Genomic DNA, 288,358 nt, shown 5'->3' with positions numbered 1-288,358 from the left:
TTTGTCATCTTTCAATTTCATTGAATGTCCCTTTTTGTTCTTCTATTATAAGATAGGGAGACAGAAGCTCCTGATCTCCTTTCTCTAGTCCAGTCATTAATTCTATATACTTTTATCGTGTCCCTTCTTATTCATTTGCTTTTGAAGGTAAACAACCCCAATCTTTCTTCATGGGAGTTTTTTATTGCCCTTGATTATACTCTTCATCCTTCTCTGAATCCCCTCTAATTCTGCAATGTCCTTTTTAAGATGGGGTGACCAGTATTGTACACAGTAATCTCGTGAAGCCACACCATTGATTTTATTTTCTGTATTCTCTATCCCATTTCTAGTGCATCTTAACATCTTATTTGCTCTTTTCACTGCAGCTGCACACTTTGTCAAGGCCCATAATGAAGCCCTGGACCCTTTCTTGAGTTGATAGGGTTAATTTAGAACCCTGCAAGGTAGATAATGAATAACTTAATTTTTTCCCCTCCAATGTGCATTATTTTGCATTTTATCAACAATTAACTTCATTTGCCATCATGTTGCCAAGTCACCTAGCTTGTTTTGGGACCTAACCAGTTGCAAAGGGCAACTGAGCACAACAGAAATTATTGAAGAAGATTCAGCTTTCTATTTTCTTATGTGTATTAATGAGTGTAAATGCTCTGCATGTATATTAGAGTAGTGCCTTTCATCTGAGGTGCTCAAATAACTTTACAAATTATTTTACTGAGTAAATTGACAGATACAAATTAAGTGACTTGGCTAAGGCCCAGTGGAATCAATGGTAGAGTCAAGAATTGAACTTGGCTTTATGAAAAAGCCTGTAGAATTTTATAGTTATATCATCTTCTCTACGAGATTTTTAAACCATCCAATAAAGTTTCATAGACACCTTATAGAATTCCCCTCCTTCCCCCCCCCCCCATTTCAGACTCTCATCTCTAGGACCAGTATCTAGTACACAAAGTGATGGAATGTCTATCTGTGCCTTGACCTCTTTCCATCTCTAAAAAGTCATAATAAGCACCTGTGAATAAAACTGCACATAAAAGTTGTTTGAGATCTCTCATCATAGTTAATTATTTCCAACTCATCATTAGTCATTTGTACTGTAGAAAAAGGCAAATGTCTCTGATGCAGTTCAAATGCATAACTACAACACTTGGGGTGCTTTGTATATTTAGGATTAATAAATAGTGATTACTGTATACAATGGTGTGGGAAACATTCACTGAACATTTGGAAACTGAGGGCCTAATCCTCAGCTGGAGCATTTTGATTGACATCACATCAATTGGCTACTTCAACTCCTTATACATGTCCAGTCACCTCATACTACTGAGTCATTACAATCAATAGAATCATTGCATTCAAATTAGCTGTAAAGGAAGAGTGGTGATAAATGGAGCTATTGTGACTTCAGAAGTAACTAAAATTAAGAGTTACCTGAGCCTGTCAATAGCCTATATAGTCATATCAATGAGTTACAATAGTTAATAGCTTTGCTTAACTATAACATGATTTCTTCACATGTGGCCGATGCACAAGACTTCAATTTTTAATTATATGGAAATTTTGAAGTGATTGCATTATTCTGTTAAAATAATTTCAGACAAAGAAAAGACTGACAGATGCTAAACTTCTTAAAGGATCCAGGTTTTTAATTAATTTAAACTAATTTGATTTACTTGTAAATTCTCAGAGAATTAATTTCGTTCTTGAAGAGCTTTAAGTTGAGGGAAGATTTGTTCTATATTTTTATACATAACAGAGGTTGAATCCCTGCTTTAAGTGCAAAATGGAACTCATGTTTATTTATGGAATTGCAACCACAGCCTCCATGATATGAAATCAAAAAGTATACACAAAGCATACAAGTGACTGAAACTATAACTCACATTGACCAGAAAGCTGGTTTTGCTGAGATTCATGTGGAAAGGGAGTTTCAATGCAAAAAGCTTCCTACTTTTTATCATGATCTACATCACTGGTTCTCAGACTAGGGCTGCCGCTTGTTCAGGGAAAGCCCCTGGCGGGCCGGGCCGGTTTGTTTACCTGCCGCATCCACAGGTTTGGCCGATCGCAGCTCCCACTGGCCGCAGTTCGCCGCTCCAGGCCAATGGGGGGCTGCAGGAAGTGGCAGCCAGCACATCCCTTGGCCCATGCCACTTCCTGCAGCCCCCATTGGCCTGGAGCGGCGAACTGCGGCCAGTGGGAGCTGCGATCGGCCAAACCTGTGGATGCGGCAGGTAAACAAACCGGCCCAGCCCGCCAGGGGCTTTCCCTGAACAAGCAGCAGCCCTAGTTTGAGAACCACTGATCTACATAACTTATGTAGAACTGCAAGATAATAGGATATAGCATTTACAGTCTAATATCTATCCAAAATGCATATATGGAATGTAGTGGAATATATAATTTAAAAAATATGGAATACACTTTTTAAAAAAGCCACTCTGATGAGCTATGTACACTTACTAACAAATTGTGTTGACGCTAAAAGCACCAGAGGCCACACATCAGATTAGTTTAGGAAGCTGGATTCCAAATTGCAAAACCTTCTGAAAAAGAGACATTGAACTTGTTTAACCAGAACGGCACAAATGTATGAAAAAGAATAACTTTGCTGTGAATAGGGTTGCCAGTTTTGGTTGGACATGTTCCTGGAGGCTTCATCACATGCAGTAATCTTTAATTAAAGATTATTCTTTCATTCCTGGAGACTCCAGGACAATCCTGGAGGGTTGGCAAAACTAGCTGTGAAACCAGCACCAAGGAATTTCTGAAATGACTTGCATGGGAAATGCATCAGGAATAACTGTCCAAAGGATCCAGTTGTCTTACTGTTTTGAGATCTCTGGATGAAAACCTCTGTATCAGTGCAAAGAATTATTACTGGGTAAATGGATGAGGGAGCTATGAAAGATAACCTGGATCAGATGTGCAAAGTTGCCCCAACCTAGCCTCTAAATCTGCATGGCCAAAAATGCACATCCAAGTTTTTGCATGCAGGGAGGAGAAATTTGGATTTGGGGGGTACAAGCCAAATATTTTGTGTCTGCATAACTGAGATTTAGAGTGGGCAAAAATTGGTCACCCAAACTAGTGCATCCACAAACATTGAGAGTGAAATTCTGAGCATTCAAACTGACAGGTCATTTTCAAAGTTTGTCTCAGTATATTTAGGAATCCACCAAGTTTCCTTCCCAATTCCAGATAGCATAAAAAGAGAAATAAATGAGGGGCATTGCTAAGTTTGAGACTGTTACTGGAGTGAAAAGGCGAGTAGAAACCATCTACAGCTCAAGTCACTTAAATTCAGTTGGGAAAAGCACAATGGGGAACAATCCTGACCGAGGGAATATGTTGTATAATAAGATGAGTGGGACTGGAGAAAAAGGGTCAGATTTCATGCGTGACGGAGATAGGTATGACACAAGGCACAATGGAATGCAACCAGAGGCCAAACTGCCATCTCTGCCATGCCACTCAGCATATTTAATAACCACTGCTAATACCAGGCTGTTGTATCTCACTTTTCATCATCCGATCTCATTGTTTCACAAAGGAGGTCAGTATCATTATTCCCATTTTACAGATAGCTGATTAATAATTAAGTATATAGTAAAAAATAATTTCCCTACAACTCTGCCTGCTTGTTACTTTACTTATTACTAATGAAACAAGTTAGATGACACATCTCTAATGTCTCTGATTCTATATTTCACTCCACCTGCACCTCCCCCATAATCTTATTCTAATCCATCTAACTGCAATATCCATCTCATTCTTGTGGGGTTTTTTAAATCTGATCATTTTGCTCTCCCAGTTCGCATTTTACATTAGCCGTGTCAGATTTGCTACTGTGTAAACTCTGGCTTGACAAAGACACAATTTAAAAAACAAACAAGCATTGCCTTCTTGCTTATCTCCTCTTGAGTGCTTGATAGTAAACGGAAAAGAATGGATGCCTGAACAAATTGCATCCAGGAAGTTACTATTCAACCTCCCTGCAAAATAAATAAAAAAATAAAATAAATAATGTTCCATAGTCCTGCTGGATCACATGACCAATATCTGCAGGCCAGATGAGAGCTACTTACAGGGCCCAGCTGGAAAGCTATCTGAGAAAAATTTGTGACTTTTCCCCCCCCTCCCATTCCCTCTCAGTTGTGCTTATTTTAAGATTCTGGCAACTAATGCCTGAATCTACTGCCAGACTGTGCATATGTGCCCTGCTACTTGACTCTTTTCCCAGAGCAAGCAACCCTTTTGTCAATCCTATCTGGTTATATTTTTATCAGGCAAGTGCCTGTCTAAGTGGTAGGACTCTCTCTCTTGTAAGTGCTGGAAAAGAGAGAATTATGTGCCTATATGACTAGAAATGGCCATGTGCAAAAGTGATGTTTACGCCCTGTTTATTTTACTAAATGCAACATTTCCTTAGATACTCAGTGAAATGTAAAAAAGTCAGGTAAGTCACAGACAAGTATGTGCGTGTTACACTCTGATCTGCCAATCAGTGTATCTTCTCCCTTCAGGCAGGTACACGCAGTAACTCATAACCCACAAATACAGTCACATATCCTAAATCTACCCTTTGCCTCCCAGTTCAGTAAGCATAGAGGAAGTCAGTAATAAATGAGGTGAAGACTCAGAAACTTGTGCCTACATCCACACAGGTATCTAGGCTCCTAACTGTGATGGGTTGGATCACAGGAACCCCCTTGGGACTGCCAACTGATGTGCCGAGACTACCTCTAAGCCTGTTTTCTCTGGCATCTTGGGACTTCAGAACCCTGCCTGGTTGTGCCAGACATGCTAGCCTGCTACAAACACAGACCCAGGTCTGAACTACGTCCCCGACAAACTGCAGGCTTAACTGAAAACAGCTTAAGAAGTGTTCCTGTCTCCAACACTCGGGTACCCAGCTCCCAATGGGGTCCAAACTCCACATAAATCCATTTTATCCTGTATAAAGCTTATACAGGGTAAAATCATAAATTGTTCACCCTCTACAACACTGACAGAGAGATATGCACAGCTGTTTGCCCTCTCAGGTATTAATACATACTCTGGATTAATTAATAAGAAAAAAGTGTTTTTATTAAATACAAAAAGTAGGATTTAAGTGGTCCCAAGTAATAACAGACAGAACAAAGTGAATTACCAAGCAAAATAAAACAAAACACGCAAGTCTAAGCCTAATACAGTAAGAAAACTGAATACAGATAAGAACAGGAGTACTTGTGGCACCATAGAGACTAACAAATTTATTTGAGCATAAGCTTAGTCTCTAAGGTTCCACAAGTATTCCTGTTCTTTTTGTGGATACACACTAACACGGCTGCTACTCTGAAACCTGAATACAGATAAAATCTCACCCTCAGATGTTTCAATAAACTGCTATCACAGACTGGCCGCCTTCCTAGTCTGGGCACTGTCCTTTCCCCTGGTCCAGTCTTTGTTCCAGCTGAGGTGGTAGCTAGGGGATTTCTCATGACTGCCACCCCTTTTGTTCTGTTCCATCCCCTTATACATCTTTTGCACAAGGTGGGAATCTTTTGTCCCTCTCTGGGTTCCCACCCTTCTTTCTAAATGGAAAAGCACCAGGTTAAAGATGGATTCCAGTTCAGCTGACATGATCACATATCACCGTAAGACTTCATTACTCACTTGTCAGCACACAGGTATACAGGAAGACTTACAAGTAAACAGAGCCATCTACAGTCAATTGTTCTGGTTAATGGGAGCCATCAAAGTTCCAAACTACCATTAATGGCCCACACTTTGCATAATTACAATAGGCCCTCAGAGTAATATTTCATGTTTCTAGTTTCAGATACAAGAGTGATACATTTATACAGATAGAATGACCACACTCAGTAGATTATAAGCTTTGTAATGATACCTTACAAGAGAACTTTTGCATGAAGCATATTCCAGTTACATTATATTCACACTCATTACCATATTTTCATAAAATCATATAGAGTGCAACATCACACTAACTTCCATTGAAATCCATGGAAATACCCCTGGGCCTTAATGACTAAGATGAAAACTTTTAGTTTGAGGTTTGACCTGTGGCCACAAAGCAACAGCTGATGACATTTAATTTTTTTCATGTCCACAAACTTTGGCAAACTTGGATATAAACTTTTAGCACATACAGGCTATGAACACATCAGGGCTGTGGCTCACTGCTGCTTACTGAGTCTGAACCATGTTTGCTGGAAAAGATCTATGAACTACTTAGCACACTTTGGGGCATTTAAAAATACCATATTTTAAACTACAGGGGAAAACTCAAATTGTATCTACCAATCTGACCATTAACCTCTGAACCAGGCCAGTGGGTTAACAATTAAATTCAACCATGAGAAATCTAGGGTCCTTTTGAACTAACACCATTTCTGACATTAAATAAATTAGATGTGAAGCCATTTTGAACTGAGATTGGAAGGAGTTGTATAACTCTACTGGGAGCTGTTTTTAGAACTGAGGCCTGGACTACATTTAAAATGTAGGTTGACCTAGTTACACCACTCAGGAATGTGAAAAAATTCACAACCTGAGCACTGTAGTTAAGCTGACCTAAAACTTGGTGTAGACACAGCTAGGTCAAAAGAAGAATTCTTCTGTTACTTTAGCTACTACCACTCAGGGAGGTGGATTACCTACATCAATGGAAAAACCTCCATTGTGTAGTGTAGCCGTAGCCTGTCTCAAGGTTTAAATTCACGCCCTTGTTCATTCTGTCCTGATGAATGCATAATTGTTAGAAGTAGATTTTTGTCATCCAATACTGATCATTTGAGTCTTCACTGTAAATCCTGGCTTGACAGTCTTGATCACTGGCAATCTCTTATTAATCCCTCTGCAAAGACATCTAGCATTCTAGCTTCCCAACTCTGCCCTACCACTACGCCTCATGCAATTTCCTTTAGGTTCAAGATGGTAATTTAGCCTTGGTCATAACATACTAAGCCCTTGGCTGCCCTCTGATCAGACTGTCACCAAGGGTGCTTGCTAGCTATGGTTATGACTTGAGCCCTGCAAATCTGTGAATATCCGCGGACCATGTTTGCAGGTAGCAGATTGGATGTGGATACAAATTTTGTATCTGTGCCGGGCTCTACTTATGACTTGTTCTGTGGAGATTGGTGATCTTGGTGCAAATTCCAAACTTTTTCACACTGGTCAATGAACTGCCATCACATTGTGACAGTTTTGATTCACTACTCGTGTAGATCGAGAGTTGGACAAGTGACCTAAAAGCTTTTGTATCTTATCCTGTATCCCCAGAGCCACCCTTCACCTGCTGTTTTTGTCTAGGTAGCTGCTTACACTTCTAATGGTGTTTAATGGTGTCTATACTTGGCAGAGCTGAGAAGTTTCTCTCATATATGCTAATGAAGAAGGACTACTCATTACCTTTTTGTCGTCATGTAATTTAATGGAAGAGGAAGGACTAGATTTCAAGGGAATGATCCTGTATCTCATAGATGAACAGTTTTCCTCTAAGCTATTAAACAGTATCATAGCCATACAGGGAACAAAATTGCTCGTTTGTTTTAATACCCAAGGATTTTGTGAAGATTAAAGAATTAATATTTGTGAAGCAACTTGAGATCCTTGGATGGAAGGTGCTACAGAAACACAAAGCATTAATTATCATTAGTGCAAGTATTGAATGAATTCGCTAGAAGGAAAGAAATCTGACAATATAGCCTTCTTTTTTTTTAAAAAAAGCAAGAATTATATTTGATTTTTTTGGTTATAATTTTATTGATCTTGTTTTCCACTCATTGATGCAGTACTTAATGGTGCACTCATAAAATGTCTTAGAATTAACAAACTGTATATTCCCATTTTGTAGTTCTCTTTCAACATTTGATTTAATTGTATTTTTGTAATTAAAAAAAATAATAACCTAGACGAGAAAACAATTTTAAAACTGTCCATAGAGATAAAGCCCAGGCAAGTCAAAATTTAACAAACACTAATAGGAGAAACCATATTTTCACCACCTAAAACCAACTGTGACTACCTCATTTCCTGTTCAGCAGCTCTTTTCCAGGTGAAACTGTTCTGACGGGCAGGCTGTATATCTGATTCAGATATCCCACCATGCTCCATATGCTTAAAAGCATAGTAATAACTTCTCATTTTGAGCACTTGGAAGAAGTGTTCATATAATCATGTCACTCTCTGTGATGGTAACAAAAAATTTTATTTATCCACTTTTCAGGAAAGAAAATAGGGGGGGAAATGACAAATAAGTAGTGAGAGGAATCTGGAGAAAGATTTTACTCATACAAGGTAAATGGTTTGATATTAAATGTTACCAAACAGAGTTAAAACAAGTATGTCCCATGGTTTTTTGGTGTCATGGTCTATAACATTATGTTAACCACTTTTCAAAGACTATCAGAAATTTTATACAAAGTATGCCTTGTGAGATATCATTTGAAAGCGCATAATCTGCCGAACATTATTGTCTTGGTAAAGTCAAGTGGGCTATCTCTTACTTAAGCAGCTATTCTCCAGCAAAGGGAAGGTGTGAATGAGACATTTACATTTCATCACAGGGATGGTACAATCCTCATGTCCGCAAGAGACTATTTGCGCATATACCCCAGCTGGGGGTAATCTCAAAGAATGGAGAGTGGTATAAGAATGAGAGACAGTTTCTGATCATGACATCAATGAAACCTGAAGGACACTGAACAAAGGGGGAAGGGTCACAGGCTGAAAGGAGACCCAGCCTGTGAAATTTACTGCAATGTGTGCTAAGACAAAACTTTTTGCTGTTAAGTTCACTTAACTTGTTAAGTTAGGTATTAGCTTGTATTTTACCCTTTTATTTTCTTTTGTAACCAATCCTGACTTTTATGCATCATCAATTGTAATCACTTAAGTTTATTAACCACAGAAAGATAGATTTTTATCTTTCTTATCCAGTGTGTTTGAATTGGAGGGCATGTGGAAACTCCATTTGGGATAACAAGGCTGGTGCATTATCATTTTCCTTTGATGAAATGATGGACTTTCTATGTGCTTGTAGTGTTCAGAAGGGTACTGAGCAGTACCAACTGTGAGGGGGCTCCTGCCCCACATTGGGCTCTAAGGGGTTAATAGAGCCCTAGGGATGCTGTGCAGGAGGCAGCCAATCAGAGAAGGGCTGAAGGGAGCAGCCAATCAGGGCCAAGCAGGCCCATATGTAAAAGGAGCTGCAGGCCAGAGGAGGGCAGTTCTCTGCTGGGATTCCAGGGAGGAAGGATTGTGTCTCTGGAGGGCTGAGAGAACTGCCAGCACCCTGGAGAGGGCATTGCTGCCATCAGGGACCGGGGGAGCAAGAGACAGCTCCTGGCTGCCTGCTGGGGTTTTCAGGCTGAGGCAATGGTAAAGAGGATGCTGGGACCATGAGGAAGTGGCCAGCCAATTCACTGCAGTTGCCACTAAGGGAAATGTCTGTGAACAGCGGACTGCAAGTCCCCTGGAAGGGAGGAGCATGGCATGGACGGAGGGCTGTGTTGCTGAAGAGGATGCCATGGTCCTTGGAGAGACATGGGTTCTAGAGCAGGAGTGATGGTGGTCAGACACCACCTGAAGAGGGCGCTGAGCTAATTCCCAAGACAGCCAACAGGAGGCACCACAGTAATGAGTGAACCCTGTTACACAGATGCACATTTTTAGGGGAAGAAAGCTGAGACTAAGAATTTGCAGATGTCGGCCTGTATGTAATTTATGAGTGAGTGGTCAGAGTGCTCATGTCTTTAGCTGGGAATGAATTTGCATGCTAAAGGCTGTGTGAACAGGAAAGGAGTCGATGTTCTGACAACAAAGCAGTGTAAAAGGCACCCCAGGCTACAAAATTAAGGGGACACAGCTGTTCAGTGGTCCAGACTGTACCCTGGGTAATGTCACATAGGGGTTCTTAGAGAACCCCTTCCCCAAGGAGGAAAAAGAGCTAGAGCCTATTCCAGGAACTTCACTTGTACAGATTAAAAAAAAAACAAATGATGTCATAAATTTGTGAGTGCTTGAGCCACAGCTTAATGGGCCTATAAGTTAGCTCTCACCTTTATTTTCTCCGACAAAATTAAGGAAAGGGAGTGTACCTGGTTTCTCCAGCTTCTGCTCTCAGAATGCTCTGTACGGATCTTTCAGCCCAGAAGACTATTCATTTCTACCAAAGTCATCCTTTTATTTCTGTTTTCCTTCAGTGCCCTATCTTCTTTCCTGGGCTCTGTGGCTTTCTTCCTGAAGATTTAATGGCAGCCACAAGCATCTCCCTTAACAATGGACCAGCCCTGATTTGCTTTTTTAACCAGCTGCGTTCAATATTAATGTTGCATGACCTCCTAAGATTTATACTTCATTCATTTAGCAATCGGAAGAGTCACTCTGTTTGCTTTGTGCCTTGTAGCTGCAGACTACTTTACTTTTCCAGTGCTTGGGAAATATTCTTCCACTAATTCTTGGATCTCTTCTGTGGTCAGCTTGCTTTGGAGCCTTCCCATTTGGCACATTCATCATACTTCTTTTACTCTGCTACTCTGTGAACTACAACCCATTGCCTGTTCCCTATGGGCTTTTCTCCTGACTGTTTTGAGGCGGGATTGTTGTACAACTAATGATCATGAACCAAAAGAAGGTGGGTTTTTAGCCATAAAAAAATCCAAAATATGAGATTTCATACCTGACTACAGCACAAGCTCCAGCTGCATCCAACATGACAAACCTGAAAAAGTAAAATCTGAGACAAATCCTAGAATGGAGCATCGCTTTCCTCTGAACACTGAATCACCTTCCCTGACTTTCCAGCATTTGAATGACCGATGTGGGTGGAAAGGAGAAATGATGCAAGGTCAGTTCTAGTCTTTCTCCCAGTGGGAGGAGATCTATTGCAGGGACTCTGCTTCCAGAAGCAGGGCTAAAAAGGGCAGTGAGAGCTCATCAGTTCTAGTACTGTTGTCCCAGTAAAATGTGCATAATCTGTCCTCCTAATATAGTTTGGAGCTGAGGGTTATCAGGGGGCAATATCGGAAATTAAAGGAACACATTCAACGTGAAATCTAGTTAGTTTTAGAAACCAAAAGTGGTTCCAAGTTCCCCATCTGCTCTTGAGTCTTGTTGCCAAAGACATTTACAATCACATTTTTATCTCTAGATCTCTCTTTTTTTTTTTAATGCTTGTGTCTGTCTCCTGTTACTGTACAATAAATTTACAAAAGCAGGGGAAACTGACTTACAAGAAAAACAATGAAATTAACTATTGCAAAATGCTGTCAAATTCATGAGTTAAACAAGCTGTAGGAAATAAAAAAACATTTCCCCCTCTAATCACTCAATATGCTCTTCCAGCTTGACTGAATCACTGATAACTACTCTCTGGGAACAGTTTTCCAACCAGTTATGCACCCACCTTATAGTAGCTCCATCTAGGTTGTATTTCCCTAGTTTGTTTATGAGAAGGTCATGCAAGAAGGTATCAAAAGTCTTACTAAACTCAAGATACACCACATCTATCACTTCCCCCTATCCACAAGACTTGTTAGCCTGTCAAAGAAAGCTATTAGGTTAGTATGACACAACTTGTTCTTGACAAATCCATGCTGACTGTACTTATCACCTCATTATCTTCTAAGTGTCTGCAAATTGATTGCTTAATTATTTGCTCATTATCTTTCCTTTAAGCTGCCGTTAAGCTGATGGGTTGTAACTGTTTCCTCCTCTCCCTCACCCCCTTCTCCCAAGCTGTTTTAGGGCTAGATATCTAAACTCTCAACCCTCTGTTGCTGCGAATCCTGCCAACATAGTAGCATGTATATTGAAAACACCACCAATCCTACCAAAACACTGCACTCCACACACAGTTCTCCACATGCAGATGAGAGGAAATCAACCCCACACGACAGATGTTAGTCATGTCACTTAATGCAGTACTGAGAGAGACTCATACTACAGTAACAAGGTGGTGTCTTGTACTGAACAGAACTGTACTGCTGCCCTCAGTCAGGATACTGTCAAACTCAAAGCCCTAGAGAAGCCAGAGGTGACCAGATGTCTACTAGTGTTGTGAAATGAAAGATGTGACTTGAGTAGTCTTTGTAGTTTCATATGGCTGAGGTTTTTCAACATCAGGACTGTGTTTGTTAAAATGCATAACATTCACCTGAGCAGGTGCCTCTTCCAACCTGTTCTCAAATGCTGTCCACCCTGTAGTGTCTAAAGGCATACTTTACCTGGGGTTTGGCTCTATTAACAATAAAATAACAAAATGCATCTCAAACCTTCTCCTCAGGCTTGGCTGCTCAGAGGGTGTGAGCAGCCCTAAGGGAGGAACCCTATACCTTCTCCAGAAAGCTACTCCCACTTCCCTTTTAATTGGGTGCGGAATTATTAATTATTGTGAATCATGACAGGTATAAGGTGAGTGGGAAGTCATGGCTGCACAGCCCAAGAAACATGGGAAAAGCAGTTACAGAAGGCTCCTGAAAATGCTGCCAACAATATTGAAAGCCTACATGGATGCCTTATGTACCAAAACAAAACCCCATACTCTGCAATATTTATTACCTTTTTAGATATATTAAAAAGCAAGCCTTGCCTTTAGTTCTAGCTGACCAGTTCCTGACTGGCAAGCTAATTGCAGCAACCAGTACATGCATAGAAATATTTTTGGTGAAGTGAGCGGCTTTCTCTATAGTGAGAGCAAAGCAGGACTTCTTAGAAGAACATGGAAGTCTGGGAAGAATATTGGGCCAGATGCTCAGCTGATGTGAATGGATGCATTGACTTCATCAAAGCTCTCTCATTTACACTAGTTGAAGACCTGACCCATTGTGCTTATGTTCTATGGCTTTCTTCCCTTTGGAGAGAAAAATATTAAATTAAAAATCATCTTTGGAGGCAAGGCTGGGGAAGGGTTTGAATTACTAATAGATCAATAAGGGAAGTTTTCAGGGCCTCAGACTTTGCTGAGTTTGACTGTCTCTAGTGAGTGAAATTCATTTCACCCACACAAGGAACAGTCAGACTCAATGCAGCTAATAGGTATACCCACAGCCAAGACCCAAGACTGCATTTACCCTCTTTCTGAGCCACTACATCAGCCTTCGTGTATGGCCATAGCCCTCCGCATCACTTGAGGATCCCATAGACCAGGGGTGGGCAAACATTTTGGCCTGAGGGCCATATTGGGTTTCTGAAATTGTAGGGAGGGCTGGTTAGGGGAGGCTGTTTCTCCCTAAACAGTCAGTCGTGGCCCGGCCCCTGCATCCTAGCCGACCCCCCCCGCTTCTCGCCCCCTGACAGCCCCCCCCAACCTCCCCAGGACTCCTGCCCCGTCCAACCCTCCCTGTCCCCTGACAGCCCCCGGAACCTCCACCCCTGACTGCCCCCTGCCACCCCATCCAACCCCCCTCCTTCCTGACTGCCCCCCCCGGACCCCGTCCCATCCGACCGCCCCCGGAACCCCTGCCCCTGACTGCCCCCCGCCGTCCCATCCCACCCCCCGCCCTCTCCTTCCTGACTGCCCCCCTGCTCCCATTCAACCTGCCTGTTCCCTGCCCTCTGACCGCCCCAACCCCTATCCACATCCCCGCCCCCTGACCACCACCCCAAACTCCCCTGCCCTCTCTCCAACGCCCCCTGCTCCCTGCCCTCTTACTGCGCTGCGTGGAGCACCGGTGGCTGGGGGCGCTACAGCTGCCCCGCCCAGAGCACCAGGACAGGCAGCTGCGGCTCTGCAGCCCCGCCGCCCAGAGCATTGCCGCGGCCGTGCAGTGAGCTGAGGCTGCGGGGGAGGGGCTGGGGGCGAGCCTCCCAGGCCAGGAGCTCGGGAGCCAGGAGCCGGATGTGGCTCACGGGCCGTAGCTTGCCCACCTCTGCCATAGACCTTCCCTACATCATTTCCTAGTGCTGCCCTTCCCACCGAGCTTTGCAGGGCCAGCTCAGAGGCTGCAGGCGGCACCCTGTGTGGCAATTCTGTGGGTTCCTCACACCACTCCAGCCTACAACACAAGGCTTACGTTATGGGGAGGGCCTTGCACCTCTGGGTGAAATTCACCTGTACAGAGCACGTGATGCTGTGGTATAAAGCTTTTAGCAGTGTGAGGTTTGGGACGCTCGCATTACATTCCAAGGGTGAAACCACAGGTGAGACATGATGCAGGCAGAGTGCCACCAGTAAATCTTATGGAAGGCACCACACCACGCCACCTGTTTCTGTTCCATTTGATATGAAAATTATTTCAGAAAGGATCGAGACTATTTTCACAAAGATTCCTTGGTACTATTTTTCATATCCCTCCCCCCATAATGCAAAGATATTTTTTTTAATGCCAAGTGTTTAACTATAAAGGCTTTGGCGAGAGAGGAAAATTATAATGAGGTCTGTGCTTGGGTGGCTAGCCTGAGCCACCACAAAGTCCACATTTCTGTTTTTAGAGCTCAAGCTCCAGCAGAGCTAATGCACATCTGTCTACCTGGCTGAGAGGCCTGCTCCCAGCTGCAGTGGCGACGTATCGGGTGAGTGTTCACTTGCGCTTGGGGGAGCGTGGCCACTGTCCCTCCTCTTCAGAGGCTGCAGCATGTACTGTCCTTTGCAAATGACTAGTCACCCTGCTCAGTTAGATGGATATAGCGGGCAACCGCTCACTCAGAGGCCGGGTGGAGTCTAGCCCAATATTTCTGTGGTCTGCAAACACTTTGGGATGAAAGATAACCAAGCATGAGTTATTTCACTATTGTAGACCTGTCTCTGGCAGGCCTGTCAGGGAACGCATTCTTTGCTCTGGGTGCCAAACTAAATACAGAGTTTAAATGGCTAGTTTTTCCTAGCAGCCAGGTGTCACAGCCATTTCCTCTTCATTTGAAGTTGTAAAATCTTGTCGTTTTAAAATAAAAATAAAGAGAAGGTGCTGGCTGTTGCTTGGATACCTTGTCAAACCCTCAGCTGCAGCATTTGCAAAGGTGGGATATAAATTGTCCCATACTGCCAGGATTCCTTCCCCACTCTGAACTCTAGGGTACAGAGTGGGGACCCGCATGAAAGACCCCCTAAGCTTATTCTTACCAGCTTAGGTTAAAAACTTCCCCAAGGTACAAACTTTGCCTTGTCCTTGAACAGTATTCTGCCTCCACCAAGCGTTTTAAACAAAGAACAGGAAAGAGACCACTTGGAGACGTCTTCCCCCCCAAAATATCCCCCCCAAGCCACACACCCCCTTTCCTGGGGAGGCTTGAGAATAGTATCCTAACCAATTGGTTACAAAATTATCGAAGACCTAAACCCCTGGATCTTGGAACAATAGAAAAATCAGTCAGGTTCTTAAAAGAAGGATTTTATTAAAAAAAAAAAGAGAGGTAAAAATCATCTCTGTAAAATCAGGATGGAAAATACTTTACAGTGTATTTAGATTCAAAACACAGAGGATCCCCCTCTGGGCAAAACCTTAAAGTTGGAGAAAACAGGAATAAACCTCCCTCTTAACACAGGGAAAATTCACATAAAACAAAAGGTTTCAGAGTAACAGCCGTGTTAGTCTGTATTCGCAAAAAGAAAAGGAGTACTTGTGGCACCTTAGAGACTAACCAATTTATTTGAGCATGAGCTTTCGTGAGCTACAGCTCACTTCATCGGATGCATACCGTGGAAACTGCAGCAGACTTTATATACACACAGAGAATATGAAACAATACCTCCTCCCACCCCACTGTCCTGCTGGTAATAGCTTATCTAAAGTGATCATCAGGTGGGCCAATTCCAGCACAAATCCAGGTTTTCTCACCCTCCACCCCCCCACACAAATTCACTCTCCTGCTGGTGATAGCCCATCCAAAGTGACAACTCTCTACACAATAAGAAAAGGAGTACTTGTGGCACCTTAGAGACTAACCAATTTATTTGACACAATGTGCATGATAATCAAGTTGGGCCATTTCCTGCACAAATCCAGGTTCTCTCACCCCCTCACCCCCCTCCCAAAAACCACACACACAAACTCACTATCCTGCTGGTAATAGCTCATCCAAAGTGACCACTCTCCCTACAATGTGCATGATAATCAAGGTGGGCCATTTCCAGCACAAATCCAGGTTTTCTCACCCCCCCCCCCATACACACACAAACTCACTTTCCTGCTGGTAATAGCTCATCCAAACTGACCACTCTCCAAGTTTAAATCCAAGTTAAACCAGAACATCTGGGGGGGGGGGAGTAGGAAAAAACAAGGAGAAATAGGCTACCTTGCATAATGACTTAGCCACTCCCAGTCTCTATTTAAGCCTAAATTAATAGTATCCAATTTGCAAATGAATTCCAATTCAGCAGTTTCTCGCTGGAGTCTGGATTTGAAGTTTTTTTGTTTTAAGATAGCGACCTTCATGTCTGTGATTGCGTGACCAGAGAGATTGAAGTGTTCTCCGACTGGTTTATGAATGTTATAATTCTTGACATCTGATTTGTGTCCATTTATTCTTTTACGTAGAGACTGTCCAGTTTGACCAATGTAAATGGCAGAGGGGCATTGCTGGCACATGATGTGCTGGAAATGGCCCACCTTGATTGCTCACGAAAGCTCATGCTCAAATAAATTGGTTAGTCTCTAAGGTGCCACAAGTACTCCTTTTCTTTTTATAAAACAAAAGATAAACTAATCCGCCTTGCCTGGTTTACCTATACTGGTTGCAATATTGGAGACTTGGATTAGGATGGGTTGGAGAAGATGGATTTCTGTCTGGCCTCTCTCAGTCCCAATAGAGAAAAACACCTAAAAAAAGAGCACAACAAAAAAACCTTCCCCCCCTGCAAGATTTGAAAGTATCTTGTCCCCTTATTGGTCCTTTGGGTCAGGTGCCAGCCAGGTTAGCTGAGCTGCTTAACCCTTTACAGGTAACGGGATGTTGCCTCTGGCCGGGGGGGATTTTATAGCACTGTATACAGAAAGGTGGTTACCCTTCCCTTTATATTTATGACACATACCATATGATATTGTGAGCAAATGGCAATGTAATGTAACGATCTCAGCCTTTTTAACTTCCTTGGAAGCTCAGAGTGTAATGTGTAAAACGTGTTTATATTACTGGACGTTTTGCCTAAGCACACACTACAGAGGGCCCTAGTATTCGGTGCACAGTTCAGTACGATCTATCCTGGGGTTTTCTGTAGAGACTAAGCCAATGTCTATGCTACAGTGACACAGCACAAAATTTTTCACACCTCTGAGCAAGTAGCTAGGTCAGGGGTCTCAATCACGTGGCCCGCTGAGTTATTTCCTGCACCCTGCCATAGCTCCCTTCACCCCCACCTTCGCCCCCATCTCACCCCCCCGAGCGTGCCACGTCCCTGCTCCTCTGCCTACCTCCCAGCGCTTCTCACTGCCAAACAGCTGTTTGGTGGCACTTAGCACTTTCCAGGAGGGAAAGGGGAGGAGCGGGGAAGTGGCACACTCAAGGGAGGAGGCGGAGAAGAGGCAGGGCCAGCGTGGGGATTTGGGGAAGGGGTTGGAATAGGGGCAGGAAAGGGGCAGAGTTGGGGCGGGGACTTTGGGGAAGGGGTTGGAATGGGGGCAGGGCCTCATGGAGGGGATGGAGTGCGGGCGGGGCCGGGGGCAGAGGCGGGGGCTTTTGTATCTTTGTATGAAAAGGTGTCAGTGATGCGGCCCTCGGGCCAATGTACTAGCCCTCATGTGTCCCTCATGGTGGTATGAGTTTGAGATCCCTGAGCTAGGCTGATCTAATTTTTAAGTATAGACCAGGCCTGAAGCCTGAATCATCTCTCACTAATAATGATTGCACATTGCTGCAACTTGCATGACTTCAGTGGAGCTATGTCTAAATAGAGAAATCCACCAACATTGGTCAAAATCAAAATGCTTCATTCGATCTGAACTGAAATCTTTCTCGAATCACCGACAATTTTTGTTTTCAGTTCAATCCAAAACTTACTTTTTTTTTTAGTTTTTAGTTTTTAAAATTGCTAATGAATCACACGGTCTGTTATCTACACAGCTCTACTCTCAGTCTGTATACAGAAAATGCACTGGTTTTAACTAAATGAGTTCCTACGTCGAGCTAGTTAAATCTGTGCAACCCTTGTGTGTGAGCACTGGGTTTAAGACTGCCTTATATTGATTTAGCTTAATTCTGTAACAAACTGATATTCACCTCCAAGCCAATTTAAGCGACTCAGGGTGGCATGTGACTCTGGACTGGGAATCTGAAGTTCTGGGTTCTATTCCTGATTCTGCTACTGATCTGCTGTATGACCTCAAGCAAGTCACTTCACTTCCGTGGGCTTCTGTATCCACTTCCATTTTCTGTCTGTCTGGCCTGCTTTGTTTGTCATTTCTTCCTGACAGGGACTGTCTCTCACTGTGTGTTGGTAGAGTGTGTATCACAAGGGGGCCCGGATCTCAGTTGGTGCTGCTAGGAACTATCCTCATAATAATAATTAATAAGGCACATCAGGAAAGCAGCCTGTGGAAGTTTGCACTGCTGCTGCCTATGCTGGTCTTGCTCAGTAGACCAAGGACATCAGCCTCCAAGGCTGTCAGTTCACCGTTTTCCTGTGTGCGCATTGTCATGCAACCCTCACAAAATGTCACCTTCTCAACCCAGTGGCATTGGACCTGATTCCTTGTTGTCCTACAGCTTGTGTTGCCATTTACATGAGTGCAAAGTGGGCGTAGAAATGCTGCCATTATCACTGGATAGCATTTTACACCCTCTTTATCCTAGTGTGAGCAACTTCACAAGTGACAAGGCAATGAGAATTGGGCCCACTGTTTTCAGGCACACCTTGGGCCAGATCCTCAGCTGGCGTCAATTAGTATAGCTACAGTCAAAGAAGCTAATTGACACCCATTGAGGATCTGGCTCTTTGTCTTAAAAGCCAATGTTTTGTGATGACTGCCCGATTTAACGAATGCTAGTCGCTTGGGCTATATCTTCACCGATAAAAACGTGAGGGTATTATAATACTCTGATAGCTAATTCGAGTTAGCAATCTCGCTGTGAAATCCTAATGAAGACAAGGCACAGGTGGTTTTTTATTTTTATGTAGTCAAAGGTCAAGGTCAACACTCCCCCCCTCCCCCCCGCCACCTGGGGTTTATTGTTATGAGTTTGTAGTGGGGCAGTCACCCTGCTCCGGTGTGGAATGGGTAAAAAACAGCCCTGGGAAAGGGCTGCCCCGGGGCAGCCAATCAGGAGTGGGCTGGGAGTATAAGAAGGCCTAAGGGAGGAGCTGGCATAGAGTCTCTCTCCAGCTGCCTGGGAGAAAAGGATACCTGAAGCGGAGCAGGGCTGGGGAAAGGCAAGAGGAGCTGGGGAGCTCCAACCTGGCAACTCCCCAGGCTGCAGGCCTTGTTAAAGGCCCAAGGCAGGTACTTGGGCTAAAGAGGTGCAGCCCGGGGATAGGCAGAGGCAGCTGGTCCAACCCCCTTGCCGATGATGAATAGCCATTACAGACTGCAGTTTGCCCCAGTGAGGGGGGCTAGATGACAACTGCCAGTAGCCACTGAGGCAAGGTGGGTATAGGGGGAGGGGGTTCCCCTGGGAGGGGACACCCAGAGTAAGGGGTACTGCGATGGGCAGAACCCCAGGGTAAGGGGCACTGGGGTCTGGGAGGGACACAGGGGCCTGAGGCAGGCGAGACATGGGCTAGCAGAGGGCGCTCCGAGGCTGGAAAAGTGCTAATTCCCAGACGACCAGCAGGAGGCACTGGGCCAGTGAGTCTCACGTTGCTACAGAGCTATATTGAGGTTAAAAAACGCTTGTTTCCACTCAGATTTAACAGCAAGAACGCCAGTTAACTGTCCATCTCAATGTAAAAACACTCCCAATTTTTTTGCAATGAAGACGTAGCCTTGATTTCAAATAGAGAAGTCTACATTTTGGAAACTCTAAGTAAACTGAGACTTTTTTTCCCTGTTAGAAGCATTGGAAACGCTTCTGTGCCTTGGGAACGCACCGTCTGTTGTGTTTTATGTAGTGAGTTATTTTTAAATTCCAGGGATTTTTATACTTTTTTTTTTTTTGTCTAGGGGAAAAAAGTAGCGTCACTTTTATGAAGGAATTTTCAGAAACGTTCAATTCCTTTCTCACTGCTCCCACTGGAGTCACTGACTTCAATGGGAGCAGACTTAGCGTAACACTGAGCTTTTGAAAATACCATTTGGAACTCAAAGGTGATGATGACTCTTTGACAAAGAGTCAGTGGCAAAGCTGGGATGAGAATTCCAGAATTTCTGATCCCAGTCCCATGCTCAGATCATGGGTGGTATTGGTCAGCTGACTGTGATGTCTCATTTGTCTATATAGCAGCTTTATGTGGATTGTAAACTCCTTAGAGGTCAGGGATCTGGCTGGTGTACATTTGTTAAGCACTCATTTAGTGCTACAGAAATAATTAATAATCAAGTTTGAAATCCCCATGCTCCTGGATCCAGATGTTCGAATCCCAGCAGGCCTGACTTGGCCTTTCATTCTTCCAAGGTCGATAAACCGAATACCATGCAGTTTACTTTGTGAGCTTGACCATTCATCTTAGGCCTTCAAAACCAGGATCCTGTCTCTCTTCCATGGACACTAAAGGTGCGTGGCCCTTTTTGTAGGAGCAGGGTTTTGCCCTAATGTTGTTTGCCCAAACGTGCCTTCCCGCTGCTGTGTGCTGTGAAACATCTTTTGTCTTCCTCCCCAGAGGTAACTGTTGTGACATTCTATACCTTGGGGGAGCGTAGTGTAACCCCCATATTCCTCAGTTTCATATAATCATGATTTCACATATAAAGCGTGCCTTGTAAGGTATCAGGGGAAAGGTTATGATCTGCTGAAAGTCATTTCTCTATCTGTATATGTATATCATTAATGAATATGAAGTTATGAGAATTGTGTTGTATGGTGGTCACTAAAACATGCTGTAAATTAAAGTGGGGAATCAGCCAGATATTAGCTCCCCAGAGGCAACAGCAAGGAAAATAACTAATGCCCGGGCGGGGTGTCAAATAGCCCATCAACAGCCATTGTCCAGCAAGGGAGCTACAATGCAATGACTCACTTGCATGAGGCCACACCATGGGAATTGCTCAACCTTGCTGGGTGACTAGCAATGCCCCCCAGACATGCCTGGACTTGTGCTCTCCAAGCACCTGGACTGAGGGTATAAAACAGACAGAGTGGACACATGCTGGGCCCTTCTCCTCCCCCCTCCTATACTGCAAGCAACCAAGACACCGAGAAGAAGACAAGACTCCAACAGAGGAGATTGGCCAAGGTTTAAGGAACAAACCTGTATATTAAGGACTGCAATATCCAGTGGGGTGAGAAAAACTGCTTAATCTAGATATTGCCCAGTCTAATAGGGTTGAGAGTTTAGACTGCGTGTTTTATTTTTATTTTTATTTTTGGTAACTACTCTGACTTTTTGCCTATCACTTAATATCACTTAAAATCTATTTTGGTAGTTAATAAATTTGTTTGTTCTACCTGAAGCAGTGGGTTTGGTTTGAAACGTGTCAGAGACTCCCCTTGGGATAATTTCTTCGTTAAATTGACGAACTCATATAAGCTTGCAGTGTCCAGCGGGCACAACTGGACACTGCAAGACAGAGGTTCCTAGGGTTGTGTCTGGGACTGGAGATATTGGCTAGTGTCATTCAGTTGCACAATCGAAGGAGCAGCTTACGTGCCAGAGGATGTGCGTGAACAGCCCAGGAGTGGGGATTCTCACAGCAGAGCAGGGTAAGGCTGACTCCCAGATTCAAGAATTGGAGTGATCTTGCAGATCACTGGTCCAGATAACACCAGGGGAATATCACAACTGTATCTATAAAAATTTAAGTGATTTCAGTGGAGAGGCCCTAAATAAGTGTGAAAATATTAAAGCACATACTGCTATCAACATTCCTTTCTGTACCAAGCCCAAGTGGGAAAAGGCTACTTGATCCTGAATGCCACAATGCTGGCATGCTAGAAATGCCCAGGCAGATTCCAGTGCTAACCAAAACTAGGGCAGCTCTTTTTTTTAAAATCTCTAGCTAGATCGTTACCAAGCAGTTACAGTCACACCTTCAACACACTAGAGCACATTCTTAGCTGGTGTAAATCGATGTAGTTCTACTGAAAATGTTGATTGACATCATCTAAGGATCTGGCATACTCTATGTAAATGAAGCGAGAGTGCATTTCTAGCTGTTTAGAAAAAATATATAATGCATTTCAGACGACTGTTGGAACAGATCTTCAGGGACATAAATAATAGCGCTGATTCTCAGCCCCACTTACATTTGACGGAGTTGCAAAAGCAGCACAGTCAGTTGACACATGGCAAATATTAAAAAAAAAAAAAAAGAGAGAGAGAGAAAAAGAAAAGATGCCATGGGTCTAGGGTGTAACTGAGCAACAGAAGTGTTGCTATTTTTGATGGAAATCTTTGAGCCTTTCTGATACGAATCCCACACAGTTGCATGTCTTGAGTAAACACAATGTTCCTTCTTTGCACAATTGAGATCTACTACTAAAAGGAACTGATTTGAAATAATATTGTTGGCAGTGCTACTGGTAAAAGGCCCTGCCTCCCTGTGAGTCTCAACGTTGTGAAAAGCTTCCTTAGTTTATAGATAAAATACCTTGTACATGACACTGTGTCTTTAATCTGGAGTTCTGCTAGCCGCTGGTAAGCATGTCACTCACATCGCAGCAAAAATCTTCCTTTAGCGGGGTTGGAACAAAAGCCTAACATAGTGTTCAAAAAAGTGTGGGGTGGGGGAGAAGGGAGACAATGATGACAATTAAATTGGATTTGCTGTGTGTACAAATTCTCAAACCAGAAGTGGGCTGTTGCTGGGAATAATGGGAGCAAATAGGATTTTTAAAAAGAGCACAACTTTCCTTTTTCATTTCTTCTGGACTGCCTCAAAGTCATCTTTGCATCACTGGTGTTCACAGCCATATCACCACTGTCATATGTCTCAACACTTGCTGTATAGCAGAGGTTGACTTACACGCTCCATTTGAAGAGGGAAATTAGCTTTCTTAGAGGAATTGTATCTGCCAGGACTACTGAAAATCTCTGCTTAATTTTTGTATAATAGATCAGTCCACAGCATTTGTCATGTGCTAATACAACAGAGTCACAGCAGTGGTGTTTTGTAGCATATATTGCAATGTATCACTAGAGAGGGATGTCAAATGTGTACCTGCCATAGGTTAATTTTGGAGTTGGGTGGGAGCTTGCTTTTTCCAGCTGTGCCCAACACCTGTGGGCTTGAGGGAGCATGTTAGGCCTTGATGAAAATTTTCCCAGTGCACGCTGAGGCTGGTTCAGAGCTGATTGAAATCTGCAAGAAGATCCATAGAATTCATTGGGTTTTCCATCCAACCCCTAAAGCTGGCCTAAAAAAGAGGTTGAACTTGTCATTGTAAGACTCCACTGCTACTATCACTGAAAGAACGTTATGCTACACGGTTTGGTGTTGCCTGGTTGTTGTGATTCTGGATTCTCCTTGGCCTTTTACTATGTTCCTTCTCACAATTGCCCCTATATATTTTTTCCAATCCACTTTTGCAGATGCTGACCCAGAATGAGGAAGGGTGTGGATAGGAAACAGGCAGACATTCCCAAAGCTGACACAGATTCTGCTTTATAGATCAATTCTTCATCAACCACTGTCATTGCCATCCAGAACCAGTGGAAAAGCATGAAGGAAACATGGTCACACCCAAGGATCGGTTATTATTTGAAGGACATAAGTCCACACTGTATAGAGGTCAAGCACAGGAGTTTATTACGTACAGCGTTGACGGAGTGTCACCTCGCTTATTAGGCTCAGAGACGCTGTCAATCAATTGATTTACAATGGAATATATGGATCTTCCATGGGCGGGGGAAAGTGACGGGGTAGGCAGTCCCACACCCCCGGATAGGTTTAGCTGCAAGACATGATAGCACAGTAGCCAATGGTTACATAATGTTTCCGCCCATGGTCTCAAGTTGACAAATTAACATTTAAGTAGTACTTTAATAAATGTATTAGTATAAAATATATATATTGAATTCTGATTTGGGGTCCATAGGAATGAAGTAGCTCCTTTGATTGTTCAACAGATACGTATCTAGGGGTAAAAGCAAAGAAACAGTGAAAGTACATGGCAATAAAGATTGTCTTTCAAGTTGTTCATCTGTGTTTTAAGGCAGGCATTGGTCCCTGGGAAAGGGAGGTGGGAGGAGTCCATATCTTATACTGACATGCTTGAACCTTTCATAAACTCAAGGTTGGATGTGGGAAGAACATCTCCCTACAGAAGAAACTGACACAACAGAAACAGGGCTTCTTTGTTCTATTTGCAACTTTTGAATAAGACACAATTATTGCCCCCAACATCTGGTGTTTGCTCACCAGGCATATCTTAGCAAAAGCAAGGTTATCTTTGGTTATTCTGCTTGCTCTTAGCTATTGCTAGGCCTCTGACCTCTTGACCAAACTCTGGACTTTGGGCCTGTACACAAATCCATATACCAGGTTATTACATCAGCAATGAATTTTAACCCTTCAGTCCCTCCTCTTGACCCTAGAGTTACCTAACCCGCCAGGTCAAATATACCAATTTAAATGTACCCAATTTATTTCAGAGTCGCCGGTAAAGCACCAATACTATTAGGAATGTTAGACTAGACACTCCCCACATAACTTGACAAAATAGCACCCAGATCCATCCCCAGGGGACCTTATCACCTGAGATGGCATTGCCCATGATCATCGCTTTAACCTCCACTGCCTGGTTCCGCGCCTTTGAGTACTTCACATTGTCCTGGTCCACAGTTTCCCCTATCAGGGTGTACAGCCTTCCCCAATACGCCTCTGGGCCTCGGTCACCAACTCCTCGATCTTTGCCTGCAGGGCCTGTAGACCTTCCTCTAGATACTTACTGCCGTAGTGCCATTCCGGATCCCATGTTAGGTTACCCGTCATTGGCGGAGTACGGTGGAGCCTCGTCCCGTCAACAGTCAGGGTCGCCCTTCGAGGAACTGTCATGCATGCGGATGGATGCCTTGAGGGGCAGGGCTTTCCATTTAGCTCAATGGAGTGGTTCTGGGCAGTCACACACCAGTAAGTACCGTTCATCTGGACCAGCTCCATGTGCGCCAGTTTCTCAGTGATGGCCACTTCGAACCTAGACAGATTCATTAGAATATTATATGGGCGTGTACTCAGAATTTCCTTATCAGAGTGGGTGCAGCATTCACTAGGATACAATGCTCTCTCAGTGACTCGGAGTATGCAACGCCTTCTATCTTAATAACATGACCCCTCCTCCATACTGGCAGGGAGGTCACCACCCTGGCTCGCTGTAAATGAGGGATGCCCAGAGGTACCAAAAGGTTAAAGAGTATACTGTGACCTGTCCAAAGTGGTCTTTGGACTCTCATTGATTCTCTGTTTCCCCATGCGCACGGATGGGTACTAGGGAGATAGGGTCCCACCACTTCCATAAGGGCTGCGTGGATCCAGCCATCATTATTAAATGTATCACTTGAGCAGTTTCTGTCTATAATCTGCCTGCATTTTGTTTTTGGAAGCAGCTGCCTTATTCAGTCAAAAGAACAGCTTTAATTCCATATAGTTATAAGGAGAACCTGCGGATAGACAATGTTAAGGGTCTAGGTCTATTGAGGGTCTCTCTGTCCTGTACTTGCCATGTTGTGCCAGAGTAGGTGTGATACTTTAGTCGTAGCTAGATTTGCTTGTTTGGGTGAAGGCTGTATATAAATGTAAAAGTAACACTATTATTTATTATTATGGACTAAGGGTGTAGTTAGTGAATTTGAAGTTTTGCATAAAAATCTTTGCCTTTAAGCTTAGGACAATTTCCCACCTCCTCTAAATTCTGCAAAATTTGACAGACTGCTTATTTTTGCCTCGAAAACATTCGCAACTCCATATTTATAAGCAAGATTTTTTGATGCCTTTTTCTCAAAATGGGTCTGGCTTTCTCCAAAAAGGGCCCATTTCCAAGTAGAAAAATTTGTAAAATATGGTAGATTGGACTCATTTGAGAATTAATAGTCAAATGCAAAACCAACAGCCTGGTATACACCTATGTTACTCCAATTTCATACTGGTGTAACCCCACTAAGGCCAACAGTCACTCCAGTTGTACACTGGTGTAACACGGGTGGGTACCAGGCCCTGTATTAGTTGAGTTTTGCATTTCACTACAAACTTCCATATGGATGGTCAATCAGACCTGCGCTGGTTGGCTGTTTGCTCCAGCCCTTTTCCCCCCCTTTACCTCGCAGTCTCTTAATCCCGGCCTCACTCCACACCTGCCCCTCCTACCCTCTTCTCCCAGCCCTGTTCCCCTCTCCACTCTTCCCTTCAAAATTTCCTTTCCCTTCACTTATCTTTCCATTTAGCTGATCCCCCTCCCAACTAATTCCATCTCTATAATCATGGAACTAACATGACATTTTTTGCTGCCATCACATTGTTCACTCCACTTGTGTGTTCTGCCCGTTCCCCTACCTTGTGTCTGTCTTGTCTGTTTACATGTAAGTTCTTTGGGGCAGGCACTGACTGCTACGCTGTGTCTGTACTGTTCCTAGCACGGTGGGGCCGCAGTCTTGGCTGGCCCTTAGGCACTGCCATAATAAACATGATTAATAAGAATTTAAAGTATTTTAATCTTTCACTGCTACTTTTCTGCTCACCCCTATTTGTAAAAATATACATGACACCGTCTAGTTTGTCCAGAGGGCCAGCTTTTCCATACTTGCCAATGGTCTAAGCCCTTGTGGTAGTGAATATTTTGGATAACAAAACATTTAACAATTGTTTTTTTTGCAACACAGGGCCTTTGGGATCAAGACACTTCCTAGTTTGCCTATGTAACAAACCTCTTCTGTGAGCCCTAAATGGACAGTATATTCTCCTTTTTAGACTGGTCCTACAGTAACACAAGCTGGAATTGTGTGGGATAATCACTACTTCACATTCAACTGAGCTAGTGAAGAAACTAATGCCTGGAAAATTAAACAGTGAGGCAATAATGCTGGGGTGCAGCTGAAAACTGGCAGTGTTGCAATTTTATTATTATGGAAATCTAATCACATGTAATCCACAGTATGAAACATTAATGAATAACTCAGCAATTTCAAGCCTTTCCTTAGTCCTCAAAAGCTTATTCCTCCAGGTAGGCTACCTACTGTGCTGGTCAAATTTCATGTGCTATAATCAACAACAGTGCTTAGATTTGTAGCAGTAGAAACATGTGGGTCAGATTCTCTGTTTCCCTGTACCTTGTTTAGTCATTTCCATCAGTGCAAAGTGAGTGTCAAATGCTACTCTCCTTATCTGGTAGTGTTTTACATCCACTTTGCTCATTGATGTCAATGACTATGTAAAATGCAGAGCCATGGATAATCAGGCCCTTTGTGTGCAAAACACTCACGCAGTTGTTGACCTGATATGAAACCAGTTTTGATTATTTAGGTTGAGCCGTTTTATAAGCTATACTCGTGTGTGCTACAATTTCCTGCTATACATATGGCCAATACCCCTCCGTCTACCCCATCCAGTTTGCCAAATTCTTTTGGATACCTTCAAACCTAGTAGTGTTTGCCATGATCAAATGCAATGTGTGACAGATGGCTGAAATGTGGAACACCTTTGTTCAGTTGTGTCTCATTCAGCAATTGACAGATTATATGACTAGTCATGATAAAACCTCTTGTTAAGGATGGTTCTTCTCACTGTTTGAACTAAATATACGATTTAAACCCCTCCCTACTCTCCCGGAAAAACAAATTTGATCAAGGGCCATCAAAAAGAACCCTCACATGGATCAACAGGAGGGTTTAAACTATGCACCTTCATATCAACAAAAGAAACCTGTAGAGTTAAAGGAGTAACTATTATGATCTATGTGGACCAGCCGCTAGGGGGGGGATGTGGCACACTCTTTGCTAGTGGACTTCCCAACTGTTTGGTAGGCAGAAGCAAAATGTTGGGGACTGGGACTCCGGGGAACAGAGAGAATAACTCCTTCACCTAGATCTGGCATCTTTGTTCTGAAGGGCAGTGTGGCTGGGTCTTGAATCTTACTTATCAGGTTGGACCCAGGGTCTCCCAGAAGTCACCTTGTGCGGCCTCTCAGTTATCTTATTTGTAATGGGAACAGGAAAATAGTTGCCTGCCTCTTAGGATAATTAACGTTAATGGATTTTAGCCCACAAACTCTGCACTGCTGTAAAAATCTCCATTCTACTTTCCAGGAGAGCTTTGACGGTGCTTGGTCACTGCTGCCTGGGAGACTGTTCAGAGACAAAAGAAAGTGGAGAGACAAAGGAGCGGTCTGGAATGAAGTTTGGGTGGAGCACAGGGAGAGGGCGTAGGAAGAAGTGAGGCCATAGGTGTTATTTATACGTACCTGTATAATTTTAGTGATGTGAGTGCAATTGTGCTTATCCCACTTCCTCGAGGGGCTGCAGGGTGGGGGAGTGGGGAGGGGGGACACTGAAATGTCTGGCAGGCTCCTTTGATCCCATTTTTCCCGTTCACTAGATCCTAGTTTAACCTAGTCACTCTGTCCCATCACCCTCCAACCCCAGTGTCACAAATTTGCTGCTATGAGCAGTGCACAGAACTGTGAGGAGAACAGAGTCTCTTTTACTTTAACAGAGGCAAAATGTAACAAGAACAAAGGAGGGAAAAAAACCCTAAGTGACCAGCCACTCCAAAGAGCAGTGAACATCTGCCCCTGCCTGTTGTAGGAACTCTGAAGGGTAAGGGGTGTGTGTGTGAAAGGGAGGGAGGGCTTCCAAGACAGACCTATTTCACCGGGGGGAGAGAGAAAAGTTTCCACTTTGTGTTTCAGGAAATGACATTGTCGTGCTGGAATTTACAATTAAGTTGTGAATGTGGCTGAAGCCTCTAGATTTTGCCATGAGAAGGCCCCTTTCACTGGCTTCATTTGGCTCTAATGAGCGAACTAAATTCTCATTGAAAAGCGTGTCTTCCATTCGGCCCCCTTTTCTTCTTCAGCTGCTGTCACTCCAAAGAAGACCCCCGCGTGTAGCTTCCCTTCAGTTTGTGTGCGTCTCTTTGGCAGAACTGAGCAAAGGGTACACTGTGGCCTACTAAAAGGAATCGCTGAACCCCTGGAACAATAGAGCTTTGTGCGTTTAAAAACAGTGAAGTCACAGTTTCCCAGGCTTTCTTTTTTTGTACTTTCCTCTCCCTCGCCTGGAGATGCCTAGCAATGAGGGGAGCAGGGGGGTGGGTTGCAAGGACTTACTGGTAGACAAAAGGGACAGAGGCCTTCCAAGGGATTCAGAGGCCATCCTGAGGTCTGCAGCCAGATTGCACTACGTTCCCCGCCCCCAACAGCTGGGTTTGGTTGCAGGTGCTTGAAAGTCATCAGGCTGAAATGTACCAGAAAGGATAATTTCACCAAGAGATGAAAACCAGGGTGAAAGCAGGTTTCATCTGACAACTTGGAAAGCTTTCTAGGAACATGTGGCTTTTATAAAAGCAGGAAAGATTACTAGAATGCACACAATTGATTCTGGGCCATTGCAAGGACTAGTGATGCAGTGCATTTTGGGTCTCTTCTGTTGAGAGGTTCAATGCTTCCCGCAGCATGCGGTGCACTCCCTAATTTCCACGGGAGTCAATGGGGCCCCAAGGACCCCTGGCACTTTGCCAAAATCAGACCCAGTTTCTAAGTTTTATCAACGCTTTTTCTATAGCTATTATTTGGCATTTAATGTTTGGGGTGGTTCAAGGGGCTTAGAACTAGGAGTACTGGGGCAAAATGAAGGGAAGGAAAATGTAAATTGGATCCAAGAAAACTTCCTGCTGGTGAAGATCTGTTCAATTGTAAAACAGTCTCACAAGTAAAGGAGTGGAAGCCCCATCACTTGAGATATTTAGAAGCGAGGAGAGACAGAACTGGAGAACAGACTGTTGAAAAGAACCCTGCACTTGCCAAGAATGGAATAGATGTAGTAGGTCTTTATCATCTCTAATTTCTATGCAATGTAACCAAATGAGAAAAAGTGCAATGGTGAAAATGTGTGAATAAGGTAACAAATCTGTGGCTACTGAGTAGCTCATTATTGTTTCTTTGCTGCAAGCCACGGCAGTTTTGGAGTTTTGTGGTGGCAATAGGCCTGCTTCCAAAGCCCTGGCCCCTGCCACTTGAGTGTAAGGAGAATTGCAAGAGTGTAATGTCAGAGAAGCATTTGAGTAGTTTTGATTCTCTCCCGTGGAAGAGGCCAGTAGCACACATTACACACTTGCCAGCTCACTACAGTAATAATAATAGGATACATCCTTAAGTTCTTACCCTGTGCTTATGCAGACCAAGCTCCCATTGAAATTGATGGGAGTTTAGCCTGCGTAAAGACCAGAATATGACCCAGTCATACTTGCCACTTGTGGATCTCAAAGCACTTAAATATGGTTAGTACCATTATCCCCATTTTCCCATCAGGGAAACTGAGACAGGATGGTTAAGTGACTTGCCCGCACGTGTGCTGCAAAGCACTGGGTTGGGACCCGATTCAGGAAAGCACTGTAAGTCCTCCTGATGTTTTTAAGACTTTCTCTGACTTCAGTGGGACTTAAGCACATGCTTCAAAGTTAAGCACATGCTGTCCTGAATAGGGATGCTTTCCTAAATTAGGGCCAGAATCCTCAGGCTTCCATTCCCATGCTGTCTCCTCTGGCCCATCCTGCTGCATCTTCATTGCTGGTAAAGAAAGCTGGAGGAGAATGTGCCTTTATTTATAGGATGTTCAGTGCAAAACAATCATAATTTGCATATGCAGATAAGTCCCTGACTCTGCAAGGTGGAGAGTGCCTGGGGATGTAAATAGGAATCAAGGGACAGGAGCACCTGGCAGGATCAGGCTCACTATCTACATATACAAAACAAAATTGCTTATCCATATCTGATAGATAATGGAACATCCTCCTAGACGCAGTGGGAGTTGAGGGTGCTTAGCAGCTTGCAGAAATAGGTCACTCCTTACATCAGATTATTTAGTTCTGTAATATATAGTCCACAGATGATCGAATATTCTCCTATACAAAGGGGGAATTAAGGGTATTTAGTTCTTTTCATGATTTGCTTCCTCCTTTGCAGGATTGGGCTCAACATCTGCAGTCAATGATATTGCCACATCTGATCAATTGCCCATAAATAGTCATTCAGAAATGATTAAAGTGGCCTGGTTAAAGGAACAGTGAGCTCCTCCTACTCTAGTGCAAGTTGTTTGTTTGTTTGTTTGTTTTGGTCTGTTGCTACAGCAACTATGTACTAAGAACAAAGATGACAGCAAGATACTAATTTTTGCAGCAATTCAATTTTCTACTGATTTCTTTGTCTTCAGTAACTGAACCCTACTCCACTAATTGTGTTAGATTTCAGACAGAACTATGTGGCGTGAGCTCTGTGTTGCTTTCTCCTCCTCCCTTTAGAAACCAGTTACATGAAATTGCCTTCTTCAATGTCTATAATTGCCCATTGGATCTAACTATCTTGGATGGCTTTTATCGGGATATCACATATTTTTAACCCAAACTGATATTATGTGCTAGAAACCAATTTCCTTTAGTATTCTTTAAATAGAAACAAACGCTTTCTGCACATTTCCGTTTGTGCCAATAGTACAGAAGCAAAATCATTGTAATGGAAGATCCCATTTGATTATGAAGCAGTAAACATATTTTGTAAAGGAATACTGGTTTGGGGTGCCACTGTTATCTTTCTGCTCTGTTGGATTTTATAGGCCATGTCATCAGAGGGCTAACTCATGTCTGCCAGACTTGCAGGTTCATCTGTTTTGCACATGCAAATGTAACAAACTGTGGTTGCACACAGCATGTCAGTGCAGTACTTGACAGGGACTCACCAAACCTGGAAGGGTCACAGTGAATACCACAGGCCCCTACTACTTGAGCTAAAGGAGAACTCCTGTGTGTAGGAGACTGTAAAAGTTCAGCCACTAGAGGGAGACATGTTCACACCTTAACCATGAGTATTGCATGAACACCATATATCTGTGTGCCTCTACGGTCATTGCACATTCAGCGGCTGAGCTGTTCATGTCATTTGCACTAATTATGGATCACTTTCTACTGACTTTGATAGGAGTAGGATTAGCTGCTTTGCCACTCTTGCACGTGCAAAATGGATGTGCCCATACATTTTGGGGTGGCAGAGGCCCGTTGAGAAAATGGCCTCTTAGTGATGAGGGGGAAGCTACCTTGGCAGGATGAGGCATACAGTACTTAAATTTCTGGGACTCCACTTCTCAGTGTATGCTTACAATCTTCTCCACCTGCTCGTTTCATATGACTGCCCCCTCCTACACACATATACACCTATGTCTTGGAAGATGAATCCTGCTTGCTTGGTGACAAATACTGTGATCTAATTCCTTACTCCCCCTGGCTGATAAAATCCGCTCTGCTCCCCCACATACCAGTGACCAAGCATCTCAATTCATACTTCCCATTGGGTGAGCAGAGTTATTATATATCATGCTGCAATAGGGGCATCGACCAATGCAAATAGCAGTGGTATTTCTCATAAAGCTTAAGGCACAACTATTTTTGCTTTTCTGTTTCCTTTGTTTAAGTCTCTCAAGGTGTTTGGAGTGTGCAAGAAATCTGACCATGTGGCATGGTTCTGCCACAAGACAGCCTTCTCAGGTCAAATTTACAATGGCTACTGACAGCAAAAGGCATGCCAACTGCTCTCTTAAATTATAAAGCCCTCACAGAATTGTCACAGCAGCTACTGAAAAGGAGGCGATGTCCACAGGAAAACAAGAGCAAATGAGAAATAAGTACTCAACCTGTAAGCCTTCAGATGGGTTGAAATTATTAAGGTAAATAATACCAGAAGAGTCACTATATCTCTCTCCAGCTCCAAGGTTGGATAAAGAAACCCAGCCAAGCCAAACAAATGCATGCCTAGACCCTGAAGGAAGCACTCAGTTGGGGCACTTTTTGAACAGATCGTCTTTTCTGGTGAGATTTTCCCTACAATAAAGCCACAAGAAAAATCAGTGAAGAAACACAATTCAGTGGGCTCAGAGGCAAGTTATGGAGAGATTGGATGGTAGACTGTATAAGCTGGATGGGACTAAATAATGAAATTATGTATTTAATGTATAAATGTACTCATCTTTGTGTCTTGTGGGTGTACTGAATATAAAAAAAGGCCTTGATGTGTAAACATAGAAGGGAAGATGAGAGCAGATTTGCCTTAGATGCACCCTTCTTGGGAAGGTAACAAACTTGTGCTTTAATGGACCCTCAGGAGTGGGTCCCGTTGCTGTGGACCTTCCACTAACACACCCTTCCTTGAGTCCTCAAGAGCAAACAGATAGGGACCACCAGTAAAAGTATCTAAGCCTTTGTAAAAGTGAAAAGAGGAGAGAGGCAGGCTTCTGAGGTAGTCAGGTCCAAACCCCTTACGTCTTTATAGGTTCAAACCCACACCTTGAATCGAATGGGAAGGCAGAACAGTATGTGGAGCACAGGTATCATACTCATATCAGGCATCCCCTCTAAGCAGGTGGACCACTGCATTCTGGATTAGCTGCATCTTCAGAGAGTCTTTCCAGAGCAGCCTCAGACAGAACTCATTGCTAAAGTCCATTTATGAGGTGACAAAGGAATGGATGGCTGGAGACATCCAAGATCAGCCAGGACAGGCCGCCACCTCCTAGCTAACAGGAGACACCACTGAAGTATGGAGATGCAAGGATCCAAAAGCATTCTCAGACTGCTCACCTCTTTCGCGACAGCTGCGCCCTCTGCAGTGGCTGGTGGGGTCAGATTCATAACTTCAACCTAATGGGAGTTAAGAGACATTGTTTGAATGTTTATTTATGTACTTAAAGTTACCTGACAGGATGATAAAGACAATATGTGGGCTCTAAGGAGCTATTGTTTCTAAATGCAGTTGAAATGAAGACTATCAATTTGGACTGCTCAAAATCCTTATGATCTGCAAATAGTCCATCCATGGCTTACAATTTTAATGTGAGATTGATGAAAGTAAAGGACTGACTGCAGGGCCAGAAGCAGAGATAGGCTGGCAGGTGTTGTGTAGTCTTCCCCAATACTGCTAACATGCTCCTCGCTGTCCTGATTTTAGATAAGTAGTGTAAGTCTATGGTGACACGCCTGGGGATACTACAGTTATCAGCTAAACCACAAACACACAGCACAGAGAAAACAACTTGAGGCATTTGTGTTGAAAACATGGATTTTTAATCAGCTGAGCTGAAAGACTATCTGCATTGTCTAGGTTCCACTGGTGCCTAGATACCATAATAATGGGTGCATTATAAAGGCCTAAAATAGATTAGCTGTCACTGGGAGTGGGCTTGTAGCCTTTTTATAGGCTGTTAGCCGCTAGAGAGAGACAATTACAAACACTTGAGCAGATCTGATGTGCTACCAAAGAGAGTGCAGTGATGTATACACATGTGAAAGCCAGTATATCATCCTTTTCTCATTAATTCAGTGCTGGCCTCCATAGAACAGAGGCTGCCAATTGTACTAGTAAACCGTATGGTGTTTTTTTCTGGAATCCTCCCCATTTGGATCAAACTTATCAAAGTCTTTTGACTTGTGACCTAAGCAAGCTTTGAACTATGTTGTTCAGCAAGCCTAATGCACAACCACTACCTCCTGGCCTTGAGTATAACCATCTTGAGGAAAAGAGAGTGATAGCAAACATTCCTGCTCTGAAGGCAAAATGCAGTGTTTTCAAGGTGGATATAGAAATAAGTTTTTTCTGTGGGGGATGTTATAAGGCCAAGGAGATAAAAACCCCAGCTTGGGGCAGACAGTAAACTCATCCCCCGGCCGAGAAAACAGCTATAGTTAACTGAAATCTCCTTGCCACAGCAAGGAAAAATACTGAGGAGGAGACCTTAGATGCTGATGGCCTGTGTTCTACCCAGGATCTGATAGCTGGGAAATGAACAGATATGACATGCCTGCAGACCTAATAAACAGCACCTTTGCAACCTCAGTGCAAGACAAGCAGCAGCTTGTTTTGCTTTGTGATGCTCCCTCTGGCCCGTGTTGGAGTGAGGTTCAGGGCCTCCAGAGTTAATCCTAACCAGTCTCAGACTGGATCTAAGTTGGCCATGATGGGAAGAATAGAGGCTAAGGGTGACATCCCAGAGGTCTTTCTCTCAACCCACTTCATAGAACAGGGGTGGGCAAACTTTTTGGCCCGAGGGCCACATCTGGGAATAGAAATTGTATGATGGGCCATGAATGCTTACAAAATTGGGGTTGGGGTGCAGAAGGGGGTAAGGGCTCCGGCTGGGGATGTGGGCTCTGGGGTGGGGCTGGGGATGAGGGGTTTGGGGTGCAGGAGAGTGCTCTGGGCTGGGATTGAGGGGTTTGGAGGGTGGGAGGGCGATCAGGGCTGGGGCAGGGGGTTGGAGCATGGGGAGAGGCTCAAGGGTGCAGGCTCAAAGCAGCGCATACCTCAAGTGGCTCCCGGAGGCAGTGGCATATCCCTTCTCCAGCTCCTACGCGGAGGCGCAGCCAGGCAGCTCTGCACACTGCCCCATCCACAGGCACCGCCCTTGGAGCTCCCATTGGAGTGCGTAGGAGCTGAAGCAGGACTATGCCGTGGCTTCCGGTCTATAGTTTGCCCACCCCTGTCACAGAAGGCAAAAAACTCTACTATTCTATCCAGGAAATGAAAAGGTAGATTCCTCCAACCAGTGCACTTCCAACTGGCTGAGCTGAGAGTTGGGAATATTTTAAAATCTGTGTTTGCATCTTCACTGGAAATATGAGCTGTGGCCCCCCACCCATTCTGGGTGAAGTACTCAAGGTGAGATCCTAGTTTGGAATGTAAAAAAGAGACCTTGCTGTTTGGATCAAGATGGGTCACTGCATGGTAGGAGCTGTAGTCTCCACAAGCTGCACCTTCCTCTTAAAGATGAGCCTTGAAATCTGCTTCATTGTATGATGTGTATCCCTTGGGCTCCTTTCAAACTGCAAATCCAGCCCATGAACGGGCAAAGTTTGAGTGTTTGGAAATCAGCCTAGAAATGAGTAAAACTGAAGGGGAACAAAGGCCTGAATGGATCTGCTGGGAAAGGGTAAAGGTCCCCTGTCAAGACACACAACTGTGTAAGACATTGGGCCGAATTCTGCCCTCACCTTGGTGTGACTCCACTGAAATCAGTGACGTTGCACTAGTATAACTGAGAGCAGAATCCGGTGCATTGCCTGGGGCAGAGCTGTCTGTCCCAGGAATGCTAAAATATTCCATCCCCTGGCAAGCAAGAGAGCCAGAAAGAGACAGACAACAAGAGAGAACGGGCCAAGGGAGAGAGAAGAGAGAGTGACCATCTGGGTGGCTAATTATTTTCAGGGCAAGGATGGGGAATTAGGGAACTAGCTCTCTTTTTTACGGTATGCTCCTTCAGCGCTGTGATGCAGAAATGCTGGCTCTGGGGGTTCAGCAGTGCAGTGGGGGATCACTCCAACCTCTTTGTGGATGGGTCTTGAGTAGCTACTTGGATTTCCAGGGCAAACCTTGGATATTAATATGCAGATGGTGGATGCACAGGATATATACTTTCCAAAGAGCCTGGAAAAGCAGCTTTCCTCTCTACCTTGCTTAAGAGCAGCTGTAGATATTCCATTCTGCTTGTTTACCTTGAGAGCAGAGATAGGAATTGGTCTGGGGTGTTTCCTTGCTAAAGAACTATACTTTTAATCACCTTTTTGTTATTTACTTGGTTTCTCCAGCCTCCGTGCAATTAGAATTTGGATCCATTTCCTTGGAGAATAAGCTATAGGTACAAACAGTAATTTTAAACATAAGGTTGTATCCGAGTAATGAGAGCCTGAGTTTGACAGCATGGTCTTTGTAACCTCCCCAGGAAAATAAAAGGGAAACAATAAACATGAGACAATAAACATAATCTTTAACAGGAAACAATAAACATGAGATTTCTCAGAAGCACTTAAGCAGCATGTACAATATCAACAGTCATTTTGACCTGCAAACCTAACCTTGGTTTTGCATATAATTATACCAAACTCAATAGACAGTGACCCTTAACAGGCTGTAATGAAGTGTGTGTGGGTACCTCTGTCAACTACTGGAAGGAACTGTTCAACTGTGTGTCATACACACTGTACTGCTAACGCCAAGTGAAAAATCACCTGTAGATTCTCCTTTGGTGGTAGAGACTTGTATTACTGGACCAGGTGAGGCTGCTCTATCCCTGCTGTTACTGTAATGTTCTGAGAGGCTATAGTGATAACCGTGAGAGATCAGGCTGGTGAAACCCTCCCAGTTTTTTCTGGTATAGTTTTTTTTTTTTAATATTAAAGGAAATATCTTGGGAACCTTCATGCTTTTAAAAGACACTGACATTGCTCTGCTTGTGGGTATCCTGCTAGAAAGCACAAGGGAATATATAATTCAGGAGACTTCAACTGAGGTGTGAACACAGTCCAAATCACCTCCAGCCAAACAGTTTGCCTAGGAGGCAAAAAGGCCCTCTTTGTAAAGAGTTTGCAGTAGGATTATGTCCAGCTGGGCATCAGTGGGAAGATAAAAACGCAGGACTACACAGTGGAACATGCTTACAGAGAACTTGGCCACTGTCAAATTGCTTTTAATCATGGCTACGTTGGAGAATTGTGTCAAACTATCCCCAGTGTTGCTAACCCATTGATTCTGCTCCAGTGGCATTGGGAGCCCTCGTGCAGATGGATTTCTGACTCCTTTTCAGCAGTGTGCTAGTTAAACCTTCTCTGAGCAGTGTTAATTGACACGGAGCTGAAACTGGCTACGAAAGCCAGAGCGTGGTCTGTTCTGAAGCTGCCAAAGTTGCTAACACTGGTGATGCTGAGTTGAGGTTCTCCAAGGTAGGAGTATTTTGAAAAGCTCCTTAATGTAGAGAAGGCTTTAGAGTGAAGTGGAGTCAATATCCCAGATTGTTTCAGGGGAGTGCAGCTTCACGCTGCTTATGAGGAAAGTCCCCCTCTTCGGTCTACCAATATTGCTTTCTCCCATGCTTATGGATAGCATGGTCTAGTGTCCAATTCTTATAATGCAGCAATTATTGCCTCCCAAATAAGTAGTAAGTGCTGCACTCAAAGGAGCATGTCACCTCCCCCTCCTCTAGTGTTCTGGCTGGCTGGAGAAGGACTGGGAAGTTTCCACTCTTTCACTAGGAGAAGGGTAGAAGGAATCCTAAGGTCTTGTCTACTCTGGGATTTTAGCCACTGGTGCAAATTCCTAGTTTAGACATGCTTTTCACTGGGTGAGTTTACCTTGAGTTAGGTCTTGTTGTAGCGGCTATCAGGAGAGGAGAGAAGAAAAATTAGTCTGTTTTCTCTGTATTGGCTCTTGACTCCATTCCCCCAGCTTCCAATGTCTCTAGAAACGGCAGGGGGGTAAGGAGAGAGCTGACAACCACAGCACTTTGCAGTTATATAGAACTTTTCATCTGAACATCTCAAATAGTTTAAGAAACCTTAAGTAAGCCTCTCAACATGTCTGTGAGGCAGGCAAATATTATCATCTGCATTTTGCAGATAAGGAACCTAAAGCACAGAGAGATTTAGAGCTTGTCTGTGCTTTGGGGTGTGTTTTTTGTTTTGTTTTGCACAAGTGTAGCTACACTGACATAGCTGCACAAGTGCAAACCCTTGTAAATTTACTGCACCAGAATAAAAAAGGCATGGAGATATAGCTGTGTCTGTATAGATCGTTAAAAGTGTGCCATCTACTAGCACAAAAGAATATGTAACGTTCATAAATGTGTAGAACCAATAAAGTTGCTGTTGTGCACTGCAACTGGCTTCTGTATTACACATCTTGTACCAGCATACTTTCTACCCTGGTGCAGTGTGTCTAAAGGAGGGGATTTCACCAGTATAAATACATTGGTGTAGTGCAAAAATCCCCAATGTAGACAAGCCCTTTCGGCTAGATTCTGATTCCCTTACTGACCCTGAGCAGCACTTTTCATATGACCCTACTGAAGTCAAGTGCTATTCTGCATGTGTAAAGGAATCAGAATCTGGCTTTTAGTGATTTACCTCTGGTCACACAACAAGTCCGTGGCAGAACCCAGATCTCCTGACTCCCAGTCCAGGGCTGGACTAGAACACTGTCATGCAGTGGGTAAAGGTAACTTCAAGATGGATGGCAAAGGTTGGAAAGCACATCAAAAATAGAGATTAAAAAAATGAAGCCAGCACAAGACTAGAACCGGGAAGTTCCTAGCTTGTGAGACTACTAGAAGAGAGAGAGAGAGCAAGGAAGATTAGGGTGACCTAGCGTGAACTGTCATATTCTGAGACTGAGAGTGATAACCAGCAGCAATGCTGCTAGCTGTTAATATTTGCATAAAGATGTGAAGAGATTTCACAAATAGTTGAATGTCTGTGTCAGTTGAGGCTTGACATGACCATCAAGCATGCCTTTGGGCCTGCTCTACCAACCCAGTCAGTGCAGGAGTTGGCATGACTGGAGGGTTGACCTGATGTGCGTCTGTATGCATGCAAACAGCATCTGCATGCTATTCTGAGGCAATAGCATGTATGTTAAGCAAATCATGAAATACTTACAGTCTGAAGTCATAAACAAAGTGTGCAAGACAGCTACTGCCTAAGGAATTTTCCTTAATTTAGGAATTGCTTTGAGCAAACATTATCTCTGCTTCCTGAACACAAGCAAGGCTACTGCCCTGGAAGTAATCTGTATTAGCCTTACTGGAGTGACCACGTTGCCATAGTTACTGTTGGTTTCTGTATACCTAAAGCTTTAAATATTTATTATAATTAAATGTTTTCTTCCCACCACACCCCTCATTTAAAAATTCTCTGTGAGATGTGACATGAATTGTAATCCTCTTTCCCACCCCCTTTTTTATTGTTTTGTTTTGTGGAATCTCTACCTATCTTAGATTCTGAAATATTTAGCCAAGATCACTGATTCACGCAGAGATTTGTTCTTCGGATGTTGCTGCTTCTTTTTTTTTTAGTGACGTCTGAATAACAGCCAGTCTTGACCATATTATATAACCCTAACTTCACTTTGTTTTTATTTTGTTCTGTTTTATTCTGAGTGTAATCACATATACGATGGAAGATGCTGACTATTCTCAGATATTTAACTTTGCACAGAGAGAGGATCTTACCTGTTTGAACTAATCTGTCAAAGCAATCAAAATCTGGGCGGTGACACAGCTTGTTATCTGGGGAATTTGACACTCATTCTCACAACCTTGATGAATGTTGAAATGAAAAGCAGCTGCCTTTAGAACTTGTATTTTTCAATTTGGTCATATTCTGGAAATGTAACAAATGCCATTGGGATGAATCTGTTTAAAAATGGCTTTTGCTGCTTTTTTATTTCAGTTGGAGTAAAATGAGTTAATCTATTTGTAAGTTTGTTCTGGACTTTCTAAAAACTTCCAAAGTCATCTGGTTGGATTTTTATTTATTTATTAGGGTATGTCTACACTTACATTTTATAGCGCTCTAACTTGCTTCACCCCCCTGAGTGCAGCAAGTCAGAGCGCTTTAAAGCGCTAGTGTAAATAGGCTCCAAGCGCTGGGAGCTAATCCCCTCCTGGAGGTGGATTACCAGGAGCACTGGGAAAGGTCTCTCCCAGGGCTGGCGCGCGACCACACTCGCACTTCAAAGAGCTGCCATGGGAGCGTTCCCTCGACAGCGCTTTGAAGTTTCCAGTGTAGCCATGTCCTCAAGGCTGTCAACTGCACTTAATTCACATGATTAACCCCAAAAAATTAATTGTGATAAACAAATTAATCGCTATTAATCACACTTATAACAATAGAATACCAATTGAAATTTATTAAATATTTTTGGATGTTTTTCTACATTTTCAATATTGATTTCAATTACAACACAGAATACAAAGTTCACCGTGCTCGCTTTATATTATTATTTTTGATTACAAATATATGCACTGTAAAAATGATAAACAAAAGAAATAGAATTTTTCAATTCACCTCATACAAGTACTGAAGTGCAATCTCTTTATCATGAAAGTGTAACTTACAAATGCAGAATTTTTTTGGTTACATAACTGCACTCAAAAAAAAACCAGTGGAAAACTTTAGAGCCTACAAGTCCACTCAGTCCTACTTCTTATTCTGCCAATCGCTAAGACAAACAAGTTTGTTTACATTGATGGGAGATACTGCTGCCTGCTTTTTATTTATAATGTCATCTGAAAGTGAGAACAGGCATTTGCATATCACTTCTGTAGCTGCTATTGCAAGGTATTTACATGCCAGATATGCTAAACATTCGTTTGCCCCTTCATGCTTCGGCCACCATTCCAGAGGACATGCTTCCATACTGATGATGCTCATTTAAAAAAAAAAACGCATCAATTAAATTTGTGACTGTACTTCTTGGGGGGAGAATTGTATGTCTCCTGCTCTGTTTTACCCACATTCTGCCATATATTTCATGTTATAGCAGTCTTGGATGATGACCAGCATACGTTCATTTTCAGAGCACTTTCACAGCAGATATGACAGAATGCAAAGAAGGTACCGATGTGAGATTTCTAAAAATAGCTACAGCACTCAACCCAAAGTTTAAGAATCTGAAGTACCATCCAAAATCTGAGAGGGACGAGGTGTGAAACATGCTTTTTAGAAGTCTTAAAAGAGCAACACTCTGATGCAGAAACTACAGAACCCAAACCACCAGAAAAGAAAATCAACCTTCTGCTGGTGGCATCTGACTCAGATAATGAAAATGAAAATGTGTCAGTCCGCCCTGCTTTGGATCATTATCAAGCAGAACCCATCATCAGCATGGAAGCATGTCCTCTGGAATGGTGGTTGAAGCATTAAGGGACATATGAATCTTTAGTGCATCTGGCACGTAAATATCTTGCAGAGCCAGCTACAACAGTGCCATGCAAATGCATGGTGACATTGTAAACAAGAAGCAGGCAGCATTATCTCCTGAAAATTGTAACCAACCTTGTTTGTCTGAGTGATTGGCTGACCAAGAAGTAGGACTGAGTGGACTTGTAGGCTCTAAAGTTTTACATTGTTTTATTTTTGAATGCAGTTTTTTTGTACATAATTCTACATTTGTAAGTTCAACTTTCATGATAAAGAGATTGCATTACAGTACTTGTATGAGGTGAATTGAAAAATACAATTTTTTGTTTTTTGCAGTGCAAATATTTGCAATCAAAAATAAATATAAAGTGTGCACTTTATAATAAATGGTATTCTATTGTTTAACAGCGTGATTAATCATGCAATTAAGTTTTTTAATCACTTGACAGACCTACTATTCATTCATACATATTCATACATTCATGCCAGTTCCTTTCGTCTCCATATGTCCAACCACTTATGGCATCTTGACTGATGTCTCAAAGTAGTAGCACAATGTAGTTACATATTTTAAAATGGTTATATGTACAGAATGCGTAAGGACACAGTGGGATTTAAAGATTTCATCAGCCTGACTTGGATGATCATGTTGCTGACTCATGCCAAAACCATGGATGAATTAAGCATGTCATCCCACATGAGTGCCAAAAAGCTGTATCACATCACACCATTATGTATTTGATCTGTGGCACATATATTACAGAAAAACTATGTTACATGTTTCAAAGAGTTCCTAATTTATTTTTACTAGAACTATTTTTTGTATCCCTCCACCTTGTGCTCCAAGCTCCATTAGTACCATGAGATCAGCCATACAGGACTTTGTTGGAGAGAGAAATTATAATTACTACTTTTTAGAAACCTTTAATTATTATTTAAATTAGCTTTCTTTGCCTTGAGAAAGTATATATCAGCATCTGTTTCATTTGTCTGAGCTGCTATGCAGACTGTCAGAAAAATCTCCACCATTGTGTAGGGACTTACCAAGGAGAGGCAGTGTGGTCTAGTTGACAGAACACAGGCCTGGGATCTAGGAAGTCTTTGGTTCTATTCCTAGCTTTGCTACAGGCCTGCTAGCTGACCTTGTGCAAGTCACTGCTCTGTGCCTCAGTTTCCCCTTTTTACAAACAGGGATACTGATATTGCTCTCCTTTGTAAAGTACTATCAGATCTACTGATTAAAAGAGAAAAGTATTATTATATGTATTGCAGTAGAATCTAGAGGGCTGAGCTGAGCGAGGGACTCTGCTCTGCTAAGCATTGTACATACACACAGCGAAAGTCCTTGTGATGAAGAGCTTACAATCTAAATTGACAAGCCAGACAATGTCTGGGAGAAAGGAAGTATTACTTGTCCAGAAGGGGAATTGGGGCACAAAGAGATTCTGGCTCCATTGAAGTCAATGGGAGTTCCACCATTGACTTAACTGGGCGAGGGTTTTACCCAGAGAGTCTGACTTTCACAAAGCATCACAGGAAGCCTATAAAGCAAGGAATTGAACCCAGCTTTCCTGGGTGTCTGTCCAGTGCCTTAATGACAGGTCCTTCCTTCCTCTCAAGCCCTGAGCTATGGATACTTTTCTTCTCCTTGCAGTGTGGTCTCATTGGTTTATTTGCGTGGTTCAGTGGGTTGGTGAGCAGTAACTTTCTTGAGTTGCTAATATTCTTGAATTCAGCTTTTTGTTCTGATGCTGGAGAGGGAGCCTCTCTGTGCCATCACTTTCCACTCTATGCACTTCCTCTACAAACAAAAAATGTGATCCGGACCAGACAAGAATTCACAGGCAGAGTCACTGGCAGATTCCACAATGTCCAAGCTATAAGAAACAGCTGCAAGGTTGGTTGGATGAGTTGCTAAGTGCTCAGTATTAGCTCTGCTTTGTCACTGGAGTAATTCTGCCAGACATTAAATTTTTATATAGAGCAGAATTTACTCTACCCCCTTGTTGCTCCTGATGCTGCAACTAAATGCCTGGACTAAATGGCACAAACAAGCAACAGATTAACCAACAGAGCAGGGTCTGCAGAGATTTTTAAGAACGGACTGGTATTTTTCTGAGCTAAGGGGGTTGAGGTAATATCTTTTATTGGACCAATTTCTGTTGGTGAGAGAGACAAGCTGGCAAGCTTACACAGAGCTCTTCTTCAGGTGACCTGAAGAAGAGCTGAGGAAGAGCTCTGTGTAAGCTTGAAAGCTTCTCTCTCTTGCCAACAGAAGTTGGTTCAATAAAAGATATTTCTTCACCTACCTTGTCTCTCTAATATCCTGGGAGCAACACAGCTATAACAAGACTGCATACTGTAATGGAAGATAATGTATTTCTCTGAACATTTTGTTTTGTTGGCAGCAGACACAGATAACCCCTATGTATTGCTTTGTGTGTTCCTTACCTCCGCAATTGCATGGTCCAGCCAGGGGGTTTCAGCAACTAAGCAACTACTCCGGTTGGAAATGGGAAGACAATTTCATGTCCAGCTAGTTCCCTGTGTGCTTTCTCCCAGATGGTCTCTATCTACCAGTGACAAGGCTGGGCTGATTTCTGTTGCTTCTGTCTGTGCTGCAAGCTCCTTCAAGGAGTCTTTTGGAATAGTAATTCCCTTGTCTTGCGTCAGTGAAAGGCTCAGGCATTCAACTTTCCTGTTAACCTTTAGGCAGAGCTGAGATGTAAAACAAGCAGTCTGGTAACTGCTTAGCAAAAGTTTAAAGCATGATCTACCTGCAGGTTTTTAAAAGGTATGTAAGCACTGAGCAGTGGGATGCAGAAAGCTCAAATTAGCTCCTCCCCATGAGCACTGAATGTTTGCCCACTCCTATCCCCTCTCCTACACATCCTGGACATCTGTTCCAAGGGTTAGGCTGACCAAGACATGGGCCCTCCCAGCTATCAGTCCCTCATTATGAAACAGGTGGAAAGCTCATGAGAAGTTTGTAAATTCCCATGCTCAGTTGGAACGTGGGGGCCTTACAATACTCTGTGTAGAACGCCAGGCTTGCGATGATGCCAGAATACCAGGTTAGTCCTGGTCGCTTACATGTTAACTGATGATTTATTATGACCAGCACAATGCTCAAGACAGCCCTGTTTTCTCATTTCTTTAACTACAGTGTCTTGCTACTCTTTTTTACTCCACAATTGCATCTGTCCACAGTATAATCAATTCTACCTTTCCATCTTCTATCTTTCCCCCAGTTCTTTGCCTATCTGCAGCATACCACCACATTTGAACTTACTGATGGAGTCCAGTCTACAAACCCCCCCATCTCTTTCCGTGTCCCCATGCTATGCTATCTCATTTAACCATCGCTCTCCACTCTAGCTCCATTTACCATAATGAGCCATCATCTGGCTCCTTAATTATTGGCATCATCCCCCATTTCCGCCCCCTCCCTACAGTTGTCACATTACTCATCAAAAAGTCCTCTTTGATGTAAGCACCCTCAGCAGCTACTGCCCCATATTCAGCTTGCAATTTCTAAGCAAATTGCTGGAGACAGAATAATCTCTCCAACTGTCTCCATTTCCACAGTATTCTTGACTCATTCTTAGCTGCTTTGTGCATCGCTGTGAGACTTACTAAATGATGTGAGCTGAGTGATAGTTGATTTATTGAAAGAAGTCAGTTGCCTTTTCCAGTTTGCTGAAGGCCTTGGAGTTGCTCAGGCCAAGGTAAATTTTGTGTTGAAGTATCTTTAGCAAATGATAATGCAAATCATGAAAAACAGAGAGAAGCAAGAACAACATGCTTCCTGCCTGGAATGTCATAGAATATTTACAGTCAGCAACAGACGGTTTAGAGTAGGCACATTCTTTTGTCTCCCCCATCCAAATATATGGCTAGTAGTTCACAGGGTATCCTCATTGGTCTCAGTTCTGTGCATGACACTACTTTTATCTTCTGTCACCTTGAACACTTTGTTGGTGTCTCTGGATCCCTTCTTCTCTGATTTGCCTATAACCTGTTAACTGTTCTTTCTGTGTCTCTGGTGCCTGTTGCACCTGGGCCTCTCAATCGCTCCTCTCTGGAGAGACCTAGAGCTATTCTCAGACCCTTTCCTTCTACATCTACCTCCTCCCAACTGAATGCATCACTTCACAGCACCCAGCTCTCTCCTTAAAATCCTCCCCATCCCAGACTCTGGCCTACCAGCTCTCTCTGTGCATAAGTGCCTGTCTCCATCTGAACTGGCATGTCACAAGTACTTTTTTTGTTTCCCCTCAGGTATGTCTAGCTGTCCTATAACACTTCTCATCTCAGACCTCCCTTTCACCTCTCCGGTCTGTAATGATGGAGGCCTCTCAACCCTATGCTCTCCTTTGCACCTTGGTGTGCTACACTCTGCAACTCTGCCTGCTGTCACTGTCACAACATGGCTTCCTTTGAGTTAGCTCTACTGAATCACTCATTCACGCAGCTGTCACTTGGCTCCTTGATTGCTGCCATTCCCTGCTTGGTGACCTCTCAAAGCCACCTGTCTCGCCAAACTCCTGACTGCTCAGGACAGCAGCACAGCTTCACCATCACGGCACCTCCATTCTCAGAGACCACAGCTGGCTCTCTATCCACTCCTGTATCTGCCACAAAAGTGCTCTCATCATCCTCAAGGCCATTCATATGGACACCCTCTTCTATCTCATGATCACTTCACCCTCTACCAACTTGACTTTATCTTCTGACTTCTCTGTTCCCTCATTCCCTTTTCTTCGTTGGCCACAGTTCCCTAGCTGCTGCTGTACCAGCTATCTGAAATTATTCACTGCCTTCCCTCTGCCTTGCAAACGACCCAATCTTGCAAGGCTGAAGTCAGAGGGAGTTGTGGGTGCTTAACCTCTTACAGTCTGAGGCCCTAATTCCCTACTCTCCATAAAAAATCACCTCCACCCAAGGCCCCGTCTCATTTCACCATCAGTCTCCACTCTGGCTCCTCTTACAACTGCTCAAAACTCACCTCTCCAATGTTGTCCACTAGGGCTGGGTGAGTAACATGCAATGAGTAACTTACTCAGTGTTTAGCCTCTTTTTCTGCTTGCAGAATATCTGTGAGTAGATTACAATCTCCTTCAATGTATTCTACAGAGAATCTAATGAAGGGATCAACTGTGAAGAGTCAAAATTTGAGTTCAGTTGGGATTGGGCATATAAACCATCTCTTCCCAAACCCCCATGCTGTGCTATCTCATTTCATCAGACCTCTCCACGGGAGCTCTGTTTGTCGCAGCCATCACAAACAGTTCCTCCAGCACAAATACTTGCACATATGACTTTAAAAATGTGGAGTTAGTGAATGTGTTTTTTTTGTTTGTTTGTTTTCTGCAACCCAGGGATGCTAATTGTCAATATTATTTGACTCAAAAACGGGAGAAAAAAGCCTGAAAAGGAACTGTTCACTCCAATATAAAATAGCATTTTTACACAAGTCTATTTATTGTGTATATTAAATATGAATTAAATATTTTAAAGTATAGTATGTATTCAGAATCATCTTCCACTGGAATCAGTGGAAAAATAAACAATAGAAGGAGGACCAGTCCTTTAGCATGCCAACACCGTTTCTCTCCTGTGTATTTCCTTACCAGTCACCTGTCGAGTTAATACCCTGATCCTGTAATGAACTCCATGTAATGGACCCTTGAACCCATACAGTGCCCAGCTGATTGATTAGCCAATCAGGAGCAGGGCTCTGCCTATGCAGAGCTCATTATGGGATTGGAGCCTAAATTTGTAAAATGGTTTTGCTTATTTCTGGATTTTATTTGCTTTGGATGATAGGCTAGTGAATTCTACTTTGGTTTATAGTGAGTTTCACTTACCGGACATAACTCAGCACAAGGTCTGAGTTGCAAACACTGCAGGGGAATGTTTAATGCCAAACAAACAACTATTTTCATTGGTATGTTTTTAGAAAAGCACGGAAATGGTTTATTGACATTTAGGTTTTGTAAAACCCTACATTTAGGGTCAGTCTTGACCAGAGTATATCCTCTTACATCACACATTTACCAAACTTTATTTTCCCAAATTACACTTATTGCATGAAATGATACGAATCAATATGGCAAAGGACAATTATTATTGATGAATTAACAGAAATTGTGACAATGCATTGTAAAGGGACATATCTGTAATTTAGATTAGTGATGCTATGTCATGATTTTCAATGTAAAGAGGGAAGGTAAGGTCTAGGCAAGGCAGTGAGCTTTGGGACAGAGCTGAACTGAAACTCAGGAACTCCTGACTTCTAATTACAGTGCTGCAAAATGTAGGGTATAATTTTTTCAGAGCTGTGTTTCTGTGCCTGTAAGACCTGGAACATTCGGGATGTGCGGTTCAGAAGAGATTGCTGGGTGGAAGTTGTTGGAGCTAGAGCCAAATGGTGTGTGAACATGAGTGAGCTGGTGCTGGATGTTGCCTGTACATTTTTTTTTTTTATTCTACTAACTTGATTCATTTTTATTGTTGTGTCCCAAGGAATACATTGGGCCTGATTCTGGTCACTTTAGATAAGCTACTACCAGCAGGAGAGTGAGTTTGTGTGTGCGTGGGGGTGGTGGTGGTGAGAAAACCTGGATTTGTGCTGGAAATGGCCCAACTTGATTATCATACACATTGTAAGGAGAGTGATCACTTTAGATAAGCTATTACCAGCAGGAGAGTGGGGTGGGAGGAGGTATTTTTTCATGCTTTGTGTGTATATAATAAGATCTTCTAAACTTTCCACAGTATGCATCCGATGAAGTGAGCTGTAGCTCACGAAAGCTTATGCTCAAATAAATTGGTTAGTCTCTAAGGTGCCACTCCTTCTCCTTGCACAACTGTAACTTGATAAAGGTAAATGGAATTACACTGGTGTAAGGGGAAGGTGAATCAGGTCCATTGTAGTTTATTTAAGGCATGAGTGGGATTTTGGGTTCTGGAGAGACAATGCCAAGGAACACTTCTGTGGCCTTGAGCATGTAACACTGATGCTTCTGTTCCTGTGTTGCATAATTTCATGATTTGATCACCAGTCTCACAATATTTATAAAGTTTTTCATAAAGTGCCAACTGCTGGAGTCATGTGATCATATGAAAACCTCAGCTTTTTTTGCTCTGCATGGTGGTGGAGAAAGGCTTGAAAATATGATTACCAAACAGTTTAAAACCCCAAAGATACACAAACAGACTGTGATGCTGTATGGAATATGGGAGACACTTTATGATATTGTTGATACCAATATTACAAAATTGCAAGGAATCTTACCAGATATGCTATGTAAGGTATCTTTGACAATGTTATGCTTTGCCAAGTATGATGATCTTGTTTATGTGTCTGTATCACCTTTATATTGTGAGTTATAGATATGTATGGTATTTCTGTATTTCCAAACTTGTGCTGTGTTTCTGGGTGACACCCCCAGACTGCCTAGCCTTTTCGATGGCCCATCAAGGGTCATCAGCTGTAAAATGAAACCATTGAAAGGAGCTAGGGGATACACCTGCTGAGTCAGCAAGACATGTAGGGACATGCCAATGAACAGAACTCTAAGGCCCTGTCTACACTGGCAGGTTTCTGCGCAGTAAAGCAGCTTTCTGTGCTGTAACTCCCGAGGTGGACACGCTGCCAAGCCACTTAATGCGCAGAAACTGCACAGTTACAGCACTTTAAAATAACCACCCCAAGGAGAGGTGTACATCTTTCTGCGCTGGGGCTACAGTGCTGCGGTGCCAGTGGAGACACCCTGGGCGATTACAGCGCACCGATTGGCCTCCGGGAGGTGTCCCACAATGCCTGTTCTCGCCTCTCAGGTCATCGGTTTGAACTCTATTGCCCTGCCCTCAGGTGACCAACTGTCACCCCCGCCCCGTAAATTACTTTGGAATTTCGAAAGTTCCCTTCCTGTTTGCTCGGTGATGCGAGCAGTGGTCTCAGTGCATCTTTCCAGGTGGCCAGGCCGGCTCCACGCACCAGGCGATCCCCTGCTTGGAGCGATGCTGAGCTGCTGGACCTCATCAGCATTTGGGGAGAGGAGGCTGTCCAGTCCCAGCTGCGCTCCAGCTGTAGGATTATGATACCTATGGACAGATTTCACGGTGCATGACAGAAAGGGGCCATGACCAGGACACACTGCAGTGCAGGGTCAAAGGGAAGGAGCTGTGGAACGCGCACCACAAGGGATGGGAGGCAAACCGCTGCTCTGGTGCTGCGCCCACGAAGAGCTGGACATGATACTCGGCGGCGACCCCACCTCCGCTGTGGATACTTTGGTGCCTCGCATGCCACTCAAGAGTGGACCGAGCCAGGAGGAGGAAATCTTGGATGAGGATATGGAGGGGGAGGGGGACCCAAGGGCAGAGGATGACTTGGAGGTCAGAGATGCAGGCAGCCAGGAGCTCTTTCCTACCCTGGAGGAGCCTAGCCAGTCACAGTAGTCAGAGCTTGGCGAAGCGCAAACAGGAGAGGAAGCCCCTGGTAAGTGGATTTGATTTTGGGAATCGCTGAAGTGAGTTGTTGGGGGCAGGAGGGTTGCAGAAAGCAGGCTTGTCTGCCATCTCATGCCTAGTCTGAGCAGTGGAACAGGCTGTTGTTTGATTCCCTCACTTCATGGGAATCTCCCTCTGAGATCTCCAGGAAACTCTCATGGCAATACTGGACAATCTGCTCCCACAAGTTCCTTGGCAGAGCTGCTTTGTTTCTTGCCCCATTAAGGGTAACTTTCCTGACCCACTGTGCCGTCACGGCAGGGGACACCATTGCTGCACACAGGTGAGCCACATAGGGGCCAGGGCGGAAGCTGCAGTCTTGGAGAAGACCCTCCCTTGATTCCCTGCTCACCCTCAGCGGTGAGATATCTTCCATACTGATCACATCCGGTGGAAAATGTGGAGACAGGAATGATTATCAGCCCCCACCCTCCAGTGCTGGCTCTCCCCAAGAGCCACGTGCCCAGTGTACAGCAGGGTCTGGGAAGAGTGATTTACCCTGCTGCTGTGGCTACTCACCATTTTGGGGGTCTTGTGGCTCATGTGTGCTTGCCTGGGGTCAGCGAAGTTAGTGACAAGTGTATGAGTACTGGCTGTGTTTTAAATCACGGAATCAGTGTTCTGTGTGTTGCGAACAATACTGCCTCTGTAAAATGTTGCATTTAAACTTTACAGAGATGACCTTGGGAGCCCAGCCTCCCTCTTTGTTATCGGCAGCTAAATGGCTGTACAGAATTAGAAAGCGGCCAAGAAGAACTAAGAGGACTTTCTGCGTGATGTTATGATGCACTCTGCCACTGAGAAACAGGAATTGAAAGAGTGGTGGGACAATGAGAAGAGGGACCAAAAGGAGAACGCGGTATGCCAGAATGAAGCTATGGAGTGGCTCTTAACAGTTATGGAGCGCCAAGCAGACATGCTCCAGGTGATACTAGCTCTGCAAACTGAGCAGCTCTGTGCCTGCCCTCCCCTGCAGCCGCTGTCACAAAACTCTTTCCTATCCACACCCTCCACACCACCAACACACTCTTATCAACCTCCTGGCTCCAGCCTATACCCGCGGCATTCCACTCCTCCCCCATCATAGTGCAGCACTACAGACTTCCAGTACCCACTGCACTCAACACCCGTCCCTTTGCAGTTTGGCCCTGCTGAAGTACAGTACCCGCTGCATTGTATTCCAAAGGAGAAGGTTGGATATGATCCTTGGACATACACAAATCTTTAGCCATCTTGGGACCCCACCTCCTCCTGGGACCTTCCCTTCCCCCATCCCCTGCACTGCTGATGGGTTTTTTTGTTTGACTCTCTCCTCCGGTTGTTGTTTTTTAATAAAAGAATTGTGTTGGTTTGAAAGCAATCTTTATTCTATTAACTGAAAGCAAAAAGAGCCCTGTAAAGCAGACTAGCCTGTGTTAATGTCTGTGAAATGCCCACAGTGATCCACAAGCGCCCGGAGAACCATTGAGAAATGAACCCTTGCAATTAACGTATTCGGTGGCTAGGTTATTTGGTGCCAGAATTGGAATATGCGTGCCATCTATCACCCCTTCGCAGTTAGGGAAGCCCATTTGTGCAAAGCCATCTACAATGTCATGCACATTGCCCAGAGTCATGGTCTTTTGGAGCAGGATGCGATTAATGGCCCTGCAGACTTCCGTCAACGTGAGTCCAACAGTAGACTTTCCCACACCGAACTGGTTAGCTACCTATCGGTAGCAGTCTGGAGTAGCCAGCTTCCATAGTGCAGTCACCATGTGCTTTTCCAACGGCAGGGCAGCTCTCATTCTCATGTACTTGCACCGTAGGACTGGGGCGAGCTCATCACATAGTCCCATGAATGGTTTCAGAGTATGGTTTCATGAATGTGGCTTTCCTCATCTGAAAGTTCTGTAGCCACTGCTCATCATCCCAGACATGCATCACAATGTGATCCCACCATTCAGTGCTTGTTTCTCGAGCCCAAAAGCAGTGTTCCACTCTGGTCAGCACCTCTGTGAATGCCACAAGGAATCTCATGTTGTAACTAGTACGCGTGGTGAGATCAATGTTGTACACCTCTTGCCTTTGTAGTTTAAGGAATAACTCCACTGTCACTCATGATGTGTTGGTCCGAGCGAGCAGCATACTGGTCAACAGTTCGGGATCCATTCCTGCAGCCCGAAGAGGCAAGGTGCGCAGTACACAAACCTTTGAAAGATGGTGCCAAATGCGGACCGAAGCACAGGGATTTCTGGGATGCGAAGTAATCCATCACAGGGCATTGGGACAGGATCCAGAATGCCCCATGACCCCCCTCCATCTTCCCATAACTCTTAGCAGCAGAAGAGGAAGAGATGCTCTGTGGGATATCTGCCCAGAGTGCACCGCTCCGAATATCGCTGCAAGTGCCACAAGGGTGAACACGCTATTGCGCAGGCAGCCGACAGTGTGAACACACAACAGCGGTTTCCCTTCTGCGCGTTCTGAGCGGCGCTGTAACTCCACCAGTGTAGACATACCCTAAGGCTTTTCCATTCCATGTGCTGTGCAGCTTGAGTTTGGGACAAAGGAAGTACAAGCTCCATGTCAAAAGAATATAAAAGGCAGCAGCGTCATCTCCATTTTGTCTTCATTCCTGCTTCTTACCTCTGGAGTAACTTTTCTACAAACGAAGCTCGGAACAAAGGAAAGAATGACCCATCCAAGCTGTGGATGTGTTCCAGAGGGACTTCCAAGCCAGCAAACTCTCCAATACTGTTAAGAACCTGATATATGGGCTTTGAAGTCTCTGTATGTATCTCAATGCTTTATCATTTAACAACTCTCTTCTTGTTCTTTCTTTTTCCTTATAATAAACCTTTAGTTTTAGACACTATAGCATTGGCTGGCAGTGTGGTATTTTGGGTAAGATCCAAACTAATATTGACCTGGTAATGTAGCTGACCTTTTGGGGTCAGGAGAACATTTTGTATATGTGAGCAGAGTTTTTAAATAACTTCTCACTGTACTGGACCTAGGTGCTGATTGGGAGTCAGAGAACTGGAACGCAAGAAAGGGAACTGTGTGATTTCTTTTTTCAGCTTCTCTATAACCAGTGTGGGGGATCAGAAGCACAATTTGTAACTGGTTGGTGAGTTTAACTTCAGTGTTAACTACTAGTTTTGGGAGTATCTGCTCTCCCTTTTGCAGCCTGTCCTGACCGTGGCATTTTCATTGAGGGCTGCCCCAGGAACCCCACATCAAACAGACCCAAAGCTTATTATTTTAAAAACTATTGAATTTAATATTTAAAGATATTGAAGCCAGTCTAAAAATTTTGAATGCTTGGGATTGGCAATGCTGAAGTTTTTCATTTGTAATATGGGGACAGTAATGCTCACCAATGTCATAGGGTATTGTAAGCATTAATTAATTAATATTTGCAAAGTACTTTGAGTAGGCAAAATGCTTGGTAAGAGCCAATTATTAAGTTATCAAACACCACATTAAAATTAGGAATGTAAAATGTTAACCAGTTAAGCGGTAAGCAGTAGTCTTACCAGTTAACCAGCTGTAACTGTTCACCTCGGGTTGGCTGGCCCCAGTGGCCCCACGCCACCCGGCCGGAGCGGGTCCAGCTGCGCCGCCTGGCTGGAGCAGGCCCAGCCCCAGTCCCAGCTGAGCCGGCTGGATGGGCCCTAGCTGCCTAATCAGTTAACCATTTAAACAAAATATTTTTAATAGTTTAAACAGTTAACTTTTAAAACGGTATTTACATCCCTAATTCAAATGTTCCATGTATCAGAGAAGCCCATTAGGGGAAGAGCAATCAACAGAATTATTAGGAACAAGACAATGCCATTTACCATTGTTTTTGTAGAGCTCTTTAAGCCTTTGATGTTGGGCTCTTTTACATCTAGCAGTGAATTTCCTTGCTTGGATGGGCTTTTATGAGGCAGTGTTATTTTCTTGCTCTCTTTGGTTTTAAACATTTAATATAATATCTGTGTGCACAAGACAGGGGGTGGGGTGATGGAATTATAAATATGACTATTTGTGTATATAAACAGATCCTATAGGGAGGGACACATTAGAAATGCATGGAGTGATATTGTATAGATCAGTAATGTTGCCATCTGTGTTCTATATAGGCTATGACAGTATATACTCTACCTGCTTGTTAGGAGGTTGCTATTTTCGCATTTGGGGTTGGGAGGGAAATGTGTAGGAGGACTGAAGTGTTCCTTTTGGTTAGTCATAAGAGTGAGCTAGGACTCCTATGTCTTAGTCTTAAGTCCGCCACTTGCTCACTGTTTGACCTTTAGCTAATTACTGTGGCCCTGATCCTGCAGTCTTCTCAGTCTAGGCAAACTCTTGCACCCCCTTGAAGCCATAGGTCTTGTTTGGGGGGTATGCAGGGTGTTGCTGCAGGCAGGCATGAAATTTGGTCCCCATCTGTAGCCCCGTTGGCTTGGATGGAGATGCCCCAACAGAAGTCAAACTACACCGACGCTGGAAGCCCTATTGATTTCGAGGATGTAAGGTTCTGCCTGTGCATAGGGGCATTATCGGGGTTTTTTATACCTCACTTTACCCAGCTCTAAAAGGGGTACCCTAGTCCTCACTCCCAGAGGATGGAATGAAGTTTTAACAAATGGCTGCACACGCAAAGCCCCTCTTCATCAGTGGATCTCAAGGCACTGCAATTGATTTTTGCGACAACAAAATCCTTTTTCGAGGCTAATATGGAGATAAAAATACTGGCGTCAATACTACAGTCAAGGCAAACAAAAATCTCTGTGTTATCTGTCCGATCTTTTCTGCTCAGCCCTTCAATTCTCTTTACCAATAGCATTTAATTAAACGAGCAGAGGAGACTTTTCCCAGCGCTGTTGTCCAAGGCAAATGCGTGCCTCTCCCGCTGCAGAGTGGCTCCATTCAACAGAGCGAAGTTCTGCTTTACACCTTTTTTGCAGAGCTCATCGCCGCCTCTTGCAGTGAGTTATGCGCTCCTGTAGGCTACAATGTGTCAGTTGTTATAAAAGCTGGGGGGAGGAGCCAGCCTGCGTGACGTGTGGAGAGCTCAATTCAAGCCTGCAGTAAAAAGCAGGGCTGTGCACAAGCTCCAGGGGAGTGAGCAAATGCATTTCCCGCGGGCAAACTTCTATCTCTGGGTTTTAATCCTCTCGGCTCGTCAGACGTGCTGAGGGGTGGGGGTATGAGGAAGCGAAATGAGAGCCCCTTTTGCAACCTGACCTTCTTGGATTAAAGCCAGGGCTTTCCTTGCTTGCTTTGGGTTTGACTACATGCTGCGAAGGAGGAGTCCTTGCGTGTGTGTGTTGTTGTGCTAGGCTGCTGCTAAACTGTGATTAATATATATATTTTTAAATCGCTCTGAAGATTTGGGTGCAGCTCAGATTCCCCCACCCCCACTCCCACCTTTTAGTATTGTTTCCACAAGGGCAAGCTCCCAAGGTTCCTTTCTGGTGCTGCAGCCCCTGGGTTGTTGCAAATGAAGGGAATTCTTTTTGCAAAGGGAGAGAAGGAGGGATTTTTATCTTTGCAGCAAAGTGAAGCACACACGCTTGAAAAGCTGCGAAACTGACTCTCTGTGATCAAATTGAGCGGAGCAGACGGGGGGACTTAAAAAAAAAAAAGAGAGAGAGAAAGGATCCTGGGATCTTTTAGATCTTTCAAAAGATGTCATCTCAAACTAAGTTCAAGAAAGACAAAGAGATCATAGCAGAATATGAAACTCAAGTAAAAGGTTAGTGAACGCTTTACCTTTTTGACTCCCTCCCCGCCCTTCCCTCCTGTTTCTCATTGTCAAATCTTCTTATGCATCAATAATCTTATTGTGAAAATCCTGGATAAGCAGCCCAAGCCCGGATTGTTTTATTTTCTGCTTTTGGCCATACAGAGAGAACGAGTGGTTTGGAGTGTGGATTATCCGATGGATGGGTAGTAAAAGCTGCATTGCAGTTGTAGGAAAGCTATATGGCTGGCTTTAGGAGTGTCAGTTTTAGTAAGATCCATACTTCCTCTTCTTGATGGTGATAAATCATTCTAAAGCCATTTTGATAAATTTCACCTGCCTCAGATAAAGTAAAGTCCTTTTCTAGGTGGCTATGAATATGTTTTCTAGGTGGCTATGAATATGTATGCATCAATCTGTTATATACATAAAGTAGTTGACATTTAGTATGTATTCTGTAGGCAAAGATGTATACCTCCCACATACAGCATTTTCACAGATATTCAGCATATTCATATTAACAAATATTGAGGTATAAGAATACTATCTATTCCATGCAGTAATATTTAGGATATATCTTAATGCTGCTAAAACCAAGGATGTTTAAATGTAGGACTAGCACTCCATCCTTAGCTCCCAGGTCACACAATATTATGCCTAGGCATCGTGGTAGAACATATGTTGCACACACCCTCTGCTGTGAAACCTCTGCAATAATAGGGTGGGTTCTGCGTGGAATTTCTGGCATCAATGTATGTATTTATTCCTGATTCAGTAGCTCTGCGTTAATGTAATGTTGTTTGTGTCCTTCCTCCCTTCTTTTAAACAAATATTTAAAAAAATAATAATTCTCATTGAGAAATTAAGGCCCAGTGCCTGGGTGACCTTTTAATCTGCAGATTATTGACACGATACATTGTGCTGTCTGGTGTGGAACCAATATCAATGTCTACTTATGGCTTTCTTTAATCTGTGGATTATTGACAGGATAATCCAAAGATCTGTTACGGTCTGTTGTGTTTGCATGCTCTCACCATCTGCTGATAGGCACCAATTCTGTGGACTGTTGACAGAAATAAAATCACTGGGAAATTTTGGATGCGAAGTCGATAGTGAGCAAGTGCTATGCATTAAAACGGAATGGTCACCTTCATTGTTTTTTTTTAAAGTGATAACTTTCCCATGAAATTAACAGTTGAGACCCAGATCCTGCAAACACTTAATTCATGTTCTTAAGTTTATGGGCATGAGTATTCCTTTTGAGTTCAAGGGGGCTACTTGCACGCATAGGGTTAAACACAAGTGCAAGTGTTTTGCAGGATCAGGATCTTAAAGGGTAAATGAGATTATTGATGTATTTTTGGAAGTAAATAAATAAAGTGTACCTTATTTTTTTACATTCTGGTAATGTAGGCCCTGATCCTGCAAATACTTTTGCAAGTGACTTTATGCCTATGTGTAATTCCATTTAATTCAGTGGACTACTTGTGGACATAACAATTGTGAGTAAGTGTTTTGCAGGATTGGGTCCTTTAAGGCAGACTGCTCTATTTCTAAATTTTACAGATAAAATGCAATAAAAAATTCCTGAGTTGAGACTACTGAATGCCAAATTTCAGACACTGAGCTTATTTTTATTACAGCTGGATTTATAATGGAAAAGTTGGCATCTTCTAGTCTAATGAGAGTACAAATGGCTCTGGTGTAGTGAAAGGAGGGGTGGATGGCTGTGTGTGTTTATAATTGCACATGAATAATGTGTGTTTTGTGTATGGTTTTATTCTGATTGTTAAAAATGTGATTTCTAATACTGGGCCTCATAATTGCTCTATTAATTGTTCTTGGATATTCTGGAATTCTGTCAGAGAACTCCTTAATTTTGTTCATAGTACCATCATTATAATAATCTGTAACTTGGATTATTTTTGTTGATGGCAAAAAATTCTTGCGCTTGTAATTTTAAACTATTCATTGTTAATGTGTTTCCATTTAAAGAAAATCCAGATTATATAGGTGGAAGATTATATGGAACAGCTCCCATGACCCTATAATAATTTTTTGTTATATAGAAATTCCATATTTCGCTGTTTCTAAATCTCTGGTTAAAGGAGAAGCCTTGTGTAGACCCTTTATATTAGCAGAGTTAAAAAATGTAAAACTGTGTGAAATGCCTCAATGAGGGAAGACTTGTGAACACTTAAAGTTAAAACTTTATTTATTTTATTCTCACTAAGGGTCAATTAGCTTGTGTCAGTTTCTTCCTGAATTCAGCCATATCTCCCTCCCCAGATACATCATTTAAATTGAACTGCTGCTTGGATGGCTCAAACCAGTGCCAGATGGGAAGGATTTTGAGGAGGGGGTTGTCAGTTGATTTTGTGCCATTGTTTACTCTCTTTTGCATTTCAGCCTTTTGTAGCCAGTTTTGAAGAATGATAGAACAGTCACAACATATACTGCTCGGTGCCAATTACCTTTCTCCTCATGTATAATTTGGGCAAAGTGATGTTATTGCACCCTGCAGTTAAGCAGATGAAATACTCTCTTAGCCTACGAAATCTCTCTGCTTTAAAAGGGAGAGAAGGGTTTGCTTTTATTCCTAAAGACTGACCCATGCTTATACAGTATTTTTTTTTTTTAAAGATGGATTGGGCCAAATGTGGCCCGTGCTTCTACCCCTCCACCGCTGACATCACTAGGGCTGTGGGAGGATTAACTGAAGATGGGGTAATGGGTTACTCTTTCCAACAAGTTTTTCCATGAATATCTCCATACCCTTTTGTGGTGTCTGATTAGGTTCAAAATATTAATTTGCCATGATTGTTCATTGTCTGACTTCAACAAAATGGAAATGTTGAAGCTGTAGGATCACTGGCACTGGGGCGGTACTCATGGAATGTATTCACCTTTGATGCCCTGTTTCATCAGAGCAATTGGGACTTGGGCCAGGCCACTTTTCTGGGTGGCAGCAACAAAGAACGGAGGCTCATTTTACCCATTGAGTTGGGATAATTTTCTTAAGGTTATTCCATTCTTATGGTGCCTTTTGTAGTAACAGAAAAGTCTGTTTTCTGTTACAACCACCTGATCTATCCTTTAATCTGACTGTATGTTAATTTATGCGTTGCTGAAGATTGCAAACAGTGAGGAGAGAGGATTTGTTTAGGACGATGCCAAAGCATATGACTAGGACTAACAAGATGAAATTAAGAAAAGGGGAATGTGCACAGTGGGTCTGGTTCTGGTTCACCGCTGCCCCACTGCAGGTTTATGCTGGCATGATTCCTGTGAAATCAGTGGAGTTACCTCTGTATAAAACTGGGGCTAGGATGACCAAATCAGGGCCAGAATTTTGTATCAGCAGAAACTTCCTAGTAGATGCATTTTGGCTGGTGAGTCGTCTCCACAGGTAGTGGTGGGAGCTCCCCTGGTTGAGACATTTAAAGAAAAAAAAATCTCATAGATTGGGCAAAACACTAGAAAGTGTACTGTAGGGAATAATTGTGCACTGATGGCTTTCCCCACTCTGGCAGGATGGATGTTCTCAACTTTGGGGGTCACGACCTCCTCTCCTTCCTCTCTTCCCCAGTCTCAGGTGGTTGGGGTCACTCTGCCCTTCACATGTTGCTCAGTGGTCAAACTAGGCGTACAATCCTGGCTTTATTGAAATCCGTGGCAGAACTCCTGCCAAATGCATTGTGGCAAGGACTTCTCCTATAGAATCAGAGCGGTCCCTTCTGGCCTCTAAAATCTGTGAAATGTATGGGTCCAGTACGGAAAAGTCTGGGAACTCCTGGAATAGATAAACCAGTCCGTCTTTCTCTTAGCCGCTGTGGTTCCATGAACAGAATGGCTACTTGCATTGAATGGCAGTGCTCGCAAGGCTTAGCTTTAAAACGAAGCCAACCTTTAAGAGGGAAAAATTATGCTTGCGCAGGAAAGTTTATTTAATTGTCTTTGATCATGTTTCATAACTGTGCACCCAAATGGTGATGTAGTTTAGAGCTCCAGATGTTGAGCACCACTGTGCAGAATACAGGAAGGCCTGTATAGGGAAGCCTGAGTTCGTCCTTCAAGGGAGGGCATGTTCTGTGAAAATCATGCACCTCCTACGTGAACAGAACGGAGTGAGGTGCTTTGGATTCCAGCAAATGGTGCTCTAATGTGCAGGATTTATCAGTGTACATTTATGGTGCAAACAAGTTCCTTCACTAAAGCCATGATGGCAGCCTTCCAACATCTGTTTTCTCTGTCTCTTTCTCCTTCCCCTTTGTGACGATCAGGTCTGTAACCAAACTTCCCCCATGTCTTAGTGTATTTAGATCCATGTATTTGGTTCAGGCCTATCTATATCTGACATATAATCTTTGCAGTTATTAATCCAATTTGGCTCTCCTCCAAACCTGCACTACCCTTTTGAAGGCAATGGGTTGCATGGATGTAAGCTTGAGGAGAACTGGCCTTCTGTTTTTCCTTCCAGCTAGCCTAGGTCTTGTCTACAAAATCTCCAACGAATGACTAAAATGGAGAAAACTAGTAAGAGAAAGAGACTAATGGAAACAAAATTCTGGCATTGGAACAGCTGGCACATGACTATAACAGGAGAAAATTGAAGAAGCATGTCTTATTATGGAGAAGAGGCTGAATTCTGAACACAGGGCTACAAAGTGTTCCAAAAGGCTAGATGAAAAAAGTGGGGGAGAGCAGAAAAAATTCACACATTTATTTCCACCTGGGGAGAGAGAAAAGGAGTTTGCTGTAGTGGTATGTTAAAATTCCACCTCCCAAGAAAAGACCCATGATCCATTCAGGGACGGTGATTACTGGCACGTACAACATCAGTTTATTATAGAGGAAGTTTCTGAGACTTGTAATACAATGGTGACCAAAATTATGGCTATATTAACTGGTAGTTTTCTCATCCAATGTGTCAGAGGCCAGAATGGAGAGAATCTAATTCCCACCTCTTTAACCCATTAACAAGATGGGGATAACTAGGCTAGAAACAGCAACCCCTCTTGGAGAAGAGACCACCATGTGATTATATATGGTATCTCAAAAATCAGAACGGTTTACTTCCAAAAACAAAACCCATGATTCCAGACAGGTCATTGCATGTTGCATGCATGTTAATGTGCGTGGATGTTGCTGCTAACAGCAGTCATTTTAGTAGTCTAGATGCATATCATGGAAGCTGCCTTTAGCGGAGATGAGAGAAAGGGACGAATATTAAAACACTAAAATTGACTTGGTGGGGAAAATATGTGATCTAAACATCGCAACACAATACATCAGGGAAAAGCTAGGTGCAATAAAGAAAAACAAAAATGCTTACCAGAAAAAAAAATCACCGGCATACTGAAAGAGATAGAGGTTGGAGAAACACAATGAATTTTAACAGTAACCCTAGCTAGCAATAGTAGAAACAATGTAGATGAAAGCCAAACTGTACTTCCAGTGAGGTTACTAGGGAATTTTGCCTTTGATTTCAATGAGAGTGGGTTCAAATCCAAAGCTTTCTAAGGTGTGCAGTTAGTTGAAGAGGAACTGAAAGAATAAAAGATCGGAATAGGTGTGGAAGTGACGCAAGATGTAAACAAACTGGAAAGAGCTCAGAGAAGAGGGACAAATGGTTAGTGTGCTGGCTGGTTTGATTTGAGGAAAGATTAAAAGAGCTGAATGCCAACTAAAGGGAGTATGGGGGGGATGTGATCATATTTCTAACTAGAAGGTAATAAAGCTCTGAAATAAGCTCCCCCCCATTTCCCTCTACCCCCACAGGGGTTGTGGAATCCCTCATCACCAGAGGTTTTTAACAACAGGTTGGATATCAAGGATGGTCTAGGTTTACTTGGTCCTTTCTCAGTCTGCGGCCTGCACTTGATGACTTGTCCAGGTCCCTTCCGCCCTTCATTTCTGTGATTTCGGTCTACAAATACCTGACGGGTAATAAACACAGAGGATGGAGAGGAATTATTTAATGGAGTTTGAGATGGTTGGACTATGGATAATGGGAGGAAACAAAGGAAAAAGAGCATTTAGGCTGAATATCAGGAACCTTTTCCTGACTGTGAGATTTCAGTTGTCCAAAGCCCCACTACTGTGCCATTTCAAAAATAGACTGGACAGAACACTAGATAATATACTGAACTGTGTGTGCGGTCTGACGAACTGAGCTCTGCCTCGATTTTGGTCTTGAGCAATTTGCTTGCAGTGACAATCAGCTCTGCCCAGTCTCCAAATAAGGAATATGCATCACTTATGTCCCATTTGAGGCTGAAATGGGATTAAAGTGATATGTAGTCCTTGGATGCAGGGTGATTTTTCACCCCTAATGTCTGTGTGTGGCTGGCTGTCTCTCTCTGGAGAATGAGGATAGTTATATTTACTTACCTCATGGTGGAAAGGGGGTGGTTGTGAAGATTAGTCAATACTTGTTCCACACTGTTGAAGGTATAAGGTAGTTATATGCATATACAGATTATTATTAGTGGGGGTGATGCAGGGGGTTAGGACTAGGTGACCTAAAAGCTCTTTTCCATTAGTAATGTCTATGCAGTTGGATAAAATGGACATACTGGATGATGATATATGGCTTGTATTTCTATGATGCCCATAGCTGAAGGGTCCCAGTCTGTTGGGGAAATTGCTCGTAGATCCTTAGGGCTCTCTTGTTTTCTGTGCAAGAAGAGGCATAATCTGTAGTGCTTTCAGTATGCTGATGAAACTCAGCTTTGTCCATATCTTGACTGGTTCAGGAGAAGCAGTGGGGTCCTTTACCTAGTGTCATCTGAAGACTGGAGCATGGCTGAGAGTGAGCTGTCAGTAGCTCGATCCAGATAAAATGGATGTGATGCTGTTAGGCTGGGAGAATACAAAGATACAGCAGAGATTACATTGACCCCCCATGACTGATGGTGTGTGCCTGCTGGGTATTGCCAAGGTTCATAATTTGTGTGTCTAGTTAGACAGACAGCTGCTGCTGAACAATAAAGTAGCAGTTGTGGCCAGGGTGGCGCACTTCCATCTGCACTTGGCTGGAAAGCTTTGGGCTCTTCCCTTCAGATTCAGATCTCACTACCCTTGTCCATACTTTTTGTCATTTCACGATTAGACACTGCAATGACGTTGCATCTTAAATCTCCTTGGCACATCTGGATGAGGGGAATGTCTTAGCAAGAGCATGACACAGCACTCACTGATCTGCACTGCTTTGCCATTTGACTTCTGGCTAGGACTTAAGATGTTGGTTTTGATCTGAAAAGCCTAAATGGCCTGGAACTCTCCCTACCTGAATGACCACCTCTCTCCATGTGCCACAGTGCCCCAGCTATAATCCACAGAGACATTCAAGCTAGAACTCCCTCCATATACAAGAGAGCGGTCTGCATGTTCTCCATGAGGTGCTCTCACGGGGGCCACTTGACTATGGAATTTACTCCCAGCTGGTTCAAAATAAGCAGACTTTGTTGAGCTCTTGGAGAGGAAGGGAGGGTAGAGAAAATAGGAGAGGGTGTGTGGCTGAATGGGGTATTGGTTAGTTTGTGATTGCTTGGTTCCCACTGGGTATCATTAAGGAGGGGGTGAGGCTGATTTGGAGGCTCTGTTATGATGTGTATATGATCATCAGTGATGGCAGGGCACGTAGAGCTATGGATAGGTGCCCTTTTATTTTAGAAATAAATAAATAAATTCTGTTTGTCTGCCTTTTGTCAGACCTTGCTGTCCATAATGGTCTGTATCTGCTTTCAGGACCTTTCTTTCTCACCTCTCTGGAACGCTCATCACTACTGTCAGGCCATTTTCTCTCTTTGTGTCCTCTGCTGTCAGTTAATGGGTCTGAGGCCCTTACTTTTTACATTCTGCTGCTGCCCTACATCCCTTTTCAGTTGCCAGAATATGAGAGATGGGCCTAGAAATAGCGCCAGGAAGCTTCTGCTGGTATTCTTCAGACTTGTTTTCTGGATACACATTTCAGGATGCAAGCTTTCTTCTTTGCATTTCCCAGATTTTTCAGAGGCAAGAATGGATGCATTAAAAATAAATGCTAATCCAGCTATAGGCGCATATTTATTACATTCCTGTTAAAGCTGCTTGTACAATACAGGAGATCCTCCGATGCACAGTTTAAAATGAGCATTTTCAGACATAAAATTTTAATTGGTCTGTCTGGCCAGAAAGATAAATAAATGTCTCTTCAGCCTCATTACTGTCAAATGAATGATTTGTTGTTTTAAATGTGGCAAAACTAACTACTTTTAATTATATAAATGCAAACGTGGATGATTCAGTGTTATAAATCTTGCAGGGAATTAGGCATCCTGGTGATAGCACTGTTTAATTTGAAACTGCTTGCTGGGGCTTCTGCTAACCCTGGCAAAATACAGGTCAGCAATACCCTGTTGGTCACTGTTGAAGCTGAGACCCCACAATGCTCTTTCATCTCCTTGTTCTGCTGTCTGTCTGGAAGCTGAAGAGCATCCTCCTTGACCCATGGCTATGGGAGATCTCCTTTCACTGGTGGCTTTGGCTCCATTGTGGAAGAATTGCTTGGGGCTCATCTCTTGTACATTGAGGGCTCTTAACAATTACTATATGAATTGGGGGTAAAACCAGCATTTTAGTGGCATTAGCACATGAAAGTGATTTCTGCGTGAAGAGGGCCTGCAGAATCCAGGGCCGCCAAGAACCAAAGCATCCTCTTAATTTTCACTGGAGAACTGCACTTAAATTTTACATTGTAGCAGCTAATCCCTTCCCATTGGTCCCACTTTGCTCAGGAAATGTAGAGTATTTCGATATGAAAAGATTCTCATTGTCAGCAGCCATAGTTGAGAAATGGCACGTTGCCCTAAACCCAGCACCTGCTCAGAAGGCCAGGCCTAAATTCATCCTGCCAAACTCTGGCATGTTAATGTGTATGGATACCACCATCCTATTGCCAAACCTGACTTTGGGTGTTGTAGATACTCCGGCTGCAATTTGTACTGATTTGTAAACTAAAGTGAAATGGGAAGGGGCCAACAATTGTCTGCCTGGATGGAACCAAGAGATCTCACATGGTGAGCTTCTCTGATGTGACTGAATGAAAGTTTGCTCCCTCATATAGGCTGGTGGGAACTATTTTATTTATGGGGCCAAATTCTGCTTTTGGATACACATATGCAATTCCCATTGATTTAACTGCCTTATGTTACCAATTTTGCTGTAAAATCTAAGGGCCACAGCCCCCATTGGCCTGGGACAGCGAACCGCGACCAGTGGGAGCTGTGATTGGCCGAACCTGTGGACGTGGCAGGTAAACAAACCAGCCCAGCTCACCGGGGGGCTTACCCTGGTGGATAGCAGGCCAAAGGTTGCCGATCCCCGGTATATAGGATCCTTTGACTTCAAGAGAGCTTTGCTGATGTGTACCAGCTGAGACCCAGGCCCTGAGTCTGGTGTGAGAGCAGACTTTGTGAATCCGATCCAGGTTGTGAGGCCTGGCATTCAGACATCAAAATGGACAAACAGTGTCTCCTTTTCAGTTAATACTTTTTCTTGTGGGGTGTGGATTATTATTTTTTTTTAATCTAGGTCTGATGACTTGGTCCAGGCACATGGGTTTTGCATGAGAGAAAAATCTACCGACTGAGAAGGCTGTGTGTGCAGAGCAAAGCACTGCTCAGAGACTGAAAGAGAGTGGTGCACTTCTGTGATTATAATAAAGATTAATTGATGCTCTCTAATGGAAACAAATTGAATCTATTATAGATGCTTCCTGTTAAACTAACATCTAGAACACTTGTGCATGAAGGCCAGGATAGTTCAACTAAATCAGCAAGTTCTTGGAAACAATTGACCATCAGAAGCCATTTATGTTTATCTTCAGGATAGAGGCTAAATGGACACCCAGTGAAATACCCTTGGAGCGGGCTTCTTTCATTTAGCCACTGGGAGGAGTTGGACAGGGCAGCTGGCATCCTACAGGAAACGACGGGAAGAGTAGTGCGTGTGCGCATGCGGGAGAATTTGTGGGAGAGTGGGCTTTGGGAACAAAATTGTGCATGTTTCATCTTGTTGCCAACGGGGTGCTGTTTGCACAGGGGCATGGAGTGTTTGTCTCAGAACCACGTTATTCAGTTGTCTTGTAGACCAGTGGTTTTCCACCTGTGGTCCACAGACCCCCTGGGGGTCCGCACAGTCTGTCAGATTTCCAAAGGGGTCTGCACCTCCACTCAAAATATTTTAGTGGTCTGCAAATGGCAAAAAGGTTGAAAACCACGGTGGTAGGCTAACCTGAGGCATAGTCTAAGGCTCCCCTGCACAGCAACTCTTATTTGGCCAGGACACCCTGGGTTATAGGCAAGATCATGTCCTCACCATGGTTCAGTTTGCCTGCGTGTGATGGGATCAAGCCCCGATTCAGCCATGACTGTAATACAGTTATAAAAGTTTGGCCCAATGAGCACAGGGAAGACCCAAAAAGTATTATAACACGGCCCAGTCACTACCATGTTATACACGGTGACCAGTAAATTTTGCTAAGCCATCATGGCTCAGACTTCAAAAAATGGGAGCCTAAAGTTAATCTCCTTAAGGCCATATTTAGGCTTTTGGCTAAGAGGCCTGATTTTCAAGAGGGCAAAGCACTCCACTGGGAGCTGCTGGGTGCCAGGATGCCTGTCTGTACCTGATTTCCAAAAGGTTGCGATTTAATTTATTTGTGGAAAAAAAATGGCTGTTTTTTAAAATACCTCCTGCCTATCATATGTATTTCTTTAGTTCTTTCCATTCCAGGATCGTCAGACACTTCACAAACGATAGTGAATGAAGCCTCCCATATTGCTGTAAGGTTGGGAAGTGTTACCTTCATTTTCACAGATGAAGAAACCGAGGCACAGAAATAGGTTAAGTGACTCGCCTGGGGGCACACGAGTCTGCTATGGAGCTGAGACAGAACTCGGCTCTCCTGACTCCCAGTCCTGTGCTTCAGCCTTTGCTGCTTCTCCCTGTGACATGCAGTGCATTTGTGCTGGTTGGCTCTGGGTGCCATATTTGAGGTCGTGATGCTCTTCAGCCCGTGATGAAGGAGAAAGAAACCAAAGCCACACAGAGGTTTAAAATGGAATGCCACCAAATTCAAAGCCCGTTAGTATAACCTTACCGGCCAGAGTAATGGCAGAGGCAGCATTTGAACAGAACTGTACTTTAATCCCTTGGGTGCATATGGAAGCATTTTGTTAAGACCAAAGCAGCTACTTCTCCAGCTGATGACCCTGAGGGAGTGCCTGCTGACGGATGCTGACTCAGTGGTCTTTCCTTCTCAACCCTTCCTTCCCCATTGAGCTGTTAAAGCAATGAAAGGTTCCTATTTTCATATTCCTCAGCCCCTGCTGCATAGCTGTGAGGTAGAAGATTCCCCCCCCCCCCCCCGGCCCAAGACTCAAAAAAGGCCAGGATTTTGTTTTCCCCTTAGGTAAAAATCCAAGTGCTCCTATTTACTACAATATGCAGTTTAAATCACCACAAGCATTTCTTTCTCTAGCTTGCCTTTAAACTTGGACTTGAAGGTTTTGCTTTGCTCTAGGTTGAGAAGCTTTTTGTCCCTGAGCTGAGGGACTGTAGTTAGGAGTGGTACACCACAAATATATAACCAGTGTAATCTGTGTATAGACATGCATTGATCCCTGTGGGGCTCTGAGCTGGCCTTAAACCCAGCAGGTCCAATTCTCCCCATGTTGATTTCAGTGGGAGTTTCTTGGACCCTGGCCCAAGAAATGCAGGTTACTGCTTGTGATACCAGGGAAACCAACCCGATTTCCCTCTCTGATGCTTGGGCAGGAGAGAGAAGCTACTGTGTTCTAGGTTCTGTTTCCTACCCTCTGCAGTACTGGGATCCTGATCTGACCTTTTCTCCCACCCCTGCTCCCCTTCCCAGAGCTTGCGGCGGGGCATGTCATAAGACCAGTCCTAACGAGATTTGATCTGCCTGAAAACAGATTCTGTTTACAAAGTCCTGGTTTTCCAGATCTGGGAGGGTTTCACTGGCTTGCTAGTTGTTCTAAACCTGCCTACCCTTTGTGTCTATGCTGTGAGGTGGCTGAAGCTGAAGTGTCTGGGGCAATCTGTTCCCCTTGAGGCACTGCAGGGATAAACCCTTGATTACAAGGGTAGTAACTCTCATTTTGCAGTTGTGTATTTTCTGCTGGGAAGGTTGGAAAAAGAAGGGCAAATACCCGGGCTTAATTTTTTTTTTTCTTTTTCAAAATCCCGTTCTGTTTATGCTCTGGGCTTTGCCCTAGTATTCTTGCAGCCTGCCTTTGCTTGGTTCACTTGTGGTGGCGAATAGAAGGATGGGGTGGGTGAGCTGAGGCAGGGATGTGTAGTGCATATGAGTTTGGATGTTGGTTGGATCATTCTCTTAAGCTGATTATTAGCCTTGTGACTGGTTCTACTCAACTGGCGTCCGCAGTAATGGGAAAAGCGGGAACAGCCCACTTCAGGGCAAGGGCATGTGAGAGACATGTAAGTCTGAGAGAGGGTGTGGCTTTCAGGGTGTAGGATCAGATCTTCCCGCCCATTGGTCTGAGTCACGATTTTTTTCTCACCAGGATGAATTTCCATCTTATCTGCTAAATTAACAAATATAAAATACTGAATCCAGTCTGAACTGATCTGAACAGCATTGTGGCTGTGGGGCTGGGGGAGGAGGTGTTTCTCTGGCTGGGTTTTGCTCCAGTTTGCTAAGGGATGTTGGGTGTGTAATATTTAATTTGATTTATAATAAAAATTCCAAGATCCCTATGCCTCCTATGCCCTATTCACTTGGATGGAAATGAGGGAGGTGGGGGGGGGGGGGCGCGGATTTGTTTCATCACCTGTGAGCTGGGCCCTTGCTGCAGGTAGCTGGAGAAGACCAGCCAGGAGGATTTGGGCCATTATTCATGAGGTTTGTTAACTCTGTCACGTGGGGAGCTGCCCTCATGGGAGGGGTGGTAAAGCCCTTCCCAAAATACCATAATTTAATGCTGACAGCTTCTCTGTCTGTTACGGGTCTATTCAGTCTCTGGTGCCTTGTTCTCTCCCAGCCCGGTTTCAGACACGTCTGTGGTATTGTTTCCCTTCACCTATCCACTAGAGGTAAGTGTCCACGGTAACTTTTTATTGGACTGGTACCAGTGACTGACTGTGGTGCTCTGTTGACTCACCTGTGGAGCCTTGTAGGAACGAATGGAGAAGGCCTTCACCGGGTGTATTTCTTCCTCTCTGACAGGTTCTAGTCTCCCTATGACTTCTTGCAGAAGATGGGGGAGACAGGAGCACTTTAGCATGCAGTATCCTCATGAGTATATGGCTAAGCCACTGATCCACAGCTTCTTTTCTCTTAAACCCATATGTTATAGTCCCATTTGGTTTCCTGGCCTCAGGCAGAGGTACTGTATGGATCAGGATGACAGTGGCGTAGGTTCAGTCTGGGTAAGACAGAAGTGTTGCTGATAAGCAGGAGAAAGCCCCTAGAGAAAACCAGCTCAGGCTCTGACACACCAGCAATTAAAGGTGCAATGTCCAGATTTTGCTGGTGCAGTTGAATGGTTGAGTGTCTCGCTCACTTTGGCACCATCAATGCTCCTGGGTTCTCTGGCGGAGCCCCTAGCTAATGCTGCCATTTCTACATTAGGCTCCAAAGAGACTGCAACGGTTTGTTTTTTACTCTGATTTGAACCCTCACTACACTGACCAACACCTTGTGTATGTTCTTGGCTAGTTTCAGAGTAACAGCCGTGTTAGTCTGTATTCGCAAAAAGAAAAGGAGTACTTGTGGTACCTTAGAGACTAACCAATTTATTTGAGCATAAGCTTTCGTGAGCTACAGCTCACTTCATCGGATGCATCGGATGAAGTGAGCTGTAGCTCACGAAAGCTTATGCTCAAATAAATTGGTTAGTCTCTAAGGTGCCACAAGTACTCCTCATTCTTTTTGTTCTTGGCTAGATAACTGTAGTGTGCTCTGCTTGGGGCTATTCTTAGAAAAAAGCTGAAGCTTCATAGAGCGTGGAATGGAGCAGCTTCTCCCTTGAGTCAATCCAATTGTTATGAATGGATCCCACTAGCGCCCATTGCTCCTGCGCTTCCTTCTTGTTTAGTCGGAGCACAGGTCACTATGATCTATCCAGCCAAAATAGCCTAAGCCCCAGCTGTCTACTCCCTGTATGTGCCCTCTTGCTGCAGCTACGGTCAGCTAGGTGGCTTTTGCAGCAAGTTCCTGGCTCTGCAGCACTGGTAGCAGGTGGTCCTCAGCAGAAGCCCCATCATGGTGCTGGGAACTGCTCACACTGGTGGTCTTCAGGAGCTGGGGTTTGGCAGCCTCAGGAAGCAGCACCTTGACCAGACCTTTCATAGTCCTGGAACTCAGTGCTCCAGCAGGCTGCTATTTTAATGTTGGTAAATCTAGTTTTCTTTCTGCCTCTTTCTTCTGCCTGGTGCCTGGGTGCTGAGGCAATGGGCACCATTCATCAATCTTTTTAAATAAATTCCTCTTGTAACATTTATCCAAGGGCTGTCGCTAGTCCTGATTCCAGGTGAAGAATTTTTAGGGCCTGTAAGAGTCCAACACCAAATACTCTTACTGTGTTGAACTGATATTGATAGGCTCCTGCAAGGGATAATATTTTAAGTGCTCTGTGCATGGTTTCAGCATTTGTCAAGAGCAGAAGTTACTCTCCTGTTCCCTTGGCCTGTTGAAGGGGAAAAGGGGGAAAAAAAACCTTGAGCTGTTAATTCCCCCCCCCCCCCGCCCGAATTTGGCTTTGTCTCAGTAGCTGTTTGTTAAACTACCACCCACAGCAGCACAGCAATCGCCTCCTGAAATGCATTTACCAAGCTTTTAAGAGGCATTTGTGCTCCTGACATGTGGCCAGTGACTGAGCAGTTCAAATAAGTAACACATGGCTTCAGTTCAGAGCTGAAGAAAGAAGTTGTTACATGTTGGATTCATGTTGCAAACTGCCAGGCTCTAGTAAATATGGCACACAGTAATTTCCCCTTTCTTACAGCCTGGCTGACTGTTTTAATCCTGAATTCTGATTTAATTCTGCCGTGCTTTTGTTTAGCCACCAGCAAAATCATCCTGTTTGAAGAAGAGTATTCCTTACTAAGCATTATTGTGCTGTCTCCCTCCCACCGCCATTGCACCCCATGTATTATGTTATTGGCATGTATCATACCAGCTAACAAGGTAGGAAATGGAAATGAGTAAACCGTGGTAATTTAAGGAGCATTAGTAGTAGCAATATCTCATATTTATTACTTCTTTAAGGATTCCAAAGTGCTTTGCAAACTATGGGTCTCATTAGCAGCCCAGACTTAACTGGGACTCCCTTTTTTGCACTTGCTGCATTGCAGGTGAAATTTTGCGCCTACAGTTATTTATGGGTGCAGTTTAAGACGTTCAGATATGCCTTAGGTATGTGCTGGTATCTCTCCAACCCAGAGGCAGCTGCATTTCAGAGGCGAGGGCAGAGAGTAGTAGCTGCTTAACAGCACCTTCCAACACTACACAGTAGTCTAGACAGGAAGTGAAGAAGAATATTGTAGTTAAATAAAAGGACAGGAGTAATTAACATAGTTAAAATGTAATCCCCCAGATTGGACTTTGTCCAATACAATGAGGCTAACTGTGACACTGCACCCTGTATTCTTCATAGTGATATTATTATGATATAATTATAGCATAATTATAATGTATTTTATGCAAGACTGGTCGTGTAAGGTGTCATTGGAAAAGTTATGATTTGCTGAATGTGATTATTCTATTTGTATGCATGTATCATTTTTATATCGGAAGTCATAAATACTGTGTAACCATACTTCAAAAGTAGTTACACCTGGGTAACGCCCACTAGTCAAGATGCTTTCAGTCTAGATAGCTGGTTGGGAAGGGCCTATTCAGGGCAATGAACCATTAGGGAAAACAGTGGGCCTCAGGAGAAGCTTATCTCCCACCTGGTGAGCCTTCCTGAGAACATTTCAGACAGGCTGTCAGTAATGGCTGCTATGAGTCTACAAGGATTTGTGACCAGACCACATGATTCTGGACACCATCTTGAAATGTCAGTATTTTTCCTCAAAACCGGCCTGGGAACCAAGTTTTGAAACAAAGTATTCCTGCCATATGCTAAAGCTATATCAGCCAGGGAGTGACATCATTGGTTGTTCTTCACTCCCTCAGATGTTTCCTGGAGTCTTCTTGTGTGGGAACAAAGACTGTGCTGGACCCAGGCTAAAGGAATTTCTAGCCTGTGTATGAAGACCTGAGAAACCCAAGCTGTAAAACTAATGCAGCTTGTGCCTTTAAGAATCTACAGGTCTGCCTGTATCATCAGTTTGGATATGAATTAGCAGATTCTCACCATATCTATCTAGTATGTTAAGCTTAGTTTGTGTTTTTGTTTATTTGCTAGATAATCTGCTTTGATCTGTTTGCTATCCCTTATCACTTATTAACTACAAAAGATAGATTTTTAAATTTGTTTTATGTTTTAATCTAAACCAGTGAGTTTGGAATGAAGTGTGTGGGAATCTTAGCTCAGAGGGGGTATTGCATATTCCTCTCTACGATTGGGGTGTGTGTGAACTCTGAGCGTACGCTGTACAGTTCCCTGTGCAGCGCAAGGAGGTATAATTTTGGGTTTATGCTCCAGAGGGGGTGTGTGCCTGAGGAGCTGAGAGTTACCTTGGCTTTAGCCTTGCTACTGCACGAACCAACAGCATGGTGTGAGAGAGAGCCCAGGTTGGTGGGTCAGAGGGCTCAGTGGTACCCCAGTTGCAGGTGGCTCCCCAAGGGGAACCCATCATACCTACCCATGTGAAAGTGTTATGGATCTTTAATTACCAGAAGCAGTCAGGACCTTGGCTTTACAGTTCATCTTAAACATGGTATCTCCAGCAATTCAGCAGCTCTCGAACACCATGATGGGGAATATCTGGCCTTTGATTTTATATATATGGCAGTCACTATATGATCCAAGTATTTATCAGGATTCATCAACAAGAGAAAGGGATGGCAAGAACACCTACAAATAATTCTAACAGATACATTGCATGATGGGGAGAAAGCCTGACTTGAATAATTCCTCTCCTTTGAGAATTAAAGGGATGGAAGGATCTGTAATGTGAGAATTCCATTGCAGTAATAGTGTGTTAATACAGGTTTCAGAGTAACAGCCGTGTTAGTCTGTATTCGCAAAAAGAAAAGGAGGACTTGTGGCACCTTAGAGACTAACCAATTTATTAGAGCATAAGCTTTCGTGAGCTACAGCTCACTTCTTCAGATGCATATCGTGCAGTTTCCACGATATGCATCTGAAGAAGTGAGCTGTAGCTCACGAAAGCTTATGCTCTAATAAATTGGTTAGTCTCTAAGGTGCCACAAGTCCTCCTTTTCTTTTTGTGTTAATACAGTGGCTCTCAACCTTTCCAGACTACTGTACCTCTTTCAGTGGCCTGTTTTTGTCTTGCATACCCCCCAAGTTATATATCACTTAAATTACTTGCTTACAAAATCAAATATAAAAATTCAGAAATATCACCGCACACTATTACTGAAAAAATTGCTGACTTTCTCATTTTTACCATATAATTATGAAATAAATCAATTGGAATATAAATATTGTACTTACTGACAGAGCAGTGTAAACAAGTCATTGTATGAAATTTTAGTTTGTACTGACTTCGTTAGTGCTTTTTACGTAGCCTGTTGTAAAACTAGGCAACTATCGAGATAAGTTGATGTACCCCCTGGAATACACCCCCCGGATTGAGAACCACTGTGTTAATGTATCAGAAGTGAATATAAGAAAATGAGATCAAGGAATCAGGAGAAAGAAACAGCAGGAGAGACTGGCTTTGAAAACTCTTTGCTTGTTGTATTTAAATAAAAGGCTGTTGTAGAACTATTTTAATGTGCCCTGCCTCCTTGCATTACAGCGGTTAATAGCTGTTTGCAGTGTTGCTGTAGCTGTGTTCATCCCAGGATATGAGAGAGACAAGGTGGGTGAGGTAATATCTTCTATTGGATCAACTTCTGTTGGTGAGAGAGACAAGCTTTCGAGCTTACACAGAGCTCTTCTTCATGCCATTAGCTGTATTAAAGCATTCCCTCCCACAGCTAGGGAGTCCAAGCCAGAATTTAGGCAAAATCCTATGTGAAAATATTAAGTAGCACAGACTGCTCTAGCCTGGGAGCTATGAGAGAACTGTAGGGTTTATCTGTGTCCGGCAGCCTCAGTAAAGAATCTTTTTTTATAGTCACCATCCCTACAATATCCAGGAAGGAGGAGTTTGCTCTCCCTCCCTGGTTTCACCTTTTTTGGGGGGGCGGGGGAGCTGTCATGCATGTGGTGAGGATTTTCAGTCACAAATGGCAACCTTCTCCACAAAGCAGCTCTGCGTGGGTTTGCTCTGCACTGCAGTATGAAAGCTGTACAAGTTTGGCAGACCTACCTAGCTTGAAAGGTGCAGTGTACCTATGGGAGCTGCACTTCGGAAGAAAAAATATTCCTCCATAAAACCATTATTAAGCTCTATCAGAATACCGAAGTATTAGAATCGCTACTTTGAGTGAGCTTTGATTTTAAAATAGTGGTTTGATCGCATGGTGCTTTCAGTGACTCCCCACCGCCGTTCCTCCTTTTGGAATCCAGGAAAGAATAATGCAGATTATTTAAACCCCAGTTTCAGGCTATAACTGATAGTGTATGAAACTGTTAAAGTTGATACATGGTCACATTAATATTGAAGGCAGGCAACGTGGGCCAGTGGCTAGGGCATTAGCCCTGGAGTCTTGACAGAATTACTTTGCTGCCCTGTGCCTCTCTTTCCCCCTCTGTATTATCTATCTCCAGGCATGAATAGTATGATATAAAGACCAAAGATTGCCTTGTAGCTATGTCTGGGGACTGGACTCAGGCAATCTGAGCTCAGTTCCTGATTCTGTCATAGACACTCTGCTTGGGCACATCCTGCATCTCTCTGCCTCAGTTCTCTGTGTGCAAAATAGAGAGAATACTTTTTGTCCTGTCTATTTGGATTGTAAGCACTTTGGGGCAGGGATTGTTTTAGGATGTCTGCTTCTGACCTTATGGGCTACTGAGTGTGTTGGGGTCTCTAGGCACTACCATACTACCACTGCAGTAAGGTAGGCATTATTAGATATGTATCCAGCTCATACATTTTAAGATGTTATTTTGGTTACTACTCTACACAGCAAAGTAAAACTGAGATAGGTAGGATATCCTAATGTCATTTTGGCAATAACTTGCCAGGATAATTCTTAAATGTACATATTTTTTAAAAAAATCTTGTTAACTACTGGAATAAGAGCTACTAGCAGACCAGCATTCGGAAGAAAGAGATGGAGTTCCCTCCTTTGCCTCCCCCAGAGTAGTAATGTTCACCACCTCTTGGGTCTAATATAAACTAATCAGCACAGTCTTATTCAACAGACGTTCAGGGTTGATTGAGCAGGGACACTAAACTGCTTTGTCCACTTCTCTCCTGTAGAAAGGTGGGCTGCACGAGTCTGGCTAGGGGTGAATTCCATGAAGGAGCAGAGTATGAACAGCAGTTAGGAGAGACTCTGGCGAAAAAGTGGCCTTCCTTTTCCCAGTGTCATCTATAAGAATCCTGAAGAATATTTTTAATTGATTCGTGTTTGTTTCAATAACCAGCCAGATGCTTGGGGCTGTAATGCAGTTTCTTGGCTAAAGCCTAGAATGCCTTTCTAGCATTGTTGTGTAGGCATGCTGGTGTGTTGTAGAGATGGTCTTTGGTCCTGGACTGTGACTGCTTTGTTGTTACAGGGTTGCTTGTGATTTCTAGGTTTCTGGCATTATTATTATTATTTTATTTACTTAGGGGGAAAAAGACCACTGTGCTTCTATCAAATGCATTGCTTAATCAAGGATGACTCTGTATAGCAATAGGAATGGATTTTTACTTTTCAGAGACGGCCACTGTTGTGGTCTCATTTGAAATTGATGGGAATATTGTCTTTTGTCTGCAATGGGAACAGGATTTAGCCCTTGCTGTATGAGAACTGGCATATCTAGTGATACAAAATGCATGCATTGATACAGACAAACAGAAAATGTCTCAAAGTTCTATAGATAAATAAAGCTAAAATCTGCCACATCTCAGGTTTCTTTGGCTTGACAAGGTTGAATAAGTGATCTATGATTTGTATTGTGGTAGAGCTGAGAGGCCACGGTCGTAGATTGGGGCTCATTATGCTAAAGGCTGTACCAACATAACAAGAAGACAGTCCCTGTTTCAAAGTACTTACAGTACAGTACTAATGATTTTATGGATTAACTGACCTAACCCTGGGAAGAAGAATGTATTCAAATGACCATTTGTCACTCTATGAAAATTTAACTCAGGTCTGACGCCATAATTTAATCAGACATTGAGATTATAGAAGACTCTACTATAAAGTGTTAAGGACTCATGAACACACTCTTGTCCAAATAGTTTAAAGCTTTTATGTTTGTAAAAGCTCCAGAGAGAGTTTAAGATTTGCTGTCATAAAGAGAAGAACCTAATGAGGTCTCACTCAAGGTAAGACTACCTAATTTTGAAACTTTAAAAATACAGATCTGATCTGGAAACAAAAACTACCTTCATCCTGCAGAATTGCCAGTATAGGATTGATTAGAAAATGGTGATGAGAGAGAGATTTTATACAGGAGAGAACTGTTTGGGTGTGTGGGCTGTAGTGTGTCATGAGAAGCATCACTGCTTCATGGATAGAGTGCTGGACAGGGACTCAAGACACTTGGGTTCTGTTTCTGGTTCCACCACTGGGTGAGCCTGGGCAAATCACTTTACTGCTCTGTGCCTCAGTTTCCCCATCTGTAAAATGGATATAATGATACTGACTTCTTTTGTAAAGAGCTTTGAGGTCCACTAATGAAAAGTGTTATACAAGCACTAGGTGGAATTATTATTGCTATAATGAGAGGCTACGTTTACTCAGTCAGTTACAAACTGAGGAAGTACACCCCACCAAAAACAGAGAACGGATTTCACTCCATTTGTTAAGCCACTTTGGGCCATATTCTACTCTCAGTTTCACTAGAAATCAGTTATTCCAGTTTTATGCTGTTACAACAGAGGGCAGAATTTGGCCCATTACCATTGTGGGGTTGTCTTTAAGCACATTGCAAGTAAAATGAGGAAGAAGTTCTGTTGTACAATTGTGAACAATTTGTCTCTGATCGCCTTGTATGATATTGACCTCCGTTGGAAGGAGAGAGCCTGTTTAATCAAGAAAGACCAGTTAAGTATTCTAGGAGAAGGATGCTTTGGGCAGTCAGGAAGTTGGAACCTCTGTGGCTCTTCATGAGGGTGTGTTGAATCTTCCTGAGTCACAGAGCATTGTAAGGCAGGGAACTCTCACCCTGGCCAAAAGATTTGAGAGTTTTGTTCAAGAGTTTGAGTCAAATGATGACTAATGCAACAAATTCTTTAAAGGCTTAATCCAGCTAATTGAAGTCAGTGGTATATCTCCCATTGATTTCAGTGAATGATGGGTCACGCCCAAATGAACACATGCCAGGATCTCTGTAGTGCATGTAATAGGAAGGGCATAATATTCAATGCAAAGACCTAGAAGATGGCAGCATTGAGAACTCCATGTTTGTTTTGTGTTGTGTTTTGTTTCCATATTGCAGGGACTGAAATAGCACTGCCCAAGATGACCTGAGACAAGTGTCTCTGGGGCAGGCAATCCATGGAATGCAGGAAAAGTCTTTTAGGAAGCCTGACTGGTAGCTCCTTCTCTAATATAAACAATACTACAGTCTGCTGGAGGTAATGGACCAAAATGCTGCTGTAATGGTATTGTGTGCAATAGTGAGATGGATTATTACTGCAGAACATTATTCTACTTTGCTTTTTAATAAGGGTTCATCTCTACACCATATTGGTTTGACTATCTTGAGTTTTTAGTTGTAATTATGCCATGGTGAAATGTCATGCTTCAGGGCATGAGGTGATTTTTCATAGACGTCAGGAAGGAATTTTCGAATCCTTTTCCCTTCCCCCAGGTACAGCATTGCAAATTTGGCTAGGCGCGTTATTTTTCTCTTCTGTCTAAACCATCACATCTCAGCTGCAGAGAGAACACTAGATTAAATAACGCTTCACACTTCTATAAAGCTTCCTTCTAAAGATCTTCAAACTGTTTTTAAAATACTAATGAATTAAGCTTGACAGCTCCCCTCAGAGACCGTATTATTACCCCAATTCCATTGTTGGGGAAACTGTGTGGCCCAGAGAGGTGAAATGACTTAGGGCAGGTCTACACTAGAAATTTGCACTGGTGCTGCTGTAATGTGTCCGAAGACACTCTAAACCGATGCGGGAGAGCTCTCCGGTCATCTTAATAACTCTACCTCCGCAGTAGGCGGTAGCTCTGTTGGCGGCAGAAAGTCTCCCGTTGACATAGCACTGTCTACACCGGCGCTTGTGGCGGAATAACTGTGTTGCTCAGCGGTATGGATTATTCATACTCCTGAGGGACGACAAAAGTACCCTTCCTCCCTGTGCACCAGTGGTTTGGTTTGCTAATCTTGTATACTGTATTAGCCATAGAAATTGGGTGTTGCATCCACTGCGTTATCCTCCTTTGGATTTTCTCCTTAAAATCCACTCTTGCCAGGAGGCCTGCAAAGCCCTCTCCACAGTTAAGCAGCAATCACTACGGCACAGTCTTCTGTTACACCGTTCCTAACATTTCCACCCCGTCTTGTGCTCCCCCTGCCTGTTTGTCCCAAACAACTGTGGGCTCCAGTGCTCAATTTAGATTGCAAGATTGTTTTGGGCAGGGCCCCAATGTTCTCGGTTTGTACGGCCTGCAGCGCAAGGGGACTCTGATCACCACAGTGTAAATAATAAATAGTTTTTCACTCTAGAGCTTTCCTATGGCTCCAGGATGGAGAGGCAGGAAACAGAGGTTATGTTGTGTTGGAACCAGAATGACTGGGAAAGTCTAGGGGTTACTTAACATTACCCTACAGAAGTATGATGCAGGGCTGAAGAAGAGCTCTGCATAAGCTTAAAAACAGAAGTTGGACCAGTAAAAGATATTACCTCAACTGCCTTGTCTGTCTCCGGAACTACTGAGTTTAGCACAGCGAGCAGTGTTTGAATGGGGCCGAGTTGCCATGGACACCAGATCACTTCACACCTATGGGGAACAGAGCTGCCTGTCATAGCTTGGGCTGTGTTTATTTCCACCAGATATTGGTTGGTGAAAAGAAGAATTTAGTTGATAAGACTGTAAATTAGAAATAAAAGCATGAGAGAGAGAGAGAGAGAGAGCGAGCAGTGGGGAGGATGGGCTCACTTCTTGGTTGTAAATACAATATAAGTGACCTGGAATGTACATGCAAAGATACATATACATTCAGATTACAGTGCCTCAGCATGCAGTTCTTAAAATATTAAGGGCCTGATCTCACAAGCCCTGCATGCGAGGAACCCTGGTTGGAATGGCTGAAAGTTGTGCATATGGAGGGTTTGCATAGTGGGGCCTTAACTTCTTTTACCAGTCACTCTTTAATTTGCCTTTCACTCTATTCAGTGGATGTTCTGTACGGGCACACAGAAAAATGGGGATAATTCCATGTCCTAGGCAGAACTAATTAACACATGTAAAGAACTCTGAGGTCCTTGGTTGAAAAGTAGCTACTTTACTGGGGCAAGAACAGGCGGATATAAAGTGGATGGGATTTTTTCATTGAATTGAATGGATGCAAGATCAGGCACTCTACATGCACAGGATCATGATTATTATAATTATATTTTTCTACTGCTTCAGAGTCAGAGTTAAAAATCCCTGACAAATGGCTTCCATGAGTAATTTCAAAAACTGAAAACAAAACAGCAATGAAGGAAACCACAAGAATGAGTTTGACCAAATCATGTATTGAGTGAAATGAAAAACATGCTCTCAGTTGGAAGGTTCTCAAAAGCACTTTTTGTTTCTTTCAAGCCTCCCTGTCTGGGAGTATTTGGAGTGATTCACGTTTTTTTTAAAAGGCATTTTCCAGAGCAGTGAACCTATGTTCTTGACCTACTCCTTGCTAAAATCCCTAAAGAAACAGTAAGCAAACATAATGTAAATGAAAAATGTCACATTATAAACTCCTGAAAGTGAAACCATATTAAAAGGAGTACTTATGTAGTCGTCGCTTTTGTCCAATGGTAGGTTTAGTTGCTCAGTTGGAGAAAGAATAGTCTTTCATGTAAGAGGTAAATTCCAAATTGAGAGTGACAAGGGAGCAGAGGAGAAAACGGACACGTTGTGTGCATTTCCTTCTGATCATCTTACTCATTCTTGTACATTTTGTTGATGCAGCTTTTTAGGAAGCAGAATTGCCTTGGAAAAAGCAGCATATTCAGTTACTATCCAAAACCAACAACAACAGAAATACATTCAGATAATGTTGTAGCATGATGATATCTTTGTCAGCTGTGAGAGAAATGTGTAACAGATGGTTTATCTCTTTCCCAGGACATGGAAGAAAAGGGGATAATTTTGCAGGTCACAAAGCCAGAAAATAACTTCTTTAGGATTTTAAAAATATTTCTTAAAAGTTAAAATATTCATGAACCTTTCTTGGAGACTACTTAGCACAAATATGGAGATAAAAACATTGATGTGCAGCTTTTCATTTCCAGACCTAAGCATGCTCACAGTCCTCTCTGAAGATATAATCCAGACATTCTGACAGACTTGTGGAAAACATCCTCTTCTGTTACTTTGGAACGGAGATAATTATGTCCAAATAGCTATGAATCTTACTGCTTCGGATCTATTGTGTGCTGCTTTTTCAACCACATCACCCCTCCTTCTATTCTGTCTAGTGCTGGCATAGAAAGCAGTAGTGGGCTGCCTGATGGCATGGGAGAACTTGATGTCAGGTGTTGTGGACCAGAGAGACTGAGTCAGAACTCTGTTCCCATCTTGACTGCTGACTTGTGTTGTGCTTTGGGCGAGTCAATTCATCTTTCTGTGTTCATAGTTTTTTCCACTTGATGTTTCTCACTGAAATTCTGGAAGTGCTTGGGGAGCTTCTAGATAACTTTAGATCCCTATCCTTCTTGGCTGGTAGAATCAGTTGTGGCAGATGTTGGTTTTCTTACTGGAGAAAATCAACTTTGCCCACAGGGAAGGGGAAGAGATAGCAGCATCATAGTCTGAAATTTTATGAAACCAATAGACAGTATATGCTGTACTGTGATTTTAATGCTGTGTCTACACTTAAAATGCTGGGTTCCTGTAACGCTTCAGTGTGGACACTCACTAAAGCGACACGGCTGCAGTTAAGCCTCCTCCCCACGAGGTGGTGGCTAAGTCGACAGAAGAATCCTTCCGTTGACATAGTGCTGTCTGCAGAGGGGGTTACATTGGCTTACATTGGATTTTTCACACCCCTGAGAGATGTAGCTATGCGGATGTAAGCTTTCAGGGTAGACCAGCTGTTAGTGTGTCTAATGTGAATGCAGAATAATGTTGTCTGACTTTATTTTTGGAATGTCTGTGGTAAAACCACGAATGAGCGGGTAGTAAGAAAAAGAGAACTCCCAGCCAGATACACAGGGAGTAAATGAGTAGTATGTTATCACTGTGCTGGGCTATTTTTTCTGAGTGCTAGAGACAGATGAACAATATGTAACTTACAGAAAAGAAACCAGAAAGGCATATGTGCAAATTGGATGGCTGATGAGAAGCAATTGATCATGGGATGTAGAACTGTTCAGTCATGGGGGGGCCTCCTTAGGTCCATGTGAGAATACATGATAGTCCTCTGATTGCGTATCCTTGGTAACACTCCTCCATAGTTGACAACATTATAAAACCCAGTCAGAGTTGCACATTGTGGAGACCCTGTTAGCCTTTTAATTGTTGTTTGTTATCTTGAAGGCTTGTTCTAAAACCAATTAGAACCTGACAAAACTGATCCGTCTTATTAGTAAATATACCCATATGGTTGTGGACTCCCTGGCAATGCCAGAATAATATTGGATGAACATCCGTAACGACTAATGAGTTATTCAGGAGTTACCAGCTGGCAACATCTCCCCTTTCATAGCTGTTTGCTACCTGCTGTGTGTTGGGGGCAGAGGGAATCCAGGCTTTCAGTAATTAACTCTGTAAAAGTAGCAGAGAGGTAACCAACATACTTAGAATTTTGACTCTTATCTCAGCCAGTGAAGTGTCTCTGCAGTATGGTCAGAAGGATGCTGTATGATAAAATTGATTAATCCATCTTCTAAAGAGTCATTCCACTTGATGTTAATACCTGACACTTCAGAAATCCTCATTAGAGACAAAGCTACCCAGTCTGTTTTAAGGCTTGAGATGGGTTGCTGAAATGTATTTGTAGTTGGCTTAAAAAGGAGCGTGTGAGAGAGCATAACACAGAATTTTTGGGGAGGGATTGGATTTAGAAATCATTGTGCCACTTCTTTAATTGGTTTCCGCTTCCCTTTTTCTTTTGGCTTTGGACACACAAATGCTAAACATCTTTCGGTTTTCAATTGTTTCAATAGCTCCTTTAACTCAGGTTGCAGGTTTTGAAGGGACGTTTTAATTCCTGGTTTTCAAGTGGAGTTTCAGATAATTGAGGTAGTGCTGTACTTTTACCTTGAAGTCACAATCCCCTGGTAGAAATATTATATGAGGAATAGGCAAGAGGAGCAGATGAACTTCTGGAATAAAGCTCATGTTTGCCTGAGAGTGTCCTTGGTAGTCAATATGAAGGATGAAAAACGCCCACCCAAAAATGGATCAGTGTCACTGTTACAGGATGTTACAGCTCCAAGTCCATCACAATCTGTGCGCAAAATTATCTCAAACTAAAACTGTTTCCAACGTTTTCCATGAGTATTCAGCTGTTCTTTGAAAAAGGCCACAAAAATTATGAATTGGTACTAATTTCACCCCTCAGGCAGCAATTCAAAGCTGAATATGGTAGACTAATAGAAGCATTACACTAAAAACATCTATTCTTTGTCTTCTGTGTTTATTATCCACAAAGATTTGAAAATCCAAGTTCATACAAATAGATGCGTTATGACAGAACTCAGGAGGATTGGGGCCTAAATGCACTAATTTTCAATAAGTATGGATGGATTTTGGTATACAACTGAAGGTGGTTGAGTGAATCACTGTGAATAATTTATATGACAAGTTTGGCCCGAGTTTCTGCTTGAGGTTTATCTAGGAAGAAGCTTTGTTTTGCTTTTCTTTTCTTTTTTTCTTACTTTTTGTTTTTGTTTTTTATTATATAAATTTATAAATTATCATTCAAACAGTTGATGCCAAAATATTTGCTGTAACCTGTACACTTGACTATTATTTACTCAGGATATGCGAGTGGTCACCTAAGTCACATGATCCTGTTTTTGCCTCCTGATCAAATGAATGAAAATTTATAAACCAGGAGAACAAATAGCGAATACTGCTGTTTGCATATGAACGTCAGTATCTATCTAGGCTTATATATTTTCCCATCACCGTAGTAACTGAACACCTCCGATACAGTGATAAATTTATCCTTGCAACACCCTTGTGGGGTAGGGAAATGTTATCTTTATGTACAGGGAATCAAGACCCTGAGATTAAGGGCCTGAGCACCTGCAATTCTCATTGACCTCAGTCAGAGCCGTCCCTTGGGTAGGACAAATTGGGGTGACTGCTCTGGGCCCCACGCTTTGGGGGGGCCCTGCGGGCCGGTGTGGTTGGTCCCAGAAGAGACTAATCCATTCCTTCTGCCCTGGATCACAGACCTCCCTAGGGACAGCCCTGACCTCAGTCATAGCTATTCAGAGCTTGTGAAAATTGGGTGAGGAGTTCTGATGGCTTCCTTTTGAGTTCACCTGGAATTGTCTGCAAATAAGGCCTTAAATGACTTAGCCACATAGGAAATAAGTGACAGTGCCAGGAACTGAACCCAAATCTTCAGTCCCCTCTTCGTCTCTTCAGAGTCAGTCTCTCATCCAGAGAATAGGAAAAAAAGCTATTCCTCAGATATTTAGGTAAACAAAAATCTGTTTGACTAAAAGCTCTCAAAAAAGAATCCAGACAAGGTTGCCCTTAACAGTTGTTCAGAACTTGTATGTCTGTGAATGCTGTTTTGCTGTAAGAATAGCAGTGAATTTCCTGGTTTCTTGTAGTTTAGATCAGACTCTTAGTATCATGTTAACTTGAATCAACTTGGTTACAAATACTTTTTGTGTTTGTTTGTTACAAATATATTAAAAGTAAGTTTTCCTCCCCTCCCCAATTGTTCTTTCTAACCTAGCAGTATTTTTATTGCTGAGAAATGCAAAGATTTGGAGCTGTCTAAAAAATGCATTTTAAGCAAGTGACAGCATATTATTATTTTATAGTAATACAGAATGAAAATATACATAGCTTGCAATTTAACAAAAATTGGCAGCTTGATCTGAAATTGTTAACAGCAAGAAAGACAGGTGTGACGGATGCTAACAAACCCATCTAGCTATTTATAACTGCAAAATAACAGTACAGAAAGAGATCTTGTCTTGTCTTTAATTCATAGATTATAAAGTCAGAAGGGACCACTGTGATAATCTAGTCTGACCTCCTGTATAACACAGGCCATAGAATTTCCCCAAAATAGTTCCTAATCTTGATTTTAAAATGGTCCATGATGGAGAATCATGACCCATAGTAAATTGTTCCAGTGGTTAACTCCTATTTTTTTTTTTTTTTTAAACAATAAGCCTTATTTCCAGTCTGAATTTAACTAGCTTCAACTTTCAGCCTTTGGAAGATGTTATACCTGTCTCTTCTAGATTGAAGAGCCCATTAGTACCTACTTGTACCCCAGGTAGGTACTTATAGACTGTAATAATTTTAGCCCTTAACCTTCCCTTTGTTAAGCTATTTAGGTTAAGCTCTTGGAGTCTGCCAATATAAAGTGTTTTTAATTCCTTTAATCATTCTTGTGGCTCTTCTCTGAACCATCTTCAGTTTATCAGCATCCTGCTTGAATTGTGAGCACCAGAACTGAACACAGTATTCCAGCAGTAGTCACACTAGTGCCAAATACAGAGATAAAATTATCCCTCTACTCCTACTGGAGATTCCTGTGTTTATGCATCCAAGGATCGCATTAGCCCTTTCGGTCACTGCATTACACTCGAGGCTCCCGTTCATCTGATTATACACCACTACTCCCAAATATTTTTCAGAGTCACTGCTTCCCAGGATAAAGTCTCCCCTTGTATGTATGGTCTACATTCTTTGTCCCTAAATGCATACATTTACACTTAGCAATATTAAAATGCATATTGTTTGCTTGTGCCCAGTTTACCAAGCAATCCAGATTGCTCTCTGCCAGTCACCTGTCTTCTTCATTATTTACCACTCCTCCAATTTTTGTATAATTTCTAAATTTTATCAGTGATGATTTTGTTTTCTTCTAGGTTATTGATAAAAATTGTAGGGTCAAAAACTGATCCCTGAGGGACTCCACTAGAAATACACCTACTTGATGATGATTCTCTGTTTACAAAAAGAAAAGGAGTACTTGTGGCACCTTAGAGACTAACCAATTTATTTGAGCATGAGCTTTCGTGAGCTACAGCTCACTTCATCAGATGTTTACCGTGGAAACTGCAGCAGACTTTATATACACACAGAAATCATGAAACAATACCTCCTCCCACCCCACTGTCCTGCTGGTAATAGCTTATCTAAAGTGATCAACAGGTGGGCCATTTCCAGCACAAATCCAGGTTTTCTCACCCTCCACCCCCCCCACAAATTCACTCTCCTGCTGGTGCTAGCCCATCCAAAGTGACAACTCTTTACATAATCAAGTCGGGCTATTTCCTGCATAGATCAAGGTTTTCTCACATCCCCCCCACCCCCATACACACACAAACTCACTCTCCTGCTGGTAATAGCTCATCTAAACTGACCATTCTCCAGGTTTAAATCCAAGTTAAACCAGAACATCTGGGGGGGGGGGTAGGAAAAAGCAAGAGGAAACAGGCTACCTTGCATAATGACTTAGCCACTCCCAGTCTCTATTTAAGCCTAAATTAATAGTATCCAATTTGCAAATGAATTCCAATTCAGCAGTTTCTCGCTGGAGTCTGGATTTGAAGTTTTTTTGTTTTAAGATAGCGACCTTCATGTCTGTGATTGCGTGACCAGAGAGATTGAAGTGTTCTCCGACTGGTTTATGAATGTTATAATTCTTGACATCTGATTTGTGTCCATTTATTCTTTTACGTAGAGACTGTCCAGTTTGACCAATGTACATGGCAGAGGGGCATTGCTGGCACATGATGGCATAGATCACATTGGTGGATGTGCAGGTGAACGAGCCTCTGATAGTGTGGCTGATGTTATTAGGCCCTGTGATGGTGTCCCCTGAATAGATATGTGGGCACAATTGGCAACGGGCTTTGTTGCAAGGATAAGTTCTTGGGTTAGTGGTTCTGTTGTGTGGTATGTGGTTGTTGGTGAGTATTTGCTTCAGGTTGCGGGGCTGTCTGTAGGCAAGGACTGGCCTGTCTCCCAAGACTTGTGAGAGTGTTGGGTCATCCTTTAGGATAGGTTGTAGATCCTTAATAATGCGTTGGAGGGGTTTTAGTTGGGGGCTGAAGGTGACGGCTAGTGGCGTTCTGTTATTTTCTTTGTTAGGCCTGTCCTGTAGTAGGTAACTTCTGGGAACTCTTCTGGCTCTATCAATCTGTTTCTTTACTTCTGCAGGTGGGTATTGTAGTTGTAAGAAAGCTTGACAGAGATCTTGTAGGTGTTTGTCTCTGTCTGAGGGGTTGGAGCAAATGCGGTTGTATCGCAGAGCTTGGCTGTAGACGATGGATCGTGTGGTGTGGTCAGGGTGAAAGCTGGAGGCATGCAGGTAGGAATAGCGGTCAGTAGGTTTACGGTATAGGGTGGTGTTTATGTGGCCATTGTTTATTAGCACTGTAGTGTCCAGGAAGTGGATCTCTTGTGTGGACTGGACCAGGCTGAGGTTGGTGGTGGGATGGAAATTGTTGAAATCATGGTGGAATTCCTCAAGGGCTTCTTTTCCATGGGTCCAGATGATGAAGATGTCATCAATATAGCGCAAGTAGAGTAGGGGCTTTAGGGGACGAGAGCTGAGGAAGCATTGTTCTAAATCAGCCATAAAAATGTTGGCATACTGTGGGGCCATGCGGGTACCCATAGCAGTGCCGCTGATCTGAAGGTATACATTGTCCCCAAATGTGAAATAGTTATGGGTAAGGACAAAGTCACAAAGTTCAGCCACCAGGTTAGCCGTGACATTATCGGGGATAGTGTTCTTGACGGCTTGTAGTCCATCTTTGTGTGGAATGTTGGTGTAGAGGGCTTCTACATCCATAGTAGCCAGGATGGTGTTATCAGGAAGATCACCGATGGATTGAAGTTTCCTCAGGAAGTCAGTGGTGTCTCGAAGGTAGCTGGGAGTGCTGGTAGCGTAGGGCCTGAGGAGGGAGTCTACATAGCCAGACAATCCTGCTGTCAGGGTGCCAATGCCTGAGATGATGGGGCGCCCAGGATTTCCAGGTTTATGGATCTTGGGTAGTAGATAGAATATCCCAGGTCGGGGTTCCAGGGGTGTGTCTGTGCGGATTTGATCTTGTGCTTTTTCAGGAAGTTTCTTGAGCAAATGCTGTAGTTGCTTTTGGTAACTCTCAGTGGGATCATAGGGTAATGGCTTGTAGAAACTCGTGTTGGAGAGCTGCCGAGCAGTTTAGATGAGCTATTACCAGCAGGAGAGTGAGTTTGTGTGTGTATGGGGGTGGGGGGGATGTGAGAAAACCTTGATCTATGCAGGAAATAGCCCGACTTGATTATGTAAAGAGTTGTCACTTTGGATGGGCTAGCACCAGCAGGAGAGTGAATTTGTGGGGGGGGGTGGAGGGTGAGAAAACCTGGATTTGTGCTGGAAATGGCCCACCTGTTGATCACTTTAGATAAGCTATTACCAGCAGGACAGTGGGGTGGGAGGAGGTATTGTTTCATGATTTCTGTGTGTATATAAAGTCTGCTGCAGTTTCCACGGTAAACATCTGATGAAGTGAGCTGTAGCTCACGAAAGCTCATGCTCAAATAAATTGGTTAGTCTCTAAGGTGCCACAAGTACTCCTTTTCTTTTTGCGAATACAGACTAACACGGCTGTTCCTCTGAAAACTGATCTCTGTTTACAGTTACACTTTGAGACTTACAAATTGGCCAGGTTTTAATCCATTTAGTAACTCGGGCTTGCAGTATCCCTCTGATGTAAACTATCCTGAGCATTACCAGCTGTAAAATAATGACTTATTTTGCATTTCTCCTCCATTACAAAGTAACAATGAGTCTAAAGGGGATATTTATCATTGGGGGCTAATTAAGATTAAGGAAAACCCATCAAAAGCCATGAAATCTGGGCTTCCATCCTTTTCCCAATGACTGATTACCTTGCTTTGATTCAATTCACCACACTTTTGGAAATTAGCATTTTTGTTGGTGTTTGACGTTAATTTTAAACTAGGAGAAAAATGCACTGCGTTGAGCTACTAGAAATAAGATTAAAGTCCTATATTTTAGAGTTTGGGAGTTATTTCTGTTTTTAAGTTCTGACCAGAGAATCATACATCCATGGCTGTTTTTCCTTTTTAAAAGAATAATTAAAACAATAAATATTATTCACACAAGGGTGTTGTATAATGAAGCTACATAACTGGGCATAATTTGTGTGGGAGAGGATTCAGTTTCATTGACTGTTTTTCATATTAAAAAAATCTTTCAATACTTAAGTAAGACAGTCAAGGTAAAACTGATGTATTAAAATTGTTCTTTTACCTGTAACTAGTAATAACAGCTTTTGATTATGTGTACTTGTCTCATTCTTTGGCAATTTCATTCCCGTTTAGAGAGACTGGACAATTTCTATTTTGTTTTTTAGTCAGTTGCACTTCCAGTTGAAATGCAGTAGAGGCCTGGTACTCTAATTTCAGTAGGCATTGGGAGTCTTTCCATTGACTTCAGAGGCTTTGAATCAGGCCTTATAATGAGACAGTGTTGTGTTTAGATTTCCATCACTTCATTGTTATTTTTATTAGCTTTTATTATTTGTATTATTGTAACACTTAGGAGCCCCAGTTATGGACCACAACCCCATTGTGCTCGGCTCTGTACAAACAGAACAAAAAGACAGTCCCTGCCCCAAAGAGCAGTAAGTGTAAGACGAGAGATAGCAGAAGGACCGAGACAGATGGGATAATGCAAGGAAACAATGAGACAACTTCAGGGAAATGTTTACATCTAATCCTGTCCCCTTTTAACAGAAATAAAATAAAATAAAAATTATGACTCTTTTCAAAACTAGGCTTTGTTGGAAAAAATCTTTAAAAAAAAAAAAAATGTTTTGCCCTAAAACTACTTCACAGTGTTCCTTTAAAAATAAGATATTTTTTTTTTTAAAAAGGTTTCCAATATTTTCTTTCATGCATTTTGTCTCCCTTGGTTTATCTGTCCTTAGCCTGCTGCTTTCCACTGCTTCAGAATGTTACTTAATTAGTTCCCTAAAGGCCACGAAATGTGATTTACCCAAAAAGGGAATGAGCACAAGGCCATCAAAATGAATGCAGAGAAAAACCCTGAGTGGTATTTTTTGGTGTTGTATTAATATATGAATAAGGGTTTTTTACCTACACTTTTTCTAAAATGCAAAATATGACTCTGGAGATGTTTTGTTTTTTATTTCACTAAAATTATCCAGAGACGTAGCTTATTTGCAAATATCTATTTTACTTGCAGCTTTCTAAGGAGCCCATTTGCTGGTGTAATCATGTAGACTAGCAGAGGAATACAGACTTTTTAGCCATGAAGGTGCAGAATTTGTAGTTGCACGGCACTCGGGGCTAGTCTACTCTGGCAACGCTGAATGTGCCTTGTGTGGTCGTGGCGCGGTGCTGGGAGAGAGCTCTCCCAGCACTCTTAAAAAACCACCTCACGGAGGGGCGCAGCTCCCAGCACTGGGAGCACTGTTTACACTGGCGCTTTACAGTGCTGCAACTTGCTGTGCTCAGGGAGGTGTTTTTTCACACCCCTGAGCGCGGAAGGGGTAGTGCTGTTAATTGCCAGTGTAGACAAGCCCTCGGATAGCATGGTGAATATGGAAACAGACTCCATATAGAACAGAATGTATCTTATTGCCAAAACGGAGTGGCCCTTGGATTATTGGCTCTTTGTTTTATGCTTCCTTGCATCCCCCCCAATACAGTTTGTGTTTTTGGTGTCCCATTTTGTTTCACTGGAAGATTCACAGTAAAACTGTTACCACTAGTTCAGTGCAGTTGGTGCAAACAAAACAGACAAGGACAGTATTGTGTTGGGTTGATAGTTTGGCTATCTGACAAGGTAAATGCTCAGGTTGGCTCCAGTGAGATGGAACCCTGCCAGGCCTAGATGAGTGGGTATCTCTTTTATTTCAAAACTGCTCATCCATTCTTTATTCCTCTGCCCATTACCTCATATATTTCGAAACACTGGCAAACTAACCACTTTCCCTTCAGTGGGCCCATTTATCATATGAATTATTATAATAAGAAGTCACGCGGGCACCAAAGACTAAAGAACTGAAATTTCTGCGGGCATACAGTTAGGCTTTGTCTACAGTGGCAGCTGACAACTTTTCTCATTCAGAGGTGTTAACTTTTGTTTTTCGGGGTGTGTGGTTTTTTTTCCCCAATGAAAAGCTCCGAAGAGCTCTCTCCCGCCGACAGACAGGGGTATGCTGCGCCCCTTTTCGTGGCACGGCTGTAGCGACATGGCCGTGCCGCTAAAAGCTGCGTAGTGTAGACAAAGCCTTAGACTTACGCCAGTGAGGGACAGGGCTGATACCAGCCCAACCCTATTGTTCTTTCTCTGCAAGCCACACTGGTGTCAGTATTTGCATGTGTTAATGGGCAGAGTAGCCATCCTTTGCAACACTGTTGTTACTTAGATTAAAACACTATTAAATTGTTTAAAAAAAATAAAAATCCTGTAGGATGCCCTAAATCTCCCATCACACTCATTATTGCCTGTTGAATGAAGAAGGGAAGTTCAAGTTCTTATTCTGTGCATGATGAGTAGGTTTCATTGTGATGGATGGCGGGTGATATATCCAGAATGCATCATTCATCGTGGCACACAAATGGGAAAAATAGGAATGCCTTGGCTCATCAGTCTGTGCATTTATCATATTATTTACAGCAGTGGCAATTAATTACACTGGCTGTTTTGCTTTATGTGCTGTGGATGGAATATTGTATGACGTCCGCAACTAGAAATTGCATAATAAACAGAAACTAGTGGCTCTAAGGATAGGCCGGGGCCTAAGGGAAAGTGCAGAATGGGGAAGCAGCTAGACACTAAAGTGAAAATCTGCTACAGAAAACACATTCATTTTTCTAGAGTCCAGTTATGTCCAAAGATGATTTACTGTAGAAGTTCCATTTCATTTGGGATTTCTCCCTCTAAATAGCTAAAGTGTTGGACAATGGACCAAAGCTGGCTCTAATGTGCACTGGTGTAGGCTCTGAAGGTGCATGAGGTACTCCAGACAGAGAGAGATAAGAATTTGACCTCCTGGGCTTAGTCAAGGGGACTAGGGCTATCTAATGCCTGCTACTGACTACAGGAAAACCACGCCATTGCGTGCATTAGCTTGAATCCTGTTCTAGTTCCTGTAATGTCTGTATTCTGCTCTGCTCCTAAACAGGTATGCTGGCTTGCATGTGGGTGGGAGAAAAAGCTCCCTACATTCTTTCCTGTTCCTTGCCCCTCCCCCCCCCCAAATGCACCCATTTGAGACAAGCCAAAATTACACCATGTAGATTTGATCCAGTGCTTAGTGAAGTTAATGGAAAGACTCCCATTGACTTCAGTGGCTGTTGGCTCATACCCTATGTTGGTGTTCAGGCATTCCTATTACAAGAAGAATGCAGGAATCTCTGTCACAAGTCATCTATGTGAGTGCTCTAATATCCTTGTTGTCTCTTGAGAGAGAGCATGTTTTATAGACCGTTACAAAGTAATCCCTCTAGTCCAGAAGACATTGGGGTAAACTTATTTTTACTAGTTATCAAATAAAATGTGTAAATGAATATCGGGGCTACTTTGTGGCTGATCCAGACTGACTCAGACCTTATCCTGAGCCAAATATACATTGACAAAAGCAGTTCTGCAGCCCAAGTATTCTGTTTTCAGGGGCTGCAACTGAGATTGAAGCCCCAATAATGGATGAGTGTGACGTTACATCCCATATTCTTCATGGAAATATGCCTATGATATGGATATGGCATAACTGAGATACCTTACAAGACCCATCTTGCATAAAATATATCATCGGAAAGGTTATAATTTACTGAATGTGATTATCCAATTTATATACATGTATCATTTCTGTATCTAAAGTTTGGAATGTAGACTATGTATCAATTACAACTGTGTGTGTGTTTGGGAGGCACCCACCAGACAACAGGTCATCAGCCTTGATGGACCATTAGGAAGAAACAATAAGATTTTGGAGATACTAATCTCTCTCCTTCCTGAGAGGGGTCCTGGGAGGTAGCTGTGAGATTAATACCAGGTGACAGTACCACCTGACCTAGTAAACACCGTTCCACTAAAAAGAGGGGGAGGTCAAGACTGGGAAACAAAAGATTCCCACCTTATGTAAATCTTATTTAAGGCTGGGGAGTAAGGCAAACAGGACTCTTCTCCATTGCCTTCTTGCCCAAGAAGAAAGACTACTGAAAGTACCTGAAGAGACAAAGGAACTGAGTGGTGGGAAAGGCAAGGGCTGAGTCCAGACTAAGACAGGAGTCTAATCTGTAAAGAGAAATAGATGGAATTCTAAGCTACATAAACTCTGCAACTTTTCTAAAACAACATATAGAGTGAGAAATTTCTTTAAATCAGTCTTAAGTTTGGTATGCATGTTTTGTTTTATTTGCTTAGTAATTTGCCTTGTTCTGTTTGCTATCCCTTCCAATCGCTTAAAATTTGCCCTTTATAGTTAATAAACTTGTTTTTGTTTATTATTAAGCCCAATTTGTGCAATTTCTAACAGGGGGGAAAGAAGTTGTGCATATCTTCCTCCACATTGAGGGAGGGGGAGAATTTATGAGCTTACATTGTATCAATTTCTCTACAGCGCAGGACAATATTATTTTGCATGTACTTTCCAGATGGGAGCTGCACGTGAGTGCTGTGGGATTTCCTAGCTGTCTTCTCATAGAGAGCTGTTTTCAGACTGTGTGTGATTCTACCGCTGGTGTGTGTGTGTGTGTGTGCTGCCAGAGGCCGGAGAGCCTAATTCACCAAAACAGGGAGAGGGAGCCCAGGCTAGTGGAGCAGGCAGGCTCACTGAAATCCCAGTACATCAGGTGGCATCCCAGAAAGGGGGTCCAACCTGTCACAGAGAGTTTGTCATCTTCTTACAGGAGGCTCTATTAGGTCGGTACGGAAGCATGAGGGTTCCAGAAGTAAGGGAAGACCTGGGCCTTGCTTAATTTCTTGTCATTTGGAGGAGGAGGATTGTGTGAGTGTGAGAAACTAAGCTCAAGGAGCATTTCAGCTATGAACAAACTAATTCACATTTGATTAAAAATTTGGAATCAAACTTGAATTGGACTATCATCAAAAATGCATTTTCCTCCTAAATCCATTACATGCTAAACATGTAAAAGAGCATTAATAAAATAATAATGTGCTGGACTAAAATATACTTCACATAATGCACTAATGTCTTCTCTGTTATGATGCCAGGATGTCTAACATGGTCCTGAAGAGGTAGCAAATGCAATTCTAGTAGGGTTATAATTTTTTTTCCAAAGAGGTATCTCCAGATTTGTGGTTTGAATGAGTATCTTATTACTTGCTGAGCTTCCCTCTATTGCTAAGAAGGCACTTAAATGTTTTTTTATCGTGTTCCATTTAATCTGATTAATGTACTGCAAGTCCCTCTCAACAGTGTTGTGTGATGTTATTCAGCTTAATAAAACTTAATGGAAATTATAATGCAAATGCTTACTTACGGCCAAATGCTCTGCTTGATCCGCAATGTAATCCAACCGATAATTGGAGTGGTGTGTGTGTGTGTGTGTGTGTGTGTGTGTGTTCAGTGTTTAGCTGAAGAGTGTTGCATATTTGGGGCTATACTGTCTCTTGGGGTACACATCCATGCAGGGGAGTAAGAACCTGTCTTTCACCACTTAGTGAGCTACCTGGATCTTGGTCACTGGTGCATAAGAGTAAGGGTGTGGTGTCCCAGTGTGTCCCTCCCAGAGGTGCATTTTACATACCACCCCTTGTATGCTGTTTTGCTGTAGCCATGTTTGTCCCAGAATATTAGAGAGACAAGGGTGGGTGAGGCAATGTCTTTTATTGGACCGACTTCTGTTAGCGAGACATACAAGCTTTTGAGCTTACACCGAGCTCTTCTATAATGCCATGCCTTGGGCGGACAGGGCTGTGCCTGAAGCCACAGGGTAACCCTCACAAAAGTTGTTGCAGTGGAGTGGTCATGTTTCTAAATGGCATTCCCATGTTTTCTGGGTAGAACAAAACAGAAGAATCTGATTTTTCATGTACCATATTTTTACCAGAGGTGTGTCCAGCAATTTTTTCTCTCTTAGAGGTGTGAATGACTCCCTTCACCAGGATGTGTTGAGTATAAAGGACTGATACGTTTGTATTTGGGAACTCAGTCTGCAAATGTTAACTGAGATAATACCAAAAAGGTGGGTGGAATGACACAGATGTGAATATTTCGGGGAAAAGTGTTACAGGTTTCACTTCACAGAATTGCCCTCCCCTTTTTCGTCAAGCCTGGGCTTAATCCTGTACATTTTACTCATGAGTGTAAGTGACCCTTACTTGTATGACTAATCGCACTGATTTCTACGAGACTACTTGGGTCAGTAAGGGTTAGTCACAGAACAGCTGCAGGATTGGGGCCTTATTATTATTTATTATTTATTATTTTTATTAAAAACTTAATAAAGTGCTATATTTTTTTCATGGCACTGTGCAGACAGGTAAAGAGCCATTCTTTGTCCATGCCAACTATATACCTTAGACAAAGGCAAGGCCGGACTCTTATCACCCTTACTTACAATGAGTAGCGCCATACTCTGCACGTAGTCCCTGGGACCTGGAACACAACTCTCCCCCTTTTTCCTTCGTCACTGTACTGCAGATGCCCTCTTCATAGAGAGCATGTCAAGAAAAAGACCTATTAGTCTAGACCGGCATTTTGTCCTATTTGCATTTATTATTATGTGCTAATTATTCATAGAGATAATTACCCTTTACCAATTCACATTAATTTAGATTGCTTTTGAAAAGCAATCAAGGGGAGTAGTGAGCGATCATACATCAAAGTGATTCAAGATAGAGCACAAAAGAAATCTGATACACTTTTATGCAACAAACCATGTAAAATAACCACCAGCTTTTTTGCCAAAGCTGTAATTACTTGAACTCAATTTGATGGTTGACACTCAAGTCCATCAGTCAAATATGTTCCTGTCTTACAGCCCTTTAATGACACTCATCTTACTTATGTATCTTTTAAAATAAGGAGGAGAAATGTCTTGCTTGAGCAAGTGGTTATGAAAACAGGTGCAATGAAATGACCATTAAAAAGCTAGCTGTATATTCCTGGACAAATATGTTTAAGTTCTGAATTGCCTTATTTATCCTAGAGCCGCTGGAATTAAGAAGTACACCAGCCCTTTTGTCTCCTCTTGATCTTGGAATGGTCGGTGGCTGGCATGAGGCAGGAACCAAATGAACTTTGAAATCTATTTTATGATTTTATTTTAAATTTATCTTAGTGACGAAAGAGACCAGTCTTTCTGTTGTCCCAGAAAGGAGGGCGGAGCCCATCTAGAACGAAATGCCCGCCACCTCAATCAAGGGAGGAGCCACAAGATCACGGCTCAACTAATTCTGTGGTGCAAATTAAAAAAATAAAAGAAACAGGTGTGCAGGTTGACACTGATATTGCAACCCCATGAAGTAATTTGGGGGGGCCATTGTATTAAATTTGAGTGGTTTATGTATGATTGTGCTCTGCTCTATATGGGAGGGTTACTGCAGCTCCTACAGGAATTAAAAACAGTATGGGGTGATTAAGGTGATTGACAGATACTAAAGAACTCTAGAGAGGTACTACCCCTTGGACTGGTTCACACATACTGGTTCAAGTTGAGTTTTCCAGTGACTAGGACATGAAGAAAGGGGTGTTTATAAAAGGGTGAGTTTGAAATCTCACAGACCTTCTTTCTAATCCAGCAAAGAGAGACAACCTTTTGTCCAAGGGAAGCCCCAACCCTTTCGAAGGGTTGGAAAGACTTTGGCCTACTCACGTCCCATAAATCTGAGGGACGACTCCTGGTGTATTTAGTGTGCATTTATATCTGTGTTTTATGTTTTTTCTTTAAGGCTTTTGCCTTAGGAATGAAGATGCTTGGTTAGAAAGATCTGTGCAGTAAGTTGTAAGTGCTGACAATACACTGTTCATAGCCATCTGAGAAAAAGCAAAACACAGATGCTGGTCTTTAGGCTTGCTGGGGATATCACCGTGTATATCAGGGAGCTGTGCTCCCTTAAAACCCTTCTCTGGAGGGATAGAGCTGAGGGTCTTGACCCAAGAGACATGATGGCTGGGAGCCAGAAACCTTAAGTGGGTGACCTCAAGGGCCAATGTGGTACATAGGAATACAGGTGCAGTTATCCTTGAACTGACACACAGCTCAAAAGTTTTAAAATGAGGGAACTGGATGGGAACACCAAGCAGAAATCTCTGGACAGCACCCACTGTTCTGCAAAGGAATCCAAGGAGTCAGCGGACCCTGCCCAGATATGTGAGACAAGTAAGGCTCCTGTCGAACTTCCTCCTCCTGGTCTGATTTATGACCATCTTGGCCAGCGCCAGGAGGAGGCTGATGAGGCAGTCCCATGACTTCATGGGGATACAGTTGAGGAATGCATAATGAAAGATACCAGATCAACAGCTGCAGCTTCCTCTAGAGGGACAAACAATGGTGAGGTTTCCATGGTCCAGAAAGTCCTTGGATTCTGAGAGACTGCCAACAAGGGTATTAATTACTGCTAGTGATATGGACACTTGTCCACTGGGAACTGGATTGTGACCACACAATGTTGTTGACATAGGATACCAAACAGCCATGAGGTGGTAACCATTTTAGGTTACTATCATCTATGCTGTGACTGAACTAGCAAAATAAAGGTGAAAAGCTCTATATCACATCAATCACATACGGTCCGCTAAATTAATACATACTAATGCTGAGCTGAAGTAGATTGCAGTGGGCGAATGATGATGATCTGAAAGGCAAATGCAATGAGATGAAAGCAAAAAAGCCTCAGAACACACAGATATGGCATGAATAACCCTAGGAAAAGGGCAGGGATGGAATCAGACAAGCTTTTATGATTAAATCAAAGAACAGAGAGAGCAATAAAGGAATTTTGGTACAGTTTTAATGCTGCAATGGCCATGCGCACATCAGAAGGGAGGAAAAGACATGCTTGTATTGTTCAAGCACACAATACATTTAAGAAGCCAAGAGCCTCTGTTTTAAACCCAGTGAGATAAATCTCCTCAATTTTTTGCATGAGTTACAAATTACCTTTCTAAAAGATTTCTATCCATGTTTGGTGAAGGACAATCATATCTGGAAATATTGACCAATGTTGGCCATTGACGGAAAGCACAAATCAACTTTTATTGTGATTTGAGCAGACAGATGACTCTTGTGCATAATGTAAAGGCTCGAGTCAGACCAGATACAGTTTCCTGATTAATTTTGCTGGAGTTGATGAGATTCCGGTAACTGAAAATAAGGTTCCCATTTTCAAGTGAATGAGTGTGTTGGTTAAACATTTTACATGCAGGGAATCCTTCAATTCAATGTTGCTTTGATTAGTCGCAGATAATGTGGTGTGTCAGTAGATACAGAGTGGATATGTTGCTCGAATTGGTTCAGTGTACTGTGCTGCAAATCATTAATATGCTGTAATATTGTAACACATTCCACATTAATTCCTGGCTGCTAAATAGATAATCCCCCTAAGTTTAATTGTGCAGTACTTCATCTTTCTTCTGTCAAATGCAAATAGGAAGTTGAGAGAGGGCTTTCTGAAGCTGTGCATTTTATACCAGGAAATGTGCTTCTTATTCACCCATCGTGGATTTAAAAAAAAAAAAATCAGATTACTATTGAATGCTTATTCCTTTTCTCCTAACAATCCTACCACTAATGAAGGTTTGTAAACAAGAAGAAAATTGCAGACATGTGAGGTTCAATCATAGCCTGTGTTCCAGTTTTGTTGGTATAGCACCTAATATTAAAAAAAAAAAAATTTACAGAATAGAATGGGAAGAGAGAACTCAATTTCCTACAATAATTCACAACTCTAAAAATGCTATAAAGTTTAAACTGTTGTTTAAATGACAGAGAGACAAAAGGGGTGGGAATTATCTTTTATTGGACCAACTTCTGTTGGTGAAAGAGACACGTTTAGCTGTTCTTCTGGGAAGGGTACTCAGAGTGTCACAGCTAAATACAAGCTGGAACAGATTGTTTAGTGTAAGTAGATAACACATATTTCAAGTGATCAGGAAAGTTAAGTGGCCGGTTACCACTTGTCATGGGAGGAAAAGGAGAGGGGGAAAAAAGGCGGGGTGGGGGTGAGATTTAGTGGGTTTTAGGTTGTTTAATAAGCCATAAGTCCAGTGTCTCTTCAGTCCATGATTTTTAGTGTCTAGTGAAGTTATGAATTTAAGCTCCCAGATTCATCTTTTGAAGGTGTTTTGCAGGTTTCCTTTGAGTTGAGGAGTCAGTTTTCTCAGTCCTCATCCTCAAAAGAAACCTGTGGTTTTGGGTGGGCTGCAGTTTTCCTATCTGTAGAATGAGTATAATAATATCTACTTCCCTCACAGAGGTATTGAATCTTCATCAGTTCATGTTTTGAAAAGTATTTTGAAATTTGTAAGTGTAATAAAACAGCACCAAGATTTCATGGAATGCTGTCTCTCATATTATGGTCATTTTTATTGAGGTGTTCTGTATATCAGCTGCTGATTTTATCATGTGGTGAAGATTATTTCTAGCCTTGCCTGATCCTTATTAACATGTAGAGTCACAGATAAACTTTTTTGTTCTGATCGCTGTCCAGGACAAGTGCTTAGAGAAGTTTCTGGGTCTTGCAAGCCTGTGTGTTGGATCACCAAAGTGTTCCGAGCCCTGGAAGGTCATGGGTTACTGAACCTTACAATGACACCATTCTGATTACTATCTTACTACTTCAGTTCTGCCTTAAGTTTAGTGTAACCCACCGATGGGCTTGCATTGCGGGATTTAGAGGTGTAAATAATGAAAGAACCAGTGGGGAGAATACATAATTCTAGTATTTGTTTTGGGGGGGTGTTCTCTGTGCTTGTGAACTTGCTGGAGCTGGGCCAGGTGACTCTGCTGGATGGACTAGAATCACCCAGAATTGAAACAGTGTGTAGCAGGCACTGGGCATGCTCAATAGCTGTTTGAAGATATTTGGGTGATTTCCACTGTGGGAAAGCAGCCTGCTAGGACACAACCAAAGTCACTCTCAGAGAGTAGAACCAATGGGAGGCTGAGTGGAGGAATTTATAAATAAGAGTAAGAGCCAGTCTGAAGGACTCAGTGGTGAAACAATGCGAGGACCAGAAGAGTCTTCTGTGAGGATTGTGTTCAAAGGACTCTGCCAGTTCTATTGGCTTTAGATTGCGGGCTCCCTCACCCTACTGGAGAGGAGGAGGACTAGAATTGTGGCTGGCTGTGCAAAGTGCAGACTGTCCTTGCAGAGACTCAAAGGGAGTTTGAAGGAGGCCGTGTGACAGCTACTTGTTCCTAATCTTTAAGAAGCTTGTGCACCATGTAGAGGGTTTAGATACCATTCTGCAGAGACTGAGAGCGGTAAATCCTCCTAGTGAAGTGTGTGGTCATAACTGTATTTTACATTTCAACTTGGGATAGTAACAAGTAAGCAAACTTCAGAATCCCCCAGGAAGTGTTGTCTTTAAAAGAGTTGTTATTGACACTATTCGTAATTGTTTCACGGGTTATAAGTAAACATATATATTTATATCTTTAAGATTTAGAAAAGGTTTTCCCTTAGAGATTGTGTCGCTCCTCTCGGAAATTTAACTCTGTATAATATATTTGTATCTCAAAGTCCTGAAAAGACTCAGCTTTGGTCTGTGTCACAGCAGAAAAGTGTACTGAGGTATTGGAAAGGGAAAGAGATACTGTGCCTGATGTTAACACTTTGCTTTCTCCAAATCCATTACATTGGCATCTGACATCTTGCAAACCACTAGACCAGAGTCTGAGGCTTTATGCTGTCTGGAAGCTGGTTAATCAAAGTGCTTTCATAGGGAATGAAGCATCAGATTTCTAACTAGCCATTTTCAAAATAGCAGCTACTAATATCCAGCTGGAATTGAAGTAGAATATCACAACATGGTCATCGGAGTGGTGAGATTTCAAGGTATCACTTGATGTGCCCTACCTAAAGACAAGGGGCCTGTTCCCGCAGAATGTGAGCACTCTCAACCCTCCCTTAACTTACTTTTGGAGCTGAGGCCCCTCATCACATAGCAGCATCAGGCTGAAAGATTGCATGCCATAGGAGAGCTGGGACTCCCATCTTTTTTGTTGGTTTATGAGACGTAGGGCTTTTTAAACCTGTCACGGGTCCTTGAGTCTAGAAGTGGTCTTTTGGCACTGGTCCAGGGCTGAATGTATGGTAGTTAGGCCCAGACTGTCAGACCAGTGTACTTTTTAGTCTGTTATAGTACTGTATTACTATCCATATATGAACAAGACTAGCTGTGAGTCTTCTTTACTCTTTCCTTTGGATTTCCATGGTAGCCATAGGTGAGGAGCCATTTCTTATTCTGAGGGTATTCATAGAAATGTATGGCACCAGAAAATACAAGGAAACCATCACCCACCCATTCATTGTTTGTTCATCAAGCCACTGATTGACAAAGACACAGTGGGGAAAGCAGTTATGCATATCCGCTTGAGACAGGATCAGAATCAAGCATCAGTAAAAACAGATCACGAAGAGCCACCAAACATTTGATCAACTGGCATAACTTGTTGACAGGATTGGGTGACCCAAAGAACCAGGGCCATAGTAATAAGAACTCTTGCTAATTAAAACTGACTTCAGGTACTGTAGCTGTCACTCTTAAATATGCAGAATAGGAGCTGAGATGTCAGCATCTCATTACATGACATGTGATGGAGATTGACAGCATGTGACAGAATGCACAGGGCTCCAGCTGGCAATGACCACTGACAGAATTCAAGAAGATAGTCTCACCTCCACCTTTAATAATGTGAGAAGGGATCGCTCCCTTTATGGGGCCTGTAGGCATAATTATGAAATGTTTGTGGGTTTTACCAGGTGGTAACAGCTGGGAGATAGATATAACCATAATATAAAGTACCTAGTTTGAAAGAAGATTCAAAGTGATCTGGAAAAATGGAAAAATTGATCTGAAATCAATAGGATGAAATTCAATAAGGACAAATGCAAAGTACTACACTTAGGAAGGAATAATCAATTAAACAAATACAAAATGGGAAATGACTGTCTAGGAAGGAATACTGCAGAAAAGGATCTGGAGGTTATAGTAGATCACAAACTAAAATAGGAGTCAACAGTGTAATACTTTTTGTGTTTAAAAAAAAAAGCGAATATCATTCTGGTATGTATTAGCAGGAGTGTTATAAGCAAGACAATTGTTGTAAGCAAGACGTAATTCTTCCAATCTCGACTCAACACTGATAAGGTCTCATTGGAGAACAAATGGCCATCAGGAAGTTTAGATTTGAAATTAGATGAAGGTTTCTAACCATCAGAGGAGTGAAGTTCTGGAACAGCCTTTCAAGGGGAGCAGTGGGGGCAAAAGATGTATCTGGCTTCAAGACTAAGCTTGATAAGTTTATGGAGGGGATGGTATGAAAGGATAGCTTAATTTTGGCAATTAATTGATCTTTGACTATTAGCAGTAAATATGCCCAATGGCCTGTGAAGGGATGTTAGATGGGGTGGGATCTGAGTTACTACAGAGAATTCTTTTCTGGGTGTCTGGCTGGTGAGTCTTGCCCACATGTTCAGGGTTTAGCTGATCGCCATATTTGGGGTCGGGAAGGAATTTTCCTCCAGGGCAGATTGGCAGAGGCCCTGGGGGTTTTTCGTCTTCCTCTGCAGTGTGGGGCACAGGTCACTTGCTGGAGGATTATGTGCAACTTGAAGTCTTTAAACCACAATTTGAGGACTTCAGTAGCTCAGACATAAGTTAGGGGTTTGTTACAGGAGTGGGTGGGTGAGATTCTGTGGCCTGTGTCGTGCAGGAGGTCAGACTAGACGATCATAATGCTCCCTTTTGACCTTAAAGTCTGATTCTGTGATTGGAATACTGTGTCCAATTTTGGGCACCACAATTTGAGAGAGATGTGGACATATAATTGGAGAAAGTCAAGAGGAGAGCAGCAAAAATGATTTGTGTTCTCAAAAACGTGACCTATGAGAAAAGACTGAAAAAACTGAGTTTTCTTAGTCTGTAGAAGAGAAGATGGAGGGGGAACATGATATCCGTCTTCAGGTACATAAAAGGTTGTTATAAAGTGTTCTCCTTTTCCACTGAGAACAGGATGAGAAATGAGCTTAAACTGCAGCAAGGGAGATTTAAGTTAGACATTAGGAATAACATCCTAACTATAAGGTTAGTTAAGCACTGGAACAAATTACCGACAGAGCTTGTGGAATCACCATTATTGAAGGTTTTTAATAACAGGTTAGACAAACCGTTTAGATAATACTTAGTCCTGTCTCAGTGGAGGGGACTGGACTAGATGACCAATCGAGGTCCCTTCCAGTCCTATATTTCTATGGTTAACAAAGACAAGTTTAAAAAGTCAGTGGGTTTAAAAGGGCAGATGACTGCTTCCAAGGAGAAAATCTACAAGACTTACAGAAAATATTGGCCATCAGCCACTGACTAACCTGATCTAGAGGGCCTGATCAAAGCCCAACTCTGAGTGTATCAAAACTTTTTTTTATATTGGGGTCTTAGACTTTGTGCTTGTTTGGAGTTAGGATTTCCATTCTTGCACCCCAGTGATCCCATGGCATTGGGGAGCAAGGATGCATGCAGGGGCTGAGTTCTGGAAACAAATGCAAACTGGAGTTCTCTTAATTTTGCATGTTACCCCCTTGATGCACGTTGTGGGGAAACTGGCAGGAAGATGTGTTGTGGTTAAACAGACAGACCTCACTCTCCACTCCACAGTCTTTAGAAGGCTGCTCTTTCCAGACACTAACCTGATAGGTGCTTTTTAGCCTCAGAAATATGCACTTGCTGTTAACATCAAGGGATCTCAACTCCCAGTGAGGCTGGAGGGTGCTTGGGGATATAGGCAGCAGTAATTTATTTATGAAACACTCCTGCAGGAGCATGGGGGAGGAGTAGTGAGCCACACAAAGGTCTCAAAGCAGCAGACTGAGGTCAGTGAAGTTTTTTGTAATATATTTACTGAATGATCATACAAACCACAGGAGAAATATGGGGGTGGAGAGAGGAGAGTACATTCCCTGGGTTGGCAATTTATGAATTGTTTAGTGCCAGGGAATAGATCGTTTAGAGGTAGGGAGGAAATTTCCCTGCTTTATGTGCTAAAGCTAAATCATTGCTGACAGGGATGCTGACCTGAATTTCAAACAGACCTAGTAGGTAGCTATAGCTATATATATAGCTATAGTAGGTAGCTCTAAAGAGGTGGGTATGTGACATGTTATACAGAGATGAGAATACAGAAGGGAGAGGCTGAAGTGGCCAAATTCAGAGATTACACACTTGGCATTCTAGTTTGTTTGGATCCAGAGTTTTGGCTTGCTCCTTCTAAAGACAGTCATGGGAACCATTTGTAAAATTCCCCACTGGGTTTGTATTTCGAATGCCCCCAAAATTCAGTGATGTTGAGATTTAGGGCTTTGGTTCAGGCCTGTCTCGAGTATACAGTAATGATGATCAACAGGATTCAGATTTTGGATGCCATTAAGGTGAATTCAGGCAATGTGATTATGGAATTAAGTGAGGAAAGTTTATGGAGCAGAGCAGGAAAATGATGGTGGTATGAGGCACCTTGAGGATATGCAGTTCCATAAGTGGCACTCACCCAGTGGGAAGGTGATCAGTCTCCCAAAAACAGAGATTAAAGATGGTACTGGGAGAGTTGGCAAGTTTGCCTTGAGAACAGGGACTGAGCCTTTTGTAATTCTGCTTACTGGAATATATGATAATAGAGAGGCAACCAGTGAGACACACAAAGGAGCTCAGACTTCAGGTCAGAGAGAAGAGTTGTGAAATGCAGTCTTTGGGGAAGTTTCTACTTGTCAGTAGAAGTGAAGCATTCACACAGAGGATCTTGGGGTGACCTTGGCCCGTCAGTATCAGTCAGAAGGTTTAGGATTACTAAAAATGTGGGTGATGATGATGATTTCTAGGGGACACCTGATTAGTATAGAAAAGATGGGCTGTATTTCCCTTACTCTTTTTTTGTTTTTTGTTTTTTTTTTTAAAAAAAAAGAGAGAAGATTTTCAAACTAGAAGAAAAAAATGTTTTGGCCTAGGGGCATAGAGATATGCAAACAACTGTTCATACAAATAACTAGCACTGGTGGAATATGAAATTAAAAAACACTGACTGTTTTTGCTATGAATAGTGCTTAGCTTGGCTTACTGTTATTCACTAGGTCCTACTCCTGGGTATTTGACAACCAGCAACTATTCATAAAATGTTTTGTGAATCCCCAAATTTCTTGACCCTTAACACACAAATGATTATAGTTCAACAGAATCAGGCACAACTGGAGGATTCATGTTAATATTATGTTGATTAGCTAGGAACAAAGACAAAATGCCTACAAAGGAATTTGACTGACTTATTTTTCATACTTAATGTCTTCTCCATGTTTGCTAAAACCCCCTGTCTCTTGCCACACAGGTGGAGGAAAAGATAAATTTTCTTGTGGACTGCAGTTAGCATACCTACTCCTTAATTCTGCGGGATAGGGACATGGGACCAGATTCTCTGCTGGGGAGTGAGCAGGGAGGGGAGTATTAAAAAAAAAAAAATACTTACCCAAATTCTTTTTGCTGTCCCCTGGACATTGTTCTGCTCTAACAGGTGCTAGCTGGAAACTGCCCCAAGGAGCAGTCTGCTATTTGAGAATAGCTGGAGTGCAGCAGCAAGCTGGCCACACAACCTCCTTGCCCAGCACACCCCGCAACACTAGTAGTGGTGTGAAAGCAGGGTACCCCAGTTCTACATTAGCTGAGGTGTTCTCCCCCTCCACCCCCCCCCCACCATGATAGTGAAATTCCTAGCTGGGGAGATTCAGCCAGTTTCTGGCTACTTTGTATTGCTGGAGTGGCAGAAAGCGGATGGATCACAAGGGAGAATCTAGCTCCTGAAATGCAAAAGGAAAGTGCAAGACAAATCATTGTCCAAGACAAATGTTGGAAGCATACACTATGTAAAGAGGTTGCTTAATGAGTCACATGTTTGACTGATAAATATGGTATTCTTAGAAGCAAATAAATGTGGTTGATCCAGGAACATGGGTTTTTAAATCAGTGAGGGACAATGCTGAGAGAAGAGAGATAAATGTTGTGGTTGATGCAGTGGATATTAAGGTGTGAAGAAACTCCTTTTCAGATTGAGAGGCCCAGAACTGACAATAACAGGGACATTACCAAGATATAAATCATATAGTTAAACAAGTGTTTTCCACGCCTGTGATAACTTATTAAAACAATGAAACTGTGGGAAAATCAAATTTACTAGCCCTTCCCTCAGCTTGGTCAGTTTCACTTTCTGGTTCCAGTGCAAGTAATATTATGATATTGTTGTGAATGGGTTCCTAACATTGCAGGGGAATGTTCTGAATCATAATAAATCCCAGGTTTTAATGGATTTTTAAAACACAAAATTTGATGACAACATTTCTAATTATATAATTTTTAATACAGAATCTAAATGCTGAGGCTAACCGACCTGAGGGTATGTCTACACTGCAGCTGGGAGCATGCTTCACAGCTTGAAAAGGGAGCTTGAGATCGTGTGCTAATGGTAACAGTATAGTGGGGGTAAAGTGGGTGGCAGGTTGGGCTAACCACTTGAGTATGTACTCGGTGGGTCTGGGTGGATTCGCACTCAGACAGTAAGTCTGAGCTGCCGACCTTGCTGCCCCTGGCTGGCTACTCTATTTGTAACGAGCTTGCTTGAGCAGATCTAGTTCATGCCTGTCTACATGAGCTGGGAAGCACACCCTCAGCTGCAATGTAGACACATCCTGAGAGGGAGCCAGAATGTGCCCTCAGTTATAGCCATGTTACCTCAGTGTTCATCAAGTGTCTCTCAGATATTGACTGGAAAGACAATACACAGCTGATAAGGAAGGTGACAGGTTTCCAAGTCACTGCTGAATTGAAGAGGACCCTGTAGGCCTATTACTGTTGTGAATCTAATCTGGAGAAACAGAACAGAATTTGGATCACTTCACTATTCTTGATGAGTGGATAATGCTGAATGAGGTTGATGTGGGAGAACGCTCTACACTGGAATACGTGGGATATCATCCTTCATTAGCTGTGACTTGCTCACCAGGGCAGCACTGTTTGCAACAGCAAGCCACGGAAGAGTTTGACATTAGAAAGTCGGGCTTGCTTGAAGAGCATGCAAAGGGGGATACTGAACACTGAGGGATGTTGCAGAAGAGCCTGAAATCCATCCTGGCTTAAACCAAAAGAGAAGACGCGCAGTTTAATGGCACTGGGTTCTGCAACCTCGTTTCTTGAACAGAGAGAGTTAGTGAGGCTACTCATGTGAGTGAGCGTTGCAGGACTGAGTATTCCATCTGTAACTTGTGTCACTGCACAAGTGTACTAAGCCCAGATCCTCAAAGGTACTTGGGTACCTAATTCCCATTGATATGAATGAGAGCTAGATGCCTAAGCATCTTTGAGGTTCTGGGCCCTAGATACTCAGTGAGGAGTGCTCCAATCGCCTGTGAAGTGGTTAGTAGTCTGCTGTGGCGTAGACACTATGGCCAGACCAGCAGGGAAAAGGATAAGTAGGGCTGTGAAAGACAGTAAGCAGGAGGTTAAAAAAAAAAAAAATCAGAAACACTAAAGGAGAGGACTGGGAGATGCATGAAAGGAAAAAAACAGAGCAGCAAGACAAGGTGGCATATTGAACTCTAGATAACTGGGAATATTTCAACAAGCCTTTTCCATCTATCTTTGCCGCAAAAAAGAAGGCAAAGGAGCTAACTGCTCCCCTGTAAAAATGAGAGTGGGTAGTTGGAGGCTGTGGATAAGGAATGGTAGAATTGTGATACATTTTGCAGCTGTCTTTATAGAAGTCTGAGAGCTGCCTTAAGGGATAGCTCATATTTCCTGCTGTAGTTGGGGGAAGGAGTCTGAAAGCAGAAATGGTTTTGAAAGAATTTCTTAAGCAGGCAAAGCACTGGGCCCAAATAGCAATAGGTCTTGGAGTTCTTACTGAGATTAGGACAGCAGTGATTGTAATTAGGGATGTAAATATCGTTTTAAAAATTAACCATTTAAGCAAAATATTTGCAATCGGTTAAACGGTTAACTGATTAAAGGGTCTGCAGGGCTGGGGCCAATCTGGCTGGCGGGGCTGATCAGCCCGGGAGAGCTGGAGTTGGTGGACTGGCTGGCCCAGGGGTTAACCGTTAAGGTGGGTTAACCGGTAAGACTAATGCTTACTGGTTAATCTGTTAACATTACAATTAGGAATGTAAAATGTTAACTGATATTCTTGGAAGGTCTATCCCCTATGTGAGGTAACTGAGCCCTGAAAAGCTCAGATAATACATATGCAGATATGTTTCCTCCCCTCCTCCTTCCTCCTGTACTGGAACTTCATGTTTAGGAGCTTGCTGTCTGCTGAAGGCGCCGGTCATCTTGTGATCAGTTCCTGTTATAGTGCAGTGCTCTTATGAAAACTTGAGTTTCATTTTTTTGGTCATTTTGTTGTTTTTCCCTAAATCTAAAAGAAGTCATTCACTATCTGGCTTATCTTTATGCATGGTAGTGCATACTAGAAAATGGTGCAGGCAAGGCAGGCTAGCTTAAAGCAATCACGTTAACAATGCTGGTCTTCTACTTAAGGCACAGAACTGGGAATCAGGAGATTTGGGTTTCCTTCCTGTGTCTGTCATAGAATTTCCCTTTGACAGTGCGAAAGTCACTTACGGCCTGATTTTTAAAAGTTTTAACAGCATCAAATACACCTGTATTAGCAAACGTGTATAGTGCATAAATTGTGTGTACGTTTGTGCGGCCAGTCTGAGTGTGCTGTTGCTGTGACTGTGATGATAATTGCATCTGCAAGTACAGTATCTGATTTATGCATGCGGTCATGGTAAAGCCTGATTTGTGTGTGTGTGAATACTTTTTGTGCTGACATCTGCATGTTTACTTTTTGAAAATTAAGGCCTCTGTGCTTCAGTATCCCCACCTGTAACATGGGGACAAGAACACCTGCCTCAGAGGGATGTTGTGAGGCTTAACTAATGTTTGGGAAGCACGTTGAGCTCCTTGGATGGAGTAGTAATGAATATAGTGTTTTTTGGTGGAGCTGAGCACATGCTAAAAACAAGAACCTAAGCAAAGACAGCTGGTGGAAAGGATATTGGAGAGTGGAATCGTGGACTGCTGTAAGCTGGTGGAGCTCTGGGAAGTTGTGACAGCAATAGTTGGCAATTGGGGAAATAAAAGAAAAATAGCATTTGATAATTGTCCTCGTTAAAGATTATCTGGGTGAACAGATAAGGAATGTAGGGTGTCCTGTCTGTAAGAAAGTTTATTGGTACAATCATTCTCTTTCCTCTCCTAGGTGTAGAAATCTACAGCCATATCTTATTAATAAGGATACGATTCCATGACTTAAATGTTTGTTTATTACCCGCAACATGTCTGTGACTTATACTAAAAATAATGACCATCTTAACCTTACTTATTAATGAATCGTAGCAACTAGAGACAGGAGTCCACCCATCCCCTTAGCCAGTGCAGGGATTTCCTGGCAATGTGCGTCCTAGTGCTTTGTCCAATCTAGTTTTAAATGCCCCAAGCGATGGGGTTTCCACCACTTCCCTTCAGCCTCAGTTTTCATTTCTTTTCATTTTAGGCCATAATCAATCTATATATTTAAAATAATTATCATGAGGCCTCTTCATTTGCCTTCATCTGTTCCTACTAGTTCCTTCTCCCCTAGCTATTAGAAATATTGGATGAAATTCTGGCCCTGTTGAAGTCAATGGGAAGGATTTCACCCATTGGGTAGAACAATCAAACACTGACTCAGTGGTCCTTCCCAGTCAGCTGCCGATTCTTTGTGCTAATGTTAATTGTTTTTTTTGGAGCAGGGCCAATCACCAAGATTGGTATCTCCCCCGCTCTTTCTGTCCCCTCTTAAATGTAATGCTGGCATGTTGGACTTTAGCCCACATTGGGCATTTGCCCATGTTGGATATTTTGCAAAATGATAGCTGACGTGACTCAGCATTTCTAATTCTCTGCCTTGGGTGGTACTCGGAGTAATCCTAATATTGAGGTGTAGGAAAAGAATGGGCAGTTACTTAGTTACTAACAGAAGTAGATATGTAATGATGGTGCTTCTGTTGACATGCAAAAGGTTAAACTGACTGCCAGTTTTGGGACTGGGTAGGAATTTCTCCTTCCTTCCCAAGTCATTTTGGCAGGTTCCTTGAGTTTTCTTGGTTTTCTTCTGGCACTCTGAATGGGATCATATGTTAAAGAGGGTGGGGCACATGATCACCCTTGATTGGTGAGGGGATGCAGGTTGGGTTAGATCTTTATCCCTCCTGTCCTTTTCTCCCTGGTTGAATGAATTTCAAATGGTGGTCAGCTCTCACTGCAGATTCTCTTGACATCTGTGTAGTTTGCATCTTAGGTTTATCTGATCAGAGACAAAATCAGGAGTAATGAGTAATCTGCTACAAGGAGGAGTTTGGAGAAGGTGCAGACCGGATACAAGACACACACGAGATCAGATTCTTCATTGATTTGCAGATGGTGCAGCCTCCATTGTGACCCATGAGTTTACATAGGTGTAGAATTTAGACAAGCATGTGTGTGGACAATAAGCAGTCAGAACAAGGCAGTTGCAATGAGCATGGAAGTTCCTTGGATTGTTTTCTTCTGCCTTACTTTAGACGCACAGTCCAACTACACTACCTGAAAAATAGCCTAACTAAAAAGAGAGAAGGAATGAGAGAGATGAAAAAGGGAGGGCCTCTGTCTCAGTACCAAATTCCAAGCCTACTTTTATGTGTGTGGGGCTCCCACTGAAACTGTGTGTTGAGACTCAAGGCAACAATTGGAATGTTTATATGGTGGGCTCAGATTTTTTTTTTTCTTTTTTTAGTGGAACTTCGTTAATTCCTTGACCCTTGTTGTTAACATTTGTATTGCTGTAGTGCTTAGACAGCTCAATCAAATTGAGGGCCCATTGTCTAGGCACTGTACAAATAAATAGTCCATGATAGTCCCTTTGATACCAAAGAATTCAGGGATGAAGAGGTAAATCGAGGTTAATTCTGATCTATAGCTGTGCAGAAGTTCTCATAAGTGATCAAGAAATTCAGGTTTAATGGTATTTTTCACACTCAACGTATCATAGGCCATGATCGACAAAAGAAAGTGGGTTTTCTTTTTAAAGCAATAGTTTAACAAGATAAATAGTACCTGGCAGATCCTGTCTTCCTCACTGAGTGATACCAAAGCCTGTTAGCAATAAACGGAAGTGACAAAGTCCCCTGAGATAAAGTATTGTCAGAATTTCTGACAAAGTATAAGCAAGTTGAATGCAATAAAATAATCAAGGGCCTGTCTTTAGAGGTGCTGAACACATGCTGCTCCTGGTTATTGCACCTGGAGATGGGGGTGCTGAACACTTTGGCAAGTCAAGCTCTTAGTGCCTTCTAAAGATGTAACTCTATGCAGCACCTTTTCCGAGTGGCCTCAGCCCAACCATTGAATTTGTACATCCAATTACAGCTAGATGCACAACTGATTTACAACTGCAGTTCTGAGCATTTTGAGCACAGTCTTGGATGGATAACATTTCTTGCTGAAAAACATGTGGGTTTGGTGATTTGGGATGTGGAAAGTTAGAGACTGCTTTTGGAAAAATTTTTTACACTGGATAATGTATCAGTATCTTTATATACGGCATATGTGTTGATTGTGTATTTGTATACAGTGTGTGTGATTCCAGTGTAATGACACAAAGATACATAACTTAGGGCCAGATTGAGACTTAGTGTAAGCAAGTGCAACTCCACTGAAGTCTGTGAAGACTTCTGTAACCTGTAGAATGGTAGCACAGCCTTCATTGCTTTCTGTTTAGCCAAGCTTGTAGTAACAGTAAGTAAATTGGTACAGATCAAGTGCACTTGCATGCTGACTCATTCCTGTGCTTGGCTGCCTTCACACCTTGGTAACATTTGATGTAGTCCCACTTATTAACAGTCTTTATTATTTTGGGGTTGGGCCTCTAGCACTTCCCTTTACTTTGGGTGCTTGTTTGATGGAGTCATAATTTAAAAAAAGAATTAGACTGTGTATCGCAGATTGGGGCATGTTCAGACCTGGATCCAGATTTCAGACATGCCCAGATTCATGGGTGGAGTGGGGATATGTAGTTTTTTGCTTGGCCCACTTCTTCTGTGGGCTGCGGATCAGTATAATTGATAACTCACTTCATTCCAACCTGCTCAGTGTTTGGTCAGTCACAGTTTCTATTGTTTCATTCTATGATAGCTCTTCAGCAGCAAGACGAGCATCAAGCTATGTGTGATTGTCTCCCAAATAACTACAGAATTAGTCTTGGAAGGGTTAGATTTTTATTGGTAATGATTGATAAATATTGATTAAACTGTTTACACACTAACTGATGAAAAAATATGTTAATCAACAATAAATGAAATTTATACATCAGCAAAGAAAGAAAAATGCTGCTTGAGAAGTTACTACAGTTTGATTTTAAGGTTCTTTGCTTTATATATTTTGACAGGTGATGTTGACAATGTGTTTTTAATGGTTATAAAGCTTTTATCAAGCAACTACTGTCTGCCTTCCCCCCTAATTTCCTGCAACTGTGAAAATTTAAATGTCTAAAACTTGAAAAAATTCTTAAATTATCAATATAATATATAAAAGTCAAATTCGGCCAAGCCTTTTCCTAATCACTGTCCTTGAACTCATCCTATGCCTTCTGTGGCCCCTTCTTGTGTGGCAGCTTCCTTCTTTTGTCTTCATTTTAACTAAAGGCTTGGGGTTACATTTTCAAACAGGCGCTTAAGTACCTTTTGAAAGTGTGACTTAGCACAAGTCTCAGTGAAAGCCAGTGGTAGAGCTGGCCAGAAACTGGAATTCTCACTCCCTGAGAATTTTTGAAATTAGAAAAAAAATCATCATTCAGAAAAAGAACAAAACACTCAATTCCTGCAGAATGGGAATTCCAAAAACTCACTCACTCAAAATGACCTTTCACTTTGACCTTTTAAAAATGTTTTCAAGGCTTCCTGGGAAGCCTTGGAAACCAAGGAGCTGAGAGTGTGAGATATGGGTTTTCCAGGCTCCCAGCTCATTGGGAGCAGCCCAGCCAGGCTACAGAGGAGCTGGGCAGGTGAACTGGCAGGAAACGGGCCAGGTTTCCATTGGAATTTTTGCCTGGTTTCCCTCAGAATTTCAGTAAAAGGGTCTGTCTGTACCCATGCAATGCTTTCACTTTTGAGTCAGTGTTTTCCAAACAGCTTTAGTCAATGGGGTTTAGGCTCCTAAGAGTCTCAGTTTTACCCATGGTCCTGTAAGATGCCACGTGCCTCCTCTGTCGTCAGTAGAAGTTGCAAGTGATCATCTCTTTGCAGGACTGGGCCCTGAGACTATAAGCCCCTCTGGGCAGAGGATCTGGATTTTTATCAACCAGGCAAAGGAATTTTTGCTGCTGTTTAAATGTCAGCAATGTAAGCTAAAGAACAAGATGTTGGCGGCAGCTTTTATGAACGTGGTGGTGTCATGCTATGGGACAGAGGGGTAAAAACAGGAGGCACATGAATGTTTGCTTATGAAATAGTGTAGAATTTGTGTAATATGCAGCTTCCTTTCCATCCTGCTCCCAGTGAGCGTCATTAGTAAATCAGTCTATTTTGTTCTTCCTCTTAAGAGTTATGAGGTACAAGTGTCTTTCGAGGCATTGTAGCCATCTAGGAAATATTGTTCTAGGAGTGTTTTCACTAAATTCAAGAATAGCTGGAAAGTGCAGCTTTCTAACTGCATCATTAATCTGAGTAGTTAAGTGAAACCGGAGGACAATTGAAGAGATTGAAAACCATTAATAAGTGCAAGCCTCTTACTTAGAAAAAAAAATAACCCAAGTGTGTCGTTGTCTCCCTTTTCTGTGTGAAAAAGCAGAAGGACTTCCATAGATCTTAATTTTAATTGGAAGTGCAGTCACACCTAATCGCACCGACACTTCTCTATGTCCCTCTTTATTCCATTTTATATAGAAATATCCTTTTAATGAAGGACTATGAGCTTACCCTAAAATTGTAGTAGTTTTCATTAGGGATGATTATAGAGAACCTGGAGAGAGGGTGTGTGCGTGTGTGTGTTTTTGAGAGAGAGAAGGGCGCACTCGCACCATATGACAATGAAAATCTTTACTGCTTTATGTGGTTTGTGTCAAAGGAATTCTCAAATTGGGCCACTCGTAGGCCTGATCCTGAGAGGTGCTGTACTGAGCACCTGTAGCTCCAGACGAAGTCAGTAGGAGCTGAGGGCACACTGCACCTCTCAGGCTGGACTTTTTTTGTTCTTTTGAATTGATCTACTAGTGAGGAACCTTGCACGGAATTCTTCCTACTTCATATGAAATGAGAACTGGATGCCAATCGCTTCCCTTTCTATTAGTTTTCTGATTCTTTTTGACCCTAGACTCCGCTCCAACCCTCTGCAGCATAATGACATTAGGTGCATTTATGTGTGCTTGCACCTCACTTCCTCTGTTGGATGGAAATTAGACTTTGCCCAAGTTACCCTTTGGTGGGCTGGTCCAAAGAGGATCAAAACACTAATACACAAGTGACTGGAGAGTCTCCTGCAGCTGAGGTAGTAGGACCTTTGTGTTCTTGGGGAAATTCCTTGTCATTAATGGACGAAGAACTCAGGAAGTCTGTGGTGCCATGAGATGACTATGCGGAATAGCTAATGGCCAGGAAGCTCACGTGGCTGAGGAATCATTACAATATGCGAGTGTTTATGAAGCACTGTTGGCTGTACAAATCTGTTGTCTATCAAGCTGTTTAATTAGCTTAAACTACCAGCATTTGTTTTCTCAAGAAAATTAAGTGGTGAAACATCATTTGACAGAATGAGGAAACAAAGATTCATCTGATATCATAGATAGAATATCAAGGTTGGAAGGGACCTCAGGAGGTCATCTTGTCCAACCCCCTGCTCAAAGCAGGGCCAATCTCTGATTTTTGTCCCAGATCCCTAAACAGCCCTCCTCACTGATGACTCCTCTGCTATAAGGAAGGGGACTAGTGGAAGTGGGCACAGTTAGCTTCACCCCCATTTCTTCATGTTATTGCTGTCCTGGTTGCCTCTAAGTCACATTGGGATCTGTTGTCCTCGACATCTGTGCATAGCTGCTGTCGGTGTTGGTAGGCATTGCATGTGCAAATAAGAGGAGTGTGCTCTTTGTTTTTATAAAAGAAAATAGAAGAAAAATAAGCATGGAACAAACTTCATAATTTTATCAGGAAAGAAAAATCTAACAATACTTAGTGCTTATGTAGCATCTTCCAGGCAAAACTTGGAAAGTGGTCTACAAATAGCAAGCTTCAGAACCCCGCTAGAAGGTAGAAATTATTAATATCCATTTTATACAGGGGAGGAAACTAAGGCACTGAGATATTTTTGGTGGCCTACAATGAGTCAGTGGTAGCGTTGGGAATGGAGCCCAGCAGGCCCTGACTTTTTCTCTGATCTAACCATAGACCACATTCTCAACAAGCTGTTTTTCCAGTTGCAACACGAAGTACCATTTTGTGTGTGTGTGTGTGTGTGTGTATATATATATATATTTATATATATAAAATAAATAGTATACTCTACCTAGAAGTATGTAGTCTTAAACCAGCTTCACATGGCCTAGCACATCACCAGCAATTAGACTTGAGAGGGTTACATTGATAAATTTCAGATTCAGTGAATTAGGAGTGGAGAAAATCCTCTTTTGATTAAGATCAGAGTTTTCTGCTGGTACTTTTTCCCTGTTACTCTGGAAGATGGATTATCAATAGAGACCCTTTTAACTCAAGATAATTCCTGTTCTTTTGTGTGTTGTTTTCCCCTTTTTAATCAGCTGGCTTGGTACCCACTAATAAATAAAGCATGACCCCTTGGGCGGTTGTGTGCTTTACACTGTTCGTGTTACTTCCTTTAAAAAAGAAAGAAGGAAATCATTTCATGGCAGAGGACAGTATCAACTTAATATAACTGAACCAAAGGGAGAGATTATCTATCTATTGTGTGTATAGCAGCTGCACAACGAAATGAACTGCATATTATTGGCCTCGTTACCCTAACTGCAGCCTGGGACGTGGTCAGTATCTGTAGCAGATGATGGGTTCATGATGAAATTGTTAAGAATGTGGTTCAGATACTATGTGGCAGGAAAAGCCCTTCTGAGACCATCTCTCCACACCTGTTGCACACTTTATCATGCATTCTTTACATTCCAAATGGTTTATACTTATTCCCTGCTGCAACATACTAGCAAATGGAGACTTAAAATGTCTAACATGGCTTTTTCACCTAAACCATCATGCATGAAACCAGATAAGAACAACAAACCAGTGTATGAGGCAGAGGCACCTAAACTTGGCCCAGTTGAGGATTGAATTGCCTGAGTGGGATCACTATATTGGACAGATTGTGACCAGTCTAATGTTTACTATGCTGGTGCAACTTGCAGAAGACTATAGGTCTCAGCAGGCAATTCCAAATGATTTGACTGGCTTGACACTATCTTGATCCATCTGTCGGAATTGGTAAACTTGGTTGGCTGAACCTTTGTATTAAAGGCTGCATTTTGGAGCTCTGTGGGCTGGATCTGGCTGTTCTGTGGATTCGCCCTGAAACAGAAGATTGGCCAAAGCCATAACCACATATGTCAGTTCTCTCATTCTTCACATAACCCTAAGTGTAAGAAGCCCAACCTGGAAGAGGCAAAGAGCAGAATCCTTTATGATCAATTCAATTGAAATCTTAATGACGGTAGATGGCAATTCAAAGTTTCAGGTTATATAGGGTGCTCATTGCTGAAGTATTGAATACTTTGGGACCCAGGTCCAAGCTGAATTTACATTCTACTTCTACTCTCCTTTGCCAGAGACAGTTCTTCAGATAGCTGGAAGATGAACTTATAAACATGCTAGAATCATCATGAGAAAGCAATGCCCAGGTCAGGCTCGTTCCTATTTCAGAAAAGCTATGAGAAGTGAAATTACTCCTCGTCTCTATGCTTCTCTTCTCTAGTTTCGATGCTAGCCTGGACTCAGGAGCTTGTGCCTCCTGTTTATGTGGAGGCAAAGTTCTTTTCTTTTGTAGTAGGTCGCTGGTATTTTTTTTTTCTTGCCTTCTGTTCCTGACATTATGTTCTTTTCTGCAGAAGAAAGGGTAAGAGGTAGGCAGGCAGGCACAGTGCTGGCGTTAGGATGATTTCCTCTGAGAAGCTTTGCTGGGGGAAAACCCATTGATTCTACAGTATACTCGCTCTTGGAGAGTATATAGGAAAACATAAAGGACTATTGCTAATCAAGACAGTACACGGAACATGCTTTACATTTCCCATCAATATGTTTAGTCTTAATATTACAGAACGTGCACAAGGGGGATAATTAACCAATAGCACGTGAAAGGGAGAGTATTTCTAGGTGATTAGGGCACGCTTCAGATGAAGTACGATAATCCCATGGAAATGCATAGGCCATTTTGGTTTGGGGGTATAATTTTTCTTAAGTGGGTCACTCGACACCATCTATAGCTTTCCCTCTGCTTATGTCTGTATTCAGCAGTTATATTCCCAGATCATTTGAGTTAACTCTTGCCAGACAGGAGTGCCTATTACCTTCACTTCTAATTTGTTTATGCATCAGTGCCTCCGATGCAAAAATTTCAGTCATTTCACACTGAAGATGTTTTAATCGAATCCTTTTGTGGAGGAAAATATATGCAGTGACCTTTCCAGCACCCCCACAACTCCTATGTAGTTGAAATCAATAATATCCTGTTGAAAATGACTTTTTTATGACTCTGACACAGGGCTGACTAAAGCAGTGCCTAGGATCATGGGAGATCTGGAGTGAAGGTCAAAGTGCAATTCTTTTGGATGATGGGGAGGAGATTAAAAAGGGGAAGGTATTGGCCCTATTTTCAAAGGTACTGTCCTACCAGTCTATTTATATACTAATATTAAGGCCAAGGATCATGACTGAAATCTGTCAAGCTAACATTTTACTTGTTGGCATCTAGTTAGCTGTTGTCCATTCTTGGCGTCTGTTTTGGATTGTTCCTTGTCCTTTGAGTAAACACTTTGGAACTCGGAAAATCCCAGATTCAAGGGCCAGTGGAGCCAAATGCATATATTAAATCAGAAATTCATATGTCTCCTTATGATCCTTCATAGGGCACTGGCGCTTGAAAATTTTAAATGGGAAGACTTTTTTGAACCCCTTGGAGAAAATGTAACTATCCTTATGTTCAGAATTAGAGGTGACCTACTGTGCAAAGCATTCATTGCTTGTCACAGACTCAGAAATGTTTTATTATTTATAATTTTTATTAACTTTTTTCAAATACAGTAGATATACCAAATTCATCATAATATAGAGATGATCTGTCTTGATGTGCACTTTGCTTTGGGTTTATAGGCAATACATATTCAGTGAATGCATACCCTTGGGGAGGTGTTTGTATGTTTGCAAGTTCATTCTCTCTCTTACAATGGGAAGTGTTAGGCAACCTTACGTATCGGTGGTGGTACCATCTCTACCTGCATTATGAACAGCTGTGTGTTTGTGTGCATGTGGTGGAGGGGTAAATATTATAGGCTACAAAAAATAAGTTCCTAAGCATTCTTTTGGCTGAGAATCTGGAATAGGTCAACATTCTCCAAGGGTTAATTGTTCAGTTGAAAAATTTCAGAGTAGCAGGCGTGTTAGTCTGTATTCGCAAAAAGAACAGGAGGACTTGTGGCACCTTAGCGACTAACCAATTTATTTGAGCCTAAACTTTCCGATGAAGCATCCGATGAAGTGAGCTGTAGCTCACGAAAGCTTAGGCTCAAATAAATTGGTTAGTCTCTAAGGTGCCACAAGTCCTCCTTTTCTTTTTACAGTTGAAAAATTTACTCTGAGGCAACCTTTCCCATCCTTTTTTCTGCACCATCTTTCTCAACTTTTCCTCTCACTCGGATTGCATGTTTACTTTCCCTGCTTTTATCTCCCTTGTGAGTAATCCATTGTAGTTGGCTCAGCCTCTGTAATTGGATCTTCATATCAGCATAATGCTATTATTCCAGGCATTGTTTTATTGTCTTTATTATGTTTCAGTTCTCTCTCTGTCTCTCTCTTTCTCTCACTGTTTTGGTTTATTGTCTGGAATTGTTTTTCTTTAAACCTACTAAACCTCTGCTCCTCAGAATAAAAGAAGCTTGTATGCTGCCAGACTGGCTGTGGCCACTGTAAGCCTATGATGTGCAGGCTCTATGCACCACTACTCAATGAGGCTGCTGTGCATTGCAGGTCTGCTCCCTGTGGTGCTTTTTAAGCATCCAAGAATCCTCATAACTACTAGTTAAATCTGTTGGGCCATATTCTCAATTGGTGTAAATTTGGCTCTGAAGCCAGTGGAGCTATGTTGAACCTTGTGAGAGATGTTTCAGCTGTATCTCCTCTAGAACCAGAATATAGTCCTCATTTGGTTCTAAATCTGACCCAGAACTAAAATGTCAGAGGCATGTTTGGATCCAGAGCTTCGAACCTGATCTTCCTCTCCCCCACTGTGCCAAATATGAAAGGATTTGAATCCATGGTTCTGTTTTTGTTCATCTTTAATAATAATAATGTCTTGTGTTTCTGTAGAGCTCATCGTCCTTGGTTCTCAAAGTGCTACACAAATGAATACTTGTAATTCCCTCTTCTGATCATGCACAGGCAGACTGCGGAGGGGCAGGGGGCAGCATTAACAGCAACTCCTACAGCCTGAGATTTAGTGGTGGAATATCTGGCATGGCCTGGAAAACAGCCTAAGTGAGGTAAATCTCATTAGATCAAGTCAGAGAAGAGGTATAGGATGCATCTGTTTTGTACGAGTCCATAGTCTGAAAGTCTGGTTCCACTTGCTCTTGCAGTGTCCTGCTGAGCTACAGCATGGTGTTCATAGATTTTTGTTAAGCCCATCTCACTTTCAGGCCAAAGACAGTCCTGCATCCCACCACCTTCTTTCCCATACGTGCTCCCATGAGACCAATTTTGCGTTGTTCAGGGCAGCAGAACAAAAGACTAAGAGGAACACTATTGTAGAGCGTGAACAAGGATGTTTGGAATGGGATTCACACCTCCAAAGAGCAACACATTGGATGGGAAAGTAGGGTGCTGTGGGCTTTGGAAAGAGTGAGTCCATCTGCCCTTGAAAAATCTAGTTACTTTGCACTTAAGTAACAGCGGCAGGTGGTGTGAATGCCACAGTTGAACATTTCTCTGTGCCTATATTCTTTAAAGAACCACTTCCCTATATTGGTTTGTACTCTGAGAAATAAGGGAGTTCAGGAAGTTAGGCAACAGCAGATTTAGCAGTTGCCTAACTCACTAGTTTATACACTAAGATTTGAATTTGTCTAATCTATCCATTTGTAAGGCACCCTTCCTTCTAGTACCCAGGTACTCTGTGTATCATGAGCAGAGATTATCAATAATGAAAGGTTACTGTCTACGAGAAAATTCACTTCCACTGACTGTGACACTGATTCACTGTGTGTTCTTGGGCAAGTCACCTGATCTCTCTGTTCTAGTTTATCCATCTGTAAAATGGGCATGATGACACTTCCTTCCCTGACAGGGGTGTTGTGAGACTTATGTCACTAGCACTTGTGATGTGCATTGAGATGCTTGATGGAAGAATCTAGAGTAGTCCAATATTATTTCAGTATTGGCTGCAAGTAGGACTTGAATCTATAGGCTACAAGACAATTAATGTGGCAGGCCTTACTTACATGGATGGATGAATAGATTCACGGATTCATAGATTTTTAAGACCAGAAGGCAGCATTAGATAATCTGACCCTCCCTGTATAAGCCCAGCAGTAGAATTTCACCCACTTACCCCTGTATTGAGCCCAATAATTTGTTTGTGTGGATGCATGAAGTTCACACTAGTAACCTCCTTCTGAAGCCCCTGTTCTTTTTAATGAATTTTAAAATCCAGATCAGCATTAAAGAACGTAAGGTGTTCGAATGAACCATTTAACAGGCTTCTGCTTGATTCCATTTTAGTGACTCAAGGCGTGACTCACATTCTCAAACAGCTCTAAGTACAAATAAATTCTCTTTTGGGTTTTAATAGCCCCTGAAACACTGAGAAGAAGTTACGTCATTTCAGAGCATTCACTGTATAAAAGGCTTTCTCTTTTCAGTCATAACAGCAAGACAGTACCCCTGAACTCAACGCGTTGTGTTTTTCACACTGGAAGGAGTGGGCAGATATGCCTTTGGAACGATTGCTGCCCACAAAGTTTGTAGCTCATGGGAGCAGCCAGAATATCAGTTTGTCTGGGAAAAAAAGACCATCTGTTTTTGTGAAGTTTCCTTTTGTTCTTCTAAAATCTTAAACATGACAACAAATGTTAACGAGAGAGAACCATGTAGGCCTACTGTATTAACCATTGCCAGTGAAATCTTTGCTCCTTCTTTATATCTGTGGTTGATTCACAAAACAAAATAGAGGAAAAACTAATAAACCCAAATGTCCCCCTGGACGTTCCATCCCAGCTCCCTCCACCCCACATGAAAAAAGAAGTCAATTCCCCGGTGTAAAGCTTTTGCTGAGGACTTGACCTTCTCTGGAAAATAGGGTCTCCCGTGTCGCACGCTTGGTGGTGCAGATTCCGTTTCTCCTTCCATTAGTTATGCAGGCCCATGCAATATTGCAAGAGCAGACAAGAGAGCCCTTTTTAAACTATCCTAATGAGATCCAAGACCTAGAAAGCTATGTGGGTGGGTGGTCCAACTCTCCATGAGTAGATTTAGCATTGGCTTTGGTGTCCTCTTCCTCGCTTCAGCAAGACTGCAGTCTGGTCCACATTGATTAACATCTTTCTGTTCCATTACCTCCATCCATTTTCTAGTTGTTCAGATGCTCCCTCCATGAGCTCAGTCACCCCTGGATTGAGGCACAAACAACTCTGGGACAGCTACTAAACCACTGCATCCTCCACAGGTGCTTTGGATTGATATGTGATTCGGCCAAACCAATCTGCAAAGTGTTTCTCCACATCTTTTTGCTGCTTATGTCTTTTTGTTTGTGCAGTTATTGAGCTGTGCTGATATGCTGCCATTCTTACTACATCAGCCCTCTTTAACTGCTTAAACCATTTAAAACATTAGGTACTCTGTTTCTTAATGCTTACTGAAGGGTTTGCCAGTATGAGACCTGCTTAAAAAATAATTAGGACAGATGCATCCTGACAGAAATTCTAACTCTGGTATGTGAGACACCGGCACAGATTACAATCCAAGATTGCCAATTACTTGTAGGGGATTTTAAAGAGTGTCTAGATGCTGGAGACTTGGATCCGATTCTTGCCCCGGAATTGACAACGTGGGTTGCTACCTGTTCTGCAAGAAAGCAGGATTATAAAAAGCGTTGCCATTTTTTTCCTCTGGCTAACTCTGTCCTCAGTCCTTAAATTAGTTTCCATTGTGTCCATATGGGCCCATAACATTGATGTCCGTCTATTACGGAGTGAATAAGAATTCCTTCCCTTGCCCATGGTCATACAAAATGCTGATACATATATTTTTTTTTAATTGAATTGGCAGAGTCTGTCTCCAGTCTCTGGTGTAACTGCACTGTAGTTCATGGAATTATAGCCAGGATGAATTTAGCCCATTTTGTCTTTGGGAAAGCTGGTACTGGATGTCAGCTGAGTGTGGCTGGTAGAAAATTAGAAGGAATGTTAGAGCTAACAGCACCTCAGCTTGCTTCATTCCCTCTAGACCTATTAATAGCTCATGTGTGTCACACTGGAGAGTAACTTGCTGTTACTAAGATAGAGTACACTTAGTTGTCAGTGAATGGTTGTGCTCTGGCAGGGTAGGAAAGGATCCCCCGGCACTTTTTGCAATAGTAGGGGTGTTTGCCTGGGGTCATGGTCAGGCTCTAATTTGGGTATCTCTGTTCTGACACCTTACATTGTTACTATAACATCAGTTAGACATGGTCTTCATTTTAGTTCCAGTTTGGAACTGTTGTGTAATAGAGGAACAAGCTCTTTGCCGGCGTAACTCCACTGACTTCCAGGGAACCGTGCAAGCAGAGAACTTACTCCACAGTGTCTATGCAGTGTTGCACAGCTAAAATGCTCCATTGCAGTGGTAGCTGTTCTTCCCTATCAAGTTGTCCCTCTGTCTGTGTATACGAGGGAGAGAGAATGATTATAACCTAGTAATAGAGATTGCAAAGCACTTGAAAATCATTTGGGATAAGAGAGGCTACTGTATGAGCATCAGATTATATTAATAATAAACAAAGTCCTACAGTGCTTAGGCATTGGCCCGATGGTATTTTGATAGTAGCTGCAATCTTCTTCCTCTTCTGTAGAGCTCAGGATTCTTGCTTTAAGAAATCACTGAACAACTAACTCTGTGTGATTGCGCCATCCTGGGCTTTTTCTTGGCAGAGGCTATCCGTTACTGAACGGATAGTCCTGTGGTTTTCTGAAGAGAGAGGCTTCCTGGTGGAGCGTTAGCTAATAGCACTAGGAAGGTTTTGTTTACTTCATACCTGGACCTGAATTTTGTTTTGAAAGATGGAAAAAGTGGAACTAGTGAATTCTCATTTATTTTATCAGCTGTCATGTTTCCTTCTGCCTCTGAGTTTTCTCTTCTTCAGGGTTGGTGTGTCAACTGATTATTGCTGGGGGTAAGTGAACAAATGGATCTGAAGTGATTGCATGTGATGATGTATCAATGGGGTTGAGAGAGCAGCTGATGGAAAGAAGGTATTGACGGCCCCAGGAGCCTCCATAGTTCATGGCCTCATTCCTTAGGATGGTAAAGGGATTGCCATAGAAAACCAGGATGGGTTCTATTCTGTCTCTTGGTGAACATGAGGGTCCACCAGTGTTCTTACTGCATGAGTTTCGCTGCAAGAATTGAGCCATCCAGTGTGTAGTGAGAGTTGTTTTTCAGAACAAGATGAGGAGGTGTGTCCTAGAGATCACCATTTTGACTACAGTTGGTCAGTTTTTGTGTAGTGGAGGAGTCTGGGGTGGGGGGGAGACTGGCATAAAGGACTGGCGGGGAAAGGCATCTGAGAGTTGAAAATGAAAACTGCATAATCTCTGAGATGAGCCTCCAAGAGCAGTGACAATTGCATACTTCTCAGCTTTCACCAGTTACCTGCAAGAATCATGATACTTCCAGTGCTGAACATGCCTGATTATGTTTTTTCATTCACTCTCTAGAAAAACAGACATGTCTCCATTGACCTCAATGAGCACTGGGTGTTCTCACTGTGTTTGAATAAGATGCTTTAGATCCCAAGACTTTGTTCTTGCTTTAGAGCTAGAGCTTGTTTTTGTTTTTGTTTTTTTAACCTTTGGAATGGTTCATTCCCTGTATCAGGCAGATGATTTCCAGGAGCAGGCTAAATATCTTTGATGGGAATTAGTACACTGTTGGGCAAGGTTAAAAGAGCAGGTATCTCTTACTGCATGTGTGTGATACAAAATGAGAAGCTAAGCTAAGCATAGGGGGAGTGCACGGCTCAGAGAGTTGGTAATGTGATCACCACTAGATCATCAACTTTTGAATTTGGTGCCAGATCAGTAGTAACTAGAGATGAAAGACACTGATGGAGGCCAGCTGCCAAATTTGGGTCTGGCTTAGAGTTTTGATTCTGAAATGTTCCCCCTCAATTCTCGCATATTGAGATCCACTGTTCTTGTATGGGCTCATTTCTAGTAATGACCCAAAGTCATTGCTGCTGTATCTTCCAGCAGAATGATAGCCTGTTTGAAATGAGTTCATGGGTCTCAGTCCATCTCCTAATGGACATGTCTACCTCACAAAAAAACTCCACTGCAACTGGCCTCTTAGTTTACAATGTTAGTAGAGAGGACAAGGATTATAAGCTCTCTGGGATACAGGTGGTCTCTTCATGTCAAGTTTAAAGGATTATGGGATGAAGCCGGAACTGTTTCTGTCTGTGCTGTAGCTGTTCTTTAGAGAATAGACTTCAGTCTCTGGGATTGTCAGCATTCTGAGTGTGGCTTTCAAGCACTTTGCATTTAGTGTTGTTGCTTACACCTGCGTTGTTCGGCTCTGGCAGTGTTTTAAGTCTGGGACATTCCAGAGAGTCTAAGGGAGTTTGGCACCCAGTTCCCACTGAAATTCCATGGGATTTTGAAGCCTAATGCCCTTAGGCTCCTTTGAAAATCTTAGCATCAACCCGCTTTGTACTCATGTTGCACAGGTGTTCAAAACTCCTTGAGGTACAAGGAAGGGGAGAAAGAGGCCCTTTGATTACTTAGACCTTCCCCCCCTTCAGACCCAGGGATATTTCTTGATCCTGCATGGAAGGGAATTTGTAATGTCTTGTATGCACTCTTCTAAAAGAATCCTGCTCTCTTCTGAACTCTGATCTTCATCTCTTAAATATGGCCTAAGGGTTTAAGATCCACATGGACATGCTTGAAACAGCACATTTTGTATGAACCATTGCCGCACTAAAAGAGGTTTTAGCTTAATTGCTTTCTAGCTTTCCTGCAGACATCTCTGTTTGAGGCCCAGCAAAGGAAGCTTTTGACGTCTGTTTGAGTGACGGTTTGTTGAACTTTATGCAGCTCTTTGTGCTGTCTTCCTTTAAAGATCTTAATGTGGAACAGAGAACCCTTTAGAAATCAAAGAAATGGAAAACTGTAAATGATTCCTTTTAAAGTGCAGTACCCATCACCGGCCCAACCAAGCCTTAGCCGCAAGAGCCACACAGATGACATTTGCTATCTTGTTTGTTTTTTGGTGGTGGTGCTGCATGGTTCTAGGGTTTCATAACCCGCTTGTGATTTGGCTCTTTAAGAAAAGCGAAGGTGACTAGCTGTGCCCTATCTGCAGTCATGGGTCTGCTGCTCACCTGTCTCTTGTACTACCACCCTGAGGACCAAATCCTGAGGTTCTGCCTCAGTTTTCTACTTTGGTTGATTGGTCTCCTTAGTCTGAAATGTGTTTTGTGCTGTTTAGTTTTAAATGACTACCGCGGTGGCACTTCCATCACTTTGTGCGATATGGGACAGTGGTCCAGAAGGTCAGGTTTTTTTGCGTGAAATATAGACTAGATTAAGGCAGGAAATTCCCCCCCATCTTTTATTCTACAGTGCACAGCAACAATCTTTGCCAAATTACTGTTTCTTGCTTCCTTCTTAATAGGCTGCAGATTTAAAACAAAAGGAAGTATTTTTTCACACAATGCACAGTCAACCTGTGGAACTCCTTGCCAGAGTTGTGAAGGCCAAGACTATAACAGGGTTCAAAAAAGAACTAGATAAGTTCTTGGAGGATAGGTCCATCAATGGCTGTTAACCAGGATGGACAGCGATGATGTCCTTAGCCTCTGTTTGCCAGAAGCTGGGAAATGGGCGACAGGATGGATCATTTGATGATTACCTGTTCTGTTCAGTCCCTTTGTGTCACCTGGCATTGGCCACTGTTGGAAGACAGGATCCTGGGCTAGATGGACCTTTGGTCTGACCCACTATGGCCGTTCTTATGTTCTTCTCGTGTTCTTGAGTATTTGGCTGTATCCAGCCGAGTGTCTTCCAGCTAGTTACAGTTTTAAAACTACCGCTCCAGTTGATGTCATGTGCCCCACCTTTGCCTCAATGGTCTTGAAGATTAACAGCTTTACCTTCATGCCCTGCTTGCCCCTAACTTGGATCCAGGAGATATTACTGTTTATGAATTATTTATTGATACATATGCACAGTGATTGACAAATAAATAAGGAGGCGAAGGTCCCTGTTCCAAAGAGCTTTCAATCTAAATAGACAGTGTACAGGTAAAGGGGTGAAAAATAGGGTGCACTGAAGAGCAATTGACCACTGACTCTTGGAATGCTTCTTGATGGCTCTACCTGTGTTACTCTGGTGTTTTTTCTGCTCTCTCACACTTGCAGTCACTTTCACTCTCTTGCACACACCCGTTTGGTTAACTGTTCTCATGTCTTCATTGAGGGGAAAGCCTCAAGCCTTCAGAACTCGGTTCTGCAAACAGATGGAAATTGAACATGCTACTGCCATGGACAGGGCCACTCAAAGGGAAACCCATTCTTTGTGTAGCATTCAAGTCCTTCAAATGGAAATGGAGAACATTATGTAGAGAGAAAAGGAGTACTTGTGGCACCTTAGAGACTAACCAATTTATTAGAGCATAAGCTTTCGTGAGCTACAGCTCACTTCATCAGATGCATATCGTGGGAGGAGGTATTGGTTCATATTCTCTGTGTATATATAAAGTCTGCTGCAGTTTCCACGATATGCATCTGATGAAGTGAGCTGTAGCTCACGAAAGCTTATGCTCTAATAAATTGGTTAGTCTCTAAGGTGCCACAAGTACTCCTTTTCTTTTTGCGAATACAGACTAACACGGCTGTTACTCTGAAACCTGTCATTATGTAGAGAAGAGTCCACTGAGCAGGGTGATGGGCAAGAACAGCTAACTAAGTCTCTGCTAGCTTTAATTTGCATAACACTGATTTGAATGCTATGCCTTTTTGACTGCAGACAATGGATGGATGTGTGCTAAAGCCCTGCAGGTGAGACAAGTGGAAATGAAACAGTTTCTAGTCCTAACATGCTCCTGTGTATGCTTTTTTTTTTTTTTCTTCCGCCTTCCTCTGAAGAATAATCCCACTTTTGGCTGTCTTCCTCCTGAAGCAAAAGGAGAAGCAATGAAACTGTGTAGTTCCACTGCCTAAATTTAGCCCCCAAAACCCTGGTTGGTTCCAGGAGCAACTATTGCGTTAAGCCACAGTTTGAAAATAAGGGTCAGCCACATTTTCAAAATATCCCTGGCACAGACCTGAATAAATAGCTAGTGACAGGATGACAGTCACATGTACACACCCCTGTTTTGGAACAAGAGAGCAAAAAATCCATTTCTCTTGTTCTTTTTTTTTGTTGGGATAGAATGAGAAACTGCACTGACCCCTAGGCAGTCTGAATTGTTTTGATAGCATCTGGGAAAGCTGAATTTAATTCAGTTATTAAATAGCATAAAAAGTTTGAATTCTCTGGTGAATATATCACTTTGTGGAAACAGGTTCTTCACTGTTGCTGCAGATATTTTTGTTGGCCAGTAAGAATCCCTGGATTTGGATCTGCTCTGAATTCATCCCACAACTGGCCCTGTGCCTGTTGGCCACATCCCCTCATGAGCTGCTCACTGTATCATTTTCATTAGAGCTGAAATCCTCACATAGATTCCATGTATTTTCCTTAGTCTTTGGGTTTTGATGTTGGTTTTCCTTTTTAGTTAGTTCTTTGCTGCTTGTATACATCCCCCTTTCACTAAATATGTGTATAAAAAGTACATGTACGTATAAATATGCTGGCCTAAATACATTCCTACTATAAATCCAATGATCCAGATTCTAATCTGAGGAACACCACTGTAAATTTGACATAACTCTGAAGTCAGTCGAGTTACCCTGGATTCACCTTGTGTCACTGATACTAAAATCCTGTCCAATGGGTTTACAGTAGGGATCAATTTGGCCAGATGTATTTTCACAGTATGAACTGATAGATGCTGGTGACTCTTAAGAGATATTAACTGTGCAATTAAAATTAAAACACTAGAGACCCTCCTCTGAAAGGAAGGTCTCCAGTGCATAGGAGGAACAGTGAATGGTCCAGGTGGGGTTCGAGATCCTGGTCATAGCTGGAGTCATGTTCCTTGAGTTTTTGGTTTTGAAGTGTGCTATTAACCATTTCCTTACTCCAAATGTTACAGGCTGTAATTCACTAATTAACAAAAGTCAAGTGATTGTGTTTTCCATGACATTGTGCTTTTGTCCTAATTTTGGTTTTAATTTCCTCTTCTCGGAACAGCCATGCTGACTAGGGACGACTACCAACTTGTTCTTGTATTTTGGGCATTGGCTCTCTTATATCCAGTGTATTTTCTGACATTTCTATCTGCTGTCATTATAGCTGCACTCCTCTATAGCTCATGCAACCTTCTGCTCTTTGGTGGGGCAGAAACATGCATCTTCTGTTGATAGCTTTTGTTAGTCTATTAACAGTGGGGCACTTGAATAATGTTGACCGTTTCTGCTCTACTTTCCCCGTGTTGCTAGCAACTATGCTAGCTCTGTGACATGCCTACTCTGTGCCATCCGAGAAAGCAGGAGTCCCAAGCTTGCACCTGAACCTATGCCTCCTGTATGGTACTGGAGCAAGCTCCAGTTAGAAAGTAAGGTGGGGCTATTATTGTGATATCTCACACGCTGTTCTTTATCAGCATGGCGGCGAACATTTTGCAGCAGCCCTAACATTTCAGTACTCACAGCCACTTTGTAAACCTGCGGGCAGCTTTCCAGTTCTGTCCTGTAGGATCAGATGTCTTGGCTTTTTCTTGTTTTCACAGTTGCAAGCCCGCACGTGCACACACACTCACTCTGACTATATTACAGTCTGGCCTTTTAGGCTCACTTTTTGTGCCAGAGTTTTATTGCAAACTCCTGAGTCATTTCTGGCTAACCTACACCTTCATTATTGCTAAGAAAGGACCTGCCCTCGGGAAAATTATTCCATCTGGTTAACGTAGAGTCTTGACCTCTGCTTTGAGGTATCCAGGGCTTGGTCTTTCCATATCGTGCCCCAAAACTTCTGACTGAAGTGCAATTAACGAGAGGTTGGAGTTGAAGAAAGAGGCCTTTTTACAGCAAAAGAAAGCCTGCTTTGAAAGAGACAATGTTTTCCAAATGGACAGTTGAAATTTGGCCTCTGAGGATGATCAGCTCTGGAGGTGTGAAGCAGATAGTTCTGATATTGGGCATGTCCTACTGATGAGCCCATGGATCCAGCCTATTTGGAATCAGGAGGTCCAGGTCCTGGCCACCTGCTCTCTTTGTATCCCTGCTCTGCAGCACTCTGGCCCGAGGTTCAGGGAGCTTTAATCTGCTCCTTGACAGCCAATCCACCTCTGCTATGGCCGTTGGGAAGCAGATGCAGTAGTGCATCTGGGTCAAGGCTACAAATGATTGAGCTCCTGTTGGGGCAAGAGCACAGTAGAGCTCAGCTAGTTAATGCCCTTGTATGATTTTCACTCTAGTCAAAGCTCAATTCTTGCAAGTTGCCTAAGGGATTCCGAGGCCCAGTTTCCATTAAAATTAATGGAAATTCAGCATCCAAATCCCTTAGGAAGCTTAGAAAATCAGAACAAAAAACCTGTTTATAGTCAAAGAAGTGAATTGCATTAGTGAAAAGGTTATTTTCTGCATAGGTGGCAGAATCCATATGTAATGTGAGTGGCCCAGTGGAAAGGCACTGAACGGGGAGTCAGGAGATCTGAGTTCTAGTTCTTTGGACAAGTGACTTTAACTTCTGTGCCTCAGTTGCCCCATATGTAAAATAAGTATAATGACAGTTTATTCTCCTTTGGAAAGCATCTTTAGGTCTTCTAAATAGAAGTGCTAAGTATAATTATTCTTCTAAAATATGGGATTCAGGGTGTGGTGGAAATATTATCTTTTGAGGAGCTGATCGACTCATTTAAGTGCTAACCTGGGAATATGGATGAGATTTTTGAAAATCAGAATGAAGTTGTGTGGGAGAAAATTTAAATAGTAGTTTATGCATACTCCAGATTTACTTTTTTTTTCTTTTTTCCCTCTCTTCCTAACTTCACCCTGCTTTTTTGTTTTTGTGTCCTTTCATTTTCAAGAGTTCCGTTTGATCTGTATACCCTTTTTCTTCTCCCACCTTTTCTTTGCTACTTTGTCTTTGCTTATGTATAGAATATAATTAGGGTGGCCAGATAGAAAGTGTGAGATATTGGGACAGGGGTTGGGGTGTAATAGGCACCTATATAAGAAAAATCCCCCAATATCGGGACTGTCCGTATAAAACCGGGACATCTGGTCACCCTAAATTTAATACTCTTAATAAATATAACAGAAAAACACAGTATATAAAAAACACAGTATATAAACTGCTAATTAAAGACACCAAACTAGAGATGGGCCAGAAACTCTAGATTTGAACATTCCCAAACTTTGGGGACGTTCAAGTCCAAACTAGCCCATAGATCTCAACTTCATGGCTGACCAAGAGCTACCTAGTCTGAAGGGCTTCCCTCTGAATAATCGCTTCAATTTTAAAATTTTTTTTAAATAACTTTTTTTTTTGTAGGACAAATAGAAACATAAGGATCCAGGATTGTATCTGTTAATCGACTGAACTGTGACTTCTGGTTCTGTACGTTTGATGTTTGGGAAAGACTGGATCCACATCTGAACTGTGTGATTTTGGCTCATCTCCACATCAGACTATTGTCTGCCTTTCTGTATATCTTTATGAAGCATATGGCACCAGCTCCTTTATCTCTGAAGAACACAGAAATTCCTAAAGTTATTAGATGGGGAGCTTTGAAATGACTACACTCTGCCTATTTTTTTCCCTTTCTTTCTCTCTTTTCTAAAATACTGGACACCTTGCCAACTTCTTGAGAAAACCATATAGTCATCAAAGCACTGAATTTCATTAGGGGTTTGCATTTAGAAACTCGGAAAGAGCTGCTGACACCCCATGGAAAAATTTGCAGAACAATTCTGCTTATATTTATCTTTGGGTATTTTTCCTTCCCTGGCCTTTTTTCCCCTTCATAATTATTAAGAATGTTTATATGGAAACTGGCCTGTTGGTTTCTTGACAAATCATTTCCTTCCGCTAACTTTAGTCACTACCTGACATCATAATCTTCTTTTTCTGACCGCATAATCATAACCATGACCACTAATTGTGATGTCACAGATGGAAGATGTAGATGACTTTTTTGGTTTCCGACATTTGTCCCCAGTAACAAGCAAAACAGGAAAAGAAGCAGAGATTCTGTGACACATCAACAGAAATGTTTCTAGATCAGAGTCAGTGAGGCCCAGTAGATAGAGACTAAGGTGCTGTGCCCAGCATTGCCTTGGACCTGACATAGCATCTTTCTGTTTCCCATCCTATGCCATGTCTGTTTGGATTGTAATCAGTTTGTACAGCCCCTAGCTTAATGAGCTCTATTTTCAGTTGGAGCTTGTAGATGCTGCTGTGGTGCAAATGACAAAGAACAGATGTTTTGGGAAGTTTTCCATGATATATTAGTGAGCATTTCAATAGACATAATATTCAATATCCTAGGAGATTGAATTAAATACTTAAAATATTATATCTTCCTATTTAAAAACAATGATACAAAACTTGACATAAAACCAACTAAAACCATGGCCACAGCAACTGCACATTCATACAAAACACCATCCTGGTCTGCAGCAATCTCTTACCCCATCCATTTTAAGTCAGTGGGAGTCTTGCATTTGCTCACTCGAAGCCTGATCCAGTGGAAAGTTCTATTCCCAGCTCTGCCAACTCCTAAGTCTGTTGACCTTGCATTAATCACTAGATCACATGAACTGCTTGCATACCTTCCTAAGGACTAGAGCTAGTAACCAGGACACTAGGGTCCTACTCCTTGCTGACTCTGATTGCACTTCAAGTCACTCAGCCTCAGCTTCTCCATTTGTGAGAGGTGGGTAATAACATTGCCTTACTTCCCTGGGGTACTGTGAAGCTTCAGTTAAAGTTTGTAGAGTGTGTTGAGATCCCTAGATCAAAGGTACAAATGAATTACAAAGTATTTCTATATAGTGAGAAGTATTATCTTACCTCAGATCTTTGAGTCTCTTTTTCTTAGCATGCTAAACTTTCCTTATTCTAATATGGAACTATTAGTCACAAGGAAAAGTCCGGTTTTTCTCCTGGAAGCTGGTCTGGCTTTGTCCTTGGTCTCATAAAGGAAAACCACAGTATCTCTCATAACACGTTACATCATAATGAAATTCATATGGAAAAGCCACAATTTTTTTGTTTTGTTGTACTTGTAAAACACAGGAGAAACCGCAGTTGAGGAGGGACTGTCTTGGTCTGTTTTATTTGGTCTGGATTCTCCTGTCTATGTCAGTTATCTGTGTTAGGCACTGGGCTTTCGCTTTCCATTGCACATGTATGTGTGTGGGAGTTTTTCTTTACATTTAACATCATTGCAAAGCACCATCATATTTGTTGTCAGCCAGTCTTTATCTATGGAACATTTGGTTTTGCAATGACACTGGACTGGAGTTAAGAATACACAAAACTTTTTTTTTTTTTTCCTTGTGGAGGAAGGTAAACAGACCTTCCTGCCACGGTGAAATTGTCTCATCTTGGAAGTGCCTCTTGGGATCAGACTTCAGACTTTTTTGAGGTGGGGTAGGAAAGCTGGCTGTCATGCATCATTTGAAATGCTCATTAGTCTTTCTACCTAGATAAATCCTTTTCAGCATGTGTAAGTCCAGATACCTCCAGACAAACTGAGGGTCTGTCAATGGGAAAATTATCCCACCTTATTATTCTGACAGTAGTAGGTCTTGTAGTTGGGATTACAAGATGAATCTAGAACAAACAAAAGTCCCCTTGAAATGAACACAGCCATCTGTATATTTAACTAGTTCTTAAACCATGGTTTGTGAACTGCTGATAAAATAGTAGAATTTATAACTAGAAAAGGGATAGGATACAGAGGGACCTAGACAAATTGGAGGATTGGGCCAAAAGAAATCTGATAAGGTTCAATAAGGATAAGTGCAGGGTCCTGCACTTAGGACAGAAGAACCCAATGCACAGCTACAGACTAGGGACCGAATGGCTAGGCAGCAGTTCTGCGGAAAAGGACCTAGGGGTGACAGTGGACGAGAAGCTGGATATGAGTCAGCAGTGTGCCCTTGTTGCCAAGAAGGCCAGTGGCATTTTGGGATGTATAAGTAGGGGCATAGCGAGCAGATCGAGGGACGTGATCGTCCCCCTCTATTCGACATTGGTGAGGCCTCATCTGGAGTACTGTGTCCAGTTTTGGGCCCCACACTACAAGAAGGATGTGGATAAATTGGAAAGAGTCCAGCGAAGGGCAACAAAAATGATTAGGGGTCTGGAACACATGAGTTATGAGGAGAGGCTGAGGGAACTGGGATTGTTTAGTCTGCGGAAGAGAAGAATGAGGGGGGATTTGATAGCTGCTTTCAACTACCTGAGAGGTAGTTCCAGAGAGAATGGTTCTAGACTATTCTCAGTGGTGGAAGAGGACAGGACAAGGAGTAATGGTCTCGAGTTGCAGTGGGGGAGGTTTAGGTTGGATATTAGGAAAAACTTTTTCACTAGGAGGGTGGTGAAACACTGGAATGCGTTGCCTAGGGAGGTGGTGGAATCTCCTTCCTTAGAAGTTTTTAAGGTCAGGCTTGACAAAGCCCTGGCTGGGATGATTTAATTGGGGATGGGTCCTGCTTTTGAGCAGGGGGTTGGACTAGATGACCTACTGAGGTCCCTTCCAACCCTGATATTCTATGATTCTATGAAAAGCCCTATAAGGGCTTCCAGTCTCTCTCTTCTCATTGGAGAAATTTTCCCTGCAGTATGGTCTCAAGTGCTTTGTCCAGGTCGCTTCTAGTGACTCCAGCATTTCGCTGCCCCAACCAGTGTCTCTCTCCGCCTCGTTTTCCAAAGGGCTACATCAAAGGGATGTTCAGTTTTCAGACCTATTCAGCCTTTAGCACCTTTGCTGAGACTGACAACAAGGGGGCCATTTGTATCTTACGGTGTGCACATCTCTTCACTAACAGGGCTGAGACCCACCAACTCATTTCACATAGGCCAACAAAGAACCATCAGTCTTGATATCCTTACTAAGGAGCCTCCGTCTGTCTGTCTTATTGGACAGGTAGCCTGATGGCAATGATTGTGCTTTATTTTTTCTCAGACTCCTTTTATCCCACGAAAGGGATTGTGTGAGGCCAGCTCATGCAGAGATGTGAATAAGCACACTACCAGCTTTAATGAACACCCAGCAAAAAAACACAGTATCAGAAGCCACCCTCCCTTGTCACAGCATGCACTGACTTGTGCAAAACCTGGCAAGATTCTTCAGGGGCTGTCTCTGGTTTCAATGTTACTGTGTCCTGGTGCTTTACGCAGACTCGCATTATCATGAGAAAAGCAAACTCTGTGGGCCAAATTCTGCCTTCAGTTATTACACGTGTAACTCCACTGATGTCACTATTTTCTTCATGCCCCTGATAGGGCAGCTCTCAGTCACTTTTGGCTGCGGTTTACTTAACTTAAACCTGTATGTTCTCTGACACTTGAACCAGAACCCCACTGCTCCATAGGTAGGATCTCCACCTGCTGGACTGGTGAGAACTGTGGTAAGCTTATCTCAGCTGGAAGGCTCTGCTTGTATATCTTACTGACTTCTTTCCTGATCTAAGCCCTTGTAGATGACACTGAACTCTGAGATTTTCAATCCAGTTTTACCAGTTTTCTCAGGAAGTGGGGACTGTTGTTTGTGTGTGTATTTTTACTGGCTTGGTAAATACCTTCTGGAGCCATTTATGAGGCTGAAATTACGTGAGATGTGTTTTTGGTTTTTTTTTAAAAAAAGAAACCCCAAACTTTCATTCCTCGTAGTTGTTGGGAATTAGCTCGTCCAGCCACCGGAACGCCCTCTGCAGGCCTATGATCTGCCTTACCACGGCTCCCGTGTCCCTCCCAGGACCCTGTGCCCCTTTCTCTGGGGTGCTGCCCCCCTGGCAGTACCCCCACCCTCTCAGGTTCTGGGTCTCCCACCCAGGGGAACCCCTACCCTCTAATCCCACCTCTCCTCAGTCTGGGCTACTGCCAGTCCCCACTTAGCCCCTTGTATCGGGGGCGGACTGCAGTGTATATGCCACTCATCACAGGCAAGGGGGTTTTGGACCTGCTGCCTCCATGTACCCATGGGCTGTCCCTCTGCAACCCTGCACCTATTTGGCCTGTAGCCTGAGGCTTTCCAGGCCAGAGCTCCCAGTTCCTCTGGCCCTTCCCCAGCCCTGCTCCAATCTAGGTGTCCTGCTCAGCACCTTGCATCCAGGCCCTTCTCCCTCTACAGGCAGACGGAGACTGACTGGGCTCCTGGCTCACAGCCTCTTATAGGGGCTAGCTGGGCCTGATGGAGCTGGCCACAGCTGTGGCTGCTTCCTTAATCAGCCTGGGCTTTTCCCCACAGCCCCAGCCCTCTCCCAGGGCTGGCCTCAGCCCTGTCAGGGCCGGAGCGGGTAACCACCCCGCTACAGGGGGATACCACCAGATCTGATGCTGTCTAGAGCCAAAAATCAATCCCTACCTTCCTCATGCTCCTTAAATAAGCAGCTGGATTCTTCTCTGAATCGCATCCCTTGAAGTTTGCCCATCAAAGGTATTTCTCTTCTCCCTTCTTGCATAGTTCTTGATGAATGGCAGAGAGCATTGCACGAGAGTCAGAGGGAAAGAGAGTGCATTGATCCTTGTGATCAGTATTCCCCAGTGCATTGATCCTCGTGGTCAGTATTCCCCAGTGCAAGATAACTTGTTTCACAGTTGGCCCTACCAATATTTATTGTTCCAGTGTGGTGTGAAGACAGAGTTCACTTGCCCTCAAATGGCTGTCTAATGACAACTTGAGCCCCCCTGGGGACTAAGGATATTATCCCTCTTTATCACTGGTCTCACTGGGATGCAGTACAGGTTTCCACTCTTCCTACTGGAACAGGAGACCTCTCCCAGATTATTAGTTAACATCCTCACACAAGTGCACCATTTCTACACAGCTTACTTTTCCCCCAGGACTCAAACCCTATTGGTCTGAATCTCTTACAGCTTCACCCTATTTGTATTGTAGGTGAAGGGCAAAGGTCATGAACTGAATTTTGGTCCTTGAAAATGTGACTCACAATTGACTATGCGGGGGGTCCCCATAATGGTTTGTTGGAGAGGGTGAAAATTTCCATCGTGAAGAATTTCCCTTTTGCTTTCCTTGCTTGCCTTACCCTATGCATCCCCTGGTGGTACAGAATAATCCTGCTGCAGCCCATTTGCATTGCCATCTACCATCAGCGATGGTGTTTCAATGTCCACAAATCGGCTGCTGAGCTGATATTGTCATTTTGTTTAAGTAGATATTTTATAAAACTCTTTCTCACAGGGGGACTTCCCTTGCACTCTTGTTTGAAATCCTCAGTTTAAATATGAGAAGCTGTTGCAGGCCAGATCTGATGGTCTTTGGCATCTTCAAAACAAGGAAATTATGATGATTTTCCAGGATCCACTGATATTGGCAGCCTCCACAGTGGGCTCAGCCAAAGCTATATTTCTGGAGTAACTCCATAAGATGGGAAAGAAAAGTGCAGACACTTGCCCTTCTAACATGCTCCTTGCTCCGTTCCCTTTGGAGCAGTGTATTTCCAGTGACATGAAACTTAACTCCTAACATGCTAGGAGCAGCATGCACTCTGGGAGGCCACCAGATGTAGTGTACTTCAGAGGAGCTCAAAGATGCAGGATATGCATCTACCTTACTGGGGCGCTATGGTATTGGATGTACTTCGTATATCTATAGGGTGCTGAAAGTGAAGCAGAACTGAATGGGAAATTAGAAGTTGAGACTCCAGGTTCTAATCCTGCCTCTGCAGCTGACTTGTCATGTGACCTTGGGTAAGACACTTGGTCTCTGTGTCTCATTTCAGAGGGTATTATGAAGCTTAATTGATTTGTAAGGTGTGTTGAGATCCTCTCATGGAATGTGCCACACAAGCAGAAAAAGTATTCGTATTTTTTTTAATTATAATAAAGGGTTAAAGTCGAGTTATTCTCGAACAGAAAGAAATGGGCCTGACTTACTGGGAGGGCCTTCAATCAAGGCACTGACTCACTGTATTGAGGTACATAGCTAGAAACGTTATTGTTCATGGACAGGATTTTCAGAAGCATCGACTGTTGCCCTAACTTGTTCTCATTGGCTTTAATAGGAGCAAAGTTAGGCCTAAGCAGGAATATTTTTGGGCCTCCCTCACACAATACATAATAGAAAGTTATTAGGGGGCCCCCTTGAGCTGCTTGAGACCCTAAGCAATTGCTTAGTCTGTTTTATGCCTAACACTAGCTCTGCTGAGTGCTTTTGAAAATCCCACCTTGCATCTGCACTTCAAGTATCCTCGCAGAACTGACCACACTCCCAAAGTCCTGTCCCATCATTCACTGGGCTCAGTGTAAAATCTTGGATGGATATTTAAGAAGCCACTTCTTTGGTTAGAAGACCCTATCAGGAGCCTGGATGTTGCCAGAGCATTACAGATATGGAGGTGTGTAGAAAGAGGAATGTTGGACCCATACTCCATTTTGCTTAAAATTTCCGCCGCCTTAGTGTTTTCCCACTTCCCTCCCATAGGTGCTAGCTTCCTCCGGGCCCAGAGGATGCTCAACCCCCTGCTCTGCCCCCACCTACCCCTGCACCGCCCCAGACCCCGCCCGCATCTCACCCTTTTCCCAAGTCCACGCCCTGCCTCTTCTTGCCTGGTTCTGCCCCTCCCCTGAGCGTGCCCTGTCCCTGCTCCTCCTCCTCCCTCCCAGAGCCTTTTGCACGCTGTGAAGCAGCTGATTTGCGGCAGGCAGGAGGAGGAGGAGAGCTGGGTGCCAGTGGGTGCAAAACACCCACTACTTATTTTTCCTATGGGTGCTCCAGCCCTGGAGCATCTATGGAGTTGGTGCCTATGTTCCCTCCTCCCATAAGTCTGTGCTGCCCTCTGTGTCACTTCCAGCCTGGCCTCCCTTGCGCAGTAGTCTGACCTTCAGTGACTCTGTCTTGTAAACCTGTGAATCTCCCCCACCCCTACCCTCTGTCCTTTCACTTCAGTACTATAAATCTAAAGGATTACGCGGAAACACCTGGCTCAGCATTTCTAAAGCAAATAAATGAGAACTGTCTTCATTGAAAGCAGATGTCCCTCCTCCCCCTTGTATGAAATGTTAAGTTTTCAGCCCTCCAGGGAAGAGACACTCCAAGCTGATAAATGTTCCTAGAACAAAATAAGGAACCAGTCCTTCTGAAATGTGTGGACTTCCAGTGGGTGGTGAGATGGCTCTCAAGTGGCAGGGATTTAAGATGATCATGGTTTAAAATGTATTCCTGCACCAGGCAAGAAGCATACTATAGACCTTCTGTCAAGGTTCCTTCCCCACTCTGAACTCTAGGGTACAGATGAGGGGACCTGCATGAAAAACCCCTTATGCTTATTTTTACCAACTTAGGTTAAAACTTCCCCAGGGTACAAACTAGTTTACCTTTTGTCCCTGGACTTTATTGCTGCCACCACCAAGTGTCTAACCGGGAAAGAGCCCACTTGGAAATGTCTTTCCCCCACAAATCCCCCCAAGCCCTACACCCCTTTCCTGGGGAAGGCTTGATAAAAATCCTCACCAGTTTGCATAGGTGAACACAGACCCAAACCCTTGGATCTTAAGAACAATGAAAAAACAATCAGGTTCTTAAAAGAAGAAGAATTTTAATTGAAGAAAAAGTAAAAGAATCACCTCTGTAAAATTAGGATGGTAAATACCTTACAGTGTAATCAGATTCAAAACAGAGAGAATCCCTCTAGGCAAAACCTTAAGTTACAAAAAGACACAAAAACAGGAATGTACATTCCATTCAGCACAACTTATTTTATCAGCCATTTAAACAAAACCGAATCTAACGCATATCTAACTAGATTGCTTATTAACCCTTTACAGGAGTTCTGACCTGCATTCCTGCTCTGGTCCCGGCAAAAACAACACAGAGATAGAGAGAACCCTTTGTTTTCCCCTCCCCTAGCTTTGAAAGTATCTTGTCTCCTCATTGGTCATTTTGGTCAGGTGCCAGCGAGGTTATCTCTAGCTTCTTAACCCTTTACAGGTGAAAGGGTTTTTCCTCTGGCCAGGAGGGATTTAAAGGTGGTTAGCCTTCCCTTTATATTTATGACACTTTCCCTGTCCCATCTGGTTTGACACAAGATTAGCATCTGGAATTCTGGAGCATAGCTCGGCCCCGTTGCTACGCAGGAAAAGAGCAGGGCTGCGGTAGAGCTCTGCAGAAAGTACTTTGCCATGCGGCGTTTGTCTTGGCTTTGAAATGTTCTCTCTGCATCTCTTCTTCTACTGAATTATTTACACCACCTTTGGCTGCGGGCTGTACTTGCAGAAGTACTGGGACAAATTCAGACCTTAAGTAAGCATTACACCAGAACTAATTTGATCTGTGGGGTTCCCTGGGAAAAGGTCAATGCCTTGAAATTTTCAGTATATATCCTAGTAGGGGAAAAAAGTCTTCCTGACTGCATCAGTGTTTTATTTTTAAAATTGAACAGTGTGTGCAACTGAATAACTTAACAATTGCTGAACTTGTGTAGGTTGTACATAGAAACACACCTGATACAAATTTGCCCTGGCAAATCTCATGTATGTATAGCTTTCCCTTCATTTGGAACTGTGTTAGCAATTGCTTTTTGTCTTTAGTTGTTCACTGGAGCCATGAATGATAAAAAGAAGCCTTTTTGCTTTAGCTGGGAAGATATTTTCTCTCTACTACACCATTTCTAGTGGGAGGGAATTTCCCTTCACTAAAATAACCATGTTGCTTTAAATGAACAGTAACATGGGGATTTCCATATATTGGATCTAACTGGATAATATGTAAAGTAGATTTATTAGAAACAGAGTATATATCTCTCTGATGTCGAGAGGAAATGACTGGTCCATCTGTACTGTAAATCCTCCCAAAGCAATGGCTTTCTAGTAGATAGGTGTGAAAGGGTGAATGGTGTAGAGTTGGTCTAAAAATGCTGATTGAAAAATTTCAGCAAAATTTTGAGTGTCATGGGGGAGGAGGAGACAAAGAATAAATTTTCACTCCAAAAATCACATTTATGACCAACTATAGAAATTCAAAATGTTGAGGCATAAAAAAGAAAAACATTTTGACTTTTTTTCCAGTCAGCTCTCGTGAAAACATTTTTGTCACTTAAATCCATGTTATTCCTCAACTCAGAAAAGTAAAATATGCTGAAGTTTCAGCAAAATGGCTGTTTTCACACTGAAAACCTGCAAAATTAGAAATTCCATCCATTTTAATACACCTCACTAATGGGCAAGCTACGACATGTAGTGAGTTTTGGGTATGGGAGAGGATTTTCCCCATCCCTCCCACAAGTGATTAGCTATGCCCTGAAGCTCATGAGTCTTTGTCCTTGGTATCTTGTCATTTTTGCTTGCTCAGCGCCAACGTTATTAATATTCCTTATCCTTTTCTTGAATCCTGATTAACCTGTTGCTCTTGCTGTGGTGAGTTGCTGAGGTGGTGAAGCTGATTTATATGCTTCATTTGAAAGAACAGAGAGAAAGCATTTCCTTAGTTTTATATTTGACATGGAGCTACAAGAGGCTGGGAAAAACCCACCCTGGGAGCCCAAACAATGTTTATCTTGTTTGCTTTGAAGCTGAAGTGGCATATCTGTTTGTAAACTTTCCTCCATCTCTTTCAAAATAATAAATTGGAAGGCGTCTTCCCAAAAGAAGATCTCATTCGCTTAGGATGAAACTCACCTATGTGCAGTGGGCCCTCATGAGAACAACCTCCTCCTCCTATAGAGCTCAACTTTGGCCTTGTGTTCAGGAGTTGAATGGTGAATTTCCATTCACAGAGGGTGAATTTCCCTCTAGTTCAGTTGGAGACCAGACCAGATGGACCATTAGTGTGCTCTGGCATGGTAACTCCTTTGTTTTCCCCTTCTCTCTCTCTCTCTCTCTCTCTCTCTGGCTGCATCCTACCCCAAACCCCCCCACCGGGTTGGCTCAGTGACTTGGAGGGGAGTGGACAGGGGAGCTGATCACTAATGAGGGCAAGAGGCCTCCATTTATTCCTGGCCGTTCTCCAAGCCACTGTGGAGTTGAATTGATCCTATAGGCTTCTTGGGCCTCCAGTTTCCAGAGGGCTAGGTTTTGTTGGAGCAACTTAACGAGCAGAGGGACTTCTGGTTAGGAGCTCATTCTCTAGTCCTCTGCTTGAGCACTTGGAGACTGGTATGTCTCACGTCATACCATAGCTACCTGAGAAAGTGTGAGTGCCACCAGGCCAAGGTAGCCCTCTCTGCTCGTGTTGCATGATGAAAGTTTGAGCCTTCCATATCTACAGCTGCTCCTCCATCCGGAGCAGCACCAATCACACTCTGATGGACATCCCATTTGAGCCTTTCTGGCTGGAAGTGAATTATAATGGTACAAAGTTTTGCTATATTGGGGCGGATAAAGATACGGTGTAGAAAGCAGAAAATAAAGACTTTATGGAGATGCTGCTGCCCATATCTCAGTTTTCATATATTGGTCAAGTTTTCCCCACCACAGTTACCAGATCTTCAGCCTGTGGACTTTAAAGCCAGAGGCCACAATGTGGGGAATAGGTTGGGGAAAGACTAAATTCACACTTCCTATAAAACATTTTTAAAAAGCCGTTATAAACTCAATTTATACCCACACTATATCTATAAACTCCCAAGATAGACATGGCGTGGCACGAATACAACCAGTGCAGCTTGATCTAGGAACCTCTTAATGGAAGAATCCTGATGGAAGAACAAGAATATATGTTGTCCGATAAGAAATGAAATATTATACCCCATCTCATACCTGATATATGCCCACCTACGTCAAAATACATATATGTATCGTAAGTGTGGGACACTTGCTTGGTGCTGGAAATGCAGGTAGTAGACAGTAGTTTTGACTGATTTATTTATTTCAGCAGATGAGCTAGGTCTCAATGGAGGCTCATTAAGAAGAAAATATGTAGGTAACTGGAGAGATGAAAGGAGGGAGAAACATCAACTGAGTGGTAGTTAGACTATTACAGTTGAGTTTTAGCCAAAGTAAGCTGCAGAGTGCAATAAACTTCTGTCCAGCTGATGAATTACTGGAGAAGCAAAGATGGCGGGAAGGGAAGGAATCTGTAAAGGTTTGAGATTCCCCTCCCCAGGCTGTGGTTGTTGCTGCTACTGCCAGAGCTGTCTGGGCGATTGGTTATTTTGGGTAATGCAACAGTGGGATTATAGATTAGGTTCTATGGCTGCAGATGATTCTGAGTACCCGTTGTTCCAAAATTGCCCTGTGACTTTAATGTGCCCAAGGATAGCCACTTTGCTTACATCGTGTGTCTCATTGTTTATGTTGGAATTAATTTTGAAAGGAAGCGAAGTGGAGGATTTCTTTTGCTCTTGTGTCTTTTGTAATAGAACCTTTTAAAGTGGTGAAATGACTAAACAGAAGCTGAATGAAGGGCTCTGTAATGCACTAAACATGAAATGCACTAAACATGAGCTGAGGTATAAATGCTTGGGTACTAGAGTTGGCGTTCTCTGTCACTTGTACTTTAGAGTCTTGGAGGTGTGCAGCTGTTAATGCATGTGTGAGAAGAGGGACACATCAGATCATGGGTTAGATTTTGATCTCAGTGCCAGGTGTAAATCAAGAGTAACTTGGAGTTGCACTGCAGTCACTCAGATTAGAATCTGGTCCACAGTCCATATTTTCCTGTGTAGCTGAAGCTTTAGAGGGGAACAAGATAATACCATCCTAAAGAAAGGCAGCCAGGTTGGCATCTCTTCTGAGATGGAGGGTCAGATGTGCTTCTTCACTGATTGAGAGGAGTTACCAGGCTACAGATTCTAAAACGCTTTTCGCCAACATCTTTATAATAAAAATTCTGGCGGTATTCCTCAGCTATGTCCCAAACAGTGCAGAAACACTGTTGTAAGCATATGTGTGTAGGCCATGACTGTAGGATGCTGATAGTGCAGAATGTTTTTGTGAGTTAAATAGAAACCTAACATCACCTCTGAAAAGGGGCAGGGTTACTGCAATCTGAATAGAGATGAAGGATAAATCAGCAGAGTGGAATGGCTGGGTTTTCAAAAGGATCTGGGTTAGCAGTGAAGTGAAGCTGGCATTTGCTTAACCCTGGTTCTTCTGAGGAACTGCTCTGTATTTCCAAACCACACAACTATGGGTTTCTTCTCAGGGGAGCTGTTACAAGGCTTATCCATACCCTGCCTGTGACTTGATCCTGTCCCTGTACTTTTGTGAACAGTAAATTGGAAAAAGAAATGGCAAAGGGATTTTTCAGGAGGAAAAATTGGCTCAGAGCAGGATCCAATTTAATGAATTTCCATTTCAGTTCCATTTGAAGTATTGACAAATTGAGATCGTGCCTGACAGCCCAGGAAGTGATTTAAGGACCTCTAAAGGCTCAATGGAGATAAGAAGCTAAAAATGTGGCTGCTGCTTTGAACTTTCTTTGGTTTTGTAATCAGGCTGGAGAAGAGGCCTTTTCTCGAGATTCTCCAATTATGGGTAGTTAAAACTAGGAGGTAAAGAAATGAATGAGAAGAGGCTGGGGACTAGAAGCAAAAGTTATCTGAAATGTTTTCAGAATTCAGAAAGGTTTTGGTTTCTAGATTCTGACACAAGGTTTGGTTTTGGGTTTTTTGTTTTTTTTTTAGTCTGAGCCAAATCACTTGTCTCTACTGGGAGGGATGGTTAATGATGCCCTGTCTAAAGAAGGAAGGAATATTGTTTTTTTTTCTTTTCTTTACTGTGAGTTCCTTCTGTGCCTTCTTAGGAGCCTCTCACTTACATGCACTGTTCCTGGTTGTATCAGATGGGACGTCAAGAGATCCAGGTTCTTTAGTGTGTGTCATGCTGCAGAACAGACCGAACGCCGGTGGGGATTCTTTGTTCAGGATGCATGGTCTATATAGCTCCTATATAGTTGCATCTGAAGAAGTGGTGTTTTACCCATGAAAGCTTATGCCCAAATAAATCTGTTAGTCTTTAAGATGCCACCAGACTCCTTGTTGGTTTTGTGGATACAGGCTAACATGGCTACCCCCTGATACTATATAGCTCCTTTGCTCTTTAACTTGCAGTGTCCCCATTGACTGTCTGAGGGCAAACTATTAGTAGGATGTCTGAGGAACATGGGAGGCCTCAAGCAGACAGGCATCTATCGTGTGCATGCACACATAACATACTTACCTTAATATTCTTGCTTTCCCCAAAGACTTACCTCATACACCCAGTATGAGACATATAGGACAGGTTTAGCACTCCTCGTGGGCTGAGTTCACAACCGTGTTGCTTGAGGGAATTGTTTTTTGTTTGCTTGTTTTAAGAGCCCTATTGGAACCGTAATTCTGAGTACAGGCTAACAGTGCATTAGACAGACTTCAGAATAATCTTTGGAGGGAAGTGGCACAAACATTTGAAAATGGCGAGACAAAGCACTAGGAAATACATTGCTAGGAACAATCCTGCATTGGATGATGGGTGGATTGCCAGCAGGAAGTCACTGAAAAAACAAAGATTTAAGAGGTCAGCAAAGAACCTCCCCCAAAAACTCAATCAGCTGACCCTTGATTATATATTGCCTATTTGCAGTAGGATTCAGTTTTCCTTTTTTTGAGTACAAGTTGCCAGAGGTATATCTGAGGTGAGTTATTGGTTCTAATCTTATCTTCAGAATGGGTAGACCCAGGGCATATGTTAAAGGAAACCTGCACTACTGCCAAGGGTCTACCCATTCTGAAGATAAATAGAAGACTTTGGTCTCAGCGGCTGGCAATCCAGTTACTTCACAAGCACTAAATTTTATTTAAAAGTGCTCCATGTCTGTCACCAAAAGCAGTAAACGTTATTGCTTGTACAGGTCTGTGAAACTTTCATTCTTACTTGGGTACCTGCAGCACTGAGTATTTATATCCCTTTCTGTGCTCATTTGAAAACAACACAGCCATCTCTTAGCTCTAGGAAAAGAAGAAAGAAGAAAATACTCAGTAATCAGAGCACCAGCTGGAAATTTAGTATTTATGAATTCTGATCTCTTCCAGTTTAACTGCAGAGACCCTTTAGGGACTGTGCAGCAAATGTGTGAATAATAACCTACCATTGAAACTGATCATGGCAGAATTTACTGCAGTGGCCTGTAGACAGCAGGGTGAGGGATTACCTGTTCTGAGCTCCCATTCATTCTCAAACCCACTCCTTAAACCCTGCCTCTGACCCGTCAACCTTCTCTTAAAGGATGAATTGAGAGAGGCACCTGACCGTTTTCTTAAATGCTAGGGGTGTGTGACTTGCTCTGTTGGCTGAATGAAGGGAGCTCAAGTTTTAGTTATGAGGCTCAGCTCATAGGGACAAAAGTAGTTTCCCATAATTACTTGTGGTCTTTTCATTTCCGAGTGGCTCTCTTCAAGGATGATTTTCATGCCGAATGAATTGCTTTAAAGAAGTATCAAGCAGCTGGTACATGGTAGCGGGTGAGAGGCCAGGGGCTAGCCCTCAAGTTTCCATTCCTTTGTCAGTGGCTGTGACCTCAGCTGTAATCCTGTTAACTGAGATTCCATCTGAAGGATGCTGAGCTGGACCAGGTGTGCGAGCAGAGATCTGGGTGTGTGTTCGGTAAAGTGTGAACTGCAGTAGGAGGTGCTATAGGGATTCAGTTCTATTCAGTGAAGCCCTGGCAGTGTCTAGTAGCGGAGAGAGGAGTTGAGCTGTGCGAAATGCTCCCACAGAGCCTCAGATCTGCCCAGGCTGAGCCTGTAGCTGGAGGTGTTCATTAACCCAGCCCCTGCTCTCCAGTGTCTGGCAAACCCACACCAAGGTTCTCCAAGCAGGTGAAAGATAGTGAACCTCCCTCCTCCACCCACCTGACCTCCCTGTCGCTCCCACAAGCGACTCATTGCCTCTGGAGACATCGAGTGTACTAAAGGAGGGGCCCAAAGTCTTGCTGAGGCAGAGACAATTTGTATAGTGGGTGTGCTGAGAGCCATTGAACCGAACTGTAAACCCTGTATATAATGGAAACCATTTCAAGCCAGGGGGTGAGGCAGCACCCCTAGTTCCAGCACCCATGAAGGCAGAAGATGGCAATGGCTGGTGGAATAGGAAGGGGCTGGCTGAATGGGTGATTTTGTCAGCAGAGCCTGGAAACAGAGAATTTGCCCACATGCCAAAGGGCAAGGGGCTAGACTGTGCTTAGGGAGCAGGCTTCATGACCCTAAGGGATGCTGCAGCGTGTACACTCTGGGCAGCCTTCAGGGTGCTGGGATTGCAGAGCCCCTGTCCCCCTAGAGGAGGATGGCTTCACCCCCCCTCCCCCCACAGCCAGTGTCTGCAAAGCACAGTCTGGCCCTGAACGAGGTATTCCATTAAAAGAGATGCGCTCAGGCGCATTGCATTGTTATCTGTATTGCTGTAGCGCTCAGAGCTCCCAGACTTGGGGCTCCCTGGTGCTGGGCTCTGTACCGACACAAAGTAAAAAAAAAAAACACCTTGCCCTAACGTGTTTACAGCTTAACAACTTTTTTGTATGCAAACATCCTCTGGATACTGGGAAAAAACAAACATCTCTCAACTCTTCTGAAGTGAAGGCTCAGCAAGATGGGCTGGAGAAGGTGACTCTTTTCTTGCTGAAACCAGACAGCAACCACCACCTGTAGATTCTCAGCAGGACTGTTGTGCCCATCTTGGTAGCAATGCCAGAGTCACGTGCAATCACCATCCAGTTAGTGGTGCCTGGATCATGTGTTCGCCATCCAATGATGTGAGCAGTATTGTGTAGCTGGAGATGTGAGGGCTTAGACTGAAAAATCATGGTGGGTCTTGCAATACACAGCTCTGAAATCCCAGGAGGAAAGGGTGCCCTGGTATGCACCGAGGTGCGGGGAGAGGGAAGAAGGGGTGGAGGTGCGGAGGAGATAGCTCCTGGCCTTCCCTTGTTTCAGTCTCTTTCATCTTTGAACATCCCAGGGAAGAGTCTTGTGCTGGGATCAGGGGGTGGGTAAGTTAGCCTGGGAGAGGAGTAATTCCCAAATCTGAGCTGCCAGGTTATCTGCATGCAGAACCATTGAAAATGGCAGGAAATTGGAGGAGCAAGGCACACACTCCATTTATTCATTCTCCCCCTGACGCATTCTTGGGCACTTCTGTGTCTGATTCTCTGTGGGAGCTGTGTGAACGCCACAGTATTGAAAGGAAACCTGAGGAAGGAGGTGGTGTCTGAACGCTTTCATCCCATCCCCGTTGCTAGAGAAACCCCTTCTTTTGTCTGTGTATGCTTGCAACAGCTGCCTCATTCAGAGGCTGGCTCTTCTCACGGAGCTGTGGATTGTGTGGTGCTGACATGGGGGATGGAGGGGAAAGGGGAAACCAACTAAAAATAAAATAGCGATTGAAAGGACTGTTTTTTACCCTTCTTGGTTAGGAAGATTTGGGGATGTGGAATGTCTGTGAGGTGAGGCCTAGCTCCAGGCTAGCAATGCAAGGGCTGCAGTAATGCATGTTGCCTGTGTGGGGTGATACTTTAGATGTGTCTATGCTTCAGTTAAATACACGGGGCTGTCCTGTGTCAGTGGACTTGGGCTCATGGGGCTGTAAAATTGCAGTGTAGATATTCAGACATGGACTGGAGCCTGAGCTCCGGGACCCCACAAAGGGGAAGGGTCCTGGAACCTGGGCTCCAGCCTGAGCCGAATATCTAGGCTGCAGTTTTTTACAGTCCTGCGAACCCGAATCAGCTGACGTGGGCCAGCAGTGGGTGTTACGTTGCTGTGTAGACATAGTCTCCTCTTGTCGATTTTTCAGCAGAGATTTTAACAAAAATAGGCATCAGGTTTTACTTTAACGCCTTTGGCTGGACTAGTGCTGTATCATTTGTAGACAAGTGTCTCTTCTCTTTATACTTTTTTACTCACTATCCTACATTTGACTGCTGTGGTCCTTTACATTTCAGTTCCTAACCCCCTCTCCCCTCCCGCCCCCGTCAGTATCAAAGCAGAATCTTCTCTCAGCAGAGAAAGTTGGCATTGGGACTTACATACTGTTCTCAAAAAGAAAAGGAGGACTTGTGGCACCTTAGAGACTAACAAATTTATTTGAGCATAAGCTTTCGTGAGCTACAGCTTTATGCTCAAATATATTTGTTAGTCTCTAAGGTGCCACAAGTCCTCCTTTTCTTTTTGCGAATACAGACTAACACGGTTGCTCCTCTGAATACTGTTCTCAGTTTCTCCTATACATTGATTTGGTTTTACTTAATAAACATGTCCTAATCTTGTCCTGTGACAGTGACACACACAGTTTACATGTACATTTTGCAGCAAGACTGTTTCATTTCAGGCAAAATTCTGGGCTCCTTGCTCAGGCATAATTCCTGTTAGAAATGTTGCTTAATTAAGACCTGTGAGATCTGGCACTTAATGCTGTTTGTATATAAGCAGTTCTGTGGGTTCTAATCTGCCATGAGGATGGTATGTAGGAAAAAATCCTATTTAACCTAATCTCTTATTTGGCGTAGGATGATTCCCTCAGAGAGCCACATATCTTCTGCTGGTCGCTTAAAAGGCCAATTTTGAGCCTCTTTCTTACATTGGTGAGGCAGCCACCCTTTCCTTCTTGGGATTTCAGGACAAAGGGGTGTGGTTTTCAATAGAGTTAGCTCAGTGGAATTAGTTTATATATTAGCATAGGCTATCACTTAAAACCCCCCCGCCCCCATCACTGGCTGTGTTGTAGCATGAGCCGACACAGCTTCAAATGCATTAGCCTCCATCTTAACTGGGCTGTTCAATTGTCTTTTGCTTGCAAAACACACCCTTTTTGCCTGTTAAGACAGAGCCTAAGTGATTTCTCCCCAATGTGAGTCAGAGGCTCAGTCTGGGCCAAAGTTTGGGGACATTTGCCAACTCTAACAGAGCAATAGCGGGGGGAGAAAATGTAAAGAAAACAAATGGTGAGCCCGAGACTCCCCTGGGGGCAGAGTGGGAAGCCAGAGAGGACAGGGTATGTGTGCTTTGTTTGAATTTGAGGCAAGTGAACCTGTCAACACATCGCCAATAGCAACCAATTATTATTATTTTTTTTTTAAATCTCCTGCTGGTGAAGGTTGCTGGATTGACAGCCAAGGGGACTGGAGTTCTGTTTATCTGCAGAACAGGTACAGCCTGAGCAGTGACTCTGCAGATTTCCTCCATGCTGCAAACCTCTACCCTACTCTGGAGTGATCCTTCCAAGAGCATGTTAACTGCTTCACTGCAGTGGACCAGAGTGGGATGCTTTTTTAAGTGCCAACCTTCCTGACATATCTGGGGGACCATCTCAATTATGTGGGGCAATAGCATGCAAGTTTTACCGAGAGATGGTGCTGAAACAGAGCCCTGCGTCTGAACTTTGGGGTTATTCTGGAATTGGATTCAAACTTTGTCTGGCCCCTTATCTCTAATGGACCCAATCAAAATCCTGGCCCTAAACACTGCTGAACTTTGAGGAATGCAGGAACCGATCCTAACACTTGCCCATCTCTAGTTTAGCCTCATATGTCTAGTAGTTAAGTCAGTGCTAAAATTTACTTTAGATACTGTCGGAATTAATGGATTGCTATTCCAAACTACAGAATGCTTGATCCAGAAATCGATTGGGTATGTTACAATTGCCTAATGTTACACCATTAAGGTGAAGCTGGTTTCCAGGAATAAACCCAATTTTGTTTCTCTCCATCCCTATCCTGTTGTCTTCCTCAGAAATAAACCAATCACCCCAAAATTTCACATACAGCATCTAACCCCAGTTTAGAAATGTTTCTGAGAATGCTGGGATGGGGGAATCACAAAGAAATGTAAAAAATGAATGTGGTTTCCAAAATGGCTCTGCCCTTCATATTCTGAAGATACTTTTAGAGGAACAATGGTATGGACTGCTTGGTTATGAGGAACAATGGTATGGACTACTTTATTACGTGGTTAAGTGTAATAATGGAAGATAATTGATTACTTTTTGGCTTGCAAGACAGATCGACTACTTCTCCCAAACTTATTTTGATATGATTGTTTCAAGTGAACATGTTTTAAGGTTTATTAAAGCAATTTATTGACTATAATGACCATAAGTTACAGATTGTAGGCTGGTTCTGCATGGTGAATTCCTGAGAACCCTCAGCTAATCAGCACCATGGCTTCATGAGTACGTTTGTTTCCAGCATGATTGATGCCAATTAAGAGGCTTATACTGTGTAAATATAAAGATCTGTTTTTCAACATGGGTATCGTTATCAGCATTTGCGGTAAGATGCCTCCAAGGCAGTGGCTACCAGAAGAGGGGAAGCCCTACAACTAGTTTAAGGAGAACTGGAGTGTCTTGTTCACTCCAGTTACCTGCAAAGGATGAAATCCTGACTCTATTGAAGTTAATGGGAGTCTTGCTATTGACTTCATTGTGGCCAAGATTTCAGACAGTACATCTCCAAATTCAAGGTTATATTCTGCCTGGGATGCTGAATTATGAAAACACAGCTAACTGTTAAATTAACACTTAAGTAGCATCTTGCGATGGATTGAACTATTGCGATCTTTTGTGAAGTTAGGATCTGCTCATACATGATAGAAAGCTCAAGTGACGCCACGGATGAAATCTCAATCAATCTCTCTCTCTCTCTCTCTCTCTCTCTCTCTCTCTCTCTCTCTCTCTCTCTCTCTCTCAAAACAAAAACAAAAACAAAAACAAAAACAAAAAAACCAAAAGAACCCAAGACCTCAAAGCAAGAATCCTGCAGCAACTTCCAGAAGGAACTAGCCAAAGTGGCTACAGGGTTGGGCGACTAGTAACGTGTTGGAACTGAGCTTGCTATTAATTTCTGACATCATCTCCATCAGGTCATGTTACTTTTAATATAAATTCTCAGCCCAGCCACGATTTGTCCCGAGCAGGTTTGTCCTTTTACAAAGTACTTCATAACCAAAGTTATAGCAGACATGTTGTTTCAATGTGGATAATCTTATTCTGCCTCCGCAGTTCTCCAGGTCTGTTGGAGCTATCTTGGCTATGGAATGGGGCAAGTAAAGCAGTCTTAAATGAAATAAGTTCTAGCCCTGAACTGTTGCCCAAAATTTGAAGCAAGCCTGAATCAAAAATTTATTTGTCTTGAAAAAGTTGGGGGTAACTCCCTTTGGCCCACAGTTTTTTGTCGTCCCTCCCCCCCCCCCGCACATCTCAGCACTTCTTTTATTAGTGCAGTCAGAGATAGGAAGCCCTGAACATCTCTAGAGAGCCTGTTATTATGCAGCATTCATCTCCGATGTCCAGACTCCCAGAGGTTCAAACTGAAGATCCAGATTCTAGGTGTTTAACTAAATGTGCCTATCCTACAAACTGCAGTAAGCATGGATTTTAAGTGCACTCCTTAGGGTTTAACTTGCAGATGAGGTTTGACCTTGCATAGTTGAAGATAGGGCTGAGCTGTAACCATCAGATTTCTGAGAGAAGTTAGCTTCTATGACACTGATTTTTAGAAGTGCTAAACATCCCCCATCTTCAGTTGAAGTCAGTGGGAGCTTCAGATGCACAGTGCTTCTGAAAATCAGGTCCTCGATCTGTCAGATATTTTTTTCCCTGAAATCTTTCTGCCACTCTGTGCAACAGATTTCTCTCAGTTGGCATCTGCCACTGCCTACAGCAGCTAGCATCACAAAGCTCATTATCTTAATAGAAAATATATTCTACGTGACTGTAAATCATCTTGTTGCACTATTGGAGGAACTTAATGTTATAAAAGGCAGTAATGAAAGGGATCACTTTCCATGTTTAGCTTTTGGTGGTTAGCTAGAGAACCTCGGTGGCGTGCTACAGGTCTACAGTGTATAATTTATAGCATGTTCTGATTTTTATGCTTGCAATATAATGAGAAATAATCATTAATGCCCAAATATCTGCACTATCTGGCTCCTTCTGATTCAACACTTTTGAGAAAGGGTCTCAAGTTATTTTTCATACCTTTTTAAAAATCAATTTAAAAATACTGAGATTCATTTATAAATCCGTGGAAGCTTGAATGTAAAAATATATGTTTCCAGTGTCTCTACCGGCCTCAGAAAATGCATTTTACCACTTTATTATTGTATGCTGATGGAGCTACTCATACTTTGTTGTTGTAGGATTGCCCATGAGTGTTTAGGGGGTGCACACTGGCTGCTTATTGTCGGGTTGCTCATCAATGTTGGGCTATGCAGGCTGGTCTTGTCGTCGTAGGTCATGTGTGCTGAGCAGCTGGCATTGATGTCTTGCACAATAATCAGTATAACTGAAATGTTTGCTTTAGAAACAATACGTAAAGCATGACAAGATATCTGAAGATTAATGTAGATAAACTCTTTGTCCTACCCATCATCTTCACTGATACAGATAAGGATAGAGAGATTTCAGGGGATTGGAGCTGCTGCTTGTCCATCTCTGCACTTTGGGCATGAGGTTCTACCAGGGATTGGGGATTTCAGGACCAGTTGCCCTGCCTAAAGCTCTGTCCTGAGGGGATAGGCTCCCTTTTGGGGTACAGGGAGTCTTCGGAACCTAGCTTTACTCAGACCTTAGGGGGGTGGGGGTGGGAGTGGGATATAGCTGATCTTTGGTTAATCAATGTGTTTGCTGTATCGGGTTGTGATAATCTCAGTTTGGCTGTTAATACATGAGCTTTTGGCTCTGAAAGGTTCAGGGCTGGGGAATCTGAGGAGCTGATATGGGGGAAAACAAAATGCTGGTTGTAAAAGGGCCCAGGGCATCTATGCCATGGCCTTAGCATGGCCTAGTAGTCATTTTGTGTCCTTGTCAATTTCCCATTAGTGACAGTGTTCCCATTCGCTTGTGTCTAGCACTTCAGCTACAAGAGCTGAGCTCCTCTGCAGTACTACAAGGATGCTACACTCTTTGGCTTAATGCTGTGCTGTCCCTACTCTAGTCCCTGACTTTTTGTGCCTTCATAAGCCAGTGACTCCCATTCTCTCTCTTTTCTCCAGATAAAGAGATGGGATGTGAACAGCAGACATCCCTTTGATGGGACATTTTGCTGCAAATCTGTGGTGCTCATTGAAGCCACCGTGGAATCTGCTCCACCCTGTGGGTTGACATACACACAACACACCCATGCACATGCACAGTAGTAACCCACTGGCTAACCATGCACTCTTAGCTTTTTCCCCACCACTCAAAAACCACTTTCTTTTTCTCTAGTTACCCTTAAATTAAGACCTTCACTAAAGACAGGAAGGCCTTATAGTATTTAAAATAACATGCTTTTAAAATTGCATTGCTTCTCAGGCTGCAACGGGTTTGAGGCAGGACTCTGGTAAAACAACAGGGCTGCAGACTTTAGATATTTTTCACTGTAATGGTTTCAAAAATTCACTGTTGGTGGTGACCAATAATTGATGGCCCTTGGGACTGACATTCTCTCAAAATGAGTGCTGCAATGCAAGCTTTTTTCACATAGTCTCCCTGCCAACGGGCCTTGAATTGAAGGGTCCACCTCTGAGTCAGTTCATTTTCCATGCTCTGTTGGGCCTCAGCTTCTTTGGTGCTAACTGTGGGCTCAGCAGAGAACTTCCAGCCAGTCCTACCTGCCTCTGGACAAGGGAAGCAAAAGTGGAAAATTTACTGTGTGTGAACCACTCATATATTGTAGATATAACCTGATTTTTTTTTTCCAGAGGTGCCATTCACTTCAGTGTCTGCCAAGCACCTCTGAAAATTAGGTCACTTCTAACGTGCTCAGGTACCATAGTGATGAGTGTGACGTAAAAATGTAGATGGATAAATACATGGAGTTTTCTCTGGCATGGACACTCATCTGTTATGAATTGGACTGGGTCCAACAGTGCATTTTACAAAAGTAAGTGGTTGGATGATATCTGCTTTCAAAGCCTCCCAATATAGGTTGGATTCCCAGTGATGATGGAGAGATGAAAGAATCTGTGGCCCATTAAGATCCCCTTGAACAAGCCACTTCCCTCAATATCAGCGAGTCGGATATTTTAGAAAATTTCAGAATGAGTTGCCACTAGTTCTGTAATCAATCTCAAATGTTGTTTCTCTGCGTCAGTTTGCCAGGGCAGTCCTTTCCCTGCCTGTCGGTTCATGCTGCTTCTGCCATCTCAGTACAAAATACTGAGGGATAATTGCTTCTGCTTTTTCTGCCTCCGCATTTAAAGTAATAACAAAACTGCTTATGGAGGAAAGTACTTTGCCTGGTTTGTTTGGTTTGGTTTATTGGAAGGGGCAGCAAATCTATAAAGCCTATTGTCTAATGCAGTTGAAGGAAACATGAAGTAGAGAGGGCTTTGTCTTGTTTGTTTTCAGAATCTGTCATTTTGTTAAAAGAAAAGGAGTACTTGTGGCACCTTAGAGACTAACCAATTTATTTGAGCATGAGCTTTCGTGAGCTACAGCTCACTTCATCAGATGTTAGCTGTAGCTCACGAAAGCTCATGCTCAAATAAATTGGTTAGTCTCTAAGGTGCCACAAGTACTCCTTTTCTTTTTGCGAATACAGACTAACACGGCTGTTCCTCTGAAACCTGTCATTTTGTTGTTATTCAGTTTGTTCTGTTGCATGACTTAATGATAAAACTAGTCCTGTGAGTTAAATTGTGAAGGAATTTTAACCAAATAGAACTGAAAACTTAACCAGATCAACATTTTTTTTGTTTTTTTTTTTTTGCTTCCCGCTTTTGGCAAATGCCTGCCAAGCCTCATACAGTAGTTCAGTAGTTTTTGGTTTGTCAAAGTCCATTAGTGTAGCTTTAAATTTCAAATTATACCAGCAATTCTGTACATAAGGCGATTTCTACATAGATCTGTGGCATTTATGGTAACATCCACATAGTACGGGTTTGATAGAAGCCAGAGCTAGGGAGTTCTATTAGCAATAGCAAATTGGAAGTTGTTTGCGCCAGGACCTGTTTTATGCTAGGGAGTAAAGCTCCTGGCACACTGTGGGCATTCCAAAACACCTATAATGGGTGAACCACAAAAGGCTCAGAGGTTCAAATAAGTTTTCACCTGCATAGGGTTCAATAAATCTGAATTCTGACATTTACATTCCTTATCCAAACCTGGTCAATCGTTTGATCCTCCATGTTTTGGCTTGTAAATTTCACTCTAGCAGTCTTCCAGGTAGCATTCCAGTTTGGGACAGGTTTCAGAGTAACAGCCGTGTTAGTCTGTATTCGCAAAAAAGAAAAGGAGTACTTGTGGAACCTTAGAGACTAACCAATTTATTTGAGCCTAAGCTTTCGTGAGCTACACCTCACTTCATCGGATGCATACTGTGGAAAGTGTACAAGATCTTTTTATACACACAAAGCATGAAAAAAATACCTCCCCCCACCCCAGTCTCCTGCTGGTAATAGCTTATCTAAAGTGACCACTCTCCTTACAATGTGTATGATGATCAAGGTGGGCCATTTCCAGCACAAATCCAGGGTTTAACAAGAACATCTGAGGGGGTAGGAGGGGTAGGAAAAAACAAGGGGAAATAGGTACCTTGCATAATGACTTAGCCACTCCCAGTCTCTATTCAAGCCTAAGTTAATTGTATCCAATTTGCAAATGAATTCCAATTCAACAGTTTCTCGCTGGAGTCTGGATTTGAAGTTTTTTTGTTGTAATATCGCAACTTTCATGTCTGTAATCGCGTGACCAGAGAGATTGAAGTGTTCTCCGACTGGTTTATGAGTGTTATGATTCTTGACATCTGATTTGTGTCCATTTATTCTTTTATGTAGAGAGTGTCCAGTTTGACCAATGTACATGGCAGAGGGGCATTGCTGGCACATGATGGCATATATCACATTGGTGGATGTGCAGATGAACGAGCCTCTGATAGTGTGGCTGATGTTATTGGGCCCTGTGATGGTGTCCCCTGAATAGATATGTTGGCACAGTTGGCAACGGGCTTTGTTGCAAGGATAGATTCCTGGGTTAGTGGTTCTGTTGTGTGGTATGTGGTTGCTGGTGAGTATTTGCTTCAGGTTGGGGGGGCTGTCTGTAGGCAAGGACTGGCCTGTCTCCCAAGATTTGTGAGAGTGTTGGGTCATCCTTCAGGATAGGTTGTAGATCCTTAATAATGCATTGGAGGGGTTTTAGTTGGGACAGTTCTTTACCATAACCATTTTTGCCCACCCATAGCGTTTATGTCCGTGCTTGAGAAGTAACTGGGGAATGAAGCTTTCACAGGCATTCTGGTTTTTTTCTTTGATTCAACAAACTGTTTTTGTACAGTACAAAAGGGCTATGTTATCACTAGGTATTTTATGTGGCGTATTGGGTTATGGGGGCTATTGCCTACTAATGTTTCATTTATATGCTTCCACACCCCTTAAATTTTTGAAAAAGAATTATAAGGAACTCTTGAACTGGAGGGAGTAAGGCGGTCTCCAAGATTTGCCCAATGATAAAGTTTCACTAGACTGAATAACCCATTCTGACATTTTGGGAGACGGAAGTATTGGTGTGAGCAGATGGCAATCCAAACCTGGATCTGGATCTTAATTTTCAGCTGTGTCTCTCTCTCTCTCTCTCGCTAATGGATAAAACCAAACCCTCCTACCTCACTGTGACCTCTGAAAATGCTGCAATGTCACACAGCCTATAAGTACTGATTTTTCAAGATAAAATATACCATTGGGGCTTTCTGGTTTCTAGTTTTCTGCTTCATGTAGGGAAAGGGAAGTTGTATGGTTCAAATAATAGTGGCACTGAGAAGATGTAGACTTGAGGTGTGTTGTATCCCCTCCAGATGTATTTGCTATAACATTTCTTCACTGGTGTGCATGGGATTCCTTTCTGTAGAGAACAATGGCTGGTGGTGATGTCTGAAGTATCTCTCAGAGGCTGCATTGCAAAGGGATCGCGCTTTACTTTGGTTGGCAGCTGAAGAGCCAATTAACTCCTGGCTTTCCTGATTAATTGCTGTCCTGTTGCTGAATATTCCTAGTACATCTGAGTAAAATGCACCTGCTTTGGTGCTGATTGTACGCCTTGATGTCCCATCAGAGGTGAAAGTAAGCCGGTACAGTCAGGTACGGCTTACCGGCAAGAGCTGGTACTCCATGCCGGACTGGACTGGCTTCTCCGGGGGTGATTTAGAGGGCGCAGGGCTCCAGCCACTGCCGGGAGCCCCGGGCCCTTTAAATCACGGCCAGAGCCCTGCCGTTGCTAACCCGGGATAGGTAGTGGTGGCAGGGCTCCGGCTGTGATTTAAAGGGCTCGAGGCTCCAACCGCTGCAGGGAGCCCGGAGCCCTTTAAAGCGCCGTCCAAGCCTTAAATCTTTCAATCTTGATTTAAAGGCTCTGCCTCTTCCAGTTGAGGCCACGCCCCCCTCAGGACTCTGGCGTACCGGTAAGTTCTTTAAGTTACTTTCACCCCTGTGTCCCACTGAAATGAGGTATGCATGACAGTTGCACAACCAGTCTAAGAGAGAGTCAGGAGCAAATGAGCTAATGATGGTGGATTCATGATGCATCTGCTGCTGACAGTTGAGTTGTTAAAGGGCTCTCAAACTGTGGGTCGGGACCCCAAAGTGGGTTGCGAGTTCATTTTTATGGGGTCACCAGTGCTGGTGTTAGACTTGCTGGGTCCTGGGCTGGTGCCAAAGCCCAAGCCCCACTGCCCGAAGCCAGAGCCCCACCACCTGGGGTCGAAGCCGAAGTGGGGCTCAGGCTTCAGCTTCAGCCTAGGGCAGCAGGGCTCAGGCCTGGGGGGCTGAAACTCTTGGGCTTCGGCTCCCTCGCCACCCCCTGCCTGAGGTGCTAGGGCTCGAGCTTTGGCCTCCCTGCCTGGGGTGGTGGGGTCAGGAGAGCTCAGACTTCAGTCCCCGCTCCTGGGGTTGTGTGATAATTTTTGTTGTCAGAAGAGGTCGCAGTGCAATGAAGTTTGAGAACTGCTGGTTTAGAGGCTTTTCTTTGGGGCTTATCACTATAGTATCTGAGCATCTCTCCATGAACTTCCCAGGTAGACTTTGAATGGAAGGCCCTCCCAGTTGTCTGCATGTTGAGCCTGCCCCTTATTCAAGCCCTTTCTAAAGACCTACCTCTTTCATGAGGCAAACAAACCGAATACCTGAAAATCCATTCAATCTGTTCAATTATGTAGACAAAACAAATTACGTTCTTTGATGGGACTCGTTCCTTTGGGGTTTCCTTGTTTTTCTATCTGTCTTCCAGATTTTGGAGGCAGAAACTGCCTCCTATTTGTGTAGCATTAGGAATATAATTGGCACGTGATAGATGATAATAAATAGTAATAATAAAAGGCTTATTAATCCCCCAGTAACAGACAGAACTGATGAAACTCACACTGTAGCTGGCCAGAAGACACCACTGCTAACAGTGGGGCTTTGTTTTTCTTAATCGTTGATGACTGCTGGGCCAGATCCTCAGCTGATGTAATTTGGAAGAACTCCACTGACTTCCAGGAAGGAATATTGGTTTACACAAGCTCAGGATCTGGCCTTTTTGTGTTCTAAGTGGAGCAGCAGCTGGAATAAGGTTAAATTGGAGTGGAGGAAGTTAAGAATTCGGAACGAGCCTCTTCAGCAGCAAATGGCTGTTACTCCATCACAAGGACATCTGGCTGTCTGCTCCAGTGTGTGAGCGTGAGGGAGAACGGATGCCCTCCTGAACTCTCCTGCAGGTTCCCTAGGCAGCAGACACTGAGCGAAGAAGCCTTCTCTGCTTGGCTGGATCTTTTTGTTATCTGAAAAGGCTACTTAAGAGCCACTAGCTCATTTTTAATTGAAAGAAGGGTGAATGTTAAAGGCAGCAGGAAAGTAGCTATGGCAGCAGGAAAGTAACAATGAAGGCCCCTGCAGATGCTGTGTTTGAGTGAATGAGTGACATGCAGAAACCTCTGGAGCACTAAATGATGTCTTTTTTCTCCCTGTGTTTATTGCCTCTGTCTTCAGCATTACGGGTGCCACTAACCCTCAATTTTATTTTCTATGGCAAACTTTTTCCCATTCCAAATGCCCCAACAACTCTAGGGGTCACTGGCTGTGCCCATTAATTGTGTGGCTGCTCAGAGCTGAGTGCCTTCCGGGTCACAATTAGCTGGCTGTGAGACTGACCTTTGCCTCTGTGTACTTGGATGGAACTGACCTGGGTGAAGGAAGGAACCTAGAAAATGCCAAAGTGACACGTCATTAGAGTAGGGGAAATGAAGGTGCTTCTGTTTGATTGAGGTTGAAATGCTGCTTGTTCATGATGAGGATGACTAAGAGGCAAGGAGCTCCCTCTCCTTGCTGGGGCACAACGGCAGTCCGTATGCTCCCTTCAGACATTGCTCGTGTGGGCAGAGGAGGAGAGGCAAAGGAAAGAAGAGGTGGGCCCATGGCCTCACTCTCCTCCCTTCCAACACTGGCCAGCAGAGATTCTTGGGTGTGAGGGTGGCCATGCGCTGTACTTGTGATGGAGATACCAATGGGTGTATCCTGATCGGTGGAACTGGAGTCAGAGGGAGCATTGTTGACAGGAACAGGGAATGTGGGGAGTTAGGCTGGAAGCAGCTCAGCCACATGGACAGAGCAGTGCAGAGACGACTGGTGCCTCCCCATACTGAGGGGAGCACAATCTAAAGGGGAGGATGAGTGACAGTCCCACATGTCTCCCCTGCCCAGTGACAGAGGCCCTCTCCCTCCCTGCCCCCCGCAGGCTAGTATGGGGGAGGGGCGCTTGACGTTGCATTCCCCCCCACGCTTTGCCTCTGGAGCAGAGCACAGGCTTTATTAAAGTTCCCCATGTTCAACTTGCATTCAGCTTCACTCTTTGCCAGTGAGACAATGGGCACCTGGGAGGTTCAGTTAGGATTTCATAGAGCCACACCACTCCCAACACAGGCCAGTGGCTCCCTGTCACAGGTCAAACCTAATCCGTAAACTCCACTTACTTTGTGGGGGATAGTAAAAGCTAGTGACATCCCAGTGACTGTGCTCGATTCTCTGTGTTAGTCTGAACTGCAGTGAAGGAGCTCTGTGAGGATTAAGGTGAACTCCTGGTGCCGTACACAAAGATCAAATAAACTACAGCTGCCCAAACCTCCAAAGAAATAAGAAAAGGTGAGAAAGAGAACAGATGGGAGCCGCACCATCAAAACCATTCGTATGTCAAGGCACTGCTCCTGTTGTTAAGGACTGTTGCAGCAGCCACCTTGGGTTGTAATCCACTGTGTTAGGGCAGCCTGGAAGGCAAAATTGGAGATTATGTTAAAATAATCTACCAAGCTTGCTCAGCAAAGCAGGGATCTGTGCAGAGAACCAGTTTGTTGACAGCAGGAACACGAATGTAAAATCCATATGGGATGTAATGAAATCACCATTGGCCTTATGTGGGAGGGAAACTGTTGTCAGCAGGGGAATGCAAAGACTTTAAATATCTTCTGAAACTGGTATTTTTATGCCTCTGCAAAGATACCAGTGGTGCTTTTGTAGGGGGCTTTCTTCTAAGGCAATTACTCTCTGCCACCCTCTGCTCTAGTGAATGCCACTGTTAATCCTTGAAAATGTGTAATATACAAAATGCTTGGCTTCAAAAGCAGCTGGGCAGAATAGGAGCGCAATAATATGCCAGAAGTGCTATATCTAAGGAAGGTGTGCTCTTTCAGGCTATGATCGAGTCGGATTATAATAATTTATAAGGCTTTGGTCTTATTATTATTTGGATATGAGGCCTCCAAGAGGAAAAACCCAAGAAGTTGGAGGCAGTAGTGAATTAGTAGGTGGTCTCTTCTCACTGAAACCATAAGGAAGCAAGGCCCCAGCATTTCTAAACATCAGGAGAGTAAAGTTCTGGAACAGCCTTCCAAGGGGAGCAGTGGGGGCAAAAAACCTAACTGGCTTCAAGACTGAGCTTGATAAGTTTATGGAGGGGATGGTATGACAGGTCTGCCTACAATGGCATGTGGCCCATCAGCGACTACCAGTAGCAAAAATCCCCAGTGGCCAGAGACGGGACACTCTGAGGGCTCTGAGTTACTACAGAGAATTCTTGCCCATGTATCTGGTGGGTCTTGCCCACATGTATCTGGACTAACGGATCACCATATTTGGGGTTGGGAAGGAATTTCCCCCCTGGATCAGATTGGCAGAGACCATGGGGTTTTTTCACCTTCCTCTGCAGCATGGGGCACAGGTCACTTGCAGGTTTAAACTAGTGTAAATGGTGAATTCTCTGTAACTTGAAGTCTTTAAACTGGTGGTCTCCAAACTGTGGGGCATGCCCCACTAGGGGACACGGAAGAATGTTCGGGAGGTGGGGTGTGTGGTGGCGCGCACGCCAGCCCACACAAGAGGTGGGGAGGGAGCACATCCAGCCCAGCTCTGCTCCGCCCCTGTCCCCAGCTGCAGCCCTGGTGCCCGGCCCTGTGCCCGGTCCCAGCCTCAACCGCGGCCCCGGCTGCTGGCTTCTACTGCGGCTCAGCCTCTGCCCCACCCCCAGCTGCTGCCCCACCCTTGGCCCCCTTACCCCGTACGCATGCCCCCTGAAGCCGTGGCCCGGGCTCCCGGGGGTAGGGGTAAGGGGGGGTGCCTGAAAAGTTTGGGGAGCACTGCTTTATACCATAATTTGAGGACTTCAGTAACTTAGCCGGAGGTTAGGGGTCTATTACAAGAGTGAGTGGGTGAGGTTCTGTGGCCTACAATATGTAGGAGATCAAACTAGATGATCATGAGGGTCCCTTCTGACCTTAAAGTCTATGAACGTAAGGGATGCTGAGGTATAATTTTTTATGCGATTAAATTTGACATACTGGATACGTATGGTCATTAAAGGACTCTTCCCCCCCCCCCCCAAGTTGGGACTTTAGCCTACTTGGGTGGTGTCCTGGTCCAGCTTTCAGTTATGGTTACTAAATTCTACCTACCAAAATTCCTGCTGCAGTTCCAATAGAGCAGTGGTCTCAACCAGAGGTCCAGGGCCCCCTGAGGGTCCATGAGCAGGTTTCAGGATGTCCGCCAAGCAGGGCCAGCATTAGACTTGCTGGGGCCCAAGGCAGAAAGCCAATGTTCCCCCGCAAGGTCATTAAAGATCCAGGCCCTGCCACCCAGGGTTGAAGCTGAAGCCAGAGCAACTTAGCTTCATGGGGCCCCCTGTGGCTTGGAGCCCCAGGCAGTTGGCTCGCTTGCTACCCCCTAATGCCAGCGCTGGCTTTTATATGCAGAAAAACAATTGTTGTGGCACAAGTGGGCCTAGAGTTTTTATAGCATGTTGGGGTGGGGGGCTCTGAAAGAAAAAGATTGAGAGCCCTTGCAATAGAGTATGGTATTTGTCACTTACAAAACCAGTTGTGTAGACTTGCTGTGCATTGTTAAGCTTCTGTGTTCCATTTCAGAGGTTGCTCCATTTCCGTGGAGGATAAAAATGGGGGCGTGTGTGTGTGTGTGTGAGGACTGTGGCATATGCAGATTTTTGATCAGTGTCCTGGAATCCTTCATAATGAAAGATAAGGTAGAAAGGAGTTGTTTGCTAGCTTTAAGACCAAAACCCTTGGATATTGGTTTGTTCTGAGATCTCATTGTCAATCCGCATTTAGTTTGCTTTTTTTCATCCTTTAGGTTTTTGTTTTTGTTTTTTAAATTTGAATCGGGTGTGTGTGGCATAGCTTACGTGCCTCAAATGAGCTCCCCTTCATCTAGTACAATGGCTGGCTCTCAACCTTTCCAGAGTACTCTACCCCTTTAAGGTGGCTGATTTGTCTTGTGTACCCCAAGTTTCACCTCACTTAAAAACAACTTGCTTACAAAATACAAAAATGTCTCAGCACACTAGTACTGAAAAATTGCTGACTTTCTCATTTTTATCATATCATTTTAAAATAAATCATTTGGAATATAAATATTGTACTTCCATTTCAGTGTATAGCATATAAAGCAGTATAAACGAGTCATTGTCTGTATGAAATTTTAGTTTGTACTGACTTTGCTAGTGCTTTTTATGTAGCCTGTTGTAAAACTAGGCACATATCTAGGTGAGCTGATGTTCCCCTTGGAAGACCTCTGTGTACCTCCTGGTTCAGAACCACTGATCTAGTATATCTTTGTGCATTCTGCAGCTAAGACATGAGCTTGTATTCTCATTTTGTGTAGGCAGCTCTAGGTAAGTCACGAGGGAGTCTGTCTGGCTAAGCAGCCTCTCCCTGACTGAGGCGGGAGCTATTCAGAGCTCAGCTCAATTACAAGCCACTGTTTGTCTCTGATCCTAGAAACTCTTCGTTTTTCTGATCCTTGTTTGTAGCATTATTGTGTTTTATGTCAGATGTAGGTCAGATGTGAGCTGGGATGAGAAGCGGGGATAGCGCAGACAATGCATGCACAACTCACGCCATCAGGACACCTTTCAGGAATTGGTGTTATTATTTGAATAAATGAAGTGAACTGAATAGGTTTGAGGTACAGACATGTTGTTATTTCATATCCAATGGATGTACTATTCTGTTGGCCTCTCATCAAGGTCAGTGCTGTATAAGGAAGAGCTGTAGCAGTAATGAGCCATTTCAGTCTGAGTTTTGGTTGGGCCCATTATGGATACAGCAGCCAGCTGTCAAATGCTGAACTGAGTCTAGATCTGAATTTTTCCCAAAGTTCAGAGGTTGTTCACATCTAGGTGTTGGTTTTGAACCCTCCCTACCTATTTACTTTTCTTTGGTGCTCAGATATACTACATTTCATTACAATTAGTTACGACACCAAGAGTTATGGACCATGAAGTTTTGCTTTCCAGTCTCGGTTGCAGTAACATGCAGGAGACGCATGCAGTGAGCTCAGCTACTAGGTAGGGTGCTCTAGGAAGAGTCTTCCCTAGGGTCTGGCTAGCAGTTGGGTATGTTGCGTGCGAGAAGCAGAGGGGAAAATTCTTCTGGAGTAATTTAAAAAAAAAAAAGAGGCAGGAGTCTAAAGCAGGTGGCTGGCTACTCTCCTACAGAAGCCTACAATGGATCACACTTGCCCTCCTAAGGATGGTGCTATGAAGAGGGCACGATATAATGAGTGGACCAAAGTGAAAGTTGTTTTAAGAAAACCATTTAGAGTCTACTCCATTGTCTGCTGCAGAAGAAAACTCCAGTCCTGTAACTAATGTGAGCCAGCAACGTAGAATGGATTCAAGTAGAGTACAAGTAATTGGACTGCATTAATGAGCTTGCTCTTCTGTTTAGCACAAGGAGGATCCCACCGTAAGCTGCCTGATTTAACTTTGGGGTTACTTTTCTTTTTTGAGTATGCTCATTGTTTTTGAGGATCTTTTGCTTTTTCGGTGACCGTTGCTCAGCCTGAAGCCTCCAGTTCCATTATTGCAGTCATTATGTTAGCTGATGAGGTTTCTGCAGGTGTCCTTCTTCCCGCACAATCTTTGCAGCTTTTACAGTTCACCTGCCAGGCGTTTAAGAAAGTTCACACTTTTGAGATCTTTGCAATCTAAAGGGTATTATTGAAAAAGATCAAACTCTCTTTCTGGTTATTGAAATGGCCGTTTTAGCCTCCTCAAAGATGTTTTACTGGGGCTCTCAAGAATTTTAATGGCTTGAAAATTGTCCATAAAGCTGTGAACAGGAAGTTCACCTCTCAGCAGTACACAGCATATTTGGGCATCCTTTTCCCCCCGAATTTCTGACTGTTCTTTGCAGTATTGTTGTTTAATAAGATATCTGTTCAGGATCCAATAGAGGCAATTTCAAGTGAGAATTTCCATTCACAGTGAAACTTTTTTCTGCTTTCATTTTGAAGTTGTTTTCTTAGTGATGACCTACATCCAGTGTTTTACTGTATCTCCTGCTGTTCTTCGCACATACAGAACCCTCCTTTATAGTTGCCATTGGAGCTGTCCTCAGCCAGTCCTACCCATCCACGGTTAGATTAAAAAACAACACCACATATATGCACCATGTGTGTCATGTCTATCTCACATGCTTAGTCCACATAGAGGACAGGAGAGTGTTGCTGCTACCAGCTCAAGTGGTAAAGGCACATGACTTCAGGGCTAGAGACCATAGGTTTAAACTGTGCTGATGAGCAAGATGTGGAGAAACAAATAGTTCTGAAAACAATAAAATAAAGGAGGTTATCTAATCTAAAGTCCCCTGCCACTTTCTCAATGATATTTGCCCTAGGTCCTTGTTACTGAGAGTCAGAGGATAATGTAAGTGGAAATAGAACTGGGAATTACACTAATGAGAGATAGTAAGACTTCGTTACTGTTGTTGTCAAGGAGATTATTGGATGATAGGTCAACAGAGTCAGGAAAGAAGAGAATCTGTCACCCCAGATACCTGTAGACAGTCCCAAAATGGAAGGGTAGAAAGAGTAAGACAGGAAAAACTTAAGTCTGTCACTAATTACACCTTCCAGTTGCAGGAAATTGATCACGTAGGCTTTGTCCAGATGATCCCAGTGGATAGTGGTTGTAATGGAATGCTGAGCTGTTATACTATTTAGCCACTAGGTGGCACTATGTAAAGTACCTGATTTAAATGAACCTAAGCAGTACTTGGCAGAACATTAAAGGATCTTGTGATGAACACATCTGGTGTGTATAAGCAAGCTCTGTAGCCAGTCCATATCTGGCACAGAGAAACATGACATGGAGTCAGGAGTAAATGAAGAACAGCAACAGAAGTTGCAAACAGAAGGAACAAATCAACAAAGGTTGTAGGATCTCACCGGTGTGCCACTTTTCAGTGCCCCAGAGAACTTCAGCTTTGACAAACCTTCAGAATGAAGAGACTGGAAACAGTATTTTGCAAGATGTCGCATTGCTACCAAGCTGCACAAAGAAACTGGAGATATACAGATATCATCTTCCAAGTACGCTATGGGGAAGCTGGCAGAGCATGTCCTTAAATCCTTTGACTTTACTGAAGACACTCACAAAGATGACTATGTTGGATGTATACTTTATACCTCAGAGAAATGTGGTTGATGCAAGAGCGTGTTTCCAACAGAAGAATTCAAGAAGCAGAGGAAAATGTTGCATATTTTATATGAGCTTTGCAGACATTGGCTGAAAACTGATATTTTCATGTTTTGAATTCCCCAAAATCACAGAGACAGGCTGGTTATTGGGTTAACAGATGAAAAACATTTCACAGCAGATACAATTGAAGAAAAATTTAACCCTAGTCATAGCTATACAGCTAGCAAAACAGTCAGAAGCACTCAAACAACAGAACAAAAGGCAGGAGCAACTTGACAAACCTGAAACTAGCTTAGAAGCTAAAAATAGACGCCTGAGTGTTAAAAGTCATTATCAAAAACCCCTGAGGCAAGGCGAGAAAACTCCCAGGCTAAGAGGGACAAATTCCAACCTACATGCGCAAGGTGTGGAAAAAATCATATCCCAAGAAATGATGCATATCCAGCCATAGGCACACGGTGTAGTACATGCATGTAATATAGACATTTTGCAGTTGTTTGCCATACCAAAGCAGTCAGGGAGTTGACTCATATTCTGGACAGTGGACCACAATTCATTGCAGTAGAATTTAAATAATTCCAAATGAAATATGACTTTGATCATATTAATAGTAGCCCCCATTATCTACAAGCAAATGGAGAGGCCAAGAGAACTGTACAGACAGCCCCTTCCCTCCCCCCCCCCCCCCCCCCAAAAAAAAGTAAGTCTAGCAGGAAGATCCATTCCTCACAGATCAACACCAATAGCGACTACTAGATATAGAGCAGCACAACTGCTGAAGGGCAGGCAACTCAGAACTACTATTCCGACTCTGGAAAAACCTGTTTCCAAAGTGGCCAGACATGAAGAGAGTCACCAAATCAGATAAAAAAAGATAAGAGTTTATGAACACTTTTAGAACAGCCACTCTGAGTACTGCCAGGTCTAGAAGCTGGTGTCCATCTTCATGTCAAATTGAGTGGAGAAAAAGGATGGACAACTCCAGCTGTTGTGAACAAAAAGCATAAAGCATCCGAATCATATGTGATCGAGACTGACAGTGGAGAGTTCAACAGAAACCATCAACATCTACAGTTTGTTCCTCAGAAAGAGAGCAGTCAACAGGGCCAACGCGGAACAAGACGACGACTCAAGGATTCCAAACAGACCACAACCAGTCATTGCAACTAATGGACAGCCAGATGACCAAGTTTGTTACATGTTCAGGTCATGTAATTAGAAAATCAGTATGATTCAGAGACATTTAACAGACTGATACGTACTGAACTTCAAAGACTGTGTGATAGTGTAAATATTGTAAAGGATAGGAATGTAGAACTTAAAGGGAGAGATGTAATGGAATGCTAAACTGCATACTACTGTTCAACCACTAGGTGGCATTGTGTATAAAAGTCTTTATTTAAATCAGGCGTGGGCAAACTTTTTGGCCCGAGGGCCGTATTGGGGTTGCAAAACTGTATGGAGGGCTGGGTAGGGAAGGCTGTGCCTCCCCAAACAGCTTGGCCCCCACCCCCATTTGCCACCTCCCACCCATCCAACCCCCCCAGCTCTTTGTCCCCTGACTACGCCATCCTGGGACCCCCCGCCTCCTGACAGCCCCCCCACCCCGGGACTCCCACGCCTATCCAACCGTCCCCTGCTTCCTGCCCCATGACTGCCCACTGGCCCTGGCCCCCTTACCATGCCGCTCAGAACAGCATGTCTGGAGCTGCGCCGCCTGGCCGGAGCCAGGCGCGCTGTCGCGCTGCCCTGCAGGAGCGTGCAGCCCCACCGCCCAGAGCGCTGCCTGGGAGAGGGGCTGGGGGCTAGCCTCCCCAGTGGGTAGCTCAAGGGCCAGGCAGGACGGTCCTGTGGGCCGTAGCTTGCCCACCTCTGATTTAAATGAACGTCAGCCGTACCAGGCAGAGCATTCAAGGATCTTATGATGAACACATCTGGTGTGTATAAGCAAGCTCCCTGGCCAGTCCATATCTGGTACAGGAACAGGCCAGCAGAGATGCCCAATAACGTATGGGTTGGGTGTTGGATCCCCACAGCCGTTACTCAGAAAATGAGGCTGCAGGACTGAAGCAAATGTTGTTCCATCTACATTTCTCCGGACAGCCAGAGCGTGAGAGAGAACATCCCTTCCCTACTCCAGCAGGGACCTGAGAAAAGGAGATACATGACCAGAAATTAGAAAGGCTGCTTGATTGTGCTGTGGACCTTCTCAAATGAACCAGCCTAAGTCAAACAAATGGGCCATGGCATGTACTGCAGATGCATGTCAAAACAGCTGTTTCAGCTTGCAATTTCTAGCTAGCCAGTGAGCAGCAACTTAAATAAAAATAAATAAATAAATAAAAGAGCAGGTTTCCAGCAAATAAGTACAGAACTAGAGAAAGTAGGTGTTCCTGGAGACTGTAACTAATTCACCGTAAGAGGCTACAGGCATAAGCAAGAGACGCTGCGCTCACACTTGATTTTGTAGCTCCTTGGATTTTCTTTTGCAGCCTGGCGGCAGATCCTTAGGTGGGGAGTTAGACAAGCACAAGTAATTCCACCTGATACAAATTCTCTAGCACTTGTATGCTCTCCAGACACTCTTCTTTAAACACCAAGTGGTAGGGGTGAAAGTGAGAAGCCTCTCTCAGATCAGCAGCCAACAATAAATTGCTGGTATGAGGTGACTTAAATGTGTAAATGCTGACATGCTGAGCGTGTCATGTTCTAGGTTGACCATATTTCCCAGAGGAAAACCGGGACATTGTGTGGGGCTTGCCTGAGCTCCCCGACCCCTGCAGGGCTGGCCTGATCCCTGCCCCCAGGGGCTGACAGCCCAAACCCCAGCACCTAGGGCTACTACCTTTGAAATGCAAAAAAACCCCAGCAACACCCGCCTCTCCCCTCCCTGCACAAGGCAAGCCCATTGTAACCCGAACCACAAGGCAACTTTGCAACCCCTGCTTCAACAGCCACTTAGTGACCCAAACCCTCTCTCTCTCTCGCACACGCGTGGTGTGCTTGTGTGTTGGTGGGCAGACAGCTGCTGTATTTTCAGCAGTTTTGATCTGTTATCGCTTAAACTGTGGAAGAGGGAGCACTGCAGCATCTTCAGTAGGATGCAGGAAGGTTTAACATTGGATATCCCAGTGTACTGTGGTTAGTCGCTAAGGTGCCACAAGTACTCCTTTTCTTTTTGCGAATACAGACTAACACGGCTGTTCCTCTGAAACCTGTGGTGATAATGCAAATCTTTAGACCCATGTAAACAAGCCCCAGGAGATGAAATTTATTTTCCTGACAACTGGAAAAATCCATAAAAAACAAACAAACCCCAGCCAGGATGGACAAATACCAGCCAGGTGGTAACCCTGAATGTTCGTCCATGCCCCTATGGAGGTGCTCCCCACTTTTTTGGCAAAATTGGTTGGTTGGCAAGAGCAAATGGGACAAATGTCCATTTTTGCCAAAAAAGTCGGAACGTCTGGGACAGGGCTTAAAAAGGGGACTGTCCCGGCCAAAACAGGATGTATGGTCATCCTAACTGGTTCTGTGTCTAATTGTTTCAGGCACATCTGAGGCCCAGGAATAGTTCCATATGTTACATATGAATGTTGATTTTGGAGGCTTTTTATTGTGGCCACCACTAAATGCAAGTCAAGTTTTCTATGAAACTTTTAGAAGTGTTCTTTTGATAAACAATAACCCTCCAGTAACACTGGGCAGTGCACCAGAAGCAGAAGTGGTGGCAAACTCTCTTAGCTTGTGTTTGGTAAGTGACACGAAACAAAGCCAGATAGCCTGGGATGCATTCAGTACTAGTGGCGTAGGGAAAACTCTCTGTTCTTGTTGATCATTAGGATTAAGATAGGAGTTTGTTCCAGCCTTACAAAGTACTATGATTTTGTGATACTTCAAAAAGATTGAGGTCTAGCATACAAATACAAATATATACACACTCACGCTCATGTGCATGCTTATGGGCTCACTTCCATGTTGTTTGAGGTGTTGAGATGATATTATTGTATTATCTTTGTACAGATTGTGATGGTGCCCCTCATAAGGCTTTATGGAAATTTGCTTATGAATGTATATATGTCATAACTGGAATATGTTTTATGCTACATATGCCATGTAATATATCTCCGTAAAGGTTATGATCTACTGAATCTATTCTAATCGTATGCATGTATCGTTTTTGTATTTGAAGTTATGAATATTAGCTGTGTACTGGCTTGATTTTTAAGTAGCCTTGGTAAAGCATTTGGTCAGCTTCTTGAGACAGGAATGTGCAAATTAAGTGCCCAGTCAAGAAGCACTTAAGGGACAATGGATCTTGGAAGGCTCCAGTTCACATAAGAAGTCTACATGAGGACATTCAAGGTAGCAGGTAAGCAATGGCTGCTGCCTGTAAAAATGGAGTCATGCATGGACATGTGACTTGCCCATGTGACTCCAAAACTCCATCTTGGACTTTGCATAGGCGAGAGGAGGGGGTCTCCACCCACAAGAGAAAGTCTATTTAAGCCCGTGGGAGACCCCTCCATTTTGTCTTCAGCTGGCTAAAGAGAGAGCCTCTCCACCCCCAAGGTTACCTGAAAGAAACTGGAACAAAGGACAGTTACTACGGGGGGGTGAGTGATTACTAGACCCAGACTAGAAGGAGACTAGAGGAAGCTTACTGGAATTCCTCTAAGGGTGAGGATTTTATCTGTATTCAGTTATTTCTTACTGTATTAGATATAGACTGGCGTGTTCTGTTTTATTTTGCTTGGTAATTCACGTTGTTCCGTCTGGTATTACTTGGAACCACTTAAATCCTACTTTCTGTATTTAATAATCACTTTTTACTTATTAATTAACCCAAAGTATGTATTAATACCTGGGGGGGGGGGAATGTGAGGGGGGGCAAACAGCTGTGCATCTCTCTCTATCAGTGTTCTAGAGGGCGAACAATTTATGCGTTTACCCTGTATAAGCTTTATATAAGCATCTGAGCGTTAAAGACAGGAACACTTCTTAAGTTGCTTTTAGTTAAGCCTACAGCTTTGGTGCGCTTGGTTGAGACCCTGGGTCTGTGCTGGAGCAGACGGGCGTGTCTGGCTCAGCAGGACAGGCTGCTAGAGTCCCAAGCTGGCAGGGAAAATGGGGACAGAAGTAGTCTTGGCACATCAGTTGGCAGCCCCAAGGGGGTTTCTGTGATCCAACCCGTCACACAGATCCTTGAGCTTCCTTTTTGTGATGTACTGATATCATGCTCTGTATGTTGGATAATAATTTTTAGATTGCTGTAGCTGTAGTCCTTAGTGATCTATCTTGCTAACCCCAGGGAAAAAGCCCAGTCTGCCCATCAAACAACAGATGTTCCCAAGTAGCAACTTTCCAAACCCAAGTCTGTTTATTTCCTTTTGAGTTTGGGCTGTGCTTTGGTATCATGCCGTCTGTGACATCTTAACACGATACAGTCTGGACCCAGTACATCTAGAAAGTACAGCTGCTGCTGCCGGCACGAAGGCATCCAGTCAGCAAAGTACCAAAGAGCCACGTTTTGGTCCGTATCCTGCCACTTCCTGCAGGACACTGAGTACCTTTAACTCCCATTGAAATCAGTGGAAGGAGAGGATGCTGACCCTATCACAGGAGGTACTCAGAGTTTTGCGGCATTGGGACACCAAGAGCAGATATTAAAAAAGAATCCCCACTGCCAGCCACAAAGGTCTCCTTGTATTAGTCTCTCCTTTGTGTGTAAGGTGGTGATGACCTTGCTAAAAATGCACTGGAGCTTACGAAATGAAGTTTACTGGAACTGGTTGGAAATTTTTCATTAGGAAAAATGGAAATGCCCTTTTCACACATAATTGAAAAAATTTTCTGAAAACTTTTGATTTTTCCATTGGGAAAATTTAAAATGACCGCTTCCCAGGCAGCCTGCAGAAGGCTCTTGCCAGGTTTGCTTTATGCCTGCTGGGGGAAAGCGAAATTGACAAGAGCCTTACAGGCAGGCATGAGGGAAGCTAAAATTTTCCATTTTAGTTCTACCAAAATATAATTTTTTTGGAAATCCCTTCCCCTTTGTGGGGTTAGTGCTGGCAGAACAAAAAGCCCCACATTTACGTTATGCATGCCAAAGCATTTGAACTCCAGAAGCATCCCAGACTATCAATCTTCCTTCGCTGTCTTGCCAACGTGCCACTTTGCTGATAATGAAGCCTGTGAGATGTGCTGTTGAAATGAAATTTCAGACCAGTCAGTTCAATGAGCCTTGATGCAGCACTTTCCCCAATAACGACAAATTGCATTTCTGGTCCCTTTGTGTGCGTGTGGGTGTTCAGATTCGCTTAGCGTAGTGCATAGGCTGGGACTTGCGATATCCGTGCGACTTAGGCTGTTGTCATGATGGAATGTAATATGTCCTGTGTTGTGGATGAATGGAGCAAGTTGACTCCTGGTGTTGTGGATGCAAGTGCACAACTTCAAAAGAGTAAACCTGCAAAAAGAAATTGGGCCAGATCCTCTGCTGGTATAAATCAGCCTAATTCTGATTTTATTTGCGCTACATTGATTAGATATTAGCTGAGGATCCGGGCTACAACATTTTTAAAAAATTCACATATTTCTCCCTAACATTAAGAGTAAATAGCTCTGTAGTGAGTTGGGTATTATTTATACTGCAGCAGCACCCAGAGGCAATCAGAATCAGGGGCCATTTTACTGTACTAAGGGTTGAATCACCCCTCAGCCTGCACGACTGCTCAGGGGCGTAAGGAGGAATAAAAGCTGGTTATCTGGGAATAATAGGGAATGTGCGGATCCTTGGCTCCATCCCCAGATGCACTGGGCTGCATTTTAAGAACCTGATAGATTTTTCATTGTTCCTAAGATCCAAGGGTTTGGGTCTGTGTTCACCTGTACAAATTGGTGAGGATTCTTATCAAGCCTTCCCCAGGAAAGGGGATGTAGGGCTTGGGGGATATTTTGGGGGAAGGTTTCTCCAAGTGGGCTCTTTTCCTGTTCTTTGTTTAAACACTTGGTGGTGGCAGCATATAGTTCAAGGACAAGGCAAAGTTTGTACCTTGGAAGTTTTTAACTTAAACTGGTAAGAATAAGCTTAGGGGGTCTTTCATGCAGGTCCCCACATCTGTACCCTATGCTCAAATAAATTTGTTAGTCTCTAAGGTGCCACTAGTACTCCTTTTTTTGTTTTTTTTTGTTTTGGGCTGCAGAGGTTAGCCACTGCAGGAGGGTTGGTTTGTAAATTTCTAGTCCTCTGGAGTAAGGAGAGAATTTAGCTAATACAAGGGGGAAGGGATGGGAGTCTTTGGGCTGGTATTAAGCCAGCAGCAATTTATTGCACCCTTTAGAGCAATGGAGGAGCAGGGAGGGAATTGTGGATCCCTGAATCATAATGCCTTCCCTAAGACGTTCCTGCCATGAGCTGGGTCCTTTTGTCACAATCTACACCTGAGAATGACAATGTAGGGAGATAAGAATTCCAGCTCAGTACATAAGATATGGAGGATACAGGCTTAATGCTGTACTTGGCTATTAGCTTTTTGCAATATACAATATGCAGACACATCCTTGGATGCAGGCAGCTAAATTGATTGAGCTTAAAAAAAATCTCAATACACAAATCTCAATAAAAATAAATTATGTATTTTTAAAATGTCCTCTGTACTTGTAAAATTTCTGCGGATGGTTTGGCTAAAATGGTTCTGGGTTGGCTCCTGCATCATGTAGGACATTTTCTTCACACCATTTGTACCGGGAAAATTATAGGACTAGATTTTGAAGGTTTAGGCACATGCAGTTGTCTGCGTACATTTGAGAATAACTGATATGAAGATACAAATTGGATATCTGCACAAGCCAGGTAAAGTGCCCAGCTGGCCCCGTGCATATGCATACTTGGCTACAGGCCTGTATGTTTATGTACACCCAGTTGTGTATGTCTAGCTTTGAAATTCTGGCCTCTTCGGATATGTCTGCACTGCAGCTGGAAGCAAGCTCCCGGCCCGGGTCAGGCAGGCTTGTAGTCGGGCGGCTAGCCTGTACTGCCACCCAGGCCACGCAACATCCATGCTAATTTTAGCACATTAAGCTTGTGCCGAGCTAGCAAGTGTCTGTCAGCCTGGGCTGGGAGGCATGCTCCCAGTTGCAATGTAGACAATAACTTTAGGGAGCAGTCTTGACCCCCCACAAGATAGGGAGCAGATGCTAATCTCATGAAACAAGTTTTCATCTTTAGCTTCCGATTCTAGCTTCCTTTGTTAGGTGCCTCCATTGTGCAGCTGCCTCCTTTAGATGTTGACGTGGCTGGCTCTAATTGTTATCACTCTTAAGAAATGTTCCTGTTATCTAGCCTGATTTTCTCCCCCACCCCACTTCGAGCTCTTTCTGTTTTCTCCTTCAAGGGCTCTCTCCTCCCTCCAGGCAGCAAGCTTAGTTGCAGTCTCTGAAAGAAAGAACAGCCACTTCCTGCTTACAGCCTTCCCAGATTTTTCACCCCTTTAAAAAACCATTAACAAAAATCCTTGGCTATAAACCTTTCAAACGTTTTAGCAGCAATTGGGAAGGTTTGCTTTCCTCACACCCACACCCAGTGCCACGGATGCCATAATGCTTGTCTTGCACTGAGAGGCAAATTGTCTAATAGGTTGAGTGAGCCATATTTTCCCTATGCCAATTCTGCTTGCTTAGCTTCCAAGAATCAGTCCTGTTTAAGAGATTTCTAGCCTCAGTTACATTATGTAAGAGGCTAAGAAGTGGGAGTTGGAAAAAATGCAATTGATCTTTCACAGCACAAGATAAAAGTCTTGTCAAAAGGAAAATGGTAAAAGGAAACAGTACTTCTCCAGCATATAAAAAGGAGATACATCATGTAAAACAGACTTCGCAGATAGTTCTGATTTGCTGAAGAGGATACATTACTTAATGTGGCTGATGTTATCAGCTACAGATAGAACTAGATCAGTGTCAGGATGAAAGCACGGCTTTATCTAATTCTTAAAGAATATTCATTTATATAGGATATAATAGGTGTTAAAATACCATTGTGATAGGTGTGGCACAGATACATTAAAAACAGAATTTTCTCTCTCTCTCACCCCTCCCAACCCCATTTCTGTTTAATACATTGTATATCAGTCACGTGGGTCCTGAAGACTCACATGACCACATCTCTGCAAATCATCATTAAGCTAACGATTTTCACAGGGTTCTATGAGCTCAAATTTGGAGGTCCTGAAAGGCTTTCTGAACCTTCTCCACTTCGCTTCCTTCTCAGCCAAAAAATTCATTTGAAATGCTAAGTGACCCAACAGTTATATTGGGGAAATGAACGAAAATAAGGACTTTGCATTTGAAGGGGGGCATTGTTATGTTTTTGGCCTCCTATTGTAGTAGCCATTAATAAGTCAACATTTGTCAATAGGTATCAATGTTATTTCCTATACTAAGTATATGAAAGTATTAGGAATATTACAAAAATAGTGGTACAGTTTTCGTGTTATCTAAGACAACTGGATGGCTTTTAAAGTCAGCCACTTATATACTTGCAATACTGTATATTCTACAAGGAATAATGTTCTATACGAGACTGATGGGTCAGATTCTGAAGTCCTTGGTCAGGGCCCAATCCAGTGCCAATGGAAGTCAGTGGAAAGACTCCCATTGACTTCAGTGGGCTTTGGATTGGGTGTTGAGCTCTTTAATGGGAGTTTTACCCTAGTAGGGGAAAGTAAGAACTGCAAGGCTTGGGGCAAAGCAAGTGAAGACCATTCTCATGTAGGGTCTGTTGCATTTTGCTTGTGTAATGCTTCTTTCTCTCTCCTCTTTTTTGTGCATGTTCAGAAATCCGTACCCAGTTGGTGGAACAGTTCAAATGTCTGGAACAACAGTCCGAATCCCGGCTGCAGCTCCTGCAGGACCTCCAGGAGTTCTTCCGCAGAAAGGCTGAGATAGAGCTGGAGTACTCCAGGAGTCTGGAGAAACTGGCAGAACGATTTTCTTCCAAGATCCGCAGCTCCAGAGAACACCATCAATTCAAGTAAGCAAGGACTTCCAGGAGCACGTGGATGCTCCAGAGCCTGAATCAATAACTAACTTTTGGTTGTGGCTGCAAAGTCCAAATGTTGACTAAAATTAACAGTAATAGTGCTACAGTGGCATTGTTTTGTGTTTTCAGCATGGAAGGGTTATGAGAAGTGAAATCAAGCAACAGGTATTGTACAGTACAGCCTCAGTTAATTTCTTTTAAGTCATTTCTCCAAACAGTGCCATAAAATATGTGAACCTTGATTTTTTTTTTCTTTTCCCAAAAGAGCATAAACTCAGCCTCCATTTTCTGTGTCTTCACTTCAGTTAATGCTAATAATGTCAGGTACATTTTATAGGACCTGATTTGTATATGACCTCAAGTCATTATTGGTTAGAGTGCTTTAAATTGCATTTGGAAATATTTTCAGACTCAGAATTGGAGGCAACTTCAGAAAATTGAGCTCACTAAAGTATTTGTATTTTTAAAATAATATTTGTATATTACACGCATGAAAGCACACGCACAGTGGGCTGAAGCTAGGCAAATTCATCTTGGAAATAATGTACACCTTTTGAACAGTAATTAACCAGTGGAATAATTTACCAAGGGATGTGGTGGATTCTACTTCACTCGAATTCTTTTTTAAATTAAAAGCCGATGTCTTTCTAGAAATATGCTTTAGCTGAACCAGAACTGGACTCAATGCAACAGGAATTATTAGGTGAAAGTAAAGCCTTTGTTATACAGAGGGTCAGACTAGATTATCATAATAGTTCCGTCTGGCCTTAGAATGTATAAATACATGTAGATTTTCAAAAGCAGCTTGTGAACTGTCAGCCCACATTCTAAACCTTGGTTGCAAAAAACTTCAGGCAGAATTTTAGAGTCTGGGGAGACTATTTCTTGGGTGAAGATATTTAGCCTGTTATGTTACAGACTGGCCTGTACCATCATTCCAAGGCCCCATTTAAAAATGTGGTTATGATTGGAAGAATGACTCCCTGTAAAATGGGGCTCTGTAACTTTTTCTTTTCTCATTGTCTCAGCAAATTCAGTTTTGCCAAAGATCTTTGGTTGAGCACCATAAAAGAGATTGCCCCAAATATGCACGTACTCTTGAATTGGTCTCATGTTTTCCCTCTAGCAATATTTCTGGTGTTCTTTATGATGATTAGCTCACTCTGGCTGCCTGTCTTAGCTTGGATGTCTTGCTTGGCAGAACATGAGTGATGCTGCGTAGTGTATAGCACTTTCTAATGTGTGCCTTTCAGGTTCTGAACTCTAAGTGAACTGCATATAAATGTGTGCAGTATGAGAGAAGGATATTCATACTGTATAGATCCAGTGCAGTTCTGCAGCTGAAATTCCTTTCCTTTCTCTTCCCTGGCCATAGCGTTTGTCTCTGTCTCTTTTCTGACAGCCACAGCTATGAAGTATCTTTCCCAAAATGATGCCAGTGTCATTCCATTCATAGGCCAAGGACCATCAGCATGGTGTAGCTCCCATCCTAGGGACTTGGGGCTCTACCTGTATGATACACTTAACTTTTCTAATTCCTAGCCCCTTACAAACCCTTTCTTTTCTCCAGCCTCATGTTTCTTCCATTACAGCATGAGAAGTTGCTGCTTCTGTTGCTAAATTACTAAATCCTATTTACTCCATATTACTAAATCCTATTTCATCTATTTACTCTGACTCTCTAGGCTTTCACTGTTTTATGGCCATGTCATAGATTGATAGATTCAAATGTACAATCCCATTGGTTTGCTTGGTGGCTTTGCTGACGTTGCTGTGACCTACATCAAGGATACCTGTCCCAGCATGGGAGGGAGTTTGTGAGCATTGACTACAGCAATGTGCTTGTGCTTTGTGAACTGGCGGCAATGGTGTTTTGTTGTATGTGCATCTCTTGCTGGCTAGTGCCCTAACTGGAGCACTGGGCAAGCTGTTCATTTGCCCATGTGGGTGTTGCATTTATTATGCTGGGATGATGCCCTGTAAGGTTCAAGCTGTGGGGGGAGGGATAATACTTATTCACCTTTGTAAAGTGCCTAGTAATGAGCTTCCAATGGCCACCTTTCAGTCGTCGGCGTGTACCTGAAGTTACCACACAGCAGGATGTGATAGCATGCTTCAAAGGAGGCTGTTAATTTGAGGTTAGTGTGTCTGGATGGAGTTAATGGGTTGGGTTCATATACAGCAGTGGTCACCAACTGGGCGATTGTCTGGTCGATCCTGGAGACTCTCCCAGTCAATCGCGATCTCTGGCTGCTAAAGTCTGGCAGTGGAGCGAGGCTACTGTTAATGCAGGCTCCCCTCCTTTGCCCAGCACCACACTGCTCCCGGAAGTGGCCAGCATACCCCAGGAGGGATGGGGGTGGGTGGGCAGGGGTCTCCGCGCGCTGCTCCTGCCTGCAAGCACTGCCTCCGTAGCTCCCATTGGCCAGGGGTGGGGAACTGTGGCCAATGGGAGCTGCAGGGGTGGTGTCTGCAGAGAGGGCAGTGCGCGGAGCCACATGCCCCCCAAGGGGTGCATTGGCCCCTTCCGGGAGTGGTGTGGGGCTGGAGCAGTCAGGGAACCTGCCTTAGCCCTCCTTCGCTGCTGTCTGAGGTAAGTGCTGCCCAGTAAGAGCCCCCACCCCAGCCCTGAGGTCCCTCCCGGAGCCAGCACCCCATATCCCCTACTGCTCCTGACCCCCCCCCCAGAGCCAGCACCCCATGCCCCCTCCTGCACCCAAACTGCCTCCCAGAGCTTCCAGCCCCAGCCGGGAGCACCCTCCTGCACCCAAACTCCCTCCCAGAGCTTCCAACCCTGGCCTGGAGCCCACATTCCGAATCCCTAAGCCCCAGCCCAGAGTGCACACCCACTCCCGAACCCCAACCACCTGCCCCAGCTTGGTGAAAGTGAGTGAGGACGGGGGAGAGTGAGCGACGGAGGGGCAGGGGGTGAAGTGAGAGGGGCAGGGCTTTGGGGAAGCTGTAGGGCCTCGGGGAAGGGCGGGGTAGGTTCTGGGTTGCACTTAAATTCAAAAAGTGATCTTGTGTGTGTAAAGTTTAGAGATCACTGCTGTACAGTGACATGCATGAACTGCATCATGAGATCTTGGGATGGGATGTTATCGCAGTCAATGGAGGGGGCGTGGTTGCAGTCACACTAAAGCCTAGCAAGACTGTGGGGCTAGATTGTGCTTCATTCTGTATATGAAGTGGCATATAGCTGCACCATCCCAAGAGCACTGAGAGCCCAGGGAATTAGCTATGCCCCAGAGAGGCATAATTCCTTCCGTACTATCTCCTTTCTTTCCAGGGGTGGTAATTTGCTACTGGTCCTGACTGGCTGACTAGCCCCTCTATGCACCATCTCAGCTGTGCGGGTCAATGCGTTCCAGGGGGGAGCCCAAGTTCCTTTCATTCTCCACCTCTTTCCCTCTGCTCCCTGCTTACGGCTGTGCAGGCAGAGCAGCCGCTGGCATGCAACCCCTGCTTTCCCTGCCATGCCTGCAGCAGAGATGTGGGATGGCTGAACAGGGCATGGGAGAGCATCTTGTTCCCCACTTACGCCTCAGTGCAGCCATGTGGGGCGGACTATGGTCCAGTCCTCGGTAATGATGGCTATTGTGGTGTTGCTATTATGTCTCGTTATTGAGTGACTGTATTTCTCACCCTCACGTTATCACACGCAAGTCCTTTATCACCAGCTAGGAGCACAGATTACTTCTTCCAGAAGCAACACCATTAGCACTCAGCTGATGAAGCAGTTGGAGAGTGTGTTGCATCGGTGATGCAATCAATAGCTCCTCCCTTAATTAGACACATCCGCATACAGACATCTGAGACTGTCCTCCAATTAAGAGTGTAACAGGAGGCAGTTCCAGGTCTCTGAGCTGCTACGCAGTGTACTTTCAATGAGCAAGAACCAGCTTTTCCACCCTTAGAACGTGATAGGTGACACAAAGGAGGCTCTAAAATCTGCCTGTATCTAAAATGTCCATAATAGAAATCATGTTCCTGTCCATGTCAGCTGGTCATGGAGTCCCACAGGGTAGAGTAAATCTACATGTCATATCTGTTCTTCTTCGAGGGCTTGTTCACGTCCATTCCACATTAGGTGTGTGTGTGTGCCGCGTGCACGAGCGTTGGAAACTTTTTCCCTTAGCGGCTCCAGGTGGGCCCCCCGAGTGGCACCACTGCGCCCTGCATGTATACCCCGCCGGCCCGACCCCTTCCAGTTCCTTCTTGCCCTCCATGGCGGCGTTGGAACAACCTCTCTCTCTCTCGTAGAAGATCATGCGGGGCATGCCACAGGCCCACGGCTTCAAGGCTTGCACCACGTGCTGCAAACCTATGCTAGTTAGTGACCCCCACGACTCGTGTCTACGTTGCCTGGGGGACGGACATCAAACTGAAAGGTGTAGGATTTGCAAGGCGTTCAAGCCAAGGATGAGGAAAGAAAGAGACTTTCGCCTAAAGCAACTGTTGATGGAGGCTGCATTGCTCAGGCTTCCTCGGTGCGTAGTGCCCTGGAGCTGTCAGGAGACCCAGCACCAGTGAAGCACCGTAAGCTGTCGGCCCCAGAGCGCCAGGCTAGGCCCCGGCACCAATCGTCCTCCCCGGTGTGGCCCCTGGCGCAGCCTAAAGGAAGGCGCGGTCGTTTCCCCACACAGGAGGCTGGCGTCTCCCAAGGCACCGAGCGCCGGCAAGAGCGGGAAGGCCGCGGTACCGGCGCTGACCCAGGTGGTCCTGGCGGCACAAGCCCCACGAGCCCAGACCTGAGCCCAGCTCAGTGAGCTCAGTGCGGACGACGGGCTCGAGGGCATAACGGATCAGCCCTCTACGCCTGGCACCTTTGAGGCCGCAAAGGACCTCATCGAGCTGTCGGCAGCGAGCCCCCTCCCGTATGGGGAGAACCCTCTGGCACCCATGCCTCGGGCGCCGTCGAGGGGTAAGCCGGCAATGGTGGGCTGCTCGAAGACACCGTCCCGGCACTGCTCCCGGAGTTGGTCCCGATCGAGCTCCGACTCCACAGACTCGCACTTGCCAGAGACCCAGAAGGAGGTTGTGGCACTGGCAGCGGGTCGACACGAAAAAGCGCCAGGAAGGGCACGCAGCTCTCCGGCACCACCCAGAGACCGGCACCAGGAGGAGTTGAGATGGCCCTTGCCAGAGGTCTCCCACAAACGGTCCCGGTCCAGGGAACGCCGGCCCCGGTCCCGGGGGTTCCGGTACCACTCCCAGTCAGCCAGGAGCTGCTCATTCTCCACCAGTGCAGATTGTTGGCACCACAATGGCCTTCGCGATCGGCCTCGCTGCAGTCTGGCGCCGGCTCCAGCCGCTGTAGCTACCGCACCGGGGCCCAGACAGCAGGGACCCTCAGGGGAGCTGGCAACCTCAATGGGGGCTGCCAGGCCATTCGTTCTTCTGGACCCCCTGGGCCTATCAGGAGCGCCAAGGGGCGCCGTCCAGGGCAAGTTACTCAGTGCAGCGGTCCCGGTCTCTGCACCGATGCCAGACAGTGCCGGAGGCAACAGTATCCAGGCTGCCAGCATCCCCCCAGCTTAGACCGGAGACTCTAGCACCGAGCCTGGCGCTGTCCCATGGACTCCCGCCCCAGCCTGAGCTGAGGGCCCCTGCCATGGGAGATGGGGAGCAGGAGGACCAACCAGAGGGGGTTGGGCAGCAGCTAACCTCCTCGTCTTCCCCCGATAAGGCGGTGGCGGGTACAGAGCTATCCGGCCCTCCGTCAATAGACCATAGAGCCCACCAGGAACTGCTGTGCAGAGTTGCCCAGAATTTGGGGTTGCAGGCCAAGGAGACGGTTGAGCAGGAAGACCCCATGGTATACATTCTGAGCCCTGAAGGGCCACCCAGAATAGCGCTCCTGCTCATTAAGACCATTCAGTCTAACTATAAGACTATATGGCAGACCCCGGCCTCCAGCGCTCCAACAGCTAAAGGAGCGGAGCGTAAATACTTTGCCCTATCTAAGGGCTATGAGTTCCTATTCTGCCACCTGAGTCCATGCTCCCTAGTGGTTGTGGCTGTGAACGAAAGGGAGCGCCATGGACAGCAGGCCCTGGCCCCTAAGGCCAAGGAGGCGAAATGCCTGGACCTTTTTGGCAGAAAGGTGTACTCATCTCGGGGCCTTCAGTTGAGGATTGCTAACCAGCAGGCCATCCTCAACAGGCACAATTTCAACTCCTGGGTGGCAGTGGGGAAGTTTAAGGACAACCTCCCGCAAGGTTCCCAACAGGAGTTAACGGCCCTGGTGGACAAGGGCAAGGCAGTAGCCAAGACCTCTCTCCAGGGCTCCTTGGATTTTGGCAGATGCGGCGACTAGAACAATCGTGTCGGGGTGGTCATGAGGCGCTCGGTGTGGCTCCAGGAGTCAGGCCTGCCCCCCGAGGTCTAGAATACGCTCCAGGACCTCCCCTTCGAAGGGTCCAGGCTCTTCTTGGATCAGACGGACGCGAGGTTGCATAGCCTCAAGGACTCGTGGGCTACGCTAAAGTCGCTGGGTGTGCACACCCCGGCGACCCAGAGGAAGCCCTTTAAGCCGCAGCCTCCCCCTCAGCGCCAGTACCAGCCTTGCCATAGGCATGAGCCTTACTGTAGGCGAGGCAGGGATAACAGGCGACTGCGCAACAACAATAATAACAATAATGCGCCAGGCCAGAACCAAGGCCAGCACAAACCCCCGCCGGGCACTAAGCCAGGCTTTTGAAGGTGCACTCAAGGACAGCGTACCAGACCAGTCATCGGATCTGTCCCTTTGTTTCCTGAACCGCCTGTCCCATTTCTCCCGTGCATGGTCCACCATTACGTCGGGCCGTTGGGTCTTATGCACGGTGCGGAATGGGTACTCGCTGCAGTTCGCCTCCCTCCCCGCCTCCCACCCCCCTTCCACATCCCTCTTCAGGGACCCCTCTCACGAGCATCTCCTAGAGGAGGAAGGCCGCTTGCTGCTACGGGAGGGGGTGGTAGAGGCAGTGCCTCACGGCCTAAGGGGAAAAGGGTTTTACTCCTGGTATTTCCTCATCCCCAAGGACAAAGGGGGCCTTTGCCCAATTCTAGACCTGCACGGGCTCAACAAATTCCTGGTCAAGGCATGGTTCTGCATGGTCTCTCTGGGCATCATCATCCCTTCCCTGGATCTGGGGGACTGGTATGCCGCCCTCGACTTGAAGGATGAGTACTTTCATATCGCCATTTTCCCAGCACATCAGTGGTTCCTACGCTTCACCGTGGGCCGAGAACGTTATCAGATTGCTGTTCTCCCGTTCGGTCTAACTGCGGCCCCACGGGTGTTCACGAAGTGCATGGTGGTGGTGGCGGCCTTCTTATGGAGGCAGAGAATCCGGGTGTACCAGTACCTTGACAACTGGCTCCTGGCGGGCTGATCTGAGGCAGAGGTGCGGGGCCATGTGGAGGTGACCTTGAGATTGTTCCGCGAGCTGCGGCTCTTGATCAACATCCCCAAGTCCATGCTCGTACAGAGAGTGGAATTCATAGGGGCGGTCCTGGCAGCGGGGCAGGCCAGGGCAAGCCTTCCGGTATCCCAATTCCGGGCTATCTAACAAGCAATGGCCTCCCTGCGCCAGTTTCCAACAACAATGGCCAGGTGCTGCCTTCCGGCTGCTGGTCCACATGGCAGCATGCACGCACGAGGTCAGGCATGCCAGACTGAGACTCAGGACTCTGCAGGCGTGACTCGCTCGGGTGTACCGCCCAGGCAGGGACCCCCTGGACTTGGTCGTGACAGCCCGAAGGGATGTGCTGGACTCCCTGCTTTGGTGGCCATCCCAGCCTGTGGTTTGCGAAGACATCCCCTTTGCCGCCCCACTTCAGGGCCTGACGCTGGTGACGGACGCGTCAGATCACAGATGGGGGGTTCACCTGAAGGACCTCATGACGCAGGGGTTGTGGTCCAAGGCAGAGCGGTCACTCCATATCAACGTGAAGGAGCTCAGGGCGGTTCGTCTCGCCTGCCAGACCCTTCACGCCATTCTGAGTGGTCACAGCGTGACAGTTCTGACAGACAACACTACTGCCATGTTTTATATAAACAAGCAGGGCAGGGCTCGTTCCTCGCCACTCTGTTGCGAGGCTCTCCTCCTCTGGGACCTTTGCATAGCCCATGCGATTCACCTCAAGGCGTCCTATCTCCCGGGGGTGCGGAACAAGCTATGGACTCCCTCAGCAGGTCGTACCACATGCACGAGTGGATGCTCAGGGTGGATGTCGAGCTTTCGCTCTTCCGCAGGTGGGGGTTTCCCTGGGTAGATCTGTTTGCCACCAGGGCCAACGCCCAGTGCCCGCGATTCTGCTTGTTCCAGGGCTGCAGTCGGGCTCACTCGCGGACACGTTTGCGATCCCGTGGAGAGGGGGCTTGATGTATCCCTTCCCCTCGCGCCCCTTGGTGCACAAGGTCCTGCTCAAGGTGCGCAGGGACAGGGCGGTGGTGATCCTCATCGCCCCAGCCTGGGCCCGCCAGCACTGGTACGCATCACTCCTAGAGCTGTCGGTGGATGCCCCAGTAGTCCTGCCCGTACACCGGGACCTCATTACACAGGATGGCGGGTGGCTTCTCCACCCAGACCTGCAGTTACCGCACCTGACGACGTGGAGGCTCTGTGGCTAAACGCCTTGGAGAGCCAGTGCTCATTTCCTGTGCAGCAGATTCTGCTTGGCAGTAGAAAGCCCTCTACCAGGGTGGCCTATATGGCCAAGTGGAAAAGGTTCCTGTGTTGGTGTGAACCCTGACAGGTGCGGCCGGGCCAGGCCCCGGTGCAGGCCATTCTGGAGTACCTCCTGCACCTCAAGCAGCAAGGGCTAGCCCTGTCCTCACTCAGAATGCACCTGGCGGCCATCTCCGCCTTCCATCCGGGGTTCTTAGGGGGCTCGTTGTTTTCTCACCCAATGGTGGGGCAGTTCCTTAAAGGGTTGGAGAGGGGGTTCCCGTACTCCTGCTCCCCAGTCCCTCCATGGAACCTTAACCTGGTCCTTTCTAAACTCATGGGACCCCCTTTTGAGCCTCTTGCTACCTGTTCTCTCCTCCACCTTTCCTGGAAGGTGGCGTTTCAGGTTGCCATTACCTTGGCCAGAAGGGTGTCCGAACTGAGGGCCCTCACCGCTGAGTCACCATACACAGTATTTCACAAGGACAAGGTGCAGCTCCGGCCCAAGTTCCTCCCTAAGGTGGTGTCCCAATTTCATCTGGGCCAGGACATTTGTCTGCCGGTGTTCTTCCCGAAACCCCATACGGACCCGAGTCACCGCAGCTTGCACACCTTGGATGTGCATCAAGTGCTGGCGTTCTTTTTGGAGCGCACCAAGCCCTTTCGCAAGTCCGTGCAGCTGTTTGTGGCTGTGGCCGAGAGGGTAAAAGGCCTCCCAGTGTCGGCGCAGTGGATTTTGTCTTGGATTACAAGCTGCATCTGGGCGTGCTATGAGCTCGCAGGTGTTCCGGCCCCAGCGGTCATGGCCCACTCGACCAGGGCGCAGGCGACATCCATGGTGTTCCTGGCACAGGTCCTGATCCAGGAGATCTGCAGAGCAGCCACCTGGTTCTCGGTGCACACCTTCACGACCCACTACGCGGTCAACCAGCAGGCCAGAGAGGACGTGGCAGTTGGCAGAGCGGTCCTCCGAGCAGTTGTTCCGTGACTCCTGCCCTCCTCCAGAGGTAAGCTTGTAATTCAACTAATGTGGAATGGACGTGAACAAGCACTCGAAGAAGAAAAAACGGTTACTTACTTTCTCATAGCTGTTGTTCTTCGAGATGTGTTGTTCACGTCCATTCCACCACCCACCCTCCTACCCCTCTGTTGGAGTCGCCGGCAAGAAGGAACTGGAGGGGGTCGGGCTGGTGGGGGTATATATGCGGGGCGCAGTGATGCCACTCGGGGGGCCCGCCAGCCCGATGGGAGCCGCTAAGGGAGAAAGTTTCCGATGCTCGTGCACGCGGCACGCGCACACCTAATGTGGAATGGGCCTGAACAACACATCTCGAAAAACAACAGTTACGAGAAAGTAAGTAACCATTTTTTATGGCTAAGGCTATGATTTTGATGGGTCAAGAGCAATAAATAAAAAAAAATCACTGAAGCCGTGACCTGTCCCTGACTTTTACTGAAAACACCCCGGACAAAATGGGGAGGGAGGAGGGTCTAGCACCCTGCCCCCCCTGCAGTGACTGGGAGCTGCAAGGGACCCCATTGCCTAGTGGCTGTGAGGGGTCCCCCTGCCGCCCTCCAGGGCTGGGAGCTGCAGGGGGTTCCCCGCTGCCTGCGGCGGCAGGGGAGCTGCATGGCGGAGGGCTGCGGAGGGCCCCCAGCCTGTCCGCAGCCACTGAGCAGCTCTGGGGTTCCTCTGCCGTCGTTGTCTGGTGGGAGCTGTGGGGTCCCTCTGCCACTGGCAGCGGTGGCTGGGAACTGCGGGGGAGGGGTCCCCCGCTGCTTGCAACAGCTGAGCCACTGCAGGGGGGACCCCTGCCAGTGGCGGCAGCTGGGCAGCTCAAGGGTTGCAGGTGGCTGGTCAATTGCGGGCGGGTGTCCCACCACCCACAACTGATATTATAATGAAAATGTTTGGCATTTCCATTCTGCCGTAGATTTTGAAATGTCAACTTTTGGTTCTGATTTGGAATGAAAACAAATTTCCAGATGTCAGAATTTCCCACAAAACAGACATTCTGTTTCTCGACTATCAGTAGTTGAGCTTCGGTCTCAAGTCTCTGAGCAAACTTGGATACCATCTACTGCTGGACAACCCATGGCAGGGACAGGTACTGATGTGCCTGCCCCAGAGGCATCGTGTGGCCCCAAGTGAGAGTTAATCTTTCATCATCTTAGAGGGTCCAATCCAACACCCATTGAAATGGATGGAAGTCTCTCCATTAACTGCAATGGGAGTTTGGTTTAGGCTGATAGTAACTCTTAACTATAAACTGGCATATTCACATTATGCAGAAATGTTTCCTATATGTATTAACACCTGATTTTAAGCACTGTAGGAAGCAAGTTTGCTCCAACAACACTCTAGACTTGGAAGTCCAGTCTGACAGACTGCATGACTCGTGGGATCTTTTCTGAAATTAAGTAGGCTTAATAGAAATAAGTGAAACAAACAAGAAAACTACCCCTCCATGTATAGCATTCCATAGTTTGCCACAGTCACAATCAGTCTGTTCCTCTGCCCTCCACCCCCAGTCTTCTTCTGAAGCATCAGGTTTGGGCAGGATGCTGGACTGGATAGATTAAGGATCTGGTCCAATATTGGAAATCTTACGTTGCTTGGTGTCATTGCTGGAAGTAAATAGAACCGGTCCAGAGGCTGTGAGAGAGAACCCAAAGGAAAGGTGGAAACCAAAGCTTTTAGAAATTGGAGCAGAACTCTGGCTCTGTGTCGAACATCACAAAAATGAATAAGAGACCTCTGTCCCATGTGTGCATGTAATGGCTCTGAATCCTTCGGAGATGGGTGATCTCAGTTGTTACTGCTGTTAAAGCAGCTCATTGTGGGTTCATTAGTTTTGGCAGACAGATGGAGGTAGGAGTAGCATCTGGCGGATGGACTGAGCAAGCCCTGGAACATACTGTGAACATCTAATTATTAGTAAGTTCCAAGCAAGTGCAGCTGGAGGGTGCCAATTGCCCTATGTTAATATAACTGCAAGGCTAAGATGGGATCAGGCTAGGGGAAAGGTTAAAGCTACTGTCCATCTTTGCCCTTTAAATGACATTTTGTTCTTTATTCCATATAAAGAAGAGAGTCCTAGAAATTTAGAGATGGAAAATTCCTTTTTAGATCCCATCTAGTCACTTTGCCTCTCTGTGCCTTGCTTCACTTCTCTCTGAAATGGATATAACATTGGAGGAGGGGAGCTACATAGTGGGGTCAGAACAGCTCTTTTTGTGATGTTGTTTTGCAGTCTACTAACTCTTCATCTTTCTGTCACCCGACAGAGACAGAGTCCAATTTCCAGGGCTTAAATCAGCTGGAGCCATCCAGAGCAGAGTCCAGTAAATATTTTCAAACCCATAGGAGCCCCAGTGCACCCCACAGGGCTGAAGCCCTGAGCTCTGGGGCTCTGGGAAATAGTCTGTGAGAATTTAAGCCCTGCCAGTTTCCATTAGTGCTCCAAGGCTTAGCCATCCTGTCAGTGCAGCAGTCTGCTGCTGCGTAGTGCCGGGGGTGGCAGTTTAGCCAGCCATATTGGTAAAAGGTTTCTTCTTGTGCTCTTTGAAAAATGCAGGCGGGACCCCAAGCACCTGGAATCCAATACAAAAAAAATCTGTAGGGGGTAAGACTTGGTCTGGAACAGTCAGTGTGACTGAGCTGGCGGAAAACTGGTGCAGAAATCTTGGCGTGGAAGTTTAGCTGCCGCTACTCCTACTCTGAAGAGCGGTGGCACTTCACCCCACTAGTGGTGAGTAGAGAGCCGGTTCTGCCTGAAACATGAGTGTGGTGTTGGGAGCATAACCAGATTGTCCAGAGCATGTCTTGATTCAATACACCATGCCTGCAACTTCCACAGGTGGGGCTGCTATGGAGCTTGGGTAGAAATGAAACCTGAAGGACGGCAAGCACCTGGTGGTGAATTCCCATCTTCTCTTTCCCCTCAGGATACCTGTAGCTCTCTGTCATCTTGAGTGAATGTGAACAGTGAATAATGTAACTACTGCTTGGAGTTCGCAGCTTTGCTTTTCCAGGCCAAAATAAAAAATAGACTTTACAACATGATATTTTTTCCATTGAAATGGCTGGAATTACAAGAATGGAAGGACCTTCATTCCTGCCACTTGAGGGATGCAATGCACTTGGTGTTTTCCCTTGGCATCCTTGTCCAGAGCATCAGAGGGACTTCTCTTTGCTTTGCAAGGTGAAATGGGCAGAACGTGATGAGCTATGGGAGGCTATTGCCACCACTAGCAGTAGATTTGGCAAGCAAGTTGTCTTGGCTGCTCAAGTTACCATTGTAACTGGAAAAAAAAAAAGGAGTACTTGTGCCACCTTAGAGACTAACCAATTTATTTGAGCATAAGCTTTCATGAGCTACAGCTCACTTCATCGGATGTATTCAGTGGAACTGAAGGGAACAAATCCATGAATCATTACTGTGGAAGTCCAGAAAAACAGGCTAGAACATGTACCTTTCATCTCTAACAATATAACTAAGAAAACAAGAAGCAGCCCCATCACGGTAATACTGAGTGACTGGAAAAGAAGATCAGAGTGCAGCGTAGTGTCAGACTCCTTGGCCCATCTGAATGTGAGGAGACTCTGTCCGAAAATAAGTGCCTTCTTTGAGAAGCAAACCATCGAAATTTTATAAACCTGAGATGATTATTCCTATTGTAACCTATATTATAACCTATTGTGTCTGTGATGGAAACTCAGAGAATTGCGAATGGCAAACTTGAAGGAGAATCTAGGACTAGAAGAACAATAAAGGTTCCAGAGGAAAAATGGAAAATTTGTCTTAACAAACCAAGCTATTTATGAGCATAATGCATTATCTGTCCACCTTAGTGTTTCCCCCATTCACTTTTCCTAGTTTGGTCCTTTCCAACCCACATGGGTTATGCTGCCCAAGATGATTGGGGAGGGGTGTGGCCCTGTGTTTACACACTGAGGTGCTCGGTGCTCCACTTCTGTCTGGACCACATAGAGGTCTGTGAGTCGGCTGCTAACCAGGCTGGGAATTTGAATTTGGACAGTAGAAGCTCATGGATTTAGATCTAGCGGTCTCTGGTTCAACCCGCAGCCTGTGACCCACCCAAGGATGTCATGTTATGTATCTCTTATGCTGACCATGAGAGAACGTGACATGCTCCGAGCTCTGCCAATGCACGCAGAGGGTTCTAAGCTGCATCTCTCTATCTATACGTGGGCCATGTAGCCCTGGGCCAGGGGTTCTCAATCTTTTTCTCTGAGGCCTCCTCAACATACTATTAAAAATTCCATGGCCTACCTCTGCCACAACAACTGTTTTTTGGCATATAAAAGCCAGGGCCAGCATTAGGGGGTAGCAAGCAGGGCAACTGCCTGGGCCCCATGTGGCCTGGGGCCCCGTGAAGCTAAGTTGCTCAGTCTTCAGCTTCAGCCCTGGGTGGTGGGGCTCAGAGCACCGGGCTTCAGTCTCGTGTGGCGGGGCTTCAGCTTTCTGCTCTGTGCCCCAGCAAATCTAAAGCTGGCCCTGCTTGGCAGCCCCCTGAAACCTGCTCATGGCCCCCTTGGGGGCCCCGGACCCCTGGTTGAAAATCACTGCCCTAGACCATGAGGGATATGCCTGACAGTTGACCTCCTAAGAGGGTCTCTTTCCATCAGGCTGGACACCCAGGATGGCTGTGTAAAAGGTGTTTACATGACAGTGGCTGATGCACTGGGGATTGAATCAGGGACCTCCAGAGCTATAAACAAGAACTGCTACATTTTGAACTAAAGAGACAGGACTCTCTAGGTAGGACTGCAGCAAAGTCCTACCATCTGTTGATTGAGCACAGAGAGGGACCTGGAACACACATGTGTCAGAAGGTTACATTGGCTTTTAGCCAAACCTAGAGACAGATACAGGTACCTCAGTCTCAGTGGCTGGATTATCTGGGTATATTTTCCTTTGAAATTTGGTACTCTCCTGATCAGCCTGACAATTGAAGTCTTGGGCATAGGACCTCTCTGTGCCTCAGGTTATCAGTCTCTCAGATGGATGGAGTAATACTTTCCCACCTCGCAAAGGGGTTGTGTGAACCAACGGATGTTTATGAAGCGCTTTGAGACCCCATCTGAGAATAGCTTTTAAAAATATTACATGTGTATGCAAAGCGATGGATTGTGTGTTGGACAAAACATTGCTGGAACTTCCCCCACTCTATTTTTGGTGCAAATTTGCCTTAAAATAGTCATTAATCATGACTGTGTTAATAGCCAAGTGGAGCGTGAGGTTCAGAGAAGATTTAGACACAGAAATAATAAGTCTGTCTCACTTGCTGACTGAAATTTTGCCAAGTTGGTGCGTGGGGGGAAAAGAGCTGAATGCCAGATTTGTGTAGTTAGAAACCCTCCCAGCAAACTGACTGGTGTCTGCTTCCTAAACAATTAGAGAGAGCAGACCAGGCAGTCACTAGTTCACCATGACACTACTAGGGGTCATTATCAGAATTCTCACGTTATGAGATTATGATGTATTGTATTGGGAACGAACACTGATGAAATACATTCAGCTTTACTGTTATATCAGGCACACTGCTATGACCTGCACCTTTTGCTGTATAGACAGGCTTCACTGTGTTACTGAAGTGTAATTCTCCCCTTGCAGGCCACGCGTTTTTTTAAAGGCCTGAATATCATTACAACATTGGTCCCCAAACTGTGGGGTGTGCCCCCCTAGGGGAGCGTGGCGGGGCCTGGGCCAATCCTCATGCGGGGAGGGGAGGGAGCACCCCCCCCAGCCACTGCCCCCGCTCATTGCCTGGCTTGCGGCCTCAGCCACTAGCTGGGACTCCACTGCTGGCCTTCGCCCCTGGCCATGACTCCTTTCCCAGACCTGTCCCCAGCTCAGGGGAGGGAGGGGCACAGGCCGGGGTAAGGGGCACCTGAAAAGTTTGGGGACTACTGCATTACAAAGTGACAGAATGCGCAAAATGTGGAGAATGACAGAATGCGCAGTCTGAACTCTGGGATGGACCTCGGTCTCTTTCCCAGGAGGGGAAAGGGAAGAAACTACTGGCTATATAAAACAGATTATATGTAAAGATGTCCCTATTCAGCTAAGCACAACCTTGTCTTTGGGGTCAATGATCAGAAAAGCTCCATTCCATGGAAAATTCTTCTGTTTCGCTGGCTTCAGGCAACTGTAGGAGGATAGTAAATAAGGACAAAGCTGTGGGTGAAGCTTAGAGAATCTGAGTTGCTCAGCTTGTGGAGATACTTAACTGAAAACTCTGTGTGTATGTGTGTGTGTGTGTGTGTGTGTGTGTATACATGTTTATATTTAGGCTTGGAGTTCCTTCACTGATTAAGAAATTTAAGTCAACAGCTCCTTTCTTGCATTATCCTTTTTTAAACATGTGGGGTCGAGCCCCGAAGTCCTTACCAATATTGTCAGTGCCAAGCATTTAAAAGTCATCAGTCGGGCCTTCCAGAAACATGAGATTTGCTTTCAAATTAGGAGATTAAAAAAAATAATGTGCTCTTTCTGTCTTGTGGTTAACGTCTTTTGAATGTACCTTGGACACCTTTTCAGGCTTTTCTCCACAACCATCATGGCTGGAACATTTTTAATGAAAGCTGAGATTCTCTGAGTCACCTGCATCCAGGAACTGAGGCCTTAAGAAAAATGCTAAATATTCTGGGACTTGCAATGAAATCATGAGAGTTGGCAACACTGGCTTGGATTCTGAAACAATACTTCAAACATCACTCCTAGTTCTAAACGTGCACTTTTTTCTTGTTTATTTTTACAGTGCCTAGCACTGTGGAGCCTTGATCCCAGATTGGGGTCATACAGTAGTAATAAGGTCTGTGATGCAAAAATATGACAGGTGGCCCCTAATATAAACATTTTCTTGCAAAAACAAAAGGTTCTTGTCACTGGAGTGTGCCTACCCTGGACACCCCCTGATGAGGGAGTGTAGCACACTAAGCAATTTCTGCCCCAATTTCCTCCTTCCCAGGGTTTTCAGTATCTCCCAGGGGTTCACGTTGCTCAGCTCTCTAGCTGGGTTATGCTCAAAGTTCAGTTCCCTTTCAGGTTAACAAAAGTCCAAACAAACCACTTCAGCCCTCAGCTCCAGTTCTCACCTTGGAAGTCAGCAGGCAAGTTGCTCTCTTGTTCTCCTGTGTTCAGCCCTCTGGCTTTGGCTCTCTGGCTTGGGGAGGTCAGTTGGCAAATCCCTGTGCTGCTCTCCTGCCTTCATCCTTTCCCCAGGAACCTCCTCTGGGTTCCTTCAGGGATCTCCTCCCAGCTCTGATCGTCCCTGATCCTTTGTATCCGCAGATGCAGCCCTGACCTGTCACTTGGCCAAATTAGGAACATACCTGGTGGACCTGTTTGAGTCCTCTAAAAGTGTGTACATTATAATAGAATAGTGTAATAGAATAACAGCTGAGAGAGAAGTTCAGCAACTCCCAAATTTTATTGGTGTCACCCTCTTAAACATTTGTTGCGTAGTCAATTAATGGATGGAACATCAAGCACACATACCACAGATTGGGAGCCCCCACTGAAGTCTATCGCTCTGCCAATAGTGTTCTTAAAAGCATATAATCTGGTATTCCAGCATTGTATTTTGTATTTTTCATTTGATTTTAGATGCACATCTTGGGGGTCGACAGCTCTCTTCATGCTCGCTGAGATTGCTTAGTGGCAAACACTTGGTCTCATACTCTACTGTTCATTCTGATTTTTCTCTCCTTTGAAAAGCAGTGGTTCTCCGGAACTGCCTTTGTCTGGCTTCTAGGATTTGGGAACTTTCTGCTTTGCACTGTTGCAATTTGTGTTCCAATGCAGTGTGCAACCACAGACCTGAGGAGATTATGGATGTTGGTAACATGAGATGTGATGACCAGCCATCCCATCCACAGATCTGCACATGTGAGGTTTCACATTCATTTAGCTTTGGGTATAATAAATGCATACAACGAAATAACACTTTTATGGATATTTGTTATGAGACCTCACATTTCATTCTAATCAGCTGTGCACAGCGGGAACAGCTTGAATCCAGAACACATGCTATGAATGGCAATAAAGTAGTTAATCAAACGCTGCACTGGTTTTAGTGAAGGTTACAAGGCTAAGTTCAGACCTATTTTGTTAGGCGGAAGGGATAGTAGCAGATTTACTCAGCGGAAGATGACTGTATCAGTATCATTGATAGTATCCACTTGTGAATTCAACCCCTCTTTGAATTATTCATGTTTCCCCAGGAAGGATCAGCACCTCCTTTCCCCTGTGAATTGCTGGTATCTAGTTTTGACCCAGACTCGGCGAGAGAGCAGAGATCATGCTACCCTGAATGACATCTTCATGAACAATGTCATTGTCCGCCTCTCGCAGATCAGCGAAGACGTCATCAGGCTCTTTAAGAAGGTAAGCAAAACAATGGGCAGTTTTTATTAAGGAGCCATCCTTGCATTGCTCTGTGAAAAACTAACTTCCTATGAGATTGTGCACAAACTAGAGATCCGTTGAAGATGGGAGAATGATAGTTTGAACCTGCTTTAGATTTTGGGTTTGAGATCAGATGTGAAGTGGGGATAGTAATAGTCACTATGGTAAAGCAATCTGAAATCCTTAGATGAAAAATGCAAAGCTCTTAAAGCATATTAGAAATAGTGTGGATGTGGGAAATGTAAAAAATCTTGCTTTTGCAGGAGCTAAAGAAACCTGCAGTGAAATTCCAGCCCTATTGAAGTAAATGGAAGTTCTGCCACTGACTTGAGAGATCAGGGCTACACCTCTTGTTTCTGGAAAGTATCTCTGAGAAATGGAGGAATCTGGGAATTGAGACTCCCCAGTTCTCTTTCTAAATTCCTGGCCAAAATTTTCTTCAGAGCATCCATGGAACCAATCACAGATACAAATGCAAACACACTGGACCCGTCTGATGGCCTTCTGAAGAGCTTATAATTAGAGCACAAGTGTAGTATTTTATTTTCCATACTGTGTGGCTGGCTAATTGCATGTGAGTGAATAGGATCAGTTCCTTGCCCATAAAGTCTCTTCTCGCTTTAACAGAATTGGACTGCATTGACATTGCTCCAATCTCAATTTGGTTTCAGCTGGGTTTGAGGTTTCAGGCTAGTTATATTGTCAAGGTTAGGATTCAGGTTCAAATATTTGGATTTGACATTTCCAAAATGTCAAGCTGGGCTTGTGAGATTCCAGCCCAACAGTAATCTCATGGGATCAGGTGGTCTTGTGAGCTTTCTGACATCCTGAATGGTGGGAATCTGGTAGGATGAGCAATTACTATTAAAATTCTGCTGCCATGGACCAAAATCTCCTGAAAATTGGCCATTCTTATGATATTTCAGCCATATCTGGGTCTAAACTGTAACACTTCTGATTTTTGGATCTGACTTGGAACTGAAACCATAAGGGCAAAAGTTTGATTCTGGTGGCCTGAAATTGAACAGCCTTCTCCTTTCTCTGCCCCGTAACTGCCTTGGCGTTTGAAGGGGTTTGGATTCAAGGGTCCGTTTTTTGCCCAATTCAGAGTTAAGTAGGACTCAAAAGAAGCTATTTACATTTTACTTTTAAAAATTTCCCTTCTACCCAGTTGGTTCCAATGTGCATCTTTGGATGGCATATCTCATTTTAAACCACAGTAGCACATGTCTGTGCTTGAATGGTGACGAGACAAGGGCCTTGTGTTTGAAATATCTCAATCTCATACCAGGCCAAGGTGATAAAATATTTTGTTGACTAGACAATGTTACATTTCTTTGCCTTTTTTTAAACTTAATGGTACAAGTACTTACTGTGTGTTTAAATTGTTCCTCTCTGTCTCTCCTTTCCCCACTCTCTGTTCCTTTTGCCGACAGAAATAAAGTAGCATTGACTCCATCTGCAGCCTGTCAAAGTCAGCACTTGCTTTTAATCAGAAGGAAGCTGCACAATTGAGTTGTGGGGTTGTGTGATTTCACTTGCATTTGTCCCTGGAGGTTTAAATCACAATAGGGCTCACATGTCCCTAGAAATAATGACCAACTAAATCACTGAAAAGGCTTATTTTGTGTCATCATTTACCATTAACGTATATCAGGAGGCTGACCCTTTAGAGGATAAGCGTTATGCTTTAACCCCCTGTGTACCGTTTCAGACAGAAGCTTTAGAACTGAGTTGTTGTGGGTTTTCATTTTTGTCAGTGTTTTGATGAGGTAGTTTAGGCACAGATGAATTGGAGTATCCCAGAAATGAGAAATGGAAAATACCTATTAGATCATCCAATCTAGCCCTGCAGCCAACACGATTGTTCCCTAAAATGTATTTTCCCATGTTTTGTCCAGTGTGGTTTTGAATATCTCAACTGATGGCACTTCCAGTCCTTATCCTGGGGAGAGCATGTCATAGGCTATATTAATAGATGAGTGTCATGCAAATAGGCCAGCACCAGAAGGGTTAAAGGCATCCCTAATTGTTCTTCAGCTGTTTAGTTTTGCTGTAGATTGCTCTTTGATGATAAATTATGGTAACATTTGTTTCCAAGATGTCACTTTGAATCCCCCCAGTCCAGGATTTATTAATGGATTGTGACACACTGGGTGCATAGAGGAACTGGAAGGTTTTGTGACTTCTCCCATTACAAATGTATATTGAGTTCTCATTATGTAAATATAAACTATTGCAGTAAAGAGAGGGATGTATAATTGGTGAGCTATCAGGACCTGCATAATTGAGTTGCATTTGATCAGCACAGTGGTAATTTGCCAACAAAGGTCCTGAGAGGTGCTGAGTTCCTTCACCTCCTACTGACTTCAGTTTAGCTCCCATCAGGATCATCAGCCAGTAAACTGTGGCTTTGTATTTTGTTGTTCTCCACTGAAGATCTTTACCCTTCCAATGGTAGATAGGTTTCTGCATGGCTAGCCCAAGGGGCAGCCCACTGGCTTACCTGAGCCTGAGGGAAATGGGAACTTTGGAGAGACTGAGCTGGTGTTTAAAAGTGTTGGAGTAGGCAGGATTTAAGAGAGCCAATAAAGGGCTCAGTTTGACTCCCTCAAATGAACTGTCACATGGGAAAAGGGAAGTTTACACTTACACTTTTGGAACCTCAGGTAAGGTTTGGATTCTGAATTTGGGGCTAAGATTTGGGTTAATTTTTACTTTTGTCTGAACCGCTTTGTCTTTTCCTAATAAAAATGATTTCATAAAGGCTCATGGGGGTGGGGAGGTGCAGAATCAGTGTTAATATCCAATACGTCCTTTATCAGGGAGTATATCCTGCCCTTGCATTGGACCCACTCTTAGAAGCCTCTTTCATGTCTCACTACTATGATCCAATGATGCTTCTTGTTGTCATTTCCTCCAAAGATGGTTTCTGATTTCACTGCACATCTCTGAACTCTGGAGTCTTCTGGAGAAGTTCAATATCTTGGTTTCTTATATTTATGGCACACTTGTTCTCCTGCTCTGCAGTGGAGCCAGTTTCATTCTAACCTTTCTTGGTGGCCATGATGTTGTCATGGAGATGGATAATTTGAACCCAGTGAGGATCCATAGTTTCTCTAGGACTGAGAATGGAGTTGACTCTTTGATTCTCGAAGATGGCCTCTCAGTGTATTCCCATACAGTAACCATCAGCCTAGTCCTTGGTAACGTTAGGAGACTGTGCAATTCTGTTAGGCATGTCTCTCTCCCATTCCCTCCTCCTGGAACACTCCCTCTTTGACTGAAAGCACTGTCGGCTTTGTTAGCCTTGAATGACGAGGAAAAACTACTTTGAAATCATTCCCTTTCCCAAACCTTGATCCCCCTTTCTTCTTGCATGCGTGTGTGGTGCGTTTTGTTTCTTTTTCTCCTTACCGGGAATTATGAACCCGGAAAAAAAACCCAGATGCAAGCTGCTCTCCTCAGGGAGCTGAGTTATAGTGTTGGTTATATAAATCTGTTTGGAGCTCCAGGGACAAGGATGATTCCAAGCATCTTGGCTTTTGATAAGGCAGAAAATAATGAGCTTTTCTGCAGCTGGGCTCTGCACCCCCTTGTCACTGGGCGTTTTAGTGAGAGCCAGGGCAAACCAATAGGGCCAGATTTTAAGTTGGTGGAAGTCGACATATCTCCATTGAATTCAGTGGAACTACAGCAATTGTACATAAACAAGGTATATCAGTTTATACCAGCTGACAGTTTGGCTCAACATGTCCAAATAGGAGAATAGTCTCTGTTGTTTTAGGGAAGCAGCAGAAATTATTTATCAAAATCCTTCTATCATGCTAAAGAGAAGTCATATTTCTTGGAAAGCCATTGTTATTACTACAGTGGCCCCAAGAAGCAAAAATCCCATTAGCATTCTACAGTAATGGCCTGGCACTATAGCTTGCAAGAAGAAAGGAAAATTGGAAAAGAGTAAAAAAATTTAAAACAAAAGAAAAAAAGGAAATGAGGAAAGGCTTAAAGAAAACCAACCGACTTCAAAAAGGAAATGGTTAAAGGTTAGAGAGACCAAAATTGAAGTGTTAATGAGGAGGGATAGGAGCTAAAGGGGGTAAGGGGTGGGAATACAGCACACAAAATGCAAATAGGGTGAGTGTGTAAGTAAGTAAAAAGAATTGCATCCTTCCTGCCCCCAGTTTGTATGTTGTCTACTTAGATAAGCTTTTGGGGGTAATCCTCAGTCTTCTTACATGCCTGTAAAATATGTCACATACCCATGGTGCTAATTATTATTTTTCACTAACCTTTTGGAAATAGGCACAGCCTTTTTGCTCAAGCTTTCCAGAAAAAAATCAACTTGAGGCAGACCTCAATCATGGCAAATTTGAGCCCAAATGGTTAAAGTTTGCCAGAGTTATTCGCCATTGAAAAGAGGGGGTTAACATGGAAAATGTTCGGCAACCTTTGCAATAGGCATCCCCTGTAATATAGTACTTTGGGCCATTACTGTAGGATAATGGAGTATTTTAGTGGAGTGTCAGTTTCCTTGGAGCAATACCAGGTAGAGAGAATTACTCTTTCAGCTGTAAATAGAGCCTGTTGTGAGCTATGTTGTGGTGGAAGCACCATAATTATTTCTCCCTGCTGCCACCTCATGTTCATTGGCTTCAAATGACATTACATCATTATATTGTGACACTTGCATCAGTACTCAATGTGGCACAGTCATTTGGGATGGTGTAAAATGGCTGCCATGGGTTCTCTTTGCAAAGGAAAGGGTTATAATCCCAACACGTTGGATGTGCGAGAAGGTCTAATCAGCACCATTGATCTCTGTAGTATGTGGCAGGTTTCACCCAGCTATTATCCACCCCCCTGTGTTTGGATTTTATCGCAGCAATTAAGTAAATTATGCACCCTCCTTCACTCGGCAATGCATTAGAATCTGGTGTGGAACCTACTGCTATAATCCTGACTGCCAGTTACAGTGCCCTTAGCTACCTATTTGAGTTGATTCAGGGGCAGGAAGGACTCAGTATCAAATGACTCTCTTATATCCATGACCGCTTTGCTGTCCTTCTATGGGCCTAGTAATCTAAAGCCATGGCACTTGTTATAATCTTCACAATAGTTTACTGCAATCTTAAAACCCAACCTCGAGGCCTTTCATTAGTTACTCTAAGGCTTGGTAGTGTTATACTGATGACTTTTATGGTGAAGGAAAAGCCCAAAGGGATATTAAATGTGTCTTGGGATTTTATAAAAAGACCCAGTAATGATATCGCTTTTCTTATTGCACTCGTCTGTTAAAGTTACAATGACAAAGGGCAATTGTCCTCTGGTGGATGTGTTTCCTTGTTAGGTAAAATCCATCAGTCCTCCAAAACACACACATAAATTTCACTAGAATGGCTTATGGTCTGGCACACTGTGTGCTGTATAGAGCCGGTCGAAAATTTCACAAAGGAAAATTTTTCCATTGGAAAATACTGGTTTGTCGAAATCAACACGTTCCTGATATTCAGATGAAAACCAGGCAAGTTCTGCCTGATTTCCTGACAGCTCATCTGCTTGTGTCCTTGGCAACCTGCCTGGCAATCTGATGAGAAACCAAGAACCTGTGATCCCTGGATCCTGAGATCACAACTCTGTGGCAGTCCAGGGTTTTGAGGGTTCATAGCTCCATGGCTCGCTGCTCCAGAATCAGGGATCTCAGGGATTCCACTTCCTCAGCAGCCCCAGGCTGCTTGACTCCCCCAACAGCTGAGTCCCTGATTCCCCTGGTAACTTGGGGATCCAGATGAAAAATTCCATTTTGGTTCTCCCCAATAGAATTTTTCAGAATTTGTCGCCTGCAAAATTTTTTGACTCCACCTACCAATTCAGAATAATTTCCCTCCCCCAAAAGTTGAAATTTTTCATATCGGGAATATTTTGTTTTCCAGCCAGCTCTGGTGCTGAACACTGGGATTGTGTATTCAGGTCCAAACAGAAACATGAATACTTACAATACAAATATCCCAGTGCCACTACGAGGACTGTGACAAGGGCATTTCGGACATATGGGCGAGCCGTTTCAAAAGTGGCCTCTGACTATGGGTATCTCCATTTTTGGGTCTCCAGTGGTGAGACACAACGTTTTTTTTATTTTATATTTTTCTATTACTTGTGCCACTGGTTCTACTTCTCTCTGGCAACCAAAATATTTCCCCATTAAAAAAAAAAGGATTTGCAAGCATGGGCAATGTCAGATTAAAACCAAACCAAAAAAAGGAACTCTTTTGTGTCCAGTGTTCCTTTTAAAAGCTCAGAGGCTGCTGTTTTCCTGCTCCCAGGTGGCTACATTTCAGCTTGTACATGACTTTGGGATCTGACTGTATAAATTCAGTTTTTATTGATGGGTGGTTTTCAAAAGGTTTTGGTTCAGGTCATAAAGTGGTAGGAATTAGAGATGGGGAAAAAACCTTTTGGATCATCCAGTCCATCCCCTGCCTCATAAAGGTTTGTGCCCTGCAGTATAATTTCTAGTTCATTGTCAATCATTGTCATTGGGAAGCTATTCTGCAGTCCCCAAAATGTCTTCATCTGAACCTTTAGGAGCTGCAAACCTGAGCTGGATTCTTTATCAGGTTTCTGGTACTTCCTCCTTTGACTGAAGCTGCAAATATCATGAGAAAGGCCCTTATCTCTGTATTTCAGTGCATCTGGTCCATGATGAAAGCTGGAGGGGCATGCAGTGAAAATGGGAAAATAATAAGGGGTGGAGGGAAAATGTTAGCTGAACATTTCCGCACCTTCAGAATGGATGGCTGTGCCTCGTTCTAGAAACGGGCCAGGGTTTGAAGAACTCTGATCTGTTTTGTTTATTTTTAATCATCATCTTTGGGAGGTATGGGCATCATCATGTGGTTTAAGTGTAGGGGAGCCAGGCACTCCAGAGTTCTAATCCTGACTCTGAGAATGACCATCAGTGACTAGGGGAGGTCTGTTAACCTCTTTGCATCCGCTTCCCCGCCACGCATATGAAGACAACGGTATTTACCTCATATATGGGATGCAAGAGTCAACTTATTAATGTATAGAATACTCTCGTTTGGTAAGAGTCATCAGGCCAAATCATCCACTTGGCTTGGAGACAAGCTATAAACTAAATGAGTCCCTGTCTGGGAAGTATGCAGTCTCCGTGGCATCATCCCTCCTTTCCCGGATCCACTGGAATCTTTCTTGGGGAGGTTGGGCTTCATGCCTGGAGTGTGTGTTTTTCTCATCCCTCCGACGTAGTCCAGAGTGAGATGATCATTAAAGTGTCCTCTCTGTGCACTGTGGCCCTCCCTAAAGGGGTTGAGCCGTGTGTGTGTGGGAAGGTGTCCTGAAGCACTGTATATGCACGGGTCCCCTGTTCAGCCATCCCTGTCCTCTAGCTTATCTGTATTTGCAGAGATGAACTCCCAGCCTACTCCATGAAGGAGGCGAACCCCACCTTTGAGGTAAAAAGAGAGAGGAGACTCTGCTAACGAAATGTTCCCAGGCTTCTACTCACTCATGTTCCACATAGGAGATGGTCTGGGCCATTATTAGTATTACTGATAGCCTCTGAGTTTATTTCCTTCCTAAGAATGGTTATTGAAGATGATCCAGTTTGATCTCCTGTCCGTACAAATCGGTGTCCCCTCTTCAACCTCAGCACATTGTTTTGGTAGATGCCTATGGTGGTTGCTGTCTTATGAGGGGGAAGCACTACAGGTGCAGACCCCCAGAAGGGGTTCTGTTCTCCTTCCCCAGCTTCTCTTAGTTTGTTTTATTAGGATAGAAAATAGGGAAAAAACATAACAGACACACACATTGCTGTGCTTGAAATAATTAGTGCTATGTTATTCCCTGAGCTGGGATTTAATTACTTGCCGTGACAGTGAAGTGAATTTGGTTATGTTTTGTACTGCAATATTCTGGATGGAAATCTAATGACGATGTGGTGTCTGCAAATAAGGAACTGCCTTTTTTTTTTTTTTTTTTTTAATGCTCACTCTCTGTGTTGTCAAGGGGGCCGCACTGTATCTTGCTGTGCTTTTTTTTTCTTTTTCCCCTTGCAGCAGCAGTGATTTTAATAAGGGCTCCTAAACTGAACCCATCTTTAGCTCTCTCTTGCTTGCTCCAAGTAACTGCTTTCTAATAGGAATGGAAGGCATAAATCAGGCAGCTAAATTAAAGGTTGGATTTTTGCAGATGGTGCCGGTGAATTGGAACGCGCTGCCTGACATTTTGACTTTGTCTCTTCATAAATAGATTTGGTGTAATTTTTCTCTTGTTTAGAAGAGAGGGGGCAAACTCTGAAGAGATTTGAGTGTCCTTTGGCTTCTTGCCTAGCTGCATTTGGGAAAGGAGCCAACAGTGTGAACTAGTGAGCTGTTGTCTTTGAGATCCTGGCCCCTTTACCCCAACCACTCAGAACAGCAGGGCTTTCCATGCAGTGTAGAGCTGGTAAGCAACACTAAGCTACCCACTCTGGGGTGAGTTTGTGGGTGATGGAGGACAAGGGGCCTATTAGACATCTAGGGGGCAAGACAGCACAGTTCAAAGTAGAGCAATCCCAAGGGCTGTTCTGACTTGTGTTATAATAGGACTGCTCTGGTTCCCAGCAACCTCTAGAGTCTAGAAAGTGCAAATGAAGTGCTTCTAACTGAGCCAATTTTTAAATGTGCTGCACACCTGCAGCTCCATTTTCTTCAGTGGAATTTGTGGGTAAGCAGCACTTCTGAAAATCAGGCCACTTATATTTAGCTGGATTCAAGAGCCTAATTTTAGGTACCCAGGTTTGAAAATTATGGCCTCGCTGACTTGCCCGCAGTCACGCAGGAAGTCGGAGGCAGAAGCAAGAACTGAATCCAGGAATTTAGAGTCTTGTTTCAGTGTCTTAACCACAAGACCACCCTTCTCCATTTAGTTTGGGAGGGGTTTAGTTCAGGGGTTTTGGCTTGGCAGCTGCAAAAGATTAGAGGTCAGCTATGCAGGTCAGATCTCCATCTGAACTTCTTTAAACTCAGAGTATTTGGAGCTTGAATTTTGGGTTAGGCCTTTTGCTGGTGTGGGAAAGGCTAAATAGTTGAAATACTGGGTGTCTGGGTTGAGCTGTGAGTGAAACAAATCTTTGTTAACTCTATGTTAACGGAAGGCTACTGCTATGAATAGCTGGAGATTTTCACTGCCTCAATTTGGGGGCCCAATTTGAAACACCCTAAAGGAGCCTGATTTTCAGAAAGCAGGGCGTACTTAGCTCCTTCTGAAAATTCAACCTCTTTAAGGTATCCCAGTTTAGGCACTCAAAAAGCAAGGCACACCAAATTCCTAGTCACTTTTGAAAATTGTATTTTATTCTTATCTGAAATATCATTCAGAGTTAAATTGCAGCCTGTTAATTGGCTATCTTCTCAGCTGCACCCTGCATATAAAGACTAATTTTTAGTAATCTAAACTTAAACTTTTTGGATGTGCATAGGTTACCCACGCAGCTGTAATTACAGGTCTTCTGTCTGATGTGGGCTTCCTTGGTTAAAGCCATCCAACCAACAGACCCAGGAGATGTTGCTCATACTAACTGCATGCACAAAAATATATTGAGTTGTCTGAGGAACTCTAAAAGTGACTGCTAAGTGTTTTGGGGGTCTATACTTTATTTTAAACCTGTCTTCAAAATATAACAAACGTACTAAGGCCAAAAAAGAGTCCACAGAGAGAATCTGGATGTAATTACAAAAGAAACAGGAAGTAGTGGATGCACATGTGCAGTAACAGCCAACCTCTGGATTTTTAAGTGAGGATTTGACTTTGTTTGTGGCCAAGAATAAATCAGCATCTCCCTAAGAAATTCCCTCTCCTGTGAAATGTTATATTCATATTGTGGGAGCTGGGAGGCTATATCATGATTAAAAACCTCCATCTCCTTGCCTGGCAAAATAAAAAAATTAATTGATACTGGGATTTCAGCATCAGGGAGCACAGGATGCCAAGGAAAAATACCCATGAAACTTTACATTTACGATGGACTGTCCTCCCTAAGCTTTCTAAGGCCCTGCCAGTGCTGGAGTGGAAACAGAGGCCTTCATTATGTGGCACTGAAGTGGTTACTTTTGTAGTAAGAAGAAAAGGAGTACTTGTGGCACCTTAGAGACTAACCAATTTATTTGAGCATGAGCTTTCGTGAGCTACAGCTCACTTCATCGGATGCATGCCGTGGAAACTGTAGCAGACTTTATATATACACAGAGAATATGAAAAAATACCTCCTCCCACCCCACTGTCCAGCTGGTAATAGCTTATCTAAAGTGATCATCAGGTGGGCCATTTCCAGCACAAATCCAGGTTTTCTCACCCTCCACCCCCCCACACAAATTCACTCTCCTGCTGGTGATAGCCCATCCAAAGTGACAACTCTTTACACAATGTGCATGATAATCAAGTTGGGCCATTTCCTGCACAAATCCAGGTTCTCTCACCCCCTCACCCCCCTCCCAAAAACCACACACACAAACTCACTATCCTGCTGGTAATAGCTCATCCAAAGTGACCATTCTCCCTACAATGTGCATAATTAAGGTGGGCCATTTCCAGCACAAATCCAGGTTTTCTCACATCCCCCCCACTCCCATACACACACAAACTCACTCTCCTGCTGGTAAAACCCCTTCAAAACTGACCACTCTCCAAGTTTAAATCCAAGTTAAACCAGAACATCTGGGGGGGGGGGGGTAGGAAAAAACAAGAGGAAGTAGGCTACCTTGCATAATGACTTAGCCACTCCCAGTCTCTATTTAAGCCTAAATTAATAGTATCCAATTTGCAAATGAATTCCAATTCAGCAGTTTCTCGCTGGAGTCTGGATTTGAAGTTTTTTTGTTTTAAGATAGCGACCTTCATGTCTGTGATTGCGTGACCAGAGAGATTGAAGTGTTCTCCGACTGGTTTATGAATGTTATAATTCTTGACATCTGATTTGTGTCCATTTATTTTTTTACGTAGAGACTGTCCAGTTTGACCAATGTACATGGCAGAGGGGCATTGCTGGTACATGATGGCATATATCACATTGGTGGATGTGCAGGTATACGAGCCTCTGATAGTGTGGCTGATGTTATTAGGCCCTGTGATGGTGTCCCCTGAATAGATATGTGGGCACAATTGGCAACGGGCTTTGTTGCAAGGATAAGTTCCTGGGTTAGTGGTTCTGTTGTGTGGTATGTGGTTGTTGGTGAGTATTTGCTTCAGGTTGCGGGGCTGTCTGTAGGCAAGGACTGGCCTGTCTCCCAAGATTTGTGAGAGTGTTGGGTCATCCTTTAGGATAGGTTGTAGATCCTTAATGATGCGTTGGAGGGGTTTTGGTTGGGGGCTGAAGGTGATAGCTAGTGGCGTTCTGTTATTTTCTTTGTTAGGCCTGTCCTGTAGTAGGTAACTTCTGGGAACTTATTTGAGAAGTATTTTGACTGATTCTCATACAGACATTGATCCACCCAAAGTGAAATAAAGTAAGGGCAGATGTGATCCTGTTCGTTTCTACAAGCTAAGCAGGATCACTAGCTGAATGGGGGATTTCCTGCAATCACTTACAAAAGATACTCCAGCACATGGTGTTAGTGACTCTGCAGGTTGCACTCTGCCCGCTAAATTGGTACTGAAGCGAAAACCCTGCATGATGTCTGGGAGTGCTCTGCTGCTAGGTATGCTGTCTTTCCTGACCGTTTGAGCTCGTTAAAGATGAGATGGCATTTTTTACAACGGTTAACCTTGGGATCCTGGTGAAATTTCCATATTTGGCGTTTTTATATACTTCCAATCTCAATCCCCTATGTACTTTCAACTGTATGCAGTATTCTTCAGTTATGCAGTTGTTGCTCTGTGCTGCTAGGCCATTACTGTGTTTCTCCCCAGAGTTGGCTGCATTTGTGTGGTGGATTAAGTGATACCTGGATATTAGTTTAGATTACAGCATGTAAAATTTGGGATGCCTCAGAATGAAAAGTGCTAGTTAAACATAAAGATATAAAATGCTATTGCAGCCATCCGGGGACCCAACTGCCCTTCTACCTTCCTGTCTCCTAACATTGGACAGAATCCCTGAAATGAGAAACCAGAAAAATGTTAGACCCACAGCGTTCAGTGTTGAATGGCATGAGTTATGTTAGCAAAATAATATTTCTATAAAATCAGTTTAATGACTGTGGATTCACAATGCAGAGAAATTACACCAAGGTCCTGATTCTGTGAGATGCTTAGTGCCTCCTGCTGGAATGGGAATGCCCTCAGCTCCTCCTGAACACAGAGGGAGCTGGGGCTACTCAGAACTTCGTAGGGTCAGAGACGTTATGAGAATTTTTTTCATCCAACTGTATAGACCTCTGTATCGCACTCATCACCATGGTGTCTGAAACCTGGTTTGGGTGATACAGGGGCGAATGAGGAGTGCAGTAATTGAGAGATGCAACGTGGATGTACAGGTCTGTACAGTGGTGGTGTTATTCACATCTACATTTATGGATTTTATTTGAATAAGGATTTTTAAAAAAAATACATGGAAATAAAAGTCTTGGTTAATTTGCGGCGGCCCCTTGCTAACATTCTAGGTGCAGTGAAAGCAGAAAACATCTGTATTTTGGTTTTCAAGTTTATAAATGTGAAAAACAGAGTCCTGAAGTGTATTGGCAGCCTACTTGATGGTGTCATTTCAGTTTCTGAAGCAGGAAGGATATGAGACAGGATTTGTAGAAGTGTTGTAAATAAAGCCCTGGGAGCATTCCCCACGCCACGGGGGAATTTAATTTCTAAAATACACACATAATTAAAGTCTACACATTTGGTTGGTGCTGAAGCAGAGCAAGGGATGGAAAATCTTGTCTAGGAAGCAAGTGGAAGCAACAGAGGGCAAATCTGGGTGGGGGCAGAATGTGTTTTAAAAAGGCATGGCCAGAAACCTTTTGTGCTGCCAAAATCTACCCACTCCTCTGTAAACTGAGAAAAGGAAAAACCCTGCAAGCATGAAAGTAATGTGAAAAATGCAGCTAGATAGCAGCGGCATTTATAAGTTGCTGTGTTTTGTTCTCTGTGGGATGGGTGTGAATGCATCTGCTAGGGATTAGCAGGATTCACTTGGACACAAGTGATGAAGGAGTTTGGAACAAATACATCTCATTATACCATGTTTCAGACCTTATTTGTTTAAAAAAAAAAAACCCCAACAAAACAGATAAACTCCCCCACCCCAGATATTTGGCATCCCTCCAATGTGGAACGCCCTCGCTGCTTCGCTGTGCGGAACCACCACCCAGCCCAAGCCCTCACCTCTTCCATTATGCCCGTGATCAGTGAGTCCTAAGAGTCACCATATTCCTGAATTTTAACAGCATGTTTGTAATCCTGTAACATGAATCCCTTCCCGTCTCTGATATCGATCTGCTGTTGCCCATCACCATATTATCTGAGCCCCTACCTTCTGTTCATCACCCTCCCCTGCCCCCCACTGATTATGTTGCAAGTGTGTCACATCATTGAAAGGGGATGTCGTCATCCCACAATCCTTTTTTTTTAAACACACTGAAGATGCATGGTTACTGCAGCAGAACTCACTGGAGTCCAACATGCTTATCAGAGGTTTGCTAGATTTTTGCCAGTGTTGTAATTGCGATGGCTTCTGTGCTACCTGCCTGGGCAGAACATTGAGTGCTTGACCTAACCTTGCCCTGATGAAAGGGGCTGAATAAACGTGCACTGTGGTGATGGAAGGAGGTGTTTGTTCGCATTCCATCAGAGTGCCGAGCTCCCAGCTGCGGCAGGAAGAAAGAACTGACAAGTTAGTTAATAGTTGAAGATGAAGGCCCACATCCCTGGCTACGGCTGAGGTGTATGCAGTCCAGCTCAGGATGGGGCATGTGGCAAAGTGCCTTTTGCTTTCCTCTAATCCTGGGCTGGCTGTGTGCCAGTGTGGTCCCTCAGCATAGCCAAGAGCAACCCAAAGGCTGGATTAATGTACACCTGCTAGCCCCAAGGCACCAGTACAGGCTCTGGGGATCAGCTGAGCCATGCCTTCTATCCCTGGCCGCACCCCCCCCCCCTGCAGGGGCGAGCTGGCTCATGAATCTTTGTGCCATTGAAGGATCCACCTCTCCTAGGCAATCTTCTGGTGGTTGGCAGTGCTGGCCTTACAGGCAGGGTCTGCCAGCAGCACAGCAAAAAGCATCCAGAGCTCACCTGACAATGAGCAGGGCTGAAAACCATTAAGTATTATGTCATGTAAGCATAGAACCGTGCAAGGTCGCACAACTTGTTCGTTTATTCCCTCCCCCCCCCCAAGTGTGCTGACCTTTGTAAGAAAAAGTAAATATTGTGAACATAACAGAATCTTAATTTATCTTTCAATGTTTTTTGTCCTAGAGTAAAGAAATTGGTCTACAGATGCATGAAGAACTCTTGAAGGTCACCAATGAGCTATACACGGTAAGTAATGTGTTCTTTCTACTCTTCTTTAAGCTGTGTAGTGAGGATTCCCTTATTCAGGATCAGAGTTAATGTAATTGGTTATGTACAGTGTGAAACAGTTACTTTTGGAGGCTCTCTCTATCCGTGTTACAGTTACTGCCTTTTTAGGTTTTTTTTAGTTGTTGGAAATACTGGGTTTTAAATCGGGTTTGACTAGGGCAGAGAAAAACTTACCAGCTGTCCTAGTCCTACAGTGGAGAGATTTTAAAAGCCATGGATTTAAGACCATATTATAGATCACATGATCTGATTCTTGCAGTTAAGTGGAGTGGAGGCCCCTCAGGCTGCTTTGGGTTAGATACAATATGATCTTTACTCATTGCTGTAACGTTCAAACCTGCTGGGGCTTTCCTGATGCTGCTTTTACTCCTGTTTTCTGTAGTCACTTTTAGGTGTCATCAGTGACTACAGTTTGAGCCAGGTTCTGATAGCTCAGTGGAGTCACTCTGAATTGGCACTGTTTAAGTGCAGTTGTATCTGGCTCTTCTGTGAGTTCTGCTGCCTGCCCATGTCCCACAGTTGATGATGGCTTAATCAGGCCTTCAGCAGGTAAATTTGGTATCACTTTTCTCCTGTAAGTGCTGTTCTTCCTGATTTAATTCAACAGTGGCAGTTTCCTCACAGACCTCATCTTCCTAGGTCTAAATGAAATCATGACCCTGTTACCTGAGCCCACTACTTCCAAAGTAGGCTTTCATGAGAAAGACGGTAAAAGTCCTTTTGTTGCTCCTGATCCTTGGCCATCAGGAGTTGGTTTTTCATTTCTGTTTGGGTTTAAGGATTGGTGATGCATTCTAGGAAGCAACAGAACATCCATCTTACCTAGGAAAAGTCAGGCAATTTAGTTGAGCCCCTCAATCCTATCTGTTCCCTGGACATAAATTGGTCCACAGCAGGTTTATTCCTACCAACAAGATGGATAATCATGTTGTTCCGGCACTTTGATAAACTGGCCTAAACAATAGACCATGAACTTTTTTTCTTTTAAATTTCTGCTAAAATCTTTAACTATGAATAGCTAGTTTCTTCATTTAACAGGCTCGTTTCTGCACAGGCTGCTGGAGGATTGAATTGCTCTGTGGGTTACTATGTGGGTGGGTGATCAGGAAAGATTAAAAGGGCCAGATTTGGGAGTGAGTTGATGTCTGGATGTCAAAGGTTTATTAGTGGCAGTAGGAGATTAATCTTAATTTCAGAAACAGTGTGATTGCTCCACCCTCATTTTGCATCTAACTTTAAACCTACCAATTGGATCAAGCTATTCAAAGCCCAGATGTAGGATAAAGACGCCAAATGAAAGACAGGTTTCAGAATAACAGCCGTGTTAGTCTGTATTTTCAAAAAGAAAAGGAGTACTTGTGGCACCTTAGAGACTAACCAATTTATTTTAGCATAAGCTTTCGTGAGCTAAAGCTCACTTCATCGGATGCAACACCGTGAATTCAGTCTAAGTCTCAAAAGTCTGTTGGGGTCTGAAATGAATGCAATTCTGTAAGACAAACTTGGAGTGAAATCCTGGCCCCATAATCAGTGACAAAATTTTCAACACCTTCAGTGAGATTTCGCCCGTGGTGCTTTTCTGCTCCCACATTCTGACCTGGGTGTGCTTAAATGAATAAAAAGGCGAACCACATTACTTTGAGTTGATCTACCTATAATGATGGCCAACGATCTGTCAGCCTTTTAGAAATGCGTGGCCTGGAAGAGGCATGCTCTTTACAGAAATTACAATGAAACCGGTTCAAGAACTGAGCCTTATTAGGCAGCCTGTTGTCTTAAGAGATCATCCCAAATGTACAGAGTACAAATCGTATTACCTTGGTTAAGCAACTGGCTTGTGTCATCTCTTGGGTGATTGTTTAAAATGTTGTAGCATATTTTGCGTGCAGGATGATCCAGCATGGCAGTGTTGCTCTGTGACTTGCCACCATCCCCATGATTGAAGTGGTGTGGTCGTATTCTCAGGCCTTGGCAATGTCTTGTAATGAATCAAGCAACTGCCCACATACTTAAACAATATTTGACAGCTAAATCACTGTTGTGTAGAAATGGGGATAAAATTTGGAACCATTGGCTCGAAAAATCAGTCTTCTCCCTCTTATGCTAATGGAGGTCCGTCTTAGCTGGCAGTAATACAGTAGTAAGTCATTTATCTGCTCTGTTGGACAGCCACTAGGTGTTAACATTATCACACATGCTGAGCTAGCACATTGCATGCTGTGTAGGGCTATATCAGCATTACAGTATTGCACTTCTTTACTGGACTAATGTTCATCAAGTGGACTGACTTCCCTGCATGTTTTCCAGCTATGCATGATAAAAGAGGAAGTTGTGAGCATCCCATGCATGTTTGTGCCCTGGCTAGGACCCTGGTGGGGATTGTGTGAGGAGAACTGTATAGAGCATGTGGAAACTTTTGCACTGTTTAACTTGCATCTCAGGGCTTTGCTACCCACAAGCTGGAGCCAAACTAACTAAATCTGTTTGAATTCACACCTTTCATTATTTTGATGTAAACCTGTGTGTATTGACTCTCCGGGTATGTGTACCCTAGAGATGGAAGATGTCAATTCTAGCTCGAGAAGACATACCCATGCTAGCTCTCCAAGATACCAAGCTAAAAACAGAAGTGTAGCTGTGGTGGCCCGAGCGCTAGGAGGGGCTAGCTGCCCTGACTACATACCTATGATCTCAGATGGGATTGTACTCCGGGCAGCTAGCCCTTCCCGCAACAACTGTCATTCTGTTTTTAGTACAGTAGCTTGATCAGAGCTAGTGAAGATAGGTCTCCTCAAGCTGGAATGTACATGTCCCAGCTATACTACAGACAAACCCTTATTTTGGAATGAATGCCCTATTCATTTAAGTAAGTCCGTAAAAATAAAAAAATTGACTTAAGTTGCATCAAAATTTCATCCTGAAATAAGAGCATCCACACACAGTCTTGCACCAAAGTAATTACGGTGGGAATTAAAATGGATTTTGTTGTTTTACTTCCAATGTATGTGTAGATAAGCCCTCAGAATTTGGGCACAAGTTGATGCAAGGTTCATAAGTAAAGGTATGGTGTCTTCACTCACCACTTGTTCCCTTTGTTGTATGCATTCATGTTTAAGGAAACGTCAGCCAAAATTTGGGTCAACATAAATAGCTTCAAAGTGAAGTTTCAATTTGTTTAATAGAGCTAATAGGCTCTATTTCTGTTTCTGTAGGCGCAGTGTAATTACTTGTTTTGCATGTGACAATGTTTGTTTCACATACTACACAAACGAGCACCCAGTTAGAGGCGGCATACTGAAAATTGTCAAAGCACTATGATGTATAATTAACCTGGGGAATTCACTGCTGCAAGATATTATTGAAAAAATTTAATTTTAAAAAATGATTGCATACTTGATATGTATTAGAATAACATCTAGAGCTATATTAAATTAGGGGGAAAATTATAAGAGCCATCAGCCCTTGTACTTCAGAGCAAAGCTGGTTGCCATTTGCAGTCAGGAAATTTCCTCCTGGAGTTATGTGCAATGCAGGTGATTATCCCTTCCTCTGTAGCATTCGGCTTTGGCTGTCGTCAGACAGGACCCTGACCTGCTTGGCCTTTTTTGGCCTAATCCAGCAGGCAGTTCATATGTTCTTAAAATAACAATAGGGTAATAACACCAGCTCAGAGTGGGACAGAGATAAATTCCAGCCTAGATTAGAGGTATGTCCCCTTCTTGGGCCTGATGCTGCACCTTTGACCTCAGTAACAGTTGTGTTATTGACTCCACTGGGAGCTGGATTTTGGCCTTTGGTCCTCATTCAGCAGAGCACTTAAGCCCATGCTTAACTCCGTCTTTGTTCAGCGAAGTGCTTAGCATATGTTTAAGTGCTTTGCTGAATCGGAGCCTTAATGAGGAACTATTTAAAAGCCTAAAGCGCTCTAGCTAAAGGCAGCAAGCAGCACCATTTATGACTAGTAATTTTGACTGTGGCCTTTATTCAGAACGCGATATTAATATTGCAAAACGCAACTTGTGGTGTTAAATAACTAATGAACATTACAACATATTTTTTCCTCCTTCCATTGTAGCTAATTAACTTATTTGCAAAAAGATCCCAGGGACACTGCTTTTCTTTATGACCCAATAGCTTAAGACAGGGACAACATGACTTTGTTCCAAGTGCTGTCCAGAAGGCATGAGAGGATTGCAGATTGGAGAGTAGATTGCTATAGGTAGACATCCTCCAGAATTAAGAGAATACTTAAAATAAATAGTTGTTCCTTTCAGCCTGGGAATTTTAAAGACCAGTTCATTCCTAGAGTATTAAGTGGCATCAGATGAGAGATAATGAGGGCTGTCGTCTGTACAGCAAACTTTCCAAGGCAATGGTGTCACTGACACAAACTTCATCCGTTTGGAAAGAATCAATGATATAAAATGATTCTTTTGTGCTGTCTTAGAGCTAATTAGAGGAGGTGCAAATTGGACAAGGAACAGTCAGTTGAAAAGCGCTGTGCTCTACTCTCCCAGAAATTATTTGTATTCTTGCTGCTTATGAGTGGGAGATGCTCTGCAAATCGGAATAAGCAGAGCCTATCCTGCAGTGAAGTTCCAGTCCTGTAGCCCCTATTATCCTCCAATCCTGTATGCGCATCAGGCTCAAGTGGGAGTAAAACATGGTGGGGAAGGAAGACTTTTAAGCAAAATAATTATGATAATGAGCAAACATGACCGTGAAAAGGGTGTAGAGTGACTAGGCTGCAGTGGGAGTAGGTTATGTTCTATAATGCTCTGTAATAAGGTATTTTCCTTTTTAAATCAGTCTTTCTTGCACAACAAATGTGAGGCCTGAACTAAAGCCCATTCAAGTCAATAGACGCTAGCTGACCACAGCGGTCTTTGGATCAGGCCCATGCTGAACACCATGGTAGGTACAGAAGCTCAAACACAGCTGACAAATAGTCGTGCTGAAAGTTACTGTTTGGGCATAGCAGTGTCCAGGTCCAACGAACACCTCACAACCTGGGGACAAAAACCTGGTTGTATTTAAAATACCGACTGGGCCAGGGTTTCACTGTCAGACCTTCTTGTTACACTAGCACAGTGCAGTTGTGTATGTTTGGGTCTCTGGAAATGACTGGGAGCCCTCTCTTGTGATAGCCAAATATTGCCCAAAGTGCAGCCATTCCATTCATCTTTTCCTCTCTGTTTTCAACAAAAAGAAGCGGGGTTGGGGCAGGGTAGCAGAGGAGGGATTGTATGAAAACCCAGCAAGTCTTTCTTCCCCATTGGTGTATGTAGCATAGGAGGTGTCGGTCTGGTTTGTCTTCTGTGATTTTCTTTAGGGAAACTGCAGCTGCAAACACATGTGGAAAGTTATGGACTTTGTGACATAACACAGGACAGGGCAGAAATGGGACTCAAACCTCCACTCGCTCTTCTTTCCATTCTTCTTAAATTATAAATCAGAGACAGCATGTTTCTGGGGGACTTTGATAAGGCATTTGAAGCTCATTTAGAGGCTATGTTTATGCTTGGCTGGGAAAAAGATCTTATGTTTCAGCCGAACCTCTTCCAAGCAAAACAGTAGGTTCTTTTTGACAGCCACAGCTGTGGAAAATGCTGTGTTTTTTCTTCACAGGGTCTTGTGCAAACTTCCTTTTTATTCTGCTTTTGCTTTCTGTGGATGCACACGCCTTGCAATTCACTGATATGCGCCCCCCTATCCCCACCCCACCCAGCAACAATAGTTTCTTGTAGCTTCCATCCAAAAATGTTACTTAGCCCAGCTTTGTTCAAAACTCTGGCAGAGCTCACAGTCAGCAGCGTACCTGACTCAAGTAGTGGGTTTGTTGCAGGGAAGCTGAGACTTTCCCAAGGTCATGCAGCGAGTCAGTGACAGAGCTAGGAATGGAGTGCAGAGGTGAAATGCTTACCTTACTAACAGTGGGAGTTCTCCTGACTCCAAGGCCTGTGGCTGAATCCCAGGGCCATCCTTTCCGCCAAAACATAGGAAACATTTTTATGCCTCTGCTGACAACTCAGCTGACATTTAAAAGGAACCTTTTGCCCAGGTTAAAACTCAGTTCAGAGGACATCATTTTGGTTGAACTATATTTGCTTTTAATTGAGTCAGGAGGATCTGTTTGCCAGCAGGTATTGATTATTACTTGACTTGTCTCTTGTTCCTGTCTTCCCCCCCACCCCTCACCAGGTACTTTCTGTCCATGTGAAAGATTGTTATCCTTTGACATTATAGATTTGTATTGCAAAGAGTTGGTGTTATCTTGGACGGGGAATATAAAAGGGGCTCTGGTTTGGAGAAAAGGCTCATTTAAAGAGTTGTCTATAGCCATTATGGAGAACAGTGGAAATGTTCATGAGAGCATGAAAGCAGATTGATTTTTGTTTGTGATAATTACGTTGGGCCAAATTGCCACTTACGTGGTTTATTGCTGCCTATGGGGCAAGAAGATTCTGAGAGCATAGACTCGTGGAACCTGATTGTTCTATCTGGCAGGGCTGCAATGGGAAGGAAAGGCTATAAGTAGGGCCCTACTAAATCCACAGCCATGAAAAATGCATCATGCACTGTGAAATCTGGTCTCCCCACCGCTCTCCAGCTGCCCAGCTCTGAAGGCAACACCGCTGCCAGCAGCAGCGCAGAAGTAATGGGAGCAGTACCACAACACCCTCCCCCCCCCACGCAATAACTTTGTGACCCCTCCCCCCACAACTCCTATTTGGGTCCGGATCCCTACAATTACAACACCATGAAATTTCAAATTTAAATAGCAGAAATCATGACATTTATGATTTTTAAAATCCTCTGGCTGTGAAATTGACCAAAATGGACTGTGAATTTGGTCAGGCCCTAGCTATATGGTTATATTGTTGTATTACCTCCTGGCTTGCCTCCACTGATCCCCATGGTAATGGCAAGTATTGTTGCCCCAAGTTCCCATTGGTAGGGGTGGGATGTTGCATATTGCTGTGGGGGAACAAGTGTAAGGTAAGAGGCCATCACTAGTTTGCTTTAAGGATCCTCACAGAGTTCTTGTGGGGTGGGGTGGAGTGAGATGGAGTCAATGCCATGGGGTAGTTGTCACCACCCTACCCCTCCACACCTCCAGAGCCTGAGCCTCCTGGAGCAAACCCTAGAGAAACTTCAGCCATGTTGCATGGGACGGGAGGCCCATTCTTTGGCGCTCCCCCTGCCCTGATCTATAGCCTCCATTTAGTTTCTAGTGCGTTATGGAGCAGTAAAATGTGCCCTGTTGTGCAGTTAGGAAGCTAGAACAGTACATTACCAATGAAAAGCAAGTGCAATGTTTACTCTACAGTCTCACAGACGTGTGCTGGTTGACAGGGTCAAAAGCAAAGCCCAAAGCCGTGGAAGATCTCAAAGGCCAGAAAGATCAAATCTAGCACATGTCCCTTTAGGGTTTGGTTTGGATTCTAGCAGCCATCTGAAGAGCCAGTTATATAACAAGGTGTGCTTTAGGCCAAAGCTGTCCCTCCATTCCATTTTTAGCCAGGGATACAGGGTTATTGCCCTCTGGAAAATCAATGGCTCAGAAAGAAAGTCCTTGTAAGTTTATTTTCTTTAACATTGCCTAAAGGGTGAAGGGATGGGGGGGGACAAACGGTCTGTGCTAATCTGCAGGAATATCAGGCTGTAGTTCAGTATCCCCCAACGATTCCTCTTTCCATCCCCATCCCCGAGTCAGACAATTATAAAGGGCTCTGTAATCACAGACAAGGGCTGGCGGGTTACATTCTGTCGTTTTCTCCTGCCTAGGGCTTCCCTCTCGCTCTACTTCCTTGTTCAAAGGATGCTAAAAAAAAATGCTTAGCACAAAAAATTTAGTAGATCAACTTGAGCAGTGTGGGCCATTTCCTAAATTGGAGTAAATCGGCGCGGCGCTGTTGATGTCAGTGGTGCTACATTAATTTACACCAGCTGAGGATCTGGCCCTGTGTTCGCTTGGGCTGATTAAAGGCACGGAGAGCTAATGTACTGCTCAGCCTGACAAGAACTTCAGGGAAACACTGGGATAAATGCCCAGAAAGGGGGACACCATCAAAAAGCAGAAATTAGTGTGGGATCAAAGACCAAGATTTCAAAGTGCCTAGAGATTTTAGGTGCCCAATTTGAGAGATGCCTTTTAAAGGGACCTGATTTTCTGAAAACCAGGCCTTCTATGCCCAAAATCCGCACCCCAAATCACTAGTAAAAATTGTGGTCAGCGTCTTTGCCATGAATAAAATTTCCTTTGAGGTAGATATCCTGGGCAACATCCAGACCTCATTGGAGTCCATGATAGTCTTGCCATTGACTTCAGTGGGGCTAGGATTTCAAACCTTGAGTCCAACTGATTTATGGAAAGCTTAATGGGGGAAAGGGAGAGAATGCAGGGACTGAGTGGGACAGCGGTGAATGTGGCTGTGAAGTGAGGACCACGCCTGGTCATGAGGGGATGGCTGAGAGGCAGCCAGCTCTGCCAGGTATGTGCTTACAGATTCAGAGAAAAAAAGAGCTGTCCTGCAAAAAGGCAATCCTTGTATTCGTGTTACAGATCCCCTGGCTGGTTCCTTACCTTGCAGGAAAAGTTTCTTTTAACCAGCCTGTAGAATTTAACACAGAATGATTTTCCAGTGGCAGTTCACAAACTCCTCATAAATCCATCCCCTTGTCACCTCCATTCCTTCCGATTCAGCCTCTCACCAGTGCACCTGATTTACTAGAGGTCCCCCTTACTTTTAGACTTACATGTGCCGATAGCCATTGCAGACTGGTGTCCTCTGGCTGTCTACCAACTGTGGGTGTAAAGATGCCGAGTCAAAGGGAAGCTTAATTCGTGTTAATGGTGGGAATGTCTCCCCATGTCATATGTGATCCTGTTAGGAGCTGAATGCTTTTCTGAGAGCAGCTGAGCCCCTCCAGTTATGTCTACACTGCATCTGGGAGTGAGCCTGCCAGCCTGGGTCCAGAGACTTGCGTTAGCGCACAAAAAATAGTAGTGTAGACATTGCAGCTCAGACTGGAGCTCAGGGTCTCAAGCCGGGGTTGGGGTGGGGCTGGGCCTGACATTGCTATTTTTAGTGAACTAGCGTGAGCCCCATTAGCACAAGTCTGTGGACCCAGGCTGGAGGCTGGCTCCCAGATGCAGTGTAGACATACCCCAGGTTCCACTGGAGCCAATGGGATGTGAGGTTTAGCACCTCCCAGAATTGAGCTCTTGGCATTCCCTTCTCTGCTGTTTTGGTTGCATCCTATATTTTAATGCCAAGATCATACTGTAATGTTGGTGCTTCGTAGGCGGAGAGCTTTGCTGGCATGTCTTCAGTTTGGAGGGTTTGGTGCCATTATAGCATTGGGCTTGAGGTGCAGAAAGGGAGAGATGCCAGGGTCTTTGCCTTTGCACCTGGGGGCTGTGGCCTGCTCTCATCCTTGTGTTAGGAGGTGCTCAGAGCTGCTTTGAGTCCCATTTTAAAACCTTACTTCTCAAAGCCATCAGCATGGCAGAGTGAGTTTGGTCTTTGTAATTAGTGTTCTGTTAGCTGCTTGCTCTCTGTGGTAAATGTCGTCATCCGTGTACGGGTCCCTGAGAGGTCAGATTAGTTCTGAATAACCCCCTTTGAGGAGGACTTTAGAAACATTCTTAAACCTTTAGAAAGTGGCATCAGCATGGGTCTGTTTGTCTGTCCGTCTGCCTCCCCTGCGCTGGGGGAGGCCGGCAGGGGCTCCTCGCTTCTGTTCCACCTAGGGAGCCGCTCACCCAAAACCAGGTGAGGAGAAAGGGGATAGAGCCATAGCACTACCCCAAGGGGAGCAACGTAAAGGCTGGTGTAAAGCGCACACCCACATGTAAAGGAAGAGATTGTGCTGGTGTGAGGCACAATCTTCCCCAGCGCTGCTCCTGGGGCCGTGTAGTTCCACACTGCACCCTATGCAGGGCAGTGGCATAAAAGCCAGAATCTGGCCCTTCATGATTAGCCATATTTCACAGCCCCATTGACAGCAGCGTCCAGACCATTAACATGTAATTCTGCTCTGCAGAGACCAATCCAGCATCTCTGGCCTCGTCAAGGCAATGTGAAATAAAACGTCTGAGTCCTGGAGCGAGCTGATGAAAGGGGACAATGCGACTGAAGGCATAAAGAGAGAGGAGCAGATGGGTTTTTCTTGCCAAGACTATTAAAACGATCACACTGTGCCCTCTGATCTTTTATTTTTTAAAATGTGATTGTCGAAGTGAAGCATCTGTAGATGTTTTCCTCGGGACACACAAACACCACACAACTCGAGCTGCTCTAGTTCCTAGTGGGATGGGCGTCCATGTTGTCAAATCCACCATTGCATTTGACGCCAGATAAGGCACTAATTGGAATGGGCACTGGAGATCAAACTCTGTTTCACTCTGAAGCAGCACCCCTCCAAGTTAAAGATGAGGCACGTCGGCAGGGTGGTGGAGGGTTGAGCTTGCCTCTGCCCAAGCTGCACCTGTTTCTATGGCTAGAGAATTTGAGCCTGGTTCTCAGTTACTCAGTTCCTGGACTTGGGAAGAGGAGGGTTGGGGTCAAGATAGTATCAAGCTACCTTTGCGCACCCCGTGTCCTGGAGCCATGCAAGGGCCTGTCTGGCCCCAGCTCAGAGCTGCTGTAAGCTATGTCCTGTTTCCCTGTGGCTCTGAATAGCAGAGAAGCTGCCGTGCCATGGCCTAACACTGGGGGATAGGGACATGGATGATGTAGAGTTACGCCAGCTCTGTCCTGGCTGTGGAGATGTTCTGTTTAAGGGTTAGTCTCAGTGGCTGACCCCAGCCCCCTTTAAGAGGTAGCATCAAACAGTCTTAGCATACCTGAGAATCCGGCCCATGGTCTCTAGGGCTCTCCAGCCTGCACTGTGCACAAGCACGGACGCTGTAAGTGTGGGAGACTCATTACCTTCTGTCTCTTCAGGTGATGAAAACCTACCACATGTACCACGCGGAAAGCATCAGCGCTGAGAGCAAGCTGAAGGAAGCAGAGAAGCAGGAGGAAAAGCAGTTCAACAAGTCTGGGGACATCAGCGTGAACCTGCTGCGGCACGAGGACAGGCCTCAGCGCCGGAGCTCCGTCAAGAAGATTGAGAAGATGAAGGAGAAGGTGGGTGGGAGGAATAATGAGCCTCCCGCATGGCTGACAGCTTCCCTGCTGATGGGTGCAGTAGTGGATGCCAGCTACATGTGTACTGGACTAGATGTGCAGACAAAAATCTCTCTGTGGCAAAGGTTTCGGCTCCAGCATTCATCACTCTCCTACAACCCTTTCTGCAGCCTTTGAAGGGATCCGGGAGGAAGTCTCCTGCTAGTTCGATGCTCGTGAATAGTTCGGCGAAGAGCAGTCTGGGGATGCTATAAAAAGTCTCTTTATTGGTTGTTAGTAATGGAGATGTGCCAAAGTCAGTAGGCAGCAAGGGTTTGATTCAAAGTCAGGCTGCGACCTTTGAGCAGAAAACGGGGCCTGGGGAACAACGTGCAGCACACATCCACAGAGAGGATAAAATACGTGGTTAGGGACTGATGGGGCCAACCATTAAATATTGCACAGTGCCTCAGCGTGGAGGGGGAGTTGAAAAGGGCAGTTGAAAGGGCCTCCCAAAAGCAATGGCTTTGAAAACCAAACACAACAAAAAAGGCTGAGGCAGCCAGCACAAACTAGAGCAAATGAAATGCTTATACAGGAGCTACTCAGACTGTGGCCAGTGGGTCCGACTGATTTTAATCACACAAAATCTAGGACCTGAGAGACTTTGTCGACTGCTGAGGGAGGGAGCCTAGCAGTAAATCTAGTCTGCCACGGTAATGCTCTGTCAAGTAGACAGAGAGGACACGGTGGAGGGGAGGGTTGTGGTCAGCTTGCAGACTGTATTTCACTGCTTCGTTTTTCATCTCCCAAATCTGTTCTTGTAACAATGAACAGTATATATTCCATGATTCATTAGATCAGAGACTTGAAGGAAGAGGCTTGGATATTCTTTTCACTGATCTGTGAGCTAATGGGGCAGCATTCTGATGGGGCTCTGAAGAAAAAATGCAGCCCTAGTGCTGGCAAAACCCATTACCTCTTTCTTCTCCAGGCTGCCAAAAACCTTGCATTCTGCAGATTCACAGAAACTCCAAATATTGTCATTCGGGCATTTTTTCTGATTTTCTTTTTTTGTGAAAATGAAAAGTAGCCTCCCTGGCCAGGAAACTGTTAGTTAGATGTGTGTTTACCCAGCTGTGTATGTTGCACTGGAATATGAGATAGCAGAAAGCCCCTTGCAAGGATCAGGCACTCTTGTTTAACTTCTTGATTGGAGACCACCCTGAACAAATGCCCTGAACTTGTAGGGGTTTGAATTCTGGATCCCCTTCTGAATTTTGCAGCTTGAGCCTTTGGACCAGATTCCACAGCCAGATGCAACTGTATAAATCTGGAGTAATTCCAGATATACATCAGTGTAACTGTGAGTAGAATTTGGCCCTCTAATCTTGACTGATGCCAAATCTTCCATGCATGTGCAGATAAGATAATTGTGCTCTGAATGCATTCTGTACATTCAACTTGAATGCACTTGCTGTGCTGTTGAATGCATCGGGTACGTTCAGATGGATTCACTTGTTGTACTGGTAAAGGTATATGCTGCATCCTACCAAGAGGGTGTTACTACGTGACACCAGCACAGCAGTGCACTATGGAGGACTTGTAGCAAGAGGAAATGTGAACCTCCTGGATAACTTATTTGTCTCTTTACATTCTATTTTGCTTTTTCAGAGGCAAGCCAAATATTCTGAAAACAAGCTGAAGTGCACTAAAGCCAGGAACGATTATCTGCTGAACCTGGCAGCCACAAATGCAGCCGTCGGTAAATACTACATCCACGACGTCTCTGACCTCATTGATGTAAGTGATCCTTCTCTCCGAATGCATCCGCCCCTCTTCCTGTTGGCAAGTAAGCAGCCGAGTACTAGACACTGATCCTGTTGCTCACCCTGGTGTGCGCTGTGGTAATAAAGGGGAGTTGGTTGGCATTTTGAACTCTGGCTAACCTGTGGGTCTTTTGCAAACATTACAGTTTTTTTGGTGTTTTTTCTCAGCGCTCCCCCCCACATTATACAAGGATAGTGACAGAAGCGCAGTAGTCATCATATGGGAGTTGGCCTTTAATACATTTCACGGAGGCCACATGAAAGCAAAGTCATTGATTCATTTTTAGTCAACATTTAAACCTCCCTCCTCAACAGTTGACAAAATATAGATTTTTTTTGTTGTTGTTATTGGTAACTATCAATACATATAAATTAGAGCAGGAAATGAGTCAGTCCTCCAAGATGCAAACACCCCAAATGGAGACGTTTGGATTTGGAGCCAGGTCTAAACTTAGTGGTCCAGGGCTATCTCTAAGATAAATCTACCAAGTACATATTATTTTAACACTTACGGCATCTTTTACGTCATCACACAAGAATCACAAGATTTTGGCTTCAGTGTGCCACAGTTATGGTTTCAGTAGAAATTTCCAGAGAAATATTTGTGTCTGGATTGGCATCTTCCTGTAGCCTGTGATAGTAGCCTTGTATGAAATGGCTAGAATACACTATCACCCCCTGTATGTGAAGGTTTACAAGGGCATAAACAGTTAGAGTGGAATTCACCCCAGTGCAAGAGGGCCTGGAAAAGGTACTGTGCATCACATAAACTCTTTAATAAGGAGCTTAAGTGATGGATAGGGTCTTATGTGGTCCTTTTGAGGTGGGGTGAATTTCACGCCAATGCAGTAACATGAGATGGTTGAGTGTTCTATAAAATGTTTTAGCATACAAGTGGGCACACTTTTATTTAAAACAGATATGAGTATCTGGACTGATAGTGAGATGGTTTTAGTGGTCTCGTCTGGCCTGCCTAAGAATCTGTATTTAAAATGGATGAAAGAGAAACCTCTTGAAAATTAGGAATCTCAAATGGTTCTTTATTATGGAAGGTTTCAGAGTAACAGCCGTGTTAGTCTGTCTTCGCAAAAAGAAAAGGAGTACTTGTGGCACCTTAGAGACTAACCAATTTATTTGAGCATGAGCTTTCGTGAGCTACAGCTCACTTCATTGGATGCATACCATGGAAACTGTATGCATCCGATGAAGTGAGCTGTAGCTCACGAAAGCTCATGCTCAAATAAATTGGTTAGTCTCTAAGGTGCCACAAGTACTCCTTTTCTTTTTATTATGGAAGTTAGACATTGAAAAACCTAATTGTCCTCACTAAATCCATAGCAGTTTCCGCTGATTTCAGTGAGAGCAGGTTTGGGCTGGGTGTCCCTGCTCTATCAATTTAGCATTGTTCCCCGTTATAGGCCTGATCCTGCAAACACCTATGACTGAGCCCAGATCCCAATTCAGAAAAGCACTTGAGTATGTGCTTAAGTCTCATGCTTTCCTGAATTGAAATACTAGTGCTTACAGTTGTGAATAGCCCCATTGCAGTCATTACTCATGGATGCAAGCCCAGTAGTAACTGCAGGATCAGATCTTATGTATTTCCTTTTGTTTCATGCTGTGTACTTTTAAGTGATTCAAGAAATGGGATTTCCATCACTTCCTTTGGGAGGTAATATCACAGCTTCATAGTTCTTACTATAAGGAATTTCCTCCTGCTAGTCAGTTTTAACTTGCTTCAGTTGCAGAAATGGTTATATAAATAACACGGATCTATCTGTGTGCTATTTGTCCTGGTTTAAATGTCACTAAAATGCATTATTTAAAAAACCATGGGAGTGTTAATTTCTTTTAATGAATTTACAGATCATATTTATTGGTCTAGTTAGTAATTTAAAGGGAGGTTTGAGGTAAGACTTACAGGAATTTCAAGATTTTAGTTTGATAGAAATGTTATTGGGTACAATTTTTGAGGCTCTTTTTCATTTTGGTTGTGTTTATTCATATTAAAAACAAACAATAATCCCTTGCCAGTGGAAGTGTACGAACAGAAGGATATGAAGCTGCCTTACTGATTTGCCCTTTGGGTTTCTGTAGGTTTTTTTGTTTTTTTTTTTAATTTTTTTTAATGAGAGTGACTTTTGTTTTCCTGGAGAGTTGCTGAATTCCAGTTTTAGCTCTAGCTGTTTTTATGTTGTTCCTCCCAAGTTTATTTCGTTGCTGACACTTCCGTTGGAGTCAGCAGATGGCTTTTCTTCCTCACTCCAGGAATCCCTTCAGGGGACTTTAACTAAAGCATCTTTGACTCTGTACAACTATATGTGCCTAATTATATATTCTGATTGCCAAAGAAAACAAAGTATTGTTAAGGATGCACGAGCCGTTCATGGGTGTCCTAGTTTCAAATCCCCCAGGAGAAGAGCAGTTTATTTGAACAGGCTTTTATACAAATCCAGTGTGTTTCACAGGAGCACTGGAGGGGAGATTTCAGTACACCCCAGAATAAAGGGATCCCATTCACTGTACCACACCCCATGTGTGTAACTGGTACAAGAAAAAAACTTGGTGCTGTGTGTTTTAGATGGAATGTTATTGTAACAGTTACAGATCTGGATTTCTATCATCATCTCAATCTATAGTTGGTAAAGTACACACACACACACACATGAATCAGTTCATCCACCACTTCAATGTAGCCACTTATGGGGCGGAGCTCAGCTGTTATTTAACAGCATGGGGCTGTGCTGCACAACTGCCTTGTATAAGAAAAGTGAAATTCACCCGGTGCAGAGAGCCAGCACAAAGCCTATGCATCCTAATTTGAAGGGCATACCTGGAGTTTGAGTGGTGCATGGCCTTTAGGCCTGGCCTCTCTGCAGGGGTGAGTTTTGCCTGAAGAGAGGAAGAATACCATATTCAGGTGAGAATTAAATCTGAGCAAAGGGCCTAAGAGGAGACTGACATTCTTGAAAGGGCTTCGGCTTGATGTATTGCAGTTATGATTATACTTCCAGCTGCTCCACCCAGCATCACCAAGAGTGATGATTAATGATGTAAAGGGTTTTCTCTCTAGAACATAATAGGGGTTATAGAAGGGCTCCTACAGGCAGTTCATATCCAGCACAAATTGCCATTTAGAGTTTTATGACTTGTATGCGTGTCTGAACCATCAGATCACTGGAACTGAAATTTAGCAGCATTTAAAAAAAAAATCCTGGCTGGGTAAATGTCATCTATTAGGCCCAGCTTTTACATTTCTCATGTTATCAGCGCCAAAGCAGAATCACAACTATGTCTGCTAAAGAGTTGTCTCCATTTTGGTGAAATACAGGGTCTCAGCTGCTTGGAGGAAGTGGAGTTCTTTCAGGACATTGGATTGTAATGAGGAAGTTAAAACTTGATCAGAGTAGTCATGAATTAGCACACATGACTGTCCTTTGTTTTGCCTCAAGTGGGCTTTGCTCCATCCTTCCTGATGGGGGTAAGGATTTACAACATAGAGAAAGGAGTGTTAGACTTTTTCATGTAAAGAGTGTCCTTGTGCAAATTCCTCAAAAGAAGCATGGATGTATTTTAGGACTCCTGGGTTCTTTTTTTGGTTCTGTTACTGATTCATAGCATGATCTGGATTAACTTCTGATGGTAAAATGTGGATAACACTATCGATGCACCTTTCCTGGGGTTTGTGGGAGGTATTTGTAAAGCATTTTGAGGTAGTCATATGAAATATGTCATAGGACTTAGTAGGTGGTAATATGTGGAAATACAAGTGCATATGTCCTTGCTGAATCGCCTCTGTATCCTGCTGAAACTGCATCTAGATATTAAAGTGATGGGTGTGTGTGTCATATCAAAGACAGACAGCTACATAGATAGGTAAAGGGGCAGTATTCTTAACAACCAGCCATTCAGAAAAATGAGTATATCAGGCAGTTTAATGTTGCACTCTATTGCCGAGTTGTATGGCACGAGAAAACTTCGCTGATGGCATTGCCATTTGTCACACGGTCAAATAATGCCCAGTCAAGCAGGGAAACAGAGATGCCAGTCAAAGTTATAGTGCTAAAAGTCCTCAAGCAAAGCGATTTGTTTCCATCAAAGCAAAATGTTTGGTGTTGCAAATATGTCAAGAGAGTACAAGCTCAAAAAAAATAAGACCCTCTAGCTGGGGTGCAGGAACAGGAAAATAGTTTCTTTCCTCTGCTATGGCAAGAGTTTAAAAGCAGCGTGTGGAAGGTGTAGGACGAGGAGCTATTGCTGAGTCTCAAGCCTGTCATTGGAGAAGTTAGAGTAGTGGTCTCCCTCCTTAACGAGGGACTAAAGTCTAGTGGCTAGAGTGGCAGATGGATAGTGTTAGGACTCCTGGGTTTTATTCTCAGATTTGTAACTGATTCATTCTGTGACTTTGAACAAGTCACTCAGAGCTCGATTGTGCAACATGGCCTTTCATTTTGCAAGGCCGAAACATTGCACCCCCAATTAATTGCATGCACCAGTGGTAGCATAGGCTAACTACCAAATGGTGCCCTGAATCAGGAAGTTAAATATGTAGGCCACAAATGTATAAGCATAGGGTAGGTGCCTAAATCCACATATAGGCTCCTAAATAAACACGGGCCTGAGGTTCAGAGGTGCTGAAGTCACCAGGAGATACTGATGCTCAATTCCTTGAAAATCAGCCCATTATTATTTAGGCACCCAGGGTAAGCATTTACAGCCAAAATTGCCATAATTTCCACCCACAATTAACTGCCTGGGCATAACTGTGCCTACAAAATCAGAAGCCAGGTCTCTTTATCTCACTGGGCTTCATTTCCCCCATGTTTATATGGGGATATTATCTCCCAGATGGCAGATCCTCAGCTGGTTTAATCAGTCTGACTCTATTGACTTTAATGGAGAGGCCCCCATTTGGACAAGCTGAGGCTCTATCAGAGAGCATATTTGTCCCCTAATCCCTCTATTTTTCTGTGGTTGGGACTGTTCTTTCCAAATACTGTGACACCCAGTTGTACCTCTGCCTATAGCTTCAAGAGATCTTCCTGGCTTTCCTGTCTTCCCAGGAATTTCACAAATAAATCACTGCTTCTGGTTGAGTCATAAACATACAAATGATGGGAAAAGGAAGAGATGCAAATCATAGCGGTCCAGGTTCTGATCTCAGTTACCTGGGGTATATCAAGAATTACTCGGATTTACACCAGTGAAGCTGAGCTCAGAACTGGATCCAACATGGTTTTTCTTCTCTCCTGTTTTTTTCACTTGAAGAAAGTGACACTTGGCATCAGCATTTTATTTCCCTTATAAAAGGCCTTTCAGTTCCTCTGAGCCCCAGCACCCCACTTAGCTTGCTGGCCTGTGTCTCGCGCGCTCTGTCAAATGTCAGACGTCCTGAGGGCAGACAGAACAAGGAACGACTGGTCGTGGGTGCTGTATGCAAAGTGCAGCTTTAAGAACGCCATCACGCGTAGCATTTTCTGTAACTCAAAAGTAGCCCTCTCTGGGTTGCAGGTGCCTTCACTTCAGCTTGATATACTGCATGTCTCCAACTAAGAGATCTCATTGCTTCAGGGGGTTTCAAATAAAGTCAACAGCGTAGCAATAAAAAGAATAAACAGCGTCTCTCACGGGGAATTAGACTTTCTCAAAAGACTCAGTGCAGTTCTCGACAGCCTTTACTTCCCAGCCTGCTGTGTCCGTATTCTTCAGTTTCCCACTGAGGAGGCAATTCTGCAGTGCCACTGGCAATCCTAGCGCCTGATCCAGTCACTTCCTCTGCCACTGCGGGAGAAGGAGGAGAAAAAAAATCTTTTCTGTGAAAGAAAAATGAAGAAGACTTTGTCAGGCGGTACTAGAGAGAAACCTTCCTCTCCACTCCAGTCACTGAATGCCAGTTTAGAGAGCTGTGTACTGAGGAAATATGTGCACTGCAGGACCGTACAACTGAGAGTATTCATTCACAGTGAAAAAAGTAAACAGTAAGGCATGTATCCTGCATCATTTCATACACACAATGAATGGCTGAGAAGGACTTTTCTTTTAGAAGGAAAAAAGCTAGTCTCTAGATAAGCTTCAAAACATGATCTGAATGTAACCAAAGTAGCAATGGGTGTCAGAGTTTGGAGAGAGCCTGCAACAATAGCCCTGAAATATGAAGTGTCCATTCATTTCAGCGGGCACTAGCTCAGATGGTAAGGGTGAAATTTTAAATGTCAACATTAACTATTTTGCTATAAGAAAGGCGAGGAAGGATCATATTATGAAGATCCATCGCAAAATTTTCCAAGGTGTGGGGTGAGCCCCTGTATGTGAAAAAGGATTATCCAGGGGTAGAGGATGGGGTGCAGAAGATGTATATGTTTAACAACTAGTGGTTTAACAACACATGGTTGCGTTGCAGAGGTGTGCAGTTGGTTTCATTTTCCCGAAGGTGGGCTCTTCTCCGAAAAGTTTTGGGAAATACTGGACTCAAAGTATTTTCCCTGATAAGTATTTTTGTGATAGGTTCATCTGGACATTGCTTTTGTGAAGGTTTGATCAGGTACCATAGAATAGTCTAGCATTTGAATTAGATACAGTGACGTGGCTGGAATTGTTTTTAGTCTGATATTACACAACATACCCATGCTACACTATGGATTTATTTAATGCAGTGAACGAGGCAAGTACAGATTTGATTAATTGGCCATAATGGTCAGTTAGGTAAATTAGTACCTTTATGAATAAGAATCTTTAGGTTTAGGCTGAATTCTACCCTTAGTTATACCCTTGCAGCCTCACTGGACTAAATTCATCCCTGGTTTAAGTGTACAACCAGGGTTTGGCCCCTTGTGTTCAGTGAGGCTTCAGGGATATTAAGAGGACAGGATTAGGCCCTTTGGTATTTAAATAATGAAACTCAAACATCTGAATCAAATCCTGTATGATAAATAATCCCATGGATCATAGGGGTGGATTCTGCCATGTGTGCTCATGTTGACTGGTACCTTACTATGTGAGTATCCTCTTGGAATCAATGGGTCCATTTGTGGGGTAAATCACTACTCAGCTGCGGAAGGGTGGCGAAATTGGGTCCATAGATATTAAAGATAGAAAATGTCTGTAGATCCTCTGGATTATTCCTAGCCAATTAATTGTTCTCTGTAGAAAAATTTTCAGGGTTTTGGCCAGTCCAAGTTTCAGTAATTCACTTGATAGGATCCCTGCCTGTTCCCTTGGAAAACTGTACCACAGTCTAATAATTTCTCCCTATTTTCTTTCCAAGAGAGCAAAGGGGTGCTGCCTTCATATGTCAACACAGCAGTCCTTGGAGGTTTAAAGATTCAGAACACTGATTGATAACAAGGTCATAATAATCCCTTAGCTGTGTGCACAGCACCTCCTGTTAGTTAAAATGGAGCCTACTGACTGCTCTGTGCTGACCACAGAAGCTGATGTTTTGTTTGTGGACATGGGGATTATCCAACCCTTACTTTGGTAGGGATGATCTCTTTTGCTGTGAGATGGCTTAAGCTATTCCAAGCCCTGGCTTTAAATTGATGGCTTCTTGCTAGATATTTCTTGAACGTTATCAGATGGGGAAGTTTGTGGCTTAACTCCTATTCTAGGCTGTGGCTACCAAGGCTAAGCTGGGCATGCAGAACTGGGAGGAAATATTCAAGAAAGATAAAATGTATAAGCAGAGAAGCTTTGAGTCCTTAAATATGTTCGTGTGTTCCTGTGAAAGGGCTGTTCTTGAAATGTGATGCTTTTGTACAATTGTTTGCCCTCTCCCCTTTGTCCTGATTCACATGACAAGCATTTGTATAAAATATTACTTCATGGTGATAGAGAGTAAGTTCAAGGGACCCTCAGATACTGCAGCAGTGAGGGTCATATAAGGACCTAGACAAATAGGTGTCTGTCTGTCTGTGTGTGTGTGTCTGTCTCTCTCTCTCCCTCTCTCTGCAAGTCTTTCCTATATTCTGAGAAAACCGGTTTTACATTTCCAAAGGAAAAGAACAGGTAGCTTCATATGTGTTGTCATGGAATGCTGCATTGGTTTGTTGGGTTCTACTAGTAGATATAGAAACTGTGCTCCAATGCAGATCCCGGGACGAAGATATGAGAGCTGAGGACAAGCATTCCTAGTGGAGGGGATCAGCTATGGGACTCTCTTCCAGAGCTGCTCAGGCAAATCCAGAGTCTGGCCATCTTTAGCAAACATTGCAAAACCGTACTCTTTGAGAAAGCCTTTCCACCGTAACTGATGCTTGCAATAAGAACAGCCTCCTCTATCCCAAACACTTACCAGCCAGAAAAACCCTATTCTAATCAGTTTTGACCCCAAAAGGGAGATGTGCCAGAGACTCCATAAAGTCCTCTATTGATTTTACTTGGAATATGCTCAGATACTATGGTGATGGGCAGCAGTATAAAACCTCTGGACAGATAGGTAGATGGATGGAGGTGGGGCCAGTTACTTGGATTTATTTGATGTATCTGAGAGCAGAATCCAACATAAGACCTTTAAATAGAGCTCAGGACCTTCTAGTTCCAGCCCTGTGCTTAATCCAGTACGTTCTCTGGCACCATTTTCTTTTTTCTTCAGCTTTCTCAAAATTCACAGATGTGAGTTTTCAATCAAGAGCCTCTTTTTAATGTTTCCTAACATTCCAAGGGTGTGCAATTCGTTCCTGTGCAAAGGGCCAGCAAAAGGCCTGTGCACCACTTTGGTCCCGCATAAGCTCTGTAGATACATGTAAGTGGTTTGAAGGCCTTGAGCTAGTCCAGTTTCCACTCCTAGAGAAAGCAATTTTGCATTAAATTTGGGCAAACAATGTTGAAATCATATGAAATTGGGGCAATTTCACAGAAATTTTGTGAATTCAGATCTTTTGAAGGAGAAACAGTGTCTATTCTAAATATGCTGCCCAGTTCTCTTCCTGTCCACTCAGGAAAATGCAGAGCTCTGTTGTGATGCACTGCAGCATTTTGCTATGAGAAGTTACCAAGAAGCCAGTTTGATAGGTGGTGCTGATGATCATGCCTAGCTGTTTTTTGTAGCACTTTTCGTCAGCAGAGCTCTAGATGCTTTACAGAGGAGGTAACTATTATTATCCCCATTTTATAGATGGGGAAACTGAGGCACAGAGCGGGGCTGTCACTTGCCCAAGTTCACCGTGCGGCTCTGAACATTGATTGGGGCCTCCGTGCACTGCAGAAAAATTAACAGTAACTAGTCGTGCGTCAAAGTGCTTTTAGTTCCCATTGCATGTCAAGCCAATGCTCTTAATAAAGAAAGAAGATGGTTTTGACCTGTGTCCAGAGCATATTAATAAATTTAGTTAGAAATAAAACAAATGCAGACCTCTTCATTTTTTGAAAACTCTTGTTTAATAATGTGGCCAAAGTGCACATATTTTCTTTTGCCAAAGTTGGCACCTTGTAAATGATTTCTTCCTTGCTTGGAAAGTTCATACACTGGTCCTATTTGCCAATTCTTTTCTGTGTGCGTGCTGGTTCAGAAATATCATGGAGCCTGGAAATCATCATTGTATGAACACCATGAGGGAGATTTTGCTTTACCTTTGTGTGAATAGGGGTGGTAGTTTCCCTCAGAACAAAATGTGCCCGCTCTCGACAACTTTTAGTCCATCCCTGAAGCGAGGCGATGACTCGCTGGCGCGGCACCTCCTGCTAGTTGTCCAGGGAAGTAGCTCTCCAGCATATGGAGCACCCTCTACAGGCCGGTGTCTCTCCTGCCGCTGGCCCCGTGTCCCTCTCGGACCCCGGTGCCCTTTACCCCGGGGTTCTGCTCCAGCACTACTGCCACCAGGATGGAGCTCCTCAGCTCCCTTTGCCCTTCCCCAGCTCTGCTCCACTTCAGGTACCTTGCTCTTAGGCAGCTAGCCTTTCCCACTCCAGGGCTAGAGTGAGACTCCTTCAACTTCTGGCCCACAGCCCTCTTATAAGCACCAGCTGGGCTCTAATTGAGCTGGCCACAGCTGTGGTCAGCTGCACAGTCAGCTTCCCCCAGCTATTCTTAATCCTTTTCCCTGCTGCGGCCCTCTCCAGGGCTGCTTTTAACCCCTTCAGGGCTGGAGCAGGGTGAGTACCCCGCTATAGTCCCCCAATAGGTAGAATTGAAAGGACAGCCCCGAATTCATCAAATCCGTTCAAGGAACAATCTGCCAATGAATTAATTTTGGGGGTGTGGGGGGCGGGGAAGCTAAGAAAACCTGCATATATTGGAGATTGCTGTGGAGACTTTAGGGAAAAGAATGAAATCTAGGTTAAAATCCCGCAGAGAAGAACTACTCCAGAGACCACAGAGTTAATTAACTGTAGCTGGATTTTAAAAAGGGATGGGTAGTTGTAAGGCGAGTAATATTTGTTGTTATGTAAGATAAAGATATTCAGTTCATGCCGTGAAGCATTAATTTGATCACCGCAGGGCTCAGGAAAGATCTCTTCTCCTATTCCCTGCCCCACACACATCACTGCACATGTGGCTCGGAGCACAATAGGTAGATTTTAACATATCCTTTGAAGTATCAGGTATTGGCTACTGCCTCAGGCACAATACTGAACTTGATGGACCCAATAGTTCTTATGGGGAAGAGAATACTGGAATTAATTGGAGTCCAAGGTTCCAATCCCTTTGACTTTTTAGTGGGCGGTAAGGTTAGGTCCTACGTCTGGTGTGAAAACGTTACACGCTGAGTTCTAGAAGAAAAGGTGATAGCTTAGGGTTCTGTGTCTCCATTATCATTGTCTGCATCACAACACAGGCTTTCTGATTCTTAGCTTCAAGTAAGAAAATTCCTCAAGTCCCCAGTTAACATGTTATGACAATGTAAATATGCCATGAAAGTAATAGGGGTGGTTTTGATGTGAGTCAGAAACTTGGGCAGTCTCGTAGGGAATCCATAAGTGGATCAGGACTGTAGGGTATGTCTTGGGCTGCACCACGATATTCTGAAACCTGAACTACCTCACCACAGTGCAAATGTAAAGTTTCAGACCATCCTGAAGGTCTGGAACATAGACTGAAGCTAAAATAGCCAAGCACTTGGCAGATACCTCCTGGGGATGCTCCCATGCTTGGACAGTCACCAACTTCTAAATTTTGTTCTGCAGCGCATAGCCTTTGCCTCATGCCATTGAGCTATCTAGACTGAGATACCTTGCTGCTGTACTGCAGTCAGACATCTTGATGTGTCACCATGTGGTGAAGATGTATGGGCCCCAAAGGGTTTTCAGGATGCTTTCAGTGTCCTGTCAGGCTATCTGGCAAGAGGCAGGAACAACCCATCGAAACTGGAATCCAGAAAATTGTGAAGGGAGGTGACTGGTTGTTAAGGCACAGTGAGCATACTTCAAAAGACCAGTCCAGTTTCAAAGAAATTCCTTATTTAAAATTGGGATCTGGTAAAAATCTCTAGAACTGGGATAGACTTTGGGATTGTGCCCATTGTAATTAAATTACAGCAGGTGTTCATAGCACTCTGAAGAATCTGTTCATTTTCAGGCAGATGGAAGAGCAGAATAATTTACGGTTATTTTTACTCTCAGAGAAAATCGCCTTCGCTACTTCCTGTAGGAAACGTTTTGCCTCCTCACTACTGAAGTGGTTCACAAAGGTTTATCTTGGTTTAAAGGCAGCTTCATTTAGTGGATTGACATGAAGTAGGGAGCCAGTAAGCCTTAGATTTAATCCTGACCTTGCCGGCAGACTCGTGGTGTGTGGGCGAGTTGCTCGACCTTTCTGCCTCAGTTTTCTCATAAGTGCTCAAGGGTTGAAGTGACAGGTACCTTAGAAGTATCTTGGCTGGATAGCTAGAGCTGAAAATATTGGGCTAGTCACTGTTGCAAACAGTTTGGGAGATTGAGAGGTTACTGTTTCTCCATCTCTTTGAAAAGTATAAAGACCTGTATACATGGTAGGTATTATTATCCACATCAAAATACCATGATGGCTGGCTCTCTACAAATAGCTAGCAATGGGGAATAATTTTCATCAGTGAGGGAGGACTGTGTTGTTTACTATGCCTCCTCACTTCCTTTCTGAGGAAGTATCTATGGCAGCAAACCAGTATCTCTTCAATCCTATTAGTGTATTATAACTTCCCATACTGGCAAACCCACCCTTCGATCACATACTGCAGTGAGCAGAACAGCTTGCTTGTTAGGGTCAGAGATTTTGACCGCATTGATCATAATTGGGCTGGAATATCCTGTGTAATATGTTTATTTTGATGTCCCCTTTCCATTCAGAAAAAACACAAACATCGGCTATAGAAATGTTACTAGTCTGTCTTTTGTATTTGTTATAGATCAACACAATTGTTCCTTAAAAATTATTTTGTAACATTAACACTTTCCATTCTATATCACCATCCATCCAAGGATCTCAAGCAATTGCACATATTTATTACAAGTGTTTGCAGAGCACCAGTGCCTACAGGTTACAAAGGGAGGTTGTGGCATCCCTTGGAGGCTTTTAATAGGGGTTTGTCTAACCTGTTATTAGGGATGGTCTCTAGGTATATCTGGTCCTGCCTCAGCATAGGGGGATGGACTAGATGACTTCTAGCTCTGTGCTGCTATGATTCTATCATTGTGATAGCACGGTGCAAATATTAACTTTACAAACACTAAAGTAAGACATATTACAGCCATGTTAGGTATTTTATACCTATTTTACAGATAGGGAATCTGAGGCATAGGTGGTTCAGTGATTTGTCCAGGGTTACACAGTAAATCATTGACGTAGATGGGAATAGAACGGAGTCGTCCTGCCTCCCTCTCCAAATGGAAAAGTCCCAAAAAATTTAATAATGAATACTAATCTTTATATGGGTTTTCTTAGTCATCCCATAGAATTCTATCGCTGCTTCAAAAACCCTATAGAAAGAATCTCCTTTTCTATTAAATTCTATAGGTTTGTAGTGTTATTTATCTAGTGCCCTATAACATTTCTGTAGAACCCTTTAGTTGCTATAGGGCACTTTCATGCTGGCCACTTACCTGCATTAACTACTAGGCCGCACTCCTTCCCCATTGCGAGCAGAAGGTCTAGTTCATTCTGCTGGGAGCAATTTCTTTGATAGGGTGGGTACAACTATTCGTAATATGTTCAAATACAAGAAGAGGAAAATGGAGCAACTGAGCATTGCAGGATATCTGCCCGTACCATAACGTAGAGCAGTTCGTCTGTGTGACGGTGAAGAATGTTTTAAGGTAATTGATTATTAACAGAGCAGCTCACATATTTGCTGTCAGCTTAAAGTTGGTTTTATTTCTAAAATTCTGCTTCCTCTTTTGTTCTGTTGGTGCAACTTGTGTGCCTATGCCATGACCAGTGGGACAAATTCTTCTTAAATTAGGGGCCAGCCAACCACTTAAAACCATGTTCATGTTAATTGTGACCATCTGGCCATTTGTGCCACAATGGGAGCTGAGTTCTTTTGAAAACCTGTCCCTCATTTTGGTGCCCAAGTGAAGAAGGCTGAGGAAGGATGGCCCCGTGAGTAGGGTAATCTAGGTCTCAGGAGACCCGAGTGCAGTTCCCTGCTCCATTACTGGTTTCCTGTGAGACGCTAAAGCTATGCCTATCACTGTACCGCCGCATGGGCTATGCAGAGTATGGAATGCAGAGTGCACCAGAATGCCTTGTGTGGATGTTGCTGGCGTGAGCTAAAAGGTACAGTACCTTGTTCATATTACCATAGAGCTCTTTGTCAAACAGTACTACATTAATTGTGTACCTTTTAGTTCATGCCAGCAACGTCCACACAGGGCTCTGCAGTTCATACTCCCATAGTCTGTGCTGCAGCGCAACCTAGACAGGCCCTTAATCTCTCTCTGCCTCAGTTCCCCTCTGTGAAATGGGGATAATAACACTTCTCTACCTCACAGGGATGTTGTCAGGATAAGTAAAGATTCTGAGGTGCTTAAATATTATGGTAATTGGTGCCATAGGTAGATTGAAAAGAGCTCAGCTCCCACTTCTAACTTTGGCCCCAATCATTTGAGCAGAGCACTTGAAAATCTGCCCCTGAGCTCTTCTGGAAAGTTTATTGTATAACATTTTGAAATAAACAAGAGCCTGAGAGTTCATCACAGAATCATGGAAATTAGAGATTGGAAGACTCGTTTGATCACCATACCTGTCTCTCAGCCAAATGCAGAATTGTCCTCTCCAGTGCAGCAGTGGGATAATTCTTGGTTCATTTTAGTATCTATACTATTTTAATGACAGGGAAGGGGTTTTGGTTAGAGTTGGGGTAGGGCTGGGACTTCATTGCTCTGTTCCCACCTCTGTTGGTGATTTACTCTTTGACCCTGACCAAGTCACTTAACTTCTGGTGCCTCAGTTTACCTCTGTTTTAAAAAAAGCAAATATTTCCCTACCTCACAAGGGTGTTGTGAAGCTTAATTAGTTAATATATTAAGACTTGAAAGTCCTCAGGTGAAAGGCACTGTAGAAATGCTAAGAATTCTTATTAGTATTTGTGGTTCTGGTTTGCTTTCTGTCGAAGGGAAGAACGGAGTTAGAAAATGCCTTTGTTCTGATCTGGGAGAAGGAGCCTGAAGTCTGGTTTTTTTTTGTTTTTTTTTTCCCCTTTATGTGTTTTTTTTTTTTTAAGTTTTTTTTTCTTTCTTTTCTGGGCACCAGAGTGTGAAGCACTCTGAAGGAGCTGTAAAAATGTTGTTAGTAAGGCTGCTGCCCTAGTTGTCAGTAGCAGCAGACTTGCTGGTTTTACAGTAACTGCTGGTTCAGTATGAATTCAGCATTAAAAAGGAGGTGAAACAGCATTATGGAGAACTCCCAGGTGTGTCTGAATTGTGAGTTTTCAGAAGTACTCGACACTGCCTTAACTCTTCTTCCACTGAAGTCAGTGGCTCTCAGTGATTTCCGTGGCAGCAGCTAGGCCAATACTGGATGCTTTGGAAAATGCCACCCTTAGGCAGACACAGATATTTTGGTTTTGTGTCTTTTGACCTGGTAATTGATGTGATTATTGTTGGGGATCCACAGTAGCACAGATTTGGAGACCTCTTCAGCAAAGACTTTTGAGAGCATGAGGCTCTGATCAGCTGATTCTGAAATAGGACAGCATTCTTCTGTCAAGTCAACACATGGATCATGGCTCCTCCATTCTGCTCTTCCCATATGTGCAGAAATCTCGTTAACAGGAATGGCATCCGCCTGCATCTAAAATGAGCAGATCATAGAGTCAAGATCCCCCTGCTGATCTGAGAAGAGAATTTTGCCTTTATTCCCCTCCTGCTTGGAATTTTATTGTGGCATTCTGAAATGCTGACTTCCTGGCACTGTGACATTAGTCTCAAAAGGGCTTCTTTCTGGAGGTAGTACTTCCTGTAACTGACATCATTGCCTGGCTGTTCACATTTTGAATATCAGAGAAGTACACTTATCTCATGAAAGTTGAAAGGCAATGGGTAGATTATGTTAATACTGTACTCAACTTCCACCCACAGTCCCAGAGTAGCTGGCTATTTGTTCTAAAATTGTCAGTGGTGAGTTAACAACATTGACATTTTGGATTGCCATCACTAGGTTTCAGTGTCAACGCCCATATGTTATGAATGAGAGCCTTTCCTACCGCTTTAAGAAATATTCTTTCAGTCTCTTTGCAGACTCAGGAAGGCACAGCGTATCAGTTCACCATCATATTTTTTCTTCAATTGTAAAGGCTAGAAGCTTATTTTAAGGAAAGCTTGAAATCTGCTGATGGGGCCTTCAAAGAAGTGTCAACATGGCTGACTGTTGGCAGTCTGACTTATTTAAATTAATCCAGGTCAGGATAAAGGATCCACTGTGACCATATCATTCGTGTCCCAAATTGGCTACTGCACATGTGGCAAGCCTGGGTTGGGGCAGGCTGAGTACGCTCACATATTGATGAGCAGGAGTCAGCCCGTCGTGTTTTTGCTCCCACTTTTAGCAAACAGTGACATACAAACATCTCCGTGTGACTTTATCGGAATTGAGGGACGTCTCTTCACATCAGTGGATAGGATGAGATGTCCTCTTTGGCTGGAGTTGCTTGTGGCAGTAACTGAGTTTTAACATTTCACTTTGAGTTTAGTGATGGTAACATTTTGATGCAGAATTCTGTTTTTGTTTTTTTTTTTTAACGTGATTTAATTATTTTTTTCTCCCTTCAGTGTATTGCTCAGAAAGGTGATGGCAGATCTGGAAACTGGAGTCCTCTGTGTATCCACAGAACAGTCTGTTTTGGATTAATTTTGATTAGATTAACCAGGCCAAATTCTTTTTGTTTTATCTTAATCTCGGTTTTTGGGCTACACTGATCACCATGGTATCAGGTTTCAACAGTTACACAAGGACTGAATTTGGCCTACTTATATTAAATTAGGACCTGATCCCTTGTACCCACACCAAATCCCATTGAAGTCAAGCAGTGCAGTTGCTGGATCCGGGGCTTAGAATGTAAACTCCTTGGCTCAAGGGCTGTCTTAGCTTAGTTAAGATGTGTGTTAGGCACCTCACACACCTTTAGTGATAAAGAAGTAACAAATACTGTTAACAGGCACCGCATAATAGACATTAGTATGAACCTATCACTTAACAAATAAGGTGGCAGGTTTTATGATGAGCTTGAAGACTTGAAGTCAGCCACCCACTCCATGTCACATCGGTTACTTAATAGCTATCAAACCATAAAGAATCTCGGTCATGATTAAAGTTGAGTGAATACCTGATTTTTTGATTCGGTGGCTGATACGAAAAGTAAAATAAAAACGTTTGGTTTTGTTTCAAACCAAAACAGATTTTTTTTGTTTTGGTAATTCTTAACTAAACGAAAAACTTGAAAAAATTAGTTTGAATGGAATAACGGGTTTCAAATGTTGATTCATAACGACATTTCAAAATGAAATGTCAAAAAGGTTCATTTAGAAATTTGTTGAAATATCTACTGATTCCCGCCCCCACCCTCCAGTCAATTTTTTGAGCCAAAACTATTTGCAGAATTTGACCCAAATTCACCAATAGTTTTGGTGCACCAATAAATAAATAAATAAAAATGGTGAATTTTACTGTTTGACCAAAAAAAAAATAAAAATCACCCAGCTCTAGTCATTACTGACTTGGTCATGACTAGTGTTGGGACCAAGTGGTTGTTTAATATTAATGATCTAATTCAGGACCATGCTGGTAGCCAGTGCAACCCAGTTTGAAAATGCAATAGAAGCAATGTTGAAATACCACAGAGTTTTATTTTTTAGGAGTGGGTTTAATCCACCGAGAATTTTAGAAATGGTTTAATTATATCAGGCACTTAAATTGTTCCGATAGATCGTCCAGCTTTCTAGCTTTTCTCGGTTGCTGCTAGAACAGTGATAAACTTTGTCTACTGCTGTTTTGTTCATATGTAAGCAAAACTTCTTAACCTCTACGATTTGCAATTTGAAATGTGTATTTTAGACACACCACAGTATGCATGTGTTGGAGACAGATGAATGTGAAGTTCCTTGCATGGGGTAAAGCCTGGAGTGGTATAAGCTCCCCAACACAGCTGTGCCAGTGCCCCTTTATCCTGAACTCCAGCCCCTCTTCTGTCCCAATGTTGGGGCCTCAAAGAGCTCTGCTCAGGGACCTGAATCTTTACCCACAATACCTTCTGTTTCAGTCTTGTCCTCCACAGGCCTGTTAAAGTGTTATTGTCATCAGGGCTGAGACATCTTCTGACTGTTCATTCCGGCTCAGTCCCCTTGCAGCTCTGCTAATGCAACTCACTGCTGATGTATAACAATCCCACCACTTCATCTTCCTTTCTATCTCTGCACACAGCTACCTGCATTTTGGCTGAGATCCAAAACTGGAATGTCCCTTCACTCCCCATCTTTGCCAGTGCACCTCTGCCCTGATCCACAGCATCCATGCTCTTCAAGACTTGGTTCCCTTTCAAGTAGAGTCTGCCAACCAAGCCAAAATTACATAGTGGTTTTGCAGCATAGCCAAAACTCCCTTTAGGGATTGGGAGGAGACCATAAAAGTCATTTTTACTAGGTGGTAACTGGCCATTCTTAGCAGCGAATCCAATGCTGTTGATACATCTTACAAACAAGACTCAATAATATTGAAAACGTTTTTTTTTTTCATGTACAGTATTTTGACAGCAATTAGCTTTCAGTTCTATCGTTTTCCCCAAGGAGGAATAATCACTTATGCATGAGAAACTGTTCCATCTTGAGTAGAAGAGAGGGGGATAATGGAAGCATCTTCATCGCTGTGATGAAAGAGTTTGATAACGGGGAGCGTTTGAATGCCAGCTTACTTTAACGTCTGTCTCTGCTAGCTAATTTTGATGAATGCATTTCTGTGCTTAGAAGGGGCTTATAGAAAAGTGCAGTAAATTGGCTGAGGAGGGAGGAATAAGCTAGGCACCGTCAGTGAACAAGGGGTACACATCTTGGAAACCCATGACCCAGGGGTGGGCAAACTTTTTGGGTTTCCAAAATTGTATGGAGGGCCGGTTCGGGGAGGCTGTGTTTCCTCAAACAACCAGGTGTGGCCCAGCCCCCGCACCCTATCCGACCCCCCTGCCCCCAGGACTCCTGCCCCATCCACCACCCCCTCCTCCCTGTCCCCTGATCACCCCCAGACCCCCTACCCCTGACTGCCCCCTGCCAGCCCATCCAACCCCACCTCTCCTTCCTGACTTCCCCGGGACCTCTTCCCCATCCAACCCCCCTGTTCCCTGCCCTCTGTCCGCCCCGACCCCTATTCACATCCCTGCCCCCTGACCACCTCTCCCCGCCAACTCCCCTGCCCTCTATTCACCCCTCCCTGCCCCCTTAACGCGCTGCCTGGAGCACCAGTGGCTGGCGGTGCTACAGCCGTGCCACCCAGAGCAGCGGGTCAGGCTGCGGCTCCGCAACTGTGCTGCCCGGCCGCCCAAAGCGTTGCGCCGGCGGTGCGGCGTGCTGAGGCTGCGGGGGAGGGGCTGGGGGCTAGCCTCCCAGGCCAGGAGCTCAGGGGCTGGTCAGGAGAGTCCTGCGGGCCGACCTCTGCCATGACCTCTGCCATGACCTGTTCCTCCCAGGCTACCGTCCTGTGAAATTTGATCAGTTAGCAGAGTTGAGCCTGATCAGAATTTGGCCCAGGAAATTGCGGGGTGTGGAGTTCTGTGGAAAAGGACCTAAGGGTGACAGTGGACGAGAAGCTGGATACGAGTCAGCAGTGTGCCCTTGTTGCCAAGAAGGCCAATGGCATTTTGGGATGTATAAGTAGGGGCATAGCGAGCAGATCGAGGGACATGATCGTTCCCCTCTATTCGACATTGGTGAGGCCTCATCTGGAGTACTGTGTCCAGTTTTGGGCCCCACACTACAAGAAGGATGTGGATAAATTGGAGAGAGTCCAGCGAAGGGCAACAAAAATGATTAGGGGTCTGGAACACATGACTTATGAGGAGAAGCTGTGGGAGCTGGGATTGTTTAGCCTGCAGAAGAGAAGAATGAGGGGGGATTTGATAGCTGCTTTCAACTACTTGAAAGGGGGTTCCAAAGAGGATGGCTCTAGACTGTTCTCAATGGTAGCAGATGACAGAACGAGGAGTAATGGTCTCAAGTTGCAGTGGGGGAGGTTTAGATTGGATATTAGGAAAAACTTTTTCACTAAGAGGGTGGTGAAACACTGGAATGCGTTACCTAGGGAGGTGGTAGAATCTCCTTCCTTAGAGGTTTTTAAGGTCAGGGTTGACAAAGCCCTGGCTGGGATGATTTAACTGGGAATTGGTCCTGCTTCGAGCAGGGGGTTGGACTAGATGACCTTCTGGGGTCCCTTCCAACCCTGATATTCTATGATTCTATGATTCCTTGAGCTGGAATTTACTCCTCCAGCTTGAAATGGCCACTGTCCAGTGAGGGTAATTGGTAGTATTTCCTTTAATTCCCCCAGCATCTTTGAGTGTGTCCTGTATGCTTGACATCCTGCTGCTGTGTATGTTATTGATGTATGTTATTAAACAGTTGATGTGTTCTCCTCCAGAAGTGGCTACATTTCATTGGCTGATAAACTGATTCCTGTGCCCATACATGATGCTCTGAGGCCCTTCGGGGTGAGGGGGATATTTAAATGTGAGAATTCTTTACTCATGTTACTCAGTCTGTGAACGTGACCTTTCTTCAATATTCTCCCCCTCCCTCAGTGTTGTGATCTGGGATTCCATGCCAGCCTAGCTCGGACATTCAGGACATACCTGTCTGCTGAATATAACCTAGAAACCTCACGCCATGAGGGCCTGGACATCATTGAGAATGCGGTGGACAACCTGGACGCACGGAGTGACAAGCATACAGTCATGGACATGTGCAACCAGGTCTTCTGCCCTCCGCTGAAGTTTGAATTCCAGCCTCACATGGGGGATGAGGTACTGGACCTGCAGAAAACAGCATCAGCAATCTGGCATAGCCTGAGCTGTGCTAGATTCCTCTCCCCCTTGTCTGTGATCTTTAATCTCTTTCCCACCCTGTTGCCTCTGTGCCTCTCTCCATGCTTCTTTCTTAATAGGCTATTTGGCTCATGTGGTCTACTTTTTTATCTGCTTATTGCTCGGGTATTTTTTACAAACTCTTTAGAAAGCCTATGATGTGATTCCCACCTGATCAACCCAACTTGAACTCAGACTGCCACTATTTAAATACTTCTTTGTGTATCGTTTTTCAACTGCTATGTGATCAGTGCTTTGCTTAGGCCCAGATACAGGGCTTGCCAGTTAGAGATGGATTGGGGTACCCAACATTCCTAACATACCAGAAAGAGACCAGCTTGGGGGCGGGGGAGAATGATCTAATTGCTTAAAGTATTCCTATTTGTCCAGTGAATGTTTCAGTCTCCTCTCTCTGGTTTTGTTACTGCCATCAGGTATGTCAGGTGAGCGCCCAACAGCCTGTGCAGACGGAGTTGCTCATGCGATATCACCAGCTGCAGTCTAGACTTGCCACTCTCAAGATAGAGAATGAGGAGGTGAGAGCAATAACTGGCTTTGATCATTATTCCGGAGGACTGTGCTAATGACTTTACAGTCTGTGCCACATGACCGTCAACATTCTGTGCTAGAGCTTTCAGTCAGCTGGAATGTTTGGGTTGGAATCTTTTGCAATGCTGAGGCTTCTAGTGGCTTTTCTGAAGACTCCCACTGACTTCAGTGGACATTGGATCAAGCCCAGTACATAAGAGCTGCTTGATGGCCAATTACTGTGGCCAAAATATGTCATTCTCCCAGTTTGTTTCACAAGTTCTGTGCTCCCCATTTCTGCAGGTACGAAAAACTCTGGATGCCACTATGCAGACCTTGCAGGACATGCTGACAGTGGAAGATTTTGATGTTTCAGATGCCTTCCAGCATAGTCGCTCCACTGAGTCAGTCAAATCAGCCGCTTCAGAGACCTACATGAGTAAAATAAACATTGCCAAGAGGAGAGCCAACCAACAGGAAACTGAAATGTTCTATTTTACGGTGAGTCTCATCTCAAGCTATATAGGCTACGCAGCATTAATTGGTTGGGTTGTGTCCCATTTAAAATGCTTGTTAGTGAACAGCAAGAGCCAGTTTGGTCTGTTTAAATATTTGTCTTGTGTTTTGTTTGAAATTGAAATGTGTGCTTCTCAGCTGTAGGGAAATGTGCAGGGAAAAATCACGTATCCTTGTTACTTTAAAAAAGCAACAACTTGAAAAGCTATCTATGAAAGGAGACTTAAATAAATGAGCTGGGAGACTCAATAATGGGCAGTAGAGCCTTCCACTCCAGTTTGCTGATATGAAACCACCCCTGTCTCACAGTGTTCCTACCTCGGGGTCTGTGTGAGATGAGTTTGATGGTCTCTGTTCAATTCCCATAAGACATCACTCTGCAGTACTCAGTCCAGCCCACCTACCCTAAGCAAAAACTTACAGGCATGGCTAAATCTCCACTTTCAGATTTCTCTCCTATTGTTCTGTGGAGGGTATGGGATTAGCTCCGTCTGGCCACATAGAACAGGCCTCTCAATAATTTCCCATAACCCAGGGGGTCCACATGCATCCCGGGGAGTCAATAGGAGGCTAAGGCCATCCATGTGGGGAGCCCATGCCTCTCCTTTAACTCTTGGACTTCAGTGTTGTCCTTGCCCAAGAGACACAGCTTGGCATCTGCCCTGGGGACAAATTTAAGGGTAATATCCACCATGGAAAGATGGCTGTAGGAAGATACCCATAACCTGGGGCTGTAGCATCTTTCTGCAGCGAGCTCTGTGCAGATCCCAGGCCCTGTAGAACAGGCTCATTATTATTTCAATTTCAAATATAAGAGATGACTTCAAGAGAAATGTCCCCTGTTCTCAACAAGGCACAGGTTATTGAAGGTGGTTGGTAACATGACATGGCTTGTAGTGTCCCATGGTACATTCACATGTGCAGTAGGGCTTACAACTTCTCTGTGATTATTATTTTATGGTTCCCAGTCAGAGAGTTAGTTGGAATTTTATTTGTAAGGAGGTTGTTGTTTTTTTTAAGGCATTTTGCAAAAGTTGTCATCTCTCTCTCTCTCTCTCTCTTTCATTTTCTGTCCATTTCTCCCCCACTCCTGAGATGTATAAAGTTATTGGCCTCCAAGGCATTATTGGCTATGAGGCAGTTTCTAAATAAAATAGGAAGGTTATGCATTGAATGAGACTAGCTGCTTAGCATAAGTATCTGATCTCCCGAGCCAGGAAGATCTCATGCACTGGGAATTCTCCCTTTCTTATCGCTGTTTGCACAAAGGCAGAGCCCTGTCTCTGGAAGGAAAAGCTCATTGCTTATTGGGCCATTCCCAGAAGCCTGACAAAAGAAGGCTTTCTTTGAACTGTTTTCTTTGGGGTTCCTTGTGTTCCAAAGCCTTGACCTCAAGCACATGGCATAACACAAAGAATTCTGGGCTAATAAGATCAACAGTACTGCTGTTTGAATAGTGAAAAGTGAAAGAGCAAATTTTAACCCACCCTTGGTTCAGTTTTATGTATGTAACTGAAGTCTGGTTTATTAGAGCTTAACAGACTCTCCTGCTGAATCCCTTTCCAGCAGTCCACAGGCAAAAATGTATATCAATTAGAAAACATTTTCACCAAGAGTCCTTACCCATCTTGTATTTGTGTTTGTGTTTTTTCCCCCCAGAAATTTAAAGAGTATTTGAATGGCAGTAACCTTATCACCAAGCTCCAGGCTAAACATGACTTATTGAAGCAGACTCTTGGAGAAGGTGAGTCCTAGGGTAAAGTCCAGAGAGAAACCTTGCATCTCACATCAAGATTTCAAACCAGACCTTGAACTTTTCAAATCTAACCTGCTACTTTCCTTTCCCTGGGTGAATGCTAGCCTCTACAATTAGCTGCTTCTGTTAAACTTAACAGAAGTTATGCAAAAATATTCTTGACCTGATCACCTTTATTTTTGACTGAGAGTAGACTGTGAATTCAAAATGTAAATGTTCGGCTGCATTATTGCTGTTTACACTGCCAGGTGTACTGGGTGCCTCCAAGGATTCAGTCCAGAATTACAGCTATACCCAATCATGCTTTCTCCAGCAGCAACCAATGGGTTAACTGCACAAAATGGGGGGGTGGGAGGGAACCCAAAACCAATGGGAGCTATTTTAACAGGGATGCTGTATACTTCACTGTTTTCATTGGCAATTAAAGGGTCATTTTTCAAATACGTGAGGCTTCCAGATTAGGTTTTGTACATTAAACATTTTTATGAGCACTGATATGAATTGAAATGCTTGCAGAAATGTAATTTTAAATTAAATTCTCTGCAGCACTGGAAATCCAAAGCCAGCTGCAGCAGCAGCTCTGTGCTAAGCATGGAGACTTGGCAGTGAAACTGACTGGAAACACATAGTGGTTAACCTTCTGGTCTACTTTCACTTTCCAAGAAAGTGAAATGAAGAAACCAAACCAAACAAGACACAGGGTGAAAAGTAATTGGAGATTTAAAACCCTTTCACTTTTAGTAATCAGGGAGTTGTGATGGTGGTACAGTAAAGAAATTTAAGTACATTTATATAATTTTTTTTTTAAATCCTGGACAACTTTCCGGAGTCTGTGAAGTGCTGAGCACCTACAACTCTTGTTGAGGTCTGCAATTGTTAACGACAGGTGCTGACATCAAGTCAATCTGTGCTGAGACCCCAGCATCTTCCCTTATGGGAAATCCTACAGATTTCTATAGTTGGAATATAGAACAGAATAAAAAGAGACTTTTATCCCTGCCCTTATATTCCATTGGATGGTTTCAAAACTCTGTAGACAGGATCTTTATTCTTTAGTCAGTTCAGTAGGTCTTTTAGTAGGAACCTCTATTAAATTCACTAGGACTAGGATAACCCGGGGTAATATGCATTCCGGATGGTCTATATTATTGAATTACAAGCGATTTCACTGCAGTTAATACCTTAGACAGACTAATTTCAGTTAATGTATAAATTCAATTTCTTTAATTGTAGGGACCTGGTCTTTGTGAAAGATTCCACTGGAAGAAATGTAGCCTCCTGAGTAGCCAATTGGGGTTTCCCAGGAGCACTAATGATATTGTTCAAAAAGGAAGAATTCATTAGCTTTATAAAGGCTTCTGAACTTTAGAACATAAGGGGACTCCTCATTTCTGATTGGCAGAGGAGATGCTCATGACCCACACATGCCCTCTGTGTTCATTCACGTTCACATGACTACATAAGGACACTGGGAACTTGAAGGGTATCTGCAGGCTGAACAGTATAGTATTTCAGCTACCCAAGCAATAGGTCTGAACTTAGTCATTGGACTGTGTAAACTGCAGGTTCATCCCCTCCCTGGGGCTTGGCTTTATTTACAAAACAATGAGACCCCATAAAGGTCAGCTCGCACCTTGTCCCCATCCCCAGTCTTGGCTGCTGCTAGAGTTCCTCCTTCAGGACTGATCCAATCCTGCCAGAGAGCCATTTCCACCTGCTTGTATGCAGATGGTCACCTGTCTCAGTGAGTTGGGGAAAACCCACTCAACTCTTTCCCACCTACTTAAAGAGTAGGGTGTTTCATCTACCTGCTAACAGAAGAGGGTGTTTCGGGCAAACATTGTTGGACTGTTACAAACCTCTTACACCACCTTGGACTTGTGGTTTACAGTCTGAATCTCCACTCTCTATGTAAGGGTCTCTGTCATCCCTTAGCTACAGTTTCGTTAGGTTTAAGGCTGCAACTGAGGAAAGCTCTTAAGCAGGTGCCAAAGCCTATCCCTATCCCGGAAAAGGCTTAAGCACATGCTTTAAGTTAAGTAGCTGCTTAAGTGCTGTCCTGAATAGAGACACTTTTCTCTCATTGATACCTAACACAGGGATTTTTAGGTCTATTGGGAACAATATAGATTTTTTGTGTCTTATGCCCTGTTTGCAGAAGACTGAGATGCTTTATAGCCCTGGACAGTTGTTCCACAATGGGAGAGAGGATACTTATTTTTAAAGTTTAAAGAATCAGTGGTCTCCAATCTCATTTTAGTACTACAATATGCGTACTGCTGATCTTAATGTAATAAAAAATAATTACCTTTTGTTGACCTTTATCACAAACATATTTTCTCCTCCAAGTTTATTGAGCTTTAGAACCTACCTTTCCCTTAGATCCTGTGATTTATTGCCTGTAGCATGTTTCTTAAACAGAACTGCATCTAAAGAATAACATTTTAACATAAGAAAACTGTCATGGACTCATAGGGCTCTATGAAAATACTTTCTTCTCCCAGAATTCTCAGTACTCTGAATAGCTGGATAGCCCACTAACACACCGCAGTAACAGAACAATAACAGTCTGTTTTACATCCTCATTGGGGTAGTCCCATATTTCAACTGAACTTGGGTATGGATCTCATTAGATTTAGTCAATCTCTGCACATTGCCAGGCAGAGCTCCCAGCAGCTGTTTCCAAATTCAGGCTTTGACGTTTTGGAGGAGGAAGAGGAAGGTGGAGCAAAGGGTTAGTAGAAATCTGACCATCTGAGCTCTTCCCATAGATCAGATCTTAATGCAGAGAACAGATAATAGTGCTAAGATGATACCATAAATCGGTGGGTAAAATGATTGGACTCCTGATGATGCATTGCTAATCATTGTTCCCTTAACTAGAAACACTATGGCGGTGCTTAGGAGAGAGAACTATAGTTAAGGTTGCAAAGAGTCAGTTAAAACTCCATTTTTTCCCCCTAAGAGCTGTGTGAAAACAGCCACAGGTGTGTCACAAAATTTCACGTGAAAATGCTGAGCATTTCATTCCAAGCTCTCAGGTGATTCCAACATTTAGACTTTCTGCAAAAAACCCACTAAATGGCCATTTTCACACTGGATATTTAAAATGGCACATTTCAGTGTGACCTGATTTTTATCTGAAGCAAATCTGGCATTTTCAAAACACTATATTTTTGGCTCAAAAGTAGGAAATTACTTGTTTGTAGGGACCTTAACTTTTGCATTTCTTGACTCTCCTTGATTTTATTGTACCACTTTAGTGTCACATTATTATGGGGTGTAACTTTTTTTAGAAGAAAACCAGTGGGATTTATCAACAGCTTTTCTACTGGGGGAGAAGGAGAGGTTGGAGTCAAAAATGCCATAGAGGTGGCAGGTCTGGGAAAGGATGGCTGAATGACCAGCTGTCCAGTAGAAGGGAGGTGGAGAGGAGGGCTTTTTCACCATGTTGAGTTTTAGACATATCTAGAAAGAGATGTGAGAGAGGCAGTCATGGGAGTCTGCACAGCGCAGGAGAGGTTCAGGTGGGAAAAGAGAGTTTTGCGAGTTGTAAGTGTAACCCACTGGTGAGTGTGTGTTACCGGTCCCCCTCTGTGTCCAGTCTGTCGGGGCTATGAGTCTGTTACAGCCCCAACTACAGAGCCTAGGCTTGTTAGCTCAAGCTGTAGCAGCTCATGCTTTTAGCTCTGGAGGTCTCCACTTGAGTTACAGGCTTGATGGGCAAGATGGTGGCCGTTGCACAAGCAGAGATGGTGTTTGAACTTGTGTGATTGAACAGTATCACTCAGGACAGTGTGTAGATGGCAGTGAGGAGTCAGTTGAGGTCTGATCCCTGGCAACATTGTAGCAGGAATGTGAACTTGAACGTTTTCTTTTATGTGCCATTCGAAATAAAGAAGAAATCAGCTTTCCAGGCCTTCGCAGAAAGGCACAAACAGCATGCGAAATTAGTTTACAATTTATCTGTGGAATGACATAAACTTATAAAAATGAATAGATCTTATCAGTGATATGCTGCCATTTATATAAAATCTGAGGACTATAAATACATGAAGGGAATAAGAATATTGACAGCCAGAATAGAGTCTGCCTGGATATGATTAGATGGTCTTTTATCTCTTAGGAAAAGCTGAGCTACTGAATACTTCGCTGTATTAAGATACTATTAGTGGCCCTCCATGAGGCAGTGGGATAATCTTAGCTCACTCCCCAGGGGCAACAGTCCTTATCAAGATACTGCTTTCCTATTTGGTTTGGTATAATAATCAGACACAAGGGTCAGATCCTCGGCTGGTGTAAATCAGTGTAATTGCACTGGTAGCAATGGACCTGCACTGATTTACACCACCTGAGGACCTGGTTGGTTTTTATGAGAGGCAAGAAGACACAAAATACTATCTCGAGACTCAGTCCTGCAAATAAGCCATTGACATCAGTGGATGGTGAGGGGACTCCGTCACTCACAGGTTAGGGCCCTTGACTTGTAAAACTTCTTTCAGTGGAGGAGTTGTTAGTGGGGTAACATAGCAACAAGCTAGAAATCTTCTGTACCATACAGAACTGACAGCTTAAATATCGTGTGTGTGTGTAAAAACAACCCACATCCTAGGCACTGATGTGAAAATGAGATGGAAATTCATGTGCAATTTTTCTTTCTAGGTGAAAGAGCTGAATGTGGCACAACCAGGTAAGAAGGGTTTCGTCTGCTTTACCCGCTTGGGGAGGGGGCTGGCTCACTTTTTCCGAGGGACGAGACTCAGGGAAAATGTGGTTTGATTCATTAGTTATTGACACAGCACACTGGGTTTCAAATGTAGCTGTATCCTCCAGCTGCCCTGTGCTGGGCTATGCCCTGTGACAGGGGAGAGGCTGAAACCCAGCTCCCCACATCAGCGGCCTGCTCCTCTGCTGCATTGTCTAAGTGGATTAATTAGAATGATGACAAACAGGCCCTTGTTTTGCTGCAGTGTAATTTCCATCTGACTAGCTCTGAAGTGCCTGGAAGTGCTGTGTCAGCACGGTGCATTGCAGTGTCTCGATAAACGTATCTGAAGTTGTGCTGTATTCATAGCTAGCCTTAGGACTGCACAACACATGGGTGTCAACCCTCCCAACCCTGTCTCCAGCCCCTCCCAGTCGATCCACTGTTCAAGCAAGGGCATGACATGCTGCATGGGACTCCAGGTGACACTGGGGTGACCACCCAGATCCAGCCCTTGTAACTGGTGGTATGAAAAACACTGGTACTTCCCCATCCAAATAAATTGGTTAGTCTCTAAGGTGCCACAAGTCCTTCTTCTCTTTTTGCGAATACAGACTAACATGGCTGCTACTCTGAAACCCATCCAAATGAAGCAATTGATGGAGCTGAGAGTAGATGTAGGAGGGAGGGGCCTTTACTATTGCATTTTCCGACTGCTTGGTACACACAGCCATTGAGCTCAGCTTTAGCAGCTTGCTATGAATTTGTAGGATTTATAACAATAGGATGTGCGTCAGTGATGCTGCCAAACCCCTCTCCACAGCTAGTAGAAACCCCTCATCATCTGTTTATAGCCCTGTTTCGGTTTTTCATAAAGTTTTCAATACCAGCAGAAACATTTGATCTTATAAACGCTGAAACATGCTGGCTGCTATGACTGCATTTCCAGACAGGAAAACAGCTCCACTAGTGCTCTGTGGAGCTCTCTCTTCAGCAAGCTATTCGGAAATGGAGGCATACTGCTGGAATTAACATGCCTTAGAACGTCAGCAAGGCTGAGAACTGACCAGGATTCTAAACAGAGGTGGCCGGGGCCAATCACACGAGAACACAGAGATTCCTTTCTCCCCTAGGCAGGAATAACCCATGGCGGAGACAGGAAGCTCTGTGAATTTGAGGAATCCTTACATCAGGGTTATCTGGGTTTGCCCTGCTGTGTAAGAGGTACATGGCTCAACTTCCTAATCTGCATATCTCCCAACATCCAATGGAGGCAAGAGGCATCTGCTCAACTGCCTGCTCACCCACTTGTTGCAGGCCCTGGATAGCAGATTCTTCAAGAGTCATGCTTCCAGATCCTTCCCGGGTTCTTCCAAGGCTATCAGCTACCCCAGGAGCCACTGATCACCTACTTACTGGTCCTAGTTGGAGCCATAGTTGGCTGATTGCAGGCAGAGCGATAAAGCCAATTGTTGTGTAGAGCATTGTCTCTACTGATGCCATGTTCCAGCCCAGACGGGATTGCATTTCAGTGGTGCTTTGTGATCCTTTGGATGAAAAGGTGCTTTTAGTAAAGGACTGATTGATTGGTGAAGGGCCACCAGAGTAACTAAAGGAAGATCAAAAACTGTACCTAGACTTTGCTCTTAAGGAGCTTCCTTATCTGGGGTGGAAGGGACTGGGACAGTATCACAGGCCAAAATAATCAGGGGAACGAATAACAAAGAGTGATGAGTGAGGGATGACAACACAGCACTCTGCTTCTTTTGTTGTTTTTGTCCCTGAATTTACTTGTGTATCACATAAACAAACAAATGAGAAAAATCTCCTCCTCCTCTGATGTAGCACTATAGGCACTGTCAGAATGGCCTTCCGACTAAATCCAGCTGGAGGCCAGAATGCCACAATCTTTTTCCTTCAGGGCCTCATCCAGCTAGAGGAAATCATAGAGCAACAAACCTCGGTCTCTTTGGTTTATATCACAGTCATCTAACTGAGAATCGGATGGGCTCTTCACTGCACTGTAATGATTTCTACTTCTGAATTGTCAGTTGAAGGAATGGCTATAAGCAGCAAAAGTGCCTGGAGTCAAATTGTTTCTTTTAATTGAAGGCACCTGATTTATGTGTCAGTGGCTCATGACTCTGTCACCTTTTAACAGATAGAGTTGTTTGTAAATTGTTCTTGTCAGTTCAGCTCAAGTCTCTGAGAACTTTTGCAGGAAGGCCCTTTGCACTGATTTTAGCCAGACTCATTAAAATCCCCTACTGTGATGTGTTACAATACAAATTTCCATAACATTTTGTGGCCTTGAGGATGAAGGTAGAGTGGAATCACGACAGTAGGACTTCATGTCATTTTTCTCTTTCACGGTCTAGATATTTGAGTTCTGTAGACTTGAATTTTAGAAGATATAGTCACGTTCTGAATAATGTCAATGAGAACCAACTGGCTAAATTTCTACCCAAGGCACTGAAATAATCCTCCTGTGCTTTCATGGGCTACATGTCCAGGAGTGTTGAGCACAATCTCCAGTGAAGTCAGATGGGGCTGCAGGAGCTCATTGCCTCTGAAAATCATGTCCAAACACCAGCAGCTCACAGGGCAGAAGCTAGCATCACTTGCCAGCCATTCCAACTATAAAGGCAGTGGGCCCAATTCCGCTCCTACGTAACTGTATTGTCTTCATGGAGTTGCTCATAACTGCCCTGGTGTAAGAGGCAGCGTGGTCCAGTGAATGGGGCACTTGCCTGGGACTCAGGAGACCTGGGTCCTGTTGTAAGTTCTCTGCTCTGTGACTTGGGTGAGTCACTTTTATGTGCCTCTGTTTCCTGTCTCGCCCTTTGTATATTTTTGACTAGTAAGTTTTCAGGTCAGGGACTGTCTTTTACTCTGTGTATATACAGTGCCTGGAATAATGGGTGCTGCTCTCTGTTGGGGTCTGTAAGCACTACTGTGATTCCAGCAGTAATAGTAAGTGTGAGACCAGAATCAGGCCCAATAGTTGCTTCACTTCAGATTCCTCCTTCATATACCGGCCCCTTAGGATGTCCTGACACTTCCCTGCTGTCTATCGGACACTCTCTTTACTTGACCATTGTCGACTTGAACTACGGTACTTTTTGTGATTTATTTTAAAACAAATCTCACTGTATAGAAAAACCCACTGGGAATTTGAAGCAAAGGGAATTCATTGCGACAAAGACAGAGCCCTAAATATGGGGTTTTTTAATCATTTTCCCCCCACACACCATTCCATACTCAATTTGGTTTGTTGCCAAAGGGTTGTATAGAGGCTGGGTTGTGCGCTTCAGCTTGTTACTGCTATGTTGTGCATGAGTGCTGGCCTCTGCAGGGTTGCATGGGGTGGCTGGAGGTTGTCCTGACTTCAAAATTTAAAAACTACATTGAAGCATAAATTTTGAAGGAAAGAAAATGACAAAACCCAGGAATTTGGACCTGCATTTTTTTTTCTTACAGCTATTTGCAAATTTTGGTCCTAAGCTCCCCAGCCTAGACAATGTCCCTATGAATATTTGTAACTGTAATATTACAAATAAAAGTTAGCTGTTGGTTCTTTGGAGGTGCCATCACTTTCCTCCTAATTGCTGAGTTCCCAGCACTAGGATGAGATCTGTTTGGGAATAAACAGTTTTGCCCCGAGTGTTTTCCGTAGGTTAGCATTGGTGTAATTGGGGGATTGGATTGAACTTTTCAGCCGCTCTGAGAGCTCTCTCAGCAAGACAGTGTGATGAACTGGCATAAGTGGCAGGAAAATGTTAAAAACCTAGCACAGGACCAACACTGGCCTTTACTTTTGTAAAAATGTTATCCCTGCTTCTAGCCCAAATGCCAAGCCGGGACTGTGATACATGTCATCTCACAAAGTGAAAAACAAACCACAGCTTAACAGAGGTAATAGACAATATCTTGACCAGAAATATTAAGCAGCTGTATTATTTTCTGGCATGGAGGTGACCGGTTGGCCATACATCCAAGATCTGTCAGCACACACAAGGATCTCCCCCTCCAGATGCTTAGCTAGGGCTTTGAAATAATCAAGTGTGGATTCCCATACAATGTGGGCATAATCAATAAAGGTCTCAGTGCCTTGATTTAAGTAACTCTCAGTAAGTGGAGATGCAGCATCAAGCTTGGTAGGAAGATGCCAGCGGGGGAATAGCTACAGCATCTGTTTAGAGCCAATGCACTAGTCTTTATAGAGGGTTCCCCATCCCCCCCCCCCCCGCCACAGCCTTTGAGATCTTTCCCTGTCAATGTATTTATGTTGGTGTTTTGATTTCTTTTGTTCCATTTCTCCCAGGCCCCCATGTCTTCCCCCTAAACCACAGAAAATGAGGAGACCTAGGCCTCTCTCAGTCTATAATCATAAACTCTTTAACGGCAATATGGAAACGTTCATTAAGGTACTTGCTGGCTGACAGTGAGAGTCTATGAACGCTATGAATGTAATGGTGGTTTTTCTATCCTAATTGCTAACTCATTTCCTCTTTTGGACCTGGTCCTTCCTATCCACTGTGCACACTGTTAACATGGCTAGTATGCTCTCTGCCTCAGTGAAGATTTCCATCCATATCTGTTTTCACCCATGGTGCATTCATTACATTACTTGTCACGCTACTGTCCACACCAACTGAGAGGGATGAGATAATGGTAATGACCCTTGTGGTACAGTGTGGAGTCACCATGTCATTCTTGCCTGTCAGCAGGTTAATTGCAATGTGCCATATCTTATCACAACAGGCATAGCTGTGCTGGCTTTATAAGTTGCTGTTATATGAACACCCTGGAAGTAAACAGCATCACTCCCACCTGTCATAGAAAGAGAATTGCAGAAGATCAAGCAGCAAAAAATAAAGAAAATCCCCAAAGATCCTGGTGTTCCACTGTTCGGGGCCCTTTGTATCTGGGGAAGGAAAGATAGCACAAAAGGCAGCTATATATATTATAAAAACACCTAGATTTTTATTTTTAAGAGGAGTGTTGAGCAGGGGTGAAGCAACCTCACAAGAAAATACTGTCCTTTGAGGAGGATTCCCTGAGCAATGTCTGATTAGAAACTTTAAAAAAAATCGGAACATTTCATCTCCTGTTTTCATGGCTGCAGGCGGAGAGAAAATGATTCATAAACTCTCACAAATCTTCTCCCTGTTGTAGAGTATGTTAGCAAAGCAGACTTCTGCTGAAATGTTTTGTTTAGAGGGGGCTGAATGGGAGGATTACATATTCTATGCTTTTCTTAACTCTCCCCCCAAAAACAAAACTAAAACTAGTCAGTTAGAGTCAATGCCAATATGGATAGGTTCTGATGCCCTCCAGTCAAATCCAGCACTGGCAGAGCGGATGAGCCTCCCCTTGTAAGGTGTTTTACTCTAACACAGGCTGGGGAATGGAAGAACGGCTCTCATAGAAGTAATGCCCTTGTGTCACCATAGACCCTGCATCAGCAGTCCATCCTTATTCAGCAAAGCACTCAAGCTGGTGCTTACTTTCAGTCGTGTGCTTAAATGCTTTGTGAACTGGGGACTGTAGAAAACAAAAACTATAAGCAACACATGGGAGAAGACTGTCAACGTCTCCCTTTTATTACTCTTCCATTACAGGAGCAAACTGTTTCTCGAAGAGCCCTAGTGGCTTTGGCTCAGTGGCCTGTGACACTCTTTAGAAAGATCTAACTTGCTCTGGCAGTTGGCACAGTGTACATCTCTGATAATTTTTTGGATCAAATTGTTTTTAAATTACAGCGGTATCAATCCAGATTAATTTGGTTGATACCAGTGAAGCTAGGAGCAGAATGTGACTCTTGATTATGCATATAACTCAGGATCCACTTGGCCCATTCAGTCCTAATAAACCCTGTAGTATAAGAATAATAGTACAGATCTTTGAAGAGGCCTTCAAAGTCTTTCCCCTGTATTCCCCAAGGGTTAATCTAATTGTCTAACTGCTGATCCTCCAAAATCTAATCCTGCAGTACATTCTGTTTATGAAGGGATGAGAGCTCCTTTGCTGCAGACGTTTCAACCGAGACTGGAAAGAGCATGAGAGAAAATATGGTAGTGAACAGCACTTGGAAAAGCCTGGATTAGACGAACTAATGGGCCTTTTCCATCCCTGTTTTAGATTATTCTATTATGCTATTTTAGTGCAGCCATAAACCTAAAGGCAGTGTTTTTAAATTGGGAAGCGCATTGTCACAAATAATATACAGTCCAGACATACAAAGCTGTTAATCTTTTAATACTTGTAATTTTTCCATTCTTAAATTGATTTTTAAAAAGGCAATATTGATTAAAGTCCAGCCTGTTAAATATTGTTCTGGAGTAATTAGCTGCACTGGAAACCTATCTGAAAGGAGTAGTGTCCTACATAATAAGAAGAGTCCTGTGGGAAACCATTGTTCACGTATTTACAATCCTAGGGATTTCTGCACCAGATCAGACCCACAGTCCATCTAGTCCTGAACCTTGTGCCTGACAAAGGCTGGTACCAGATGTGTCTGCATAAAACCCCCCATAATGGACAATTATGGAAGTTCCTAGCAAACCCAGGGCAGTTAGTGATTAACAGATGCCTTGAACACAAGGGTTTTCTGTTCCCAGGAATTCTCTGTTCCCTTCTTTTTGAGAAGCCAGGGCACCACACTTCCCTCTGAACACCTGTGGGATGTGGATAAAAAATAGAAGCCCACTTTGAATACAGGGATGGGTGGGAGGGACTGGGCAGTTCAGTAGTGGAAAGGTAGAAGGAGGAGGAATGGCACAAATCTGGCAAGAGGCTTCTGAATTCTTGACAATCACTGAGGCTCAGACACTGCATACTAAGCAGGTTTTGGGGGGTGAGGGTGGAGGGAAGTTGGGGGCTTGAACTGGATCTTTCTAAGCTGCCATTGCATTTGAGCTTTCATGGCCTCCAGAAGATATGCTTACTTTAACTGATCTTATTCTTGCTTAATCTTTTCTTTTTCTCCTGCTCTGCTGCTTTTTTATGTTATCAGAGGAAGAAGGAATGCTCGAACAAGGAACCAGGTATTTACTAGAGGGCCTCCTTTCCGAAACCCAACTAAATCGACGTGAGGGATGCATTTGTATCCCTACTGTAAAAATGTCCACTTCTAAAGCCCAGCCTACCTGCAAACCTCCCCCAAGTCTATTGGGGCCCTCTGAGAAGTGGCTTAAATACGAGAACAAAAGCCAAAGTTCATTTTAGCGTGAGGCCCCTATTTAGGTCCATAGTTAATGCATTTCACGCATTTTTTTTTTGTCACTTTTGTGACAACGGCTTTTTTTTTTTTTTTTTTTTTAGACTAAAATATTCTTTAAATTCTGTAACCAGAAGCCTGTTTTATCAGACAGGTAAAATGCAAATCTTGATCTGACTTATAATGACGTCTTTGAAACTGAGTAGCTGTGATCCAGTTGCATTTGTCCCTTACGTTTTGCTTTTCAGTCAGCCATATAAGGAGAATTAGCTTTTCGCCCACATTAATAGAGTCCTTTTCCATGAATGATTGACTTCACACAAGTGTACTCAGCACTGTTTGATGGCTTGATGTTTTAGCACCTCCTTTTCTTGCTTATTCTCTTACTAAACTCAATGGCGCTCATCTTCAAACCTGAGTTTTTGCAATCTTTACTTGAATAAGCTTCCAATATGTTGTTGTCAGCAAGCTAATAAGCTCTTAATTCTTTATTGAATTAAATTTTTTTTTAGGATTCAGGACAGGCTATCCCACTTGTAGTTGAAAGCTGCATCCGATACATCAATTTATATGGTAAGCAAATTCCTCATTTGCTGATAGCTACAATGAAGGCTGTTGTGTAAAAGAAATCAAGTATTTGAAGTTAATGATGAAAGATAATAGAGGAGCCAGCTGCCTTGACCAATTGTATAGATGTGAGTTATAATGATATAAACTGTGATGTAATATTGTATAAATGACAAATATATGGGCCCTATATGGGTTTACTTGGGGTTAAATTGTTCACTTGGACCTTGATTCAATGGGAGCCAGTTGCAGTATTTGATCTAGGGGGGGTTGGAATAGAAAAGGCAAAGCAGAAATAAAATCTTAATATGGTATCCCCTGCCTCTCCCTTTCTTCCACAAAGAGACAAATGTAGCCCATGCAGAGCTCATCAATTTCTTTAGCAGCAAAACCAAAAACCAGTGGAGGCTCCTTGGGGGATGCTTTGGCTGGCATGTTTCAAGTCGGACACAGTGCAGTTTGTATAAGTCACTGCACGCTGGCTTTGGGCTGCCCTTTACCTGTCAGTTTTGCCTCTCGTCTTTCAGATCGCACCTGCCCCCACTTCAAATTCTTTTTTCATTGCAAGTGTTTGTGTTACTAGGGAAGGTGGCGGTTGAGGGGAACCCATGGGGCTGTTTTCTGGTTGAGATTTTGTCAAGCCAGGGCAGGAAGGTTTAACATCATGGTTTAATTAAAAGGTTTAATGACCATGTCTGTATAATGCTGTGTGTTGCCCAGTGTGGAAAATACAGACTTCTGCAATGTTTCTTTCTACGGGCGAAATGTAGGCTTTCTGGAGCATGAGAGTTGGTTCTGACTTTTTTTTAATCTCTCTAATAATTTGGGGGTAATGGGTGGGTCCATCTGCTTTTACTTTCCCCGGGTATTGTTCTTTACCAGATTCTGTGGAATTTGGCATATTAACCCCCACCAGATTCCAGCAAAATAGCAGAACAAAACAACTGAAATTCCACATTTTGATGTTGATTTCAACACACTGGAACAAATCTCTCTTCCTTCCTTCCTTCCAGGTCTTCAGCAACAGGGTATTTTTAGAGTTCCTGGATCTCAGGTTGAAGTCAATGACATCAAGAATTCATTTGAAAGAGGTATGTGAGTAGCTTGTGGACCTGCCAAGGAACATTGATGCAGCTAAGAGTGTGATTTCTGGGACCTCTCCTCCTGTCCATCAAGGAGGCAGAGATTAAGGGTGGATTTTAAAATACCTAACTCCTCCCCTAAGGGCTTTAGAAAATCACACCCTAATGGCCTTTAGACAGCATACCATTTCCTGGATAACAGAAAACGGGGATGATGAGGACCTCTTCTTGTCCCTCTGTGCTTGATGGGGCCAATGCAAAATTGTGTACGTTAGCTATCCTTTATCACTCTTATACATAGGGAAAAGACTGACAAACTTCGCAAAGGCTCATCTTAACTCATAACACAGGGAGTAAATGTAAAATTGACCTCCAGATGACATAGTTTATTAAAAATGAATAACCATGAGCCTCCGCCTGGTCAAAAACACCCAGACATGTAAGGGTTGCAGGATTGGGCCTTATATTTATATAAAAATTGATCTGGGTGAAATTGTATGGCCTATGTTCGACAGGAGGTCAGATTAGATGGTCAATTTGGGCCATAGAATCCATGACTCCATAAATACTTTAAAATAGCTGTTGGTGGCTGGGGAAGGTTGTGAGCACATGACCACCATTGAAGGTTCCAGCTGGGGTTTTCCAAGCCAACCAGGGGACTTGGTTGCCTAATTACCATTCATTTTAATAGGAACTGGGCATCCAAATCCTTAGGCACCTTTGAAAATCTCCACCTACAGATTTATCACCATACAATGCACTTGTTGAGCTGGCCAATACTATTCCATTGATTTCAGTGTAACACAGGTGAACTGGGACATGATTGCATCATCCAGCAGGTCCCATCTTTTGATGCTGTCCCGTACCACTGTGTCTTTCTACCTTGAGTTGTCTGACACACTGAATGCAAAAGACGTATTGGGCTGAAAACTATGAAAAAGAACCAAATAACACCACTAACCTTCAGGAATGTTTTAAAACCCACACTGTGACAATTACCGGCATTCCCCTGATTACCATAGGCTGGACTATAGAATGTCTCGGCATGATGCTGCTTAACACAATATCTTATTAAGCCATTGACTTGCTGGGAAACTACATAGTGTTGCCATTGCATGTGTTGCTTTTTTTTTTTTATCAATGCAGAGCTTTTGGTTTTCCAATTCTAGTTAGCTGAGTGGTACTTGCTGCCTAATTCAGCTAGGAAAGAATGCTGGAAATAAATCTTTTGTGTCTTCAGGTGAAGACCCTCTCGCTGACGATCAAAATGAACGTGATATTAATTCGGTTGCTGGGGTCTTAAAGCTCTATTTCCGAGGACTGGAAAACCCACTCTTTCCTAAGGAAAGGTTTCAAGATTTGATATCTACTATAAGTAAGTACCAGCAGTGAGACATAGATAGGTTCCTTAGATTTTGCAGCTGCAAGACCGTATCCTCCATTAAACAGAGAAGTAGTGGTAGATAAGCCCATCAGTACAGATAAGCATCAAAACCTCTTCCGAACCTCTTCTGTCTGCAAAAATTGGGCTCAAACAGCCTCAAGAGACCAGTCTTTCTCATGGTATTTGACCATTTGCATTTCACATCCCAAACAAATCTGGAAAGTGCTGAGGGTCGTGAATGGTGGGGGTGGGGTTGTTTCAGATACCTTGAACCTTACAAAGTTTTTGGGTTTGAATTTCAGGGTGAAGGTTCAGGTTGATTGTTTTTCTTCTCAAAACATTCCACCCTGCTCTTCTCAAACTAATGGACCCAGGGGGAAAAAACTCTGATTTCCCAGACTTAATTATATTTCTCCCAGTATCTCCTGGTTGCAGTGAATATGTATTGCCAAGTGATGGACTCTCTTAGTGCCCTTGAGGGAAAGGGCAACTGGTGGGATGAACCTGCAGTTTTAGAAATGACAGGGGAGCTTGGTGTGCATTTGTGCGTAAAATGCTTGCTCTTAGTTTTATTTTACAAAAGAAATATCCAGAATTTATAGACTTCAGCCCTAGTCACAAAGCACCTGTCGAAGTATGTGAATATTCTAATAGGAGTATTCACTTGCTTAATGATAAGCACACGTTTAAGTGCTTTGCTTAATCAGGGCCTTTACTGCTCATGTCTAATCTTTCCCCTCAATGTTAGTGTACAAAAATGCTAAAGATTCAGCAGAACCTGAAGAAATGGGTTACACCTAGGGGTGGGTGACATTCAAATTGGCCTGTTTCTAGTAAGATGTGTCGAAGGTATGCTCATTTTTTCAGCGACATAGGCTTGTGTCAGTAGGCTTAGAAAATTCATTGCCTCATATTTTTGTTGTATAAAATGACTATTCCTGTCAAAATGTTACATACAGCAAAGTCTGTGACGCAGAGGGTGTATGTGTGCAAGCATCCCACACAATGGAAGCGATTTTCACTAACAGTTTCACAAAATGAAAGTGCTGAATTTTGCACGGTTCTAGCATTCACGCACCTGACACAGGCTGCCTCTTACAAAGACAGTCGCAAGCAAGGCCGCAAAAGGCTTGATCCAGCCCCCGCTGAAGCCCATAGGCGTGAATGGGCATTGGATCTGGCCCAAGGTCCCAATTCAAAAAGGTAGGTACGTGTATGCTTAACCTTAAACACATGAATATTCCCACAGGAGTTAAGGTGACTACTTACGTTCTTAAAAGTTAGGCATGCACTTAAGTACCTTGCTGAACTGGGGCCAGTTAGCAGAATTATAAGAGCCTTTGGGAGTGATTCCTAGCATACATCAGTGGTTAATTTTCTGGTTCCTTTTCTTAGTGTTTCCTTTTCTTCTTCCTTATCCCCCTCTTTTAAAAAAAACGGTTTTATAGCTTTTCTTCTCCTCTATCCTACCTTTCTTTTACAGCAAGTGCTGCTGATGGTACATGTATACTAAATGTCTTCCTTTTTTCTGTCCAATAAATGTGTGCTATATAATGTCTCTCTCAACTTAAATGGGTTGGGAAAACGTCTACATCTGAAAACCACTCAAAAACAAAATGCTGTAAAATGATCAAGCCTTGTACTTACTGTTCTGGCCCACGAGCTTACTAAGGCAGAAAGGTTGACTCAGCCAAGAAGTCTCTCTGGACTCTCTACTGCAGTAAAACAGAAAGCCTGTTTGATTTCCCTTGGCTCACGCTAAACTATTCTGAGTGACTTTTTGCAGCAGGTGGCATTGCACATGTCATAGGGCCTTTGAATGCCCCGGAAGGCTGCAGTGCCATATAACTCACTGTTTATGTGATATGAGAGCGTCTTCCTTCCTTAACATATGAGAGGCTGCCTGTCACTTTTGCTCAGCTGGGAGATGAGAGTTTACATGGAAACCTTTCTCAAATGCACATGCCAAGGAAATGGACAGAAAAGGAATTCTGATTCTAGAGGGTCACAATTCACTGGTGTGCCCCAGTTATAAAGGGATGCAGGTATGATTACATCCATTAAAACCTCTCTGTTACAGCTGGTTGAAATATTTTTTATTAATGAACATTTTGAAATTTGCTGAGAGGGTTTTGTTCCACTGGGTTTCAATACAGATCATTCGTCATTGTCATCTTGTTTGGATTAAAAAATTCCTTTATTTTTAAATTTTTAAAAAAATTTAATTTAAATCAGCCCCCTCCTTAAGCAAAACCAAAACAACAAACACTGACCACCGCAAATGATGATAAATAAAGAATAAAATAATATTTTCTTCAAAGAATGGAAAACTTTGAGAAAATCAAAATGTTTTCTGCAGTATTTCCATGTTTGAAATCTGGCCAGTAGTCACTGAAAAGCGTTTGAACAAAAAATATTGACCAGCTGCGTGCAGCCTGTGTGTTTCAGCGTGATACGCAAACTTCAGCAAGGTTCACCATTTGACTAAGCACCTGAACATCAGGCAGTTCATTTAGGGTACATCTACGGAGCCTGCGGCAATGAGCCTCCTGGCTTGGATCGACAGACTCGAGCTCATGGGGCTTGCATTACTGCGCTAAAATTAGCGGTGTAGATGTTGCGGCTTGGGCTGTTTTTGGAGTGCTAGTGGAAGCCTTGGTAACCTGAGACAACTGAGGTCCACTGCTGTGGCTGTGTAAAACATACCCCTCGAGTATTAATCTCTCTTGGATCATCCAGCTTGGACAGGGAATTTCCTAAGAGTGTCTGCTCTCACAAAATCTTTGGTATTGATTGCTTCTCTTTGGATCAGAAATGCCCTGGAAGTCACTTTTCTTGTACCATTTTAGACAGAACCTGGGACAGCAGAGACACTCAATTTAAAAAAAAAAAAGGGGGTGGGGTGGGGGGAATATGGGATAAGCTAATTAAACTGTCACCTTGAGTAAAGGCTCTGCTCAGGTTGAGTCTAGTTCTGTGGTTGGGCCATGGAAAAGTGCTTTAGCTGCAGTGAAGGTTCAGGGAATAGCGTGGGTCATATGTAAACCAGTGCGCTCATCTGTATTCCCAACACTGTGCTCACGCTACGTCCCTGAAGTCACACTTCATAAAGAAATAGATCAGCTTTGAATACAGTATGTTAGCTTTGATTGTGTGCATAGAGGGATAAATCCTGTCCTGAGTTAGTGTACTCCGGCAAAACTCTCATTTGAGGTCGATGGGAGTTGGACGTGAGTAAAAACAGAGCAAGGATTCAGTGAAAGACTAAGGACTTGTCTACACTTGAAATGCTACTACAGCAGCACCACTGCAGCTCTTCAGCGTAGACACTACCTACGCCGATGGGAGGAGTTCTCAAGCTGGTGTAGATAAGCCACTTCCCCAACAGGCGATAGCTAGGTCAACAGATCTAATGTTGACCTCGGGCTGTCTACACTGAGCATTAGGCCAGTTTAACTACGCCATTCAGGGATGTGCATTTTTCACACCCCATAGGTGATACAGATAAGCCGACTTAATTTTCTAGTGTAGACCAAGCTTAAGTAAGGACCTCAGGATTAGGCCCATAAAGCAGTAAAGAAAATTAAAACAGAAGTAGGATAGGAAAGCTGAAGAACTTTTGTTATCAAATCCTTTGGAAAATGGCAGTAGCTGTTTAGGGATCAAATGTATAAATACGGGTAATAAAGATGTAGCCATGGAAATATCTAGTTTCAATTAGATGCAGAATTTAATGCATGCGCTGAATTTCTCCATGCAAATTCTACATTTACAGGCATAAATGGGCATTTGTACACACAGAGCTGCACAATTTTGGTAGACATGTTTCTATGTTTGGTCGTTAGTGTCATATTATAAATCAGATCTGTCTGGAAACACAAAGTTTTTTCCCCCTTACATGTCAGGCTATTAGATCTGGATAAAAGTCCATGCTTTACTATGTTGTTTAGCCACTAGAACCCTTCAGGCAAGTGCCTGACCATATAACTCTACCATGTATTCTTGTGTTCCAGAAATGGAGAACCCTGCAGAAAGAGTGCACCAGATCCAGCAAATCATCATTACTCTGCCCCGAGTTGTCATTGTTGTCATGAGATACCTCTTTGCTTTCCTCAATCAGTGAGTCTGTTTATCTGGTTCTTATTTAACTGAGCTGCTAGCTCCCCTCTTTTCCAGAGGCCTCCCTTTTCTTGTCAAGTCAAATGCTGACAGGCATTTTGTTTGTTAATATTTTGGTGTCTGCTCTGGTTTAATGTCTTTCCTAGGCATGACTGCATGAACTCTCTGTAGTGCTGGGTTTTGGCGCCAACATTAGACGGCTCAGAACTTTACCTGTGGGTTGCTTGTGTTTGCAGCTTGTCACAGTACAGTGATGAGAACATGATGGATCCCTACAACCTGGCCATCTGCTTTGGACCAACTTTGATGCACATTCCAGACGGGCAGGATCCGGTGTCCTGCCAAGCCCATGTAAATGAGGTCATCAAAACCATCATCATAAATCACGAGGGCATCTTCCCCAACCACAGAGAGCTGGAAGGACCTGTGTATGAGAAATGCATGACTGGAGGGGAAGAGTATTGGTAAGACATGGGTGATTGAAATAAGCAACTTTAGTGCTCTAAACAGGGCCAGACTTCTCTCTCTAGCTTTATCTTTTTCCATTGTAAGCCAAGAGTGAGTCTATGACAATGCAGGGCTACTAGTTGGTGCGTGATGAACAAGGGGTTAACTGCAGTTCACATGAGTTCTGGGAAATGGCTTATAAAAGCAGCTATTTAAGAGATTGGGATGGGCAGAATGCCTTTGGGAAGTTTGGGCCAAGCACTCAGGCCTTACAGGTCTGGGGTAAACCCCAGGTGGAAATTCATTCAGTTCTTCCTGTTATAAACATCATGGATCTGATTCTCAACTGGTGTAAATTTGATGTAAATTGGAACAACTGACTGATTTGGCTGGAAGGACATTCGTTTACATGAGCTGAGGATCTGGCTTTATCCCTTGCTACTGCATCCTTATCCAAACAGTAGAATCCCTGTTTGACAACTCCCTGGGAACAGAGGAGTTCATAAAATCACAAATGTCATGAAACAGAACATCTCAAACTTACAGTCAGTGCAATGCATACGTTGCAGAATGGTGCACAGCGGCATTTTCTTCTTGTCCTTCAAACCACTGCAAAGCCATTTCCAGTGCATTGAGGGCTTTGGGATGTGAAGGGATGTCGGCTTGTTCTTCATCAACATCACTTCCCACACCCTTGTTGAGAAAATGCTTTGTAGAACTGGTCATTTGTAAGTTTGGGGGTTCTAAAATCGAGGTTCTACTGTAACACCATAGATTAGTAAAACGAAGAGAATTTGACAAATCTGCTTTGCTTTTCTGTAGCAACTTGGTTATGTTTCACATTTCTCTCAGCTTTGCTAGTGACAATGGACTAGTTTGCTTATGGTTAGTTTCCCTTTCCAGTCCTCCCACATTAGTTCAGGACAACAGTTGGGTTTTTTTTTTTCTAAAAATGTATTTGCATTTATGCTAAACAAAAATTCTCTAGGTCTAAGATTTCATACTTGTTAATCTTGTTAACACAGAAGCTGAATTTTAGGTCAGTTGTTGTGACCAAATTTCTCCTGAATTGGGAATTTTGATCGAAGTCCCATAGTTCTTTACTCAGTTGTTATGCATACAAAAGTTCCATTGACTCAAGATTATGAAGCCAGTGTTTGGCTTGGGACCCATCTCTCTATATGTCTTGTTCTGGCCTTCTCTTGTGAATGTTAAAAAGGAACAGTTGCTTCAATGGGAGTTTTCACTTCAGAGTTCTGCTTATCAGAATTGGGGAATGGGCAAGATTTACTGCACAGGTCATTTCTGCTGCAGAAAGAGCCCCTTTAAAGTCACAATTCAGAGGAAACTATAAGACATTAACCCAGGCTCAAACAAAGGATCTCAGTAATCGATACCAAGGAATTTGGGGGGTACTTGAAATCCAAACCTGGATTCAGATCTGAATTTTTACAGTGAGTCAGTGTTTTTATAATGGGCTCAAACAAAATTTTAGATCAAAATTCCTGAAGTTCAAGGTGTTTAAAGCTTTCATTCATCCCTGTGGGCCTCCCATGATTCGCACCTGCTGTCACAATGAATGCCTGTACAATAAGAGTGTGAAATGATACCACCGTTGAGACCGAGTGGGTGAATGGAGAATTTGTTTTGCCCCTGCTTTGCACAGGTGTAAGTGATGACATGAGGTGCTGGACAGTGGAGATTCAGGCCCTGTATATGAATTTCATAGAATGAAAGTCTCTGTCTTCTGAGAGCAAGTTCAGAGATGAGCCATTATTTGAAAACAAACAAAGGGTGAAATCCTGGCCCCTTTAAAGTCAAAGGCACAACTCCCATGGACTTCAGTGGCATCAGGATTTTGCCCCAAGAACTTGTTTTACTGTGTAGTCTGCAAGTAGAATCTAATTCTTCTTTTTTAAACTACATTTGTATCTTTTTTTCAACTGTTCAATGTTAGTGACAGCCCCCACAGCGAGCCGGGCACCATTGATGAAGTGGACCATGACAACGGCACGGAGCCACACACCAGCGATGATGGTGAGTGTAGACATAAACAGCGGAAAATTGAGTCTGAGTAGGAAGAGCCAGGGGAACATGTGTGGAGGAAAGCAATGTGTATTTTGCTCCTAATCAAATTAGCTTGGACTACCATATGGTTGTTTAGGGGGGAAGATGTTGCAATGTGCCTGACGGTGTATGTGCATATTAATGAACACTCTAGAGGGATCTAATCAACATAGACCATGGCCAGGGGAGTGCAGGAGGCCACAGGATACATTTCTGTCTCATTCCGTGGTATTGTGAGAGCTTTAAAACAGTGCATTCAGAACTGCCCCTTATACTCCCGTTAATCCCGACAGTGAGCTCTTCTCTTTTTAATTTGGAATTCAGGTGACCAGGCTGGCTTTTGGCCCCTGTTTTTACAATATGGTCACCACCTGATGGATATGTGAGTGGTGGGGGAAAGAGCAATAGAGACTTGCTGTGTGAAAGTGACCAACAAGTACAGCCTAGGGCAGCGGGGAGGGCCTGTTGTATTTGAGACCCCCTTTCCATTCACCTCCACGTTCTTGTGCGTACCACAGGAAGAGTCATGAATTTCAAGGGACTGATCCAAAGCCTACTGGAATCACTTGGAGTCTTTCAATTGACGTCAGTGGGCTGTGGGTCACACCCACCCAATGGCCCTACTCTGAAGAGAAACCTTAGCCAAAGTGGTTCCGTTCTTCTTCAAAACATCTGCTCCCTCTATTTATTCACAGTCAGGTCTGCTTTCTTTAGTGACACGAATAAATCTGAACTTTGTCTGACTCCTTTCAGACCTGTGGAGCTGAGGCAGCTATGATGGGAGGTGCTGGATTCTGTTCTGGCAACAGACTTGTTAACTAAATTCCACATGCGGGACCTAGTTATCCATCACTGAAATCTCTGCAATCTATGCTGATTGTAAGGGCATTGCTTAGGTGACAATGAGGGCAGAATCTTTCTTTTCTAGCTGTGATGCACAAACCAAAATAGAGCCCAGTTTGCTTTCCATATCCAGGTTGCATTTGCAGCTGTGGCTTTTTGGAAAAATAATTGTAAACTAAACAAATTTGTCTTGGGATTATTAAGAGATGATAAAGCCAGAGTCCCAGATGCCTTTTTAATTGAGTTACTTTGCAGAGTGAAGGTGCACTTTAAAATCTGTGTGAGGCACTGCTATGCACACCTGTGGTCTACTTTCTTTATTGCGGTTGTTTCCACTGATTTCTTCGACTGCTGTAAAACCCTGAATGCCTTTCTGACACTTGATGTGGAAATGGCATAAGTGGCCCTAATTGGTGCCCTGTAAAAAGATGGCACAAGGGGCAGGAAGGAGATGTAATAATTCATCTAATAATTCAGATGATTGGAAATGGGTCTTTAACAAAAAAGGCACTCTACGTTTTTGCAAACTGGAGCTACTGTGACTCAAAGGTGAAGGAGAGCAAGCTGCCATTTAGCCAATTTTATGCTTGGATGGTCACATTAATAGTTCTGATTGAGTTTCCGGGTGATTAACTGTGATGCAAGTGTGGAGAAGAAGAGCGGCTTTATTTGATGAATTTACATACTCTGTCTCTCTCTTTACCCCCCATGCACACTCCCTGCTGAAAAGCTCAATATTTTATCAGGGCTCTGAAAGCTCCTCTGATAGCCTCTCCTATTATGTTTCTCCAGTGAGCTTCCTCCATTGATCTGCCTTCCCTCCCGTAATAGCCCCAAATGTCACATCATTTGTACTGAGCAAAAATATGTATCGTAGGGTGACCGATCTAGCACAAAGGAACATCTCAAACAATGGGGGATGGTGTCACAAGAGAGAGAAGACTGGGGAGTCTGTCAATATATTGCAGATTCCCCCTCCCTAGCACTGCCTGCCTCATTCCTTCTTTGTTGCTAAGCAGAAGGGTAGGTCAGATCCTGATTACCAGCAGGTGCTGAGCCTGCAATTCAAAGAGGCAGCAGATGGAATGAAGGAAGTTTCCATATTTTAATGAGAATGGGGCAGATCTGAAAGATCAAGGTTAATTTGCCCTATTTAGCTTTGCTGCTGCCCCTGTCGGTCCCCATTTTTCTGCATTGCAGATAGGGCTTAAAAACAAGAGGCAGGTGTCGAAGAAAACCAGGCTACATAAGCTGTTCTCTTGCTGGCACCTACTGATGGCCTTGATAGTGGGCTGAGTGGTGCACACTGCTGCCTAAATCCAATAATTTGCATTTAATGTGAATCTGATAAACTGCTTTAAGTAATGCACTGTGCAGTCTAGCGCTCTCACAATCCTGAGGGAGATGTCGTCTCTGCCTTGCTATTGCAAAAACAGCTTTTCAGGAGAGTTGCTGGTCTGATTTTTCAAGTGCTCAGCGTTCACAATTGGAACCAGATTTTCAAAAGAGCTCTGCTACTTGTCAGGCACCTAAATAAAAGACAGCTTTTCAAAAGTGCTCAGCACCCAGCCCCTCCCATGGTGACACTCTGGGCCAGATTTTAAAAATTGCTCAGTGCACTGACTGCTGCTGCATGTTTTGGAAACCTGGCCACTTAATTTTGGTGCTGTAATGGCAGCTGAGCTCTTTTGAAAATCTGGCCTCTAGACACTGATTCTGAAATATCTGATGAATGGTGGCGCTCAGATTGGATGGGGTGCGGTGTGGCAGAGTAGTGGGGGGAGTCTAGAGAAGTGATTTGATGATGGATGGTGGGTATCAGCATAGCTCAGGTTTTATATTCACTCTCCCGATGGGAATCCTCCGAGAGTATTTGCTACCCATTAATAATTCAGACCAAACTGCCTCCAGAATAAAGAAAAGGGGTGAAATCTAATCTGAAGCAGTAGCCAAGTGCTGATTTGATCCCAGGGATGTGAGTGAAATGTACAATGTCCCCCACCTAGGAAGAATCGGAATCCATGAGCTGTAGCTCACGAAAGCTTATGCTCTAATAAATTGGTTAGTCTCTAAGGTGCCACAAGTCCTCCTTTTCTTTTTGCGAATACAGACTAACACGGCTGTTACTCTGAAACCTTTATAAATATGGGTGGCCATGAATAAATATGGTGGCACAGCTGGGAACATCACTTACATGCAATGAAATTTTAATTACTTCCCATTAGCTTTGTAGCTTTTCTTTGTCTCCTCTTGCATGGGAGTCTGGAAAACCAATGAGAATTTAGCAGTCCTAGAAGGATGGACAGTACATAGTAGAAAATGTTGTCAGGAAGCATGGAGAGTCGTATCAATGTCATGTGGGTATGAGGCCTCTGATGGGGCTCAGGTGATTTCTGAGGAGACCATGCCTATATATGTTTTGTTTTCTCTCTTTTTCAGAAGTGGAACAGATTGAAGCAATAGCGAAGTTTGACTACATTGGTCGGTCCCTGCGAGAGCTCTCCTTTAAGAAAGGAGCCTCGCTCCTCTTGTACCATCGTGCATCGGAGGACTGGTGGGAAGGGCGCCATAACGGTGTGGATGGCCTCATACCACATCAGTACATAGTTGTACAAGACATGTGAGTGGGCAATTTAAGTGGGGCAAGAGTGTCAAAACTGTGTCTACAGTTAGGCTTCTACAGCCTTATTTAGCCACCTAAATGAGTGGCCTGATTTTTCAAAAGTGCTGAGAGCTTGTGGGGGGCCTGCACATCCCTGATGTCCAAAAGCCAGGATTTAAGCTGTTTGTGAAAGAAACAAAAGTCCTGTTAACTTCAGTGCAAGCCATTGGGTCTGCACACACTTGAAAATCTGCCCGTTTATTTAAGTATCTAAAATATGGGCACAGGGCCGGTGTTTCCAAAGGAGCCTAAGGGAGTTAAATGCCTCATTGAATTTCAGTGGCATTTGGGCACCTGACTCCTTGAGGCTTATTTGAAAATCTTAGCTAAGGCAGGTAACGGTAGGCTCCTGTTTCAGAAAGTCTTGGCCTCAGGCGTTAAATCTTGACTAATTTCTTTGTAAAATGCTGTTCAAATCGAAAGCCATCATGAATAATAACACTTGTAGCTCTGCTCATTTTCAAAACACTGCACAGACATTGACTAATCATTCAAAAGCCCTGTGGTGCAGGTGAGTGGGTGTCAAGCTCAGACAGATGGTGAAACTGAGGCAGAGAGGTCTAGTGTTGGAGCCAAGAATCAGGAATTCCTGGCTTTTGGTCCTGTGCTCTAACAATTAATCCATACCTCTTAAGCAAGACATTTGTAATCTACACTCACTGGATGAACTGTAATGGTTTTTTTTCTCCCCTTAATTTGCTTTGGGAGTTTGGTGCAAAATTTTCAAAAACATCCAATTCCCATTTTTAAAAGTGACTCAGGCATTTAGGAGCCAAAGTCTCATTGAAAGTCAATGAGCCACTCCTAAGTGCCCAAGTCACTTTTGAAAATGGGACTTGGGAGGCTCCTAAGTCACTTGGCAACTTTTTAAAATGTTCTTTTATTTGTTTTAAGAATTCTTCCCATCTTTGATTGCAAATAAATTTTATCTTCTTACCTTTGTTCTTTGCTTGAATGGCAATTATTAAACCACTGCATGTCTCTTTCAGCACTGTATTATTGAATACATACATGAAAGAGCTGAGCCAGCAATATAGGCAGACAATTTCTGACATGTACTGTTGCATTATTTTGCATCCAATAATTCTTTGAATACTAAATGAGAGCACTTTTTTTTTTCATTAGGTGAACTGTTAACCAGACGGTATTGGGGGCTAATTTATCTGCACAGCATAATAAATACAAATCAGAATATGTAATAATGTACCTGATGTGGCTGATTTTTACAATTAAACCTGCTCCCGGCATAGATACGCTCTGTGGGGTCTGAAATGGGATGAAGCCTGAAAAAAATCTTAGTAAATATCTACTGCATTTTTGTCCATCAACTGACATTTATTTTTTGCTGTTTTTTTGTGAAACAAACCTGCATGTGGACAACCCTTGCAGGGCATTTCTTTGCCAAGAAATAAAATGAGCAGGATTTGCAAGGATGGGCTCCTTGGGGCCTTTATCAGAAACTTGGGGCTCAGTCCTGGCCGGTGCTGAGTTCCTTTTGCAATGTGACTGCAGTGGGAGTTGAAGATGCTCAGCACTTTGCAGCATTGGGCCCTAGAGGACAGCCAGGGAGCTTATTTGATCCCAAATGGATTTCTCCCAGGAGCGATTGGCAGTCTCTCAGGTGCTCAGGCCTTTCAGCTATTTACACAGCCTTCATCACGCTTTTTCGTTTTAATCTGACTCCCTCCCACTCCCCCACTTTCAAGTGATGATTAAACATATTAAACTAAAAACAGTCCAGTTCTTGACTGTCTTCCAGCCCTTTTGCACCACTCCCGTCAGGTTCTCCGAGCTGGGAATTCCCCTGGTGCACAGGTGTTACCTGCACAGCATAGAGCAGGTGCAGGCAGCTCTTTGTCAGCCCCTCCTTGGATACCCTGGAACAGGGATATGTCAGAGGCAAGAGGGTGCATGCATGCTCCAGCTATTGAGACCACAGCGTGGCCTATAGGCAGCTGAGAAAAAGCCACAATGACTGCTCTAACTTACGTGGGGGCTGGGCTCTGGATACAGGAGGTGTTTAGATGCCTCTGTAGTGAAAGTGCTAGCAGTCATTGTACACTAGAACAGTGGAGCTGGGTGGGAAATTTTAGGGAAGAAGCTAATGCAGACACCAAAGGCATGTTACATACAGAGCTACCCTGGTGGCAGAGGAAACAAAAGAGCATTTGCTCTGAGCCTGTTCCCCAGGCCTGTTGAAGTCTTTCCACCAGTTTAATGGACTTTGGATCAGGCCATAAATGGTCAGTGACTACCAGATATTTCAGAGGGACGCAGGACATTCAGGGACCTTGTCCCAAGCTCCAAGTTTCAGCCTTCCACTGCACCCTCAGCTTCTGATGCCCAAAGGTGTGAAAGACCTGGGGCCTCTGCTCATGTCATGTTACCAGCTGAGCCTTTCAGGAAAGCACACATCTGAGGGTTTGGGTTTCTTACCATGAAAGGCTCTTCTGCCTACCAGAGCAGTTAGGTTGCCTGTCCGCTCCCCAACACTGCTCCCTAGTTTCATAAGTAACTAGTGTGAAGATATTTGTACCTTCCATGGGGTGGCCAATAACTGAACCGAGCCACGTGCTGAGTTTATTTTTTTTGTCTCCTTGCCAAGTTTCTAGCTGGTCATGTGTACCTTTCTCCTGTTACTGGCTCAGATGCTGCTGCTTGTTCAAGAGTAGAACAGCACCTAAATAATTAGTAAAGCTCCAAGAGGTTTGAAACATGTCAGTCATTGGCTCCATAAAAGAATAGAGTTGAGCAGTCCAGATTCACTGTTAGATCCTCGGCAGGTGTAAATTTGCACTGCACCATTGATTATCTTTGAGGCTTACATTGCATCTAGATGGCCATTAATCCAAGGATTCAAGTGCCCCGGACAAACACTCACTCATTGTGTTTCATTCCATTCATTCCATGCCTCTGTGGAATAGGTACTGTACCTAGGATTGCATTATAAATGGCTAAACTGAAGCACAGGGAGGTTTGTAGAGACCAGGCCTGAGCCATGAAGCTTAGAGTCAAACTTTCCCTAACTTCAGGGGAGTTTGGATCTGGGGCTCGGGTTCAGCTCACTGTTAATTTTGGATCTGGTTTGAAGATGTTCAGGCCAAGATTTCGGCTTCTAGTTTAGGGACTTGCCACAGGTGACACAATGGCAGAACCAAGACTAGGACTCAAGACTGGCCTCCTTTTCTTCCGCTAGACCCCACTCTCTCCTTGTTGGGTGCTAATGAATGTTATTTCCCCCCCTGGTTGGAGTGGATGCATTAGGGTTCCAAAGGTATGAAAATGCTAAGAGGCCACACTCTTCTTTCATGTGTGAGGCACTCCGTTATCTGCCTGCCTGATGCAGAGTTTCATTTCTCATAGGGATGATGCATTCTCCGACAGTTTGAGTCAGAAGGCAGACAGCGAGGCAAGCAGTGGACCCTTGCTGGATGATAAAGCCTCATCAAAGAATGACATCCAGTCTCCGACAGATCATATTCCAGACTATGGATTTGGGGGAGTAATGGGCCGGTAGGGCAATTGATCCACTTTGGTATGGGTGGCCTTTTACTGTGAAAGACAAATATATTGTGACACACCATTGAGGGCAGGATAATTACAATGTTACGATGCAGTAAGAACCAGAGAACAACTTGTACTATTTATGCCATATTTAAACTAGAAGGGAGCCAAACAGATTCATCAGTTCGAACAGCCTTCAAAATATTATGGTTGCTGTTTCTTGGCACTCTCCAAAATTTGTAGCACCCCTGTTGGCTGGGTTCTTTCATGGTGAAAGATCGATATTTTGACTTGATATGGGCTTTCAGAGCTGATCCACTGGGGATTTCACAGCATGCAATCAAATCTGAAATGCCAGGTAATGATCTAATTTAACTGCTTTTCAATGAATTCTTTGCAGAGTAAGGTTGAGATCTGATGGCGCAGCCATCCCTCGTCGTCGGAGTGGAGGGGACACCCATAGCCCCCCAAGAGGGATGGGTCCTGGTATAGACACCCCTCCTCGAGCAGCAGCATGTCCTAGCAGCCCCCACAAAATACCACTCAACAGAGGCAGGATTGAGAGCCCTGAGAAGCGCAGAATGGCCACATTTGGCAGCGCCGGCAGCATCAATTATCCAGACAGGAAGGCCTTGTCTGATGGCCACCCACTGAGATCGACCTGTGGGTCTACTCGGCACAGTAGTCTTGGAGATCAGAAATCTCTGGAAGCGGAAGCACTTGCTGAGGTAAGAGGGCTGTTAGATGGCTCTGTGTGCTGTGGAGACTGGAGGTACAGTACAGAGTGCCTTTCATCTCAAAGCCCTTTACAATTATCTAGAGGAATCTCTTCACCCACCACTGCATTGCAGCCACCTGTAGGATGAAATCTGGTGGCTGTTCATGAACAGGACAGGAAGTTAAAGAGGAATACTGTCTCTATTTAGAACTTCAGGGGGGATTTAAAGAGACAGAACTTAATTACTCCAATAAGAATTTGATTGAGATACCCAGGGCTAACATCCCTGCTTTTGGAAAACACACCTTAGGTTTGTTAGTAACCATATGTGGCCAGACCTCCCATTTTATGTCTAATCCAAAAAATGTTCTCTCGCGCGACACAGTGCCCTCTAGCACTGTGATACGCAGTGGGTTCAATATTGATTCATTACTGCTTCCTAATTTACCAGCAACACATCCTGAAGTACTCTTAATTTTTTAACGGATGCCTCCTATTCAAGTACTGACCAGGCTACATGTAGCCTGTGAGACCTGTTGAAATCAGAAGCTAAGATCTTTCAGCTGCAGCTCCAACTCACAACAGGGGCAACTCTACCTCACAGAATTCATACCAGAGTCAGGGCACAAAACTGCAAGGTGCTTTGAGGTCTGTCGTGGGCCATTGATACACAGATACATACAAGATCAGAGAGTGTTGTTTGTGATCCAAACATAACAGAAGCCGCGATACCACCTTCCCCCTTGTGTAGCTATTGCCTCCTGTGAAAGTAGGTATAAAACTGTGCCATTCTCCACTGAGAGGAGAGAATCCGGAGTTTACCTCTGCTTTACACAGGTGTCAGTGATGGCACACAATGCAAGGCGGTGGAACGTCAGGCATGTTGTGCGTTTGAATTCAAGGAAGTTGGCATGCTGGGCAGTCTTTCAGAAAAATTGGCCGGACGGTGTGAGTGGGGGAGCATTTTCTTTCTCTGGACTGTTTGCATCCGATGAAGTGAGCTGTAGCTCACGAAAGCTTATGCTCAAATAAATTTGTTAGTCTCTAAGGTGCCACAAGTCCTCCTGTTCTTTTTTCTCTGGATTGTGCCTCCTCCCTCTGTGGAGGTTGGTGGTTGGGCTGCCCAGAGATTTTGTGTAGCTGTTTGGTTTTAATGAAGCGCTTCTTGAGCTTTTCACACCTCAGTCTCTTCCGTGGGGGCTGTTGCCTGATGCTCGCATGTTGTTCCTTTGTTGCTCATTGTTATTATGACACTTTTTTGCTACAGCAAGCCTAAGCCATGTGTCTGCTTTATTTTTAAAGGTATATGCCATATTTTTGTTCTCAAAAATGGATTTGTTGTAAATACCATTATTCCAGACCTGCTTTTTCTCAGGAAAATAGGGATTCTTTTTGTATTCCAGGCAGTTGGTCCACTTCACCATTCAAAGCAGTGAACCGTATAAAACATTATTATCTCGCGGATGCCAAGAAGAGCGCTTTGTTCAATGCTTCACAAATCACTACCATGAGAACTGGCCCCTTCCTACTTGAGCCCATTATTCCCAATGTAGGAAGAAATGCCAGCGGCAAGAGCGTTGGTGAGAAAGAAATAAGCTACCGCAGGCTATAGAGGTTAAGTGAAAAGCAGAGCCTGCCACAGTAAATGACTCAGCTGTGCCTTGTGCCACCTTTGCACCCCCCAGAGCCCAGTTCAGCCTCTGGAGTAAGTTAGAGCAGTTCAGGTCTGCTCTCTCCTACCGGCATTTTCCCACTGAGGTCACATGGGCGTGTGCTGGTGTATTTTCAGCCTGGGAATATTTCTAGTTGGTTGTTTGCTGGTCCTGGCAAACTAAAAGTCCAGCTAACAGTATATTTAAAGAAGTGTTCCAGTCTCATTTCCTCTTCCACCACTGGATTTTCTTTGTTTACTTCCTGCATTGCTGTTTGGTTGCCCAGTGCAAACAATCTGCCTCTGTCAGTTTCACACACTCATGCTTCTCACATGCTTCTCATGCACTAGCTCATGGAAGTGGCACCCGAGCTGCAAACACTGAGTTGGGGGGGGGAGGGGAAAGGAGATATATCACAACTAAGAACAGACCAAAATATCAAATGGTTTTCTTAGTCTTTTTTTAAAATCATGGGCCAGATCCTCAAGTGGTATAAATCAGTAATTCTATCAAAGTCAATGGAGCAATGTCAGTTTACACCAGCTTTGGATCTGGCCCTGTGAAAATATTGCTAATTTTGTAACTCTTTTATATTTAATGAAACCTAGCTGTGGGTCCTAACCTGGCTGATAGTGATCTTTTGACTCCCTCTTGTTGATGATAATACCTTGAACACTATCCAAAGACCACAAAACACTTTATAAACATTAGATAATTCAGACTTACCACACATCTGTAAAAGTAGATACAGCAAGGGATATGCCTCCCATCAGTGAAATGCAGCCGTCTCTAGAGCAGAGCTTGGTAACTGCTGAGAGACAACAACACTGCATGATAACTTAGGTCAGAGAATGGAGAAGAATATTGTATCAAACAAACTGCATAGGGGAGGTAGGCAAAAATTAATTCCCCCACCTGGAATTGCACTGGGTTCTGGGGGTAACTTTACATGATATTATAGGGTGTTTAGGACTTGCTGCCTTTGAAATCATTGCCAGAACTCCCATTGATGTCAAAGGTGCAGGATTTCAAAGATGCATGGTGCCTGCCTGTGGTCAGGACCTGGGTTTTACATCTCCTCTCAGAGCCAGCTCCTTCTTTAGAGGCCAGCTCATGAGAGGTGGTGAGCACCAGCACCTCATGTCAGTGCAGTCGCAGAAGCTCAGGAGTTCTCAGGATTTAAGGGCATATGGCCATGGTGAGGCAGAAAACAACTGCACTTAGGCTGAGACGGGGTAAAGCTCCATTGGACGGCAGAGTTAACTGCAGGAAAGCCCAAGCAATGCTAAAATGCAGGGATGCTGATGACACTTTTGCTTATCACATTGACAGGATATTGAGAAGACCATGAGCACTGCTCTGAATGAGCTGCGTGAGCTCGAGAGACAGAACACTGTGAAGCAGGCCCCTGATGTCGTTCTTGACACCCTGGAGCCAATGAAGACTCCTCAAGGGGGCTCTGTCAACTCAGAACCTGCCAGCCCACTTCACACCATCATGATTCGAGACCCTGATGCCGCCATGAGACGCAGCAGTAGTTCCACCACTGAAATGATGACTACTTTTAAACCAGCCCTCTCAGCCCGGCTTGCTGGGGCTCAGCTTAGGCCTCCACCCATGAGACCCGTCAGACCGGTGGTTCAACACCGATCAAGCAGCAGTAGCAGTTCAGGAATGGGCAGTCCTGCAGTGACGCCCACAGAGAAGATTTACCCCAATAGCTCCTCGGATAAATCAGGCACCATGTAGCTCTGCAGCAAGGGATTCTTAGTTGAGGGGTGGAAAAAAGTCAATATCTGGATTTTTTTTTTTTTGAGTGGAAATCATAACTCTGCAAACAGTCTTGTTCTTTAAAAGGAAAAGATGGAAAAATTATGCTCTGAAGAAAACTTCAGTAGGAAAACCAGTGTGTAGGCCTGAGACCTAACAATTCCATTATAGATACACACATCGGTGCAGAAGCATTTTACCAAGATTGCAGTAAAACTGTATGGCAGAATAAGATGGCTGTCCTGCGTATTGTCACTGGAGAATAAACAATCTGTGTAGAAGTATATATATAAAGTGTACAAAGTTCAATAATTTTTTTTTTAGTAGATTTACCTCAGAAACTTGCCCTGAAATTTCCTCTCTAAAGTTGTTTGGTTGATTTTAATTTTTTTGAGAATACTTGTGTGTGCGTGCGTGTGTGGAGCAACTGAGCATCAAGCAATACAAGATCAATCCTGGAATTTCTATTCTGCAGTAGTTGGCATTTAAAAAAAAAAGAGAAGACATGCTGTTTTTGCTCAACTATTGGCCTACAGAGAAGAAATTGAAATACATCTAGTGACCGTTCTCAACAAGCTGGGTGGATTTCTTTTTCTTTGCATTCAGTCTTAAGATTTCTTCGTTTCACCTCTGAATCTTGCGGCTGTTACCCAGCCAGTAGGTTGTACAGAATATGATACGGCCAAGTGAAACATTTTATTCCTTTAGTTTATATACTGGGATAAAGTGTATAAATATCTACTCCACGACATAGCAGTGCTAGGTGTGTACAAAAAGAAACCACAAAACTTAGGTTGTCTTGAAGATTTCAAAACCGACAAGGACTAGTAAGAAACCTGTGGTAAAAAATAAATAGGCTAACTTATAAAGTATTGAAATGTTTCATTTCCCCTTCTCCCCTGGCCTTTTATTAACTAATGACATCTTAACAAATTGGGACTAAACAGGCAAGGAGGCTTTGAAAAGATAACATTCCTTTATTTAAAGTTGCACAGCAGTACACGAGGGTCTTGATTCAGATTGTCGTCTTGCATGAAAAGCATGAGCCATATTTGACCATATCAGACGCATAACTGATCTGATGGGGTGATATTTTGCACTTTCTGTACTGTACTATATAATACAGCAGTATGAGTTTATGCAAAAGAAGTTATATTTTATTTTTCCTCTGAACATTTAACCTAGAGAAAAAATATGCAGAAAGAACTAGGGGTTGCATGATATTTTGTCTGATAACTAAGTCTCTTCTCTAATCACTGAATACAAGATACTCCATGTTTCTTTTTATTATTTTTGTTTTACTTCTTGACCAGCTTTTCATAGAGTTGACCTGTGGTTTAATTTTGATTTTTTCCATACAATCATATGTCATCTGAAGACATGAAACAGGTCTTGATGAGTCTCACTCAAACTCCGCACAGATGCTGTACTAGCCTTTTTCACACCTTAATTCCTTTTCCTTAATCTGATTTCTGCTGCAGTAGCGGTCAGTGAGCAAAATAAGTGAACAAACCTTGCTGCCTCGTTGGGAGTTGAGATTAAAATTCAGCTTCTTTCAGCATCCCATGGCATGTTTTTTAAGTTCTTTTGCTTTTCTATCCGACATCTGAGCCGCCACCACCGAACGCAGAATCCTTCACATCTCCAGGTGAACAATCCAATATTTCTGTCATAGAATGTACAGATGGAAAAGACCAGTGGGGTGATCTAGCCCTTTGAATCTTATCATGTTAGCACCTCTCATTTGGGAGTCCAATCCATAACTTATCCATGTGCATAAAACAATGGGAAACCCTATGGTTTGTGCAAGGTAACATTTACTTGACTGGATATAGAGGAATCTTAACACAAATCCAATGGAACTGATTAGGTGTTCGTTCTTATTCTGTGTCCAGTGCACAAGCATGTTTCACTTCCACATATCCTCTTCTCTTAACTGTCTCTTGCCTGTTCTAGTCTGTTATATATTGCTGTACTTGCTTAAATGCTGGAAAGTAACTGTTAAAATGTAAACTGTAAAAAGAAAATAGGTTAAAATTAGATGAAAGCCAATGCCACTCACCAAATCTTTGCACTTAGTAGATAGCTCAATGTAAGAAATAATAAAATAAAAACAAAAACACAAACCTAACCTTTCAGTGTACAGTGTGTGTGGGGGGAAAGTACTGTATGTAGTGATTCTATTGTTCCTCAATATAGTATTACAAGAGGAAATGGTGTTTACGTACTTGTCTATTAACATTGTTGACATTTGTAATTACCACAATTACTTCATATTGATAATTATTTTTGGTCATGATTTCCCCCCCTGCCCCCCCTTTCCTAACCCCGAGGTCATTGCCTTTGTCATTATGGGCAGCAGATGTTCAAATGGTCTGTCAGTCTGTTCTAGTAATGAACCAGCAAATGTGCTTTTCGGGGGAGTGAAAAAGCCCCCATTTGGCACAATTGTTGTGTAATCATTGCCAGTAATTTTTTCCACTTAATTCCTTGAGAACACTCACTTTGGTAGTCTGACTTTTTTTTATATATATATTTTCAACAATGACTTAATAGCAAAACCATCTTTATTCTCCCCCCCCCCCAAAAGATGTGGTATAAATTCCAGTGTCTTTTGCATTAAATTATTACCTTTTATTTTTGCTTTTTTTAATGCTTGTTTTCTTATCTAAGTGCCTTTTGAGCACCAGAACAAATGCTTGGAATTAATGTACTCGGAGCTGTATACAGATCATGATTTCTTACGTACTGTTATGTCGTGCTGTGGGTGTATTGCTTTTCAAGTCCTTTAAAAAAGACTATTAAATTTAAAGAAAAAAACTACCCCTTTTTAATATTGCCGTCAAACTGCAGTTTGGGGCGACTACTGTAAATTAAAAATATGTATTTTTCTGTCATTCAGCTCAGCACAAAATTAAACCACTTGCAGTATGCTGTACAAGCATCATAACTGGAACCTGCTCATGTTTTGAATAACTTAATCTTGATAATTTGTACCTCTCTATAGACTTCAACATGATCTCAGTTCTGTTCACGTAAGGGTACTGTGAAATTTACAGTTTACAAATTGGTCGAAGCAGCAGCTGGAAATGCTCACCCGGAAGGATCATTTTCTCTTGTTTCAAATGAAAACTGTTCCACCCATTTGATTATAATACAGAGACATCAACAGAGAGCCCAAGTCTCTAGGATGGGCCAGGAAAGGGCGCTCTTTAAGAAGTTGATTCTCTGCTGTGCAGAGCAAATTCAAAAGTCTTGAATCATCTCCCTCAGTTGCTGTGAGTCTTTGCCTCCCCCCAAAAATAACCTCCTTTTGCTTTATCAAAACTACTTCTGTTAACTCCCAGAAGTAGGTAGTCACTAGTCTAGCCATTCCTTTGGCCTGTCTCCCCCATGGCTCATTGAAGCAGTCTTTCTGTTGACCCATTGATGCATTTAACAATGCTGACTTTAAAGCAATTGCACCCACGCTGATATTAGTTCTGTATAGACGCTCCTAAGCAACCATTGTAATTGTGTCAGTCCCTTTAATGATAATGACAGTGCACTTTTCTTCCTTAGACTGAAGTATACCTGATAGATTCTTTTTGTAAATCCTGGACTGTATTATTTACTAGCAGTGTTGCAGTTTTCACAATATGTCAGTAGACCTCCTGATTCTGATCTGCTTCTGAGTGGCTGTTTTTTGTTCATGCCAGAAAACCTTAGAAACTGCCTTGTATAATGATTGTTGTCCCTCTATGGATATTGTCTCTGTAATGTATGATAAAATGCCATTCGGTTAGAATGTCTGATTGGATCCTCTGTCATGTATGCTGATGATGCCATGTAAATCAAGCCACTGGTTGGATGTGGACTCATCCTGTTGAATAAAACTGCTTAACTTTTCTCAAATATTAGTCATGATTTCGAAACACCTGGAATATAAACACTGTGCTTGGGGAAATGACTATCCTCTGGGCATATACACCTTTCTAGGCATTTATTTGATACATTAGTAACAAACAACAAGGATGGTTCAGTAGTGTCCAAAGACCTCAGTCAGCACTGGGCCTGTGTGCTGAGCACTGCACAAAACCCAAGATGGGCAAAAAGTTTGAAATCTTTGAAGCCATCTGACTGATAAAGATGGGAGGGAAAACACAAAAATAAACAACTTTTATGTACAAATATACTTTTTGTTTTTCATTTTCACCCTTCCCCTTCCGACCTGATGACAGGTTTCTTTGTAGCAGAAGTAAGCCTTAAGAATGGATTTAAAGGCGCAGAGGCTATGGTCTTGCTATAAATTATTGTGTGTGCATGGTGTATATTAATGTACACTATTCATTATTACATTAAAGAGGCTCTGTGTCTTTCGGGTATTTCTCTTGAGTTAGCCGTTCAGTTCAGAAAAATTGATAACCTACAACCGTGTCTTCAGGTTTGATTGTACTACACTGAACCCGAACACCATTCGGGGTGGGGTGAGCTGAGCTCATGGACTAAGAGTACGGAAGAGGCGTTTCCATCTCTATTGTTGGAAAATAAATGAGAGGGGGTGTGTGTGTGTGTGTGTGTGTGTGTGTGAATTGTTTGTGTTGCGAGGAGAAGGAAAGACTAGAACTGAAAACTGCTGCCACTTTACTGTGTTTGGCAGCAGAGATGAGCCCAGCTGGCTACATTAACTTGGAGTCCTACTGAATAGACAGATAGCGGTGAGTGTGAAAGCCAGGAACTTGCACTGACAGAATGCCATCGCTGCAATAACATGGAATGTTGGCCAGGAATATGGTATCAAACTGCACTGTTATGAATACCATCGAACAGAGCTGTTTGAGGCTAGACCTAAGTAATGGTAAATTAGCAATGAGTCACTGGTGACTAGCCAGCGATCAGTACAGGAACAGACTATGGACCGTCCCAGTCAGCACACGGGGCCACAATTTTCTACTTGTATTTACAGTTAAAGGTCTCTGTCCCTTCCAGATGGAATTCTACTGATGTGAGTGACTGAGGCCTAAAATGTTTAAAGTGGCATTTTTATCTGGCGAGATTAGCTGTTGAAGGAGTAGATTAAACAGCCTCCTTTAGTCCGTGGCATGTGGGTAAAATGCAAAGAGAAGAAACATTTATGCCAGAATCGCAGCTGGTGTAAACTGGCATATCGTAGAATCATAGAATATCAGGGTTGGAAGGGACCCCAGAAGGTCATCTAGTCCAACCCCCTGCTCGAAGCAGGACCAATTCCCAGTTAAATCATCCCAGCCAGGGCTTTGTCAAGCCTGACCTTAAAAACCTCTAAGGAAGGAGATTCTACCACCTCCCTAGGTAACGCATTCCAGTGTTTCACCACCCTCTTAGTGAAAAAGTTTTTCCTAATATCCAATCTAAACCTCCCCCACTGCAACTCGAGACCATTACTCCTCGTTCTGTCATCTGCTACCATTGAGAACAGTCTAGAGCCATCCTCTTTGGAACCCCCTTTCAGGTAGTTGAAAGCAGCTATCAAATCCCCCCTCATTCTTCTCTTCTGCAGGCTAAACAATCCCAGCTCCCTCAGCCTCTCCTCATAAGTCATGTGTTCCAGTCCCCTAATCATTTTTGTTGTCCTTCGCTGGACTCTCTCCAATTTATCCACATCCTTCTTGTAGTGTGGGGCCCAAAACTGGACACAGTACTCCAGATGAGGCCTCACCAATGTCGAATAGAGGGGAACGATCACGTCCCTCGATCTGCTCGCTATGCCCCTACTTATACATCCCAAAATGCCATTGGCCTTCTTGGCAACAAGGGCACACTGCTGACTCATATCCAGCTTCTCGTCCACTGTCACCCCCTAGGTCCTTTTCCGCAGAACTGCTGCCTAGCCATTTGGTCCCTAGTCTGTAGCTGTGCATTGGGTTCTTCCGTCCTAAGTGCAGGACCCTGCACTTATCCTTATTGAACCTCATCAGATTTCTTTTGGCCCAATCCTCCAATTTGTCTAGGTCCTTCTGTATCCTATCCCTCCCCTCCAGCGTATCTACCACTCCTCCCAGTTTAGTATCATCCGCAAATTTGCTGAGAGTGCAATCCACACCATCCTCCAGATCATTTATGAAGATATTGAACAAAACCGGCCCCAGGACCGACCCTTGGGGCACTCCACTTGATACCGGCTGCCAACTAGACATGGAGCCATTGATCACTACCCGTTGAGCCCGACAATCTAGCCAGCTTTCTACCCACCTTATAGTGCATTCATCCAGCCCATACTTCCTTAACTTGCTGACAAGAATATCTCCACTGATGTGAATGGAGCCCTGCTGATTTACACCAGCTGCAGATTTACCCTAAGCTATTGTGTTTACTTCTAAAATTGCATTTAACATTTGTTCATTTCCAACATAAATGGCCTGGTTCTCCTCTCACTTAGTTAGTGTAAGTCAGGAGTTCACTGTACTGAAGCCGATGGAATTAAGCTAGCATTAGGACCAAAAGTCTGTTTGTTAAAGTGCTCTTCCTCCCGCTCCAGGCTGAGAAATGGAAAGAGAACTTGCCATGACTAGAGCTGTTCCACACGTCTGCTGCATCTTTCCTTCCCATACCATTTAAAAACTACAAGTGAAACTCCCACTGAAATGCAGCCATTTCTGGGGAGGAACATGGCAGCTGTTTGAAGTACACAGTAACATGACACTTAGTTATGCCAGTAAGTGATGGGAAACATGACATCCATTTGAAACCACAGGGGAAGTTGAGATAGGTAGAATGGAACTAACCCAAATGGCACCCAGGAAAATGGAACCAATGCCTCTACTCTTAATTATAGTTAATGGAAATTTTGCAATTTAGGCAAAAGAAAATAAGCATAAAAAGGAGCTCCCCACCCCCAGCAAGAAACCAAAGACTGAGGTGTCTAGTATCAATCCTTAGATGAAGAAGTTCCTGTTCCCTCTCAAGCATCCCATGGTGCAGCAACAGAAGATACGGATGTGGTTTCCTTTCAAGTGGTGTTAACATCACTCCGAGTTGGCCAATAAAGGATGCTAGACAGAGCAACACAAGTTGTTCTTGTTCAGATGGGCTATAGTTGCATAGGTGCTGGCAGCCTGCAGCTTTATGCAAATGGCAGGTCCTGAACAGCGAAGTAAACTATAATGCAAGCTCAGGATTTGTGTCTTAACACATTTTATACTATTCATTATCTTGGCACCTCATGCTTAGATTTCCAGTTTAATATATACTTTTTTGTTCCTCTGTATTAAGGTACAGTAAATAAAAGGATTCTCCCACAAGGACCAGAGATCCTGGGCTAGCAACTGATGAGCACGTTCATGCAATTACTAAATCTGCTTTTCTGATACCTCAGAAATCTTGCCAGACTGAACTTCCTTTCCAAATTTCCCACAGTGGACTTTCCAGAGGCTGAAGTTCATCACACTCTGGGATTCTCTTTGAATCCCACCAGTCCCAACTTATTTGTTTTCACACATCTCTTATGTCCATTCATATATCTCTGCACTGCTTACAGTTCAAGATTGTCCAATACATTTTTTGCTGAGAACTAAGTCTCAAAAGATTAGAAGTTTGGTTCTTTTCAGCCCTGATGCACTTTGTGTTGTCATCTGCAGGGTGCATGCAACGTGAAGGCAAAACCATGGTAACCTGGTAGTGTGTTATGCCCATTTTTCAAGGCCATCTACACCTGTGCAAAGTGCATGGCAGGGACAAATCAGATTTAAAGTCTTGCTTTGGGCCTCCTCCACAAAATCGGAATGTGGATCTGAACATTTCCCAAGTTTTGTTGCAGGCCAAGTTTCAATAGATTCCCAAATGATTTCTTCTAAGAGGCAGGAGGAGTCAGCTGTTCCAGGGCTCTTTGTGGGGGAAGTGCTCACTGGAACAGTTGTGGATGTGCTGAGTCATTGAAAGCAGTTGTAAAGAACACCTCTGTTCATGTTTAAATGTCCTTTTTTTTTCATAATTGTCCAGCCTTCTTCAGCCTCCTGTCTCCCTCATCCTCCTGTCCCGAGCACCCAAGCCACATGGACAGAAGTCCCACTGCTTTTTGCTCTTGAAAGCTGTCTGGAGTACCATGCACTGCCTGAAGGGCACTATATAAATACAATGATGGATCTCTAAACATAGATCAAGGTAAAATTTTCAGAAGTGTCAAAGGGTCAAATTTTCAAAAGTATTTAGGTACCTAAAGATGCAGATAGAGCCTAGTGCTGTTTTCAGAACTGCCTAGGTGCCTAACGCCTAATGAAAGCAGTGAGAATTAGGCATCAGGTGCCCAGTGAGAGTCACAAACATGCCTATCTGCATCTTTAGGCACCAAAGTACCCTTGAAAATCTGGCCCTAAGTGCCTGTGACTTTTGAAAATGGAACTTAGCCTTCTATTTCACTTAGGTCCTTTTGAAAATTCTGTTGCCAGTTTACATAAGAAAGTAGCACTAATGTAACTAAATTGGTTTAGAAATCCAGACTTAGAGCAACTCTTGTCTAGCAGGGAGACAGTAATGCAGCCTGCAGCCCCATTCAGTTCTTGGACCCTGGAGACACTGCCAACAGAGTGGGATAGTCAGTGCCATTTAATTGTTAGTATTATTACAGTAGCACCTAGAGGCCACAACAGAGATCAAGATCTCTTTGTGCCAGGTGCTGTATATACACATAGTAAGAGTCATGCCATGCCCCAAAGAGCTCACAATCTCCACAGCTAAGACACAAAAATGATGGGGAAGGAAACAGAACAGAGAGGTGAAGTGATTTGCCCAAGGTCACCTCGCAGGTCAGGAATAGAACCCAGGTCTCCTGACGCCAGTCCTGCATGCTGTCTGCTCGACCTCTTGTGATGTGCACACCCGTCTAAGAAGTTTAGCACATTAACATTAGCGTGTGCAGATTAGTATTTCTCATGAAATGCAGAAAGCTGCTTTGGCAGGAAGCATTTGAAGAGCAGACTGTTTTTTCTTTAGAAAGATGATTAGATATATAATAATCACCACAGTAGGAGCAGGACAGGAGCACTGTAGGACCATCATATTGCCTGCTGCCCTCCAACCACTGCTCTGGCTCCTGGTTGCCCAAACAATGGTGTGTGATATGGGGAAGTCTCCAGCACTTGCCCTTAGCAAGGGGGTGGGGCACTCCTCCATCCTGCTTCATGCCCTCCTACCCCACATCAGAACCTGCCCATCTCCTGTTTGAGTGTGTGTGTGTTAAAGCAGTTGAGGGAGTTATACTGGTATAGTTATGTGAGAAGGTCCCCTATGTAGACAAGCCCTAACATAGACCCTAAGATGTAGATGCAAATCTAAGTTGCCATTTTATTGAGTATGACCTCCAATAGCTTGATTTAGGCCATGTCTACACTATGGGGATTATAGCCGCATAGCTATGGCACTGTAGCAATAGGGTAGATGCTGCCTTCAGCAAAGGAACAGGTCTTTCTGTCGCTGTAAGGACTCCACCTCCACAGGTGATGATAGTTAGGTCAATGGAAGCATTCTTTTCTTAACCTAGCTACCTCTACACTGGGGTTGTTAGGTCGGCATCACTACGGCACTTGGGCCTCTGGATTTTTCACACACGTGAGCCCTGTAGCTATGTCGACCTACACTGTAAATGTAGGCCAGGCCTTACACGGGTATCCTCTTTTAAAACCGAGGTGCCTGGCTGCTGAGGTTTTCGTCACTTTTCAAGCCCAAGCTTCCAGCACGTACCCTTGTGTGTATCGTCTGGATGAGCAGCCTCAGCTAAGTCATGGTGGCCCTCCCGCATACTGGCTGTCTTGCATTCTCTCTGTGACCCTGTATGCGACTCCGAATGACCTTTAGAGGGCACCATCATTCCACTGTGCTCACTGCCCTCGGCTCTTTCTACTGTGTCCCTGTGGCGCGCGCTCTGCCCCCTCTGCCACAAATTACGAACTGCTCCTTCCTCCCTGCCTCTTGATTAATCACTTTGGGCACCTCTATGCTGATTCTACAGCAGGTACACCTCCCATCGGATTTCTCTCACTGCTGCCTTCACCTCCCCTGCTCCCTGCCTGCAGGGTGAGATCTGTCTCCCCTACAGCTATTTCCCTCTCTTCT

General features: G+C 43.7%; 1 protein-coding gene across 2 annotated transcripts; it reads left to right on the top strand.

The window, feature by feature from the left end:
* Positions 1-55,506: 55,506 nt before the first annotated feature.
* On the top strand, positions 55,507-282,187 carry SRGAP3 (SLIT-ROBO Rho GTPase activating protein 3). 2 transcript variants are annotated; one of them, XM_073351215.1, is made up of 22 exons: positions 55,507-56,169; positions 176,528-176,723; positions 194,643-194,805; positions 209,230-209,292; positions 220,287-220,472; positions 222,126-222,254; positions 242,470-242,691; positions 243,186-243,287; positions 243,583-243,780; positions 245,455-245,539; positions 250,214-250,241; positions 257,275-257,305; positions 257,991-258,051; positions 259,059-259,136; positions 260,368-260,502; positions 264,525-264,630; positions 264,867-265,094; positions 267,035-267,114; positions 270,427-270,607; positions 274,013-274,162; positions 274,554-274,881; positions 277,856-282,187. In XM_073351215.1, exons 1-22 carry the CDS (start codon positions 56,103-56,105, stop codon positions 278,270-278,272), a joined length of 3,234 nt encoding a protein of 1,077 aa, XP_073207316.1. In that variant the 5' UTR covers positions 55,507-56,102; the 3' UTR covers positions 278,273-282,187. The 2 variants fall into 2 exon arrangements, with proteins under 2 accessions (XP_073207316.1, XP_073207315.1); XM_073351214.1 differs by lacking the exon at positions 257,275-257,305 and adding an exon at positions 254,581-254,683.
* Positions 282,188-288,358: the final 6,171 nt, after the last annotated feature.

This window comes from Lepidochelys kempii, chromosome 7 (assembly GCF_965140265.1).
Source record: "Lepidochelys kempii isolate rLepKem1 chromosome 7, rLepKem1.hap2, whole genome shotgun sequence".
In the NCBI taxonomy this organism is placed as follows: Eukaryota; Metazoa; Chordata; order Testudines; family Cheloniidae; genus Lepidochelys; species Lepidochelys kempii.
The sequence above is the reverse complement of the archived record's forward strand: the minus strand, read 5'-3'. Positions and strand labels throughout refer to the sequence as shown.

Excerpts from the sequence above, each read along its gene's own strand:
- SRGAP3 (XM_073351214.1), top strand. The coding sequence starts at position 56,103 with ATGTCATCTCAAACTAAGTTCAAGAAAGACAAAGAGATCATAGCAGAA. Across the intron at positions 254,684-257,990 it reads ATATGGAAACGTTCATTAAG|GATTCAGGACAGGCTATCCC; the intron begins GTACTTGCTGGC and ends ATTTTTTTTTAG. Across the intron at positions 264,631-264,866 it reads CTCTTTGCTTTCCTCAATCA|CTTGTCACAGTACAGTGATG; the intron begins GTGAGTCTGTTT and ends TTGTGTTTGCAG.